Source organism: Schistocerca americana, chromosome 5 (assembly GCF_021461395.2).
Source record: "Schistocerca americana isolate TAMUIC-IGC-003095 chromosome 5, iqSchAmer2.1, whole genome shotgun sequence".
NCBI lineage: Eukaryota > Metazoa > Arthropoda > Insecta > Orthoptera > Acrididae > Schistocerca > Schistocerca americana.
The window spans coordinates 450,702,331-450,990,688 of record NC_060123.1 but is presented as its reverse complement, the minus strand read 5'-3'; the positions used below and the strand labels follow the sequence as shown (position 1 = coordinate 450,990,688).

Here is a 288,358-nt window from a genome sequence, read left to right as displayed (position 1 = left end):
GTACACTAGTAACAGCATTCCGTGGCATCCAGCATTTTGCTGAACCCACTACGCATTGCGTCATGGATGACGGGTAGGGGAGGGAAGATCGTGGGAATTGGGAAGGAAAAGCACATTCTGCGAAGTATTAAAACATAACCAAGCAATTGTCTAAAATATGCAACACAATTAATTTGAAACCAAGAAAAACTTTGGATAATGCCTCTAACTTTGATAAAAGAGATATCTTGTTCACAATTAAAATATTGATCTAAAACACTGAGTACACACTGTTTTCACCAGAGAACGCCTAGGGTGTGTGTTTCTGCTCGTGTATGTTGGACGCAGTCTGCCGGCAGCGAATATAGCGTGTTGCTTAAATCGTCTTCTGCCGAGTGGGGCCGCAGGAAACCCGGAGAGTTGCTCCTGACTGGACCGTCTGAGAACCTCGCGAAACTTCTTTAGCACTAAAAATTCCTGATGTCACATTGAAGACAGTATTTTACCTGGTTCTTTCAGGTGATGTCCAAATATTTTAAGTTCATCAGGTTACCTTCCATTCAGAAAGCTGTTGCACTCAGCGACTGTTGCATTGACTTGTAAATTATAGATTGCAGCGATCAGTCGTACTTTTTAAATTTTATTGTGCACATTTATATTTCGGCTAGAAGCTAGCTATTCTCAATGCACTATTATTTTCGCTCAATGCATGTACTCGTAATTCCCTGTTGATCGGCCTACATCCACAGTTCACTGAATAGTTGTGGATGAATCCCGACCAACAGGGAATTACATGCATTGAGTGAAAATAATAGTGCATTGAGAAAGGCTAGCTTCTAGCTGAAATCTAGATCTGCACAATAAAATTTAAGAAGGACGACTGATCGCTGCAATCTATAATTTACAGGTATTTTAAGTTCTTCCAAGATGTTCAAGAAACGTCCCTTTGGCGCCGCGTGTAAAATTGCAAGATGTATCTCTATTGGTCCTACCGACTGTTTCATTTCAATCAGATTATCTCAGAATGCTGATTTATTACGGATCTCAAAGTTTTACCAGTTTGACGTATATACTCTTTACGGCAGTGATTGCATTTAATCTTGTACGCACCTGGTCCACTAAATGTAAAACTTGATTTATTTGTACAGTATCATATTTTAGTTTTAAACGAAGAGCTTAACTTGTGCGAAACCCCATTCCTAAACTGGTTTCGCGAAACTGTTGCTCTATTTTACAACATTTTCGCTCTGGAAAACTTTACACCAAAGCTCTGTAATGGGTAATACTAACATCTTACCCTCTCTCTGAGCTCAATATCTCACTGATTATAGAGGGATGGTGATTCAGTTTTCCAGATAAGCAAAAGGAAATCAAACATCATCGTCATGGACGTGATGTCAGCTGGTAGTGTGCGTGTACCATATATGTAGTGCGTGCAGTCACTGATGTTGAGAAGTCAATGAAGAGTGCAAACAGCAGCTTCCTTCATCATGGAATAATTTACGTACAGTGTGTGCAGTGTTTGACATTAAGCACCAGATTTTTACATTATAATTTAACTTCTTTGCAAGAACGAATAATCAAATAACGGTGTACACTAGAGATGAGGGAACATACGTTAAGACATAGGGGAATAACTTCGATGGTACTAGAGGGAACAGTAGAGGGCAAAAACTGTAGCGGAAAACTGAGATTGGAATACATCGAGCAACTAATTTTGGACGTAGGTTGAAAGTGTTACTCTGAGAATAAAAGGTTGCCACAGGAGAGAATTCGTGGCGGGCCGCGTCAACCCAGTCGTAAGAGTGATGACTAGACCACGGATTTTAGGTCGTAAAAAACTGTGTTTTAGGCACCTAAAATAGGCTCCTTCAGTAGTTCATTTAGGCTATATAAAACCTAAAATAGGCTCTAATAAAAATGATGCAGAGAAAATAAAAATAAATTAAAATACACAGTGTTGACAGTATGAACATCTTATTAGTAATTAAAACAAGGAGAATGAATATTTACACAGTTACAGAGCACAGCAAATCTACAACATTGATGTTGAACATAACTCCAAATATTTTTGAGTTCTTGCAAGATAAAGATCTCCGTAAAAAAGATGTGGCAATGGTTTCCTTAATACATTCGTAGTTTCACATATTCTGACCATAGTTGGCTTCACAATAAATAAACAAAATCTTTTCTAGGTTTTCTAGTGAAAAACTGTGGTGCTTGTCAGTCAGAATCAATTTATACGCTGAAAAAGAACGTTCTACATCAACAGATGTGACAGGTGCGTACTTCATTTTCGGCACATGTTGGACAGGAATGCTGCAGTCAGGAGTGTTTTGCACTAAGTATGTCGGCAGCTGCACACAAGTCCTTCCGGCCAGTGATCTTCTGCAAAACCGTTTGCATTTTTGCCCGTACTTCTTCCCCTACTTCACCTGGCGCTTCATTAATTTTCATTTTGACTTCCTCAAGCAAAGAAATATTGTCGTAGATAGGTCTTCCTGAGCCTTCTAATTCTGAAATTATTCTTGCCATAAATGTGTAGTGGGCCCTAATGTTAGATAAGTCCCGTTTTAAAGAAGAATCTTTGAGTAACTCCATTGCTGCAGTTACGGATGCAGCATCCTCCGGTATATTTTCAACCACCTTCTGGACAGCTGAGAGATGCGTACTATAGTATTCTGCTGCCATCAGCCACGTGCCCCAGCGGGTGACAACAGGCTCTGGCGGCAATGGGACATCGGGAAGCTGTTCTTTGAATGCCTGAATTCTTGATGGTGCCTTAACAAAAATTTTCTTCACCATAGATATTACTTTATTTACTTTTGGAAATTGTAGCCTTACTTGCTCTGCTATGCGGTTGATCCCATACACTACACAAGTTACGTGCAGCATCAATGGGTAGAATACTTTTAATACTTGAAACGCTGCTATCATATATGCAGCAGCATCATTGACGGCCAGAAGCACCTTATTCTCATACACTCCGTTTGGGTATAGCACCTTAAGCCCATTGTTCACAAACTGTGCTATTGTTTGTTGGTTAGTTTTTACAAGCTGTTTTGAGTAAATCAAATGAGCCCTGGATGGAGCATCTGGATCTAGCTTGCCAATAATCAGGTTTGCAATGTAACGGCCAAGACTGTCAGTAGTTTCATCCACAGAAATCCATATACAAGATTCTCCAATATCTTCTCGGATTCTGTGCAATGCAACATTGTAAGCTGAATCCACATAATTCTTACGTAGGGTTGACTCTGCAGGAATAGACTGATGCCAGTACTTCTCAAGAAAACCTCTGGAAATGGGTTTTCTAGTTTCCGAAAGGGGATGTTTGCTGCCACAAGTGCATGACACAAATCACTGCAGAACTTGTTTTTTTCGGAGGATTCACCAGGTTTATTGGTTAAAAGAGTTTGCTTCAATTTTGACTTTCGTTCAACATTAGCTTTATGTGCGATTCTATCTGCATACTGAGTTAAGTGATATTTCTTAACACTCGAACCCTAATACGAGAGAAAAGGGAAATGCAATTTATAATCGCATATAAAGAGTATTTCGTATTACTAAAGGATAGGGATAAAACAGAATCCTAAGTGACAGGAAAATAAGAACTCTAAGTAAAACTTCAACTAACGTCCTTGTTGCATGCTTGGCAGAAAATAGTTTTCCCATCTGTTGTATAATGCGGAAAATCTTGCACCCGCTGCCTTATATGAGTAGACTTTGAACTACCTGTTTTCGGCATGGCGTAGTATTCTCACACAGAAACTAGACTTAATTTTGCACTTAGAACGTCAGTAACACTTAACACGCCGGTCGCTACACAATGTACTGCTTTGTTTTCGCTGGGAAAAAGTGAACGATGACCGGTTTTTTTTTTTTTTTTTTTTTTTTTTTTTTTTAACTGCGGTGCATCGGAGCGGTAGGGGAAGTACCGTACTCGTTGCTGGACATATGGCACCTGACAGATGGCCGCCCCTTCTGAACAAGCGAATTCTACCGGTGCTTCAGATGAGAACATCTCACTACTGGCAAATTATTTTTCGAACGGGAAAGTTCGCGTGTAATACCTTTCATGAAACAGAGCAGTTTGATAGGACTGCCTGTAGACAGCAGCGAGAAAATGCCCGAAGGGCAGTAATTTAGCTATAGAGGGCGTGTACGATTAACATTGTGATTTTTTAATCCGTGCTCAGCTCAAGGCCTATGAAACCGTTTTTTTTTTTTTTTTTTTTTTTTGCGAAAATACACAGCTGGCCAGAATCCAACGAACGAAATTTTTTCAAATATAACATTTAGTACTCCCACGTTCGATTCTAATGTGTAACTCAAATCTTTGACCGGTTCCCATTCGCACACCGAAGTAAAGCACTGTCGCGCTCGGCGCGTACTTGGATGGATGACCATTCAACCGTGCCGAGTGCTGTTGGTAGTAAGGCAAGCAAAGGAATTGTAAACAGTCTCTAACGACCTTGGCCTTCGACGAGACGTAATGCCCTAAATTTACTTCCTTTTCCTAATCTTTGAAAAAACAAGAACTCTATGTCAGATTAACGAAATAGGTACTTTTTAGGATTTTGATGCCGAAATAGGCAAAATTAGGCGCCAACGTCGAAATACGCAATTTTAGGTCCTACAGAACTAACGGTATTCAGTTTAGTTAGTCATGAAACGCTTAAGTACCAACTTATATGCATATTGGAGCTTAGGAAAAAAATAGGTCTTAACCTGAAGATCAGTGATCTGTTTTTTACGTATGAATAATAAAACACCTATAAAGAGTATTTGGTATTAACAGGGATAGCGATATAAAAATTAAAAAAAGACCGAAGTGTTAGGCAAATACGAAGCATGAGCGCATATCAAGTAGCCACCTTGCTGCACGCTGGGCAGAACATATTTTTTTCCATCTGTCGTATAGTGTGGAAAAACTTGGAGCCACTGTCTTATATGATGAAATAGGCACTTTTTAGGATATTAAAGCCGATATAGGCAAAAATAGGCACTAACATCGAAATAGGATTTTTTAGGTCCTATAGAATTAACGCTATTAAGTGTAAATAGTCATGAAACGCATAAGTACAAATTTTTATGCAAGTAGGAACTCAGGAACAAAGTAGCTTTTTACCTAAAATCCGCGGTCTAGTGATGACTCAACAAAGAAAAAAGCAACCTGAGAAAAGCGAGATTGCGCTGTTTTAAACACACTGCCCTTTCCTAATCAAACTGAACCTATAAGTGTGCAGATATCTGTATGTATGAATTACGTATTCTGTCCTTAAACTGTAACACCATGACATACCCAATATCCTTGTGAGACAGCTCCATGGATGAATAGAACTATTACTACTACTACTAGCGGAAATACTGCGTGCTGTAGAGATGCAAGAACGGAGAAGATATCAAACATAAGAATCTATGACATACAGGTTCATAAAAGTAAAAAAAAAAAAAAACTGATGATTCAAAAGGAATTTGTGTAACAAATGTTTCCGATATTCAATATATAAGCTGCAAGACAGAAAAAGAATGCATTCAGTATAAATGTTTCTTAAAAAATACGTATTTTCAACACTTAATAATCAGTATTTACATGTTTGCATCAACTAGTATTCATGCCTAATTAGATCTCAGTTCGCACAGCGCATGTTTTCAAAGCAGTGTGAGCACACTTTTTATTCGCCGGGCCTACGGCGTAGTTGCGATGTCGCATGTCAAAAATATGCATCGATTCCAAATCTGCATAAAGACTGCATACGGTATAGCTAACAGCCTGGCTCTGATAATTCAGGGCTTCGTTATAATGCATGCATTGTCCCACAAACGAACAACCATGTAGTTATGAAAGGCTCCAGACGGTTTTCGTTAGTTTATTCATGAAATACTGTTTGCAACGATGCACTCATGAGGGCAGACACGCAACTCCGACACGTTTTCTGTGAGTTTCTGTTACCAGGCAATAAGATGATCAATTTTTTAAAAAGTTTCTGCTTCTTTTGGTATTTAGTTATACTGACCATCCAACCACCTTTGTATTTCATAACTTAAATATACAGGGTGTCCATAAAGTCTTCAAAATATTATTACAACAGCAGTTGTTGAAATATTTCAACAACATTTATTTTATTGTAATCAGTGTTTATAAAAGTTCTTTTGACAGTGTTTAATAGACCTCTGTATAGGCGCCTTTAGTTGCACAAATCACATCAAGACGGTACTCGATTTCTTGCCATGTTCGCTGTAGCATAGTGCTTCAATGGTGGCAATGGCATTACGAATCCTTTGCTTCAAGTCAGCAGAGTCCCATATCTGTATTTGATACACGATATCTTTTACATATCCCCATAAAAAAAAGTCCAAGGGAGCGATATCTGGCGATCGAGGTGGCCAAGGCATTGGCCAGTCGCTCCCAATCCATCTGCCTGGAAATGTTTCATTGACGAACTGAAAAACATGCAGTACCCAATGCGGTGGTGCACCATCTTGCTGGAAAATGACAGTTAGTTGTAAGTCACTCAGTTGTGGTGCTACATAACCTCTTCAGTCCCGAGCACATATTAAAATTTCAAGTGAGCTAAACTGGTGTTAACTGCAATCTGTTAATGCTAGTTAACAATGAATGACCCTCAAAAAAAATTTTTTTTACCATTGACAATTTTTTATAGATGGTATCGCATATGATGCCTTGGGACTCAAGCAGGGCATTTATACACACAACTATGCAGTTTCATTTTGGTTTATGCCAAAAAAATTCCAGTCAGAAATATTACACACATTGCTCATATTTTCTGTAGATACCAGGATTGGTGAAAACAGAAATTTGGTATCAAAATTTTTAACTATACTATGTAAACAATTAAAAATATATAAACAAAATTACCATAGCAAAATGTGTCAAATTATTGTTCCTCTTTTGGTATTATCACAAGTATCAAATTTAAATTAGCAACACTTATACTAAATTTATTTTATTTTTTGTGGAATTTTTTAAAACAGTTCCTGTCAGCAGTGAAGCAAAGGAACACTTTGTACTGCTCCATTGTACAAAAGTGAGACCTCTACAGCTTTCTGCCCGGCATTTTGACCTGTTCTTCTGAACATGGTTCATCATTTCAGGCAAATAAAGCTTGCTTGCTTTTCTTTTTTCCATTGGTGGTAGTGGGATGGGACGTCTTGGTCTTTTCCTATCTTGCAAATAATCTTCTTCGGAGTCTAGTTCTTGCTCCACAGGTTCGATCAGTAAACATGACCGTTGGTGAAAATATATCAAATTTTCTGCAATATCAAGCTTGAACAGATAGTATGGCACTGTATATTTCTTTGCAATACCATTCTGCATTGCAGTCTCTCTGTATTCCAACCATGCTGCAGCAATTGCAAAATCATTAAAGTGATGAATCACTCTGATGGTCCATTTGTGGGTCCGGGTTCTCATGCCATACTTTCCCACCAATCTATCTAACAGGTCAACACTTCCCATGTAAATATTGTATGCTTTTACTACACATGGGCGCAGAACTTCAATGTACTTTTCTCTTTTTTAGACCACCGCGTGCATTTTTTAGTTGGCTCAACACCTGATTATCTTGAAGCCAAATAAATCGCTCGGTTGTCAAACCATTTGATAACTGCTAGGTTCCCGCCATTCCTTACCACCTGATCATGGCTGCCTCTTGTTTTTCTCATTGTTGCATCCTCCTCAAACCGTACACGTCTCGGGATGCAGGAGAAACGCTCAGTATCTCGGTACGGGCTTTTGTTGAAGTTTCGAGAACATACCTTCACCGAAGAGTCAAGCAGTATATTGCTCCCTCCTACGTATATCTCGCGAAGAGACCATGAGGATAAAATCAGAGAGATTAGAGCCCATACAGAAGCATACCGACAATCCTTCTTTCCATGAACAATACAAGACTGGAAGAGAAGGGAGAACTGATAGAGGACTCAAGGTACCCTCCGCCACAAACCGTCAGGTGGCTTGCGGAGTATGGATGTAGATATAGATGCGACTCAGCATTATTGTGCCAGTGGCAGTAATGTTCCTGTCTCTCAGTAACTTGTCGAGGAGCGGAACAGAAGAAAAATATCTGTCAACATAAATTGACGACTTCTCTGTCAATGTATCACTAAGTTTCAACACTACTCTGCCTCCTACATCTGACTTCTCTGGATGGGGCACTTTTTCAGACTGTATTTCTTTCCCTTTTCCTTCATACATACAGAAATCACGGGGTATGCCATTAGGGTTTGCCATGACAAAATTCTTCACATCTTCTTGGTTAGGTTTTTCCTTTACATACTGCTTCATTTTCACTTGTCCATGAAACGGAATCATCTGCTCATCGGTAGATATTTCCCTTGACTGACGGTTTTCTAAATATCCCTTTCTAACAGTCTCCAATATTGATTTTATTTTCCAAAAGTTGTATTGCTTTTCCTGCTCACTAACAGCATTGCCGTCAACTAATTTTATATTGTTCCTCACTAGGTAAAATCTGTCTCTTGAAACATTGTCTGCAACTAGTGAGTACTTTTCCTCTCCCAGCACATTCTTAGACATGGTACACCTATAAGTGCTGCAACAATACCCACTCCCCAAAACTTGTGCATTTCTTCTACAGTACAGTTTAGTGATTTTCCTGTTTTACTGACATGCCTATAATTTTTGAATCGAGACATATCCTCAAAAAATGAACCATGAAAGTATTTGCAAAAGTATTCAAATGGTTTCTTGAGTTCATCTTTGGCTACTGATGTGCTGGCAGCAATGTTGAATCGGAGGTTTTTGGAAGTGCTAAGCACCTGAAAACTAAAATATAGGCAAATTAGTTTTTTTAAGTAAACCATCTAGTAAGAGATGGTAATTTCTTTAATAACACACTTATTCTTACACATCTGTATTCATCCAAAACTCGCTTCTTTCTCGGATTTTAGCAAGAGGTACAGTTTCTTCATCTGATGAACTTTCGTCACTTTGATTTCTTTGGATCAAAGCGTCATCTTCATCATCAGACTCATCAAACTCTACATCAGACTCATCTGGATCAATTCTGTTGATCAACTCAGTGATCTCTTCATCAGTCAAGCCTGAGAATCAAGCGGAAAACAAATATAACCTCACTTCCACTGACGTGAACAAAATCGGCATTGAGTCCCAGGGTATTGTATATGATACCAAAAACAATAACTTTTATAAATCCTGTATAACGTTAATTTATAGTTGACTATTGAGTGAGTATTGTCTGTAGAGCTTCCCTAAGTTGTTAAAGCACGTGAAAGCACATGTAACTGATAAAATTTATGTCTTTACCTTTATTTCGCCGAGACATGCTGTGCAGTTCCAGAATCCGTATTTTCCAATCTGTGCTGTCACCTAGTGGCGCTTGGCAGAAGTACGAACAAGCGAGCTGCAGCAAGCGCGGTGTCTATCGTGTATGATACCACAGGAAAAGATTACGCTGCGTACGCGCCCCAGAAAAAAATAATACCTGGAGGTATCATATATGATACCTGGGGACTGAAGAGATCGGTCAGAAGGTCGAGGTAAATATGTGCAGTAATTGTTGAACAAAAATGGACCAATTATTCGGTTGCACATGATTCCACACCACACATTCACTTTTGGACTATCCAGGTGAAGCTCCCTAGTCACATGGGGTGTTCAGATCCACAGATTCTCACATTGTGTCTGTTTAATGTCCCACAGACATGAAAAGTTGCCTCATCACTGAAACAAATTCGTTTGAGGAATGCTTCATCCTTCGAAAGGCGTTCCAGCATGTTGAGGGCAAACTCTGTCCGTTTTGGCTTGTGATTTGGCTCAAGTGTCTGTAACAGTTGCACTTTGTAAGCATACAACCGTAAGTTCTTGAGGACGACGTTAAGCACAGTTGAACGTGGTAGTTGCAACTGTCTGGCAGCAGTGCGGATGGACTTCGTAGGTGAACAAGTGAAGACGTTTAAAACGCGATCGTTGTTTTCCTCGGATGTTCTTGGTCGCCCACTCCTACCTATATCCAACACTGTCCCTCCCTCCATAAATTTTTTGTGCCATGCATGGATTGAAGGGCGCGATGGAGGATCTCTTCCATACTTTGTTCTGAAGTTTCGTTGAGTCTGAGCATCCGATTTTGTCTCCGTAAACCAGGACAGATTGTGCCTTCTCTTGAGAAGTTGCCATTTTATAGAGGTTCAGTCTCTTCCATCAACAGAGTATCTGAAACACAAAATTTTAGTATATGTAAAAACTTTCGTAAACAGTGATTACAATAAAAGAAAATTTGTTAAAATATTTCAACAACTGCCGTTGTAATAAAACTTTGAAGTTGTTAAGGGGCTTTATGGACACCCAGCATTACAACATTTTGTTTATATACTTATCTTACAATTTTGTTTAAGGGGAGACCGTATGTCAAAATAGATGAAATTTTATATTTTCTGTATTCTATTCCATAATATGCTTCAGACCTTTCAGAATATTTTGGTGCATAATATCCTAAAAACAGCCAATTTTCGGAGCCTCGTACACACAACTACGATTGAACAATCACATTCTGGGAACCATACTGTCACTACGTTTACATGCGACTTATCTACCGACAGACGAAAACCGAATTTGGGAACCGTTTCTCGCTGTCGGCGGATTTGGTAGACCAGTTACATGTGGCGTCTGGAAAACAGCTGTTCCAGTTTCTGATTTAGTCAGCATAATCGCTGTATCACACCACTTGCTTGTTAGAGGCAGACAACTTCATGCTCAGCCTAATATTTCTCCTTCTCCTTCACTGCTCAATAAGTCACTCCGTCCATATTAGCCGAATGTTTTGAGAACAAGACGTAACCTGACAATCCAAGCACGTTTCATAAACGGTATCCGGTTATATGGGAGCGAAAATAGATTGCGGAATTGGAAAACCGACAACTAATAGCGGATTTCCAGAATCGATTTTGAAGTGTTTACATGACCACTTAGAAGCGGTATTGGGAAATCGATTGACAAAATCCGGTTTTGGTAGCCTCACGTAAACAGTGTGTGTTTAGAATGCTGTGAATGGCATCGTTTTGATGCCATTGTTACGTCTGAGAATTTTGCATTACAAATAAGCAAATCAGTCCTATGATTCTGACACTAGCTTTTATGAAAATAGTGCCAGCCAGCGATTTCTATAGTATACTTGCGTATATTGCTTTTTTACGTATATAAAATGACTAAGCTTTGAAATATGTTTAAGAAACGCAAATTTGCCGGTAATAGTTACGTGAGATTTGACTTTACGTTAGATGTCGTAGAAAAAAGCGTCCAAACTGTAAATAAAGTGCAAATAAACTAAATAACGTGTCTTTTGTGACACGTACCCGATAGTGCTTGGTGTAAGTACAGGCAAACTGAATTTTGTGGTAACTTTTGCCAGTGAAGGTAGCAATCAAACCTATATTCAAATAGCTGATACATCCAGAGCTACTAAAGAAATGTTTGCTTGGGAAGATCCATAATGTGGATGAATCGTTCGTTAATGTTGTGTGGTGCCATGTGCCTAAAAATGTTTTTGTGGGCCTCATGACTCTGAAGGTAACAGTGTCTGACGCGGTAGTATTTTTTAATGGTGGGAACGATAAAAGACAGCAGGTTCTGGTGAATGTAGGGGTGAGATTAGTGCAGAACACATCTAGAGATCTGAGAGAACTGGTGTGCTTCTTGTAGTCCAAGAAGAGCTATCAGTTCAGGAAATGAAAAAAGAAGCAAGGAAGAAAAGAATGCAAACATCTGGCGATTGTGACACTGAAGAGGACACGAATAATGGGCTAGGACAATTCTGGTGCATGAAAGACTCAGAACTGAAAGTCAGTGTGAAAGTTTGTGATTAAAAAAGTCAAATCCTCAGTTCCTAAGAACTACATTATATGCTATAAATGACCCGTTATCTCAAAAAGCGCTTAACGTAGAAACATGATATCTTCACAGCATGTCAAGAACAAAATTCAATACATACAGAACTAGAATAATAAAAATAACCTGTTTTGTTTGATTTTTATGTCTATTTGTTTACAAAATTCTGCCAGTAAAATTAAGAGTTTGAGAAAATTATCATAAAACGCCTAATAATACAATTTTTGCAATAATTCTAGTTTGGTATATCGACAAAAGTACATTAATTATCTATAGAAAAGTGTAAGCTAGTGTCTTAAAAATTTTCCAAGATAACAGATCTCGAAATTTAAAAACGTAACATTGGCAGCATAGGACATATAATCTCCCCTTAAATAAATATACTACATTTATGGTAACTTGAATTGGACACGGCCAGGAGATGCTGGGCGACCGGACAAGGCGTCGACGGTGAGACGCCGAAAATCACGAAAGACAACAACCACGACGGACGAACAACAAGAGAACAAGACAGAATGTGAAGTGCGGAGTGTAAATCAAATTGAGTGCCGAGACGTGGCGGTATCTGGAACCAGGCGACGCTGCGTATGGGGAATGACAGGAAAACATAGTCCAAACACGACAGTGGTTTGCGCCATTTCTTTTCGTTCCTTGTTATGTGATTCCCCTCGCCCCACTGGGCAAGTGGTGTGCTGTCAGCAGTATAGTATTCCATTCTTCAGCCAAATGATTTTTTTAAAAAGTTATAATGACAATTAGAAAAATATGTGGGACAGTTTTTCCGCTTTAAATTAAAAATCAAAGATGGAAGTTAAAAACGGAAAATGTAAACATTTTAAAATCACTTCATAGGAAGGTGAAATTCTGCTGATTAAAAACACTGAAACACTGCACTTTCACTTAAAATCTAAAGGACCTGTACAGGGTGGGAACTATCGATGGAGGAGAATGTTCCATAGAGTTCAGGGATGTGGGTAAAAAGATAGAAGTATGTTACGTTGGAAAGCTATGGATAGGTAGCAGTTGCGGTGGATAGTGGGAAATACAATCGGTGAGAAAGACAGAGGGTGAGGGGTAGTGTGGTGTGTGGGTAGGGTAGTGGTTACAGGAGAACAGAGTCGGGGATGGAAGTAGAGGGAAAAGGAGAGAGGAGCCCTGATGTGGAGTGGGTTAGGTGGATGAAGAGTTAAGGTTGGTAGGACGGATAAATATCGGGGCGGATCTGATTATCTGAGAGAGGGAGTTGGTTGAAATTGCGTTAGAATAGGATATGGAGTGTGTGTAGGTGTAGAAACGGAGGAGTGTGTTTGTGAATGTGCGGCAGCATACCAGGGTTGATAATCAGAGAGGAAACACTGAGGTTATTGGAATCTAATCTGCGGATAGTACAGGAGATGTGGAGGTGTTCGTTGTGGGTGAGGAGGGGCGGGAATTCGATGCAATGGTAGAGGGTCCATGTGGGGGAAAGTAAACGGATGCTGAAAGCGAGACCGAGTGCATGGCGTTCGAGGACTGGAGGGACTTACAGAACTTTGGTGAGGCGGAAAACCTTGCAACATTTGCATGGCAGAGGATAGGTCGGATTAGAGTCTTGTAGGTTTGGAGAATAGTGGAAGGGTGTAATCAACAAATTCGACCTGTTAGTAGTTTTAGCAGTTTTCGTCTATATTGGGCTTTCGGTTGGGGTCCGGGCTGTTATGCTGCGCGCTTTACAGAACCGCCGCTATCCGATAGGCTTGGGCGTAGCCAGTGCCTGGTGTTGAGGCGCCGATAGTAGCGCTCGCAAACATTAGGAGCTCCGCCTAGCTGCTATCGTCTAGGTTTGTGCGTTCGGGCAGGGATACCAGAAAATTCACACAGAACCTTAGCTAATATTCCACACAGTGTGTCGCTCGCGGCTGACTGCAGTTGGTAGCTATGGGCTATATTTTACTACGACGAGGAATAAATCCTTTTGGTGACTGTTGTACCGCCTGCAAGAAAAAAAAAAAGAAAGACGCATGTCTCAAATCTCCAGTTGATGTTACATCAATCGACAATAAGGGGACTCATTAATCCTAGTTAGATGTAAATTACTAGATAACAAACCATGGTAAAAATTTCATCGTTATATACTGAAGAGCCAAAACAACTGGTACACTCGCTTAATATCGTGTAGGGCTCCGGGGAGCACGCAGAAGTACCGCAACACGATGTGGCATGGACTCGACTTATGTCTGAAATAGTGCTGGAGGGAACTGACACTATGAATCTGCAGGGCTGCCCATAATCCACAAATCCGTAAGAGTACGAGAGGGTGGAGATCTCGTCTGAACAGCACGTTGCAGGGCATCCCAGATATGCTCAACAATGTCCACGCCTGTGGAGTTTGGCGACCAGCAGCAGTGTTTAAACCCAAAAGAGTGTTCCTGGAGCCACTCTGTAGCAATTCTGGAGTTGTGGGGTGTCGCATTGTCCTTCTGGAATTTCCCAAGTCCGTCGGAATGCACAATGGACATGAATGGGTAGAGATGATCAGACAGCTTTACGTACCTGTCAGCTGTCAGAGTCCGCAGCTCGTGGTCGTGCGGTAGCGTTCTCGCTTCCCACGCCCGGGTTCCCGGGTTCGATTCCCGGCGGGGTCAGGGATTTTCTCTGCCTCGTGATGACTGGGTGTTGTGTGCTGTCCTTAGGTTAGTTGGGTTTAAGTAGTTCTAAGTCCTAGGGGACTGATGACCATAGATGTTAAGTCCCATAGTGCTCAGAGCCGTTTTCAGCTGTCAGAGTCGTATCTAGACGTATCGGGGTCCCATATTACTCCAGCTGCACACGCCCCACACCATTACAGAGCCTCCACCAGCTTTAACAGTCTCCTGATGACATACAGCGTCGATGGATTCATGAGGTTGTCTCGATACCCGTACACGTCCACCCAATAGATACAATTTGAAATGAGACTTGTCTGATCAGGCAACATGTTTTCAGTCATTAACAGTCCAATGCCAGTGTTGACAATATCAGGTGAGGTGTAAAGCTTTATGTCGTGCAGTCATCAAGGGTACACGAGTGGGCCTTTGGCTCTGAGAGCCCATATCGATAATGTGTCATTGAATGGTTTGCACACCGACACTTTTTCATGGCCCAGCATTGAAATCTGCAGCAATTTGGAGAAGGGTTTCTCTTCTCTCACGTTGAAGGATTTTCTTCAGTCGTCTTTGGTCCCGTTTTTGCAGGATCTTTTTCTGGCCCCAGCGATGTCGGAGTTTTTATGTTTTACGGGATTCCTGATATTCATGATACACTCGTCAAATGGTCGTACGGGAAAATCCCCGCTTCACTGCTATCTCCGCAATGCTGTGTCTCATCGCTCGTGCGTCTACTGTAACAACAAGTTCAAACTCTCTTAAACCTTGATAACCTGTCATTGTCGCAGCAGTAACCGATCTAACAACTGCGCCAGACACTTGTCTTACATAGGCGTTGCCGACCGCAGAGCCGTATTCTGCCTGTTGAATACATCTATTTTTTGAATACACGTCCTAAAACCAGTTTCTTTGGCGCTTCAGTGTGTAAAGGACGGCTCTGATAGCTTACTGTGATATAGGATTCTATGACGAGGGAGGATGTGCAGCTGAAGAAGGACCGATGATGTTTGCAATGACTTCTTTACAGAAGATTGTTTACAATCATCAGTGGGTGGCGCGAAGAATATGTTAGTAAGCTGTTTAGGTTTTTATGTTGGTAACGCCACGTAGCGCTCTGTACGAAAATCACTGACTGTGCTGTGTGCAGTCTGTGGCTGGTTTGCATTGTTGGAGTTTGCTATTGTAGTGTTAGGCAGTTGGATGATAACAGCGCGTAGCGTTGCACAGTTGTGGAGGTGAGCCGCCAGCAGTGGTGGATGTGGGGAGAGAAATGGCAGCATTTTGGGAGCAGATGTTCTGGACGTGTGTGCATCAGAGACAGTAAATTTGTAAGACTGGATGTCACGGACTGATATATATATATATATATATATATATATATATATATATTATGACTTTTGAACATTATGAAGGTAAATACATTGTCTGTTCTCTATCAAAATCTTTCATTTGCTAACTATGCCTATCAGTAGTTAGTACCTTCAGTAGTTAGAATCTTTTATTTAGCTGGCAGTATTGGCGCTCGTTGTATTGCAGTAGTTCGAGTAACGAAAATTTTTGTGAGGTAAGTGATTCGTGAAAGTTATAGGTTAATGTTAGTCAGGGCCATTCTTTTGTAGGGATTATTGAAAGTCAGATTGCGTTGCGCTAAAAATATTGTGTGTCAGTTTAGTGTTGAACAGAATAAGTAAAGTGAGAAATGTTTGAGTACGTTCAGTTTTGCTCAGCTGTTTGAAAATCAAATAACGTAAGATGTTTATCAGCACAGTCATTTATAATTTTTCTAAGGGGACGTTTCATATGTCGACCCTTAGCCGAGGATACCTCACTGGGATCTTCTGATTCTTTTCTTGTAGTTTGTGTAATTAGTGTAGCTATTGTTTATTGCTAGCGCTTAATTATAGAGAGAATTTCCTTTGTAGTTGTAGATTTTCATTGTTGTACAGTAAAACTGTTGCGGTATGCATGTAGATTTGCACCAAGCATTTCGCAGCTGCGTTTCCAATTAACTAGATATTATTTTTAGTGCTATGTTAATGTGTTTTCTTATTTCTGCTCTTCAAATTGTGCTTTCCTCGTTATCGTGTGAAATACGTGATAATTATGGCGTGTGAAAAACGTAACACTAGGCTCCAAAGTAAACTGAGAAATGATAGTGATGACGATTGTAGCTTATCAGCATTAACGTGTAATGAATTAACAGACATTCAACGTAGTAATTTGGTAATTGTGCATAGGGAAATGGAGCGGGCGGCAAATAATGGTGTAGACAGTGAAACAATTAGTGAACAGGGAAGCATTATCGATCGATCGGTCGGCAACAGCTCACCTCAGGAATCCGAAATGACAGGACACAATATTGCAAATACTGTAGATTTAGGTTTTGGGTCCTCACCGTTTTCTCAAATAAGTCAAGACACATTTTCTGCTTGTCAAAATGTGAATGTTGCCGGCGCAAATGCACTGCCGAAAAGCATAGAGGAACAGATTCCAGACACTAATACATTATTATTGCAATTAATGCAACAAATGAAACAAAGTCAGAGACAAACACAGCAACAGTTAGACACAATGGAACAAAATCTTCGAAAGTTAGACACAATGGAACAACACCAGAGACAAACAGAGCAACAGCTTCAAAAGTTAGACACCACGCTTGAACAAACACGTGAAGGTCTAACTGCTGAGTTTCTTAAAATCGAGTCGAAATGTCAAAAAGTCTGTAATGACGTAAAAACACAAATTTGTGAGCATTTACAACCTTTTTTTTTCGCGTCACGAAGCAGCCATAAACGAAATGCAAACTACTGTTCATGAAAATCACAACTTGCACCCTAAAATTGACTCAGTTGCATCTACCAATTCGGTTACGCAACTTGCAGAAACTCAGGAAAACTTAAAGGACACTGTAGATACGATTTCAACACAAATGGACACTCTGAAACTTGGTTCAGAAAAACACACTGAGGAAATAAGTTCCCTATCGGAGAAAGTAGCTGAACTGTTGGGTCAGTTCACTAACTTATCTACAAAGGTAGATGATGATATGAATGACACATGACCTATAGCCTTCACTGACAGAGAAGAATATGAACAAATTAGAAAATTCAAACAAAATCAAAATCAAATCAATACACAGCACAAAAGAGAAATCCGGGAAGTACAAGATCAGTTGGCACAAGCAATACAAGAATTACATATTTCAGAGGACACTCGCGCCCCAATGCAGGAAGAGGGACATAGAAATACGGAACAGCCACAAAATAATAACACAGGGCACTTCGGAACTTATGAAAGAAATTGGCAAAGTACACCGAATTTTGAGATGGAACCGCCAGAAAGAAGTAACAATGACCGATATACGACCTGCCGACATGATGATTTTGACTATAAGCTTTTCATTACTACACGTAAATTCAAACCATTTAAGAATTCTGGCAACGACATTCATCCACAAGCATGGCTTCATCAATTCTCTCATCGTTTTCCTCCCAACTGGTCATTGGAGCACAGGTTAGAATTTATGTGTGGCTATTTAGAGAATGACCAGCTGTAAGAATGCGATCGGTCATTCACGATTGTCACAGTGAAGGAGAACTTTATCATGCCTTCCTCTCAGCATATTGGTCTCAAGCTACACAAGACCGAGTAAAACATAGCAGCATAATGATGAAACATTCCGAACAATCTGAATTTTCCAGTCTTGTCAAATATTTCGAAGACATGTTACATAAGAATCAGTATCTTTCAAACCCTTACAGCCCCTCAGAACTCATCCGCATTTGCTTAATAAAATTGCCTGAACATCTACGACATATTTTTTGGCAGGACGTTGCAAAGACGACATTGAAGCTTTTCAGGGACTGTTACAAGAGTTGGAAATTGACACTGACAATCGTGGAACGCGAAAACAGGAACACAACAATTACAGGTCACATCCGTCACAATTCCGCGAGGACAGAAATAATAACTCGACACGACAAGGCTATTCTTACAACGTGAGTCGTGACCAAAACAGACACCGCCCGTATGACAACCGTTGGCAGAGTAATAATGATTACAGGGAAAGATCACCTCTGCGTGGTAATGACTATCACAGAGACAATCAGAGAAACAGACAATATGGAAACCAAAATAATTATTATCAAGGGAGACAGAATAACTTTAGACACATCAGTTCAGCGCGCAGTTACGATTCAGGGAGAAATTCTCCACCACGTGACCGACAAGAAAGAAACTGTGGAATCTACCGACATGACGACAGACGATATAATCACAACAGACCAGAATTTAACCAAAATTGGCGTGGTTCAAACAGGGTAGGCGCCTCTCGACTAGGCGAATTTGTAGAAGTTAGATCTCAGCAACGACATGCGACAACAAAGAGACAGACAATCACTTGCACTGCAGGCAGCCTTGTGCGGCGGCTGCCTCAGAGAAGAATAACATAGACGCTAACGTTGAGAAAAATTTTATCATTCCTTACCGACGTATACCGCATGGTAATTGCGTTGAAGTTGAAACTCTGTGTACCAGGAAGAGTAAAGGATTGCACCACATTTCACATGTAAAACCGTTTATTGAGAGATAATCTGCTTTTTAGTCTTTGCTATAAAATTCACATTACTAGTATGCTTTGACACACTTAGAAACTGTTAACATGCAACAATGATTTAAAGTTATCTATCCAGTCAAGAACCTGGGCAACTTATTTAGGCAGTAGTTATGAATGCATTGTTATAGTGAACAGATGACACAATGTTATTGTGTGTGTACATTCTTGCTTGTTAGTTGCACGATTACATAACAACTATACGGCTTACATACTTAGAACATATACTGGTACTGCTAATGACATTGTAATACAACATTTTATTTTACTTGAAAATACATTATGGATTTAAAGTGCTTTCTGAGAGATACCAGATTACACAGTGGTTAGTTTATTTGACAGCTACACGATTATATCATGACGCTATTAATGAGTGACACAATTTATATTATTGATTTTGTGCTGTATCTGTTTTGTATGTGGACAGTTTTTCTGAATTCTTCTGGAAAGTAAAACATGTTTTAGTAGTAACTTTTGTGATATAGCTACAATGACACAGCTTTTTTCATAGCACAACAATAATGTTACAGTATAGTACTTTCTTGATCACGGTGATGTACATAATAATTATGATATCTATACATATAGCATTTCACTTTGTTTATTATGAGGTAAGTACTTTGACTTCTACAGAACTTTGCTTACGGACGACGATAATTACGACACTTGGCACATTTTTTACCCTTAAGTAATGACAGAGATTATCTTACAACAAGACGCACAGTTTAGCGCTACAGTACACGTATTTGAGTGATTAATTTTGTACTTATAATATTTATTTTTCAAGATTTTTGAATTACAAAGAAAGTTTTCCATGATACATTTCATTCCATTGCTGTAATCTGTAACACCTGATGGTATAATTACATTAATCCTCAGGGGGGTAGACCATTAATTTGTGTACCATGTGTCTGGCAAGCACAAGGAGCCCTAGCTAATATGGTATTTGCTTATACAACTTTACACATCGGTACCATATTTCTGTAACAAATAAATTGCACAGCTATCTGATCATTTAACTGAGAGAGACAAACATTTATTTTACTACATCAGAGACAGATGTTTACGTAATTACACAGTTGGATAACTTCACACTTATGAAATTGTATTTTGTCGGTACTTTGTGAACTGTTCATATTTTTTCGGAACCATTGCGATACTATGAGAGCTTTGAATGATGTACTTGGTACGGGATCATGATTTTCAAAATACGTTTGAGGTAGATGACACTATTGAAATGAGCTGAGAATTTTTTTTATGTTTTGAAAGTATTACAGAGAGCTACGACGTTTTTGAGACTTGACTGAGGTGTTATGATGTTATTATTATGATGACAATGTGTATTATGCTGTTGAGGTATGTTTATGATCAATAAACTGATGCTATATGAGGAATTTGATTATGCTATGTATTTATTATGATGAAATATTGAAGAAGTGTCGACGAATATGTATATGTGTAATAAGGTAAGGAATAATGAGTAGTGGTTAGGGACTCTGATTTGTGAAAAAGGATGTTGGAAATCAAGAATCGTACTTTAAGAGTTATGAAATGTGTGTGTGAATGTATCACAATGCCGACGAATATTTTTTGGACTCTGTTCTGTTTATAGGATTTTGTTTCTACACATTTGTAACGCAAATTCTCGACTTGTGAAATTTTATTTGTGTTAAACTGTCACTGTAGCGGAAACTTCTGTTGTAAATTTCGGTAAGAAAGGTAAGTGACCTTGACGTAATCCGTTGTGGGTGCCCAGCTGTGCAATAGTCGCCTGAAAAAATAAAGCAATTAGGTGGAGAAAAAGAGAGTCCATTATCCTCGCTATTGACATTTCTTTGTAGAATGCATCGCAAATGCGACACGCTCATCCTTGAAACATTTGATTACAGTTTTGAGCTCATACTTTTGGATATTTACTGAAGTGCCTAATGAAATGACGAGAAATATTTTATGTCTATACACCTGATTATGACTACTGTCTTTCTAGTTGAGAGATTTTTTTACTGCCTTTTGAAATGGCATACGGCTAGTGAATGATGTTTCATGCCTTCCTTTGTATATATATTTGCCTATTTTGTTTAATATCTAGTTTCTAGCCGCACAGCAGCATTGGTTAATATAAAGTTTAATAGATGTACTAATGTAAATATTTTCTGTCTACAAATCCATTAAACAACAATTTTATGATCTACTTTCTTAAAAAAAAAGGGAACACAAATAGACATTTCCCTTCACAGGAATTGCATAAATAAATTTTTTACGATTTGGTAACTTGTCTGCTAGAGTAAGTTATCATGATGCATCACTCTAGTGTTAAGATGTGACATAGGTATTAAGCATGGCCATTTTTACTGTAATATTTTTTCTGCTTGAGCTTTGTCATGCTTAGGTATAAGTTATAGCATTTGCTGTTGTTGTTTGCCAGGCATAGTTCTACTGGATTTTACACTGTATTAAGCCAGTTTTACTAATGATTTATTTTTCTTTTTGCTGCACATTGGCTCATATTAGTGATAATGTTGCATTTGCTTTGCTAATTTATATTTATTGCTGCTTGTTTTGCCAATTTGCATTTTTTGTCATTGCTGTTTGTGTTAATTGCTTTGTGCTGCTGCATTGCCTCATCCCTTAGTTTAGCATCTGAGCTCAGTAAATTAAAGTTAGCTTAAGAGGGGGTAGGCATTATAAGAGAATGAGTTGTGATGAGCTGGAAGAAATGCATTGACAAGGTATAAAAAAAAGTGAAAAAAGAGGAAACATCTATGAAATGAAGTTTTGGGTTTTACTGCAATACCAAATGTCACACTGAAAACAAACCCTGTCCTGTCCTTTTGTGTTATTCCACTATGTGTCTGTGTACCTTGTGTATTTGTGTTATTCCTGTCTTTATGTGTTTACCTGATAAGACTTATGTTGTAGAATTTTTCTAATACTCCTTGTGTCATAATTCCAGTAACACTGATGTATATGTTATTTCGATTCTTTTGTAAAGCCCGTATTACCACAAATGTTATCTGTATTGTTATGTTCTTTAATGATGTACTTTGTACCTTTGTAATTGTATTCTCATGTCATAAATATAAAATTGTAATTGACACCAGTTCATCAAATAAATTAAGTAAATTGTAAGCATTCATTTCAGTGCTCACATTTCTGTTGGTCATAGTATATGCACAATATGTGGCAAGTGAGGACTGTTAGTGTTTGCACAAGTGTTAATATTTCAGCAAAGAACTGGTTAACAGCATTGCTGGTTCTAAGGACAATTCCAAAGAGTTTGTGGTTGCACAAGTGGTGGTTTATGGACTTGCTATAATATCTGCAGATGGTGATTGTGCACCTGCACTGTTGCAACAGATGGCTGCTGGCTGTCTCTACAAGGACTACAGTGGGTCTGCATCTTTGATGGCCCACCAATACCATTATTTCTACAAGGACTGCAGTGGGTCTGCACCTCTGGTGGCTCACCAATACCTTAATCTCTAACAGGACTACAGAGGTCTGCTCTGTGATGACCTACCTACCAATATTCTTCCAAACTTCGACTGACTCTACTGTGGGTTTGCAATGTTGTGGCTCATTACCTGTCTGCATGTCAGGAGTCAACACTGTCTCTGCGTTGGAAGGACAACACTACTTCTTCAAGACTGCATGGAAATCCACTACTTCCACGTGCATTTTCTTTTGCTAATGAGACTTCGAAAAAAACTCTAATAACTGTTGTGATAAATGATCAGGACTGTCTTTATGAGAACAGTTTTTGCTTTTGACCATCAGTGTATCAATAAGGGTGTGCATTGCATATCTTTGTTATTGTGATTATGAAAACTTTTTCAAATCTGTATTGGCCACTGCCCAAAACAATTTGTAATTTTTTTTGGGGGGGGGGGGGGGGGCACGGGGGCTATGTAAGTAGGCTGTTTAGGTTTTTATGTTGGTAACGCCACGTAGCGCTCTGTACGAAAATCACTGACTGTGCTGTGTGCAGTCTGTGGCTGGTTTGCATTGTTCGAGTTTGCTATTGTAGTGTTAGGCAGTTGGATGATAACAGCGCGTAGCGTTGCACAGTTGTGGAGGTGAGCCGCCAGCAGTGGTGGATGTGGGGAGAGAAATGGCAGCATTTTGGGAGCAGATGTTCTGGACGTGTGTGCATCAGAGACAGTAAATTTGTAAGACTGGATGTCACGGACTGATATATATATATATATATATATATATATATATATATATATATATATATATATATATATATATATATATATATTATGACTTTTGAACATTATGAAGGTAAATACATTGTCTGTTCTCTATCAAAATCTTTCATTTGCTAACTATGCCTATCAGTAGTTAGTACCTTCAGTAGTTAGAATCTTTTATTTAGCTGGCAGTATTGGCGCTCGTTGTATTGCAGTAGTTCGAGTAACGAAAATTTTTGTGAGGTAAGTGATTCGTGAAAGTTATAGGTTAATGTTAGTCAGGGCCATTCTTTTGTAGGGATTATTGAAAGTCAGATTGCGTTGCGCTAAAAATATTGTGTGTCAGTTTAGTGTTGAACAGAATAAGTAAAGTGAGAAATGTTTGAGTACGTTCAGTTTTGCTCAGCTGTTTGAAAATCAAATAACGTAAGATGTTTATCAGCACAGTCATTTATAATTTTTCTAAGGGGACGTTTCATATGTCGACCCTTAGCCGAGGATACCTCACTGGGATCTTCTGATTCTTTTCTTGTAGTTTGTGTAATTAGTGTAGCTATTGTTTATTGCTAGCGCTTAATTATAGAGAGAATTTCCTTTGTAGTTGTAGATTTTCATTGTTGTACAGTAAAACTGTTGCGGTATGCATGTAGATTTGCACCAAGCATTTCGCAGCTGCGTTTCCAATTAACTAGATATTATTTTTAGTGCTATGTTAATGTGTTTTCTTATTTCTGCTCTTCAAATTGTGCTTTCCTCGTTATCGTGTGAAATACGTGATAATTATGGCGTGTGAAAAACGTAACACTAGGCTCCAAAGTAAACTGAGAAATGATAGTGATGACGATTGTAGCTTATCAGCATTAACGTGTAATGAATTAACAGACATTCAACGTAGTAATTTGGTAATTGTGCATAGGGAAATGGAGCGGGCGGCAAATAATGGTGTAGACAGTGAAACAATTAGTGAACAGGGAAGCATTATCGATCGATCGGTCGGCAACAGCTCACCTCAGGAATCCGAAATGACAGGACACAATATTGCAAATACTGTAGATTTAGGTTTTGGGTCCTCACCGTTTTCTCAAATAAGTCAAGACACATTTTCTGCTTGTCAAAATGTGAATGTTGCCGGCGCAAATGCACTGCCGAAAAGCATAGAGGAACAGATTCCAGACACTAATACATTATTATTGCAATTAATGCAACAAATGAAACAAAGTCAGAGACAAACACAGCAACAGTTAGACACAATGGAACAAAATCTTCGAAAGTTAGACACAATGGAACAACACCAGAGACAAACAGAGCAACAGCTTCAAAAGTTAGACACCACGCTTGAACAAACACGTGAAGGTCTAACTGCTGAGTTTCTTAAAATCGAGTCGAAATGTCAAAAAGTCTGTAATGACGTAAAAACACAAATTTGTGAGCATTTACAACCTTTTTTTTTCGCGTCACGAAGCAGCCATAAACGAAATGCAAACTACTGTTCATGAAAATCACAACTTGCACCCTAAAATTGACTCAGTTGCATCTACCAATTCGGTTACGCAACTTGCAGAAACTCAGGAAAACTTAAAGGACACTGTAGATACGATTTCAACACAAATGGACACTCTGAAACTTGGTTCAGAAAAACACACTGAGGAAATAAGTTCCCTATCGGAGAAAGTAGCTGAACTGTTGGGTCAGTTCACTAACTTATCTACAAAGGTAGATGATGATATGAATGACACATGACCTATAGCCTTCACTGACAGAGAAGAATATGAACAAATTAGAAAATTCAAACAAAATCAAAATCAAATCAATACACAGCACAAAAGAGAAATCCGGGAAGTACAAGATCAGTTGGCACAAGCAATACAAGAATTACATATTTCAGAGGACACTCGCGCCCCAATGCAGGAAGAGGGACATAGAAATACGGAACAGCCACAAAATAATAACACAGGGCACTTCGGAACTTATGAAAGAAATTGGCAAAGTACACCGAATTTTGAGATGGAACCGCCAGAAAGAAGTAACAATGACCGATATACGACCTGCCGACATGATGATTTTGACTATAAGCTTTTCATTACTACACGTAAATTCAAACCATTTAAGAATTCTGGCAACGACATTCATCCACAAGCATGGCTTCATCAATTCTCTCATCGTTTTCCTCCCAACTGGTCATTGGAGCACAGGTTAGAATTTATGTGTGGCTATTTAGAGAATGACCAGCTGTAAGAATGCGATCGGTCATTCACGATTGTCACAGTGAAGGAGAACTTTATCATGCCTTCCTCTCAGCATATTGGTCTCAAGCTACACAAGACCGAGTAAAACATAGCAGCATAATGATGAAACATTCCGAACAATCTGAATTTTCCAGTCTTGTCAAATATTTCGAAGACATGTTACATAAGAATCAGTATCTTTCAAACCCTTACAGCCCCTCAGAACTCATCCGCATTTGCTTAATAAAATTGCCTGAACATCTACGACATATTTTTTGGCAGGACGTTGCAAAGACGACATTGAAGCTTTTCAGGGACTGTTACAAGAGTTGGAAATTGACACTGACAATCGTGGAACGCGAAAACAGGAACACAACAATTACAGGTCACATCCGTCACAATTCCGCGAGGACAGAAATAATAACTCGACACGACAAGGCTATTCTTACAACGTGAGTCGTGACCAAAACAGACACCGCCCGTATGACAACCGTTGGCAGAGTAATAATGATTACAGGGAAAGATCACCTCTGCGTGGTAATGACTATCACAGAGACAATCAGAGAAACAGACAATATGGAAACCAAAATAATTATTATCAAGGGAGACAGAATAACTTTAGACACATCAGTTCAGCGCGCAGTTACGATTCAGGGAGAAATTCTCCACCACGTGACCGACAAGAAAGAAACTGTGGAATCTACCGACATGACGACAGACGATATAATCACAACAGACCAGAATTTAACCAAAATTGGCGTGGTTCAAACAGGGTAGGCGCCTCTCGACTAGGCGAATTTGTAGAAGTTAGATCTCAGCAACGACATGCGACAACAAAGAGACAGACAATCACTTGCACTGCAGGCAGCCTTGTGCGGCGGCTGCCTCAGAGAAGAATAACATAGACGCTAACGTTGAGAAAAATTTTATCATTCCTTACCGACGTATACCGCATGGTAATTGCGTTGAAGTTGAAACTCTGTGTACCAGGAAGAGTAAAGGATTGCACCACATTTCACATGTAAAACCGTTTATTGAGAGATAATCTGCTTTTTAGTCTTTGCTATAAAATTCACATTACTAGTATGCTTTGACACACTTAGAAACTGTTAACATGCAACAATGATTTAAAGTTATCTATCCAGTCAAGAACCTGGGCAACTTATTTAGGCAGTAGTTATGAATGCATTGTTATAGTGAACAGATGACACAATGTTATTGTGTGTGTACATTCTTGCTTGTTAGTTGCACGATTACATAACAACTATACGGCTTACATACTTAGAACATATACTGGTACTGCTAATGACATTGTAATACAACATTTTATTTTACTTGAAAATACATTATGGATTTAAAGTGCTTTCTGAGAGATACCAGATTACACAGTGGTTAGTTTATTTGACAGCTACACGATTATATCATGATGCTATTAATGAGTGACACAATTTATATTATTGATTTTGTGCTGTATCTGTTTTGTATGTGGACAGTTTTTCTGAATTCTTCTGGAAAGTAAAACATGTTTTAGTAGTAACTTTTGTGATATAGCTACAATGACACAGCTTTTTTCATAGCACAACAATAATGTTACAGTATAGTACTTTCTTGATCACGGTGATGTACATAATAATTATGATATCTATACATATAGCATTTCACTTTGTTTATTATGAGGTAAGTACTTTGACTTCTACAGAACTTTGCTTACGGACGACGATAATTACGACACTTGGCACATTTTTTACCCTTAAGTAATGACAGAGATTATCTTACAACAAGACGCACAGTTTAGCGCTACAGTACACGTATTTGAGTGATTAATTTTGTACTTAAAATATTTATTTTTCAAGATTTTTGAATTACAAAGAAAGTTTTCCATGATACATTTCATTCCATTGCTGTAATCTGTAACACCTGATGGTATAATTACATTAATCCTCAGGGGGGTAGACCATTAATTTGTGTACCATGTGTCTGGCAAGCACAAGGAGCCCTAGCTAATATGGTATTTGCTTATACAACTTTACACATCGGTACCATATTTCTGTAACAAATAAATTGCACAGCTATCTGATCATTTAACTGAGAGAGACAAACATTTATTTTACTACATCAGAGACAGATGTTTACGTAATTACACAGTTGGATAACTTCACACTTATGAAATTGTATTTTGTCGGTACTTTGTGAACTGTTCATATTTTTTCGGAACCATTGCGATACTATGAGAGCTTTGAATGATGTACTTGGTACGGGATCATGATTTTCAAAATACGTTTGAGGTAGATGACACTATTGAAATGAGCTGAGAATTTTTTTTATGTTTTGAAAGTATTACAGAGAGCTACGACGTTTTTGAGACTTGACTGAGGTGTTATGATGTTATTATTATGATGACAATGTGTATTATGCTGTTGAGGTATGTTTATGATCAATAAACTGATGCTATATGAGGAATTTGATTATGCTATGTATTTATTATGATGAAATATTGAAGAAGTGTCGACGAATATGTATATGTGTAATAAGGTAAGGAATAATGAGTAGTGGTTAGGGACTCTGATTTGTGAAAAAGGATGTTGGAAATCAAGAATCGTACTTTAAGAGTTATGAAATGTGTGTGTGAATGTATCACAATGCCGACGAATATTTTTTGGACTCTGTTCTGTTTATAGGATTTTGTTTCTACACATTTGTAACGCAAATTCTCGACTTGTGAAATTTTATTTGTGTTAAACTGTCACTGTAGCGGAAACTTCTGTTGTAAATTTCGGTAAGAAAGGTAAGTGACCTTGACGTAATCCGTTGTGGGTGCCCAGCTGTGCAATAGTCGCCTGAAAAAATAAAGCAATTAGGTGGAGAAAAAGAGAGTCCATTATCCTCGCTATTGACATTTCTTTGTAGAATGCATCGCAAATGCGACACGCTCATCCTTGAAACATTTGATTACAGTTTTGAGCTCATACTTTTGGATATTTACTGAAGTGCCTAATGAAATGACGAGAAATATTTTATGTCTATACACCTGATTATGACTACTGTCTTTCTAGTTGAGAGATTTTTTTACTGCCTTTTGAAATGGCATACGGCTAGTGAATGATGTTTCATGCCTTCCTTTGTATATATATTTGCCTATTTTGTTTAATATCTAGTTTCTAGCCGCACAGCAGCATTGGTTAATATAAAATTTAATAGATGTACTAGTGTAAATATTTTCTGTCTACAAATCCATTAAACAACAATTTTATGATCTACTTTCTTAAAAAAAAAGGGAACACAAATAGACATTTCCCTTCACAGGAATTGCATAAATAAATTTTTTACGATTTGGTAACTTGTCTGCTAGAGTAAGTTATCATGATGCATCACTCTAGTGTTAAGATGTGACATAGGTATTAAGCATGGCCATTTTTACTGTAATATTTTTTCTGCTTGAGCTTTGTCATGCTTAGGTATAAGTTATAGCATTTGCTGTTGTTGTTTGCCAGGCATAGTTCTACTGGATTTTACACTGTATTAAGCCAGTTTTACTAATGATTTATTTTTCTTTTTGCTGCACATTGGCTCATATTAGTGATAATGTTGCATTTGCTTTGCTAATTTATATTTATTGCTGCTTGTTTTGCCAATCTGCATTTTTTGTCATTGCTGTTTGTGTTAATTGCTTTGTGCTGCTGCATTGCCTCATCCCTTAGTTTAGCATCTGAGCTCAGTAAATTAAAGTTAGCTTAAGAGGGGGTAGGCATTATAAGAGAATGAGTTGTGATGAGCTGGAAGAAATGCATTGACAAGGTATAAAAAAAAGTGAAAAAAGAGGAAACATCTATGAAATGAAGTTTTGGGTTTTACTGCAATACCAAATGTCACACTGAAAACAAACCCTGTCCTGTCCTTTTGTGTTATTCCACTATGTGTCTGTGTACCTTGTGTATTTGTGTTATTCCTGTCTTTATGTGTTTACCTGATAAGACTTATGTTGTAGAATTTTTCTAATACTCCTTGTGTCATAATTCCAGTAACACTGATGTATATGTTATTTCGATTCTTTTGTAAAGCCCGTATTACCACAAATGTTATCTGTATTGTTATGTTCTTTAATGATGTACTTTGTACCTTTGTAATTGTATTCTCATGTCATAAATATAAAATTGTAATTGACACCAGTTCATCAAATAAATTAAGTAACTTGTAAGCATTCATTTCAGTGCTCACATTTCTGTTGGTCATAGTATATGCACAATATGTGGCAAGTGAGGACTGTTAGTGTTTGCACATGTGTTAATAATTCAGCAACGAACTGGTTAACAGCATTGCTGGTTCTAAGGACAATTCCAAAGAGTTTGTGGTTGCACAAGTGGTGGTTTATGGACTTGCTATAATATCTGCAGATGGTGATTGTGCACCTGCACTGTTGCAACAGATGGCTGCTGGCCGTCTCTACAAGGACTACAGTGGGTCTGCATCTTTGATGGCCCACCAATACCATTATTTCTACAAGGACTGCAGTGGGTCTGCACCTCTGGTGGCTCACCAATACCTTAATCTCTAACAGGACTACAGAGGTCTGCTCTGTGATGACCTACCTACCAATATTCTTCCAAACTTCGACTGACTCTACTGTGGGTTTGCAATGTTGTGGCTCATTACCTGTCTGCATGTCAGGAGTCAACACCGTCTCTGCGTTGGAAGGACAACACTACTTCTTCAAGACTGCATGGAAATCCACTACTTCCACGTGCATTTTCTTTTGCTAATGAGACTTCGAAAAAAACTCTAATAACTGTTGTGATAAATGATCAGGACTGTCTTTATGAGAACAGTTTTTGCTTTTGACCATCAGTGTATCAATAAGGGTGTGCATTGCATATCTTTGTTATTGTGATTATGAAAACTTTTTCAAATCTGTATTGGCCACTGCCCAAAACAATTTGTAATTTTTTTGGGGGGGGGGGGCACGGGGGCTATGTAAGTAGGCTGTTTAGGTTTTTATGTTGGTAACGCCACGTAGCGCTCTGTATGAAAATCACTGACTGTATTGTGTGCAGTCTGTGGCTGATTTGCATTGTCGGAATTTGCTATTGTAGTGTTCGGCAGTTGGATGTTAACAGCACATAGCGTTGCACAGTTGGAGGTGAGCCGCCAACAGTGGTGGATGTTGGGAGAGAGATGGCAGAGTTTTGAGAGCGGATGATCTGGACGTGTGTCCATCAGAGACAGCAAATTTGTAAGACTGGATGTCACGAACCGATATATACAGGGTGAGTCACCTAACATTATCGTTGGATATATTTCGTAAACCACATCAAATGCTGACGAATCGATTCCACAGACCGAACGTGAGGAGAGGGGCTAGAGTAATTGGTTAATACAAACCATAAAACAATGCACGGAAGTATGTTTTTTAACACAAACCTACGTTTTTTTAAATGGAACCCCGTTAGTTTTGTTAGCACATCTGAACATATAAACAAATACGTAACCATTGCCGTTTGTTGCATTGTAAAATGTTAATTACATCCAGAGATATTGTAACCTAAAGTTGACGCTTGAGTACCACTCCTCCGCTGTTCGATCGTGTGTATCGGAGAGCACCGAATTACGTAGGGATCCAAAGGGAACGCTGATGGACCTTAGGTACAGAAGAGACTGGAACAGCACATTACGTCCACATGCTAACACCTTTTTATTGGTCTTTTTCACTGACGCACATGTACATTACCATGAGGGGTGAGGTACACGTACACACGTGCTTTCCGTTTTCAATTACGGAGTGGAATAGAGTGTGTCCCGATACGTCAGGCCAATAGATGTTCAATGTGGTGGCCATCATTTGCTGCACACAATTGCAATCTCTGGCGTAATGAATGTCGTACACGCCACAGTGCATCTGGTGTAATGTCGCCGCAGGCTGCCACAATACGTTGTTTCATATCCTCTGGGATTGTAGGCACATCACGGTACACATTCTCCTTTAACGTACCCCACAGAAAGAAGCCCAGAGGTGTAAGATGAGGAGAACGGTCTGGCCAATTTATGCGTCCTCCACGTCCTATGAAACGCCCGTCGAACATCCTGTCAACGGTCAGCCTAGTGTTAATTGCGGAATGTGCAGGTGCACCATCATGCTGATATCACATACGTTGACGCGTTTCCAGTGGGACATTTCCGAGCAACGTTGGCAGATCATTCTCTAGAAACGCGATGTATGTTGCAGCAGTTTGTTACAACACGCAACTGAACGTCGGAGGTTTCAAGCGTCAACTTTAGGTTACAATGTCTCCGGATGTAATTAACATTTTACAATGCAACAAACGGCACTGATTACGTATTTGTTTATATGTTCAGATGTGCTAACAAAACTAACGTGGTTCCATTTAAAAAAATGTAGGTTTGTGTTAAAAAACATACTTCCGTGCATTTTTGTATGGTTTGTATTAAACAATTACGCTAGCCCCTCTCCTCACGTTCGGTCTGTGGAATCGGTTCGTCAGTATTTGATGTGGTTTACGAAATATATCTAGCGGTAACGTTAGGTGACTCACCCTGTATATTATGACTTTTGAACATTATTAGGGTAAATACATCGTTTGTTCTTTATCAAAATCTTTCATTTGCTAAGTATGCCTATCAGTAGTTAGTGCCTTGCAGTAGTTAAGATCTTTTATTTAGCTGGCGGTATTGGCGCTCGCTGTATTGCAGTAGGTCGAGTAATGAAGATTTTTGTGAGGTAAGTGATTCGCGAAAGGTATAGGTTAATGTCAGTCAGGGCCATACTTTTGTAGGGATTATTGAAAGTTAGATTGCGTTGCGCTAAAAATATTGTGTGTCAGTTTAGTGTTGATCAGAATAGGTAAAGAGCGAAATGTCTGAGTACGTTCAGTTTTGCTCAGCTGCTTGAAAATCAAATAACGTAAGATGTTTATCAGCACAGTCATTTATAATTTTTCTAAGGGGTCGTTTCAAATACTACAGCGTTTCCCCAGTGGCGACGGCGTCCGGCTGCAGACTGCGCGTTCCACTGCTGTGCTGTCGCGGCTGCGTCGCCAGGCTGCCGTGTCTCCTGGCCGTAGTGAGAGTAGCCGGCGGCGGCGACGGGCAGCCACGGGGACGGCGGGCTGCGGCTCGCACCTGGCCTCGGAGCGTAGTGGTCTTTTGTTGGTACCCCGGCGAGGGCAGTGATGGCGAGATCCTTCTGTCCTACTCCAGAGTTCAGTAATACTTAACTTCACGTTTAAGAAAGTTCTCAATAGCACAAGACAAAATTAAGACGCTCGGCAAGTACCTTTTCAATTAGGTATTGGTTTCCCGTGGGCCCTGCCCAAAGCCAGAGCGTTCGTGAAGCGTGGCGGACAAGCCGACTCACAAGTTCGTTGCAGGGCCTGTATACTTCGTTGGCACCAAATGCCCAGCTGTTTGATAAGGACAGGCTGGTTTGTACGTTTTTAAATACTGCTTCTCTGGGCTGCCTCTGTGTCATATTTTGAAAACATTTATTAAAGAAGAAACAACATTAATGAAATATCTTTTAACATTTGAGTTTTTTGTTTAACATTTGTGTTTATGATGATGTTGTAGGAAAATCTTTAATTCTGCTTCTAAATTTCCCTTCATGTCCTTGTCATGTCTATTGTAAATATCCAAACTGACCATTCCAACATTTGCTATTCATTTCTTTAAAAATCATCAAGTTTTAAATCACCATCAACAAGTTTGTGATAAATGTGGCCTAAATTTGTGTCATCTGGTGTAAATGTATTTTGAAAAATTAGATTATCTCTGACTAAATGCTTTGATATCTTTAAGTACGCTTATGTCAGATACAAACCATCTATTCCTTTATACTTTCCTCTAATAAAATATTATCTAACTACAACTTGGTTTTTAAGAATGAAGTCATCAAATACAACTAGTGAATTTTCTTGGCGTTGATCAAGTGATATAATTTCATCAATATTTACAATAAAAGTAGGAACTTTCCCTTAGTGTTTGTCTTCTATTTTTTACACATTTTTATAAACTCTAAGTATTTTGGCTTATCTAAACTTTTGAAGCAAACATACAAATGATTAATTTTATCTCAGTTCAACCAACCTGGAGCTAGACTTAATTTTCAATCATTAATGTAGTTTTTCCACAACCACTTGGTCCTATTATTGCACATCAAATAGAATTTGGTAAAAGTTTACTATGTTTATTCCGCAGTTAACACTAGGCTGACTGTTGACAGGATGTTCGACGGGCGTTTCATAGGACGTGGAGGATGCATAAATTGGCCAGCCCATTCTCCTCATCTTACACCTCTGGACTTCTTTCTATGGGGTACGTTAAAGGAGAATGTGTACCGTGATGTGCATACAACCCCAGAGGATATGAAACAACGTATTGTGGCAGCCTGTGGCGACATTACACCAGATGCACTGTGGCGTGTACGACATTCATTACGCCAGAGATTGCAATTGTGTGCAGCAAATGATGGCCACCACATTGAACATCTATTGGCCTGACATGTCGGGACACATTCTATTCCACTCCGTAATTGAAAACGGAAAGCACGTGTGTACGTGTACCTCACCCCTCATGGCAATGTACATGTGCGTCAGTGAAAAAGACCAATAAAAAGGTGTTAGCATGTGGACGTAATGTGCTGTTCCAGTCTCTTCTGTACCTAAGGTCAATCAGCGTTCCCTTTGGATCCCTACGTAATTCGGTGCTCTCCGATACACACGATCGAACAGCGGAGGAGTGGTACTCAAGCGTCAACTTTAGGTTACAATATCTCTGGATGTAATTAACATTTTACAATGCAACAAACGGCAATGGTTATGTATTTGTTTATATGTTCAGATGTGCTAACAAAACTAACGGGGTTCCATCTAAAAAAACGTAGGTTTGTGTTAAAAAACATACTTCCGTGTATTTTTTTATGGTTTGTATTAACCAATTACTCTAGCCCCTCTCCTCACGTTCGGTCTGTGGAATCGATTCGACAGCATTTGATGTGGTTTACGAAATATATCCAACGGTAATGTTAGGTGACTCACCCTGTATATATCGGTTCGTGACATCCAGTCTTACAAATTTGCTGTCTCTGATGGACACACGTCCAGATCATCCGCTCTCAAAACTCTGCCATCTCTCTCCCAACATCCACCACTGTTGGCGGCTCACCTCCAACTATGCAACGCTATGCTGTTAACATCCAACTGCCGAACACTACAATAGCAAATTACAACAATGCAAACCAGCCACAGACTGCACAACAGTACAGTCAGTGATTTTCATACAGAGCGCTACGTGGCGTTACCAACATAGAAACCTAGACAGCCTACTTACATAGCCCCCATGCCCCCGCCCCCCCCCCCCCCAAAAATTATTTTTGGTTCCTAATCAGTTTTCATTTATTAAATAATATTTTTATTGATAAATCAGTGGATTATTTCAATTGAGTAGTAAGCCATCTAGTCTCAAAAAAATACTGACTGTACCTATAAGAGAAAGTTATAACAATGTTGCACTAGCTGGTTTTTGTGAACTTTTTTAACTCCAAATATTACTTCGAAAAATAATAAACTGTATTGTGATGGAGAAACAATAGGAATTCCTGTTGGTCAGTATAGTTTAAAAAGTAGAAAAGTATATTAATACAACATGCAAAACATTCACATTACAGCAGATGAAATTTTAAATAGAATTACTATTGAAAGTGATATAAAATTGATTATGGATACAAAAGATAGTATTGGAGGTGTGCTTGAATTAGTGGTCAACCTGTTGACGCCACTAAAAAGACCATTGGTAATGATGATCCTAAATTATTCGATTTGAGTTAATTAATATGAATTTTAATCTAGCCGACGGAATGTTTGTAAGGCATAATGATCATTTTCATCAGGAAACTAACATTATTTCTTCATTGAAGCCTAATGTTGAACTTGCTGGACCAGTATTCATGAACCAAATATTCCATTCAATATTCCAGTTTTTTATCCTATTCAAGATTTAGAAATGATGATAACCAATGAAAATGACAATTTGCTTAACTGTAATGATGCTTGTGTAACAGTAGTTTTTACAACTGTCTTAATAAATTTTATAATTAATAAATCATGAAGAAAACAGAGCGTTATCAGTATTATTCATTTCCTGTGAATGAGAAGAGTAAACATAATTTAAATGCACTCAAGAAGCATTCAAAGGTTGAAATAATTTTTTTTAATCGTATAGCTATGGCTCCCCATCAGGCAGACCGTTCGCTGGGTGCCAGTCTCTCAATTTGACGCCACTTCGGCGACCTGGAGTCGATGAGGATGTAGGATGATGATGAGGACATCACAACACCCAGTCCCTAGGTGAAGAAAATACCCCGACCCAGCCAGGAATCATACCCAGGCCCAGAGGATTGACAATCTGTCACACTGACCATTCAGCTACCGGGGGCGGATATAAATATTGGTGATTGTTACATCCTAATAATGCACAGTTATATATGAACTTCACAACTGTTATAGTCAATCCTGATAGATCAGCTTTAGATTATCCTGCATATGATAAAAAAAAACAATGAAAATTAGTCGATAATTATGTTGCAAAAATGTTTGATTATGTGACCATAAAGAAGGAAAATAATATCCAGAATAGAACACCCTTTTATTTCCTCAATGTCTACATTACATTTGACTGCATCTGTTGCTGATAAAATAAGCATGGTAGGTCACATACCTAATAATGGAGAAATCAATAATAAGAAAAATGAAGTGCATTATCAATTAGCAATGCTTGGTGGATTTTTTAAAGTTTATGAAGAAGTAATGTGGGAACGTGATTTAACAGTAATTTTCACTAGGAGTTCATGTGCTGGAGATGCTGTTCGTAGATGGGGTGATTATAATGAAGCTGTAGTTGAAATAAAAAATACACTTCCAAATGAAGGTAAAATTCTCATAAAATCGATGGAAATTCGTGTTCCTATATTTTAAATATGAACCAAATTACGAGCCAGAGCAAAGAGAAAATATATTAAAAATCCTGAAATACCAATATCTTTTTATGAACTACAAACTGTAGAAGTTGTAGGATTCAGTGAAAAGAAGAATTTTGAGTTAGATATTACAAATTTTTATAACTTTGATATGCCTTATTTCGTATTTGTTACATTTTAGACAAATTGTAAAAGTAATCACTTACTTCTCTCTTCATTATTCTATCACATTAAACTACAGAACATATACTTGAAAAATGGAAGAAACAAAATTTTCTCATGGGTAACATGGAATATTAATTTTCCAAATAATTTTCTCAAGGATATTACTCCTTTCTCGATTTTAAAAGGCTTACACAATTGAAAGGTGAACTGGATGTAAGTCTATGTAATTTTATAACTATCTGTCCTATGTAAATAAGAAACATGACATTAGAAAAAATATTGTGTCAAGTCCAGAGACAGCTATGAAATTATGTGCTACTTTCAATGATAAAAATTCCTCAGATACTTTAATGTATGTAATAATGTATGGCAAGAGAAATCTAACTAATGACGCACAACACAGCATACTAACAGAGAATTTCTAGTAGAATGTGATAGCATTTTGAATTTTTAAAATTGGTTGATAATCAGTTAACAAATAAACAAAAATCCGCCTCTTAAACTGGCTCTGGATGCCTGCAGACGAGAACTCTTGCATAACTCCTGCCCATATGAAACCTCGAAATGGAAACCCTCTGGGTTTCCTTCAAATAGTTCCAAAGGTTTTGTGCTTTTTGAGAGTGAATCTATTTTTTCTACTAAATTTTATAATCTTTAAATTGGACAATATCAAACACTAAAGCAGTGTGGCGACAGTCTGGACAAAAATAATATTAATGAATTTTATAAGGATAAATACCGAACAGATGGGTATTGTAGCGTATGTAAAGAATGTAAAACATATTACCAGAAAAATAAAGCTCCTTGTGAATGTGGTAAAACTGTAAGTAAGCCTTTTCTCGAAAACCATTTACAAACAACTCTTCATAAAAATCTTATGGTTGCCCAAGAAGAAAGAATTAGAAAAATTTTATGTAAGGAATAGATTTCTTACATTCACCATAAATCATTTTACTTTTTTCTTACATTCTTCCTTTGAATAAAAAATATTTTTTTATAATAAGTGAATGTGATAAGAAAAAGTATTTTTTTCTAAGTAATTTATTATAAAATAGACTTTTTTAAGTGAAAGTGAGTTAGGCATGAAAAATTGACTCTACTATAACAGATGGAGAATACGAGCATTTAGTGAATGTCTGGCGGAAATCAAAATCTCCACTTTAGGGGAGTATGCACGGCCTTAATTGGACACAACGTGTGCTTGCATGAGACTATTTTAGAGAAATTCTGGAGTCTATGCATTACCAAATATTCTCTGGATCCCACCTTTTATTACACATCACCTGGGTTGTCCTGGGACACAATGCTCAAGAAAACAAAGTGCAGATTCAATTATTTACTGATGCTAACAAACTTCATTTCTTTGAGTGAGGGATCTATGGGGGACTTTGCCAATGTATCCATAGGCACACCAAGGCAAATAACCCACAGTTGGATGACAGGTTCAGCACATAACTTGATTTGAGTTAAATCATGTACCTGGATGTAAATATGGGTACACCATGCAGCAATCACTGCCGATTGTTGTGTTTCTATGGTTCCCCGAAAATGAATACAAGGGATTAGGCGGAAAAAATCAAGGGGGGGTGTGGCAGTTAATTTTGATGTGCGGTATGTCGTGGAGGTAGAACTCACATCTCCTATTATCTTACATGATCTGCACAATGATTTGCCACTGTGTCTGAAACAAGTAGTTTCGCAAGGAGTTACCACCCGAAAACTGATGGTAATGCTGGGGAATAAGAGGCAATGTATTACTCATAATCATAATGTCCAACAGTGTCTCACTTGGGGATGGAGCTGGTTAGAATCATCTGGGCTACCTCCTTCAAGCAATCGCAACTGTTTAGGAGTATAGTTATCTGAATACGAGTCAGAGAACTTCTGTGACGTGTGATCTTGAGAAACATTTTTTAAAATTTGTAAGTAATTCATTTTTCAGCAAAAAATGGGGAATTTGAAGGAAGGATGTGAAATTTTGATTAGAACCGAATGGGATGGCGTTATAGCGCAAGAAAATGGGTCACCACGTTCAATGAAAACTTTATTGCTGTGGAAATGGCGATGACTACAGTAAAGTTTACAAAACCAGTTTATGTGGGGATTTGCATGCTAAACCTGTCCGAAGTCCACGTGTAGCACTTTCATTATAAGTTTGCGAAAACGCATTTCACAGGCCCCAAATTATTTTATATAGATACAGGTGGCTTCATCTGTTGGGTTAAGAACAGCAATCCATATGAGGTAATGATGTACCGCAGTAATGACACATGTTCAGACAAGGCTGATAATCCTTATAGTTTTCTTCCACAGAATAAGAGGGTTAATGTTCTTTTGGAAGACAAGGCTAATGGGTGTTTGTAGGTCTGTGATCAAAAAATGATCATATAGGCTGTCGTGGTTAATGCACATGGTAGACCTTGCTTTATTGATAGAATACTGGGGAAGTGCAATCAGTCTACAAAGGAGATTGCTTACAAATAACTCGTGTGACTGGTTCTAGAATAATGCTCAAGAGTGTGGGACCCATATAAAATAGGACTAACAGCGGGTATCTTCCATATACAGAGAAGGGAAGCATGAATGGTGTCAGATTTGCTCAATCCATGGGAGAGTGTCACAAGGACACTGAGGAGCTGAATGGGTAGACTGTTGGAGGCTAATGTAAACTATCCCAAGAAAGTCTACAAACAAAGTTCCAAGAACTGGCTTTAAATGATAACTCTAGGAATACACTACAGTTCCCTACATATCACACACATAAGGATAGTGATGATAAGATTAGAATAATTAATGCATTTACAGAGGTATTCAAACAATCATTCTCCTCACATTCCATAAGTGAATAGAATAGCAAATGCCGTTAATAATTGCTAAAATGGAATGTACCCTCTGCCATACACCTCACAGTGGTTTGCGGGGTATAGATGTATATTTAGATGTAGATGTAGAAATGTATGTGTATCACACATTGGAAGGTCCTACCCAGAGGCAGGCTAAGGCATCGAGAGCCCTCTCTCTCGAAGACCATTTATAGTGGCCTGTACAGCAATTTATGAAGTGTTGCACTGCAGACACCACATGTTACAGCAAAACTAATATAAGATCGAGAAGTCATAAGATGTACACTGAGAGTATGTGTGTGTGTGGGTGGGTGGGTGGGTATGATTGTAATGTAAGTAATTGTGTGTGTGTGTGTGTGTGTGTGTGTGTGTGTGTGTGTGTGTGTGTGTGTGTGTGTGTACTATGAAAAAAGTATAAAAAGTTTTAAAAATATAAAAAAGCTCAAGAAAATATACGATATCTAAATATTTATTTGTTCATACACATCGAATATGTACTGTGCAAACAATGTGGATATATTTACATATCATGGGTGTCATGTAAATTGAATAGTTTTTAAGAATTCACCTGCTGCTAGCTGTCCAAGACTGATTAGCTTTTAAGTGCTTTTAGCTTACGGTGCATCGGAATTATTGTTCAACCTATTAGGACTGTGAAATTTAGTTGTAGCAAAAAAAAGTATCTCTATATCAGTTTTTAGCGTAGTTTTATAAAAAATTGTAAATATTCTCATCCAGTGCTACTGAGACAAACTGCAAAAATATTCTCAACCAGAGCTACGCGAAAAAATTTTAAAAATATTCTCAAACAGCCTCAACGTTAATTTTAAAGGTACGCACACAGTAAATCACTTGTAATCTTCCACTGCTCTATCCGCTGGCTCGTCTATAAACCATCCAGCATTTACTAAATCGTTCAGATCCGAGGGAGAAGCAGAGACATATATTTTAAGAATCGATGTTATGCCTACATTGCATTTACAGTCAATCTCAACCCTGTTCAGTGCATATCATATCTCATGAAACATGAGTGCTAAAGCATTACATATAAGGTTTGATGCCACTGTAGCAGCGCCATCCCCTTTCGTAAATGATCCATCAAGATACATGAAACTCTTGCACAGGATGGTTAAAGTGTCCTTGTGTTGGATGACAATCCCAAATTTATCCTTTTTGTTAAACATGGTTGAGGTATAAGGTTTATGCGTGAAGCATTCCTGTCATATAATACACTGGTCATATTCCACCAGGCTAATTATATTGAAGCACATCACTGTGTAGCTTCAGACCCACTGACTTAAGAAACTCATAGTCTGCACGTGTTATCACCTTGCTGTTCTGTTGTGTAGTGCTGCGCTGCACATTGTGCTCTTTGATTATATACATACGTTCACCTTTTCTATGTTAACAATACAGGTTTGCTGCGATCCCTGACTAGTTGAAGTTCACCGCCGCCGCTTCCGGTCAGGCAAGTTAATGGTAATCGATTCCGCCTCCAACAGGTCCTCGCTGGTTGAAGGCCACTGTCGCTTCTGGGTCCCTGCACATTCAAGGTCACTGGTGGTTCTACTTTAGATGTAGTCATACAATGACTTCCACACCATGAAATTCGACAAGTTGATTACCCTAATACACAATACGCAGCTCCAGATAGTCCAAAGCCTGAACTGTTACTTATCCCCTCATTACCTGTTCCCACTGATGGGAAGAATCCGTAAATCATAAGAATCAATTTGTTGTTGGGATAAGAGTTTGTTGAAATGTTACACTCAACACCGATTGTACTGTAGGGACTATATCCACTGACTGGTCAGACTGTAGAATTTATTAGGATCTTTCTTCAAAACTTGTCCTTCAGTGAAACATCCTAGCTGTCCTGTTGATCCTTTCTGGTTAAAGTTGATCATTGCATTCGTTGTGTTTATTCCTGATTTTGGTGTATTGATGTTTGCACATAGCGCAATGTAGTCCCTTTTCTAGACCTTTTTAAAACTTCGTTTGAGTTGTGACTAACGTACACACCTGTTCTATTTCCAAAATTTATTTTCCACCATTAATTTCCAGATGAAGTTTATTGTTAGCCTCTGTGATATTCGGAATGCTGCTGTAAGCCTCCAGTTCAATCAGCACAATACTGCACTCCACATGGGTTAAATCAGGGGATAATACTGACGATCGTTCTTTCAGAGTCGGAGTTTATGACATTGCATCTGAACCTCGATGACTGTTAGATGCTAACGCGTCTCCTTATAAAGATGCTTATTCGTAAACGTTAGGACAAACATGATGCAAAGATGCCCCCATACGTGGAATTAAGGTCTTGGTAGCGATGAACATTGTAGAACATACGTCTTCTGTCGGTGAAGTATCGTTGCAACTCTTCTTGGCAGCTGCAAGTCTCCAAATGAGTCGAAATAGTAGACATTATTTGTATTTTCCCTAACATACACCATCCAGTGGTTTCCTGGTCCCCCAGCAACATCTAAATTCACAATTCCACATTCTCTGGATTTCCACATAGACTTTGGTAATGCATTCCGCATAAACCTACCACGAAATCTTGCAAAGCTGAAGTTTTACCCAACTCACTTGAGTGCATCTTCACTTGTAAGCTGTCTGTCTAGTACGATAGCTAATGGGCTTTTTTTTATTTATGAGGAGGTCTAGTTCTTTCTTGTATGGCTTCAGGTACAGATCCTTTCCAATGGCTGGTGCTTCCATCATCCAGTTGTGTCCTCTTGCTTCCTCTAGCTCTCCTGGGAGTTCTGTGCGTCCTTCACTGTTCTGGGAACAGCTGCAGCACCACCAGAGAGACCTACAGGGACAGTAATGAGGAAGGGAAAAATTCCACCTAAGTACTGGGTATCAGCAGAAACCTGCCTGCTTTAACCATTCCTTTATACTCCAGGGCACTTTTAACTGCAGTCATCATTGTCAGGAAACAGTTTTTTGAACCCCACTACCCTGGCTTCTTCTTCTCCCTCGTTTTCTTCTTCTTCTTCTGCTTCTTCTTCTTCAGTGCCCGAGGTGCAACATTCATAACTTGCTTGAAATTCACACCCTAACTAAACTTAATTTTACCATACATGGTTTTATCAATTACAAATGCTGCAACACGCCGTCTGATACCAATATCCTTTCTTGCACATATTGCCTTGGCTTTTATCAGCTAAAATCTGATCTGCGGCATGACATCCTGGGAGATCTTTATGTGTTGTGTATGCTATGTCGTGTTCCAAACACGCTTCGTCAAGCAGTTTAATTCCCTTGTCACCATGAGCCAAACATCTTTGAAGCTTTGTACCAAGTCCACAGTAATTATACCTCGGAATGTATAATTCGATGGGAAGTTTGCTGAGACTCCAACCATCTCCTATAATGCATATCCTATCATGCATGTTATGCTACTGTGCTGATTGTGCTCCGTGTACCCCATTATATAGCATTCGTCAACATAAATCCAGCTGTTTTGAGTTGCAGGAAAATCAAGCCATTTAACTAGTGCCCTATTCCCTCAACATCTCATGACACGCTCAATGAGAAACACGTGTGGTTATGAGCTCTGCTGCATTTCCTCGGCGCAAAACTATCCTGAAATTTCAGTGCTATTGCTATCCCTTAAGATGAACATTCTGCAATCTCTTCTCTGCACTCTGGAAATTGTGAATATCTCAGTCGACCAGTTTTGGAGGTATGACTTCTCAAATGCTGTCTTGTGTTTTGAGATAAGTACCAAAACAGCCTCACTGAATTTAATTTACATGGATCCAGCATTTTAATACAATAGCACACCGTATGCATGAGTCTATTATCACAAACATCGATTGGTCTCATTTTCATTGTGCTATATTTGGTTCGATAATACTGTGCAATTCTTTCTGGGAGGATATCTGCCCATTTTTATGAGCTGCAAAGATTGAAACACACCCACATTCGACCTTTTATGGTTCTATTCAGACGTTCAATGATACTCGCCTCCAGATGGGTGAATGTTGAGCAACGATGTATTCTGTACCGCTACATCATGGTCTTGAAATACCTATTGTAAAACTCCCCACCATAATCAGTTTGAAGGTTGTCTGGACATCAGTTCATCCCTGTGTGCAACAAATTCTCAACACGGTCACACAGAAGCGCCCCCCCCCCCCTCCCTCTCCCCCCCCCCCCCCCCCACACACACACATACAGTGAAAGTCTGAAACTTGCTGGGTGTCTTCATTATACAGATCAATGAGCAGGATGGACATTAACAACTTCTTGTCCTGTTCCAACACACTGGTCAGGTGTGTTACAGGATCCCACAGTGATGCAACTGCTGCTGGTCCTAACAGGCCAGGTCCCAACAAGGCGATATTAGTTGCTGCTGGTCTAAACGTGCTAAATGTTGCAGCCAGTCCAGACATGCCAAAGGCCATTGAACAAAGAAGAAGAAACAGTAAGCTTCCACAGACAATGACATGAAGCTGAACAAAGAAAGGTAACTTGACAAAGAAGAGGTGGAACTGCTACATGCGGTAATAGAAGCAACAACATGTAAAGAGTACTTACTTTTACGTTTCTTCTCCGATGGAGAGGCAGATGAGGCTCTCAGTTGCTGTTGTCGCTTCAAGGTCTTTCTTCTTCTGGAGGCTGACTGCAACTGAGACCGGTGAGTTACCACATCTGCCTTATTTCCCCTACATCATGATCATGTGACCAAATATCTGTCAATCAATCAATTTATTGACTTCAGCAGTATTTCCGATTCGAATTGGGCTTAGAGAAAGTTCTTGTACGTGCTGGTATCCAGCAGGGTAAGGACTGGAGGTTTCCCAGGTAAATGCCGCTTCGTTTGCTGTTCAGTGAGACTGTGAGCAATGGTGCATGTGGGCCTAGCAATGGCACATGACAGGAAGTGACCACTTGAGAGAGAGGGAGAGGGAGAGAGAGAGCATGTGTTTTGACAGGAATTTCTCAGGTGTCAATATCAAAAAAATGCCGTCACCTGATACTTTGTTTGTGGATTAGCACGACTTCTGATCTGCATGCCTCTGTCACCAAGCTGTGTGCATGTTAATACATGAGGCAGCTGGGGGTGCTGCAGCCAACAGCAGTCGTGCACCAAAGTGGGCATATTGCAGACTCTCTCCCAATCTGCACACACACCAATTCAGGCAGTGGCCAGCACATTGCCCTGTGGTTGGTGTGAAGGTGCAGTTGGAAGTCTTTTATCAGTACAATTACGTGCGGTGAGTTACACTGACCTTGATTGCATGGCAGTATCCCTTGAGAGATTGGAATAAACCATCTACTTGTAATTAATTACTTCCTTTCGATGTATTTTACAAGCCATGCATCTTCCAAAACAGCAGAGAATGATGAGCATTTCCCACCAAATAAAAAAGAGATCGAACCCCTGTGAATTGAATTTTATAAATAAATAGAATATCCCTTGCTATGTAATTGACATTGATTTCAATTTCCTGTCGTGAGATCCTCCCTATCTAACGCAGACTGAGACCATTTCTTGCCAATTTCCAATGGGGTGAAGGGAGGGGGTGGCAGGTGGAAGGGAGGGCTAAGGAATTTCCCTGAGGTGTACGGGTTGATTACTTTATTGATATAATTAATTAATCACTTAATTTGATGTAAATAGTGTGCTTGTAGAGGCTAGCAGGTTTCCCAGAGTGGCGAGGGAGAAGGAGGAGGAGAAGGAGGAGGAGGAGGGGGAGGGCTGGGGGGTTCCTCAGAAGATTATCACCAGAGGGGAATAAATCAATCCCCTGGGGTCATAAATCCGTTAAAAAACAGTAGATTAAGGGGAGGGGATCCCATAAATCTATCAAATATCCCCATGAATCTATGCAACCTGCACTAACAAAACGAAACACACTTTGCCCACCTACTGACATGTTCAGAACGTGGTGTGCAATGTATGCCTTCAGTTCAGCTATGTTTGTAATTGGGACATTGAACACAGGATCTTTCAGATAATTTCACAGCCAGAATTCACTCAGGTGATCTGGATGGCCAGGCTACAGGGATATGATGACTGATAATTCTAGCGTTTCCAAAATGTCTCTGCTGCACCTGCTTCACTTGCTGTGAAGTGTGCAGAGGAGCACCATCTTCCATAAAAATATCTACCCACACATCCAAGATTTTGAAGGGTTGGAATGATGTTGGTGTGCAAAAGACTCTCATAGCATTTACAAGTCATGGTACTGTTAACAGCACATGCATAACCCATTTCCTGGGGAAAATATGGCAATCTATTGCAGCACACAGTTATCTTTGCACGATGAATCAGTATTGGTTGACATGCGAGGGGATTTTCCATTGCCCATATTCTGAAATTCTGTGTATTGACATGTCATTGGAGATGGAGATAGAGATGGGTTTCGTCTGTCCACAGAATATTCTTGGGCATTCAGTGTCGACTTCCATGTGAACAAGAAATTCTTGAGCAAACGTTTGTCTTAGTGGAAAGTCAGCATAAAGCAACTCCTGAAAATGGGTATTTCTGCATGGGTAGCAATGCAGGATGTTTTGTAGAACTTCATGTACTGTGCTCACAGGCATGTTCAAAATTTGGGCAATTCCCTGTGCTCTGCATGTTTGCACATCACTGCTCGACTCCTCCTACAAAGCTGTGGCCACATCGCCGGCCGGAGTGGCCGAGCGGTTCTAGGCGCTCCAGTCTGGAGCCGTGCGACAGCTACGGTCGCAGGTTCGAATCCTGCCTCAGGCATGTATGTGTGTGATGTCCTTAGGTTAGTTAGGTTTAAGTAGTTCTAAGTTCTAGGGGACCGATGACCTCAGCAGTTGAGTCCCATAGTACTCAGAGCCATTTGAACCATTTTGTGGCCACATCAGGTTGCATTCACAATGGCACTCACAACGGTCATCTGACCCCATCGCCAAATGTTGCCCAATTACATCCTTTAACAGCTTGGTCATGGTGCGTCCGGTCTCTGTTCTCAGTTTTTGGTGGGCTCAAGGAGATTAGGTTAGGTTAAAATCTGTTCTCTATATAAAGTAGGTTAGATTTTAAGCTCCAAAAGAAGGATGGATACCATATGCCACTGTGCTTGGAGACTAGTGCTGCAATGCAGCATTTACTATTAGAAATATCCCAAATGCATGTAAATTAGCTATATCTGACTTAAGGACACACATCAAAAAAAGTTTTGCATCACTCCATTTGCCAGAACTCCTGAAGATGGACTTTGACTGTAGATATTGTATTACAGACATAGTCCCTTCGACTGTTCAGAGATGTCACTAAACCCACGCAAAGATGTAAGCAACCATGCATGAACAGTGCCTATCACACGGAGGGGGTCCGACAGCTGATCAGTTCCAGTCATTCCACCTCGAAGGAGGTACACAGCTTGCGTTGTCTGTAGTTCAACCATGCCTAGACACCATGCCTAGACGGTCAGTACCGCGGTTCGATCGCGTCCGCATTGTTACTTTGTGCCAGTAGGGGCTCTCAACAACAGAAGTGTCCAGGCATCTCGGAGTGAACCAAAGCGATGTTGTTCAGACATGGAAGAGATACAGAGAGACAGGAACTGTCAATGAAATGCCTCGCTCAGGCCGCCCAAGGGCTACTACTGCAGTGGATGACCGCTGCCCATGGATTATGACTTGGAGGAGCTCCGACAGCAATGCCACTATGTTGAATAATGCTTTTCGTGCAGCCACAGGACGTCGTGTTACGACTCAGAATGTGCAAAATAGGCTGCATGACGCGCAACTTCACTCCCGACATCCATGGCGAGGTCCATCTTTGCAACCACGACACCAAGCAACGTGGTACAGATGCGCCCAACAACATGCTGAATGGACAGCTTGAGATTGGCATCATGTTCTCATCACCAATGAGTGTCGCATATGCCTTCAACTAGACAATCGTCAGAGACGTGTTTGGAGGCAACCCAGTCAGGCTGAACGCCTTAGACAAACCGTCCAGCGAGTGCAGCAAGGTGGGGGTTCCCTGCTGTTTTGGGGTGGCGTTATGTGGGGCCGACGTACACCGCTGGTGGTCATGGAAGACGCCATAATAGCTGTACGATATGTGGATGCCATCCTCCAACCGTTAGTGAAACCAATCGCCAGCATATCGGCGAGAAATTCGTCTTTGTGGACGACAATTCGCGCCCCCATCGTGCACATCTTGTGAATGGCTTTCTTCAGGATAACTACATCGCTTGACTAGAGTGGCCAGAATTTTCTTCAGACAGGAACTCTATCGAACATGTCTGGGATAGATTGAAAAGGGCTGTTAATGGACGACGTGACCCCACCTACCACTCTGAGGGATCTACACCGAATCGCCAATGAGGAGTGGGATAATCTAGACCAATAGTGCCTTGATGAACTTGTGGATAGTATGCCACAAGGACTACAGGCATGCGTACAGCTGTGTGGTGGTACAACATGCAATGTGTGGTTTTCATGAGCAATAAAAAGGGCGGAAATGATGTTTATGTTGATCTCTATTCCAATTTTCTGTACACGTTCCGGAACTCTCGGAATCAAGGTGATGCAAAACTTTCTTTGATGTGTGTAGTACTGTATATTCTGTCCTCAGCTACTAAAATTACCAGACAAGTTTTGCAAATATATTAGGTGAAGGAAAAAAAGCTATGCCACAATAGTTAAAAGATTTGTGGAGCCATTGTCTTTTTCTCATTACCTTTTAGCGTTATCCCATCACCTATGAAACTAACACCCCGTAATCGTTGATTTTCATATATTTTATACGCATGTATTACGAAAATACACCATATTAAGGATAAACAAGATGGCGGCAACTGACGAAAGTAATTCGTCTCGAAAGTGCAAATAGTTATTGAAAATTACCGAAATAATAGTGACTTGTGGGCTGTGGTTCCGAAAACAATTTCACAGTGATTGTATCGGCCTAAGTAGGATACAGTCGCAGGTTCGAATCCTGCCTTAGGCATGGATGTGTGTCATGTCCTTAGGTTAGTTAAGTTTAAGTAGTTCTAATTTCTATGGGACTGATGACCTCAGACGTTAAGTCCCATAGTGCTCAGAGCCATTTGAACCTAAATAGCAGCGAAGTTCGCATTATGAAAAGTTCAAAAGATAGAATCATGTCCTGTTGTGAAACACGTCAGCTCACACTACGGATCGTAACAACAAAAGACAATGGATCTAGAAGCTACACAGTGCTCAAATGGACAATGCGAAACCAAAATTGCAGAGGTATGTGACAATTCCAAACCACATTATAAATATGCAAATAGAGATAAATCGATCGTTTCAGAGGAGCCATCCTGCAATCCAGCCAAACAAACGCAAACATTAAGTCCTGTTCTTGAGGCAAAAAATACCTAACAGTGTGTAAATTTAAGTGAATCAGTGGTAACAATATAAAACTAGTGAACAAACTCACAAAAAACAATGCTGAAATAAAAGAAAAACTCGATAAAATACAATATACTAAAAATTCTAGGTTAGGGAAAGACCAGTCAAAATCTGCTTATAACCCAGGAATATCCAGCGACCATAAACAAAACAAGCAGTTAATGTCCTCAGAAAAGGAAAAAATTGCAGAGACACTCGGTGAAGTGACAAATCACATAATTTGTAGCTTAGAAAAGCACAAATCGCAATTATCCTCTACTGCAATACACAGCGAAAAAAATACAAAAGAAACAAACGCTGCTTACGGAAAATGAAGTTACTGGGGAAACACTGAGTGAGCCTAGAAACTCACGGAGCATCAGCAAAATAATGCAACATAAAACAAACAATAAAAATATTGTGTGAAACACAGATAAATCTCCAGTAAACCAACATTTTTGTGATATACGGACTGATTGGCAACAAGTTAGTCAAAAAAAGGAAAGTAAGTACACTTTTATGACCCAAACAATCCACCCATGACTACTATTCAAATAAATCCACAACAGCCTCATGCAACCACACCTCAGAGCTCTAGACAAAATGAAAACTTCGAAATACCCATTCTTCAAATACCTGTTACACCTCCAGCTACAAATTTCAATGTTAGAAACAGGCAAACTAGCATAATAGGCACAGGCGAAAAACCCGAGCAAAGTTAAAAACAGCACAACAACTGAAAATGTAATCAGTTTCCTATGTAAAACCTTCCCCAAGTTCAATAATTTTGAAGAAGAAAAACTAGCTACAGAAGGTCTAAACAGCAGCTTAGAACTAAAGTAAAAAGTAATGAACAGTTCTATATGGCCTAAGAATGTAGTATATGGCGTTTTTTATTCCAGAGAACATTCAAGGCAGCAACACGATAGGGCCTACAATTGCAAATGCAAGTCAACAAAACTGGAATCAAAATAACGTAACCATAGTTATAGCCTCACTCCTCTTCCTCATTTTTTTGTAAATGATTTAAGTGAAGTTGGTGACACACTGCAATTTGCGGACGATACCACTCTTATTGCCAAAGGGGACAATTCTGTCCAAGCAGTCATGAAGTCTGATGTGCAGTTCGAAAACGCTAATAAATGGTTCATCACCAATAAGATGAAAGTAAACGAAGAAAAAACCCAGTGTATGGCATGCAGCCTTAGAAAAACCATGTACTCTGGCCATATAGAATCTGTGAAACGCTTAGGCCTCACAATAGACCACAAACTCTCATGGAACTGACACACTGTGCATGTATGCAATAAACTCCCTCGTGTAATATGCCTCCTATGAAGATTAAAACAAGTGATTACAGACCAGTTTCTAATGACTGTCTACTATGCTTTGTTCCATAGCCACATTTTGTATGGATTACAGCTATACCCATTTGGCAGTCTGCAAGGATGTGCTGTTACTACAAAAGAAGGCAACAAGAATTATTACATCGACCAGCAGCCAGGAACACTGCAGACCGTTATTCAGAACATTAGGAATAATGACAGTTTATAGCCACTATGTATTATTATGCCTCATCGACGTAAGGGAAAACCTAGACACCTACAGCAAGAGGTATAACATCCATAAACATAATATCCACAGCAAAGAAGACATGAATCTACCAATCCACTGACTGTCCAAAACAAGAGACAGTTTTCCAGTGATCGCTGTGAGGATGTTCAACAAACTATCTGTTGAACTGCAGACCCTGCCACTGGACAATTTCAAGAAACAAATTGCTGAATGCCCACTACACTTGGTCCAAGAATTCTTTGACTGTGAAGAAAGTAAATGGATACAATGAACATGGCATAGTCTATATACACTCCTGGAAATTGAAATAAGAACACCGTGAATTCATTGTCCCAGGAAGGGGAAACTTTATTGACACATTCCTGGGGTCAGATACATCACATGATCACACTGACAGAACCACAGGCACATAGACACAGGCAACAGAGCATGCACAATGTCGGCACTAGTACAGTGTATATCCACCTTTCGCAGCAATGCAGGCTGCTATTCTCCCATGGAGACGATCGTAGAGATGCTGGATGTAGTCCTGTGGAACGGCTTGCCATGCCATTTCCACCTGGCGCCTCAGTTGGACCAGCGTTCGTGCTGGACGTGCAGACCGCGTGAGACGACGCTTCATCCAGTCCCAAACATGCTCAGTGGGGGACAGATCCGGAGATCTTGCTGGCCAGGGTAGTTGACTTACACCTTCTAGAGCACGTTGGGTGGCACGGGATACATGCGGACGTGCAGTGTCCTGTTGGAACAGCAAGTTCCCTTGCCGGTCTAGGAATGGTAGAACGATGGGTTCGATGACGGTTTGGATGTACCGTGCACTATTCAGTGTCCCCTCGACGATCACCAGTGGTGTACGGCCAGTGTAGGAGATCGCTCCCCACACCATGATGCCGGGTGTTGGCCCTGTGTGCCTCGGTCGTATGCAGTCCTGATTGTGGCGCTCACCTGCGCGGCGCCAAACACGCATACGACCATCATTGGCCCCAAGGCAGAAGCGACTCTCATCGCTGAAGACGACACGTCTCCATTCGTCCCTCCATTCACGCCTGTCGCGACACCACTGGAGGCGGGCTGCACGATGTTGGGGCGTGAGCGGAAGACGGCCTAACGGTGTGCGGGACCGTAGCCCAGCTTCATGGAGACGGTTGCGAATGGTCCTCGCCGATACCCCAGGAGCAACAGTGTCCCTAATTTGCTGGGAAGTGGCGGTGCGGTCCCCTACGGCACTGCGTAGGATCCTACGGTCTTGGCGTGCATCCGTGCGTCGCTGCGGTCCGGTCCCAGGTCGACGGGCACGTGCACCTTCCGCCGACCACTGGCGACAACATCGATGTACTGTGGAGACCTCACGCCCCACGTGTTGAGCAATTCGGCGGTACGTTCACCCGGCCTCCCGCATGCCCACTATACGCCCTCGCTCAAAGTCCGTCAACTGCACATACGGTTCACGTCCACGCGGTCGCGGCATGCTACCAGTGTTAAAGACTGCGATGGAGCTCCGTATGCCACGGCAAACTGGCTGACACTGACGGCGGCGGTGCACAAATGCTGCGCAGCTAGCGCCATTCGACGGCCAACACCGCGGTTCCTGGTGTGTCCGCTGTGCCGTGCGTGTGATCATTGCTTGTACAGCCCTCTCGCAGTGTCCGGAGCAAGTATGGTGGGTCTGACACACCGGTGTCAATGTGTTATTTTTTCCATTTCCAGGAGTGTGCATTACCTGTATAAAGTTTAGATGTTATTCTGTAATTCATTATATTGTAAATCACTTGATTGTAACTTTGATGTAGTCTGTCCAGCCATGGCTTGTGAATGATGAAGACCTGGTAATCTCTCAAACACATTGTTGTGGGTACAGTTTATTATGCTACAGTGGCAGGAGGAACGATTTTTGTGTATAAAGGCTTTTCCATGAGATTATGAGCATATAACAGTTAATTTTTTTTGTGAAAGTTAATATTTCTATTACCTGACACACAGATAAAATTTGTGTTTGAGTAAGCAACTATTGTTTCATTAATGGAACACTACCTTGGGGAAAGTCAGAAATCACTTCTATTTTACTTAATGAAAGGTAGGTTTGTGGTTTCACAGCTGATCACTTTATTCTGAAATTGGTGAAAATTAATGCAATACTAGCAGTATACCCAGAATATTATATACGTGTACTGGGAGTAACAAGGTTTTGTATTTCATGGTATTTAAGATACAAGCCTGAAAATGTTAGTTTTAAAGTTAGTCTTTATGGTATCGTGAATAATATTCAAAATGTAAACAAAAGCTTTGAAATTATACTTTTCAGAAGATGAAATAGGCATAAATATTGAAAAGATGTGATCGCCAGATGTCAAATATCGAAGTGTGTCGTCTAGTTTTACTTGAGCCAGGACCGTATCATTAATTTGAATCTACATGGATCCTCTGCAAATCACACTTAAGTGCCTGGCAGAGGGTTCATCGAACCACCTTCACAATAATCTCAGTTACTTAACTCTTGAACACCTGTATCTTTCCATGCTAGCTCTGATTACCCGAATTTTAATATGACGATTGTTTCTCCTTGTGTAGATCAGTGTCAGCAAAATATTTTCGTAATCAGAGGAGAAAGTTGTGATTAAAATTTCGTGAGAAGATCCAGCACAACGAGAAACAGCTTTGTTTTACTGATGTCCATCCCAAATCCTGTATTACATCCATGACACTCTCTCCCCTACTTCTCAATAACATAAATGTGTTGCCCTTCTTTGGACTTTCTCGATGTACTCTGTTAATCCTATCAAGTAAGGATCCCATAACCTGCAGTAATACTCCAAAAGAGGATGAGCAAGGGTAGTATAGGCAGTCTCTTTAGTAGGTGTGTTGCATCTTTTAAGTGCTCCACAAATAAAGTGCAGTCTTTGGCTCGCCTTTCCACAACATTTCCAATGTGTCCTTTCCAATGTAAGTTGTTCATAACTATAATTCCTGAGTATTTTGCTGAATTTAAGACCTTTAGATTTGATTGATTTATTGTGTGACCAAAGTTAACAGATTTCTTTTAGCACTTATGTGGATGACCTCACATTCTTCATTATTTAGGGTCAACTGCCAATTTTTGCACCATACAGATATATTTTCTAAATCGTTTTGCAATTTGTTTGGATTTTCTGATGAATTTACTGGATAGTAAATGACAGTGTCATCTGAAAAAAACCTAAGACTGCTGCTCAGATTGTCTCCTAAATCGTTAATATAGATCAGGACAGCAGAGGGCCTATAACACTACCTTGGGGAAAGTCAGAAATCACTTCTATTTTACTCGATGACTTTCCATCAATTACTACGAACTGTGACCTCCCTGAGAGGAAATCAAGGATCAAGTTACATAACATATGATATTCTATAAGTACCCAATTTCACTATGAGCTGCTTGCATGGCATAGTGTCAAATCGCTTGTCAATAGCACTCAACACTTCGTGTGAGTAAAGAGCTAGTGGTGTTTCACAAGAACGATGTTTTCTAAGTCTGTGTTGACTGTGTGTCATAGACCATTCTCTTTGAGGTATTTCATAAAGTTCGAATACAATGTATGTACCAGAATTATGTTGTATATCGACGTTAATGATATGGATTACTTCTACTACCTTTCTTGAATATTGGTGTGACCTGTGCAACTTTCTAGTCTTTGGGTATCACAAAACAAGCAGTTTTATGTAACTGTTAAGTAGGGAGCAATTGGATCAGCATACTCTGAAAGGAACCTAATTGGCATACAGTCTGGACCAGAAAACTTGCGTTACTTTTATTAAGTGATTTAAGTTGCTCACTACTCCAAGGATATCTACTCCTAAGTTACTCATGTTGGCAGCTGTTCTTGATACGAATTCTGGAATATTTACTTTTTCATCTTTGGTGAAGGGATTTCAGAAGGCTGTGTTTAGTAACACTGCTTTAGCAACTCTGTCACCAATAGTATTTCTGTTGCTAGCATGCAGAGAAAGCACTAACATATTTTAAGTGCAACCAGAATCTCTTTGAATTTTCTGTCAGGTTTCGAGACAAAGTTTCGTTGTGGAAACCATTATAAGCATCTCGCATTGAAGTCTGCTCTAAATTTCGAACTTCTTAGTGTACTGGATTTTTTTTAACAGGACCTCTACAAGAACATGAAAATAGTTTTAATTACCCAAAAGTGTTTCATATATGAGACTTCAGCTTTATGTACTCGAAATGATTCATGGTGACCTTGAAAAGAAAGATTATAGTTACTTTGTTCTGCTGAATTTATTTAAAATTGTGCAGACATACATCAGTTATGGCCAATTCAAACCAGCCGTCATTCACATTGCATCCCGCCAAAACGTTCTGCAATGCATTTCAAATTGCAGCATCTACACTGTCCGTCATGGCACTATAAAGGTTTCTCAGCAAAAAGTTTTGATTACTGGTATCATCCACCTGCTGTTGACCACGTGACCCAAAGCTCAGTTCCTTGACATACACAGCCATGTGGCTAGCTCCATATCTTGTTTCGATGTGGTTTTCATGGTTAATTACAGTAGTTTACTGTTCGTTATTTCTTACAAAATTGTTTTATTTCGTTATTTCTTTTGTTAAAATTTCTATTGAATGATGAAACATTAATTGAAGCAATGAGGCAGCAGTCTGAATTGTATGAAATGAGTGTACTAAATTACTTGCCCTCTACTACTTTTATAAAATGGATTTTTATACATACCAGTATGGTATTTAATATTTTACTATGCAAAATCGCTGTAGCTTGAAGTGAGGAAAGTACAGTGGGTAGAATCAGATTGATTAGTAAGTGGAATTTATTTGTATTTTGTTAGGCATTTGTAGTGTTTCATAAAGAAATGGACTGAAATCTTCAGATGCTGCAAGTTGTTTGTTTACATATGAGTTTGTGACATGCCTATCTGATGCTAAGTAGCTCTCTGGATTGTGTGTGAAACAGTTTTGCATGCATCAGTGATCAATATTTATGTGGTTTCATTAGTTAACCCCAGTACAAATCAGGCACTTGAACTATTAAAGCCATATACAAGGTGTAAAGAAAATCTTTAAATCTTGAATGGGAGAATATTGATGGAGATGCAGCTCTATTGCACAAAAATCTGTAGAGGACTAGTAATGATATTTAACCGTGAACAAACCTTTTTTTAGTAATTCAGGCTGCAATTTGATGTAACAAATGAAAAAACTGATGCTTCGATTTTCGAAAATATAAAATGAATATTCCTCTTCCTCGAGTTTCTTGTATAATGTGTGAAATTCCCCTTCTGTGCCATATAGTGACATTTTTCTGACCCACTCTCTTTCTTTTGTATTGTTTTGCACCTCTGTCTTCCTTCGCTACTATACAACCTATCCCTGCAAGAGCAATAAACGTTATTTCTGTACAAATGTGGACTCCAACAACCACATATGCTACCAAGTTGTGTATGTGCTCTTTACGTGTAAAAACAGTTGAAACTCATCTCACGAAGATTGCAATTCTCACGAAAAAAGCGTTGAAGACAGCGAGTTGAGATCAAGTGACTTGAACTGACTTAACATGCCATGACATGAAGGATGGTGTGAATTTCGAGATGGGCAAACTGAAACACGTAACTGTTTCGAAACAAATGAAACAGTAGAATGTAATGTTTCGATACGCTGTTTCAAAAGAGTGAAACAGTTTGTGTTTTGTAATCTAATAAACCTACACATGTTATCATCTTGAATGTCTACTGTATAAGTATGTACATATAAACACAAATGAGGTGCGAGAGCGCTAATCATATCGCAGGAAGTATGTAACTATCACTTAGGCGTATTGGGAGTTTCGTATTTCCTGCAGCAAATGCACTGCTTTCGTGTCGTGTGACTTTTATGCTTTTCAAATGGCTGAGGACAGCTATGGCTGAAGATACAAGAACCACCACGAACAGAACTGGAGGTGGGAGCAAACTGCAAAAACTAGGGACATGCTACTGGGATTCCCACATTCCTTTAGTATGGGTAATATACCCATCCTTCTAATTTCCATGCACACAAAGGGAATCATTGTGGATAATAGGCACATTGACTATAGACTCACAAATAACGCCAAATAATTAGAATAAATAACAAAATATAACAGAAAAAAATTTTGTCTTTCAAGGTTTTTCGAACCGTTGCTATAAATACACCATGCTCCCCAGCCCTTCCCGTTCACCATTACACTGTTAAGTGATATGTCAAACAGATTGCTTGCAATTATACCTACATCAAATTTATGTATATGTCTAATAACTGTCACTCTACGCCTTTTTTTATTCAAAATGTTGTAGTCTTATTTGCGTTTCTTAATATGATTACTGTACATGAACAGAGAAGCGTATGTTCTAAAAAAAAGGGTAATTTAACTGAATTATTTTCACATATTTATTATTTTGCATGTGAATAGTATGCGTTGTTTTATTGTTTGGTTAGTATTTATAAAGCAGATGTTACGCCATTTCGGAATAGGATAGTCAGCTAGAAACGAAGCTTTATTTTCGGATATCTTAAGCTTCATGCTATTGGCTGTCAAAAAGTGTTTCATGAAGTGGTATGTTGTGTTTCAGTACCTGTGCCGAGCCCGAATCTCGTCCGACACAGAGCGGAATGAAACCACTGTTTCGATACAATTAGTCCGTTCCAAGCACAGGTGGACTGCAACAGCCTTATTTTGAAACAACGATACAGTTTCTGTGTCTGGCTCGAAATCGAATCTGGTCCGGTTATCCGAGACAGGGGCGGAATGAAACACCACTGTTTCGAAACAGTGATTCACAGCCGTTCCGAAACACTGAAACAGTTCCACGTATCGATACACTGTATCGAAACATAGAAACAGTGGCCAAGTCTAGTGTGAATAGACCTCAACGTAATGGTGCCATAATGTGACGGTGCCATGATGGCCAGTGTTAATTGGCCTTTAAAATTCAATTACTGTCATTCAGCATATGTGTGAAAGACAAAATTCAAGTTTCAAATGAGATACCCCAAACACCTAAAGCAATGAAATGTGGAAAGACATTACACTACATTTGCAAACCACTTCATGTAATAGAAACAGCACCAAACTGACAGAAAACCACCAGTAAGCAGTAAAAATAATTTGTAAACGCCTAATGTCTACCTATTAAAACTAAATAAAAAAAGATCCACTATAGTAACTTTAAGCATAAGATACTGGTATGCCATCCTTTGCAGTTGAACAAACTATATTTTGAGGTTATAATTTACACCTAAAATTTCCAGTAAAGATTTTACCTACTTCTTGTTTCCAAAAAAACCTGCGATTTCAATCCACAGATTCCAAACTACGTGCCAATTATGGTATTATCATCATCACGATGCCACAAACTCCTTCTTTGACTGAATTTATCAGTTTCTCTCGGTCGATGTTTTGTGTCAAGTCGGTCGATATGGCAGAAGAACACAAGCTGATTTGAATTTTACCGATTGTTGTTCGAAATCCATGTGTTCAGGCGATGAGATCGGCTACATTGTGACTGTTACACATAGTGACACACTGACTTGAAAAGTTTGGCCATCTTCGTCCAATGTTGGTTATCAACGGAATCCACCAATATCAGTGCCACTGTGAGCGCAGTCGGATCAATGCTTTTCCTCCCTCGGCCTCATTCCACTTAAATGAACCTCTCTTCTGAATTTCGTGGCCATTTTCCCCAGAGCCTTGGCAGACACGAAATTAACACCTTTCTTCATACCACTCAGTGTCCGAAATATGTGCAGAGCTACTGATGTACAATCACCATCCTTGTAAAAAAGCTTTACCAGCATCACATGCTATTGCATTGAGACAGTATACCGGTCTCAGATGCAAACTGAGGAACAGCCGTGCATCACTCATCTTTTATTTTGCATATTATCCCGCTTACAGCGCCATCTAGTTGTAGAATTTTCGTTAATTTTTTGCCATAGTATTTCCCCCTTACTTTATAATATTTCACTCAAATTTGCGTCATTCTGAGCACTGGTTCATCTTTTACAGCGTTTTGAAACTGTAACTTTAATTATAATCACCCTGTATGTGTTGGGAGATGCTTATCCAAACATCAAAATAGCTTTGAGGATACTTACAGCAACTTCAGTGACTACAGCATTCTGCCAAAGCAGTTTCAGCAGATTAAAAGTGATAAAAAAAACTACATAAGATCGAGTATGGGTGAATTACACTGTCAAATTCAGCTATCTTGTTGACAGAATGTGACGGCTGCTAAATTTTACTTTAGTGCCATAACCAATGAGTTTGCATCTTTCATATTAAGGAAATGGAAACTAAATTCAAAATAAAAACATAGTTTTTGGAAAATATTCTCAAAACTTATTTGTGGCCTTCATCTTTTACTTAATAACTTATACTGTAAAATGAGGTGAATCCGATTGAAAACGGCAGTTGTTTTTATTACTGTTGTGATATCAGAATAAAAATAAAGTATGTTAGTTTCAAAACCTTGATAATGATATATTAATGTATCACATTATTTTTCGGTCATAATTGCAGTAATTATTTTAAGTTAATTGTTGATTGGTGTCACCTCAGTTGGGGCGAGTCTGATCAGTATTGTATTTTGTATGCAGGAATGGAATCAGAATTCCAGTGGTGTAAATCCGATCACTATTTTGATTTTTTTTAAATATATTGCTGTATTTGCAACAAAATTTTGCAATTTCTAGACTAAACAAAGTTTTGCAAGCGCATTAAACTGAGATTTTTGCTATAAAACAAACAAATATTAATTTTTAGTTATTATATGTCGTACTCAATGTGAAAAGTATTTACTCATTGTCATAATCATCCATCCCTTCAAAAATAAATTTACCTTGCCTTCTATGTTCTGGAACAACTTTTTAATAAATTGGGCTCTTTCTACCTCAGTTGCATGTCAGTTTCTGGAAAGACAAAATAAACATTACCATCAAGAATTTTCTTACTCAGAACTGTCTTTTCATAGGTATCATTAGATATGCTTTCAATTTTACCAATAAAAAATCTGAACCTTTTTTTGTAGGTAATTTTACTATGATGAAATCATTTAATTTAAACTCATGCCAATCTTTATCCTTCTCCTTGTCCAATTCTTCAGTTTCATTTGACTCGTGTTATAGATCACTGTTAGATGTTGTGGATAGGGTCCTCCTGCTTGCAGCCTCATCACTATCATTTTCACTGAAGTCGCTAACAGTTCCGTTTCCTCAATTTAATGTTAAATGCTTTGCCTGGCACGGCTTTCCTTTTGTTTTATTAGAGCGAACCTGTTCCAATTGCATTTTGAAGGTTGCTGCCAAAGAAATTTCTGATGAGCTGGTGCCATGTTCATTGTTATAGGTTGCTTCTGGAATCTGCGAAATGACTTTATCGGGACAGAAAGGAAAAATTCCTGCTGTCCTGAACCCAGATATTACATTTGATTTGGTCATGATAGCTACATGTTCAGGGGTCTTTTTCAACAACCTAGGAAATTCGGATTTTTGGCACCACTCCTCTATCCTTCCTTTCCCAGTCATCTAACACATTTCTCCAAGCAAGTTTTAAAAGTCTAAAAAAACGCCACATTAAGTGTCTGATACAAATGAGTAGAATTAGGTGGTACAAGCACAAATTTAATGTCCTGTTCCAAGCACAGTTTAATCACATTATTAGACAGATGACTCTAGAGGTTGTCACCTATAATTACCTTAGATCCCTCTAATTGCCAGGTATAAGGCAATACAATATCAACAAACCATGATTTACTCATTGTTACGTCAAACCAACCACGGTGATTCCTATTATAACCTGCACCAGCTACGTCCCTTTCAGTCCAGGTATCATAGAGGCGGTTTGCTCTATAAACGGTGCACGGTGGGAGGACTGAGCCATCGGCACCTGCTGCTATCATCACACTGATACTTGACTTAGAACTATCCACTATCCTTTCAAGATGTCTTGTGTCTCACTTCACTATTACCTTCACTTGTCCAGGACCATCAGGAAAGTTTGTCTCGTTATAGTTTATAATGATGGAGGGAGGGACACTACTCAAAGTCACTTCAAGGTTTTTAAAATAATCAATCACTGTTTCTTGGGTAACGGCTGCCTTTGCCCTCTTCACATTTTCAGTTACTCTATCATTAGTTCTTTATGTCTTTTCAGAAAAGACTTTACCCACTAATGCTCAGGATGATAGTTACAAAATCTTTTTCCAATCCTCCCTGCTCGGATAACTCCTTCATGACTCACAATATGTTCTACCAACTGATCCCTTCTTTTAATACAGTTGTGCCTAAATTTCTTTTTTCTCCCATTTTGATGTATTTGTTCCTCCATCTACCCATTCAATCTTCAGCATTGTTCCATAGCACAACATTTCAAAAGCTTCTGAATTGCCTTTCATTTGTGTTCCACTCCCATTTACACTCCAGACAAATAGTCTCAGAAAAGACTTACTAACATTTAGGTTTACATTAGATTTTAACAAATTTCTCTTTTTCAGAAAAGCTTTCCTTGCTGTAGCCAGTCTGTATTTTATTTCTCCCATACTTCATCCATCAGCAGTTACTTTGCTGTCCAAATAACAAAAGTCATTATTAAATCAAAGAATGGAACATCCAGGATGGAATGTAACAATATGATGAAAAGGGAAGACATTACTCACCATATAGCGGAGATGCTGAGTCACAGATAGGCACAACAAAAGGACAGTCACAAATAAAGATTTCGACAAGCAAGGCCTTTCTCAACAATAGACAGATAGACACACACACACACACACACACACACACACACACACACACACACACACACACACACGACTGCAATCTCAGGCAACTGAAACTACACTGTGTGTGTGTGTGTGTGTGTGTGTGTGTGTGTGTGTGTGTGTGTGTGTTTTCTCTATTGTTGACGAAGGCCTTACTGGTCGAAAGCTTTATTTTTGACAGTCTTTTTATTGTGCCTATCTGGGACTCAGCACCTCTGCTATATGGTGAGTAGCAACTTTCTTTTCATAACATTAAAGCTCATTATTACTTTTAGTGTCTTATGTCTTTATCTGATTTCATCAGCACAGCCCGATTTACATCGACTACATTCCATTACCCTTGTTTTATTTTTATTGACATTCATCTCATCTTATAACCTCTTTTCAAAGCACTATCCAATTCATTCCACTGTTCTGCCGAGTCCTTAGCCATATCTGAGAGAATTACAATGTCATCAGCATACTGCAAAGTTCTTTTTGCTTCTTCCTGAACTTCAATTCCCTTTCATACTCATAATTTCTCTTTGGTTTCCTGCGTGGCCTGCTCAATGCGCAGAATTAAAACACTGGGGATAGGATAAATCCTGTGTCATTTCCTTCTAAACTATTGCTTCCCTTACATATCCTTTGACTTATTTAATGGCAATCTGGTTTTTGTTCAAGATACAAAATCTTTTGTTCCCTGTATTTTATGCTGAATACCTTTAAAATCACAAGAAACTTTCTCTAAACTTACAAATGCTCTAAATGTAGGTTTGGCTTTCTTCAACCTATCTTCTGGGATAAGTAGCAGGGTCAATATTGCCTTGCACTTTTCTACATTTTTCCAGTACCAAAACTGTTCTTCTCCTGGTCCAGCCTCTACCAGTTTCTCTGTTCTCTTGTAAATAATTTATGTCAATATTTTGCAACAATGACATCGTTTGGTAGTATTTACAGCTGGTAACAACTGACTTCTTTAGAATTGTAGTTATTATGTTCTTCCGGAAGTCTGAGTGTGTTTCACTTCTGCCGTACAGCTTGCACACCAAATAGAATAATTTCATTATGGATGGCTCTCCCAAGTCTATAAAAAATCATTCTGAGGAAATATCATCAACTGCAGGAGCCTTGCTTCCCCTTAGGTCTTTCAGTGCACCATCAAGTTCTTCTTGCATTATCATATCTCCCAGCTCATCATCTACTTCCTCTTCCATTTCCCTTGTAGAAGCCTTCTATTTATTCATAGCACCTTTCAACTTTCAGTTCTTTGCATAGCACTGGATTGTTGTCTGAGCTCTTCCTATTCATACAGTTGATTTACTTTTCTCTAAAAGTTTCTTTAATTTTCCTATAGGTAACACCTATTTTCCTCTAATAATGAATGCTTCTGATGCCTTGCATTTGCCTTCTATCCCTTCCTGCTTAATGTTTTTGCACTTTCAGTCAGTCTCATTTTTTAAATGTCTGTATTCTCTTTCACCTGTTTCATTAGTTGTATTTTTATAGTTTTTCCTTTTGTCAGTTTAATTCAGTACCTCCTTAGTTATCCAAGTATTCCTACTAGGTATCATCTGTTTACCTGTGTGATCCTCTGTTGCCTTCATTATTTCATCTCTGAAAGCCACCCATTTGTTTTCTGTTGTATTCCTTTCTCCTGTTTCTGTCAAATGTTGCCTAATGCTCCCCCTGAAACTCTCAACCACCTCTAGTTGCCAACATTTTTTATCCATGTCCCATCTTCTTAATTCCCTATGTTTCTCCAATGTCCTCAGTTTTTGTCCGCAGTTCAAAACCAATACATTAGGGCCAAAGTCCACATCTTTCACTAGAAATGTCTGACAGTGTAAAATCTGCTTTTGAAATCTTTGTCAGAACATTATATAATAAATAAATAAATAAATCTGAAATCTTCAAAAGTCCATAGGTCTCTTCTGCATTTACAAGTCATCAGTCTTCTGACTGCTTTGGTGTGGCCCACCAAAAAATTCCTCTCCTGTGCCAACCTCTTCATCTCAGAGTAGCACTTGCAATCTATGTACTCAGTTATTTGCTGGATGTATTCCAATCATTGTTTTCCTCTACAGTTTTTATTCTACAGCTTCCTCCAGTAACATGGAAGCTATTCTCTGACAGCTTAACATATGTCCTATCATCCTACCCCTTTCTTCTTATCAGTGCTTTCCATATTTTCCTTCCCTCTCTGATTCCATGCAGAACCTCCTCATTCCCTATCTTATTAGGCCATTTCTTGCCATTTCTTGGACAGGAATTCCCTTTTAGCCAGTGCTAGTCTGCTTTTGATGTCCTCTTTGCTGCGACCATCATGGGTTATTTTGCCACCTGGGTAGCAGAATTCCTTAACTTCATCTACCTTGTGGTCACCAATCCTGATGTTAAGTTTCTAAATGTTCTCATTTCTGCTGCTTCCCATTACTTTCATCTTTCTTTGATTTACTTTCAATCCATACTCAGTACTCATTAGACTGTTCATTCTGTTCAGCAGATACAGTAATTCTTCTTCACTTTCACTGAGGACAGCAGTGTCATCAGTGAAACTTGCAATTGATATCCTTTCACCCTGAATTTTAATTCCACTCTTGAACCTTTCTTTTACTTCCATAACTGTTTTGGAATGAACAGTAGTCGCAAAATACTACATCATCCTTGTCTTACACCATTTTTAATCTGAGCTCTTCATTCTTCATCTTCCACTCTTCTTTTTCTGTCTTGGTTCCTGTACGTATCGTATATTACCCATGATTCCCTATAGCTTACCCTATTTATCTCAGAATCTCGAACATCTTGCATAGTTGAACGCTTTTTCCATGTCGACAGATTCTATGAATATGTCTTGATTTTTCTTCACTCTTGCTTCCATCATCAAACACAACCTCACAATTGCCTCTCTGATGTCTTTACCTTTCCTAAAGACAAACTGATCATCATCTAATAGATCCTCAGTTTTCTTTTCCATTCTTCTGTATATTATTCTGCTAAGCTGATTGTGCAATAAGTTTCGCACTTGTCAGCTCTTACAACCTTCAAAAATGTGTAGATGATGTTTTTCGGAAAGTCAAATGGTATATCACCAGACTCAGACATTCTACAAATCAGTGTAAATAGTTGTTTTGCTGCCACCTTTCCCAACAATTTTAGAAATTCTGATGAATGTTGTCTTTCCCTTTGGCCTTGTTTGATAATAAGTCTTCCAAATCTCTCTTAAATTCTGATTCTAATACTGGATTCCCTGTCTCTTCTATATAGACACCTGTTTCTTCTTCTGTCTCTTTATCAGACAAGTCTTCCACCTTGGAGACCTTCAATGTACTCGTTCTACCAGTCCATTCTCTCCTCTGCATTTAATAATGGAATTCCCATTGTACTCTTAATGCTTCTACCCTTGCTTATAATTTCACCGAAGGTTGTTTTGACTTTTCTGTAAGTTGAGTCAGTCCTTCCGACAACAATTTCTTCTTCCATTTCTTCGCATTTTTCCTGTGGCCATTTTGCCTTAGCTTCCTTGCAATCCTATTTATTCCATTCCTAAGTGACTTGCATTTCTGTATTACTGAATTACCCTGACCATTTTTGTGCTTCCATCTTTCATCGATCAACTGGAGTCTTTCTTCTGTTACCCATTGTTTCTTTGCAGTTATCTTCCTTTTACCCGTGTTTTTCTTCCAACTTCTGTGACTGCCCCTTTTACATATGTCCATTCCTCTTCAACTGGACAGCTTACTGAACTATTCCTTATGACCGTATCCATAGCCTCAGAGAACTTCAAGGGTATCTCTTCATTCTTTAGTACTTCCATATCTCACTTCTTCACATATTAGCTTTTCCTGATTAGTCTCTTAAACTTCAGCATGCTCTTCATCCCTACTGAATTGGAATCTGAGCCTATATCTGCTCCTGGGTATGCCTTACAATCCATTATCTTACTTCGGAACCTCTGCCTGACCATGATGTAATCTTACTGGAATCTTCCCATATCTACTGGCCTTTTCCAAGTATGCCACCTCCTCTTGTTATTCTTGAACAGAGTATTCGCTATTACTAGCTGAAATTTATTTGCAGAACTCAATTAGTCTCTTTCTCTTCTCTCATTCCTAGTACCAAGCTCATGTTCTCCCATAAATCTTTCTTTTGCTCCTTCCCCTACAACCGCATTCCAGTTCCACCTGACTATTAGACTTTCATCTCCCTTTACGTACTGAGTTACCCATTCAATATGGGTATATCCATTCAATGTGAGATATCCTCATGTACTTTCTGTATCTCTTCATCTTCAGCTTGCAATGGTGACATGTATACCTGAGTTATCACTGTCGGTGTTGGTTTCCTGTCGATTCTGATGAGTGAAACCCTATCACTGAACTGTTCACAGTAACTCACTCTCAGCCTACTGTCCTGTTCATAATGAATCCTACTCCCATTGTACTATTTTCTGCTGCTGTTGATATTACCCTTTATTCATCTGATCAGAAACTCTTACCTTATTTCATTTCACATCACTGACCCCACTATACCTAGAATAAGCCTTAGCATTTACATTTTCAGATTTTCTGGATGTTCAAACTTCTGTCTTCCACACCCCCAACTCATAGAATGTTGTCTTTTCATTGGTTATACAATCTTTTTCTCGTGGTCACTTCGCCATTGCCAGCCTCTCCCAGATATCCAAATGTGGGACTAGTCCAGAATCTTTTACCAATGGATAGATCATCATGACGCTTTTTCAATTACAGGCCACATGTTCTAATTCAGTTGTTTCTGTTGCCTCCTGCACCCTCATGATGTTGATCATTGCTGATTCTTCTGCCTCTATGGAAACCATGAGTTAGTCTGGCTTCTTCACAGATACTCCTTTGCCATATGGCTATCAGGTCTTTATCATTTCACCTATATGGTTCATTTAAGTAGTACTTTTTCAGTGCTTCATTTTTATTAAACCCACCTTACAAATTACAAAATTTCAAAAATGGTTCAAATGGCTCTGAGCACTATGGGACATAACATCTATGGTCATCAGTCCCCTAGAACTTAGAACTACTTAAACCTAACTAACCTAAGGACATCACACAACACCCAGTCATCACGAGGCAGAAAAAATCCCTGACCCCGCCGGGAATCTAACCCGGGCGCGGGAAGCGAGAACGCTACCGCACAACCACGACCTGCGGACTACAAAATTTCCTAAATCTATGTATACACATCAAAAAACGTATTGCATCACCTCAGTGCCGGGAGTTCCGGAACCTGTACAGCAAACTGGAATAGAGATCAACATAAACAACATTTCCGCCCTTTTTATCGCTCATGAAAACCACACAATGCATGTTGTAACACACTACAGTGAGACCTTCAGAGATAGTGGTCCAGATTGCTCTACACACCAGTACCTCTAACGTCCAGTAGCACATCATATTGCATTGATACATGCCTGTATTCATTGTGCATACTATCCACAAGTTCATCAAGGCACTGTTGTCCATATTATCCCACCACTCAACCGCAATTCGGCGTAGATCCCTCAGAGTGGTTGGTGGGTCACGTCGTCCATTAACAGCCATTTCCAATCTATCCCAGGCATGTTCGATAGGGTTCATGTCTGGAGAATATGCTGGCCACTCTAGTCGAGCGATGTCGTTATCCTGACGATGAATGCCTCGCCAATATGCTGCCAATATGTTTGCACTATTGGTTGGAGGATGGCATCCACATATCGTACAGCCATTACAGCACCTTCTATGACTACCAGTGGTGTACGTCGGCCCCACATACTGCAACCCCAAAACAGCACGGAACCTTCACCTTGCTTCACTCGCAGGACAGTGTGTCTAAGGAGTTCAGCCTCACAGGGTTGCCTCCAAACACGTATCTGACGACTGTCTAGTTGAAGTCATATGCGACACTCATCGGTGAAGAGGACATGATGCCAATCTTGAACGATCCATTTGGCATGTTGTTGGGCCCATCTGTACCGCGCTGCATGGTGTCGTGGTTGCAAAGATGGACCTAGCCATGGGCGTTGGGAGGGAAGTTGCGCATCATGCAGCCTATTGTGCACAGTTTGAGTCATAACACAATGTTCTGTGGCTGCACGAAAAGCATTATTCAACATGATGGCATTGCTGCCAGGGTTCCTCCGAGCCATAATCCATAGGTAGCGGTCATACACTGGAGTAGTAGCCCTTGGGCAGCCAGAGCGAGTCATGTCATTGACAGTTCCTGTCTCTCTGTATTTCCTCCATATCTGAACAACATCACTTTGGTTCATTCCGAGACGCCTGGACACTTTCCTTGTTGAGAGCTGGCACAAAGTAACAATGCGGATGCGATCAAACTACTGCGGTATTGACCGTTTAGGCATGGTTGAAATACAGACAACACGAGCCGTGTACCTCCTTCCTTGTGGAATGATTGGAACTGATAGGCTGTCAGACCCCCTGCGTCTAATAGACACTGCTCATGCTTGGTTGTTTACATCTTTGGGCGGGTTTAGTGACATCTCTGAACAGTCAAAGGGACTGTCTCTGTGATACATTATCCACACACAACATATGTCTTCAGGAGTTCAGGGAACCGGGATGATGTAACATTTTTTTTTATGTGTGCATAAAAAAACCACAGAAAGGTAGTTTTTCCTTGGAGGGTGGGGTGGAGGGAGCTTTGTCAGTTCTGCCAAGGGCATAGTTTTATCTCAGCATGGGTTTGCTCCTTTGGTAAAGATCAGTATTCCATACCTATACAAACAAAACTGGAAGTCATTGTCAGATTTTTAAACTGGTTTTGGATTCTTTTAGTTTCTTGTTTTAGCATTATGATAATTTTTTCTTCAATCCATTTTTTTCTTTTACTTTTTAGGAGTTTATCCAAATAATAATGTCATACATGAATAATGACTTGATACTGCTATGGCACATTGCTACCACAAATGGGCAGCTTGTGTTTTTGTGTGAGAATTTGAACTGCATATTGAATTTTTTAATTAACTTTGCAGGCACATCTCCCACTCTGGTTCTTCCTAAATGTGAACACATAAACAAAATGTATCACGCAGTTAAAACACTTTTTCCTTCAATGGATAAAGCTGGTGTTACAGGGCATGGTTTTTGATCAGTGTGAAAACTGGCTGCTGCTGGTTTTTTTTTTTTTTCACCAATGGGACTTGTTTTTTAATTACTTCTGTTATCTGCAAAATGTATGGTTTTCCTGCTTAGTTGTTTCCATGGAGAAGTAAGAGGACAGAACTGAGAACTGTCCTCTGACGGGCTCCATACCTTATGCTGTGATACATTACTGTGCAAACTGGTTATCCAGCATGTTTTTGTACTTTTATTTATCTTTGCATTAGTAGACGCCTATGGTGATAGCCAAGTCAGTACTTTCATTATTATTAATTTATGCACTGTAGTGTCATGATTAGGAACTCAAAGACTATACTAATTTGAAATGTAACATTAAAATGATTCTCTAAAGCTGTTGATATTTCACTCAAAAAGACTGCAGTGACTCCATTCATAGGTCACCAATGCGTTTTGAACAAAAATTACCGGTATCTGGTGATATTGTTGGAATTATTACCAGCTCCAGCGTTCAATTTTCACAATATGTGTTATTTTACTTCCTTTACAATCGACTTGATAGGTGGATAAGTACATGTGGTACCGATATACGTCGTCTTTGTGACTGATCTTGAGTACTGAGAGTCATCATGCAATAAACCTGAGGTGTCTTTCGGACATTTTTTTCCAGAATCATTCATTTTTTGTGCTATAAAGCACCACGGCTTTAATCCGAAATGTTTCTCCTCTCCAGTGACATTATGTCGTTATTGTAAAGCAATGCGTTCAGGGAAGGACCAGAAATTATTATCCGTTATAGTTATCACGTGCAGCATCCTGTTCACTGAAGTCACCATCTCTTTATCAGTTGTATCAGAACCAACTGAGTGAACTGACCGCAAATCTACTGTTCTGCGCGATGCAACAGGTGTGAGGGTCACGTGACCTTTGTTTTCGTGTAGCCGGCTGGGTTACCGGTGACAATAGATTGGACGCACGCGAGCAGAGATGCAGGGTGAAGTACCATGTTTTGGTGCGATTAATGCATTGCGCTGTCGATAACCCTGGCTCTCAGCTGCAAGCTTTGTTTTTTGGTTGTTTCTTTTGGTGAAAGCCACGTTATATAATTCGCAACAAAGCTGGTAGGAGGATTTTGTGTTTGTGATATTCAGTAACATAGCTTTCTCGTGTCATGCAAATGAAGCTGCAGATGAATAAAAACCAGTCAGTGTTGAATTAACAGAAGTCGTATATACGGATTCTTTAAAAACCGCGCCTTAGCAATGCACCGTTGCAGTCCGCTTGTATCGGATGGTGTTACGACGGATCGTATTGTGCTCACACAGTAATTACATGTTTGTGGAAGGAATTTCTGTCATTATTTCATCATGTGTTATAAAGTGGAACTTTCACTGTACCCCTTTTGTGTTTATTTGCCGTCCCGTACTGTGATTTCCGATATTACTAGTTGCGATGACATTTACACTTGTCTTTCTTTTCTGTAGACGCAGTTTCTCATGTCTAGAAAGGGTGATTCAAAATGCAGATAACTGTCATTGCCTTCCTAATTTCTTTTGTCACCTGTATACCACGCGGCAATGACAACAACAATGACCTTTCATTGTGGATTGACGAACAGCAAGTAAAAATGTTTAGTGGTAAGTGGAAGAGTTTATTTTTCATATAATGCTTTGCTTTTATAGTAGAAGGCCTAATCCATTTATTTACCCATCTTTCAAAATTCAGTTAAATGAAATATATGTGTTAAGACAGAAGTCTCATTAAAATATTTACTACCAATGAAATAACAATACTAGTGAAAAATTGCTGCAAAAATTTGCATTTTCATCATTTTTACAGGTTTCTCGATGGAAATTTATGCAATAGCTAATGGTAGGGTACTCCCATACATATTGGATCCAAACTTTGAGAAATATCTTCCAATTATCCCATCTGAGGTATGTTTTACGCAATAGACATTTAGAATATGTAGTATTCTACTATTATTTCTTGTAACTAACCATACAGAGTTTGAATTCGTAGACAACTCTGAGGCTACACGCATCTGTAATCCATAATTGTGTGAAAGAAGCTGCTCTAATATTCACTCAGATCTTGATAAGATTTCTAAGTGGTGCAAAGATTGGCAACTTCCTTTGAATGTTCGGAAATGTAAAACTATGCAGTTCACAAAATAAAAATGTAGTTTCCTATCGCTATAATATTAATGAGTTGCAGTTGGAATAGCCCAACTCATACAAATACCTGGATGTAACTCTTTGTAGGGATATGAAATGGAATGATCACATACGCTCAGTTGTAGGTGAGGTAGATGCAGACTTCGGTTTATTGGTAGAATATTAGGGAAATACAATCATTCTACAAAGAATATTGCTTACAAATAATTTGTACAACTGATGTTGGAATATTGCTGAAGCTTGTGGATCCTGTACCAGACAGAACTGACTGGGGGTATTGAATGTATACAGAGATGAGCAACATGAATGGTCCCAGATTTGTCTGGCCCGTGGAATAGTGTCACAGAGATGGAGAAGAAATTGAATTGGCAGGCTCTTGAAGATAGATGTAAGCTATCCTGAGAATACCTTACAAGCTTCAAGAACTGGATTTAAATGATGACTCTAGGAAAATACTACAATCCCCATGTGCTGCTCACTTTGGGATCATGAGGACAAGATTAGATTAATTATAGCGCGCGCGCGCGCACACACACACACACACACACACACACACACACACACAGGAATTTAAACAATGATTCTTTCCTAGCTCCATAAGTAAACTGAATGGGAAGAAACCCTAATCGTTGGCACAGTGTGATGTACCCTCTGCCATGCACATCACAGGGGTTTGCAGAGTGTAGATGTAGAACATTGATTGTGTAAGTAGTACTTCTAGTTACTGCTCGTTTCACACACTTTTGGTTGGTTACTGTAGGTTCTTTCCACTGCCAAGTAAACTTAACAGTGAGACTATGTATTAAAGAGTTAGTAAGAAAAACAGACTGTATTCGCTATAAATGCTATAATTTGGAATGTGACACTGCTGCACAGATTTGTCAAGGAAGCACATACGACTGCAAATAAAAGCTATGTGGTGGCACCACTCCTCCCCTGTATCCTGTTAGATTTGTGACAATTGGCATAGCTATCGTGCACAAGTTGTGCTGCATGACTCATCATTGAGAAGTAAAGTCAGTCTTAATTTAAACATGTTTCTGCTGTCCAGCATGAACTTTACTTCCATGAGTAGAAAACAGATCACATCTTTCATTCCTTCCAGAGCAAAATTTTGATTCTCAACAGGATACCATATATTTTAATTTTCGCCGTTCTAGAATAGTATTTAGTGTAGACTGGCTGAGGAAAACAGGAGAGATGCTCGAGGAATATCCAGTTAAGTCATATCACATTACTTTAAAACACTGAAACAGATAATAGTTGCTGCTTGTCCTTTTACATTATTATTATTATTATTATTATTTATTTTTTTATTGGCATAGCAGTAGGTTGCTGTAAATAGAATGGTATGTTCCATTACTCATTGGTTCCATTACTCATTGATAGTAACTCAGTAAGTTTGTTGATTCCAGAGAGTGCTAATTGCACAGACGTTGATGACGTCTCTTATTGACTTTCCTACAGAGCTAGTAAGGGCAATAACCCATAAATATTTTGATGGGTCCAATTTGTACCTGGTTTGATAAGTGAAACATTTAACACCACCTTCCAATAATCAAGATACTGGCCTTCATTTTAGATTTTATTGAAAAAAGCAAGGATAATTATTTACTTTTCTACGTAGTTGTCATGTTTTTCCAAGCATTTTTTGTAATGTGACATAAGTTTTTCCAAACCAGTGTTGTACCGGGCCAGGTCCTGTGCTCGTAATAAGCCATTCACTGTTGTAACATCATCATCGTTGTTGGCATGTGTAGCTCCAAGATGCCCTTTCAGACCATGATGCACAAATTTCAACACTAAAAGATTTTTGTACTCGAACAAATATTATATATGAATACAAACCATGTAGTAAAGCTAATCACAGTAAGTCAATTTTTACATTTTCTAACACACAATTCAACAAAACCCAACATTTTAATTCCACAGAATGGGCATATGATTAGTGAAACTGAACATTTCAAATTTCTAGGTGTTAGTTCAAATTTATAGGTGTTCAGATAGATAGTAAACTGTTGTGGAAAGCCCACATTCAGGATCTTGTTCAAAGACTTAATGCTGCCACTTTTTACAATTCGAATGGCATCGGAAGTAAGTGATAGTTCATCACAAAAAGTAGTCTACTTTGCTTATTTTCATTCGCTTATGGATATATGGTATTATATTTTGGGGTAACTCATCCCATTCTAAAAGGTTACTTTTGACTCAGAAATGGACAGTTCAGGCAATAAGTGGTGCAAGTTCACACCTCTTTTGTCAGCCCTTGTTCATTAGTCTGGATATACTGACATTGGCCTATCAATATATATGTTCTTTACTGTCATTTCTTGTTAACAGTATTAGCTTATTCCCAAGAATTAGCAGCTTTCAGTCAGTTAATATCAGGCAGAAATCCAGTCTGCATTTGGATCGCACTTCCTTGAGTCTTGTGCAGAAAGGAGTGCTGTATACTGCTGCATCCATTTTCAGTAAGATGCCACAAGAATTCTAAAATCTTAACAGTAATCCACATGGTTTCAAATCGAAACTGAAGAGTTTCCTCATGAGTCACTCCTTCTATTCTGTCAAGGATTTGCTTGAAATATTAAGCTCATTCCTATGTTATAGTATTGATTGTGCTTACATAAACTCATGGCTTGTCTTTTTTTGGGTTCATAAACATTTTATTTTATCTGTTATTACTTTTATGTTGCAATTTAATTTACTGATATGTTGCATGACCATGGATATTTACTCCTCAGTTTGGTCATATGGAACTAGACATGCAAAATAAAAATAAAAAATAAAAATGATCTTTGAGTTGCAGGGAACATGTGGAAATCACAAGGAAAGGTCTGGTGAACATGGAGGATGAGGGAACATTGAGGGCAGCTCACAGATTCCTCAAGACATTACAGTACCTGTCTCCATTCATTGCACTATTATGAAGCAGATAGTGAACGAGCAAAATCCTCTGATAGTCGCAGAAGATGGTTACCTTAACTTTCCCTATTGAATGTGTGACATCTGCCATTTTTGGGACACTTTCAGCAAGTTTCTTCTACACCATATCATCATGTTTTGGTATACCTATAGACTGCATGCTAAATCTTGACAGCCAAATATATTACTTGGTACACTGCTGTAATGGACTGGAAAAAAAACAGTTAACTTCTTCCTTATTGATTTTTTTCAATTTATCTTTCCAACAACTGAGAGATGACACTTTAAGCTTCAAGGATGATGATTTGTATGGCAGGAGTTTTTTGGGGGGGGGGGGGGGGGGAAGAGGAGAAGACCCCACTGCTCCTCTCCCCTCCCCTGCCCCTCTCCCCTCCCCTCCCCTGCCCATGCCCCCTCAGCTCTCACCTGCCATCCTACCATTTCTCCCTTTACATATTTGTAAGAATGTTGATAACTTACTTATTGTATTTTCACGGTGTTAAACCCCACCATGGTCATCAGCAAACAAATTGGTCAAGTCAAGCATTGGGTACACACTTAAATTCATTTTTCTGTGTTATTCTGTATGGTACTCATGTTTATGCTTTTGTCCATTGTAGGTTGGCTATGTGAATTTTACCTGGAAATCAGGGTCAAAGAAATATATTTACAATTTCGATCGATTACAGTCATTCGATGAAGCGATTTTAGACCCACCTGTTATCTCTATCAAGACAAAGGGCAGAATACCACGTAGACCTAAAGGTAGGTTGTTATTCAAGAAGAATAACTTTGTGGATAAGCAGTTTCCTCAAGTTTCATAATTTGCACACGTATTTATTGTGAGTATCAAGCAGTTTGTAAACTTGACCATTTTTAGTTCACAAAAATCTGTCCTTAAAAAGGGTTTAAGGCATTAGCCATCATGGTATGAACTGTGCTAATATTAGAGTGTGTTGTTTGTATGCATAGAAAGGAAAATTCGCCCCAGAAAACTAAATTATGAGACAGAATTTGTGGCCATTACTTAACATCAAGAGGCAAAAATATGAGCAGGCTCATATAAAAACACATGGCATTGTCCTAGAGGTGTAGGTTGGGAAAGTGTGCCAGATACCTGCTTTTGATATGTTGTGAAAAAAAAAAATTTTTAATTAAAATATCCATCCTAAATTGAGAGGAAATGTATTTTCATAAATTATATGCTAGTTAAAAAGTTTACATCCCCTGCCCATGATATCTGTGCAGGTGTTGTAAGTGACATGACTGTTCCTAAAATTTTAAATTTTTGCTGTAGGTTTCAGTGTCTCCTTGCCATGCTCAGGAAACAGCTCTGGTATTGCAGCTTTCGGCATTGGCCTCATAATTGAAAGCCGTAAAGGAAAGCCATTGCCAGGCACACCTCTTCGTCTTCGATTACGGAAGGAGTGCGCACAGAGGGGTATGTTTGCTTTTGCAAAAATTGTCCTTTTTATTAGGGACTTTCATATTGTGTTGTTGTACCCCCTGTACTCCTACTACTTCCAGTACATTGTTCGTCTTTCACACGTAAAATTGTTCATTTGTTTTTATATAATTGAACCAGCACATGAATGACTTAAATGGTTTTCCTGTTCTTTTTTCTCCAGAAATTCAAAATAGCGTTTACACACTTCATGATCCAGTCCAGTTTTATCTGAAAAGACGTTTACATTTGATGCCTGTTAACTCATGACAAATGCTCTGAAATATTAATTATATAGTTTCAGCTGTAGAATGGAATGACGGAAAGCTGTTGGTAATCATTATTCGCAATTGCGAATTCATCTGATGTTTTTAGTAACGGCTGTGGTCGCCGCAGTGCACCGTCATCAGAATAACACTGGCACTGCAATATCATATTTATCTGCCAATGCTGGGCATGCAACTTTCAAGCATAATGTCTGATCTGTATGGGAATACACATAATGGATGTACGAGTACAGATCATAAACGTATGGAAGTTTGGGTCTTGCCATGAGTTGTGCACGGATAGCCAAATGGTAAGGTGACTGTTTGCGAAAACCAGGAAATCCGGGTTCGAGTCCTGGTCTGGCAAAAATTTTCATTGTCATCATTCCATTCTACAGCTGATGGTAGTCATTATTTGCAGTTGCGAATTCATCTGATGTGTTTAGTAATGACTGTGGTTGCCACAGTGTATCGTTATCGGAATAACACCGGCCCTGCAATATTGTATGAATTAATTTTGTCCAGTAGATGGCTGCAAACATTGATAGGAAGAATATAATGAAATATGTCTTTTATTTTAATAACAAATTCAGAGTAAATACCTGTAAAAATTTTAGTGTGATATGTCTACATCTGTAATGTGGTTAGCCGCCTTACTGCAGGTGCTGGTGGGTACTTCTGTACCTACCATTTCTGGCCTTCATTGTTGCATTCACAAACCAGCACGGGAAGAAAGGCTGTCAGTGAGCCTTCATATGAGCACTTAATTTCTAAGTTTTTCACATTGTGATCATTTTGTGACATCTGTTTGAGTGGGAGTAACATGTTGCCTTGCTCTTTTGAGGATTTCATTCTTCTAAAAGCTTGCTTCTGATTCTTGTGATTGCATCTGGTGTCCTTCTTTTGCACAGTTACAGACACCTCAATTATTTTCTTCGTAGCACCACATTCAAAATATATTTAGCACATCTGCTACAAATGAGCAGGAAATTCCCACAGCGCTGTTTAATAGATACACAGGCACGTCCAAACCAAGTGCTGAGTTAGAACAGACAAGGTGATTAGCAGTGGTCAAACTGTCACCAGTCTTGAGTCATGTGATGCATTAACAAGCTTGTTATAGAACAAGAAATGATGTCACCCTTCTTCTTTGCTCCAAGAAATGGTGCCAGTGTGTTCATTTATGTATGTACAACTAACTGCATGCAAGCCATTAAAGAAATGCCACATATTGCTTTTTAAATCTCATCAGTGTTTTGGAGAGCTGTGCTCAGTTAAGGGAACAAATATAAGTGAATTAAAATAATTAGTAATAAATGTACTAGTGTGTTTTCCTGGTGAATATGCTGCTTGAACGTCTCTCAGACATACAGCCACATTGAATGTTTGTAGTATGAACTTCCAGTGCTGTATTGTGTCATCGTGACCATCAGATTACTCGTGTTCACAGACGCCTTGATCGGTAGTGAATGATGTACATAGTTGCCCCCTCCACTCGTGGACCTTGCATTGGCACTCTGCCTTTGTCTTGCTCAGTGTCCTACTTCTGCTTCTTACAGGATGATGACATCAGATCCAGCCGAGTGGATGCAGCAGAAAATGATTGAACTGACTTGAAGCTCATTTACAGACAAGGCAGCAAAGAAACTTTAGCTTTACAGGCTTCCAAAGATGCGCAAGGAGGGCATACTCCTGAGATCCAGAGATCCATAGTAACCACAATAGGAATGCCAACATACCCCTTTGCAAAGCACATGACATCAGTTTTGAGTCTCTTGGTTGGCAAATTTGAGCATCACAATAAGAACTCTGCTCAGTCCGTAGAATGTTTACAACCTGTAAGACCGGTCACCTTAGATCGTGTGGCCAGTTTCAACATTTTCACTCTTCACCAGGGCTCCATTTAAAGAATCACTACAATTATTTGGGGCCACATACTTCCTCTTTGACTGACAATACTATGAACAAACTGACGACAAGCCTTTGGGTAGCTGTCTGTCACCCATGGTTACTAATATGTACACAGTTGAGTATAAGGCCTAGGCACAATACTTACCACCATTAAAACTGGGAGTTTTATTCATATTTGCTGACTATACTTTCATCAAATGGCCACATGGTAAAGAGAGCTACAAGTTTTCTTACAATACCTGAACTCCATCCACATTGAAATACAGTTCACTATGGAAAGGATGCAAATTGGCCTGTTACCATTCTTGGATGTTCTGGTATAGAGAAGACCACAGAATACTGGAAGACAGTATCTACTGGAAGGCAACTCACATAAACCATTACCCCTGTATGCCTGTAGTTCTCATCACAAGTGGAGGAAGTGCTAAACTCAAAGGTCCACAGTGCTCGTGTGATCTCCAACAGAGAAAGTTTAACACCAGAACAAGCCTACCACGGGGTCATGTTCCAGAAAAAGGCTATAGTGACTGCCACATTTGGCATGCCTTTTGGTTTATGACAACAGGATACATGAGGCCCGAGGAGGACAAGCCTACATCCCATATGTCAGCAACATATCAGAAAAAAATTGGAAGAATTTTATGCAGGCACAAGTTCAAATGCTTGTACCACCTGCCAACCATAATTACGTCCCTTCAAAATAACCTGGGGCTCAAAACCTGATGTGTACCTTGAGTGTGAGTATGGAAACACATGTTTGACAAAGCATTTGCAAGGTTGAAAAAAGATGCCCAGTGACCTCCAGCAGCAAATGAAATCGGCAATTGCTTGAGCATTGCTTAGAGCCAAATCATGAAGTGAAGTATGGAGACAAAAAGGTTTTGGTGAAAAATGGCCCTCTTTTTGGACTGTGCATAGGAGGAGGCCGTCAAAATCTGGCTACGAAAGAACCAATCAACAAGGACTGTGGACCTGAGCTTATACTAGCGTAGAAAACAGCACTGAAACTACCTCAAACACAGTGGAGGCTGAAGGCTGAGCAGGATGAATGTGGAGCACGGAAAGGGAGGGGGGGGGCACACACACACACACACACACACACACACACACACACACACACACACACGTGTGTATTCCAATTGATTGCCTGAGAGACTACTGCAATTTGTAATATATTTTATTTAGGTTATTGCAAATATTTTAAATAATATAAAAAGAAAGGCATAAATAAGAATATAAAATAATTTGTCATATTAGGCAGTCTATCTACCATTAATTTAGAAAGAACTAAACATTACAATAGCTTGCAATGTGTTTGCAGGTCCTGACCCAGAGTGTGATAAGAAGTGTGCAAATGGTGGCTGGTGCAATCATGACAAGATCTGCCAGTGTCCTGAGGGCTACATGGGACAGCACTGCCATACAGCCCTCTGCTACCCACAGTGCATGAATGGTGGCAGTTGCACCTCTCCTGGCATATGCTCATGCCCAGACGGCTTTCAGGGTCGTCACTGTGAAGGGGGTAAGTCATGATATCTCGCATCATCATACTGAGTCAGTCTCTAGCTTCAAGATAGTGATGCACAAAAAGCAAAAACTGGCAATGATAAAAAAAAATGTTAGAGTAAAACAAGAAATGGCGATAAGGTGTATCGTGTAATCACTTTTAAGTGCTAAAATGAACAATTGCACAGTAATAGACTTCTTTATGCAGTGATTGTCATTGTCAGGCAAAAGACATCTGCTGCTGGATAAAGGCCTCCTCTAGACGTAACCATGTGTTTTAGTCTGGATCTACACACATCCGTGCGGGTTTCTTAATGTCATTTTCCCACTTTTCTTTGTGTCCTCGTACTGTCTTTTCTTATTTGTTGCAATCCAACAAAAAATGTACTTTGTCCATCTACCATCTATTTGCAAGACTAAATGTTTCACACCTCCATTTCAAGTCCTTTTACCTTTTTTTTAGAAATAATTAGCCCTTTTATTTATGTCAGCATAACTTTCAGTTTTCAATGATACCGAACTTTCTGCTTAATTTAATGTAATTTAGTTCCTTATTCTTAAGTAACCACAACCATAAACAAGTTCATGCTTAATGGGTTTCTAAATGTCATCTATTTTTATTCTGCATCTTATGTGCCTATGAAAATTTGAAATTCAACATTGCTTTAGGATCATCACAGCCCATAAAACTAGATCAAAAGGAAAATCTATTAATTTGCAAAGAGATAGAGGGGCTGACCAATATGTACCTGCAGGAGGCAAAATTCCAGTGCTACTGATAGACACCATTAAAACAGATCAAACATAGCCTAGTGTTTGAAACTAGTAGTTCCTTCCTAATGCAGGAAAGAGAGATCAGTTGAAAGGAAGGGCAGGTCACTCACCAAAAATTTGTATTGCCCTATGATGTCTGTCACTTCTGGAGTCATATCCAGAGTTTCCCACCAAAGAATCTTTATTTAGTTTTTGTTAATTTTATTCAACTCCCCAGTTATCATCTTTTGGGATTTGCAAATCATTTATTCATTTTCTGTTACTCTTCACAGAGGACCTCTTGATCTTAGTACCAGCATATTGACCACAGACTTGAATGATTTCCATGGAATATATTTCTTTAGACATATCTGGTTAGTTATTTCTGAGATTCATGTAATATTGTTGTTTTCTAATTTTCTTTTTTCAGTAAACCCTACAACCAGATTCATGACAGCTCTCCTCCTCTTTATTCAACCAAAACAGCTAGTTTAATCATACTTCGTCATAAACACTCCCCCCCCCCCCCCCCCCCCAGACACTTCTGATAACTAATATGTCTCATGTTATTTAACTCCTCTTCCAACTCTACTATCTGCAGATCCCAAAGTTTTGAAATTTATTTCCCTTAAATCAAGTCTAATAGAAACAATTGTGTATTTACAGCCCATGCTATTGCCTATATAGTCAAACTTCATACAAAAAGGTGTAGGTGAAGAAGTAGCTGGCCATGCACCATTACCCACTTTTCCTCAGTCCACTACTCTCAACATTCTTTCACCCAAGCTATGACACTGATAACATGAGAACACTGTAGTACATTGCACCTCCCCTTGCTACAGCATTACTCTTCCCGTTTAGTTTCATGACTTTACATGGCTTTACGTAGTGTTTCCATCTTTATTTTTTTTGTCAGGTATTGTATATCATCAGTTAGGTGCTCACTTGAGCTGCCATCTCATTTTCAGTTGTCTTAAAGTACATGAAAAATGCAGATACAGATGCTTCCTGGGGATGTTGAACAGAGTGGGCACTGAAAGAGACCCACACACAGATTTGCTCAATAAACAGTGGGCTTCAAAATATTTAGTCGTGGAGTACAGGGCAGCCTATTGTAAATGTACGTTAAAAGCAGATGGGAGGTTGGAGAGATAGATTTAAAAGGAAGAAAGAGATTTTTTAAATTATAACATGCCAATAGCAATAGGGTCTCCAACAACACTATCTGTAATATGTTAGCCTACCAGGCCCCAAAGACTTCATTCAGATAAGTGGCCAGTGCTAAATCTCAGCAGAGATGTAGCATGTAAGTCTCAGCTGTTGTCTGAGAGATTATAAATTTCAGACAATATAATCAGTTTGCAGGCTTATCATGTAATACTTGGATCACTCCAATCAGTGTTATCAATTCAAAGTACCCTGGCAGATTCCATTAATCCTTATTAGGGTGTAATTTAGGGCTCTTTCCCAGTTTCTATTACAGTCACATTTAGCAACCCAAAGTTGTAAATATTGCTAAATATGGTATGGGCTTATTTTGTATAGCATAATTTTTTAATGTTGTCTTTATTCATCCTGTGAATAAAAATGAACTTCCCCTTGACCATTTCATTTGTCCATAGTTTTTCTTCTTCTTCTTCTTCTTCAAAGTACATGTTTAAGGAGCTATTGTCTATTTCTTTAATAAGGTTGTTTCCTTCAAAGTTCCTCCATATATGTCGATAAATAAATACTGCCTCTTGTAGCCCAGAGAACTAGTTGCCATGAAAATGCACTTTGTGTTGTTAGCTCCCATTATAACAGTATTAAACATACAGGTATTTAACTGTGTGGTAGCTACTCCTTACTTTTCAGATTCCTTCACTGTCATAGTAAAACTTTGAATGACAAGGCCACACTTATAATGACATCAGAGATTTCAGTGCTGTGATACTTATTAAAGCTTTCAGTGTAACATTTTTAATGGAAGTGTGAAAGCTAAGACTGCCAGCATATCACAATTCCTAACACATTATGCCGTTTCAGTGATAGTTAAATGGTAGTGAAAGTGGTAATGTGCTGGACCAGCATTACAATGGAGTCCTCTAAATGAGACAGCAAATCACATGAATCAAAAATCTTTCTGAGAATATTCTGGCAGCAGATGTCATTTGCATTAAAAATAAAATCATTGTTATGTGAATGAAGATTTTTGTGGCATGAGATTGCAATAAAATTTTCTAGAGTTCCTTTCCACATCCAAATGTTTGATTAATACAGTGAATGTTGCCTGAAAACTATGGAATTAGTGCTGTAGGCACAGTGAAGAGAGATCATATTAATCAGTTACTTAACTTATTTTTTGAAATACTGTAGCTTATTTTTTGAAATACTGTAGGCAGAGATGGGCTAGCCCAAGGATTTTAAAAGAGTGTGTGTATGTGTGTTTGTGTGTGTGTGTGTGTGTGTGTGTGTGTGTGTGTGTGTGTGTACACGCGTGCGCGCACATGTTTTAGAGAGAGAGAGAAGGACATTTTACTCCATCCAGGACATATTTTCGAATATTTCTGTCGATGCTCGGTTTCCCTCAGGTTTGCAGCTCATGGTACAGACCTGTGAAATGTTTGCTTACTCCACGCATGTGCCATGCGATTACATGGATTTGAACAACAAAGAGAAATATGTTTCCAGACTGAGTGCAAAGTTATGGCCCATTTGTTCGTGTACTTGTGGAAAGTGGTGGAAACAAACAACTACCTTGTAGAGATAGTCTCTGGATCATTGCTGACAACATGTATGTATCATTTACTGCTTACTGCCTACATCTGTGCTACACATTGACAGATCTTGAAAAATGTTAGCAGCAGTCAACAATAGTACAGAAATTACCCAGTACTTGCGAAATCTGCAGGTTTGAACATTGGCAGCAGGGGCCATAACTCGGGGAACAAGCTACTTATCTGTTGTCAGTTCATACTTGAAGAGCAGCAGCAGGGGCCATAACTTTGTTAATGAACTACAGTGGAACTGACGTAGCAAGCATAATTTGTTCCAGGATCCTACTTGTAGTACGAAACACTTGTTAAGTGAAACAATTTATCTCGTATAAAGTATGTAGAAAACATGCAGACAAAGTACTAAAAGTTTTATCTTACTCATGCCATTTATTCAGAGAAAATTATACTTGCAGTATTAGGTACTTTATTATTCACAATAAAGAACTAATTCTTTTTTACCAGTAAGCTATCTACAGCCATTTGTTTCTGCCTATGCTTCAACACTTGGCAAAAATGCGACACAGGTTTATTGTCAAATAAATTTGAAGAGCATGTAGCCACTGCATCATTCGGGTGATGATTTTCAATGTATAAGGGGTCTTCAAAAAGAAACGAGCCGGAGGCATAATTACAGAAACCAGTACCTGTATGTTAGAAGTATTGACCCGAGCTGTTGAGACACTTGTCCCACTGTGACAAAAGGCAGTGAATGGCTGTCTCATAAAATTCCCGGGGCTGCAATGTTAACCAGTTCCGCAAGTACAGCTGGACATCTTCGTCCGAGGTGAATTGTTTGCGCCTCAGAGCCTTTTTAAGGGGACCAAAAATAGTGTAATCACAGGGAGAGAGGTCCAGACTGTATGGATAATGGATATGGAAATAGTTCCCCTCCCTGGCCACACCATGGGAGAAGTGAAAGGTTAAGGATGGTAGCGAGACTTATTCGCTCCGGTACCTAGTTTGTACGAGAGCTGATGGGGAGTCTTTCATGATGATTCTTTGTAGAGCATTTAGAGGACAAGTTTTGGGAGGTGGAGGGCTTGTCCAAAATGCGCTCTGGGGCAGTTTTGATAAAAACAGCATTCTCTGCCCAGTCACTGGCTTTACTCGCTTGTGACAGGTTGGGAGATGTTTCTGTTACCATTGCGCCCCATAAGAGCTAAAATATGGTCTAGGGCATTATATTCCACAGGGACCTTCTTTTGCAGTCCGATGACGAGCTGCGTGCCAATTTGCAGCGGCGAGGTGTTAATTTTGTCCGGCGCATTCATCGGGGTCCGAGGGATAATCGGATTGCCACCGGTGCCTTCATCTTGGCCACATTGCCTGAGAAGGTCAAGGTGATGGTCTGCCGCTGTGACGTCAAGCCCTATATCCTTCCCCCGATGCGCTGGAAGTTCGGCCATATGTCTTCCCGCTGTATTTCCAGCCTCACATGTTGAGATTGCGGACGCTTATCACATCCCAATACTCCCATGTGCCCTGCCTCCCATCTGTGCCAACTGCAGAGAGCACCATTCGCCTTTCCTGCCAGGCTGCAGGATTTTACATCAAGAGAGGAAAATCATGGAATATAAGACCCTGGACCAACTGACCTACACTGGGGCTAAGAGGAAATATGAATGACTCCATCCTGTGCAAATGACTTCCTCTTATGCCGCCGCTACGACAACAGTGATAGCCCCATCAGGTAAGCAAATTCCAGACTACACCTGCCCCCTTGGCCATAGGGGGTACTACTCTCCCTGTTGCTCCTGTGCCACCTACTTTGGAGGCAATGTCCCCTCACCTATCAGGGATGTCCGTCCCCACTTCTAAGCCGGAGAAGCATCCAACTTCTTCGGCTCCTCTCGCTTGGAAGGGGTCCCTTGGGTCCCTCCCTTCCTAGATTTCCACCAGTGGAAAAGATGACACTCACCAGTGGCTGAAGTGCCCACAAGCAGCTGGTCGTTGGGCTTCACAATCCTCCTCAGACTTGGAGACTGGATCAGTGAAGCCCTCCCAGACAGTGAACCCCAAGGAGCAGCGAGAGAAGTCCAAGAATAAGACCTCTAAGACCAAGGCCCTTGCGGTGGCACTCACCTCACTGCTACCTACAAGCTCTGTGTCTGAGGATGAGCTGGATATTCTGGCATCTGCTGAGGACCTAGATCTTGCCAGACCCTCAGACACAATGGATGTCGATTGTACAGGTACTCAATTGGTGCCAGAAGGTGACCCAGCGGCGTAATCTGTCTCCTCAGTCCCTTCACATCTTTTTCGGCCGCGGACTATGTCATTCTCCAGTGGAATTGCAGCGGTTTTTACCACCACCTTGCTGAGCTCCGACAACTTATCAGCCTTCACCCTTTCTTCTGCATTGCTCTCCAGGAAACTTGGTTTCCAGTGATGTGAACCCCGCCCTCCATGGCTATTGGGGTTATTATAAGAATCAGGCAGCTTATGCGAGAACATCTGGTGGAGTCTGCATCTATGTCCTTAACTCTCTTTACAGCGAGTGTGTACCTCTTCAAACACCTTTAGAGGCTGTCGCTGTTCGGGTGTTGATGCCTCAGGATGTTACTGTGCAGTATCTATCATCCAGCGGATGGTGATGTCCTATAGCATGTATTGGCTGCGCTGATAGCCCAACTGCCGCCACCTTTTCTGTTACTGGGTGACTTTGACACTCCTAACCCTTTGTGAGGTGGCTTAGTGGCAACAGGCAGAGGCACTGTCGTTGAGCAAGTGTTGGCACAGCCCGTCCTTCCCCTCTTAAATAATGGTGCCCCCACACATTTCTGTGTGGCGCATGACACATACTCGTCCATCGACCTTTCAGTCTGCAGCCGTAGCCTTCTACCATCTGTCCAATGGAATGTGCATGACGACTTGTGCAGTAGTGACCACTTCCCGACCTTTCTGTCACTGCCACAGTGTTGCTCTTCTGGGCGCCTCCCCAGATAGGCTTTGGATAAGGCTGACTGGGACTTGTTCGCCTCCGTTGACACTATTAAGCCCTTTCTCATGATGCCATTGATGTGGTGGTTCACACAATCACCACCGGCGTCGTTTCTGCTGCGAAATCTGCAATTTCCTGTTCTTCCAGGTCCCCTCGGAGGAGGACTGTGTCTTTGTGGTCACCTGAGGTCACTGAGGCAATTAGAGATCGCAGGCGGGCCCTTCAGCATCATAAGCGGCACCCATCATTGGAACACCTCATCGCCTTTAAACGGCTCCACGCCCAAGCCCGCTGCCTGGCCATCAGAAGCAGGAGTGCTGGGAAAGGTATGTCTCCACCACTGGCCTCCATACCTCTCCATCACAAGTTTGGACCAAGATTAGGTGGCTCTATGGATATCAGACCCTTGTCAGCATCCCTGGGCTTTCCCTGAATGGAGCAGTCTGTACTGAATAAGACACAATTGCAGAACTCTTAGCAGAATTTATGCTCAAAGTTCTACAAATTACCCGCTGGCCTTCCACTCCCTGAAAGAGCGGTTGGAATATCGGAGCCTTTCATTCCATACGCGCCACCCCAAATTGTACAATGCTCCATTCAGTGAGTGGGAATTCCAAAGTGCTGTAGCTGCTTGCCCTGATACGGCTCCCGGGCCGAATCGCATCCTTTATCAGATGCTCAAACACCTCTCGGTGAACTGCCAGCAGCACGTCCCAGACCTTTTCAACTCTATCTGGGTTGAGGGTGAGTTCCCATCACAATGGTGGGAAAGCATCGTCATCCCCATGTTGAAACCTGGCAAGAACCCACTGGAGGTGGACAGCTATTCCCCCATTAGCCTCACCAATGTTCCGTGCAAGTTGCTCGAATGCATGGTGAGCTGGAGGTTGAGTTGACTACTTGAGGCTTGCGGCCTTCTGGTTCCGTCTCAGGGTGGGTTCCGTAAGGGCCGCTGTGCCACCGATAAACAGGTCTGCCATCCGTACGGCCTTTGCCCGCCGTCAGCATCTGGTTGCCACCTTTTTTGACATGTGGAAGGCAAACAATACAACAAGGCGACATCACATCCTCACCATGCTTCATGGGTGGGGTCTTAGGGGCCTGCTCACGATTTTTATTCAAAATTTTCTGTCGCTTCGTTCCCTCCACGTTCAAGTTGGTTCCTCCCATAGTTACTCCCGAGTCCAGGAGAATGGGGTCCCACAAGCCTCTGTCTTGAGTGTCTGCCTGTTTTTAGTTGCTATCAATGGGCTAGTTGCAACTGTGAGAACACCCATATCAGCTTCTTTGTATGCTGATGACTTTTGCCTGTACTATAGCTCCACTGGCATTTTGGTTGCTGAACGGCAGCTACAGGGCACTATTCGCAGGGTGCAGTCTTGGGCCATCGCGCACGGCTTTCAGTTCTCAGCTGCCAAGACTTGTGTCATGCACTTCTGCCGGCGTCACACTGTTCACCCTGAGCCACAGCTTTATCTTGACAACGAACCTCTTGCCATGGTGGAGACGCATCAGTTTTTGGGCTTGCTTTTCGATATCTGGTTGACTTGACTGCCTCATATTCGACAGCTTAAACAAATGTGCTGGCGCCATCTTAATGCTCTTCATTGCTTGAGTCACACCAGCTGGAGTGCCGATCGGTCTGCCCATGTACGACTGTATCAGGTGTTGATTCAGTCTCGTCTCGATTATGGGAGCCTAGCTTATGGTTCAGCATTACGGTTGCTTGACCCCATACTTCACTGCATGATCCAACTTGCAACTGGATCTTTCCACACAAGCCCTGTAAACAGCATACTTGTGGAGGCTGGTGTCCCTCCATTGCGGATCCGGTGCCAACAACTACTGGCCGCTTATGCTGCACGTGTTTGTAGCTTGCCCAGGCATCCAAGTTACCATCTCCTATTCCCCAACTCGGTCGTCCGTCTTATCGAAAGACGGCCCAGTCAGGATGTCAGATTGCGGTTCACGTCCAGTCTCTTCTCTCTGGGCTTGAGTTTTTCCCTCTCCCACCTCTTTTCCAGGCCCATGTTGTCTATCCCCATGGTGTGTGCCCTGCCCATGCCTTCAGCTGGATTTGGCACAAGGCCCGAAAGACTCAATCCCTCCTGAGGCCCTCTGCCTTCCGCAGACGCTTTCTTTCCATCCTTGCTACGTTTCCCGGCTTTGCCATAGTCTACACTGACAGTTCGATGGTTGCTGGTCGAATTGGGTATGCTTTTACTCTTGGAGAACAATCTGAACAACGCTTATTGCTGGATGGCTGCAGTGTTATCACTGAAGAGCTTGTCGCCATCTCTCGTGCATAGAGTATATCCGCTCCTGCTCCAGTGAGTCTTCATTATCTGTAGTGACTCCCTGAGCAGCTTACGAGCTGTTGACCGGTGTTTTCCTTGCTCTCGTCTGGTGATGGCTATCCAGGAGTCCCTCCATACTTTTGGCTGTTGCAGCCACTCCTTGGTCTTTGTGTGGACCCCAGGTCATGTCGGCATCCCGGGTAATGAACGTGTTGACAGCTGGCCAAACTTGCTATCAGCTCACCGGCCCTGGAGATTGGCCTTCTGGAGTGTGATCTCTAGTCAGTTTTGCGGCAGAAGGTCCTTGGCATCTGGGGTGATGAATGGCGCACACTGCCTTTACCCGACAAACTTCGGATCATCAAGGAGACTCCCGGTGTGTGGCGCTCCTCCATGCAGGCCTCTCGCAAGGACTCTGTTGCCCTCTGCCAGCATGCATTGGCCACATTTGGCTGACGCATGGTTATTTATTGCGCCGCGAGGACCCACCTCTCTGTCGCTGTGGTTCAGCATTGACAGTGGTCCACATTTTGTTGGACCGTCAGCTTTTAACTGCGCTCAGGCAGACGTTTGCGCTGCCTGATACGCTCCCTGCACTTTTAACAGATGGCGCTGCAATGGCAGACTTCATTTTGAGTTTTATTCAAGCAGGAGGCTTTTATCACTCGGTCTGAGGGTTTGTCTCTCTTTTTTGTGTTGAGTCTGGCCTCTGGCCTACGGTTTCAGATTGGGGTTTTTAGTGTGTCTCTTGGTGATTGGCTTTTCTTTTTTTTTTTTTTTTTTTTTTTTTTTTTTTTTTTTTTTTTTTTTTTTTTTTTTTTTGTTTCCATGGTTGGCCAACCACTGTACCACTCTGTGTGGTTTTAATTCCTCTTTTCTGGTCTTTGCCTATGTCTTTGTTGTTCTGTGTCTTCCCTTGTCATCTCCGTTGCTTGTTTTTGTTCCTTGTGGGTGTTTCTTGATCGTGGAAAAAGGGACTGATGGCCTCTGTAGTCTGGTCCCTTCAACCCCCACAAACCAACCAACCAACCATCCCCCTCCTCCTCCCCCTCAACTACTGATAGCCCCCCCCCCCCCCTTTCCCTCCTCCCGCTCCCCCTTTTCTGAAGACTTCCTCTCCACAACTTCCTGCTTGAAATAAGCTGCAACGCCATAAGCTCTTTGGTGGTCATTTCTTGGCTGTGATCTTCCACAACCTCATTAATATCATTGTTATCCTTTTCTAATCCCATGTTCTTCGCCAAAGACAATCTCATTGACTACAGGCTCCCCAAGAACTGACACAAATGCCCAGAGTCACATTTGACAATGCACGCTGGCCAAAGCTTCTTGCAAACAGAGGTAAGAGTTCTCTCGGTAACCCCTTTCCATGCCTTTTTGATCATCTTGACGGAGGCAATGAATTTGAAGTGATATTCCCAAAAGTCTCTGAGAGTGAGATTGGTAGCTTCAGTCAACTCAAAGCAATGTCTGAAGAATGCTTTAGTGTAGAGCTTCTTAAAGTTAGAAATAATCTGCTGGTCAATAGGCTGGAGTGTTGTTGTTGTAGTCTTCAGTCCAGAGACTGGTTTGATGCAGTTCTCCATGCTACTCTATCCTGTGCAAGCTTCTTCATCTCCAAATAACTACTGCAATCTACTTCTGAATCTGCTTAGCGTATTCCTCTCTTGGTCTCCCTCTATGATTTTAAAGCAGGCTCAAACTTGGTAATTGGATGTCTCTATAGGCCCCCTGGCTCAGCAGCTGTTGTAGCAGAACACCTGAAGGAAAATTTGTATAATGTTTCGAGAAGATTTCCCGACCATGTTATAGTTTTGGGTGGAGATTTTAATTTGCCGGATATGGACTGGGAGACTCAAATGTTTATAACGGGTGGCAGGGACAAAGAATCCAGTGACATTTTTTTAAGTGCGTTATCTGAAAACTACCTTGAGCAGTTAAACAGAGAACCAAGTCGTGGCGATAACATATTAGACCTTCTGGTGACAAAAAGACCCGAACTATTTGAAACAGTTAACGCAGAACAGGGAATCAGTGATCATAAAGCGGTTACTGCATCGATGCTTTCAGCCGTAAATAGAAATATTAAAAAATTAATGATATCAATATAATAAAAGGAAACATTCCACGTGGGAAAAATTATATATAAAAACAAAGATGAGGTGACTTACCGAACGAAAGCGCTGGCAGGTCGATAGACACACAAACAAACACAAACATACACACAAAATTCAAGCTTTCGCAACAAACTGTTGCCTCATCAGGAAAGAGGGAAGGAGAGGGGAAGACGAAAGGAAGTGGGTTTTAAGGGAGAGGGTAAGGAGTCATTCCAATCCCGGGAGCGGAAAGACTTACCTTAGGGGGAAAAAAAGGACAGGTATACACTCGCACACACGCACATATCCATCCACACATACAGGCACAAGCAGACATATTTAAAGACCAAATATGTCTTTAAATATGTCTGCTTGTGTCTGTATGTGTGGATGGATATGTGCGTGTGTGCGAGTGTATACCTGTCCTTTTTTTCCCCCTAAGGTAAGTCTTTGCGCTCCCGGGATTGCAATGACTCCTTACCCTCTCCCTTAAAACCCACTTCCTTTCGTCTTCCCCTCTCCTTCCCTCTTTCCTGATGAGGCAACAGTTTGTTGCGAAAGCTTGAATTTTGTATGTATGTTTGTGTTTGTTTGTGTGTCTATCGACCTGCCAGCGCTTTCGTTCGGTAAGTCACTTCATCTTTGTTTTTATAAGAAATATTAAAAAAGGTAGACATTTTTTTCTGTTTAGCAAAAGTGACAAAAAGCAGATTTCGGAGTACTTGATGGCTCAACACAAAAGTTTTATCTCAAGAACAGATAGTGTTGAGGATCAGTGGACAAAGTTCAAAACCATCATACAATATGCATTAGATGAGTATGTGCCAAGCAAGATCGTAAGAGATGGAAAAGAGCCACTGTGGTACACCACCGAGTTAGAAAACTGCTACGGAAGCAAAGGGAACTTCACAGCAAACATAAACATAGCCAAAGCCTTGCAGACAAACAAAAATTAAGCGAAGCGAAATATAGTGTGAGGAGGGCTATGCGAGAGGCATTCAGTGAATTCGAAAGTTCTATGACTTGGCAGTAAATCCTAAGAAATTTTGGTCTTATGTCAAAGCGGTAGGTGGATCAAAACAAAATGTCCATACACTCTGTGACTAAAATGGTACTGAAACAGAGGATGACAGACTAAAGGCCGAAATACTAAATGTCTTTTTCCAAAGCTGTTTCACAGAGGAAGACTGCACTGTAGTTCCTTCTCTGGACTGTGGCACAGATCACAAAATTGTAGATATCGAAATAGATGACAGAGGGATAGAAAAACAATTAAAATCGCTCAAAAAAGGAAAGGCCGTTGGACCTGATGGGGTACCAGTTCGATTTTACACAGAGTACGCAAAGGAACTTGCCCCCTTCTTGCAGCGGTGTACCATAGGCCTCTAGAAGAGTGTAGCGTTCCAAAAGATTGGAAAAGGGCACAGGTCATCCCCGTTTTCAAGAAGGGACGTTGAACAGATGTGCAGAACTATAGACTTATACCTCTAACGTCGATCAGTTGTAGAATTTTGGAACACACATTCTGTTTGAGTATAATGACTTTTCTGGAGACTAGAAATCTACTCTGTAGGAATCAACATGGGTTTCGAAAAAACAATCGTGTGAAACCCAGCTCACGCTATTTGTCCACGAGACTCAAGAGGGCCATAGACACGGGTTCCCGTGATTTCAGGTGTGCCACAGGGGTGTGTCGTAGGACCGTTGCTATTCACAATATACATGGATGACATCGGAAGTTCACTGAGGCTTTTTGTGGATGATGCTATAGTATATCAAGAGGTTGTAACGATGGAAAATTGTACTGAAATCCAGAAGGATCTGCAACGAATTGACGCATGGTGCAGGGAATGTGCTGTGAATACATAGAAAGAAAGATCCTTTATCATTTAGCTACAATATAGCAGGTCAGCAACTCGAAGCAGTTAATTCCATAAAGTATCTGGGAGTAGGCATTGGGAGTGATTTAAAATGGAATGACCATATAAAATTAATCGTCAGTAAAGCAGATGCCAAACTGAGATTCATTGGAAGAATCGTAAAGAAATGCAGTCTGAAAACAAAGGAAGTAGGTTACAGTACACTTGTTCGCCCACTGCTTGAATACTGCTCGCCAGTGTGGGATCCGTACCAGATAGGGTTGATAGAAGAGATAGAGAAGATCCAACAGAGAGCAGCGCGCTCCGTTACAGGATCATTTAGTAATCGCGAAAGTATTACGGAGATGATAGATAAACTCCAGTGGAAGACTCTGCAAGAGAGATGCTCAGTAGCTCGGTACGGGCTTTTGTTGAAGTTTCGAGAACATTCCTTCACCTAGGAGTCAGGCAGTGTATTGCTCCCTCCTACGTATATCTTGCAAAGAGACCATGAGGATAAAATCAGAGAGATTAGAGCTCACACAGAGGCATAACGACAATCTTTCTTCCCACGAACAATACGAGACTGGAATAGAAGGGAGAACCGATAGATATACTCAAGGTACTCTCCGCCACACACCATCAGGTGGCTTGCAGAGTATGGATGTAGATGTAGATACTAAATTGGTGATTCCTTGATGCCTCAGAATGTCTCCTAGCTACCAATTCCTTCTTCTACTCAAGTTGTGCAACAAATTCCTCTTCTCCCCAATTCTATTTAGTACCTCCTCATTAGTTATTTGATCTACCTATCTAATCTTCAGCATTCTTCTGTAGCACCACATTCAGAAAGCTTCTATTTTCTTCTTGTCTACACTATTTGTCATCCATGTTTCACTTCCATACATGACTACACTCCATACAAATACTTTCAGAAAGGACTTCCTGACACATAAGTCGACACTCAAATTTCTCTTCTTCAGAAATGCTTTCCTTGCCATAGCTAGTCTACATTTAATATTCTCTCTACTTTAACCTCGTCAGTTATTTTGATCCACAAATAGCATCTACTGCTTTAAGTGTCTCATTTCCCTCAGCATCACCTGATTTAATTCAACTACATTCCATTATCCTCGTTTTGCTTTTGTTGATGTTCATCTTATATCCTCCTTTCAAGACACTGTCCATTCCATTCAACTGCTCTTCCATGTCCTTTGCTGTCTCCGACAGAATTACAATGTTGTCTGCAAACCTCAAAATTTTTATTTCTTCTCCATGGATTTTAATTCCTATTCCAAAAATCGAGTGAGGTGGCGCAGTGGCTAGCACACTGGACTCGCATTCGGGAGGATGATGGTTCAATCCCGTGTCCGGCCATCCTGATTTAGGTTTTCCGTGATTTCCCTAAATCGCTCCAGGCAAATGCCGGGATGGTTACTTTGAAAGGGCACGGCCGACTTCCTTTCCCGTCCTTCCCTAAACCGATGCGACCGATGACCACGCAGTTTAGTCTCTTCCCCCAAAACAACCCAACGCAACTCTATTCCAAATGTTTCTTCCATTTCTTTTACTGTTTGCTCAATATACAGATTGAAAACATTGGAGATAGGCTACAACCCTGTCTCACTCCCTTCTCAACCACTGCGTGCCTTTCATTCCTCTCGACGCTTATAACTGCCATCTAGTTTCTGTACACATTGTAAATAGCCTTTCACTCCCTGTATTTGACCCTTGCCACCTTCAGAATTTGAAAGAGAGTATTCCAGTCAACATTGTCAAAAGCTTTCTCTAAGTCTTCAGATGCTAGAAACATAGGTTTTCCTTTTCTTAATCATCTTCTATGATAAGTCGTAGGGTCAGTATTCCCTCGCATGTTCCATTGAAGTTTCATTTCAGCGCACACTCCACTGTAGAGTATAAATTTCATTCTAGAAACAACCCCCAGGCTGTGGCTAAGCCATGTCTCCACAATATCCTTTCTTCCAGGTGCGTCGTGCTTAGGTAGCTCAGTTGGTAGAGCACTTGCCCGCGAAAGGCAAAGGTCCCAAGTTCGAGTCTCGGTCTGGCACACAGTTTTAATCTGCCAGGAAGTTTCAATTCCCAAATCGCTAAGGCCTTTTGCTGAAGACAAATTCACAAAGGAGTACCTCTTGGACATTGCATATATACTTTGTCATAATATCATCATTAAACATAAGGAGATTAACAGTTGTTCATTGAATTGATACAATAGCTCATACCACAGCCCACTGCATTGTCTACGGTGAGGGGTAATACATGAAATTCTGTATTCTCGGCACTGTGGATATCAGAATATTGAATTCCTTGACAATTACAAAATTGCATGTCCCATGCATCTAAGTCCAACTACCATTCCATGTTCATAGGCTGTTACTTTTAGTCGTGTGGCCATAATCATGTTGGACACCTTTTCACATGAACCGCTTGAGTACAAACGACAGCTCCGCCAATGCACTGCCCTCCTATACCTTGTGTGAACAATACTGCTGCCACCTGTATATGTGCGTATCACTATTCTGTGACTTGTCACATCAGTGTAAAATAAAAAAATCTGCTGAATTAATTAATGAGAAAGCCAATTTAACAATTCTTCACTGAATTATTCATCAACAAAGTTTGTGTGCTACACTGATTTAAATGAAAAATGTCATGTATGTATTTACCAAAAGCATGAATTTTATAAAGTTCCACGCACTAAATTGCTGCCATTTAAAACAGTATTTGGATTAAGTATGCTCCTGTCACAAAGATTTGACTTACCTTTGCGAAGTGAAATGGTTAAGTAAGGACAAAATGCTGAATCTTTTTATGATTGTCAGAAGGAAATAAGATTTTTTGGCTATCAGAGAAAAATCATTGGCTAAAGTAAATGAGCCACAATGGATTTGTGTTATAGTATTTTTGGTTATCGCAGGCCATTTAAATGACTTGAATTAAAACTTCAGAAACAAGGCCACACAGTTCATGAATTACACAGCCATTTAAATGCCTTTTAGGCCAAGATGCTCATTTGAGAAATGCTACAGGGTCAGCTCGAGAAAATGTTGATTATGTCTTTTATGCTGATGGACTGAAATCATTATTAGTGCACGTTGTCCAGCATTTTGTGAGTCTAGGGACACAGACAGCACTTTTGCTATATGTGCCAGTTCAAGAAAATGTGATGAACAAAAGGTCCCAGGAAACCTTCAAATGGATCTTATTGAACTTCAGGAAGATTTTTCTTTTAGAGCTAAATTTGTGGAAGTAGACATAGTCAAATTTTATAAAACTTACTTGACTGATGGAAATTACCCACAACAGAGACCATTTGCAAACAAAGAAAAAATTGTCTTTTTGGAAGTGCAGATTTGTGTGAACAATTTTGTTCTCCCATAGAAATAAATAAATGCACTATATGTACAAAGTTAACAGACAACAGCATCTAAAGTAACTTGTGATTCTGTGTCAGTGATATAAATCCAGGTAGGAATAATCTGGCATTAAAAATTCAACTCAGAGTTTGCATCAACCTACTATTTATTACTTTTTAAAAAAATGAATAAACCACTTTAAAGACAATTATCTGTGTTTTTATTAAGTGCAACTTCCTGCTTTCATAATAGTTGGTGACAAAATTTGTTTGTTTAGCGTAATGGATTTAGACAAAAGTTGCTGTGTTTCATACATGAGTTTGTATGCTTAATAATATTCATGTTCTCTTGAAAAAGCATATTTTGAGGTACAACTTCACTGTGATGACATGTCAGAAAGCTTATCACCGAGTTAAAATATAGTATCCATAAACATTATGAATGCTATACCTTTGCATTGTGTGTTGGGGGCACTACTGTCACGTCACATGAATACTGCTATCTTATTGGCCAGACAGCCTGTGAATGTTTTGGTGACACTGTTAGGAGTGAACAGTTTTAGCCATTTTGTGCAATGTTAATGACATATGCTTTGTGCATATCATTTGTAGTGGTAGAAATGTCACACAAAAGTTAAGGGGCATTCACATGTTCAGTATTATTGTCAATATGATGACAGTCTGAGGGCAAGTATTGTTGTGTTGTCAGTAGTAGAAATGTTGGGTTTGATAACTCACCATACTGTTGTTCACGTGTTTCCAGTTTTGCTTCTTTATAATACAGCGTGATACACATGAAGTTCAAGCAATTTAGATTTTTAAACTTTCAAAAAGAACAAAGAAATGATGGCTTAATTTATGTAGTGTTACAGAAACAACCCATGCCTATGCAGTCAGTTATCAAAAGTATTTTTGGACAAATATTTAAAAAAATGCTTGCTAATAGTATTTCTGAATACTAACACACTAAATTTTGGACACTTGAATGACCTGCCTGTGGCTAAAAATTGCAAATTTTCTTCTAACTGTTCCTTGACCAGGACTGACTATCTCATTGTCATATTTTTTGTTTTTTTATTCTTTCTCACATTACCATAGTAATTAATTTTTGTCGCTTGTGTATATTAGAACAGTGCAACTGTTGAAGTTTACAGTAATTTATAATGAATTAGCTCCAACCAGGTGCTTTTATAGGCTTTTATTTTTCCTTAATGTCATTTCAAAGATGCCTGTCATCCCATCCTCAGATGTTTACATTTATTTACAAGCTGCAAACGTTGCTTCTTTACAAAAAGTGTTGCAGAATTTTGCAGTGGGTATTTTTAAGACAGCTATTGTAAAATGTTGTAAGTAAAGAAACAATGTTCACAAAGTGTAAATAAGTGTAAACATCTGAAGATGTGGTGAACATAAAATGAAGGTACTCCAAAAATGTGTGTTTTGAGGCATATTTTTTTGCATGGCATGTCAGGAAAAAAGTTCCATTCAAATTGATGCATGTCCTCCGAAACATTAACATAATGGAAGCTATAGTTTTGACTTTATGTGCTAAGAGTAGTGCTGTTGCATCATATGACAAGGTAGCCCGCGAGCTTAAGTAAGTACGTATGTGACTCAGACTTGCGGGCCACCAAAGATACCCCTTGCATGCATTAGACCATAAAAGGATCAAATACAACAAAACTGTTGGCATCTTAAACATGTTACACATACATAAGTTAAAAATTAGTGGATAAATGTTGTGTAAGATCAAGATATATTCATCAAAATGTGCAAAGAAAAAGGTGACCAGGGGAAACTGCCTGATGGCAGAAAATATCCCAAGGCATATCTAGCAATGGAGGGAGCATTAGATGGGAAAACTTCTAGATGACAGTAAATATATTGTACAAATTGCAGAGGATGTCGGTTGTATCTACCTGGCGATCAAAGGCAGAGAGTCTTGCACGCAGAAAAATAGGAAGAACACTGTGAAACTGCTCAAGATGCAAAACTCATCATCTCAAACTCACCCCCCCCCCCCCCCCCCAGCCCCTTTTTGCCACAGCTTGCCAAGTAGTGTGTGTAAAATGCAGCTAATAAATCTTTCTCAACATTAATCAGTTAATCACCTTGGTTTTGTTGATTTAATGTTCTGTTGAGTAAGAGCTATTATTTATTTTTAAATTTTTTGTTTGCTGGCTATACAATGAGAACATACCATTTTGCACATCATTTAAAAACAATGAAAGAATTGAAATTTTTCCAGCATATTTTACATTAGTTTACATGACATTTGATGAGCAGTGTGAATGGCATTATAAACTGAAAGGAAACGATCAGTCATTTTAAATCAGTTTAACCTTCGAGCGGGCACAATGCCTTAACCTTGAGCTATTGCACCATTGCTGCCATGTATTCCATTGTTGGTGTTTTCTCGACAATGCCAAAGTGGCTTCAGTTCATTTGGTTAGCTTTCTCAGATTGTTTTCTGAACTGTAAGCAATGAACTGTCGAATGTTGTAAAAAGTACAATGTGCGGTTGCTGGTGTGACAGTTGCAAGCTTTGTTCCAGCAGTCAATGTCCAGAGGAAAGTGTACTAAAAAGTTAACTATACTTGGTCTTTTTTTATTTTTAGATGCAAATTGAACATTACTTCAGTTACAATGACATTTGAATGTATTTATTCATTTCATTTCTTTGATGTTTTGTTCCAATTCAAAAGGTGTATCAGACGAAGAAATTCTCGGACTGCTTGAAGAAGGTGATAATAAAGTCTATTTTCAGACTTGGAGAGAAGTAAAGTAGATTTGAATGATGAAAACACTGAATAGAACCATGGCAGTGAGTTTGAACTTAAAGGTGAGGATGGTGGTGATCCCAAAGAGACAGCAGATGTATGAGGGTTCTTTATTGCAAAGACAAAGTTTCACATTGGGGTAAAAGCAAGTGTGCTAAAACATCAAAACCAACAGAAAAAACCATTGTGCAAATTCCACCAGATCTAAAAAGAAAGGTGAAGAGTATAACTGATGAAGTTCGTGCTTTTTTGAAAGTAACTGACCTTGACTTTACTGATGAAGTTGTAAACTATATAAATAAACAGCGAGAGACACATCAATTCTCATGCAAAAGAGGTAATAAAGTGACGAAATAGTGGCTGTGTTGAGGATTCCCGAAGAATATATGCAGAAGAAGAAGAAGAAGAAGATGAAGAAAATGCTATCGTACTAATGTACTGGAACTCTGGCCAGCAGACAGAACAGGAATGCTACTGCTTAGGACTGCCACAAGTTACAATAGGTTTCTATTTTTTCTAATCCGTATGCGATTTGTTGATACGGAAACGAGGAATGACAGGAGAAAAACTGATAAATTGGTTGCAATTTGTACAGTATTGGATCCTTTAGCTGCTAACTGTCAGTATTCTTACAGCCTGGTGAATTCACCGAGATAGATGAAATGCTTCACTCCTACGGAGACCACTGTAGATGGATTCACTACATACGCAGCAAACCAGCTAAATATGGGACAAAAATGTTTGCTCTGTGTGATGCAAAAATATTTTACTGCAGTAATCTGGAGGTTTATTGAGGCATGCAACCAAAGGACAATATCGGGTATCTATTGCTCCTGAGGACATAGTGTATGTGTGGTGCCTATAAAAAATTCTAGCAGGAACCTTACAATTCACAGTTGATACACAAGCTACCTCCTTTCTGAATATTTGCTGCAGAAGACTGTCACTTGCATTGGTACAATGACAAAGAACAGCCGTGAAATTCTTCCAGAATTTCTCCCAAACAAAACAAAAGAAATTGGAAGTGCAATGTTTGGATTTCAGTAGGATAAGACCTTAGTTTCATATGTTCCTTGTAAAAACTGTGCTATCCTACTTTGGTCTGCTGTGCATGACATGTAAACAGTGGATGAAGAAACACACAAACCTGAAATCATAATAGAATACAACATGACAAAAGGTGGAGTTGATGTAGCAAAAAGGTGTGCCTGATACTCCATTTCAAGAATTACAAGTAGATGGCCATTGGCTACTTTTTCATTTTTCTGAACATTGCCAGAATTAATTCGCACACAAATTGTTTGTGAAAGGTGTTATGAAAGTGAACATCTGTCAGATAAACTGGATACATTTGTTTTTTAAAGAACTAAAAAAGCAAAACCATTTTGTTATAAATGTTGAAGATAGTGAATATGAACTGCTTTCTTCAATAAATATAATAGTTTGTTTAAGGCAAGTTTGTTTTTACTGACAAATGACCAAGTTGTAAACTTTACAACGCATGCCTGCTCGTATGACAACAGCCTGCTGGGGGGTTAAGGTAATATTAACTAAAAGAAAACTGCAGACAGCAACCGCATGCCTCTGATCTTTGAACTGGCACAACCACCCAGTTAGAGGGAGCCTATATAACACAAAGCATCTTGCTAGTTTTCATGTTAACAAATCATGCTAGAAATGAAGCAAGTGGTAAGTGATAGAAATTATCGCAGGATTGACTGGGGATTTAGCTTTAATCTGGCTGTCACTGACCCACCAGGTCACACAAGAAAAAATAACTGTAGGTTGCAAGTGGCTGAAACTTTTATTTGAATTATTACATAAGTTTTTTCTGTAACCTTATGGAAAATCTCATCATTTGCTTGTGCAAAAAATTAATATTTTTCAAACATTCACAGAGACACAGTCAGATATTTTTTCTTTGTGTCCTACCTCAAAATTTAAGATTTAGTTTGAAGTATTAAGCACATGATATTAAGACACCAAGACATAAAAAGAAAAAAAAAAGTGATTGGAACAAGCATTGTTGTCATTGTGCATAAGAATTGCTGGCATTCATACTTCCTTTTAATGCAACATGGTTACAGTGCATCTCCAAGACTTACCTGCACACACCTTCATGTTATTTTCTTGGGTTAAAAAACTTAATGCATTTCTTCTTGTGCAAAATTTTCTGTTTTACAGACTTTATCCTGACAATTTTACAATAATTACATTGAAACTCTCTGGTAAACAGCAGACAACAGGTTTACAATAACAGTTAATTCAACCATTTCTTACACGGCCTCAGATATGGCAATAGCTGTACGACATCCCACTTTGATGACAGCAGTGAGTACATTGTAGAAGGGTGCAGCTTCTGCTTCATGTGCAAGGCCTGTATCATGATGGTCTTGCTCGTCATCTCGAAACTGTCGAATAGTCTCAAGCAGTTCTTGATCCACAGCTTCGTTCTGCTTTCCAACAAGCTCACGCAATTGGCTGTCATAATGTTCAACAATTACAGATTCTACAGCTACCGTGCACGCCATTGCAGCTTTAGGACCTAAGAGAGCACTACCTGCCAATGGAAAAGAGAAATATAAACAAAATGTATACTGAATCAGAGATTGTTTTGTGTATACTTTGGGAGGCAGAGTCAGTTTCTACAAAATGTTTCTGGCTTTTTGATTGCTTTGTGTATTGAGATATTCAGCTGTTTGCAAGTTTTCATGTGAGTCATCTCACAACATAACCAAAACATTGGAATATTCCAGATGATATGTTCACAAACCCAGAGTCTACTGAATTGTCCCTTATTCTGTTATCTGCTCTCAACAAAGTGTATTGTAAATCCTAAATTTTATTAAATGGATTTATCATTTCCATTTCTTTTATGTTTGAAGTAACTTTTTTTCTGCAGATGGCAGTCATAAATATAACTGTAAAGTAGTTCCATCGTATTTGTGCCATACACAGATTTTTAGTAGGCATTTTTGTCTTAAGTTTTCAAAAGTTTGCAGAACTCAGAGAGAGAGAGAGAGAGAGAGAGAGAGAGAGAGAGAGAGAGAGAGAGGGGGGGGGGGGGTGCAAAGAGACAATAGAGCAGCTTACTACTGCTCATACAGCTTATCCTAGATTAATTATACTACTGACATCTGTAAACTGGCAGTTATAGTTGTCCATTAAGAAGTCCAGGAATGCTGGAAAAATCTATACATGACTCTTATTCATCTGGAAAGGAAGTGAAGGTTGTTCAATAGAGAGTGGGAAAGATAAAAATCTGAAGGCACAAGTTTATGTGTATAATGTTGATATCGAATGACTTCCCAATTCAACTCCTGTATAGCGTTTCTGTCAGCCCAGTAGGTGGCAGGCAGGGTTATCATGGATTAGCACCACTGAATGCAGTCTTCCTGGTCATTGTTCTCGTACTGCAAGACATCTCTGTTGTTAACAATAAACGTCAGCAGTGATGGTTACACCTTGGGGAAGCAATTCATAATACACGATACCACTGCTGTTCCCCAAGATGCATAATATTATCTTTTGTGGTTGCACTCTGGTCTTTGCCGGGGATCAGCCATTACTTTATTTTCCTTATGTTAGCATAAAGATATCATTTCTTGTCATCAATACTGATACGGGACAGGAATGGGCAATTTTGTTCACAAGTCAGCTGACAACACGCAAGTAGAGACACACACACACACGGTCACCCTTTTACTTTTGTGATTTTGGCTTAGAACATGCAGTACACATATACCCGATTTTTGACACTTCCCCATTGCAGATGTTGGGGGGATCTGAAGGCAAAATTTTATAATATTGGGAGTGGTCATTATCCATAAAGCAGCAACTCCTCATGGCATGACAAGTACACAAAAAGTCGTTCATACCCACATTTGTCTGAATACCATATCATTGCTCACCCACTATTCAAATGATGATTACTGCCTTCACATTAATTCCATTTATTGCATTAACTGATGGGTACAGCCATCACAGTGCTATAAACACATAATGAATTTCGTCTGGAATTGCTGGTTTCAGTATTAGTACTATGGCCATAGTGATAAATGGGACTAGTAGTATATCTGTGCAACTGAGCCCACAATCGAAGCACATACGTATTTGTGATCTTGGAAGTGGCAGTATGCCTGACTTGTAAGAAGATCCAGCCACAAAAACTCAGCTTGCATTCTCTCTCTCTCTCTCTCTCTCTCTCTCTCTCTCTCTCTCTCTCTGTGTGTGTGTGTGTGTGTGTGTGTGTGTGTGTGTGTGTGTGTGTGTGTGTGTGTGTCAAGTGACTTTGAGTGATATGGAAGTGATGAACAGGATTGACAGTGCAAGTGACACATTGGAAAGCAATGAAAACAGTAGTGTTTTTAGCCATGAGAAAATTGAATGCACACAACGAAATGTCCTGCAGACTGTTCAAAGAGAAACTGTTGGAAATGGGACAATGTAGTTTATCTTCCAAAAAAAAAAAAAATGCTTACTATTTTATATCTGAAATAGAAGGTACAGTTTTACCAAGTCTTGGACAAAATACAACTTCAAATCATTAATGAATCACTGACAACACTGTGTTTTTGTCAGTTACAAGAGAAACAATCTCTTATGCGGCCAAAACATTGCCTTTTTGACTCAAACAAGAACACATGCTGGTTTCTTGCAACAATGGATGAGCCAGAGGCACACTCAGCTCTAAGCATTTTCATGTCACAGATAAAAAGAAAAAGAAACAATACCACTGAGACATTTCACGGCTCTCTCAAAGTATTTACACTTAGATTCTGATTAACCAGAAACACTACATGATAAACTGAGGAAGATAAGACCAGTTATTTAACAGTTGCTCGACAGTATATGTGAGCACTGATGAGTCAGATAACACCAAGGGGCAGACTTTAACATGTTCAGTACAAGCCACCAAAGGGGCTAGATTTTGGCATAAAGGTATATAATTTATGTCAAAGTCTGAAGCCATATGGGAATGGAAAGGAAATTTGTGATTTTGCTGCAAATCCAGCCAGTGAACCGACTATGTCAGGCTCTGTTTGGGCAGTGATTAACTGTTTACATGGGCAATTGGTATAGCTCTCCTAACTTGTTCGAGGCATATATACACAAGGCACATATGCTATTGGGACTGTAAGACCAACAAGGCAGCCTCAGTTCAGCAGAAGTGCCCAGAGAAATGTATTTGCATCAGGCAATAATATACTTGTTGCAAAATGGGCTGGTAAAAAAATAGGTACGTCTTATGAACACCTAACAATAGACCAGAGTACATGGAGATGCACCTTCTAGAATGATATTGATGAAGTCAAATGTCATTTATGATACGAGGGCATGCTGAAAAGTAATGCCTCCAAATTTTTTATGAGAAAACCCTTAAAGCTTTTTAAATAAAACAAACTTCATAATGGTCTATACCTTTAGTCTTCATGTCTAAATATTTTTTTCTCAACATAGTCACCCTGGCGATTAACCCATTTCTCCCGATAAGACACCAGTTTGTTGATACTGTCATGGTAGAACATTCGATTTGCTGACAAAGCCACAACCACACCTCCTTGGATGACAATGTGCCAAATCACTGAGCCACAGTTGTTCGCGATTGGTTTGTAGAACATTCTGGACAGTTCGAGCGAATTATTTGGCCACGCAGATCACCCATTGTGAATCCCACTGAACATGTATGGGACATAATCAAGAGGTTACTTTGTGCACAAAATCCTGCACAGGCAACATATTCAGAATTATGGATGGCTATTGATGCAGCATGACGCAATATTTCTGCAGGGGCTTCCAAAGACTTTTTTAGTCCATGCTACATCGTGTTGCTGCACAAGTCAGTTAAAAGGAGGTTCAGTGCAATCTTAGGGGATATCCCATGACTTTTCTCATGTATTATGCAATGGTACAATGCCTGTGCTGACAATTTGTGTGAAACAGTGTTCATTCAGACAAGCGTGCATGTCTCAAGGAACAGACACTGCATGACAATCCATAGCTGCTCATTAGAGATTGTAAAATTTAGATTCACAAATTACATATCTAAATTGACTTCAGCCGTACTATTTATTGGCAACACACAAAATTTCTGCCACACCAGAATGCAAACCTAATTTCCCACTTTATGCAAGTAATCAACTTAACCCATAAGGCTATCCAAGCACACCTCCAGGGCCATACCAAACTTCCCTTTGTAAGGCTTCTCCCCCCCCCCCCCCCTCCTCCTCTGCTCTCTTCCCCCCCCCCCCCCCCCCCCCCCCCCCCCACACACACACACACTCTCTCTCTCTCTCTCTCTCTCTCTCTCTCTCTCTCTCTCTCTGTGGGATTCCTGCCAGAGAGGGGGTGGTGCATTTTGCCCTTATTAACAAGTCATTCTAGTAATATTTGTTCACTAAAGACTAAAAAAGGATTTCCTTTATAAAGTTGGCATGCAATTTATGTACAGTTTTTCCTGCTTTGTTAGTGGAGTTTGGAGTAAAAAAAAAAACCTACTTCATTGTACATCTACAATGCGCTTTTTGTCTTTTTTCTCTTACTCTGCATTTGTGTTGTTTTCACTTCATCTCACGTTTGGAAGTGGAACTGCAGTTATATATGTTCACATTCAGCATGTGTTACACTTGTGTGTGTGTGTGTGTGTGTGTGTGTGTGTGTGTGTGTGTGTGTGAGGTGTTGCTAGTCTGCGATATTTTTAAATAATATGTTGTGTGTGTGTGTGTCGGGCTTCTGTAAACTAGTGTGAATTGGTGAAGATGTCTTACATGTTCAATAAAGATGTGAGTAGTGGGGGAGAGTGTACATGGACTTGTGGTTCAAATTTTAAATTTTGAGGTTGGGGGGGGGGGGGGGGGTAGTGATTATAGGAAAGAAACAGGAAGAAGATGCGGAATGGTGCCTAGTCTGTGTCTTTAATGTTACATAAGTGGTCAGTTGGCTTAAAGACTGTTCGATTTGCCAGGTTGATCTGATCATTTGTGAGTTGTTTCTTTCCTGTTATGGTTTTCTGAATGTGGTAGTTTTCTTGTTGTTGTTTATCCTTATGATTTCCATGCCTGTGTCTCTAGTGGTGATTTTAGGTTGGTGGAAGTATTCTGCAGAAGTTGAATGATTTGTCCTATACTTCGATGCTCATAGACGTTCTACATCTACATCTACATTGATACTCCGCAAGCCACCCAACGGTGTGTGGCGGAGGGCACTTTACGTGCCACTGTCATTACCTCCCTTTCCTGTTCCAGTCGCGTATGGTTCGCGGGAAGAACGACTGTCTGAAAGCCTCCGTGCGCGCTCTAATCTCTCTAATTTTACATTCGTGATCTCCTCGGGAGGTATAAGTAGGGGGAAGCAATATATTCGATACCTCATCCAGAAACGCACCCTCTCGAAACCTGGCGAGCAAGCTACACCGCGATGCAGAGCGCCTCTCTTGCAGAGTCTGCCACTTGAGTTTATTAAACATCTCCGTAACGCTATCACGGTTACCAAATAACCCTGTGACGAAACGCGCCGCTCTTCTTTGGATCTTCTCTATCTCCTCCGACAGACCGATCTGGTACGGATCCCACACTGATGAGCAATACTCAAGTATAGGTCGAACGAGTGTTTTGTAAGCCACCTCCTTTGTTGATGGACTACATTTTCTAAGCACTCTCCCAATGAATCTCAACCTGGTACCCGCCTTACCAACAATTAATTTTATATGATCATTCCACTTCAAATCGTTCCGCACGCATACTCCCAGATATTTTACAGAAGTAACTGCTACCAGTGTTTGTTCCGCTATCATATAATCATACAATAAAGGATCCTTCTTTCTATGTATTCGCAATACGTTACATTTGTCTATGTTAAGGGTCAGTTGCCACTCCCTGCACCAAGTGCCTATCCGCTGCAGATCTTCCTGCATTTCGCTACAATTTTCTAATGCTGCAACTTCTCTGTATACTACAGCATCATCCGCGAAAAGCCGCATGGAACTTCCGACACTATCTACTAAGTCATTTATATATATTGTGAAAAGCAATGGTCCCATAACACTCCCCTGTGGCACGCCAGAGGTTACTTTAACGTCTGTAGACGTCTCTCCATTGATAACAACAGGCTGTGTTCTGTTTGCTAAAAACTCTTCAATCCAGCCACACAGCTGGTCTGATATTCCGTAGGCTCTTACTTTGTTTATCAGGCGACAGTGCGGAACTGTATCGAACGCCTTCCGGAAGTCAAGAAAAATAGCATCTACCTGGGAGCCTGTATCTAATATTTTCTGGGTCTCATGAACAAATAAGGTGAGTTGGGTCTCACACGATCGCTGTTTCCGGAATCCATGTTGATTCCTACATAGTAGATTCTGGGTTTCCAGAAATGACATGGTACGCGAGCAAAAAACATGTTCTAAAATTCTACAAGAGATCGACGTAAGAGATATAGGTCTATAGTTTTGCGCATCTGCTCGACGACCCTTCTTGAAGACTGGGACTATCTGTGCTCTTTTCCAATCATTTGGAACCCTCCGTTCCTCTAGAGACTTGCGGTACACGGCTGTTAGAAGGGGGGCAAGTTCTTTCGCGTACTCTGTGTAGAATCGAATTGGTATCCCGTCAGGTCCAGTGGACTTTCCTCTATTGAGTGATTCCAGTTGCTTTTCTATTCCTTGGACACTTATTTCGATGTCAGCCATTTTTTCGTTTGTGTGAGGATTTAGAGAAGGAACTGCAGTGCGGTCTTCCTCTGTGAAACAGCTTTGGAAAAAGGTGTTTAGTATTTCAGCTTTACGCGTGTCATCCTCTGTTTCAATGCCATCATCATCCCGTAGTGTCTGGATATGCTGTTTCGAGCCACTTACTGATTTAACGTAAGACCAGAACTTCCTAGGATTTTCTGTCAAGTCGGTACATAGAATTTCACTTTCGAATTCAATGAACGCTTCACGCATAGCCCTCCTTACGCTAACTTTGACATCGTTTAGCTTCTGTTTGTCTGAGAGGTTTTGGCTGCGTTTAAACTTGGAGTGGAGCTCTCTTTGCTTTCGCAGTAGTTTCCTAACTTTGTTGTTGTACCACGGTGGGTTTTTCCCGTCCCTCACAGTTTTACTCAGCACGTACCTGTCTAGAACGCATTTTACGATTGCCTTGAACTTTTTCCATAAACACTCAACATTGTCAGTGTCGGAACAGAAATTTTCGTTTTGATCTGTTAGGTAGTCTGAAATCTGCCTTCTATTACTCTTGCTAAACAGATAAACCTTCCTCCCTTTTTTTATATTCCTATTAACTTCCATATTCAGGGATGCTGCAACGGCCTTATGATCACTGATTCCCTGTTCTGTACATACAGAGTCGAAAAGTTCGGGTCTGTTTGTTATCAGTAGGTCCAAGATGTTATCTCCACGAGTCGGTTCTCTGTTTAATTGCTCGAGGTAATTTTTGGATAGTGCACTCAGTACAATGTCACTCGATGCTCTGTCCCTACCACCCGTCCTAAACATCTGAGTTTACCAGTCTATATCTGGTAAATTGAAATCTCCACCTAAGACTATAACATGCTGAGAAAATTTATGTGAAATGTATTCCAAATTTTCTCTCAGTTGTTCTGCCACTAATGCTGCTGAGTCGTTCTTTGTATCTGGTGTCAAATGCCTTCCTAGTTTGACCTATGTGTCTTTCATCACATGTATTAAATTTCAGTTGTTATATTCCTGCTTTCTGATGTAGACCAGTTTTTCTCTTGTTTTTGGAAAGTACTTTTGAAATGAATTGTTGGTTTGGTGGGCTATTTTTATGCTTTAAAAAAGTGGTGGATATTTTGTGGTTGTATGTCATTGTGTACCATTTTTGTTTTCTGTTTGTTTCTCACTTTCCTGCTCTTGTGTTTTATATGTTGTTTGTGTGAGTGGCTGTCCACGTGTTGGTAATAGCTGAGTGTTTGCTCATTTTTGTTGCTTGATTTTATTGTTCAGCTTTGTCACTAAGTTTTCTTTGTATCTATTATTTGTGGCTATTTGGGCTCTGATATTCTTTTCGTTTTGCTAGTTGTCTGTGTCTAATGGTATTGTTTAGTCTGTGGGGCATGTATCTAAGTGCTGCCTGCTTTTGACAGTTTTGGTGCTATGATATCTGCTTCATGATTGTACCTGTTGTTGTCAGTTTTTGGTAAATGAGTACTGATTGTTCTGAATGTTTATGATAATGACCAAGAAATTTAACTGCCTATTTTGGCCTATTTCTATTGTAAAAGCTATATTATTTTGAATGGAATTTATATCTGTATATAACTGGTCAATTTTAATGCTTCATTGTGTATGTGTGTGTGTGTGTGTGTGTGTCTGTGTGTGTGTGTGTGTGTGTTTGGAGCTTATGTTAACATGTTATCACTCAGTGAGGAGCAACCCTATAAAATAACACCCATGACTCACTCCCACCTCACTCACAATGACCACATGCTCACTGTTTCACACATCTTCAGACAATGGAGAAAGGGTGAACGGTAGTATACATGGGATTAAAATTCAAGCAAAACAAAAGAGGAGCTAAAAGAGAGTTGCAAGGAAATGTGACTGGTTGTGAGGGGGGGGGGGGGGAGGGGGAATGTGGTTGAGCCAGTCACCCTGTTACCACGTTAAAAACATCTCCCTAAAATTTTCAAAAACTTGTTGGACAAAGCACAACACCTTAAAACTCTCACTACATTCGTTTGACTGTTACTCAAAAGCGAAGGCAGATCTGTCGGTGAATCTGCCACTGCCCACCTTTTGAAAAAAACACAGACTGACTGAAATGTAATACATATGATGGAAGATACATAGCTCAAAATAGGAAGACAAGTGACACCAGATACAAGGAACATGTGTGAGCCTGGAAGTACAAGACAAATTGTTTGACTTTTGCAGAACACTTACATTAAAACCGACGTAAAATCACCTCCAGAGATACAAACATGAAAATCATAAGGATAAACTACAGCAAAAAACACCGCCTCACCTTACAAGAAAACTACCATATTCAGAAAATCATAACAGATCATAAATGATCAGACAAACCACACACCCTTTAACGTAACTGACCACTTAATACAACATTAAATATATAGCTATGGCCAGACACCATTCACCACTATCCTCTCATCTCAGTCTCTTTCCTATATTAACTGTCCCACCATCACCACAAAAAAAAAAGAAAAAAATCAAACTGCTTCTCTCAAGCCTCCCCACACTCTCATCTCTGTTGATCATACAACTAATTTAGACTAGTTCACACTCACCGACCCATACTCACTAAAAACCATACACACACACACATTATATATTATTAAAAAATGTTTAAAAAAATCACAGGTTGCCAATGCTCACAACCTACACGAGAAACGAAAGAACATAAACACTGTGCTGATTGTGAACACACATGACTGTAGATCTATCTCCAAAAGTGGGGTGCAGTGCAAAAACCACCAATGTAGGTAAGAGAAAGTGCAAAAATTCAACAAACTATCAAGTGTGTATGTACAACAAAGTTTCTTTCACCTTCAAATTCCACTAACAAAGAAGAAAAAGACAGCAGTTTGCAGAATAAGTGAACAAGAGGCAGAAACACCATAAGTAAATTGCACACCAACTTTATAAAGAAATACTGTTTTTAATTTTAACAAACATTCTGGCATACACTGCAGAGACAAGACATGGGATACCTCCTAATACCGTGTTGGACCTCCTGTCGCCCGGCGTAGTGCAGTAACACAATGTGATATGGACTCAACAAGTTGTTGGAAGTTCCCTGCAGAAATATTGATCCATGCTGCCTCTGAGTTGCCTGTACAGAACTTTGTGCATGCATGAACTGACCTCTTGATTGTGTGCCATAAATGTTTGATGAAATTCGTGTCAGGCAATCTGGGTGGCCACTCAAATTGTTCAGAATGTTTCTCAAACCAGTCACTAACAACTGTGGTCCAATGACAAGACACATTGTCGTCCATAAAAATTCCATCATTGTTTGGGTACATGTTGTCCACAAATGGCTACAAATGGGTCTTCAAGTAGCTGAACATAACCATTTCCAGTCAATGATTGGTTCAGTTGGACCAGAGGACCCAATCCATTCCTTGTAAACACAGCCCACACCATTATGCAGCCACCATCAGCTTGCAAGTGCCTTGTTGACAACTTGGGTCCACGGATTCATGGAGTCTGCGCCACTCTCAAACCCTACAATAAGCTCTTACTGGTTGAAATTGGGCACATCTGACCAGGCCACAATTTTCCAGTCATCTGGGGTTCAACCACAATGGTCTCGTGGTCACGAGCCCAGTAGAGGTGCTGTAGGCAATGTCGTGCTGTTACCAGAGGCACTCATGTCGGTCACCCATTAACACCAAGTTTCACTGCACTGTCCTAACAGATATGTTCATCGTACACTCCACATTGATCTCTGTGATTATGTCATGCAGTGTTGCTTGTTTGTTAGCACTGACAGCTCTACACAAATGCTACTGCTCTCAGTTGTTAAGTCAAGGCCATTGGCCACTGTGTTGTCTGTGGTGAGGCGTAATGCCCGAAATTTGTTATTCTTGGCACACTCATGACACTGTGGAACTCGGAATACTGAATTCCCTAACAATTTCTGAAATAGTGTGCCCCTGCATCTAGCTCCAGCAACCATTCCACATTCAAAGTCTGATGATAATCATGTCAGAAACCTTTTCACATGAATCACCTGAGTAAAAATGACAGCTTTCCCAATGCATTGATTTTTTTATACCTTGTGTACATGATACTACCACCATTTGTATATGTGCATATCACTATCCCATGACTTTCCTCACCTCAGTGTGCCTATCCATATTTCAAGAATGGCAAAAGAACATGCCCAAGTGAAACATGTCTGATGTAAATTTCTCTTTAGTTAATTTCAGTAAGCTTAAGAAAGAGAAACTCAAACAAACATAATATAGCAGTCTAATTGTAAATATTAACATACAGCTATAAAACAATTTTTGTTACATTTAACATGTTAATTCACCTGTCACAGAATTCAGTGTTTTCATAGATATGATATTTCAATATTATAACAATTATAATCACATAAACATCAGACTAACCTGCACCAAGTGCAAATCCTGCAATATTCCACAGTGGCAACATGACAGTCGGTCTTGCACGGTGTTTACGAATTAAATCTTCAAATTTGGCCAGGTGAGCCTTTTCTTGATCCCACATGTGTTGAATTGTTGCACCGACAGGGCTGTTTCCTGTAAACAGGTTAGGTATTGTGTGTTCTATAATTTTTGCTATTGAGCATCAGCTGAATCTTTTTCTGTAAGCAGTGTCTTGCACAGCAAGAATTATTGTTGTATAGTTGACAGGGCAAAATCCAACAGTTATCTTGAGCTAAGGGTGTGACACAGCCTTTATATACCACCGTAGATTCTATTCTGGTGCAAGCTAGTAAAAATTAAATACACTGGCAGAGATAGTGCGAAGTAAATAAGCATACAGATATAAAAACAAAATGATGTGGAATAGTTCAGTCAACCAGAAGAAGAAAAGCAAGAGAATGAAGTTTCTGTCTTGTGAAGTAAGTGTGCTGCCAAATGGAAGAGTATGCCAAAGACTGAGGTTCATGGCGTCAGAAATCGTTGGTCAATATATTAAAAAACTAAAAACCTGCCTCGATTGCGAAAAAAGCACCTAGTGTTAAGTGTTAACCCAGGTTTCAGCGTAGATAACTACCACCTTCTTCTGAACAACAATAAAACCTGAAAGTGCCTAAGAAGACCTTTGTCAATGATTAAATGAACACCATAGCTATACATTTATAAACGAAAAAGAAAAGGAAAACACAAACAGTACATATGTACAAAGTCAAAACCACTACTTAACTTACTGGTGTACGCTCCACCTCACACCGGCCTATGTTTGATGGGCCATGACCCGCAAACTGCAGCTACAAACGGTCGCTCACTTACAAGCCTGACCCGCTATGTATGCACATGCACAAGACAAGGGAAGTTACTTGAATGCGCATGCGCATACAAATACGAGAAAGTTTTACATGGGTTGGGGCACATGGAAATGTGGTAACAGCATGCTGTGGAACATACCAATATATTGTTTAATTGGACAGGTAAAAAATGTACTCACCAAGCGACGGCAGAACACACATATGAAAGATCTTTTGGAGCCAGTGACTCCTCCTTCAGGCAGAAGGGTTGAAGGGGAAGCAAGGAAAAGGACTGGAGAGATCTAGGAAAAGGGGCAGATTTTGGGAAAGTCACCAAGAACCATTAGTCAGGGGAGACTTACCGTACAGGATAAGAAGGAAAGACTGATTGTTGGGGACTGCATCGGACGAGATTTGAAAACATGAGAGCTTAAAGGTGGAAGACAGGGTAATATGCAAGACAGAGATTACTACTAAAACATTGTGCACGAGTTAATACGAGTGAGAAGCTAAGTGCATTATACGTAATGGAGGTGGGAGGGGGCGGTGAAAAATAGACGGGAAAGACAATTAAAGATGTAGAAAACTAAAACAGAGTGAAGCAAAGAGTAGTTACAGTGAAGAAAAGCTGGGACAGAAGAAATTAACGTAAATTAAGGCCGGGTGGGTGGTGAAAACCACTACATGTTGTAGTGCTAACCTGTGGAGTTCTGAGAAAATGGTGTCTGGGGGGGAGAATCCAGAGCATACTCTGCAATAGGAATATGCAAGTTGCCAGTATATACCCTCTGCCTATGCCCATTCATCCTCAATGATAATTTGGGGGTAGTCATGATGATGTAGAAGGCTGAACAGTGTTTACATAGTAGCTGGTTTTCGTTGTTATATACGAATATATTGGACACTTAATAAATAAGTAAGTGTTTGTGCTGAAACAAATCAAATCAATTAGCATTTGATACTAGCAGGTACAGGGACTTTTCATCCACCCTGTACATACCTACTTCAAAAGCCACTGTGTGGTGCATAGTGGAGGGTATATGGTACAACTACTAGTCCTTCCCTTTCCTGTTCCACCTGCAAATGGAGCAAGGGAAAAAACAACTGTCTAAATTTTGTCTGTACAAGTTCTAATTTCTGTTATATTGTCTCCATAGCCCCTACACGAAATGTACATTGGCCAAATTAGAATCATTCTGCAGTCAGCTGCAAATGCCTGTTCTCGAAATTTTCTCAATAGTAATCATCTTCCCTCCAGAGATTCCTATTCGAGTTCGTGAAGCATCTCTGTAACACTTGCATGTTGACCGAATCTATGGGTAACAAATGTAGCAGCAGTCTTCTGAATTGCTTCAATTACTTCCTTTAATTTGGCCTGGTGGGGATCCCAAAATGTCAAGAGGTACTTAAGAATGGGTTGCACGAATGTTCTACACAGTATTTTCTTTTTAGATGAGCTATACTTTATTAAATTCTCCCAATAAACTGAAATCACCCACTTGCCTTCCCTGCTTTATGTGATTGTTTCATTTCATGTCACTTTTTAGCATTACTTCTAGATATTTAATCAATCAAAGTGTGTGTGTGTGTGTGTGTGTGTGTGTGTGTGTGTGTGTGTGTGTGTAGCACACCACTAATAATGTATTCAAATATTACATCATTTTTTTACATACTCAACTGCATTAACTTACATTTTCTTAAATGTAGAGCAAGCTGCCATTCATCGCATAAAACAGAGACTCTGTCTAGGTCATTTGGCATTGTCCTACAGTCATTTGATGACAACACTTCCCATATGTTACAATGTCATTAACAGTTCCAGACTGCGGCTCAGGTTATCTGCAGAAAGAAAGAAAGAAAGAAAGAAAGAAAGAAAGAGAGAGAGAGAGAGAGAGAGAGAGAGACTGTCCTATCACACTTTCCTGGGGGCAATCCTGATATTATCCTTGACTCTGATGAACGCCCACCATTCTATTACTTAACAAGTCTTCAACCCATTCACATACACGGGAACCTATTCCATATGCTTGGAACTTTATTAATAGTCTGCAATGGGGTGCTGTGTTAAATGCTTTCTCGAAATTTAGGGATATGGAATGTGCCTGTTGTCCTTCATCCTTGCTTCAAGTGCAATTCGTGTGAGAAAAGTGCCAGCTGAGCTTCACACAAGTGAAGCTTTCTAAGTCTGTACTTATTTTTGGACAGCAACTTTCCTGCCACAAAAAAGTTTGTTGTATTTGAAATTAGAATATGGCAGCAAATTAATGTCAAAGATAATGATCAGTAGTTTTGCAGGTTCCGTCTTTTATCCTTCTTCTGATATAAAAATAAAGTTTTATATCTTCAGATGTCACAATATACTGAGACAGATAAATAATTTCTGAAGTGAAAAGTAATAAAAATTCTTAGGCCATAACATAGATCAACATATTGGTGTCACTGTAAACATCAAAATATTAGTGACAGTCTAAACGCACATTGTGTTTAATGTTGTATAGATAATTTGTGTTATGTTCTGTTTTCTCTGTTACATGTCAATATTTTCATAAAAAAATTAGAATCTATATGATATCATTTCCACCATGAAATACTAAGATTGTATTTTGACAAATATTATATATCTTATCTGGTAATGTATAATATGTTAGAACTTCTCACCTAAAACAGCCATTTGTCCAGCATAAATTCGATCAGCACCAAGTTCACCAGCATGGTCGACACGTAATATTCGATCAACTGTGGAATCTGCTTTAGTTGAAATCAATCTTCGTGCAGGAAAGGCACAAAGAAATGAAGCTCGAGGTATCAGTGCAGTCTGCATCTGTAGAAACAGCATAATAATAATAATAGTAATAACTACTACAGAAATCTGTAATTATTGATACATGTTCAATTACCCGAAAGTTTCTAAATGCCATGTAACATATACCGTACTGTTAAAAGGAAGTCACGCTTGATCAATGTCCACGTCACGTTCCATTTTTAACCAGACATAACATCTGAGAAAGGAAGGGAATAATAATAATCATCTCTCAGTACTTTCTATGAGGCAGTTTAAAGTAATAAATGACATTTTTGATACAAGTGCTTTAGTTCCGCATGAAGAGTACCCAAGTTCCTGAACAACTAGAACTTTTGTCTCTGAGGTAGCCTGTACATGTTTCAAAAGTATTTTCTTAATATCTACTCATACAGTGAGCTCGCCACCTCATATGTATTTTCTTAATATCTATTCAGGCAATATAATTGTCACCCGTTCGCACCACACAAATAGTCTCACAACAAAGTGTGACTACATAATGATATAACTGATAAAGGCTGGTGCATGTTCTTTTGTCCTGTTAACCAATGACGTTGTGAACCAATGGTGTATGCAATATGGCAGTGGGTGGTATACAGCACATGTGCAAGAACCAGTTTCTTTTTCCAGAGAGCTGTCAAAATCATAAAACTGCAAAAATTAGAAACTGTGTGAAAGTCATGTTATGTTGTACATATTCTTTGTTTACATCAATCAGTTAACTCAGGCAGACTAAATGTAGGGTACATGATCCACATTACCAAGAGAAAAGCCTTAAAAGAGCAATGTTAATGTCTGGAGTTTGAGACAACAACCTAGACCACTGAATCCTTAGAGAGTGTGAAACTTAATGGGAAAACAATGTAAGGAGGATTAAGTTTTAATGTCTTTTCACTGAAAACATAATTAAAGATAGACATAGGAAGGAAATAATGGATCCTTTTCCATGAAAGCATTCCAGTATTTGCCTTAAATGATTTAGGAAAACCACAGAAAACATAAATGTGGATCACCCACTCCTCCCAAGTACATGTCCAGTGTGCTAACTACTTGGCAAAATAGGCTATTATTGATAAGGTTAAAGGAATGTCAAATTCAGGCAACTACTCCATTTTTTTCCTTAATGCTATTTGCAAGCCATCATCAGTGATGATGTAGTTTTGTTGTGCTGTTCTCACATTCCCACATTTGTCTTCATTTTCACATGGATAATTTAGCATTTTTAGTCCATCTGTAATTATGTTTTGCATACAATTACTTGTACCTACTACCACGGGTGAGACCTCTAATGCACACTTACGTGGTGGCGCTCGATTCGGGGGTAAGCCGATTCGAATCCTGGTGGTAAAAATAATTTTCTGACAGTGTTTGTCCAGCAGTGGGAAGAGAGGTGATGGCATAAAGTTCCTGATGATCAAACTGTGTGCCAGTGTCCTGGTTTAAATACCAAAACTCTCTGCAGGGTCTCATGAACTGAGGGCATGTGATGCTGTTGATGGCAATCCGTCCATCGGTTGGGGATGTTAAGTTTGGTGGCCCCCCTTGGTGCTAATCGTAAGGGAATAGGCTATGTGCAGGCACTGGGTTTCACTTTCTACAGTCTCTCATCATCATCATCATCATCAAACAGCACAAACATTACACTACACACACTACATACATACACAAAATACATACATGAAGTATTACAAATAGTGTGTAATGGAGCATGCTGAACATAAACAATCAACAAAGATGATTTATTTTTTACACTGTATATGGATAATAACGGGTAAAGAAACAACAGATCTCTTGAGGAAACAGGTACAGGCATGGGAATGTCAGAACAACAAAGATGCTTTGCTCCATCAAAGAAGAATTCATTTCATAATAGAGGAAGAAAATACAGCAATGATCTGCATCAGAATGTAGCAGGTGAAAAATTACTGAACATAAATCACAGAAATAATTTGTCACAGTTAATTTGTATGGGGCTGACTGCAATGTGGAGCACCCAGGCTTGATTCCCAGTATTGCCAGGAATTAATCCTTCGTGGGAGGACTGGTAAAGGGTGCACTCAGCCTCGTGAGGCCAACTGAGGAGCTACTCGATCAATTGTTAATGGTTCCTATGTCAAGAAAATAGATGACTGGATGAGCAGTGTGCTGACCAACACGCCCCTTCATGCCGCATCCAGTGGTGTCACTGACAGAAAATGAAACAGCAGTCGGTCACATCTGATTGGCCCATCTAGAGGCAGAATGAGGGACTTAACTGCTACTTTTTTGATTGCATGCAGGGTGGCCAAAATAAAACTGGACCAGAAAATGTTCATATGTCTGATACAAAATAAGTTATCTTAGCTATTGAAGTTTCCAACACTTTGGAAAGAGTAAAATAAAAATTATGATGGGAGACTGGAATAGCTTAGTGGGGAAAGGAAAACAGAAGGACATAGTTGAAGAATCTGGACTAGGGAAAAAAATGAGAGAGAAAAACTAAAAGTCTGCTATGATAGCTTTGATTTCTGGATTATAAACACCACTATCAAGGGCTGTATGCATTAGCTGCTCTTAGTAATAGTGAAGATAGCAGATGATTATTTTATGACCAACCCAATATTCAAAAACAGTGTCAATATGGCGAAAGCATTTCCTGGAACAGATGCCGATGCAGATCAGAACTTTCTAGTGGCAGATGTTTGCAAAAAAAGCTGAAGAGTATTAGAAGAAGAAACCGGGGTGTCGTCAAATGGAACCATGAAGGATGTAAGGCCACTGTTCAAAATACTGAAGAAAAACTTTTAAATTCAGCAGAATGTGCCAGTGTACCAGAAGAATGGATTACAATGAAAAATACTATTCCGGAAGCCTTAGAAGAAGTTACTGGAAAAGTAAAGATGAGAGGGAATGGATTACACCCAGTATGTTAGATATAGTGGATGATCATAGGAAAAGGAAGATTTGACATTATGTGGAAGGAAGGAAAAATAATATAGAAAGCAGACTAAAGAAATAAGACAATTAATTGATCAAGCTGGAAAGGAATGGGTGAAAAGTAACTGTGACGAGATTTAAGAACTGGAAAGGCAGGATGATGTAAAAGCAATGTGCAGTGCAGTACAGTATATCCTCTCTTCTCGTTATCCGCCAGGCCTCAACCTCCGCTAATTTCAAGTTGCTGCCGCTCATACCTCACCTGTGTTTCAACAACATCTTTGCCTCTTTACTTCCGCCTCGACTGACATCTCTGCCCAAACTCTTTGTCTTTACAAATGTCTGCTTGTGTCCGTGTATGTGTGGATGGATATGTGTGTGTGTGCGCGAGTGTATACCTGTCCTTTTTTCCCCCTAAGGTAAGTCTTTCTGCTTCCGGGATTGGAATGACTCCTTACCCTCTCCCTTAAAACCCACATCCTTTCGTCTTTCCCTTTCCTTCCCTCTTTCCTGACGAAGCAGCCATTGGTTGCGAAAGCTTGAATTTTGTGTGTATGTTTGTGTTTGTTTGTGTGTCTATCGACCTGCCAGCGCTTTTGTTTGATAAGTCTCATCATCTTTGTTTTTAGATATATTTTTCCTACATGGAATGTTGCCTTCTATTATATTCATGCAACTAAATACTTAGGGATTAAAATTATATCTAACTTAAATTGGAATGATCACATAGATAATGCCGTGGGTAAAAAAAAAAAACCCAAAGACTGTGGTTTATTGGCAAAACACTTAGAAAATGCAACAGGTCTACTAAAGAGACTATTTAACACCACACTTGTCCGCCAGAGCATTCAGCTGATACTTGTGCAGAGATGGATACACCAAAGAAGAAGGCTGCTCTTTACAGAAGAGCCTGGAAATGACTGCCATAGAAATCAATCCAGAAAAATCTTGCTGTTTAGATTACCTTGTCATAAAACAATGAAAACACTTTTGGGCCAGTTCTATTGTACCCACCCTGTAGTTCAAAGACTGTTTCGGACAAACTTTCACTAATGGAGCATATTTGAAGAAGTAAAGGTAACTGCCAACAGTTTGTGATGCCAGCTGGAGTGACTACAAGGATGAGAGGTGAGTTGGAGGGAAGAGAGGCTGGCAACTATGAGAGGGAGGCAACAATGCCATGGGATAGAAACGTGGGACAGGCAAGCCCATGTTAATCTAAGCAGTGGAAGTTGCATGTGGCACACAATGAAGTATAAGAGTTTGGAAAAGCAGATACAACAGAGGAAGAAGGAAACTACAGAGAGAGCATGGTAGGTGTTGATTAATGAGTGAAGTGGGAGCTATGAGACAGGTGGAAATGGGCGGCCATTTGGATTGAGGGATAGAAGTATGTATTGGAAGGACATATCCCACACTCACATCCGCCCCTGTTGGCATTTTGCCTCGCACTCATCCACTTCATCACAGCTGGAGGGTAGATCACCTATGCCACATTCCTACATCTCTCTCCTAGCTGACGGTCTCCCTTCTCTCCTCCCCTCTCCAGCACTCCAACACTTGAGCTTGGCCAAGCTGCAGTGCTGGGACAGTGTAGCACTGTTGTAAAAAATATTAGGTTCACTTGGTTTTCTTATAACTGAATGAATATGACAAGTTCACAGTGTGTTAATAAAATGTAATAAAAGTTATCAACAATAAAGAAAAAATTTCCAGACCTAAGATACAGTGAATTTTGATAAGAAACATGAAACTGAGTAGCAATATTGCCTCTAAACAAAACAAGGTAGCATCTTCGTTATGAATGATGCACAGCTCTTTGAGGTTCACAAAGAGCTAAAGTGGTAATATTTAGGTTGGCCACAACTTTCTTCAGAAATTCACATCATCTGCTATGGCTCCAAACAAGTAGCAAATGATTCCTACTCCATATTGTACATGCAAAGATCATATAGCATCAACATTGATGTATCGTCCCCATATTACTGAGCTCAATTTTATACAGGATCATGCTGCAATCACCTCAATAGGATAAAATACAATTCCAGTTTGCAAAGCATCCTAAACTGTTAACCAGTGGACCTTATATAAATTAACTCTCTGTAAATAGACTGCTTTCATGAAGGCTCTGTAAACCATATTTCCAAACTTAAATAATTCAGTTTTAACCACAATATCTGGATGTAGTTAGCTCTAAATAGAGAACCTGTGTAAATACGTTTGGCTGCCCTTGTAACTCTACAAGGCAGTCTTCAATGATGAGAACTTGGTAGGCAGACCATCAAAGAATGAAAATTTTACTCCAGCTATATTTGTCAGATTTTCAGTCTACCACTTGTATGACATGAGAAAATGATCAAATGTTTATTGCTAGTTCTTTTGTTTTTTTTATTCGCTAATACACTTTATAAGGACACAGTTGTTCTGTAGCTCTTAGATAGATACGATTGGATCTTGTACCCAAAAAGGTACAGGAATTCTTAACTGTCAACTACCACATCAGGGGCAGCAAGTATGCAATTAACTTTCCCTATTTTGTTTCAAATTTTCAGATCTTCGCAAAACTTTTTGTGCCAATGTGTAATATTATCTTTTTTCTTTTAAAGTGGCACAACTAAAAAGAAAAGAACGGCTGACATGGTAATACATATTTTAGTCTCTTGACTGTAATGTCCTGTATAGACATGATGAGATCCAATAGTTTACTGTTATGATTACAGTAGACTTCACATACGCTGATACCAATTAACAGAAAAATCATACTCATTCAACAGATATAGTTAAACATGTAGTGTGTCTCAGGTAATGTGTACACCCATAATATTTTATAAATGGTTCTAGATGCCAACAACTGATAGTACACAAGAGCTTACTGTATGAGTAACATTTGCAAGTGTTCTATTTACTCAAGAATTTAATCAACTGCAATTTGTTGATCAGAATAATACATTTTAACAATATTCAGTAAATCTAGAAAAGAAAAGTGTAGCAATACAATCATGTTAAACTTTTCAGAGAATTGGTGGAATGAGATAAATTTGAAGACAAAATCTGCCTGCTGGCAGTTTCACTTTAGTATTCACTTCAGCCTTGTGTATCAAAACAGAAGAGGACTGTGCAGCAGACTCTGATCTAAAATTTAGTACATTTCTAAAATATTTTTTTTTTTTTTTTTTTTGTGAAATATTGAACTGCAAAACTAAGGTCTTTTCAAGAATTATTAAATTTTACAAAATTGGTATATAGTTTCATGATATCTGTAGATAAACTCAATTGAATTGTAACACTAAGCTCTTTTCAAGAGCTACTAAAAGTTGCAGTGTTTCTTATAAAGCAGTATGACAAATAGTAACATACTGTAAATAGGACTCAGTATTTACAGGTGTGGGAAATATTTTCTATTAAAAAAATGCCATTGTATTCCAGTAAATATTAAGCTACTAGTAGCTAATAAACAGCAGCTATATAGCAAAACTAAAGAGATAGCAGCATATGTTTTCGAAGTAGTAGCCTTCCTAGTAATTTACTAGACTAAATCTAGATGTCATAAATGTGAATAGCACTAAGCAGTATAGTGATACTTTATCGTTCTTCTTAGGTCTTCAGTCATCAGGTTTGTTATCAGAGCTCGCCATGCATTTCTGTCTTTGGCCTTCCTCATGAGGGTGGTGCAGCTGGTATCCTCCATGATCTAGTCAAGGTATTCTAGTTTTGGTCAGCCTCTTGTGTTCTTCCTTTCTAATGTCCCTTCAAAAATACTTTTAAGATACCATCAAACTTCACCAATTGGCCAACCCAAGTGTCTCTTGTGTCAGATAGGCTTCAAGAGACATGGCTTCTCTTCCTCCAGTCTGTAGAGTGCCTCTTCTTTTGATATCTTGCCTATCAAAAGAAATCTTGAGCATTCTGCAGTAACACCACATCTTCAAGGCTATTATTTTTTAATTCTCAGAATATCCGTGTTTCACATCCATACAGCAGGACAGTCCAAACAAACATCTTTATGTGGTCCTCCCTGAGTTTATTCTTAATGCTGTATAAAGATTAAGTTTCTATGATTTCACTGTCTTTTGTTAATGTATACCTACACAATGCGATTAAAAAAAAAATCTGCAGCTATATCTAAAAGAGACAGACTTCTGATAAAGTGTTGTAAACAATTGGCAGCCAAGCACAGCTCATTCAGTGTACTGTGTGGTGTGTGTTAAGGCTCAAACCTTCAGAAGAAAAGAGATAAAATTGGGCCATTCCAACCCACAACCTCCCTTGTAAAAAAATGTATCAAAAAGCATTTAACAGTGACTCCAGAAAACACACATATTGTCTCCTCCAAAAGCATGGAAATGAGGTCTGTGAGATTTTTCTTGTCCGAGATGTCTTTTGTAATGTATAGGAAATTTATCCCCAATACAATTTGATTGAGTAAAAATACTTTGCTCATAATTTTCCTTGCTTACCACAGCAGTAACAACCTCTATCTTACTTCCCTTCTAAGTTTTGTCATTTCTACCTTTTGAATTGTGTTTTATCCTCATCTGCAGTACCACACGTTTTAGAAAAATTGACCAGGTACGAGTAGGACTCGCACATTAAAGGTTCCATAAAAACTTAAATTATGTATATAGACATTTTATCCATTCCGGGAATTTAGGATCTTGAAGATTTTTTTTCTCGTTATCAACATTGATACTGGCAACATATCAGTCCCAGGGAGTCCAAACATTTTAAAAATGTTGTAACTTCAAGTTTGAAGTCAGATAACAAATGACAATTTTTTTCATGTGATATAATTACAAATTAACAATTTTCTGATTCCCCCCTTGAAACGTTTATTCTTGCCAAATTTCATGATGCTGTGTCAAGGTGAAGTACCTTATAGGTTTTAATGAGTGAGTTAGCAAGTATAAAAATACGAGGGGGGTACCCAAAAAAAAGAAGAAAAAAAAAGAAATAACTTTTCTGTGGGTGAAGCTTGTGTAGAACACTTTTCTGCCGCAAAACGTGTGTAGCACAACTCATTGCCAGTTCAGTAATGCCTATGTTGTTGACCTGGCTTGTTCTCTTCATCTGCAGTGATTGTTTTTGCTAGCGCTGTTTTTTTGTTGTTTCATTTTTTACTATGGCAAGTTTAAGTGAACTACATGCAGCTGTGAAATTTTGTTTTGTACTCAGAAAAAATTGTCCTGAAACTGTTTGAATGTTGAAAAGAGCTTACCAAGATGACGCTATGGGAAAAACTCAAGTGTACGAGTGGTTCGCTCAATTTAAAAATTGCAGCATGTCAATCGATGACAAACCTCATTCTGGACGTCCATCAACTGCCCTAATCAATGAAAATATTGAAAAAATTCGAAAACTTTTGCTGACAGAATGTTGACAGACAATTGATCAACTGTCGGAGACTAGTTCGTTGGAAAAGACCCAATTTGTGGCAGACAGGAAACTGGTTATTCCACCATGACCACCCACCTGCACACACAACCATCACTGTTAGACAGTTTTTGGCTAAAAATGGCATGATTGCACTGCCCATGCACCTTACTCACCTGACATAGCTTTGTGTGACTTTTTCTTATTTCCACTCATGAAAAGGGGCATGAAAGGACACTGATTTGACAACATTGAATTAGTCCAGAGGGGGGGAAAAAAGAGGGGTGTTAGCCATTTCTAAAGTTGACTACAAAACGTTTTTCGAACAGTGGAAGCACTGGTGGGACAAGTGTATTAGTTGTAATGGAGAGTATTTTGAAAGAGATAAGGCGGTTTTGTAAACAGTGTTTGAAAATATATAGCTTTTAAAAAATATTTCAGTTCCATTTTGGGACCCCCCTCGTATGTGACATAAATAATGAATCTTTTGATTGCATTGACTTAGAAGCTAACATTTATTATGCCCCTAAGACACCACAGATATTAGTATGTGACATAAATTTTAACTTGAGGCATCTACCTGTTCCAAAGAAAAAGAAGTTTTAACGGGTGACTGGGCAGCTGGATAATTAACAAAAAAAAAAAAAAATTCTGAATCTGCCTCCATGGCCGAGGTTGCTAACATGTGCTTGCGCTGTGGCGCTTGACCTAGTGGTAAGGTATATCAAATCCTAGTGGGGGAAAAATGTTCACTGCCAGTGTTTGGTCAGCAAGAGGAGGAGAGGTGGTGGTGGCGGCATAAAGTTCCTGATCATCAGACTTCACTCAGTGTACTGGCTTAAATACCATACCTCTCCACAGCATATCAAGAAGTGAGGGCATATGAACATCATAACCATCATACAACACACACACACACACACACACACACACACACACACACAAAAATACATACATGTAGTATTACAAATATTGTAGGAGCATGTTGTAAATAAATAAACAAACAACAAATTTTTTCATGTGATACAATAACAAATTCACGGTTTCCAGATTTTTTTCCTTTACTTGTACAGTGAAATCTTTCTTATTGCCAAATTTCATGATTGTAGAGCAACAGGAAGTAACTCTGTAGGTTCTGTTGAGTGAGTTTGTGTGTGTCAAAAAATGTGACATAAATGGCTATATTGTTTGATTGCATTGATTTAGAAGCTAATGTTTATTATACTGTCAAGGGACCGTAGATTTTAGCGCTTCACATAAATTTCAACTCGATACTTGTACCCATTCCTGAGAAAATAGGGGCCTAACAGGTAGCTGGACGGACAGACACATGGACAACAAAGTGCTCATGTGCGGGTTGTGTTTCTTACCGATTGAGGTAGAGAACCCTATAAATGACACATAGAAAAGCCTTTTCAGTATTCTGCACAGAAGTTTCTTTCTAAAATATATTGTCAGTATTTTTGTCTATATGTGTTGCTTCTTAATTAGAAGTCATATGAGTTTATGGTTAAAGTAGAAAGTCGAAGGACTTGAGCTGAAATATTAATATAATATTAATATATAATAATATATATATAATACTATTAATATAATATTAAAATAATTTTAACAGAATGCTATTACATTCTTATATATAAATTTGAGATTCAAGGATTGGAATTCTACATTGTCTGTGATTATAATGTTACAAACAGCCTGTAATAAGTATCTGTTGCTAATGACTGTGTTGCAATTGTAATTGTTTTCAGGTATTTGTGCCGAAAAGTGCCTCAATGGTGGAAAATGCATACAGAAGGACACCTGTGATTGCCCCAAGGGTTTCTATGGCTTGCGTTGTGAATTCTGTAAGAAAGATTATTCCTGTTTATTTTACCAGCATTTAGTCTAGGAGGTGGGATAATTTTGTTGTGTGTGTATATACACTGTTACCAGTCACCGTGACTGGTAACAGTGAACTTCTTGTTTCATTTAATGTCAATAACAGTCACGGTAAAGCCTAACCTAAAAATGTTCGCATTTAAAGTTAGAGTGATGTACTTAACGTTTTTAATTGGATATCTGGAGTCAGCTTAAGGAGGCAGGACTTACCAATCTATGCCAGTACAGTGGAGTGTTCACTTTTTTGTACAGTCTGTTTAGTTTTTGTATTCACAGATTGTGCAGTGTTTAATTCAAGATATTGGAAACCACACCATTACCAATTTGTAAGGTGATGTGATTCTGGGGTGAAGGGATTAGTAGCTTAAATAAAAGCCCTTTGAGGCAACATTCAAACACACCAAGGATGTTAGAAAGGTTGTGGCAGAGACTTGGATGTGTGTGCTATGCATGCCATAAGGTTGGTGGCCAGTGCACAGAGCAGCCATTTTGAGCTAAGAAATGGCATGCTATCTCAGATTCAGAACGATGTTACAGTTTACCCCTGTACAAAAAAGTTTTGTAACATGTGAATGTTTATGTAACTAATAAATGAAAAAAAATTGCACTTTGCAATGCTGACACATCTGTTTAAGATTATATGTCATTAATTGAAAATATAGCATTCCAATTCAGTAATTATAAAATCTGTAGAATATTGATTTCATAGCCATGCAACTCGGACTTGGCACAGTGCTACAGATTAGAACCAAAATTCAACACAAAAGTAGAACTGAAAAAAGCTCTCTTCACACATTACAGAAAGACTTTCAGCACAGTCAGAATATAGTGACAGATTTTGTTTTCCGGTCACTATAGTGCAGAGTTTGGACACTATAAAATGGCAGTTGGCTGCAAATGTAAATTAACTAAAACTACGACCGCCTGTGGAAGTGAGGCACAGTGCAAGGCAACAAGCCCTCTCCCCCCCCCCCCCCCCCAAACCACCGACCCCCACTGAGCAGCCAGACGGTGTGCTTGCTTGCGCACACGTGCATGTGTGTCTTTCTTTTCTTTTCTGAAGAATGCTATGGCCAAAAACTAAATGTGTAACATTCTTTTCATTATGCCTGCCTGCAACTCTACATGTCACCCTTACAGTGAGTAACAATCTATCCTTTTCATAATATTTTTGATATTCCAAAATGGATTTTCCATTGTTTCAAAATGATATTTGGGATGAATAAGGATTGAACCGTAGACATTTGTATTTGTTGTGCAACTCCTAGCCACACCTGTATCTGGCGGTGCATTTCAGATGGCTACTGCTGCCAATTTTATCATTTGATACAAACATTAAACCAAATTCACCTTTCACTGTTTTAATACAGATTTTCTCTCATTGCCCCTCCTTTCCCCCACCCACACCTACCCCTACCCCTTTATTTGAAAGAATATCTCTATAGGTTTTTGTAATAATGAATTATTCATCTTTGTTTTGAAGTTTGTGATATTGGGCATAATTATTGAACAAAATCTCCCATTATCATTGGGTGTATAAAAACATGTTTTACAGTGAATCAGTGTTCGTTGCCTGCAAACTAAAAGTAGGTTACCATTAACTGTGCATGTGTTCCCATGGAAGTTCAATTCTAGTCCAAATAAAATGTTCTTGATGTGTTGAAAAATGCTGAGGAGTTGAAACCATTTGCATGGTATTGTAATCCCTCCACGAATCTAGTACTTGTACACAATTTGTAACTTAAATGTACATTGCTGAGAACATAAGAAATAACTATCTTATGATAGTCTTCTTGCCTGTGTCTTGTTCAATATATATTAGATCTGACCACATAAAAGATGCCAAGAACTGCACATTCCATGGAATTTGTTTCAACTTTCTGCCCTAGAATTATAGTGCAGTTTAGAGTTTACAAAATGGCCACAAAAAATTGAGACATATTTTCTTATTGTGTAATTAAAGTTTTAGCAGAGGTTTGTGTTTCCCTATCTTAGAAAGCTGACAGTATATAGCAACTAAGCTCTAAATATACAAAACTGAAGAAAAATTGGCATGGTTGTTTTACTAATATGTTTCACAAAAATTCTTGAAGTTCCATTGTGTACATTGCAGCAAAGTGTATCATCCCGTGCCTGAATGGTGGACGCTGTCGTGGGGTGAACAAATGTCGATGTCCTCCAGACTTCCGGGGTGAACACTGTGAGGTCGGACGCCGCTCTTCATCCGGTGGCTCACACAGTCGAGAAGAAAGAAGGAAAAGACGATTACGTGGAACACTTTAAACACCACCAAATGACTAAATACTTCAACTGTTTGTTAAAATTTGTATCCATGCGCTGTTAATAATCTTCTTGAACAATTGCCAAACATGTAACGATAAAGGACATTCTGCAACCATTGCTTTTTCCAGTAAATATGTTTGATATTATCCATCAGTCTCATTAAAATTTAATAGAGAACTATAAAACCTGCACCTTATTTACACACTGACTCCCAAAAGGCACCTAGTTGCCACAACAGAGCCTCACACTTGATGCCATGTGCCTGATCTGATACTGTGTCCGCCCCAGTAGCTGAGTGGTCAGCGTGACGGATTGCCGTCCTCTGGGCCCGGGTTCGATTCCCGGCTGGGTCGGAGATTTTCTCCGCTCAGGGACTGGGTGTTGTGTTGTGTTCATCATCGTTTCATCCCCATCCGGCGTGCAGGTCGCCCAATGTGGCGCCGAATGTAATAAGACCTGCGATATGGCGGCCGGACCTGCCCCGCGAGGGGCCTCCCGGCCAATGACGCCAAACGCTCATTTCCATCTGATACTGTGCGTGCGGCAGTCAATGTATTAAGGAGTAATATACACATTTGTAGTCACCCTTCCCCATTTCTCCTGCACTACCAAAAAAATTAATTACATGAGAGCACATTGTATGTGAAATTACAAATGATATGTGTGTTTGAGTAGTATGCTACAGAAAGGATTATGCCATATTTTTATAAACTCCAATTCACCAGTAGAGGTTTGTCAATGAAATTAAAGACATGGATGTTGATGAGAGTACATAAATGATCTTTTCAACTAACAACCAAGTTTGCTGACCAGTGTAAGAGTGTGATTCAAAAAGTAACAGCACACAATTTTTTTGCAAAGCACATATTTCACTTACAAATACAAACAAGATATCATTTTTCAACATAACTACTCTCCTTTTTGATACACTTCTCACACCATTGCACAACTTTTCTATTCCACTCGAATAAAAGGTTTTCGATTGTGCCTGCAACAAAGAGTGCACCACTTCATCATTACTTTCTAATCATTGTCCTATGAGAGCATCCTTCAGGGGTCCAAACATGTGTAATCTGAAGTAGCAAAATCAGGGCTGTATGGTGATGAAGTACAACTTGAAATCCCAATCTCCAAATGTCGGCAAGAGTTTCAGTGGTGGTGTGGGGGCACACATTGTCATGAGGGAGAAGAATGCCTCTAGACAAAAGTCCTCTGTGACAGTTCTGTATTGCTGGCTTTAGCTCATTCTCCAACATGGCACTGTATCAGGCATTGTTCACTGTTTCACATCTTTGCTGATAGTGCTCCAAAATCAGAGCCCTTTTTTTTCCAGAAGAGGGTGGAAAGGACCGTTTCAGCAGAGGGCTGAGACTTTAATTTCTTCTTGGTTGGAGAAGATGTTTCATTCTGAAGGCTGTCTTTTGGTTTCTGGTTCAAAGAGATGCACACAGGTTTCGCCACCAGTAACGATACGTGTCAAAATCGTGTCTTTCAACATTATATCATGCCAGAAACGATGTGGCAGCCTGAAAACGCATCATCTTGTGTTCACCAGTGAGCATTCTAGCTATCATCATGCACAAAAAAAAAAGGTACTTGAGAACCTCACTAGTAATGGTATGAACGGATCTGACACTGACACTGTCCATACTGGCTAAAGCTTCTACAGAAGTGTGCCATTTCTCATGAGTCATGGTGTCAGTGCAGCCCACATTCTCATCAGTAACAATCTTGCTGGGACAACCAGAGCGTTGCTCGTTTGTTACTTACATACGTCCACTATTAAAGGCATTTACCCACTCATACATACCTCTCACTAATGTAGCTCTCCCCATACCTTTCCAACATCCTATGGATTTGTTGAGGTTTTATGACCTCTGACCACAAAAATCTTATTACTGCTCGCTGCTCTTCTACAGTTCACAGAGCTAGGAGTACTGCCACTTTGTTTCTACTGCCTCTCCTTTTCAGTCCACCTGTTGGCATGTCGAAACTTTCTCAAACCATGCATTTTCACTTCCTGGCGGTTTCAAATCCCTGATGTGTTAACAGCATTTAATATTGATAGTTTGCTGTTACTTTCTGAACTACCCTCATATATTAGAATGAATGGCGACGGACAAACTGTCCATACTGGCAACATCCAGCTACTGAGCATGTTACAGAATTAGCCAGTTGAGATGTGGACACACACACACACACACACACACACACACACACACACACACACACACTCCAGCTGCATTTATTTGTGTTTCATTTACAATTACACCCTGTGGTTTCTTTCAAATTAAGCTCTTACATATAAACTGCCAACTACCAATAACTCACTAATGTCAGAACATACTGAAATTTGAATCTTGGCTCATAATTTATTATTATTTCTGAATACTTTTTTGTGCTATATCTTCTCCCTCTCCTCAGCTGATCCAAGATTTGCACTACTTTCCCTAAAATTCAACTTTCATAACACTTTCCTTGGTTTAATCCAAAATTAATACAACATTTTGATTGTTAAAATCAGTGTGAAAATGTAGACTCAACAACCTTTCACAATGCAAAAGCACCAAAATTGATGTATTTCTTAGGAGCAAACCATCATCAAAATAATTATACAAGAATGTATAAAAGTGATAAGGTTAAAAATATTAAAATGTATTTATTTTGTTTATGTTTTTATCAGTCAAACAGTTTTTGTTCAAGGCCATTATATGTAGTGCGTCTCAGATGTGGGTATATAAGCGTGACATGTAGGCAACGGATTATTGTGACATTCATGCCTTCCTGATGTGCGTGCAGTAAATGCAGAAACGTGAACTATGACAATGTTATTACCAAATGTGTCAAAACAGGACAAATGTGCTGCTATTCTTTTCTTTGCTGCTGAAGCATTAAAACTGGTAGACATCAATCGGAAAATGACGAATGTGCACGGGGGCAATGTGTCTGTTGGAAACCACCATTGTGGAATGGTGCAGCAAGTTCCATGCTGGTCGTGGTTCAACACAAGATGCCAGTCGATCTGGGAGGCCAGCCTCATACATTATGGCCAAATATGTGACATTTGAGCACCTGCCCTATAGTCCTGATTTTCCCCCATGCAATTATCACGCCTTCAGTCCCTTAAAAAAGGCATTGAAGGGTTGACATTTCCTGTTGGATGAGAATATGGAACAGAAAACACATTCTTCTTCATGCTGCAGTGCACAGTTTTTTATTGAATGGGTACCTTCAACCTGGTGTGTCACACAAACTACTACTTGCAGCAAGGTAAGTTTTTTACCAAGTGGGTATCTTCTACCTGGTGTGTCAGTAGGATGATTGCTTCAGTGCTCACGGTGATTTTCCGTAGCCGAAGTACCGATTCTAGACTGTACGGCCTTCAAACGCAAACTTTTTGACTGTCCCCTATTGATTCTTGTTTACTAATTCTGATGATGGGGGCTTGCCCCTTTGAATTGCATTAATTTTAGTGTTCTGCATTGTGGAAGTGGTAGAGTGTACATTTTAACATTTATTTACTTGTTTCTTTTTCTGTTTTAATTATTTTCCTGTCTTTTGAAGAAGGAAATGTAAGACTCCGAAGGCTAGAGATCGAAACATGTTTTGCAGTGTAGCTGTAGTAATTTGTGTGCCAAGAGGCTTGGATATTTTTGCGAACAAATTTTTCAGGGTTCGTATGTTTCTTAAAAGTACTTAATTTTTGTACTGTGCAATAAAAGTCCTTATAAGTGCTTATTTTGTCCTTTTTTTAATTATAGTTCTTATAAGACCTTATTTTTGTCTTGGCAATTGTATTGAAACTTAAAAATAAATTAATTTGTCGAAGTTAAGAAGGTGGAAAAAAGACTGGATGTATAGGTTGAATGTCAAATCAGTTATGAGGATCGCTCAGCTGTGTGACATGTAGGATGAGAGGGGCAAGGCTATCTCGCCTCAGGCATGTAGAATAGAGTGGAGTTTGATTACACGCAGTACTGGCAATTGACACCATTTGCTGTACATAAACTACAGTGCTGGTAGTGAGAGATATTATACACTGGCAGCAATAGCAAGGGGCATGGAAACCTTAACTAACTTAGTACACCTGTGACAAGAAAATATCTGTGGCAAAGTATCAATCTGTGATTTATCGGCCATCCCTACTTGTAAAACACGTTTGGTGGGAACACTGCAGAACAGGTGTATTTTTAAAATTGTGATTAAAATGCCTCGAGAGTGTGCCTGAAGCCAACTGTGGCCATAACAAAATGAATATAAACAATGGCGAGTGCCATCGAGAGACATTCACAAAGTAAAGTGTAAGGCCATTGATATGTTGTTGATGAGAGAAGCAGTAATAAAAGCCCATATGAAAGGTAAGTGTTATTTCAAGTTATATGGAAGTTGATGTGCTTAAATTATGCACATTACACATTCAATCGCGAATGAGTTGTTAATACACATCATTGGTACAAAAATACTTGGATAGTAATTATTGTTTAGTACCTGAGCAAGCGAGTATTATAAATTATTGGAACCAACAGAGCTGGTGCAGTGGTTAGTACACTGAACTTGCATTTGAGAGGACGACGTGTCTAACCCATGTCTAGCCATCCTGATTTAGGTTTTCCGTGATTTCCCTAAATCGCTTCACACAAATGCTGGGATGGTTCCTTAGAAGGGGCATGGCCAACTATCTTCCCCATCATTCCCTGATATGATGGGGCTGATAACGTCGCTGTTTGGTCCCTTCCCCCAAATGAACCAACCAAAATATCACTTAAACGTGAGGTATAAATGAAGTATATGATTAATGATAACACAAACAGTAAAATATTAGCGTGCAATCACAATCGCTTGAAACTGTGAAAATTTACAAAAAAGATGAAGTATTTTACAATCAAAAGAATAAAGATAAGAAGTAACAAAGGTAAAGACGGTCTGCTTCTATAGTTTGCAATCCACTGTGGGGTGCATGGCAGAGGATACATTACACCTGTTATTAGGGTTTCTCCCTGTCCCATTCATGTATGGAGTGTGGGAAGAATGATTGACTGAATGCGTCTGTGCGTGCAGTAATTATTCAAATCTTATCTTAACGATCACTATGTGAGCGATATGTGGGGGTTGTAGTATATTAGTAGAGTAATCTTTTAAAGCTGGTTCTTGAAACTTTGTTAACGGACTTTCTTGGGATAGTTTACGTCTATCTTCAAGATTCTTCCAGTTACATTCTCTCAGTACCTCTGTGACACTCTCCCACAGATTTAACAAACCTGTGACCATTTGTGCTGCCCTTCTCTGTATATCACAAAACTCGTAATTTCGCGAGCACTTTCATTATACAGATGACACAAAGAAGTAGAATTCTCACAGAAAGATGATTTCAGCTTAAAAGTGTGAATTACGGACCAAATCGTTCAACTTCAATATGGCATAAGCTGGATTGCTCCTCAGCAGTTATCAAAACCTAATGAGGATGGAGCTGGATCACGTGACAGAAGAGCTGCACCAGCAGCAGATCAAACCCAAAACAGGAACACTACAGAGTGCATACATTAAAGAATACTACAGGGTCCATCTATCAGACCATACCGAAAACTACCTTTACATGATATAACATTGGCGACAACAGGAAGGCGTCAAATTGTCAGGCTGGAGGCACATTTCTTGACTTCTAGGCTCCTTACACCTGCAAAATGCAAATATCTGGCCAATTCCAGGGAAACTATTAAAAAAAGTACTGGCAAAATTGCATGTTTTGACATATAGTTTGTAGTCTTAGCACGTATCTGAGAGAAGAAATTCACCGTACCTTGTGAACAGCAGAAGTGGCAATAATTATTTTTAAAAATTGATTTAGGGGGTTATATTAATTACCAAGAGTATTACTAAAAATAATACCAGCATATTTTTTCTTTTCTTCTAGAACAGAAAAACACTGCACTGATGAAACAGCAAGAAAGCATGCTGCATTTTTAAAATAAACCACAAGAACATCAAAAAGTGTGGATAATTTACTTTTATTTTCTGAAGACCTGCACTCAAATTCAGAAACACATGAAGCTTCAAACTTTCCATCTTTACCAACAGTAAAATTATATGTACCAGGAAATAAATGTTGAAGGCTGAAGTAATTTGAGCAATGAAATGCTGTGAATTAAATTGTACTTTTAAATCATGTACAACTATTTCATCATTTATAAATATGTTTCGTGGTAGTGAAATAGCAAAACACTTTACTTGTGGAGAGAAACAGTGTGTATATCTAATTTGTTTTGTTATTGCCCCACATTTCAAACAGTTTATTTAAATGCTTAGATTCTGTAGACGGGTATACACTTTTACTTGATGGAAGTTTTTATACACCCACCCAGACCAAGCAGGTGGATATTTTAGTTAGGTTTTGGAACACAGACTTAAATCAGGTTCATACAAGACACTTTACTTCCAACTTTCATGGCCCGTGTAACAGCAGAGGATATTAAAAATTCATTTATGGCTGCTGTGGAAAGTATTACGCTTCAAAAACTTCTGCTAGTGTCTATGGATGGACCTGCAGTAAATAAAAAATTCATTAAGATGCTGCAGCAGAATATGAAACAAGATGATGCAAAGAAATGATTGGAATTGGGCTCCTGTGGTTTACACACACTACATGATTCTTTTGAAAAAGATGCTCATTTGGGACATATATATTTTCTTAAAAAGTTTATGTTATCTATTTTGTGACTTATCTGCAAAAGTTGAAAAGTACATCGAACTTTCAGATTCAAAGAAGGTGAGCCTGAAATTTTGCCACCATAGGTGGTTAGAAAACCTTCCTGCAGCTCTGAGGGCTCTTTTGAATGACATTTCTCTGTCTGTTGCCAATGTAGAAAAGGAGAAAACTACCATGCCAGCTTCCAATCCCTATAAGGTTGTTTCGTCAGCAGTAAAGGATAAGTTACTACAATTAAAACTTCAATTTTTTGTTGCTGTGGGCCAGATTGTTCAGCCTTTTTTGACTATATATCAAATCTGATGACCCACTCTTGGCTTTTTTTTGCAAATGATCTCACAAAATTAGTAAATCATTGTTTCCTCAGTTCATGCACTAAAGAAAGAGGATGTCAAGAAAATTGATTCCTCAGATAAGCTTGCTACTTATGAAGTGGAGCCATCTTCATTCAGTAAATTAAGAAAAGCAGGTTTAGGCTTAATTGGAGACAAAATTTTGTCTAGCATGGTTAAGGAGGAAAAGATTACCAACAAAGATGTTCTAACCATAAAACACAAAGCACAGTCGTTTAATATGAAAATAGTTGAAAGTGTTATTGAAAAACCTTCATTACAGTATTCCTATGTACATTATTAAGCATGTCTGGATCCAAAAGTTATTCTTGAAAATAAAGGTGGCTGCTAGAAAAAGATGAAATTAATATTGAATAGTCACTCTCTTTTGGAGTTTAGAGATTTTTTACAGCAAATTCCATACCAAGAGTATAGAGATTCTGATGTGAAAATTTCATGATTAGATGACTTTCTGTACAAGAATAAGTATTAAAGAGATTTCACAGAAATCTGGATGGTTTGCAAGAAAATTTTAATCTGTTCACATGGTCAGCCAACAGTAGAGATGGAGTCTCAATCAACATGGTTCTAAGTCTAGAAATATAAAATTTGAAAGAAAGATCCTATGTTGCTATGCAGCAAGTTAAAGACCACCATAAATTTTGTGGGGGACTGCAAAATGTAAAAATAATTCAGGATTTTTGAGCATCTGCATCTTCGGCCAGAAAAAATACATGGGCTTATCTTGAACAAAAACAAGTGGAGAAGACCAAGACACTATACGAAAGGAAGTGCAGATTGCAAGAGGAATTGGGAAGGTTTAAAGCAGAAAAGAATGCAACCTTGATTCTGACATCTCTTCATTGCACAAATCAGCTGATGAACTTTTAGAGGTTGCGGAAAAGCCAAGCATCATTTCTTACTGCTCACAGTTTAATGCACTACGGAAAGAGACTCGTGAAAAGCAAGTAGTAGTTCAAGCATTAGACAGCCAGATTAAGAAAAAAACTTTTGAACTTAAAAACATGTTAGGATTTCCTTTTTTATCTGTACTGTGGCTTTTTTAATTAATCTTTTTTTTTTTTTTTGGTGCTTATAAGTTTTTCGTATTGACAATTCATTTTCAATTTCATTAAAATTCACACATTTGGAATTATTTCATGCATTATTTTGTGATAGAAACTGTAAAGACAACTATAAAATGTGCCATACTTACTTTAACTGATTGAATATGAAAAACATTTCTTGAAGAACAAGCAGACGTGTAATGAGGGATATTGTTGGTAACTTTATAGATCATTTGCTTTATTTCTATTACGTTGATACAGTTGAATTTTATTGTGACAGAAATAAGCACGTCACATCGACACAAACAAAGGAGAAACACCATAGCCTCCAAATCGATGACAAGCTGTAAATTGTGTAGCAGATTTCATGCTACCAGCATAAAGCAGAATAATAATAGGTTTAGATGACATCAATTGAATGTTACTTCATAAGATATATCACATAAAATGTGGGAGTGTTAAAAAACAACAGTTAGCATAATCCATTTCTGAATATACAAAAATTCATGTAAAGAGTACGTAAAAGTAGCAGAGCTGAACCCTCTCACCATTTCTCACTATCATATGACTTTGAAGAATCACAAGAATTAAAAGAAAACTTTCATTTGTACCACTTGCTATATATGTTTCTTATTTGGCACCTTTTTAACTTTTTTATAGTTATTCTATCTATTGCTAACCTACGTGAAATTTGGGTTCAGTAGGATAAGGGGAAGTGGTGTCCCTGGTGCTTCAAAATCGGGAAGTCCACAATATAAAACAATCATCTTCGTACAATATTACTTCCCCAAGACACATTTGTTCATTATCCTTCATTTTCATAAACTGACTGACTTCTCATGTCACAGCCTGCTATGGTTGGATTATATGACAGAACACTGACCCTTAGACAGGCAGATAAAGGGCAGATCAAGTAGAGCTTATCCATTTTCATACCCCAGCCCTTTCCATCCCAACAATCTTTTGCTTTCAAGAGAAAATACAAAGTGTGTTCAAAAAGTTTTGCACAGTCGTCTCTAATTGTTTTATTTTTTGCAAAAGAAGAATGAAATGTTTTGAGAATATACTTGGAACATTTAGCTATAAGTTGGTATATAAAAGTATTTTCTTTTATTTACAGGTGAGCCATAATGGACCATGAAGTAGGTGTCATGTTACGACAATGGTCGGTGATTGAGTCCCTCTTCAAGACCAGCAATGACTCTGTCACATCGGTTCACAGGAAGTTGCTCCCTGTTTATGTGGAGGACACAGTGGCTCACAGCAGTATCCAGAACTGGTTGCAGAGGTTTAAAGAAGGTGATTTCTCTCTAATGGACAATCCACGATGTGGCAGACCATCGACGGCAGTGATTGATGTGAATAAGACCATTGATCAAATCATCCAAAATGACAGATGTGTGATGACATGACAGCTTGCTGAAATGACTCGTCTGTCATTGGGTAGTTTGGTATCACCGGTACAGTCAGCTCATCACACTACACCATGACAATGCCAAACCCCATACAGCCCTTACAGTCCGAACTTGGCTCCGTCTGATTTTTATCTCTTTGGTCATCTGAAGGCCCACCTGCATGGTGAAATATTTGATAGTGAGAAAGACCTTATTTCCTGTGTCAAACGATGGTGTAAAAGTCAATCCCCAGAATTTTACCGAAGTGCATTTACATCATGGAAAGAATGTTGGGACAGATGCATCACAGCTGATGGACGCTACATTGAGTAGGCTCAACGTATAGCTAAATGTTCCAAGTATGTTCACAAAAAATTTCATTCTCCTCCTCCAAAAAAATTAAAAAATTAGAGACGACTGTGCAAAACTTTTCGAACGCCCTTTGTAGCAGTTGTAGCAAGGATAATGCCTTGTTTAGTTCGTTTATGGAAGAAAATTTATTTACTCAGGTATTACTTCCATGAAATAACTGGAAGCAAAATTACATCTGTATAACAAATGATAAAGGTGTCTTCCTAATGTTTGTGGTGCAGGAATTGATGATTTATTACAAGAAAAAAATTCCAACACAGTAACTGAAAAATGAGGATCAAAATTATAAATGTCGTATTAACAATGGAGGTATCTACAAAGCTTGCCAAATGATCATCAGATGAGCAATTTTGTTCAGAACGAGATGACGTTTTTGACATAGTACAAAGTAATGCTTGTATTATCACTACTGTTAAAGAAGACAGACAGCTTCTGATCAACCAACAGTTGAGAGGATGGCCAGAGCTCCACATGGAATTGATCACCAACTACTCAAGAAAAAGAAAAGAGCAACTGAGGAAGTAGAGGCAGCTGGAAAAAGGTGAAAGTGAAGACCATTGGGTAACTCTTTTCAAATGCATTTATGTTATAAAACGTGAAAGGACAAACGTTCCATAAGATGTTCATTTTAACATGCTATCGCATATTTTCTCACAGTGACTTGCTGAATCTGTGATGTGAAGTTCCAGTAATGTTGAATCAGAATTACTAGAGTCTGAAGAAGGTCCAGGAGCACAAATGTGCAGTGAGGACACGGTAGGGCTGGTATGTGCAGTTGGGAAATTTGGGCGGGAAGGGGAGGGGAGTGGGAGCGGGAGCAGAAAAGGAGAGACAGAGATGAGAACAAAGACTAGTGGTTGTGTTGGTGGAAAAGAAGGCTGTGTACTGTTAAAATGGGAGCAAGGAAGGGGGTATGTAGGTGGAGGACAAGAACCAGAAAATCTTGAGGCTGGGGGTTATAAGAAAGTAGGATACACTGCAGGGAGAGTTCGCACTTCCACAGTTCAGAAAAGCTGGTATTAGTATGAAGGATTCATCCACATGGTACAAGGTGCAAGTTGTGAAGCAGTCATTGAAATGAAGCACATTATGTTGTACAGCATGTTCAGCAACTGGATGATCCAGCTGTCTCCTGTCCAATTTGGTGGCAGCCACACATGCAAATAACCAGCTTGTTAGTTGTCATACTCACATAGGATGCAGCACTGTGTTGGAAGTTTAGGTTGATGGCTGCTCTCACAAGTAGCCCCAACTTTGATGGATAGGAGATGCATGTGACTGGACTGGAGTAGGTGGTGGTGTGAGTAGGTATGGAACAAGTCTTGCATGTAGATCTGTATTAGCCGCGAGGAAAGAGGTAAGGAGCAGAGCTGAAGCTGAGGTGGACAAGCATATTGTACAGGTTCAGTGGACACCAGAATACCACCGTTGAAGGGGAGGGAAGGATATTCCCCATTTCAGGGCATGAAGAGAGAACTAGTTGAAACCATGGCGGGGAATGTGATTCTGGATAATCACCCTTTCCATCCTTCCCATGACGGTATTCCCCCATCCATCGAACCTGCGCAATATCCTTGTCCGTCCCTACTCGATCCCTGCCCCAACCCCTTGCCTCATATCCCTGCAATAGACCTAGATGTAAGACCTGTCCCATACATCCTCCCACTACCACTACCATCACCATCGCCAGCACCACCGCCTTCTCTAGTCTGGTCACATGCATTGTCTATCCTATTGAAAGTAGGACTATCAGTGAAATCAGTTATGTGATCTACAAACTAAGCTGCAACCACTGTGCTTCATCCTTAGTGGGCACATCCTTAGTGGGCATGACAACCAACAAGCTGTCTGTCCACCAGAGTGGCCACTGACAAATTGTGGCCAAGAGAGAGCTGGACCACTCAGTTGCTGACATACTGTCATACACAACATTCTTCAGTTTAATGACTGCTTCACAGCCTGCACCATCTGATCCTTCCATTAACACCAGCTTTTCCGAGTTTCACAGTTGGGAACTCTCCCTGTAGTATACTCTTTGTCCCTGTAATCCCTGGCCTCAACCTTCGCTAGTGCTATTCCCTGTCCTTGACCTACGTATCCCCTTCACTGCTCCCACTCTAGCACCACACAGTCTTTAACTCTGCCAACGCACCCACTAGTATTGATCCCCTTATCTACTATTCCATTACCCCCCACCCTGCCCTCAAACTTCTCAACTTCACCTAGCAACTGTACCCTGTCCCCATTGCATTCCTGCATGCTCCCACAAGCAGCACTATACCTGTGACTCAACATTTCCTCCACATGGTGTTTAGCAATTGTGTACGTGTGTAATGAAGGACCCCCAGGACACCGTAAAGTTAATGTTTATTTTTTTAAAAAAAATTTGAACACCGATCGATCGTAAGCATTGGCAAAGACCTTAATTGTGAATGCGCGGTGGGACGCAGACAAATGAAGGGACTTTCATTCAATTATTTGTATATGATTTTGTTTTTTAGAAAGTCTCAGTCAGGCTCTCTCGTATTTAGAAGTTTTGTTATGCTGTACTGCTCGGAGTATGATGGGCTACGAGTCTTTTGTATCATATGTGTTTTCCGAATAAGAGAAGACTTAATGACAATGTTAATCATTTTTATTAAAGTGAAATAGAACCAAGTCAAGAAAAATTCTTTAATATTTTGCATCATCTTGGGAGTCACTTGGGTTCCCTGGAGTCGGCTGCCTGAGTCTACAATTGAAATGGAGGAAAAGAAGTCCACGGTCATATTTTCGTAAAATTAACAGAAGGAGAAGCTTTCAGAAGATGAGAAAAATAGTGATGGACACAGAAAAAGAAATGTCACAAGGTAAAGTGAATGAACAATAGCACAATTTTGCACACGCAGAACATTTCACAATAATGCAATTGTACTAATATTCTCCCTTCACTGCAAGCGAAAGAACAATTACCAACCAATTTCTTTCATTCCTTCCTTTCATTTTTTAAATTATTTTCTATTATATTACACAATCTATCCTTTTTCATAATACTATTGTTATTCCCAGTGTTTGATTTTGGGTTGATCTATTAGTATTTTTCCTAGATGATCCTTCAAAACATTTTTTCTCTACTTGTATACTGAAAACTACTTCACTGGTCATTCTGTCTGCCCATGAGATCTTCAGGATGCTTCTCCAAGACCACGCCTCAAAGGTCTGTAAGCATTTTGACTGTGGTCTCTATAATATTGATTCAAACTGTGTGCAACCTGTGGCTGTTTTATCCGAATGTTAATTACAATGGTCATTGTGTATCTGGTAGGCAACAAGAAGTAACGAGCATTAAAATGCTTAAGAATATGTTATGGTTAGTTTCACTTAAGTCACTGACATTGTGATCAGTTAAAGACAAGTAGTTGAAGCTAAAGCATACCTATATTTCAGTATTAAACATTAAAGATTAGATATCATGAAGACCAAATAAATTTTCCGGTAACATTTTCACAAGGCATGAGCCTCTTACAAAATTCAGGAAATGTCAGGTAACATAGGAAAGAAGACAGTAACAGTGGATTAGTGTTTTGTGTTTTTTTTTATTTTTTTTATTCAAGAAGATTACAGAATCATGTATATTCCTCCAAACATGCCAGTTCTGCGAGCCAAACAAATTTATATTAATTATAACAGGAATCAAATCATCTTTTTTAATATTCATCTGTGACTGCAAAGTAAATTGATAAAAAAAATTGCACTACCATTTTATTTGGGACCCCACTACACAGCAGTGTTTTGTGTGTCACAACAGTGGTCAAATGTTCAAATGAAGTCACTGAAGTGTACACCAGTTCAGCAGATAATTTCCCATAAAATTACATTGAGCACACATTTTAAACTGGAGATGGCCTTTCGAGGCTTGTTGACAGACTACAGTGTACATATGCCTTAGCTCACTCCAATTCACGATTCAAGACACAGCAGACAGGTTTGCCTTTATTTCCATAACACAGGTAACAATACGTAGTGATTTCCTATATTCAAAAGAGTAGTGAGGGAGAGGTTTCCAACCGAACTACACAAGTAATCAATGTGGTACAAAACTTTTTTTTCAGCAGTAAAAGACAAAGCTGAAGCTGCTCACAAACCAGAGGGTAGTTTGAACACTATTTTGGTGTACTAGGCATGGTTCTGCTGGAGGTGGTATGCTCTTGCCTTCCTCCAATGGAATACCTTTTCAGTGCCACGACTGTTCATGTGGTTTAAAGGCAAAGAATTCCTCTAGCAACATTTGGAGCACATTTTCATCTGGAAAGGAAGTTCCTTGAAAGTGGTTTGATAGAAAGCGGGAAAGGTGAAAATCGAAGGGCACAAGATCAGGTGAATAAGGTAGCTGCAGAGTGAATTCCCAACCCAATGCCTGTATAGTGTTTTTGTTGGTCGATTAGAATGCTGGTGGGCATTATCATGGAATAGCATCACTTCACAGTCTTCCTTGCTCTTGTTCTTGAAAAGCATCTGCAAGAGGTCTTAGTTGTTGACAATAAATGCCAGCAGTGATTGTTACACCTCAGGAAATCAATTCATAATGCACCACACCGTCTCTGTCCCAGATTCATAACATTATCTCTTGTGGGTGTGCACAGGTCTTTGTATGGAGAGGTGCCACTTTGCTTGGGCTCAACCATTCCTTTCTTTTTCTAATGTTAGCACATACACACAATTTCTCATCACCTGTAATAATACAGGATCAGAATGGTTGGTATTGTTCATGAGCCAACTAGCGATGAGCAAGCAGAAATGCTCGTATGACCACCCACTGATTTTTGTGATTTTGGCTTGCAGCAATCGGTACCCATACGCCCAATTTTGAACCTTCCCATTCCATGCAAATGTTGCACAGTGGTGAAATGGTCACAGTTCATCACATTTGCCAGCTGTCCAATAGCATTATCCCCATACTCAGGGCAAATGTTTCTGTCTGCTTCCACTGCTGTCACCCCTCTATTGAGCTCAAACAGAAGAATACACTGATCAGCCAGAAGAATATGAGCACCGGCCTGCTATCGATATAAACCCATCCACGCGACAGCAGCATCACCTGGGGAGGAAAGACTGCTAGTCAGACACACACACACGGTGCATGTAATATCAGTAAGCATGTTTCCAGGGTGATCTATCCGTGCTTGACCGAAGGCAGATTGTGATGGCCCAGAGGCTCGACACGAGCATTTCGGAAACTGTACGCCTTTTTGGGTGTCCGAGGAGCGCCATGGTAAGTGTCTTCAACATGTGGTGAAACCAAGTGAAACCATGTCCAGACATTGTGGGGCTAGGCAGCCACCCCTCATTACGGATGTCTGACATTGTAGGTTGGACAGACTGGTAAAACAGGACAGGCAGCAAACAGTGATGGAACTAACATCAGACTTTAATTCTGGGCAGAGTACAAGTACAAGTTTGTCTGGACACAAAGTGCACTGAACACTGCTAACAATGGGCTTCCGAAGACAGCAGCCTATGTATGTGCCAATGTTAACACCACGACACCGGCAACTATGACTGAAATGGGCACATGACCACCGGCACTGGACATTGTGGTAGAGCATTGTATGGTCTGATGAATCCCGATATCTTCATCATCATGCTGGTGGGAGGGTGCAAATCTGTCATATTCCAGGGGAACAGCTCGTTGACACCTGTAATGTGGGACGGAGGCAAGCTGGCGGCCACTCCATTATGCTCTGGGGAACATTCAAATGGGCATTCATAGGCCCTGTGGAGCTTGTGCAAGACACCATGATAGCTAAGGAGTATTGTACACTGGTTGCAGACCATGTACATCCCTTCATAATGATCATTTTTCCCAATGGTAGTGGCAGTTTTCAATAAGATAATGCACCCTGTCACAAGGCCAGGCATGTGATGGAATGATTTGATGTTCTAGTTCCAATTGATGTACTGGCACCCCAACTCAACAGATCTGAATCCGTTCAAACACATCTTGGATAAAATTGAATGTGGTGTCAGAGCTCATCATAGTCATAATGTTCTGGCAGATCACTGTATGTCAGAAATGTTTAGATTTCTCTACTTGGCACTCCATTTTCTAGCATTCTTAGCTCCACTCACTACCTCTATATCACAAAATGAAAATATGTAAATTCAAACAGTGACAATGAACTACAAATAAAAAATGACAATCATTAAATAAACCCACAGCAACCAGAATACCAACATGCAACGAAAAATGCTACAAACTTACACATCAACTAATACTTAGGTAAAAGAGAAAAAGCCAGAAGCAGCTCTGAAGAGGAGAACCCATAATCAAACATGTTTTATTTTATTTCATGAATGCTGTAAATGTGTTGCTAGGTCCTGTGTTTTAACCCTAAGTGTTGAGTGTTGACAAGATGACGCGAGCAGTGCCTCTCTTATGAAGATGTTAATTTGTGTTAAGAATGATTAAACTAGTTGAACACTACCAATTATTATAGACACACTTCTTTTTCTTTTTTCCTAATTGCCCCCATCATAAAGTCTGGAATCTGAAAATTATAGGATGAATGTCAGAATGGGCTGATACATTTTATGCAAACAGTTCCACTTCTATTTAAGCATTCCGCTGCTCCCAGGTCTTCATTTTTGTAGCCACAAGAAACAAGAAATTGTGGTTCAAATGGCTCTAGGCACTATGGGACTTAACATCTGAGGTCATCAGTCCCCTAGACTTAGAACTACTTAAACCTAATTAACCTAAGGACATCACACACATCCATGCCCAAGGCAGGATTCGAACCTGCGACCATAGCAGCAGCACGATTCCGAACTGAAGCACCTAGAACCGCTCAGCCACAGCAGCTGGCACAAGAAATTGTGACTAGCAATTGTGTGAACAGTATTTAACACTGGTGATCCAACTCCCAAACACTAAAATGAAGATAATTTTCGAATTGCATCTTCACAAAATTAGGTACATTAATACAAGACTGATTATGAGGCACGTGTTATTTTCCAAAATTAATCATGAGTAACTTCCAATATTAAGCATTTGTGGCATGTAGTGCCAAACAGAGAAATCATCATTACATTTAGATCTGCCACTGGTTATACTGCGGTTATAGGTCTTTTCTTAGAAGAGAAGAAAGGCCATAAATGCTCCTGAAGAAGAGTTATTTAAACTGTTGGCAGTTAATGTTGTTGCACGAGTGCAGCCTTCCTAAATAAAGATGATTAAGCCTACAACATACATATATCTAAGCCTACATCATGCATATATCTGAGCAATGATTGTTATACATATAATGCAGAAAAGATAGCTCATCCCTCTGTTAAAGAGCTACACTGTGTAATGATGCTGTGTCTGGACATAGCTCAACACCACACACACACACACACACACACACACACACACAAGCAATATGCTGCAAGTTGCCATCTGGCTACTAGACAAGAAAGCATATTTTAGTTCCTTGTCACGACCGATCATCATCCTCACATGTTGCATCAACAGTGAGCAACGTTATGTTGACCAGTCAATATCACAGTAGCTTTCTGACACTGCTTTGTAGCCCCTCATTTTGCTCCCACATTGACGAGTCTGATGTTTCTGTTATGGCTCCCTTTTGAATGGCATTGAGTAATCTTCTGTAATGAATTCTTGAATATGCTCTTGGGGGAGGGGAGGGGGCAGGGAGAAGAGCACTGTCTGGTGGAGATGTAGGAACTAGATGGCAGCAAGACAAGGCACTCAGGTGCAGTGTGGGAGGCTGTAGGGGAAGGAGGGGCAGGGAGGAATGGGTAGAGCAAAAGGAGAGCAGCAGAGATGGGGAAAAGTGCAGTGGTTGCTTTGGCAGAAAGTGGCATACAATGAGGTAGATGGGACGTGAATTGGATGAAGGTGATAGGACAAAGGGGTGGAGGGGAATAGGTTCTCATAGGTTGAGGCCAGGGTAATTTTGGGAGTGGAGAATGTGTTTTACAGATAACTCCCATGTGTGCAGTTCATAAAAGCTGGTAGTGGAGCGAAGGGTCCATATGGCTGAGGCTGTGAAGTAGTCATTGAAATTAATCATGTTATGTTCAGCTGCATGCTGTGCCACATGGTAGTCAACTCTGCTCTTGGCCATAGTTCGGCAGTAGCCGTTCATCCTGTGGACAGCTGGTTGGTAGTCACACGAATAAAAGAAACTGTGCTAGGATTGCAGCAGAGCTGGTGTACGACATGGCCGCTTTCACAGGTGGCCCAGTCTCTGATTGCGTAGAATAAGTTTGTGACAGGACTGGAATGGGAAGGGCTGGGTAGATGGATTGCACATGTCTTGCACCTGGATCTTCCACAGGAGTATGATTCATGTGACAAGGGGTTGGGGTTGTGAGTAGCATGTTGGGGAGGTTGGGGTTCTGAGTGACATGTTGTGACGCTAGAGTGAGTGATGGAACACCACTTTAGGAGGGGTGGGAAGAATCTTGAGTATGATGTCCCACATACTAGGGCATGACGACAGATAATCAAAGCCCTGTCAAAGGATGTGGTTCAGTTGCTCTAGCCCGAGGTGATAATGAGTGACAAAGAGGGTGCTCCTTTTTACATGGTCCTTAGGGGTGGCGGGAGGGTTGGGGCTGTGAAGGGATATGGCACAGGGAATTGGTTTTGAACTAGGTCTGGGGGATAGCACCACTCCGTGAAGGTTTTTGTTAGACTGTCAACATACCGGGCACGGGGGTTCTTGTCACTGTAAATACCCAATCCCTGGATGGCCAGACTGTATGGGAAGAATGTCTTGGTGTGGAACAGATGGCAGCTGTCGAAATGCAGCACTGTTGGTATTTGGTAGGTTTACCATGGACAGAGGTGTGGTTGGGGCAATCAGATTTGGAGGAGGTCAATGTCCATGAAGGTGGCACACTTGGTTGAGGAGGACCAGATGAAACAGATGGGAGAGAAGGTGTTGAGGTTATGAAGGAATGGAGATAGTGTGTTTTGGCCCTGATTCCAGATCATGAAATATCATGGATGAAGGTGAACCAGACCAAGGGTTTGGGGTTTTGGGAAGCTAGGAAGGTATCCTCTAGAAGGTCCATGAACAGGCTGCCATGGGTGAGTGGCATACGGATGCCCAAGGCTGTAGTACATATTTGTACGCCTTCCCTTCAAAGGAGAAGTAGTAGTGTTTTAGATAGTAAAGAATGAGGTAGTGGGTTGAGTCTCAGGAATGTTGGGAGGGGTAGTGTTCAGTAGCAGTAAAACCAAGGGCATGAGACATGTCTGTGCACAGGGAAGTGGCATTAATAATGACAAGTAGTGATCCTGGAGGTAAAGGGGTAGAGATAGTGGACAGTCCTTGAAGGAAGTGTTTGGTATCTTTGACACGAGAGGATAGATTTTAGGCAATTAATTGGTAGTGTTGGTCAATGAGGGTCAAAATTATTTCGGTGGGGGCACAATAACCAGCTACAATAGGGCTTCCAGGATTGTTGGCATTGCAGATTTTGGGGGTCAAGTAGAAAGTGGGGGTGAGGAGAGAAGTGGATTCAGGGGAGAGGTCCTGGGAAAGGCTTAATACTTTAAACATGGATTGGAGGTTATGTTGGACTTGTGAGATGGGATCACTCTGGCAGAGTTTATAGGGGAGGAGTCAGACAACTGGCAGTTGCCTTCTGCCAGGTAGTCTTTGCAATTCATAACAACAGTGGTGGAACCTTTGTCTACAGTTAGGACGATTAGGTCAGGATATGTTCTCAGGTTGTGTATGGCTGTCCTTTCTTCTGCTGAAAGACTAGTGTTCTTAGGAAGGGACCTGGGGAAGAATGGTGGGGCCAGGTTGGCAGTAAGGAATTTCTGGAAGGTGACCCAGAGGGGAGAGGATCACAGTTGTATGGTAATATGAACTGGGAGAGGAAGAGGAAGGGTTCGATAATGGGATTAGGTTGGCTATGGTTGGAGGAAGTGTTTCCCCTGCAGAGATCAGGAGAAAGAGAGTAGGTCTTTGACAAGTCCAACATGGTTAGATTGAGTGTAGGACTGAAGGTGAGGCCTTTGGATAGAGCTGAAACTTTTGTGAATCCTTCGGGCCCTGTGCCAAATCGAGCCGAAGGTATGGGCGGGGGGGCACGTCACGGGGGTGTACACAGAGGGGCCCGGAAAAGAGGTGGAAGAGGGAAAACCTCAAGCCCAGAGAGAAGAGCTCTGACGCGAATTGCGATCGTACAACCTGACCAGAGCCGCCATTCTGGAAGATGGACGACGGACTGAGGGAACAGGAGACGATAATTGGGACGCGCGGGCATCGTGTGTAGCATAAGCTGCCAGTAATCATTGGTGGCAGAATCGCAATGGAGGGACACCTGCCTCCACAAGTATGTTGTTGACAGGGCTCGTCCGGAAAGCTCCAGTGGCGAGTCGGATCCCACTGTTAAGAATGGGGTCCAGCAACCGCAATGCGGAAGAGGATGCCGAACCATAAGCCAGGCTCCCATAATCTAGATGGGACTGAATTAACACCTGGTACAACCATAGAAGAGTAGACCAATCGGCACCCCAGCTGGTGTGGCTTAAGCAATGAAGAGCGTTAACATGCCGCCAGCACGTCTGTTTAAGCTGCCAAATATGAGGCAGCCAAGTCAACCGGGAAACGAAAACCAATCCCAAAAACCGATGCGTCTCCACCACAGTAAGAGGTTCGCTGTCAAGATAAAGCCGTGGCTCAGGGTGAACAGTGCGTCGCTGGCAGAAATGCATAATGCAGGTCTTGGAAGCCGAAAACTGGAAGCCATGCACTACAGCCCAAGACTGCACCTTGCGGATAGTGCCCTGCAGCTGCTGTTCAGCAGCTGCAATGCCAGTTGAGATGTAGTATAAGCAGAAGTCTTCAGCATACGAGGAAGTTGAGACAGATGTTCCCATCGCCGCAGCGAGCCCATTGATTGCAATCAAAAAGAGGCAGATACTTAAGATGGATCCTTGCAATACCCCATTCTACTGAACTCGGGAGGAACTACGGGAGGCCGCAACTTGCACGTGGAAGATACGAAGTGACAGAAAATTTTGTATGAAAATCAGCAGTGGACCCCGAAGACCCCAACCATGAAGTGTAGAGAGGATGTGATGTCGTCATGTCGTATCGTAAGTCTTTTGCATGTCAAAACAGACAGCAACCAGATGCTGACAGTGGGCAAAGGCCGTACGGATGCCAGACTCCAGGCTCACTAGATTAGCGACAGCAGAGCGGCCCTTACGGAACCCACCCTGAGACGGAGCCAGAAGGCCCTGAGACTCGAGCAGCCAACTCAACCGCCGGCTCACCTTGCGTTCGAGCAACTTGCAAAAAACGTTGTGAGGCTAATGCGGTGGTAGCTGTCCACCTCCAGTGGGTACTTGCCACGTTTCAAAACGGGGATTATGATGCTTTCCCGCCATGGCGACGGGAACTCACCCTCAACACAGATATGGTTGAAAAGGTCTAGGAGGCGTCGTTGGCAGTCCACCAAGAGGTGCTTGAGTATCCGACAGTGGATGCAATCTGGCCCGGGAGCTGTATCAGGGCAAGCGGCTAGGGCACTTCGACATTCCCACTCACTGAACGGAGCATTGTAAGATTCAGGGTGGCATGTGTGAAATGAAAGGCTCCGACATTCCAACCGCTCTTTCAGTGAGTGGAAGGCTAGTGGGTAATTCACAAGAGAGGAACTCTGAGCAAAATGCTTTGCTAAGTGGTTTGCACGTGTGGTGGAGTCAGTACAGACCGCTTCATTCAGCAAAAGCGCAGGTACCTTGACGGGGTTCCGATAGCCATAAATTCTCCTAATCTTGGCCCAAACCTGCGATGGAGGGGTACGGAGGCCAACGGTGGAGATATACCTTTCCCAGCACTCCTGCTTGCATTGATGAATGAGGCGGCAGGCTCGTGCACGGAGCCGTTTAAAGGTGATGAGGTGGTCCAATGAGGGATGCCGCTTTTGACGCTGGAGGGCCCGCCTGCGATCTTTAATTGCCTCAGCGACCTCTGGCGACCACCAAGGTACAGTCTGCCACCGAGGGGACCCAGAAGAACAGGGAATGGCAGATTCTGCGGCAGTTACGATGCCGGTGGTAACCGAGTGAACCACTGCATCAATAGCGTCATTGGAAAGAGGCTCAATAGTGGCAATGAAGGTGAACAAGTCCCAGACATCCTTATTCATACCCCATCTACAGGGGCGTCCAGGAGAGTGATGCTATGGCAGGGACAGAAAAATTGGAAAGTGGTCACTACCGCACAAGTCAAGTCATCATGCACGCTTCATTGGACAGGTGGTAATAGGCTAGGGTTGCAGATCAAAAGGTCGATGGCGGTGTATGTGCCATGTGCCACACTGAAATGTGTGAAGGCACCATTATTTAAATGAGAAAGGTCGAGCTGTGCCAACACTTGCTCAACAACATTGCCTCGGCCAGCTGCCACTGATCCACCCCACAGAGGGTTATGGGCGCTTGAAGTCGCCCAGTAACAGAAAAGGTGGCGGCAATTGGGCTATCAGTGCGGGCTATCAGTGCAGCCAAGATATGCTGCAGGACATCGCCATCCAGTGGAAGATAGAGCCTGCTGACAGTAACGGCCTGAGGTGTCCACACCCGAACAGCGACTGCCTCTAAAGGTGTTTGTAGAGGGTCACACTTGTTGTAAAGGGTGTGAAGGACGTAGATGCAGACGCCACCAGATACCCTCTCATAAGCTGCCCAGTTCTTATAATAACCCCGATAGCCACGGAGGGCAGGAGTTTGCATCGCTGTAAACCAAGTTTTTTGAAGAGCAATGCAGAGGAAAGGGTGAAGGCTGAGAAGTTGTCAGAGCTCAGCAAGACAGTGGAAGAAACCACTGCAGTTCCACTGGAGGATGACATTGTCCATGGCCGAGAAAGGCGTGTAGAGACTGAGGAGGCAGATTACGCCGCTGGGTCACCTGCTGCCACCGACTGAGTACCCGTGCGAGTGACATCCATTGGGTCTGAGGGTCCAGCGAGATCTAGGTCCTCAGCGGACGCCAGAATCTCTACCTCGTCCTCAGATGCTGAGCTTGTAGGGAGCAGTGGGATTGGGACCACCGCAAGGTCTGGATTCTTGGGTGCCTTCTTCTTTTTCTGTTTTTCTCGCTGTGCCTTTGGTGGTTCCGGCTGGGAGGGCTTCACACTGGGTCAGTCTCAGGGACGGACGAGGACCGTGAAGCCCTATGACCAGCGACCTGTGGTTGCTTCAGCCACTGGCAGGTGTCCGCTTTTCCACTGGTCAGAACCTGGGAAGGGAGAGCCCCAAGGGACCCATTCCTGGCAAGAGGAGCTGAAGAAGATTTACGCTTCTCCGGCTGGGAAGTGGGAACTGATGTCCCCGATGGTTGGGGGGATGTCGTTCCTGAAATAGATGGAGCAGGAGCAACAGGGAGTAAAGTGCCCCCAACCATCAACAGGGCAGGTGGAGTATGACAGATCAGAGAGCCAACTGTACGCAATGAAACAGGAGATGGTAGAACCGTTGTCGCAGTGGCGGCGTAGGTGGATGTCATTGGCACAGGATGGAGTCTCTCATATTTCCGCTTAGCCTCAGTGTAGGTCAGGCGGTTCAGGGTCTTATATTCCATTATCTTTCGTTCTTTCTGTAAAATCCTACAGTCCGGTGAGCAAGGGGAATGGTGTTCTCCGCAGTTAACACAGATAGGAGGCAGGGCACATGGAGTATTGGGATGCAAAGGACATCCACAATTTTGACATGTGACGCCGGAAGAACACTCCTGGAAATGGAAAAAAGAACACATTGACACCGGTGTGTCAGACCCACCATACTTGCTCCGGACACTGCGAGAGGGCTGTACAAGCAATGATCACACGCACGGCACAGCGGACACACCAGGAACCGCGGTGTTGGCCGTCGAATGGCGCTAGCTGCGCAGCATTTGTGCACCGCTGCCGTCAGTGTCAGCCAGTTTGCCGTGGCATACGGAGTTCCATCGCAGTCTTTAACACTGGTAGCATGCCGCGACAGCGTGGACGTGAACCGTATGTGCAGTTGACGGACTTTGAGCGAGGGCGTATAGTGGGCATGCGGGGGGCCGGGTAGACGTACCGCCGAATTGCTCAACACGTGGGGCGTGAGGTCTCCACAGTACATCGATGTTGTCGCCAGTGGTCGGCGGAAGGTGCACGTGCCCGTCGACCTGGGACCGGACCGCAGCGACGCACGGATGCACGCCAAGACCGTAGGATCCTACGCAGTGCCGTAGGGGACCGCACCGCCACTTCCCAGCAAATTAGGGACACTGTTGCTCCTGGGGTATCGGCGAGGACCATTCGCAACCGTCTCCATGAAGCTGGGCTACGGTCCCGCACACCGTTAGGCCGTCTTCCGCTCACGCCCCAACATCGTGCAGCCCGCCTCCAGTGGTGTCGCGACAGGCGTGAATGGAGGCACGAATGGAGACGTGTCGTCTTCAGCGATGAAAGTCGCTTCTGCCTTGGTGCCAATGATGGTCGTATGCGTGTTTGGCGCCGTGCAGGTGAGCGCCACAATCAGGACTGCATACGACCGAGGCACACAGGGCCAACACCCGGCATCATGGTGTGGGGAGCGATCTCCTACACTGGCCGTACACCACTGGTGATCGTCGAGGGGACACTGAATAGTGCACGGTACATCCAAACCGTCATCGAACCCATCGTTCTACCATTCCTAGACCGGCAAGGGAACTTGCTGTTCCAACAGGACAATGCACGTCCGCATGTATCCCGTGCCACCCAACGTGCTCTAGAAGGTGTAAGTCAACTACCCTGGCCAGCAAGATCTCCGGATCTGTCCCCCATTGAGCATGTTTGGGACTGGATGAAGCGTCGTCTCACGCGGTCTGCACGTCCAGCACGAACGCTGGTCCAACTGAGGCGCCAGGTGGAAATGGCATGGCAAGCCGTTCCACAGGACTACATCCAGCATCTCTACGATCGTCTCCATGGGAGAATAGCAGCCTGCATTGCTGCAAAAGGTGGATATACACTGTACTAGTGCCGACATTGTGCATGCTCTGTTGCCTGTGTCTATGTGCCTGTGGTTCTGTCAGTGTGATCATGTGATGTATCTGACCCCAGGAATGTGTCAATAAAGTTTCCCCTTCCCGGGACAATGAATTCACGGTGTTCTTATTTCAATTTCCAGGAGTGTACATCAGGATGACATATACCCAAACTTCCACCATTCAAAACACCGCATCGGGGGAGGGATATATGGCTTCTCATCACAGTGGTAAACCATCACCTTGACCTTTTCGGGTAAGGTTTCACCCTCGAAGGCCAAGATGAAGGCACCGGTGGCTACCCGATTATCCCTCGGACGCCGATGGACACGCCGGACAAAGTGAACACCTCGTCGTTCCAGGTTGGCGCGCAGTTCATCGGCTGACTGCAAATGAAGATACTTATGGCATATAATACACTGGAACATGTTTAAACTCTTATGGGGCGTGATGGTAACTGAAACATCCCCCAACTTGTCACAAGCGAGTAACCTCCGTGACTGGGCAGAGGATGCTGTTTTTATCAAAACTGACGAAATGGGAGATACGATACTGCGTGAAGAGTTTGACAGAGCACTGAAAGACCTAAGTTGAAACAAGGCCCCGGGAGTAGACAGCAAGACAGCATTCCATTAGAACAACTGACTGCCTTGGGAGAGCCATTCCTGACAAAACTCTACCATCTGGTGAGCAAGATGTATGAGACAGGCGAAATACCCTCAGACTGCAAGAAGAATATTATAATTCCAATCCCAAAGAAAGCAGGTGTTGACAGATGTGAAAATTACCGAACTATCTGTTTAATAAGTCGCAGCTGCAAAATACTAATGCAAATTCTTTACAGACGAATGGAAAAACTGGTAGAAGCCGACCTCGGGGAAGATCAGTTTGGATTCCGTAGAAATATTGGAACACGTGAGGCAATACTGACACTACGACTTATCTTAGAAGAAAAATTAAGGAAAGGCAAACCTACGTTTCTAGCATTTGTAGACTTAGAGAAAGCTTTTGACAATGTTGACTGAAATACTCTCTTTCAACTTCTATAAAAGTGGCAGGGGTAAAATACAGGGAGCGAAAGGCTATTTACAATTTGTACAGAAACCAGATGGCAGTTACAAGAGTCGAGGGGCATGAAAGGGAAGCAGTGGTTGGGAAGGGAGTGAGACAGGGTTGTAGCCTCTCCCCGATGTTATTCAATCTGTATATTGAGCAAGCACTAAAGGAAACAAGAGAAAAATTTGGAGTAGGTATTAAAATCCATGGAGAAGAAATAAAAACTTTGAGGTTCACCAATGACATTGTAATTCTGTCAGAGACAGCAAAGGACTTGGAAGACTAGCTGAACGGAATGGACAGTGTCTTGAAAGGAGGCTATAAGATGAACATCAACAAAAGAAAACAATGATAACGGAATGCAGTCGGGTGATGTTGAGGGAAATAGATTAGGAAATGAGACGCTTAAAGAAGTAAAGGAGTTTTGCTATTTGGGGAGCAAAATAACTGATGATGGTCGATGTAGAGAGAATATAAAATGTAGACTGGTAATGGCAAGGAAAGCGTTTCTGAAGAAGAGAAATTTGTTAACATAGAGTATAGATTCAAGTGTCAGGAAGTCATTTCTGAAAGTATTTGTATGGAGTGTAGCCATGTATGGAAGTGAAACATGGACGATAAACAGTTTGGACAAGAAGAGAATAAAAGCTTTCGAAATGTGGTGCTACAGAAGAATTCTGAAGATTAGATGGGTAGATCACATAACTAATGAGGAAGTATTGAATAGAATTGGGGAAAAGAGGAGTTTGTGGCACAACTTGACAAGAAGAAGGGAACGGTTGGTAGGACATGTTCTGAGGCATGAAGGGATCACAAATTTAGCACTGGAGGGCAGCGGGGAGAGTAAAAATCGTAGAGGGAGACCAAGAGGTGAATACACTAAGCAGATTCAGAATGATGTAGGCTGCAGTAAGTACTGGGAGATGAAGCTTGCACAGGATAGAGTAGCATGGAGAGCTGCATCAAACCAGTCTCAGGACTGAAGACCACAACAACAACAACAACAACAACAACAGCTCTATATTCAAGTGGCAAGCAGCTACAATTAACCTCAAAACATTTTAAGAAACTAATAATTTTGTACCACAGGTTTTTGTGTTGCCTCAATAGAAATCTCATTTTGTGTATTTGCTTCAGTTCTTATAGTGAATTAGCAACTTTTTAGCTAACACATTAAAAGATAATCAGCGTGCTCAATTTATTTTTTCACTGCCTTGTAATAAACTGCACCAGCCAAACGCAGCCCCACTGTGAATGCTATTCTCAAAGAAAGACTGAATTGGTTGACATTTGTAAGCAGCTGGAAAACACCCTGATTAGTGTCAAACGATTGGCAACTGCTGCAAATTGATGTATTGGAAGAGCTCCTGAGAGTCTCTGATACCAGTACTAGCGTTACTGCAAGTACTATATTTTCCTGTTGATCCTGTCTCCTCTGCAGAAAGTACAGGATCTGTCATTACTCGTCCACTTGACTGCGAGTGGTGTGTCAATGATAGATCAAGCTGTAATGTGCAGGGTGGACAGGGACCAGGGAGGACTAAGGGTGTTGTACTGATATCTCTAACAAACAAGTTTGAGGTGCTCTCTCTCACTGAAACTGAGCCACTTTTCACCTCATTTGGAGAAACCTGTTTTGTCCAGTGTCAGGAGGATGCAAACACAAAAGGGTAGAGTGCAATCAACTGCAGATTATGGCACAAGTTGAAACTAATGATGCCTGCCACCTGGCCTCCGAGGTCATACAGGTAGTTGGGTCATTCCAGCAACTGTCAGTTAGAAGACCAGTCGTGCACATGGAGTTTCAATAAAGCTAAGAATTTGCAGAATTGCCCCCTGAACTGATCATGACCCTTTGGTTCTGAATCAAGTGGAAGGAATGAACCAGAGACTTCAAAGATTCTGTGACAGGCTAGGCTGTGACTTCCTGGACTTGTGCCACAGGTTGAGAACTGTTTGGTCCCCATAACTATGTCAGGTGTGCACTACACATCAGAGGCTGCTGCTCAGGTAGCTGACTGTGTGTGGGATGCACACAAGGTTTTTTTTTTTATATTAGGCGACCCTCCATTCAATCCAGATAACAATAGCTATAGGAAACCCAGAAGTATCAGTGTTAGATCACAAGAAATACCTCACACAAGTAAGAGTATTAAAATCCTAATCATAAACTGCTGAAGCATTCGCAACAAAGTGCCAGAGTTCAAAGTGCTCATGAAAAGTAGTGAAGATCACATAATACTAGGTACAGAAAGCTGGTTGAAACCTGAAATTGAGAGCAGTGAGATTTTTGGAGAAAAATTGTGTGTATGCCAAAAGGATAGGCAAATGGGAAATGGAGGTAGTGTTTTTGTTGCAGGAGACAAGACACTCAAATGGTAGAAATTGGAGCCACAAGTGAGATTGTTTGGGCGAGACTTAATATCAGGGGTGGGCATAAAATGATAATTGGAATCTTCTGTCACCCACCACTCATCTTCCGACATAACCAAAAACTAAAACTTTAGAGGAAACCTCAGTTCACGTGTACGAAGCTTCTCCTATCATACAGTAATCATCAGTGACGACTTTAATGATCCAACAATTAAATGGAAAAATTACAGACTTGTTAGCGGTGGGCGTGATAAGACATCCTGTGAAACAGTACTAAATGCCTTCTACGAAAACCGCCTAGAACAGGTAGATAGGAAACCCCTCATGATGAAAACATATTGAATGTAATGGCAATAAATAGACCTGACCTCTTCGAGGATTCCACACTGAGACTGGTATCAGTGACCAAATGCAGTTTTGGCGACAATTATTACCAACATACGAAGGACAACTAAAACAAGCAAAACGATATTTATGTTCAGGGAACTAGATAAAAGAATCAGTAGTGTCATATCTCAATGAAGAACTTGGAACTTTCAGCACAGGGCAGGAGCATGTAGATGAAATGCCAACGTACCTATGCACGCACTGGATAGATACATACCCAGAAGACCAGTCCACAATGGAAGGGAACCTACACAATATAGTGTCACCATACAGAAACTCCTGAAGAAACAGAGATTGCTGGTGTAAAACAAAACATAGGGCTATAGACAGAGAGAGATGATGAATGAATTGTGTTTGGCTGTCAAGAGAGCAATGTGCAAAGCCTTCACTTACTACTGTAGTAGAATATTGTCAAATGATCTTTCATAGAACCCTAAAAAAGTTCTCGTCATATGTACAAGCTGTTAGTGAAACCAAAGTTATTTTCCAGTACCTACCAAATGAAACAGGAACTGAAATTGAGGATAGCAAAGTAAAAGCTGAAATGCTTCTCAGTTTTCAAATGTTCCTTTTCAAAAGGGGGGGGGGGGGGGGGCAGGAGAATAGTCCAATTTAATCCTTGTACCTCTGAAAAGATGAACAAAATTAATATTAGTGTCTGTGGTGTTGAGAAACATCTGAAATCATTAAAACTGAACAAAGCTCCAGAGCCAGATTTATTTTATGTATTTACACATCAAGTTCTGTAGGACCAAATTGATGAGCAAATCTCCAAGGTCATGAAACATGTCCGTACATGAAATTACAACAGAGAAGTAATAAGAGATATAAATAAAATGAACCTGAAAAAAGTCAGTCCGTAAGTTTAAGTTAACGCAATCAACAATACAACACAGATGGAACCTCTATCAGATTCTATACTGAATTTGTGGCCGAGTTAGCTGCTCTTCTAACTACAATCTATTGTACATCCCCTGAACAAAAAACCATACCCAGTTTTTGGAAAAGAGCTCAGGTCACATGTGTCTGTCCAATATCCTTGACATCAATTTTGTTGTAGTATCTTAGAACATTTTTTGAGCTCAAACGTAATGAAGTATCTTGAACAAAAAGACCTGCTCAATATCAATGGATTTCGAAAACATCGATCATGTGAAACCCAACTCGCACTTTTCTCACATGACATACTGAAGGCTTTGTATCGAGGCATTTGGGTATATGCAGTATTTCTTGATTTCTGAAAAGCATTTGATTCATTACCATATCTATGTTTACAGTCAAAAGTTCAATCTTATGGGACATCAAGGGAAATATGTGACTGGATTGACGACTTTTAAGTAGGGGGGACACGGCACGTTATGTTGGATGGAGAGTCATCATTAGACGTAGCAGTAACTTCAAGTGCACCCCAGGGAAGTGTGTTGGGACTAATGCTTTTCATGTTGTATAGGCCTACTAATGACCTTGCGGACAATATTGATAGTAACATAAGGCTTTCTACAGATGATACAGTTCAAATGGTTCTGAGCACTATGGGACTTAACAGCTGTGGTCATCAGTCCCCTAGAACTTAGAACTACTTAAACCTAACTAACCTAAGGACATCACACACATCCATGCCCAAGGCAGGATTCGAACCTGCAACCGTAGCAGTCGCACAGTTCCGGACTGCGCGCCTAGAACTGCGAGACCACTGCGGTCGGCGATGATACAGTTATCTATAATGAAGTACTATCTGAAAGAAGCCGCACAAATATTTAGTCATATCTTGATAAGATTTCAATGTGGTGCAAAGATTGACAACTTGCTTTAAATGTTCAGAAATGCAAAACTGTGCAATTCACTGTTGGAATCAGCCACAACTCATACAAATACCCAATATTGAATGATCACTTAGGCTACGCCGTGGGTAAAGCAAGAGGTAGACTTCAGTTTATATGCAAAATACTAGAGAAGGGCAATCAGTCTACACAGTAATGGAGATTGCATTAATCACTCGTGCGATCCATCCCAGAATATTGCTCAAGTGTGTGGGACCCACACCAGATAGGACTAACAGGGGATATTGAACGTATACAGAGAAGAGCAGTATGAATGGTCACAGGTTGGTTTAATCCATGGGAGGGTGTGTCAGAGATACTGAAAGAACTGAACCGGCAGACTTTTGAAGACAGGCGTAAACTATCATGAGAAAGTCTATTAACAAAGTTTGAAGAAACAGCTTTAAATGATTACTCTACGAATAAACTGCAGCCCCCTACATATCGCCCATATAGGGATTTTGAGGGCAAGATTAGAATAATTACTGTATGCACAGAGGCATCCAAATAATCATTTCTCCCGCACTCCATATGTGAATGGAACAGGAAGAAACCCTCTCATCTAATGGAGGTTTGCAGAATGAAGACGCAGATGAAAAGCAAAACAAGGATAATTGAGTAGTAGTTGAATTAAATTCGGTACTGCTGATGGAATTAGATTAGAAAATGAGAAACTTAAAAGTAGTAGATGAACAGTGTAATTGATGATGGCCGATGTAGAAAGGATAAGGACGTAGAATGGCAATGGCCACAAAAGTGTTTCTGAAGAACAGAAGATTGTTAACATTGAATATGGATGTAAGTGTCAGGAAGTCTTTCCTGAAATTATTTGTATGGTGTGCAGCCATGTATGAAAGTGAAACATGGACAATAAACAGTTTACACAAAGACAATAGAAGTTTCTGAAATGTGATTCTACAGAAGAATGCTGAAGATTAGACGAGTCGAACACGTAACTAATGCAGAGGTACTGAACAGAACTGGGAAGAAAAGAAATTTGTGGCATGACCATACTAGGAGGAGGGATTGGTTGATAAAACACATCAGATCACCAATTTAGCAATTTAGTTCTGGAGGGGGGGAGGGGAGTGCAGGGGGGGGGGGATAGAGAGAGGGGGGGGATAGAGAGAGAGAGAGAGAGAGAGAGAGAGAGAGAGAGAGAGAGAGAGAGAGAGAGAGAGAGAGAGAGAGAGGGGGGGGGGGGGGGGGGGGGTTAAATTGTAGAGAGAGACCAAAAAATGAATACAGTAAGCAGATTCAGAAGGATGAACGTTGCAGTAGTTATTCGGAGATGAAGGGGCCTGCGCAAGATCGCGTTGCACAGAGAGCACCATCAAACCCGTCTTTGGACTGAAGATGAGAACATGAATAAAGATTAATAGTACACTTGCCAATAGCTCTCAAGCGCCTTTGTATTATTGCATTGTGATCAGTGGTCAGTGCCTGAACAGGGGACATAAAGTGTTTTCAATATCCTCTGCATAGATCAATTACTAGAGCTCCTAAAGCTGCTATTAATGGGCTATAATGTACAGTATCCTCATTGTAGAACCATCAACACTATTGCACCCAATGAACAATACTAGCAAGGCGCCTCCCCCCCCCCCCCCCCCCTCTCTCTCTAATTAAAACAGCACCAGAATAGACATGTAATTGAAGCTAATAAGCCAAGTTTTGGCTTTTGCATTCCCCGCTACATCATGTTGTTCCATCTCATTTCATGATAGTGCCTAACAAGTTATCTGACCAATCAGCAATTACTTTAAAACTGCACTTTTTTTTCCTTACGTCTGTCATAGAGTATTTGTTTCTACACAAATCTACTGCTAAACACTGAATTTAACGACAGTTCTTACCAGATCAACACCTATAAAACTTCCTGAAGGCAAGCCAAGTATTATGCTTATTTATGTCGAAATGCTGTGATGTTGACTATCTGACAACAAATTCTTTTCGAAGTTGGTTATGTTCTCAAAAATCACATACTTTGTCGTGAAACTTTAATATCAGTAGCAGGTAGAACAGCATTTTGGCTTACACTTAAACCTAATTTACTGGTGAGATTTTGCATATCTAAAAACACCACCCTTCTTTGTGGTTGTTAACAGAACTCTTCACATTTTACTTCCTTTGACGGAAAAAATAACTGTACTGCAATTTGAACCTAGTTCTGGGTGAACTGCCTATTACCACAAGACGCACGTTACGTGGTAATGACGGAAAGTTTGTGAATGGACGGAATTACGTTAAGAACAAAAAATAAAATCTCATATGAAGTAATGCTGAACGTTATAGTTTAACTTAGGTATTATCTGTATAAAACACAACCTGGCGCTTTCTTCCTCCTCTATAGACGGCGGACGTTATGTCGAAAGATCAGTAATGTAGACGCATCAGTTAACAACTGACATGGATACCCCTACAATACTTAAATCCAATGGAGTAACCTACTTGTAAGTTTCACTGGTCAAACCATCCTCGTGTTACAAGGTAATTCCAGTCTCAACTCCGCATTTCTATTCGACACACCCAGAACGGTAAAAACAACTATAACCGCGAAACTCTTCCGGTTATAGAATATGCAATTTCCGCAGCAAAATATTTGATTGCAGCCTAGACCAATCTGAGCACCTTACAATTACTTACAAGCAGCATCCCATAAGATGCTCATTTCAAATTTATACGTCGGTATATCTGATTCGTTCAGTAACCTTATACCGACAGTAATTATGCACAACCTTCTTAGCCACTGCTTTCTAGTAAAAATATTGGTCGTATACTGATAGCCAACGAAACTTAGAGCTTACTGTTTTGATATGAACAACAACCATCACAAACACTTTTCAGCGTCTGACACAATTTTTGTCTTTCGCTGATAGATGGCAGGCATATTGCGCGATCTACTCACACATACAGGCGTTCGAGAGCGCTTAGAGAGGAAGTAAAAACGCGGGAACCAAAAGCTCAGCCTATGTCACAGACAGAGACAATAAGGTATGTCTATAAGTCTTATTACGCATAGTGCGATAGCGGTAGTGATTATTACTGACTTCTATGACAGATTTCTGCTTCACCACTCAAACATTTCGTATCGTCTGCTGAAGTGGCTTGTGCGCAGGCTCGGGCAAAATGGCGCCTGTGAATATTTTGTTGGACATTTCCTCGGAAAGTAAGGTTTCGATCGATATTCATAGAACCTTGCTGGATTTTTTAGCTATAGGTGTTTTACAAACATGGTGCTGTCGTTGAACCATTTAGATACGTAATTAGTGATTGGCGTGATTACTTTCTCCCTAAGTTTCTTCGGAGTGGAACCGGAGACATGTTTTCATGTTGAAATGACCCTCCCTTCACGCAGGTGCGTACGCAGCCGTACTATCTGGATTTTAACTGGGCCTGCTCAGTGCTGTGCCGCGCATTTCTTGTTGTGTAGCGTAAGTTAAAGCACTCGCTGAGCTTATGCGCCGCCAGTTGAGCCGATAGTAGGCCTGAGAAACATAAATATAAGCGTTATAATGGTTCATAATCTGTTGTGGTTTAAATTATTCGAATATAGGGTGGCCATATTTCAGTTTATCCCTGTCTGTCCTCAAATATGGGCTTATCAACCCCCTTGAACAGACAAGACGAGATACTCAGTGTATCACTTCGGTAGTGATATTCTCAGTAAGTAAAGAAAAATAGAGCTTTTTCTGTTACACTTGACATTTATTACAGTGATAAGGTGATTGCTAATCGAGATAATGTCTCATCCCATAGTTCCAAGTCAGCCCTGTTTACGGAATATTGATTTTCACGATTGATATATGTTGTTGTTTCGTCATGCTTATAGTTTATTCCCGCTCATTTGGTGCAGTGTATTATAAGTTGCTCATCGGAAGTTCGAAATTCGAATCTAGGGAAAAGCATTGTCATAGGCCTATTGTTACGGTTTTAAAAAAATATTGAAAAGTGGTGCTTATGCTTTGGCTGAATTAAGGACCTTTGTGTGCTAGCGTATGATAAAATAAAACTTCTAACACTTGAAGATCGTTATGGGGCACTGTTGTGCCGATATGTTAATTTATAATGTGGTACGTTCTCCTTTTTCGTGTTACAGAAAAAATTCACTTCTCTCTCGTTGTTTCATTAGGTAATGACGGAGCCTCAAGAGGAAATACGCAATACATTCATTACTATAATATAAACATAAGTTTTGCATCCACAGTCTGTATCACTACGCTTAAAATATATCAGATCTTCTCTTTAATTCCTACGAAATGTCACGAATATACTTCCAAAAATATTTAATTCCGATTATTTAACACCTACTAATACGATTTATACCCTTCCTTCATGCATTACCCACATTGCCTTAGTGTTCGTTCAGTCAAGACAGTTTTATTCCCACCCGTAATTATTTTCACATTGAATGTTTAACAGATAACGCATAGCAGCAGCACATTCACATATTGCTTTATCGTATTGATAAACAGACACTTCCACAAGCATGAAAAATTAAATGTCTCCTACATTGTTTACTTGGATCTAGTGTCAAAACTTTCACTTCACTTCGTGACCGGTAGTAAACAGAAGAAAGGTAGTTTCCTTTATGTGAAACAACCAGATTTTTAGTGAAATTACTATCATAGTGCCAAAATAGACTTTTATGGATTTGTTTTGAATGCTTTTTGTACTGAAGAACAAAGATTGAAGTATTACTTTTGACAGAGCTGCTATTAAATTATGAAACATTTGGCACTTTCAACAAACAGTAAATCATTTTCACAAATCACTGTTTCACACTGGAATAGAAGGGAGAACCGATAGAGGTACACAAAGTACCCTCCGCCACACACCGCCAGGTGGCTTGCGGAGTATGGATGTAGATGTAGATTGTTAAGTATTGTATTTATTTGTATGCACATCTGCTGCACATTAAAGAAAAAAAAAAAAAAAAAAAACAATCTTAGTGCCTGACATAGGAGAATGTCCCAAAAGCAGCTTATATTGTCATGTTCATTGAATAGATGATAATGCAGAAATTTTGTAACTGTTTACTAAAATCACAGTATTTTATATTGTTGGAGGCAGTGATTGTTGTTACAGATATTTGCTGATACATGGTGCTATTATTCTAAATTTTTGTTTTTTATTGTATTACTTTTCATTGTATTGTATTGCACTGGTATTGGCAGTTTAAGTGGACAATGAAAATTGTGCTTTGGCTCTTCTCATTGCCATAGTGTAATAATCGTAAGGAGATGTCAGTCACCAAACTTATTTCTTTTATCCTGTCAAACAGTGCAAAATCCAGAATGGAATAGCGATGGTATTATGAAAAGGATAGATTGCTACTACCCACCATCATGTTTTTGTGAATGTGTGTGTTTTCTTCTTTAGAAGAAGGCCTTTTGGCTGAACGTCAGATGTATAGCAGTATCTTTGTTCTGCTTATCTGCGACTCATTTCCTCTGTATGGCGAGTAGCAGTCTGTCCCTTTCATAATATTCCTTTATCCTGTTTACACAATGAATAAATGGGTGAATAACAATCTAAGACACGTGGGTGGTAGCTATTGCCTGTTGAAATGTCTAGTTTATTCTTAGACCTTTCTATCGAGGGAAACTCCCCATCGCATGCACAACCCCTTACTTTCCCGGATTTAGTGGTAAGAGGGCCCAGTAGACAACCTGTCAAAACCAAACACAGATCAAGCATGAAAACAGGTAGTAGTTGTATTAAACTAAGAAAAAATAGAAACACTCCAAGGAGAAGTGCAACATAGAGCAGCCTGAAAGAGCAACAGCGTCATGGTTAAGTGGTCATGGTGTTGAATTTTTTATTTTCCGCGCGGTTCACTATATTGAAATTTGTGCCTGTGTCGTGGTGTAAGGAAGGGACTTAGTGACAGTTGATTCTGCAAAACTACTGTTAGCAGCTGAAAGGAAGTGGCTTTCAAATGGGAACGACAAACGCTTTATTGACAAGGCAACCAGTCAACCGAATCCTTCACCGGAACACACATCTGGTATGTCATAGATGGCATTAGTGACAGTATGTGCCATCATAGGAATTTCTTATTGACGCACCTAATTTGTAAGGCTGATATGTGAATCAGATATGCCTCCTTGCCCGATTTAGGCTGCAACAAATGAAGACAACAGTTACGCAATCTCACAGTTTTGCTATTCTCTGTCAAAACATATGTTTTTTAACTTTTCGAAGTTTCGTTTCATTTTGGAAGTTTTGACTCTTGAATTCCCTTGTTGTAACATAGCTGACACCTATTTTTTTAAAAAAAATCTATATTGTATCTCACCTGCTCTCACTATTCATCACATTTACTAGCAACGGTAACATATTAATACTTACCACATGACACATATTCTATAACCAATGTACAGTATTAAAACTGCCCAAACTACAGATATTCCAGTAACCGGATGGACAGTTCATAATAGTGTGAAAAGAAAAATAAATTTCAGGGGAGAGTTTCAAACACAGCTCATCCTGTGTACAGTATTTTATTATTATTTATTTTTCTTTTTTTGACAGCTCAGTATACCTTCTACCTGTTTTCATGCTTGATCTGTGTTCAGTTTTTGATAGGCTGTCCAGTGAGCCACCTTATCACTAAATATTAGGGGGTTGTGGTGGGGAGTTTCCCTTATAATTCACCCCCCCCCCTCCTCGTCCTCCTCCTCCTCCTCCTCCTCCTCCTCCTGCTCCTGCTCCTGCTCCTCCTCTATGGGGTTGGCATTGTTATATGGTTTGATTCAATGTTAGTAACATTGGTGGGATGCCCTTTCATTCACCACCGCTACCCACGGGTCGGAATCTGTATCCCTTCTGTCTGCCTACAGCTTAATGGGTACCGGAGGTGGGATGTAGCTATTTACCCAAGTAGATTTTGGAAACTAATTGAAAACTAATGGGTACCTGAGGTGGGATGTAGCTATTTACCCAAGTAGATTTTGGAAACATAATTGAAAACTATGTTCAGGCTGGCTGGCTCACCAGCCCTCGCCATTGACCTGCAAGGCATACTTGGTCATGAGCAGGCTTGACTCCCTAAATATCCCAGAAGCTGTGTGCTAATCTGCTTGACTGTTGGAATCCTTCTCAGACCTTTCTAAGATGTTGCACATTTGTTCACTGTTTTAAATGACAAGGACATACTCCCTCTATGACTTAATGTGGATAAGTGCCTGACTGCAGTAGCAGCAAACATTGGTTTTATGAGAGAAAAATATACCAGTAATAGTCCTACTTATTTTTGCCACTGCTATCCCATTTTGAGAATGTACATTGAAACACATTAATTGGCCCTACAGAACAATTAAGCAGACATTTCAGAGCATTTAGAAGTTGTGGGCGCAACAGTGAGGGTGAAACTCGTTTTCAGAATACTTCAATGTAAAAGTGTACAGTGGTGCCTATTTGCAGTGTTAGCCAGTTAAGGAAGACACACTGACAAAATTTTATGTAAATGAGGTCAAAATGCTGGTATATAACTTTAAAGCCAGATTGTTTAGTGTGTTGATGTAGAAATAGGCAAGTGTTTTATGCATGTCAAGATGTATTTGATTCATTTCCTAATGCATAACTTCTTCAGTCATTCACACTAAATCTTAAAAATGACTAAAATATTGCATGCATTAACATTATGCTAACTGTTAAAAAAAATGTAAAAATGAAGCAAACGTACAAATCTTGGGGGGGGGGGGGGGGCAGAGAGAAAGCACAAAATGGAAAAAAGCAGGAATGGCTTGAGGAGAGATTAAAATTTCCAGAAGCATGCACCACAGTGGGAAAGGTAGCTGCTGCACATAGGAGAATAAAAAGAAAGCTTTGAACAAAGAGAACTACTGTACAAATACAAAGAGCTAAGATGGACAGGAAGTACTAAGCAAGGCAGTGAAGGCTGAAAGGTGGAAGGAACAGGTAGGGGGTCTATTCAAAGGAAACAACCTCAAAGACAATACTACATTAAGGGAAGAAAAAGTTAAACATGATGGGAGAGCCAAGTTTTGATACTGTGAGTGTACTTTGTCAGAAGCACTGAAAGATCCAAGTTGAAACTAGACAGCTGGCGTAGATGACATTCCCTCGGAATGATTCTTTGGGAGAATCAACAGTGACAGAACTATTCTCCTGGCATGCAAGACACAATGCAGGGGGGGGGGGGGGGGGAGAAGAGTTCACACTTCAAGAAAAATTTAATTATTAAGAAAAGAAAGGGTGGGTGAGGGGGGGGGGGGGTGTTAATTGATAAGTGTGGATATTAACAAATCATCCATTTAACAAGTCATGGTTGCAGAGTACAGATGCAGTTTTACAGACAACAATAAGATTGGCGGTTGCAGAGTACAGATGCAGTTTTACAGACAATAATAAGATTGGTGTAAGTCAACATGAGGGGAAATTCGTTTGGGTGCTGTTGGAATTTAGAACATTGAGGCAGTACTGGCCTAAAAATTTATCTACACCCATCACCATTATTTGGGCTTCTTCCCTTCCATTCACATGGGATAATCGATTGCTTAAACTTCTCTGTGTACACTGCAATTAGTATAATTTTGCCTTAATACCTATGGGAGTGATATGTAGGAGCTATAGTATATGCTTAGATTTATCACATAAAGTTGGATCTTGAAGCTTTGTAAGAAAGATTTTACAGGCTAATTCACATCTATCTTCAAGCGTGTGTCAGTTGCTTTTTCAGTATCTCCGTGATGCTCTCCTATGGATGAAACAAACCATTGATCTTTTGTCTTTCGTGCTGCCCTTCTGTGTATGTTAAGTATCGCCTGTTAGATTTGGTATGAGACCCCCCACACTTAGCAATATTTTCTGATGGACTGCACGAGTATTTTGTTAGCAATCTTGTTTGTACAATGTTTACATTTCCCTAGTATTCTACCAGTGAACCGAAGTTTACAAACTGTTTTATGTAAGATTAGGTTTATATGTTCATTCCATTTCATATTGCTACAAATTGTTACACACAGGTGTGTATAAGCTGACTAATTCCAGTTGTGACTCATCAATATTCTAGTCATAGTACACTACATTGTTTGTTTTGTGAAGTGCAAGACTTTACCTCTCCGAACATTTAAAGCAAGTTGCCAAAACCAGTTTGAAATCTTATCAAGAGCTGACTTAATATTTATGCAGCTTTTTGCAGATAGAAATTCATTACAGATAACCATGTAATCTGCAAAATGCCTTAAGTTCCTATTAATATCATCTGCGAGGTCATTAACATAAAACATGAACAGCGAGAATTCCCACACACTTCGCCGGAACACATCTGAAGTTATTTTTATATCTGTTGATGACTCTCCATCTGAGATGTATGCTGTATCCTCCCTGTCAAGAAATTCTCAGTCCATTCACAAATATTGCATGATACTGCATATGATTAAACTTCCAATGATAATTGTAGGTGTAGCTTTGTGTTAGGGTGAAGTGGGGTAAGTGTAACCATGGGGTTAGTGTAACCACAGCTTATGGTGCCTTAAAGAAGCTGTATTTTTACCTCTCACCTATCACACATATTAATTTACTCCTTTCTTTGTTATATTTAACCATAAGTTGCCAAATCTGACATAAATTAGTAATTAATTTTTGGACTTGAATTGACATCTACATTTTCACTCTGCGAGTGAGTGACACGCTCAGAATTTGGTAGTCTGTCATTCTTGCAGTTTTAAAGATAACTGCACAATTTTTTGGTTACAAACTAACTTTTGCATGACAATTTCAAATATGAGATTCATTTTACTCTACTGATAAAGCTCTTGATATGCCAGGCATGGTTACACTTACCCCAACTTTTTCCTATGTGGGGCAAGTGTTTATCCCCCCCCCCCCCCCCCCTTCCGGTTACACTTGCCCCAAACAAACTTACCGGAACAGATTTATTTATTTAAGCCGTAACCTTGTTTTTGCTATCACACTAGATCAACTAAACTGGCCTTCCTGTACATATGGAGTTTGTGTGAGATATATTTTATTTTTGTCTACTATATTTTTAAACCACGTTTCCTTTTATAAAATATGACACTGTCCGATAGTGTAGTCCCACTGGTAACACAAAGAAGGAAAGAATTGCACCACGAGCTGAAGTTATCACTTTTCAAGATGCCATCTATAAAGAAAAAGTTTTCAAAGGAAACAAGAATAATAATGAGAAAGCAAAACGAAAGAGCATTATCGACATAAAAAAGGGCTTGGTAATGAAAAGTAAATCTTCCAAACAAAGTGCTGTTGTGGAAAAAAATCCCTGATTGCTCATGTGGGTAACAAAAAAAAGACTCGAGTTGAAGCAACAAGTGAAGAAAGTGAAACTGAAGGAGGCCTATCTTTAATAAGTGGTGATGAAGGAAATGGGATCATAACAACACTGGACGATCTCAGGAAAGAAATGATAAACTGTGAAGAAGAAAAAGAGACAAACTTTTTTGAAGCCAAAGATAAAATTACAGTTGGAATCTATGTTCTGGTAGCTTTTGAAACAAAATGTAAGAAGGTTCATTTTATTGGCCATGTTACCAAAATTAGTGATTTAGGAGATCCAGAAGTGATTTTCCTCAGGTGCAAAAATAAGACAAAGCATGGCACCACATTCTACTGGCCTGATAGAAGAGATGAGATGGAAGTTCCATCCTCTGACGTCATTCCAGTGCTGCCTGAGCCTACTTTGTCGCAGGGGAGACCTGACATTTGGTGTTAAATTTTATTCATACAAGATTCAGTGACTAAATAACAGTTAGGGTCTAAGTGTGAATATAATAAGTTGAATTAGGGCAGTTTAGCGTTAAACACAAATTTCCAACAACTTGAGTTCAATTACCATGGAAAATAATAGAAAGTGAACTTATAAAGTGAATTTTTCTTTTCTCTTGATACTAGATATTTTATTATTTTTGTTAAATTGCCTACTAAAGAAAAAATATTACTTTTGTAGAATTTAAACTAATAAATTACTGGCCTAAAACAAAAATAAATCATTTATGAAGCATTCTGTTTCAGTGTTTTATGGTTTAGGCTAACACTTATTTTTTAGTTTAGCTAACATTTTCTGTGTATTTCATAATATACAAAGAGGCGTGTGCAAAAAAGTTCATATCTTGAGTAAAATTTAAGATATTTTAATAATTTAAAAATCCTCAAGTTCAGTAAAAATTGGGTAATCAGGTCACTTACCCCAAGTCTCTTTTACAATGCTCTGTATGGGTACAACAATGCGGGGTTACACTTGCCCCGAACCATGGGGCAAGTGTAACCTCACAACACAAAATTTTGAAAACAATTAATTGACCCTATAATTTCTTTTTTCAAAAACAAAATGTAGATATTTTAAAAGTCAATAAGTTAAACTTTAAGTATGAAAAATTTCAAAATCATATCTTCAATAACAAGTTGGCAATTTGGTGTCAAAGTTGAACTATGCCAAAACGTGGTTACACTTACCCCACTTCACCCTAAATACTTTTCATGAAGTCTGCAAAACTCTGCGTCTACCTGACTGCCTTGATTGAACTCCGCTGGGCCCTGGATCTCCGTTCAGCTTTAACCATTTCAGCTGTTTCTTAGTGTCATTGACTTGCTGTTACAGTCATCATAGCCATGGTATGGGAATTGAATTGGGTCAATAATCCCACTGGATGTTCGTTTGTAAAGCATTTAAAAACTGAGATTTTGCTTTGATTTCCTCAGGCCATAGTTGGGCTTTCAAATTTTGAAATCAAAAAAACGAAAAAAACAAAAAAACATTTGTAGCTAGTGTTAATTATATTGACCTTTGCCACTACTGTTGTCAAGTCATGTGCAGTATCTGGTGTAATGTGACCATTTGGTAGTTGCTCAAATCAACTTGGCCACAGGGATAGGCTCTTCCCTCATATGGTTCCTGCAGCACCATGTTCGAGAACCGTTCCCTGTATCTGGCAGGAGAAGTTGCACCCTCCTCTGGCGTCTACCGATGACAGGGCTTTCTCTCCCTGAAAATCTACAGATCAGAGATCCATCACAAGTCAGTGGCTAGAGGAGCCATGGACTGTGGGTCTCAGGGCTGCCTGCTCTTCTTCTATTCCTACATCTGCAGTTGATAAAACCGCAGAGGAATATTGACCACCAAATGATGTGAAAGCGAAGGAGAAATCTCTGCAAAAGGCTACTCTTATGACCCAGGCAGCCCCAGATTTGCTTGTGCTGTCAGATACTGAACCACTGTTCATTGATGATCTGCAGCTACTGTTGACACAGTGATACTGGGGTATGAACTGTCCTCCACCACTAATCAGGATACTCTCAACGTGATCCAGTGGAACTGCCATGAATATTACTGTCATTTGCCAGACCTACAACAACTAATTTCCTCTTGTTCTCCTATCTGTGTTGCTCTCCAAGGAAAAAACCTCACTGATGACAATTCCCCAGATCTTTGAAGTTCCCATATATTCTGTTGGAAGTATACTGACCCCAAGAGAGCATCTGGAGGAGGCTGGAATTTGGTTCACATTGATATCACCAGGGAGTGGATTCCTCTCCATACCTAATTGGAAGCAATAGCAGTGCAAGTTGAGATGCCCTAATGATCGCCATTTGTCTCCAGGCAGAGCATTTACTTATCTTGAGATTAAAACCTTAATCCAACCATTTTCCACCCACCCCTTTTCTCCCAATTGGGGATTTCAGTGCATACCAGTGCTCAGGAGCATCTTCAATTTGAAATTGTTGTCCCCAGTCTATCATCTTGGAATATGACTGGCCATTGATGCTTTCTGGACTAGTTATGTAGACAGTCTGCTTGCCAAAGCAGGCATCTTCTCTCTTCAGTATCAGCTCATGGTCTCCTATGCAATCACTAGTTGATAATTTCCTGATCATCCAAATACCCTATTCTCTTTCCATAAAAGGGTCCACACCTGCCTTGAGGTGGGATTTCCAGTTCGAATGCATCTCGCAACCTTCTGCCAGGACCTCCGCTTCTCCATAGAATGTACTCCCCTTGTTTTCCCATGGACCCCCTTTTTTGGTTTAGAGGCCATGAATTAGGACCAATCTATTTCAGGGTCCTAAGATTTGTCGTCCCTTGACCTTTTGTTGTCTGCTCCTTTCAGTTTTTAGTAGTTTAAGGATGCGACCATCTTTTACACTGATGGCTCTAAAACTGTGAATATGACAGATATGACGTGACTTCTGAAATTTTCCCGGCGTATTTTTTCTTCCAGTAATTTTCGGGTTTTCAGCCCGATCCCATCAACATTCTGCCATGATATTTCAGCCCAGAGACATCTGGCCATCCTCAGGTGAGTAGGCGAAGTACTGAAGAGACCTGATGCGGTCGTGGTATTTATGGCGAATTCCACGCATGCGAATCGTACTGGCGGTTTACAGCACATGCATTAGGTGGCATGCGCGAGGCAGCCAAGAAGTGTGTGCTGCCCTCAGTGGTGAAGTAAGAACAGTCTAATCACAGAGTATTGACTGAACATGTCGATTCCGCTGTGACCTCATAATTTTAATAATTGAATTCCAGTTTTTATCCAGCTGAAAGCCGTTATCACGATCATTAAATTGTCAACAAGGCGTATTTCCATGGGTTCTTTAATTACAGAGCCCCAGAAGCTGGAAACTTACTGCACCACTGAGGACAGCACACACTACTTGGCTACCTCGCACATGTCACCCCCTAACACATGTGCTGTAAACCACCAGTACAATTTGCATGCATGGAATTCGCCATAAATACCTTGACTGCATCAGGTCTCTTCAGTACTTCGTCTACTCACCTGAGGATGGCCGGACGTCTCTGGGCCAAAATATCTTGGCAGAATGTTGATGGGATCTGGCTGCGAACCCAAAAATTACTGGAGGAAGACAGGATATGCTTTTACATATCCTGCTTGACAGAAATACCATCCATTGTAGGAAACATGTGGAGCTGATAGCTGTTAACACAGCCATCTGTAATACAAATGGGTCTTTCTTAACCTCATTCTAGTATGTAGTGAGTCAGCGAGCAGTCTCCATGTCATTACCTATGTTACTCTTGTCACCTGGTGATATCCGGTATTTATGATTTTAACTCTGATCGTAATCGTACCACCTGATCAGTTGTCTTCCTGGGTTCCAAGTCATGTGGGTACCTCAGGGAATTAACAGGCCAACTTTGGCGTGAGAAGCAATTACTTATCCCACATTTAGTTCAATGATCTCAGGTGCAGGTGAAACCTCTGCTCACTCAGAGATGGAATGATATCTGATGGGCTATTGCTTCCCCTAATAAACTGTGCACTGTCAAGATCCAGAAGAATAGACCATCATATCCCGCCTCTTCGTTGGTCATACCAGACTGACCCATAGGTCTATTTTATGTAACTAGCTACCCATACATTGTGGTTGCTCTTATCCTGGTGGAATACCCCATCCTTTTTGTTCTCCATGCTAAGCATGGTCTTCAGATTTCTTTGTCTGTCAGGATGGCAGATGACACAACCACAATTGAAGTGGTCATCTTGTTTTCTCCATGATAGGGGTTTTTATTATCAGATATAACATTTTAAACTACTTTTGGTGCAAGAGCTGGTTGTTTGGAGTTGAGATGCCTGTCATTGCATACTGGGTTTGGGAGTCCTCACTCTTAGCACTTTTGGCAGCTCTTCTTTTAATTGTCTTTTAGATGTGGTTAGCCCAATTTTTCTGCTGTATCCTATTTTCCATTTTAGGGGTAGCACTCCAATGAATAGTGGGTATTGTCCTCCTCTTTAACACTCTGACTATAACGAAATGTGTGTGCAAAAGCTGTAGGAGTGATAGCCACTGTCTTATACGCACTCTCTTTCCTCCTCCTATCCACTGAGGTGATTATTCCTCTCACCTTGTTATAGGATTGTTGGCCAAACTGATGTCAGTTACTTTTTTAGTTTTCTCACTTTTACTATTATGAATCTTCTGGTTAGAAGGCATTCTTTGCTCTGAAACATGATTCATCATTAGCCCTTAATCATGTTGGCAGGAGGTGCATTGTGGGTGGGATGTCTCTTGCCACAGCCATTTGCTAAATTAAATTTTATGTTCTTGTTATTCAATGTAATGTGTCTGTTGTAATTGTCAGTTAAGTTATGGTCACAGAGCATTTCAGATATTCGTCTTGATCTGTGTTTACTGAAACCTGAGGCTTTAAGCACTTTGAATGGTGAGTGAAAACATTATTAATAAAATTTTTTGTCCTTATAACAGGGGAGGTTGTGAACCATGACAGATTGTAATGTGAACTAGAAGATATTCTTATGACACAGTTCGGAATAAATTCCATTTCGAGACCTTGTGGTACGTATAATTATAGATATATTAATATAGATGAACAGATGTACCAAGCTGATATTTTTTTTTAAAAATCTTTTTATCACAATAATTTATAGGTAATAATGTAGCAGATCCAAAAAGTTGTAGTACTAAGGGGGCTTAATCTGTTATTTCAGTTAACTGTATCTGAGAAATGAGCTGATATTTTGTCTTATGACTGAAGAATATGAGTGCCAAGGAGTCTGTGTATCAAACAGAACTTTTAGCATTGCAGATCAAAAATAGTAACAAGAATAGTAAAGACTACAAATAGACAGGAATAAATAATTTATTGAAGGAATAAAAATATTTACGGAATTTTTCACATTTTCTTTAGCCCTTTGGAGAGGGATATGGGAAGTAGACAGAATTTGCTGTGACCCAAGCACAGATTGCCCCAAGGTGGAGAGGTTAGAGGGGTAAGTAAGTACCACCACCCTCCTTATAGTATTGGTAACCCCCCTCCCCCCCCCCCCCACCTTCTCCTGTCACTCACTCACTTTCCCCCCACCAAAGCTACTAACTATTTCAAGGTGGATTGCAGGGGTAACAAACACTTCATTATTTCATGTGAACTGTAGTAGCTTTATAATTTTTATGTGCTGGCATATACATGTCACCTTTCATTAGAACTTTTTTTTAAGTAACAATTCATTTTTATTGTAGTTGTGTGAAAGCTAGAAAAAGGACAAAATTCATCATGGTCAGCGTCTGTTACCAGTATGTCTTAATGATTCGCTAGTCACCATTACAGTCAGAAGTAGAAGCACTGGGACCAATGTAATTTTCAATGAGTTCATTGTATCTCCATTACTCTATTGAAGGTACTTTGCTTTAGTGCAAGCCTTGCCACTCATTTAATAAGAATTCTCTGAAACAAAACACCTAAATAGTTTTGCAAATTTCCTGCGAACCTTTCCACTAGGTATTGTGATTATACAATATATCGCTTTTGTGCATCACATTTTCACGGTATTCATGTCACAGTTGCAAGACATGATTTCATCACATTTCTGTGTAGCTGTGACATAAAATGGACCAAAAAGCTTCAAGAGGAAGAGAGCCTCTTTCCTTGTTCCATTATCATAGGACATATGTCTCCGTTGGTGTCATTCATCCATTATGGTTTCTCTGTTTGTATTTATAATTCAGGAACACATTTTGTTCAAACCAATTCTCTAAATGTGACAAATTCCTTTGCCTGTGGCAATCTCCTTGTATATTATCAGGAGCATCAGTTGTATTCACCTACAGAAGTCTTCCTGAAGCTGACTGTTAACTATTGTTCTGAAAGAGTTTAAATTGTTCAGGTGAAGTAATAAAATGTAATAATAGTTATTGTTATTCACTACTGTGTTCACATAATAAATATTTTGCCAGCATTGAAATACATAATTCATACCAATAGATATTTTTTGTCAGATCTGTTGGTTTGGGATTTGAAAAAGCTACCTTTTCTTGTTGAAAGTTAATACAGACTTAAGGTGGTGAGTTTTGTAAAACATGTTTATTCCTAGTGTATGATGCAACTGGTGATAGTAATAGTGAAACAAATTTTTGAAGTATATGCAAGTAAATTAAATTGGTTTCTTTTAAGTTCTGTTTGCAATAAACAGAAATTTAGTGTTGTATTTGCGTATTAATAATGTGGCAGAAAATATTTATAGTAATCTCAGACTTGTACGAAGCATTTAGCCGTAGGGAAGTAAATGAAAGAAAGATATTAAAACAGACAGCAGAGCTACAGCGGTATTCAAAACGTTAATTTACATAAAGGACAGTACTGTATATATTTGCTCCATTGCATTATGCTGCACCGTGTTGGACAAAATTGGTGTCTAATATATAGAAACTGCCAAATTGGCAATTGTGGTGCTACTGTTAACATAAGAAATATATTAAGATAGCTGTGAAGTAGCCCTTGAAAAGTGCTAGTGGAATGGAAACAGGAAAACCTAATCCATTAACTTTCAACTACACATAGTATAACCATTGTTGACACATTTATTTGAACTTCCTTATCATTATATGGAATACTGTCTATGCTGGATGAATGCTTTTTGTTTAGTGCCGATTGTAAAATTTTTGCCAGTTATAATTTTCTGTAGACCTAACAAATTTATTGATATGTAGTTTGTTCAACTTGGAATTTTCTTTCACTTGCAGCAAAATAAGGTGCCATGTTTCTCAGTTTCATGTGGCTAATAATTCTATGTTGATATGAACTACCAGAATGATGTGACACTGTAACATGTTAGAACTGGTAAAGCAGTTACTGAGAGATATCTGGTAAGTATGCAGAAAACTGCCAGGAACTATTATTGTTTCAGGCTTATAAGTCACTTCAATAACTTATTATTTTAAAGGAGATTTTTAAGTACCAGTGTTTCAAAAACCATCTTCAACATGAAATGTCTACACAGATATTCAGTTAGATCTTGATGATATTTCAAAGCATTGTAAAGATAGGCAGCTTGCGTTAGAGGTTCAGAAATTTAAATTTGTGCACTTCACAAAACAAAACAAAAAACCAACATAACCACAATTGGAATTCTGTAATAATTTACTTCGACTATTACTCCACTGTTAAAATATTGCAGTATTTGTTTGAAACAGTTTTCATGTGCCTTCCACAAGTCAGCAGACTGCTACTGTATTTAAAGAACACTAAATGATAGTCCTTTCAAAATTCTCTAGAAATCAGTTTTTGATTTCCAAGGGTACACACTTGCTTGCTGCCATAACAATTTTTATTGTCTTTCAAGAAAATGAAATCTAATCAGTAACTGCATAATTATTCTACATATTGTACAGTCAATATTTGCATTAAGAACTGGAGCAGATGGGAGGGGGGTGCACATGCAATTTCTTTTTCTCAAAAAGCCTGTTCCATTGGCGTTAGATGCCTATTTCCCATACACCGCCTTTGTACTTGATCTGTTGAATTTCACATTTGGCTCTTATTGCCTCTGTCTTTTTCACAGGAAGTGCCTCAAAGATTTTCTGTTAACATATATTCTTTCCACCTTTAGCATGCTTTGATAATACCACAGTTCAAAACTCTTTGAGAATGCTAACATGAGCAAATACTTCTTTTCATTTATGTGCAGTTTTGTAATATTTAGTAATTTGTAGGGAAGTTGTATGTATCATTATAAAACCATGTTTTAAGGAAGTCGGCATGACATTAAAATATGGGTCTTTGCAGTGTTGCCAACATCTTGTCATTTTCATTAGCTACTAGACATCCATTTCTGAATAAAGGTCTCTTTTAGACTTTCCCATGCAGCATGGTCTTCAGATGTTTGATCCTGCCTCTAATTTTAATGTCATCTTTCCGCTTGTGTTAGGACAATGATGCATTCTATTTTCTTATATCTCAGAATCCAGTAAAGATCATCCTAGGTCCTTCTACACTCCATTTGCCTGGCAAACGGCCATGCTCACCTCAATTTCATTGTCATTGCAGTCATAATTAAGTCTTTCACTTCACTGTGTTTGCTAGTCCATCTGTTTGTTTCCTGTTTTTCCTGCTAATTTCTTGTGTGTGGATCTCCATTACGTATCGAGCAAAAACTCAGTGTTATCAGCAAAATGAAAGTGATTAAAATACATTCTATTACTACCTAATTTCCTGGTCAGAGGTCCTGCAGGACAGCTAAGAACAATTTTGCTAGTAGGGAATTGCCATGATTAACTACGCCTTCAGTTACGAAGTTCTCACAGTTCTGATTAAATGTAATGGAAGCTGTAGCATTGACACACACATTCTTCACTTCCCTCACATGGTTGAATCTGTCCCTTGTTTCTAAATGTCTGTCTGTACAGCTGTGTTGGAATACAGTTAAAAGATTTTCAAAATTTATATCATCATCCATCCTCTGCAGCCCACTGTGAAGTGCATGACAAACATTACGCCCCATTGTACTGTGTCTTAAAGTTTCTTCCCATTCCATTTGCATATGGATCATATAAATGCTGCTTAAATGCCTTTGTGTGTGCACTGTAATTGGTCTAATCTTGTCTCTGTATAATGCATTCCTAGATTCCTCATTCATGGCTGTTTTTTTTTTTTTTTTTTTTTATAAGTAGGTGGTCACAGGATAGTTGACGCCATCTTTGAGTGCCTGGCAGTTCAGGTTTTTTCAATATTTCCATGGCGCTCTCCCAAGTTTCCCATAAGTTAAGCTAACACGTGGCTATTTGTGTTGCACTTCCATGTATGCGTCCAGTATCCCCCCGTTAGTAATATGTGATATGGGTCCCAGACTCACACAGTTGAGCAATAGTGTAGAGTTGCTTCCACAGATATTTTGCAAGCAGAAACCCATTCATTGTAAACTAATGGCATTTTTGCAGTATTGTATGCATGAATAAAGTCTGTGGCCTGTTTACTCATGAATGAGCCCATGTGATCATTTGATTTCACATCCCCACACATTATTTTGGTCTGGCATTTGTATGAATTTACTGATTCCAGTAATGAGTCATTAGTAACTGATACTGTAGTCATTGGATAATATATTTTTGTGTTTTGTGAGGTGCATATTTTTATCTTCTTGAGCATTTAAAATAAGTTTCCAGTCTTTGCACAACTTTGAAATCCTATCAAAATCTGTTTGGACATTTGTGCAGCTTTCTTCAGATAGTGCTTCTTTATAGATAACTGTGTCATCTGTAAAAAGTCTGGGGTTACTGTTGTTGTCTGTGAGGACATTAATATACAATACAAACATCATGGGTCACACTACACTTCCTGTGGAACATGCTAGAAGTTACTTCTACGTCTGTCAATGACTCGTGTCAGGTATACAGTAAAACCCCATATTAACAAGTCCACTTTTAAGCAGTTCCTTCTTTCTATGAACATTTTTGTCGGTCCCTGTGATAAACCTGTAAGAACAATGTTTAAAAAATAAATGTTCCACATCTCTTCCTAAACCACAGAACCAATTTCAACTGAACTTGGTACAAATATCTCTTACTATAAGACAGCAATTGCTGTTTGGGTGGGAACCAACTATCAACGAATACTGAGATGTGAGGAAAAATGCTGGATCATGCATGAAGTTTTCATACAGTTGTTCTTCACAACTGAGATACTCCTACGGCCAAGTAAGCTTAAGGAAAGGCCTGACACCTGGGAGCACTTTTGACCTGCAGCTGTTTTTTCTTGTCTGTTATGTTTCTTGTGAGTTATAACAATTACAACATTTTTCTAGTTTTGAGTGATTTCTTGTCTTTCACAGGCATTATGTAAATTATTTTGCTGGCACCTTTTGCACTTCTTTTCCGTCCACTCTGATATCTTGTAATGAAACAATATCTTCAGACTCCTTTCTTTTCTTAATACCGCACCAGACATTTCTTACAGAATGTCATTAGTAACTGCTTACATTTCTGTTTGGACTGCTAAGTGACACAAATGTTTTTTTAAGTATAAAAAAAACTTGGTATGCTTGTGTGTATCTCTGGAGAAACTTAAATGTAGTCACAAAGTTGTTGATGTGGCAGTAAACATAGAATGACATATTAATATGCATGAAGAAGTTTGCCCTACTGATATTTATGTAATGTCACATAAAATTGTATTTCCCTGTCAAATAATGCTTTGTTCTTATCCTGAACCTGTTGGTAGTCTTATCACAAATCTGAACAGTGAGTGTTGAGATGAATTATTTGCTTCCACAGGAGTCTGCAATGAATGCACAGACAGCAGATTCGCTGACTGTGCTGCATGGTGCAGACACAGCACATGCTCATGCTGTAGTTACTGATGAGGAAGATGACGACGGATGTCCATCTTCCCCAGGCTCTAGCACGCAATATGTCGAAGGCGGTGACTTGATGGCCGCTGCTATGAATGATGAGGTGACAGCGCAGCTCGCCGCAGCAGGTTGGCAAAAGACACACGGTGATTTCACTTTGCTTTGTTTGTCTTTAGTTTTATTACGTTTATAATTTGTGCTTGCGATGGTCCACTGGGGGATATTGGTTATGGTCACCCAATTTTTCTGTAACAGATGGTCAGTTACTTCTTCATTCATAACTGGCTGTAACATTGGTCTTTCTAACATAACTGTGTTAGATATGTAGCTTTGAAGCTTAATTCCTGGTGCTGGTAATATTTCCGGTCAATGTCTGTACATTTTTGGTGATTCATAACACATTTCACCCCATCATGGTGCTGGAATATTTGTCTCAAATGTAAGCTCAAATGACCAAGATTTTTTATAAAACCCAAGAAACTAATCACTCTCACAGCACCATTTTGTCTAGTACTGTTTACTTTGTCATTTCAGTGCTTCAGAAAATGAAATATGGTCACAGTATCTACAAGACAAACAGTTTTGTACCTACAGAAGACCATTTGGAGGTCTGACTGTAGATAAAACTTGTAATAATAATAATAATAATAAATAAAATTAAATGAGTTCCACAATTTAAATATCTCAACAAAACAATTCAGAAAAATGAAATAGAAGTGAAAGCCAACAAGTCAGATGACAGAAGATGGACATTGCTTATCAACTCACTCAAAATATCTCCAATAAAAAGTGTGTTCAAGCACACAAAACTACATTACATTACCGTCATAAAAACAATGCCTACATGGATCAGAGACACTAATTTTAAACAGGAAACAGACATAGAAAACTTTCAGAAAAAGGAACGGAAGATCATAAGAAAAAATTTAGGTCCAAAACTTGTAGATGAACAGTATTGGCTTAGGGGCAAACAGGAAATCAAACTGCTGTGGTGCGCACAGCCACACAAACGCAATGGTCAGTTACCGCGGGAGAGTTAAGCGGCGCCTGCAACATAGTACCAGCGTGTTCCACCAGCCGGCGCTAGAGGTGTTCCCGCCAAACATTCAATCAGTCGCGAACTACGCACGTGCACGAGCCTTTTTCCTGCACGTTTGGTCACACTATGATATCACCATCCACCAGTCAGGGATTGCCAACAGCCGCCAATCACCACTCCGGAATCAGTGGAGGAAGGCTGGAGCCGCCATGTTAAATAGCCGGAAGAAAGGGAAGCAGGTGTCTTTCGACTCGCCGTGGACTGCCGTCTGGAGGATACATTGATGCAGCCGGAACGTCCAGGTCCCATGTCTTTGCTACGCCGGCCAATGACCCTGGACTCTGTGCCCATCTACTTCCTCAGCATCCACCGGAAAGCATCGAGAGGAAACCCGACAAAGGAGCGTAAATTCAGATCAGTTGCTAATATTTCAATTCAATAAGGTGGCATAATTCTTTGGCTTGTTATAAAATTTTGGTAGGAGAAGCAGCTTTTTTTAAAGGAAGTTTATCTTTTTGTAAAATTAAGCGGTGGCCTTGCTCCACCTAATAAAAATATTTTGTTTGCACATGTGTGTTAATCTGTGGATATAACACAAACATTACTCTAATATTCACAGTGACATTAGAAAACACAGATTAAGATTCTATGAACACATCAAAAGAATGAATCCGGACAGACTTACGAAGCAAATAGTTGAATTCTATGAAGAAAGGAGTAAATCTAAAACAGACCCAATGAAATGGATTAGCGAAATCAAAACAGATCTGAAACTAGCAGGAATTACACCAGAGGATATCCAAAATGGAAATCTTCAGATCCAAAATTGGCACGTGGCAAGCTGACCAAGAGGAGAAACCAAAGAAGAAGACTGGAACAACGTGGTCTCAAGAAAGAAAAGAAACCCACAGCAAAAGAATGAAAGAAGTATGAGCACAAAGAAAGGCAAATGCACGCCACTAAGTACTTTACGTAGTCCTAATTGGCTCATTCATATATATATATGCATATGACTATCGTGTAAACACTGTTCTGTGTTGGAAGATAAATATTGGAAGGAGCAATATTTATTTAAAGTGATTTAAAGATAATTTATTTTATTTAACTAATGACATAGTGGAAGAAACTGAATTGATGCTTAAAGATTACCTGTAATTTTGCTGTAATACCATATAGCAAGTACTGGAATGATCCAGTAAATAACACTGTGGCCAATTTTTTCTGTAGTCTATATATATTGATATATCCAATGGAGCTTATTACAGTGGGATCAGGGACCATTGCAATGACAGCAGAAGGTAATAGAATGGGACAAATAATGTACATATTAGTGTAACATGGATAAAAGATAACTGTATATGATTATTTCCTTGCTTTGTGGGGAGGGGGGGGGGGGGGGGGGCAGGCAATCTGTGTATCAAGTTATTCGGTAGCAGAAAATTGCAATTTGTGAATAATAAGCATACAGAATGCACTGGAAATTACCCAGTTTCAATAGCTGAGGCTACAACAGGTTTTAGTCATGATTTGCAGTGTCTTCACCAAATTTGGAATTGAAAAACCTCATCTGCTGTGCTGTTTTCAAGGTTTGCCTACAATGATTTCCCCCCCCCCTTTCCCCCCTTTCCCCCCCTCTCCCCCCCTCTCCCCCCCCTCTCCCCCCCTCTCCCCCCCTCTCCACCCCTCTCCACCCCTCTCCCCCCTTTCCCCCCCTTTCCCCCCCTCTCCTCCCCCTCCCCATGCACCTTTTCAAGGTTTTTTCATGTTGGAAAATTGTTTAAAGTTAAAAATTATTTCGTCTAATTAACTATCCCAGAGAATGGCTACTGTTTAAATCACACTGTCTTCTGTTATGTTTACATGATATGCATTTCATCATGAGTGTGATGAGATTTCATGTAATGTCTTCCGAAGATGATTAAGGGGAGGTTGGTTATCACTTTTCTTGTGCAGTTGATTTTCTTCACCAGGAATGGCTGTTTATTTCTCACTCTTGGACATAATTTTGGTATAGAGTTGTTTATTATACAGTGGGTTTTTGTCAGTTTTTTGAAATAAGTACATGATCCGTGTTATTACTTGTACTGTTAATTTTTTTTGCGTCAGGTATGCCTTTTATATACCTCATCAGTTGACATTTTAGCCATTTTACACACACTGCGGCTGTCATTGGAAATGGATAGGTCTGTGGTGGAGTCTTCGCAATGCATGTTGGGAGGCGCTGTTTTAACAGTCATGATTGTTTTGGTTTTTTAACTTTATTTGCATTTACTTGCTTATTGAGTAGCATAGAAGCATGATGTTTTTCTTCTTTACAGTAGTTTATTTACAGGGAGATACATAGTTGATAATATGTGAGTGTTTTGATACTGTTGATTCAGCTGGAAAATGTGTGTGTGTGTGTGTGTGTGTGTGTGTGTGTGTGGTATTTTCTGTAGGTCTGTTAATGTTTCAGATGTTAGTTTCTGCAACTAATTAACATATGGATAGTGAACGTATTGTACAATTGTCATTGTGAAAAGTATGCATCTACTGTGCATGCATATACATGCTTTAGTAGTCACAAAGAATTTGAGATTCTGACTATAGTTCTTGCTTAGCACATTGGCAGAATGTTGTCATTATTAACAACAGAACATACACATACACACACACACACACACACACACACACACACACACACACACACACACACACACACACACCTCTACCTCCATTACATGTCTGAAATCTGTCACGTGAAACATATGCATCTTACTTTATCTGATAGGCATTCTGCAGTCTTGTATTTCATAGACCCTTAACTGTGTTCGGATGACAAGAGACTGATCTTCATACTATGAGTTATTTCACATTGAATAAGATTGTGGAAACAAGTTCTTAGCTCACCAGCAACCATTTGAAATCTGTTACTGGATTGAGGCTTCCAAGCATTATGGACTTCAACTATTGCTTCATGTTGCTCCTTCATGTCTTCATAACATTCATTTTCTAAGATGCTGAACTTGTCAGTTTCTTTTTTAGTTCCATTTTGGTCCTTACTAAGTTTTTTGTCTACTGCTGGCCATTAAAATGACGGAACTGTGAAAGCGGCTCGTTGCAAATGTCAAATTTACATGAAGCGCACTACATAGTGCAATATGCCAATAATTAGCATTCCAGTGCAACTACACCAGGCAGACAGGAGTGATGCTATTTACATTCTGTATACAAGGAAATCTTACGCAAAAGGTTTCTCATTCAGAAATTGCATTTGAATGTTGTTTATTTTTGAGAAGTTCATTTTATGCCTTGTGTAAGGAGGAGAAACCTCTACCAAATGTATTGGAAGTTGATACTAGAAAGACACATCCTATCAAGAATGCAGTTTTTTGTTCTGTGATACTGCTGCTTGCATTGGTAGAGATCCTACAGCTGTCATGTTAATATAGAATTGGTGGGTTCAGTAGGGCATACTTAACAAAAAGATGCCAACTATGACAAATCATTCAAATAATTACGAATTTCCTTCAATAATTATGACTTTATGAATGATGTAGCAAAAATTAATATTTTTAAAATTTTTTTTTGACTTATAAGAGTAAGCGTATAAAGTGCTCAAAAGGATGCTCAAGAGAAAATCATTCGTTACAACTTGAATTCTCAACAATATTTCTTGGTATACTTGTCCTTTTCTGCCCTTTGTAGACTTCTCATTTCACCAAATACTATGTATGGTATATGACTTCACCCTTCATAATGTATAACTAGATATGAAGTGGTATATCTTGCACAGTTGTTATCTTTGCTGATCATATGACTATCCCTGGCAAGCTCCTCCTAGAGATGTCTTTTTTGTGTTGCTATGACAAATTGCAGTTGAGCTCTGTTTGGTGGTTAATGTGTGTGTGTGTGTGTGTGTGTGTGTGTGTGTGTGTGTGTGTGTGTTAACAAGTGTTTATTGCATTTATCATAAACACATTAATGTAGAATTCTTTTCTAGTGCATACGAGGCATGTGTCAGGGAAATATGTTCAAAAGATTTTGAAATAAACAATGAAAGAATTTCAGGTGCAGCAAAAGTGTGTGATGACATTACAGGGACTAGTGACAGTGTTAAGAAACCAAGAATTGTTAAAAAAATTTAGGGAAGAATACTTGAAAGCATGGCCCTGTCTACTGCGCTCCTCCAAATCTGATTCACACACACTTTTTAGTAGTGTGTATAGCTGGAATTTTTTCAGTTGTCTGATGGAAGAGACAATTGCCGTAAATATGTGGGTAGCAAAATTTGTTGACGTACACTGAAGCTGAGGGACACAAACAAGAATTTAACAGTTTTTGCTGAATCCTTTTAAGATGAAAGTTTGGCAACAAATGCAGAATTGTTATTTATGACATTCCTTGTTGAGCACAATGCAAGATGTTTGTTAAAGAAAATGTTGTTGATTTGAAAGTAGCTTCAGAGCATGGTTGTGTGAGAACAAAAATGGGTGTGCTAGTTAAACGCATAAACACATGGCATCAAAACAAAAAGCATGTCCCCAGTGTAATTTTAACAATCAGGAGCTGCTAGCTGCTAAGGGGGCAACTAGAGTATTTATTCAAAACATGAGCCTTCAACTTATAGTTCAGAAATATAGTGCTGATCTGAGACAACATCAAACTGTAGTAGGTAAAAAAAAAGCTCTGTATTAATCTTTGAATATACTGCATTTTTTCAATTTTGGGTTGATTTGTAGTAATGTCTGATTTAGCAATGCATCAAAATATCCGGCCACTACCACTCACATGCACATAACCTGCTTCCCCCCCCCCCCCCCCCCTCTTTTCCCCTGCTTGTACTATCCAGCACATTATTTAATGGATTTCTTAAATGTTGGCATCTCTATAAAGATGATGCAGCATCTCAGCAGCTCCATGTCAGTAGCACCTGAGAGGACACACACAGCTTGCTCTGCTGTGAGAGATTGTACAGCAATGTCAGGTACTTTGAGTCAGGAAAGGGGCTTATTTCTTCACACTGTTTTATGACGTTTTGAGCTGCACAGTGACCAGTTTTACAGCTTCCCATCACGCAACAGCAAAGAGGGGTGTCTCAACAGTGATATGCTTGACAACACTGTACACGGGAGTGGCTCCACATCCATCCATATGAGTCGTGGTTCTGAGTACAGCACCACAATGAATGTATCCTTGTGTGGAGGCTTCCAGGATGGCAGTAATTGCCATATTCCATTTATCATTGTCATACCTTTTGTGATGGTATGGTGTGCCATTGCATACACAACACTATCACCTCCGGTTTTGTTTTCACAGCTAGTAATTTGGCCAGCAGCCATTACATTACTGACACGTTAAGACCAATGGTTGTACGTTATTTAGGAGGTCTCCTGACACTATCTTTCTGCAAAATAACACAAGACTGCATGTTGCCTTGCTGCTTTCACCTACCTCGATACAGAGGTTGTTAGACTGTTGCATTGGCCAGCAGGTTCTCCAGATCTTTCACCCATTGAAAACATCTAGTGGTTGGTTGCTCAGAATCTAGTATACCACCTTTCACCAGTCACTTTGACTGACAAACTTAGCATAGAGTTGAAGAAGCATGGAATGATGCGCCCATACCTGTTACCCTAGCTCATTTCACCTTGATAACCAGTCTGGTTAGACCTATATTGCTGCCAACTCTATGTACCAAATTTCGCACCCGTATACCCCCAGATCATCTACAAATTTAATCTTCAGGCATGCATACCATTTTTCACGACGTGAGCAGGCATGTGGCGCACTTTGTACACGTGTAAAGAATAGCTGCCTTTGTTACCAAGGGTAACATGTATTAGCAAAATCCCAGTTTGATTGTAGTTTAATTAAACGATGATAAAATAAACTTACATTATATGTGCTAAGTCATTGTTGTAAACAATAATAAAATAAATTTTTCATTATATCGCTCTGTGTGGTATCATAAAAGTATTACTCCGCAGTAAAGACCCACTCAAAGCATAAAGAGTGCAATTGCATCTGATTCATGCTAACTGCTTATTCGATTACTAATTATCTTGGAGACAATTGCCTCATTGTGAGACTGTTGCTAGCTTGGAATCTGGGTCATTTTTTTGCACAGATCATAAATTATTTCTCACCTAACTTGCTATTTATTTTGTACTACTCCTGCTCATTTGAATGTATGATAACAGAAATGACTACAGTGTTAGCTGAAGCAGTGATGAAGTAATACAGACATGGGCTCATAGTTGTAAAACAACAATGGAACAGTAGAAGACAATGTGATTGGCACATTGTATACACAGCCGCACCCACTTGAGGGTTAATAATGTATTTTCCCTAGTATACTGCATATGCACAGTAAGCAAAATTTCATTGTTTACTATCCTTATTGGTGTTGCAGTTTCAATCCCCAACAGTCTATTTGTTTTATACTGTTGTGTGACATCTGCCATTTCTGGTATAGTGTATAAGAGTCATCTTTGTTTTGCTTTAAAATGAACTGTTATCGTCTTGTAGTGAAATTTGCTGTTATTTTCCAGCTGCTGTAACTCTATAGTGGTTTTCTTCTTTCCCATCAGATTGTAGGCACTTTGATGTCCAGACTTAAAAAATGTTCATAGAATATCTTTTATTTTTTTTATTTTTTTATTTTTATTTTTTTTAACAAATCTTGCTTTATCATTGTGAAACCCATTCAGGATCGGGAATCTTGTTTCTAATTTTCTTGTTTGCAATAAACCCTACTCAGGAATTTCCACCTTGTTGTTTTCTTTGTAATGAAACATGTATACTGAATTTAATTATGTTTGGCCTCACATTTGTTTACTTTATCTTCCAACTCCATTAACTTATCTTCAATTTCAAAACTGTGTAATTTATTTTCCTTGAATTAAAATTAATAGAAGCAGTTGTGATTGAAGGGTCCATGCCATTGTCACTTTAGCCATACTTAATGAAGATAGGTGTTGGTGGAGGTGTAACTGTGCATGGCACATGGACTACAGATGTCATGCGAGTTCCTTTGCTCCACTATTATCAGCCTGGCTCTACAATGGAAGTGTGTCTACATCAAGTAATGGAAGTATTATCAGTAGTGTTTCATCTGTATTGGCATATCAATGTCCCATAAATCCACATATGCTGAATATCTCCCATCAACCCTGTACATTGTACCTGAGCCTTCCAGGTCTCCAGGAGTTTGATCGGTTGGCAAACAATGCCAAATATTAGCAAACATGCTAACCTCAAACTTTGCACAGGCCCGAGTGTTTGTAGTGTAATTCATTTAATTCAGAAGGTAGCAGAGTTCCACTCCCCACATTTCTTCCATTCAAGTTGCTGAGATTCATATCCTTATTTGTTCCACATAAAGCAATCAGTCGAGCATTTCATTATGAATACTAGCCACTGAAAAGCATGAGCATCTAAATTGCTTATTTGGACTTATCCTGATTGGTTCACTCGATCCTAGGAAAAGTGTCATTGTGGGATCTGCCTCATATCTTAGTAGAGCTACCATTTGTATCTATTCTTGGGCTATTATTTAGTAAAAACAATGGGGTTAGTTGCAAAATAGTTACTAATAATCTTACTAACAGTTTAGTTTTTAGTGTTGTCTTAAGTATTAGTGTAATAAGTGATACTTACCACTAGTCATTTTTGTACAAATGTGCATGGTAACATTAAGTCAATTTTTATTTCATTGTAATAGTTTGATTTGCATGCCATGTTTGTTAAAACTTTGTATGAGTGTTCGCATTTAAACATTGTTAGATTGGTTTTTATATCTGGAGAGTTGAATAAATTTTATGAGTGATACCAAATGTTCATCAGAAATTGTAGTCAGATTCTCCCCCTTTCTCTCATACCCAACCAAAACACTTGAATTTGTCATGTAAGACATGTTTCTGTAAAGTAAGGAGACTGTTTCTGTAAATGCTAGTTCTGTTTTTTGTACAAGATCTACTGCCATGAACAGCAACTTTGAAACATCTTTTGACCAGAAACATTTCACATTTTGTTTAGCAAACATTCTTGTCATTCCAGAATGATATTTTCACTCTGCAGCGGAGTGTGCGCTGATATGAAACTTCCTGGCAGATTAAAACTGTGTGCCGGACCGAGACTCGAACTCAGGACGTTTGCCTTTCGCGGGCAAGCACACACTCCGCTGCAGAGTAAAATCTCATTCTGGAAACATTCCCCAGGCTGTGGCTAAGCCATGTCTCCGCAATATCCTTTCTTCCGGGAGTGCTAGTTTTGCGAGGATCACAGAAGAGCTTCTGTGAAGTTTGGAAGGTTGGAGATGAGGTACTGGCAGAATTGAAGCTGTGGGGACTGGTCGTGAGTCGTGCTTGAGTAGCTCAGTTGGTAGAGCACTTCCCCGCGAAAGGTAAAGGTCCTGAGTTCGAGTCTTGGTCCAGCAAACAGTTTTAATCTGCTAGGAAGTTTCATCCTTGCCAGTCATTCATTAACATGTAATTAATGTTTCATTACTTGTCTTATTTTATAAACTGATAGGGTGTGTCAATGTTACGAAAGAAGTTTGTGCAGTGTGGTGGGGAAACTAATATGGAAATTTAAATCTGTAGACGCTTACGCTCACCCCCCCCCCCCCCCCCCCCCACACACACACACACACACACACACACACACACACACACACACAGTTTCATTACTTTACAGATACATAGTACGTATTCACTTAAACTGCCTCAAGTATCAGGTACTACGGTAACACTCATTAAAATAAGATGTTCTTTACTTTTAATGCTGCCTAAACCTATGCTTGAATTTCCATAGAAATGATTTGCAGTCATTATATGATGATACTTGAATACCAGGTAAGTTGATTATACAGGCAGCATATAGCAGTTGTTGCTTTATATTGTAAGAACACCGGCCGGAGTGGCCGTGCGGTTCTATGAGCTACAGTCTGGAGCCGAGCGACCGCTACGGTTGCAGGTTCGAATCCTGCCTCGGACATGGATGTGTGTGATGTCCTTAGGTTAGTTAGGTTTAATTAGTTCTAAGTTGTAGGCGACTGATGACCTCAGAAGTTAAGTCGCATAGTGCTCAGAGCCATTTGAACCATTTTTTATTGTAAGAACAGATGGTGGTAAAAGCATGAAATCAAGTTACTATGACCAGTGAGTCGGCTTAATTCTGATTAAAATAGTCATGTCATTTTGGTGAATGTAATTGGAATCCTTCAGTAAAGACTGTTTACTTTGATTTTGAAATACTGTCAGAAAAATAAGTCTTTCTGTTCTGACACCTTCAGCTTCTTTGAGGTTGTAAGGCCCATAAGTAATAAGTATCTGCAAGGGCTGTTAATTGTAACTTTCAGCTATCTTGCTAGATGAGATTTGTGAATTCTGATTTTTGTATATGACATACCTCACAGAAGTAAGTTCCAGGAAGATAAATCTGATGAGCTTGAACTCAGTCCTATTGGCAAAATCTGATTTTGCATGAAGAAGAAATAGTATTTGAACATTTGCATCACAACCTCAACTTTGTAGGTTATGGTTGTTACTCTGCTGAATTGTGGCTCTCAAAATTTTGGATGGAACAAATTGTATAACTTGTCTACGTAGTTCTTCCAATTCACTGTTACTGGAGGCCCCTGTTCTGAATTGTCTTCACTTACAAAACACTATGTCAAAAAATAATCTTTTTAGTGTAGAGAGTTCTATGGTGTAATTCTTCATTGGCCAAAATAAGCAACTTTATTTCATTCACATTAGCGTCCAAAGGCATGTACGAAGTGTGATCAAAAAGTAAGAGGAAGTTTTTAATTTTACTGGCTTTATATATCAGATTTCCAATTTTTTATATATAAAAATAATGTCACTTAGACATCACTCAGAACCTGCTGAGTGAAGTCAATGATCCAGACTCACTAAAGAACGTTATAACAGATGACAAAATGTGTGTATATTTGATGTGAATCTTCAGGTTTTCGCGGCGCAAAGACTGCTCCATTAAATTTCGGGAATGCAGCCACATAAATTCTGCTTCTTCTTCTAATATTTCGGCTGTATATCTTTCAGCCATCTGCAGAGAGAGCCGTACGACTGACGCTCCAGCGCTCGCTCAATCCTTTTAAACTCGCGGACCGCGCCACTGCGCATGCGGCCACAGATGAACAAGGCGCCAGTGATGTTGATCGGCGGCAAAGACGTAACATATGCATGAGTTACGTCTGTGGCTGCACATTCGATCCATGCTGGGAGATCGATGTATTACTGGGAGCTGAACTGTAGCGACGTCTTTGTAAGTTCAATATTGAAAGTGCCGGATTCCATGATTTATCTAATGTGAAACCGCTGTCTCTATTAATTAAATTCTTCGCCAAGCGGATTTCAATGGCCTCTTTTACTACGGAGTCCCAGAAAGATGAAACAGAAGTCAGAATTTCGACATTTTCATATACCATAGAGTGACCAGAATCAATACAATGCTCTGCCACAGACGATTTACTGGGTTGTAAGAGCCGAGTGTACCTGCGATGTTCCGTACACATCTCTTGGACTGTACGATTCGTTTGTCCGATATATGAAAGGCCACATTCACATGGTATCTTGTAAACTCCAGGTTTGCGGAGTAGTAAGTCATCTTTAACGGAACCCAGGAGTGCAGCCGTCTTCGCCGGTGGACGAAAGATCACTTTTACTTTATGTTTAGTGAGGATCCGTCCTATTTTGGATGAAAGGCTTCCCACATACGGCAGGACAGCCATGGATTTAAATGTTTCCTCGTCATCTTCTGCATTCCTTACGGACACCTTAGGTTTTATTTGTAGTGCCTTACGTATCTGTTGTGGAGAATACCCGTTGTCCTCAAAAACTCTCTTCAAATGTAAAAGTTCGTCTTTTAAACTACTTTCATCAGATATGACGTGTGCTCGGTGTACCAAAGTTCTTAGAACACTACTCGTCTGCAAAGGATGGTGACAGCTATTTGCATGTAAATATAAGTCTGTATGGGTCGGTTTCCGATATACTGCATGACCCAGAGCGCCATCTTCTTTACGCCGAACCAAGACATCCAAAAATGGAAGACATCCCTCGTTTTCCACTTCCATTGTAAACTGAATTTGTCCGTGGATGGAATTCAGATGGTTTAAGAAGTCCTGCAATTTGTCCTCGCCATGGGGCCACACTACAAAGGTGTCGTCAACGTACCTCCAAAAAACTGTAGGCTTCAAACTAGCAGACTCCAGGGCCTTCTCCTCGAAATCCTCCATAAATAAATTGGCCACCAAGGGTGACAAAGGACTACCCATGGCAACACCGTCAGTCTGTTCAAAAAAGTCATTATTAAATAAAAAGTATGTGGAGGTCATCACATGGTGAAACAAAGCTAAAATCTCCTTATCAAAACTTTTTCCAATGAGATCTAAAGATTCAGAGAGAGGTACCTTAGTAAATAGCGACACTACATCAAAGCTGACTAATAGATCAGAGGTGTTCAGTTTCAAAGATTTTAATTTGCCAATGAAATCTGGAGAGTTCCTTATATGATGATCACATTTTCCCACAAGCGGCCTCAATAGTGACGCCAGGTGCTTGGCACAATCATAGTTGGGAGAACCAATATTGCTCACGATAGGACGTAGAGGAACGTCTTTCTTATGGATCTTTGGGAGTCCATAAAGCCTTGGAGGCACTGCACCACTTGGTTTCAGTCTTCGTATGACTTCCGGTGGAAATGGGGAGGCATTCAAAAGCGACGCCGTCTTCCTTACCACCTTGTTGGTGGGGTCCTTACTGATCTTCCGGTACATACTATCATTCAGTAAGCTGTATATCTTATCATGGTAGTCGTCACGTGACATTAAAACAGTGGCATTACCTTTATCAGCAGGGTAATGCTGTCACCATCCTTTGCAGACGAGTAGTGTTCTAAGAACTTTGGTACACCGAGCACACGTCATATCTGATGAAAGTAGTTTAAAAGACGAACTTTTACATTTGAAGAGAGTTTTTGAGGACAACGGGTATTCTCCACAACAGATACGTAAGGCACTACAAATAAAACCTAAGGTGTCCGTAAGGAATGCAGAAGATGACGAGGAAACATTTAAATCCATGGCTGTCCTGCCGTATGTGGGAAGCCTTTCATCCAAAATAGGACGGATCCTCACTAAACATAAAGTAAAAGTGATCTTTCGTCCACCGGCGAAGACGGCTGCACTCCTGGGTTCCGTTAAAGATGACTTACTACTCCGCAAACCTGGAGTTTACAAGATACCATGTGAATGTGGCCTTTCATATATCGGACAAACGAATCGTACAGTCCAAGAGAGGTGTACGGAACATCGCAGGTACACTCGGCTCTTACAACCCAGTAAATCGTCTGTGGCAGAGCATTGTATTGATTCTGGTCACTCTATGGTATATGAAAATGTCGAAATTCTGACTTCTGTTTCATCTTTCTGGGACTCCGTAGTAAAAGAGGCCATTGAAATCCGCTTGGCGAAGAATTTAATTAATAGAGACAGCGGTTTCACATTAGATAAATCATGGAATCCGGCACTTTCAATATTGAACTTACAAAGACGTCGCCACAGTTCAGCTCCCAGTAATACATCGATCTCCCAGCATGGATCGAATGCGCAGCCACAGACGTAACTCATGCATATGTTACGTCTTTGCCGCCGATCAACATCACTGGCGCCTTGTTCATCTGTGGCCGCATGCGCAGTGGCGCGGTCCGCGAGTTTAAAAGGATGTAGCGAGCGCTGGAGCGTCAGTCGTACGGCTCTCTCTGAAGATGGCTGAAAGATATACAGCCGAAATATTAGAAGAAGAAGCAGAATTTATGCGGCTGCATTCCCGAAATTTAATGTGTGTATATTTGTTCGACTTCAAAACCAACACCCAGTCGTTCCAATAGAAACTACCTGAAGCACTAAGACTGGGGGGGGGGGGGGGGGGGGGGGTTGCATGGGGAGATTTCTATCTGGCTGTGTTGAATAGACTATACAGATTGGTGGAGCAGAAACGTAGTTGAACCATGACTTTACTCACTCTCAGTATTTCTTAGTCATAGCCCTACATGATCGTTGATTCGCTCTTCATAAACTGATGCACTCTTTGAAATGTTCTCACATTTTGAATCACTATGGCAGTATCAGAGATAGCTCCATTGTTCACATTTTTGAACTGATTACAAAAAACTGTGGGATTGTGACAATAGGTGTGTTATTAGCGAAAGAAAAGTACAAGGTTGTACTTACTTGCTCACTCTGAGTGTGACAAATTTCTGCTTCCCACTTCTGCACTCCACTGTACATTCTCTGCTGTGGACTGATATCCTGATCTGAAATGACAAATTGTGGCACTTTCTACTAAGAAATATGAAGTAACAATTTGCTAATTATTAGTGCTGTCTGCATAGTCAATAAAATTGTGTGTGCTCACTTTTAAAGTAACAGTGTAGAAGTTCAGTTTTAATAATTCCCATGAAATTATCTTCTGTACAGAATAATAAAATTTGTCATATAGTTTATTGAAGTGTCAGACATCAATTTATGTAATTTCAGATGGGCAACTCATAGGCCATAACACTTGAATGCTGTGGCTTCAATGAATCCTGCTTTGACACTGAGATGCAGTGGTTCAATATATTCATTTGCTCTTGCTGACAGGCCCTGTGGGAGTAGCAGCAGCAGCGGCCATAGTATCGGCTAAGAAACGCAAACGACCACACTCGTTTGAGACCAATCCCTCAATTAGGAAGAGGCAGCAGAATAGATTGCTTCGAAAGTTACGGGTATGTTGGAAAATACATTCATCATTTCCAGCAAAGATATAGGAAAAAAGAAATATTCATGTGTGTTATTCTCATTAAATATGTGTGCAGTGTTCTAGCGTGACAAGAAAGCAACCTTGCTTACTTTTATAGCAGGATGAATTTATTCTTTTGTTTATGTAACTTTTCATAATACTGTGGCATGCAATAGTATGCATGTTATATTGTAGAAAGACAGTAAATTTAAGTCTAAAATTAATTATTCCTGTTTGCAGCAAACAATCGATGAATTTGCGACGAGGGTAGGACAGCAGGCTGTTGTAGTTGTAGCAACGCCTGGCAAGCCCCAAAACAGCTTCAAAGTGTTTGGGGCTAAACCACTAGAAGATGTGGTAAGAATGTAATTTGCTTGATTCTTAATTTTAGAATTCTTTGATTAAAAGTGAAAGCATATCTATAGGTAGAAACAAATCCGTGGTAACACAGTGATAGTGTAGATGACTTCAGAAAATAAAAGGTGCAGTGTGTGGCTGATTATCTTTGGTAAAGTTTTTAGTAGTATATCAGCACATTATAGAGGAAGATAATGGAGTGAAATATAAGTTGAGGCAAAATGTTGATCTCATAAATAGTATGGAGAGAAATAAGTATTTTTTGTCTGTGTGTATTCAGAGGAATGAGAGTGTTTACTGCAGAATCAGGGAGGAAAGAAATATATAAAAATACATTAACAAAAAGAAGGGACAAGATGACAGGATATCTGTTAAGACGTAATGGAATAATTTCCATGGCACTAGAGGGAGTTGTAGGGGGTAAAAACTGTAGAGGAAGATAGAGATTGGAATACATCCAGCAAATAATTGAGGACAAAGCTTTCAGGTGCTACTCTGAGATGAAGAGGTTGGCACAGGAGAGGAATTTGTGGCAGGCTGCATCAAACCAGTCAGAAGATCGATCACGCAAAAAATTTAAAGCATTTATAAGATCTGTGTTCCAAATAATGTGACGGTCTCAGATCATCACACATCACTGCTCCAGAGAAAGATATCTGCACATTGAGTTTGGAGTCATTACTTGTGTGTGTCTTCAAATCCCTTTCCAAAATTTGGGTATGAGTTCTTGTTTTTAATCACTTAGGAAAGTTCCTCCTATGAGCTTCATTGAAGGTTGAGGGTATAATACTAATTTCACGTGTTTGATGGTACATGCACCCAAAAGGTAAAAAACTATTCAGAATTAGATGTTGGAGCAATGTGTTAAAGTAAATGATGATAATTTTTGGCACCTGGTGTGATTGGGGATGTCTTGTGTGTCAAGGATTATCTGTAGAGTTTGTTTCATTTTCACACACAATTTAAAGAGAAGAGTTGGAGGAATGGAGTACTTGAGCAAGAGAAAAACATTACTTCTGAGTAAGGCTTCACATACATCCTCATTGTATCTGTTTTATACTTTGTGCTTTCTTGCGCCAAATTTTTGCACAAGTCTCACCCTCACCCCTTTCAAGAAAAAATTTTTGGCTTCCCTGTTCAAGTCACTGAGTAAGGTTGTGTATTGAAAAGACACTGGACACTCTGTCCAGCCATCCTGATGTAGGTTTTTTGTGATTTCCATAAATAGCTTAAGGAGAATGCTGTAATGGTTTCTTTGAAAGTGTAAGGCAGACTTCCTTCTGCATTTCGAGCATGTCCTCCATCTAGGATGAAGTTGTTGTTGACAGGACACTAAACACTTCATCCATTGGTCTGTAGAAGGTTCAGATTACTGCAAACATAGGTTTCATCACATGTTGTCTGCTTCAGAAATACTTTTACAGGTATATAATCATGTTTCGTGTCATGATGTTGGTCATATTGGCAAGTTTGCAAGTCATCTTCATCAGTGTGGCAACACTATAAATATTGTTTAATAGTCATTGGCATTTACTGAAAACTATAGTCTGCATCACGTTGGAGGGTGGTCTAGTTTTCAGCCGTTTTGCGCACCCCCCTCCACTAGCCACTGGCAACCAGTAATATTCATTCTCTTCCCAAGCGGCCAGCACCAAGTTACAGCTAGACAGTGAGAATCTCGCTCCTACATGCTGCATTGTTGCCGTACTTTGTGAGAAGTGAATTATTTGTTCAACTGTGAGGTGTGTGTGTGGGTTTTTTTTTCCAGTATAGGTGTAAATGTGTATCTGTAAATGTATAAATGCCATTAAAAAAAAAACCAGGTGACAGCATTAAATGTGAAGTGCCTCATAAGCAGATGATGGAGATTATTTACCGCATTTATAACTTTTTCAAATGTGATTTTGAAACCAGGTCTCCTACTGTTGACATTTGAAGACACAGGAACAGACTGCAGAACCATGTGATCTCAGCAAGAGAACTGTAAAAGAGAATTGCAAACGAAAGTGTCAGAGCTGTAGGAACAGTAGAAAAAGTTGACTTCGTGTTGTCTGGAAAGCATCGAAATCGCAAAGAATCTGTAACACAAATGGATGGTTTTAACAACAATGTTTTAAAGTGCTCCATGTGAATGATGAATGCCTGACATCACAAAAACGTGTTACAGTTATGCAGGAGAAAATTAGCTGCAGTGGTAAGCGCTTCGTTAATGTAAAGAACTTTAAAAGATGTTGGTTCCTGATACGTTAAGAAGAGGTTTTAGTTCAAAGACGTGACATAGGTGCAGCAAGAACTACATCCCATATAAAGATTCATGATGGAAGAGGAGGAGGTAGCTCAACAGTGTGTATTATCTTGATGGAAACACAGGTCAGTTAGGATCTTTCCAGGAAGATTTGCTGGAAAATGAGTGATGGCACTGGCGATTTTAAATTTTTCATAGGAATATGAATAGGTTCTCGGATAATTATTTTGCATGCTGGCTCTTCTGGTTTTGTTTCTGAGAGTAAACTTGTATTTATGTGTAAGAAAAACTGCAGTGACTACCATTCGGAAATGAACGCTGTTAGTTTCATGACGTGATTCACAATTCTTGTCGTACCTTGCTCCGAAGTCGGTCACTGCCAGTTATAATTCAATTGTTACAGAGAAAACACCAAGTATAAACACCAAAGAAGTAGGTAGTCTTCCCTGGCTTAAAAATAAAAATATTAAGCATAGTGTAAACCAGACTCGTCCCGATTTCCCGCAGTTCGTTAATTTATGCAAGTCACATGACAGAATGTACAAACTTGACTTCCTTGCGTGTGAAAGGGGTCACACAGTTTTGCGTTTATCCACGTGACACTGTCAGTTTAGACGTATTGAATTTATTTGGGCAATGAATAAGGCTATGTGGGAGGAAAAAAAAAAATATATATATTAAAGATAACTTTCACTGAATCACTTGTGCATGAGGCAATAGGCAACACCCCACGTGTAGTGTGGGCACCTTGTGTGCGACGTGCTGAAAAGCTTCAGAAAGAATAATTTGACAGGGAAGTGATGATGGATATAAGCCTTGAACTTATCATCGTAAATTTACAATTAGGTCGATCGGAAACATATTCAAGTAGAAGTATGGTGGTATTGTGATGTAGGCTTTGGAGCAAAGTAATAATATTTCTTAGTTTTAAAGACTCGTGGTTTCAAAAATTTTTGTCAACATATCAGTTGCATACATAATAATGAGAATTTTCTAGCCTTTTTGATTAGGACTTTGTATCCTTTGAATTATGCAGACTATAATGTTGAACATATTGCCCAATTAGAAGTTAAGCTTCTCTCACCATGTTGTATGTTCTAATAACACACAAGAATGCAGCTGGATAAATTTGTCAAACGTCCAATATTTCCACATGTAAACCCTTGTCATTTTCAAGACACGAACCAGATAAGACCCTAAAATGACAGTAACTGTTACTTGTCGAGATATCGGTGGTTTTCAGTGTTATTGGTCATCGTTCCCTGGAGTTATTCGCAGTGGTTAATTGTTTGCTTGTTCAATTGATTATAAATGCGGTCTCTGACTGCAATGTCAGACGAGTTAGTTTACACTGATAATCGCCATTAACAGTGAAAAATGACAACTTACTAACCAGTATTACAATAGTCTTTTCATTAGTCTTTTCTACCACATAATTCTTCTTTTATGTGCAGTGATTACACTAAACTAGAGTCAAACACCTCAGCACACACACACTCACACACACACACACACACACACACCTTATACACATTTTTAGAAATCCTATTGTGTAGAAACAGTTGTAAAGCAAATATAATGATTTCGATTTGTGCTTGACGTTAACTTCGTTGCGTATTAAATTTTTACTTATAATACAGTTCAAATTGCAATAAATGATGATTATTGTAAGCAGTTTCAATGATCATGTTGTTAGACAGTTGTCATTTTGAGAAAAATTGTACTTAGTATCTTCACAAAGTTTGCCTCCTGACTTCACACAGAGTAAATCTGTAGAGCAGTGGATGCAGTGTCGTCAAGACGTGAATTAATATTTCTCTCAAGATGACTGACCGAAATTGGTTTTAATATTTACTATTTCCCTCGTAGATCTGATGTACCGTAGGCAAATAAGTTTGACTGTTGCCCGCAGCAATGCAGTTTGGCAGCATGGACTTGGTTTGCCTGCTCTCTGCTGCCGCGCATACGCAGTTCTCATCCCTTCACTGCTTCGCCTTTATGTGTGGAAGTGCCATCTTCTGTGACGCGAGCAATAGATCAGTGTTGGGAAGTAGAGCTTCTTGTTAGTTTCTGTTCTAATGCCAAACACAGTAAAAGACACTGGCACAAGAAACCAACTTCTTGTTAAGTCACAGTGTGGCAGCATAAGTACAATACAGTTTAGAGAACATACACAAGACTGCTGGCTCATTTTCGCCACCAGAGGCCACTTGCTATTGGCTGCAGACCAATTTGCTGCAATTTTGGTCTTATGTAAAGGCTGTTAGTGGCACCAAAGTGTCCAGACCCTAGCAAAGGAGACAGGAACTGACACTGAGGATAGTAAAGCAAAAGCTGAAATGCTTAACTTAATTTTTAAATGTTCCTTTACAAAGGAAAGCCCAAAAGAATTGCCCCAGTTTAATCCTCATACCACTGAAAAGATGAATGAATGAAATAAGAATTAGTGTCAGTAATATTGAGAAACAGCTGAAATCGTTAAAACTGAACAAAGCTCCAGGGCCCAATGGATTCCCTGTCAGACTCTAAACTGAATTTGTGGCTGAGTTAGCCCCTCTTCTAACTACAATCTATCATAAATCCCTTGAACAAAAAACTGTGCCCGGTTCTTGGAAAAAAGCTCAGGTCACTTGTGTCTACAAGAAGGGTAGTAGAAGCGATCCACAAAACTACTGTCCAATATCCTTAACATTGATTTGTTGTAAAATTTTAGAACATATTCCGAGCTCAAAACGTAGTGAGGTATCTTGAGCAGAATGACCTCCTTGATGCCAACCAGCATGGTGTCTGAAAATAATCGATTATGTGAAACCCAGCTTTCACTTTTCTCGCTTGACATACTGGATGGGAGAGAGTCATAAAGATGCTGAAGGAACTGAACTGGAAGATTCTTGAAGATAGACATAAACTATCCCAAGAAAGTCTATTAATAAAGTTTCACATGAAATATCCCAAGAAAGACTGTTAACGAAGTTTTAAGAACCAGCTTTAAATGGTGACTCTAGGAATATACTACAATCCCCTATGTATCCGTCACATAGGGATCCTTAGGATAAGATTAGAATAATTACTGCACGCACTGAGGCATTCAGACAACCGTTCTTCCCACTCCCCATATGAAATGAAACAGGAAGAGACCCTAATAACTTGGAGTGTGGGATGTACCTTCTGCCATGCACCTCATGGTGGTTTGCAGGATGCAGATGCAGATGTAGGTCAATGGCCTCTGGTAGGGGCCTGGAGCAGCCGAACGGTACACTCCTCAAATGAGTGCGCTGTATTGGTATGCATTGCCATACTGGTGGCAGAGGTGTAGAATGTGCGGATTACCTCAGTTTCATTATTGTTTTCCTTACCACAACAATATACTCAATGATATGTGATAAAGAGATGTCAGCTCATATTTATGATAGTACTATTGAGGATGTAACAGCTGGAAATATTTTCTTGGTGAGGTGTGTGTGTGTGTGTGTGTGTGGGGGGGGGGGGGGGGGGGGGGGGGGGTCGTCTTACCTGGTTTTCCCATTAGTACACAAGTTTCTACACAATTGGAATGTATTTATCAAATTAATAATATTTTCAAAATGTTTTTTCTGCTTTAATTTGATTGCTTCACAGTACTTCCTTGTGCCAGTAAAAGGTTTCGAACATACTTTTTGTTATCTGGGTTTTCGTGGGTCACCTGGATGAGAAAATATATTGACAGTAAGCCATAGCTGTTTACCTGTGAAGTTTTCTGTGATTTTCAAAATACACTGAGAAGCCAAAGAAACTGGTACAGCTGTCTTCTAAAATTGTGTAGGGCCCCACGCAGGCACGTAGAAGTGCCACAGCATGACATGGCATGGACTTTACTAATGTCCGAAGTAATGCTGGAGGGAATTGACACCGTGGATCCTGCAGGGCTCTTCATAAAACAGTAAGAGTATGAAGGTTTTCTGGATGTGTGGGGTGTCACTTTCTCCTGCTGGAATTGCCCAAGTCCGTTGGGATGCATAGTGGACGTGAATGGATGCAGGTGATCAGACAGATGCTTACATACGTGTCACCTGTCAGAGTCATATCTAGACGTGTCATCAGGGGTCCCATATCACTCCTGCTGCACATGCCCCACACCATTACAGAGACTCCACCAACTTGAACAGTCCCCTGCTGACATGTAAGGTCCAGGGATTCATGAGGTTGTCTCCTTACCCAAGCACATCCATCCACTCGATACAATTTGAAATGAGACTCGTCCGACCAGGCAACGTGTTTCCAGTTATAAACAGTCCAGTGTCGGTGTTGGCAGTCCCAGGCAAGGCGTAAAGGTTTGTCATGCAGTCAGGGTGAGCCTGCGGCTCTGAAAGCCCATATCGATGAGGTTTCGTTTAATGGTTCACACGCTGACACTTGTTGATGGCCCAGCATTGAAATCTGCAGCAATTTGCAGAAGGGTTGCACTTCTGTCACATTGAACGATTCTCTTCAGTCGTCATCAGCAGTCCCATTCTTGCAGGATCTTTTTCTGGCCACAGTGATGTTGGAGATTTGATGTTTTACCGGGTTCGTTATTTTCACGGCTCACGCATGAAATCGTCATACAGGAAAATCCCCAATTCATTGGTACCTTGGAGTTGCTGTGTCCCGCTGTGCGCCAACTGTAACACTCACCCAAATCTTGATAACCTGCCATTGTAGCAACAGTAACTGATCTAACAACTGTGCCAGACACTTGGTGTTTATACAGGTGTTGCCAACGGCAGTGCCATATCGGCCTGTTTACATATCTCTCTATTTAAATACACATGCCTATACCAGTTTATTTGGCGCTTCAGCACAATGTTGCTCCATATGACCGTGGATAGGCTAGGAGGATTTATCCTCTTATTAAACCTTTTGTCAGCGTAGGGAAGCAATACTTCACTGGAACTAATTCTCAGTCATAATTTACCTCTTTTCTGGCCTTTGTTTGGTTTCAGAAGTTCACACTCTCTGTTTCTGGCTGGGGATGAGTCCAAGGAGAGATAACGTGGCCTATAGAGAGTTTAATTGGCACCTTGACATACCGCTTTTGACTGTAATACAGGGACATGTGTGCAGAACTCTCTAATATGAATGTAAACTTCTCCCACTACCATGCGACACTGTCTGAATGAGAAGAGGGGGAGAAACTGCAAACACATTGCCTTAGATTGCAGAGAAGGTGCAAGGAACATTGAATGGCATACATGCTGCTATGCTGTAGTAGGAAATTCATAAATCTGAGGCTATGTACACATTATGAAGAGCAATATTATGCTATTACTGACTGTAGATACAAGAAAATACACCTACAAAAATAAAATGAAGTTCGTGTACACCAGAAATATTGTACATGCTATTATGTTCCCCATAAAATTCTAACAAATTTCAAACTGAGGTATAGAAAGAGAGAGAAAAACAAATAGTCTCTATTGCATGCCATGAAATAAGGAAGAAATAACGCAAGCTACATGTGAAAGAAACTACACTTCATTATCTAAAATATTTCTACTGATATTGCATTGATTACAACCCTCAACAAAATACAGAGTGTATCAAAAAGAATCATCCAATTATAAAGACATAACCATTACGTTATTTGAGATACGTGTGTGAATTCAGTGCTAGTAAAAATGGTGTTGGGACAACAGAAAAAATTTTTTGTTCCATGTTTTGTGCAGTGTTGGTTCAGTAAAAAACTATTCAGCTTGACTTTCGTACTATGTATGGCGTGGATCATTCTACAGCACAGAGCAATCGATTATCACATGAGCAATCCTGTGAAACAGGTTGTTTGTGTAAAGACAAATCGCCTGACCTTCCCCGAGTTTCTGACAGATGTCAAATGCATCTGCCACAGTTTCAAAAGGATTTCACAGAAATCAGTTTTGCCGTGCAGCTCAATATGCCCCCAATGTCCGTCCAGCGTGTGTTGCATCCATGTTTACACATGAAACCATACAAAATTCAACTACTGCAAGATCTTCATGAAGCTGACAAACAACGTGGGGCATTCTGTATTTCTTTTCTGCACGATGGAGGATGACAATTTTCCTCCACGCTCAATGTTTAGTGACGAGGCAATATTTCATTTAAGTGGGAAGTTGAACCGTCATAATGTGCAGATATGGGGTATAGAGCAACCACATGAAGTTGTACACATGAGAGGGACTCTCCAAAATTTAATGCATTTTGTGCAATTTCACAGGAAAAGGTGTATGGTCCATTTGTCTTTGCCGAGAACTCTGTTACAGGAAGCACATATCGCAATATTCTTCAGAACTTTCTTTTCCCACACAGTTGGAGACTGACTTGAATGACTTCATTTGCCAACAAGATGGGCACTGTCACACTGGCATGTGGAAGTGCGGGAATTTTTAAAATCAAAGGATTATTGAACGATGGATCAGTCGCACTGGACCAAAAGATTCACCCTTACATTACTGGCCTCCAAGGTCACCGGATCTGACTATATGTGATTATCTCTTGTGGCAGTTTACAAAAAAACTCTGTTTATGTGCCTCCAACATCAACAGTAATGAATGAACTGAGACATCACATAACAGCAGCTGTGGAATCTGGAACTCAAAACATGCTTGCTGCAGTGTGGGAACAGTTTGAATACTGCATTGACATATGCCGTGCATCTCAAGGTGTGCATATTGAATACCTATGAAAAAGTATGAATAAAAGCTTTGTGAGTTTATCAAAAACAAAATTCATTGCATATGTTAGTTTCAGAATTATAGACATGCCAAATCAGAGGATTCTTTTTGACACACCCTGTATATCACAAAAAAACCACCATTATTTATTATTTTTGGTTCACTGAAAATACAATAAAATTGTATGTGACACACCACATAATCGTGATTTAATTAGTTTCCTTATCAAAATATACCTTTCACTCACACAAATGTTGAACCAGACATAGATATCACTTTTTCAGTCTCATTATAGAGATGTGAAGCTCCTCCAAAAGAAAACAGTAAAAGTCTTGTACAGTTTTAACGTAAAAGAATTTTTATTTTGATCGGGAATTACGCTGGAGATTAATCAGTTCCATTTGAAAATTCAGAGGGGGTGCTTTCAACTGGAAAGGAAAATGCCCTCAGTATTATCTCAAACATAAATGGGAGATTGGCAGTATCATGAAAATGTTTAGAAAACTGTTCCTGAATTTCTTCCAGCATGGAAATGAAGTCTTCAAAATTAGCGTTTTAACACCAGAGACATAAGGAAAATGGCTAGTGTTTCTTGTGTGAAGTTGTTCCTTCCACAATGTGATTGTGATTTTCTTTTGAAATGCATACACTTTTCCCATCAGTTCAAATATAGGCCTAGTTGCTTCATACCTTGAAATACATTACTACAGATGCTCAAGTGTGCAGTCAAGTCAACTAAAAATTTGTAGTCTGCAATCCATTTTGGATTTTCTGATTTTGGTCCCTGCTATCCATTTTACTACAGAAATTGAACAATAACAGGTCTAAAACCAAATAATTGTTCCCGGTACGCCCTTCGCCTTAAGCAACGTACTTCATAATAGTAAATAATGTCTCCATACTAATCATTTAATTTCATCAAAAACTGTTGAAACAGTCTAATAACACATTCCACTTAGAAAATGTGCATTTTGGGCCAGCAACTTAATGACATCCTCCGTACCTGCAGGTTTAGAACAAAGAGTTTGCTCAACAATGCTACAGCAAACCTATTTTGTTGTAACCCCCCCCCCCCCCCCCCCCCAAATCACCAGCACTCCATCGATAGTACTGAGAACAACATGTTCCAATTCAGGTCAATGGCTTCAATGGCCTCTTCAACGGTTTTGAGCAGATTGATCCCTCTCATTGTGTCTGTCAATGGCACCAATGTGTGAACATAAATTGCAAGTCGTGCCATGTCTGAAACATTGGTCGACTTGGGGCAAGAGTGCAATGGCATTGTCAGTTACTGCCTGTAGACATCCGCTGCCATTAGTTACGCAGAGAGTTATTGTTTGTTGTGAAAGACTAATTTTGCAAAACTTCTGTAGCTCTCCAGGATTTGCTTGCTGTGCAGCACTGTATCCTCTTAGATTCACCAACTTGTTTACTTTTTAATTGCCAACTAAATCTTTAAATTCCATGTGTGTTGTGCTGTAATGCCATTCTATAGCAAATTTGCAGTGCCCAGCAATTATCTTGGTGCATAATAGACATTGAGAACTATCATCCTTCTCTTTGAAAGAGGACTGTGATTCACATGAGGTTTTAAAGACCTTTGCCAATGGTTCACTAGACTCCCTCTTTTTGAGTATGTGATTCATTGCAACAGTTGTACCTTTAAACTTTGTTTAAACCATGAGCAAATAGTGAGGAATAAACAGCATTGGCCCTGTGATTCTGCCAAAGTGGAGAAAGCTGTGTTGATCAAAAAATCTGCACCATATGCTGGAAGAAACAGTGGCACATCACACTGCTACATGAAATGCCACTTCATGATTAGTAGTTCTGAGAAGGACCAAGCAAAGCCAAGAACTGCCAAGTAGCGGTGAGGTAGGCTGGGTCATGCCTCATGTGCACATCAACATATTGTGCACACGTGCTATTTTGCAAGATTTGGTTGACCATGTTGTAGTACCTGGTAGGAATCTTCCCTCAAATATCACGGCTTTGAAATTTCAGTGGCATATAGCTGAAAGGTCTGCATTTTGCTGATGTAGCCCAAATAATATTAAATAGGTGCCATTAACTGGAATGTAACACATTTGATTTCTACATGAGCTTTCTAAACTCTGCTACACTTTCAAAAGCAAACAATATAGTTTCCTTTATCAGCTGATTGTCCATGCACTTCAAAATACTCAACATGTCTTTGTTCTTCCAGTATGTGGGTAACTTTAAAACAGAATTAAACGATTTCAGTAACTGATATTGAACTGGCTGACAAAAATACACACATCAAAAAAAGTTTTGCATCACCCCGCTTCCCAGAACTCCTGAAGATAGACGTTGACTGTGGATATTGTATCACAGACACACAGGAGGTCCGACAGCTGATCAGTTCCAGTCATTCCACCAGGAAGCAGTTACATGGCTCATGTTGTCTGTAGTTCAACCATGTCTAGGTGGTCAATATTGCAGTTTGATCACATCCGCATTGTTACTTTGTGCCAGGAAGGGCTCTCAACAGGGTAAGTGTCCGGGCATCTCTGAGTGAACCAAAGCAATGTTGTTTGGACATGGAGGAGATACAGAGAGACAGGAACTGTCGATGACATTCCTCGCTCAGGCCGCTCAAGTGCTACTATTGCAGTGGATGACCGCTACCTATGGGTTATGGCTCGGAGGAACCCTGACAGCAATGCCACCATGTTGAATAATGCTTTTTGTGCAGCTACAGGATGTTGCGTTACAATTCAAAGTGTGTGCAATAGGTTGCATCATGCACAACTTCACTCCTGACATTAATGGCAAGGTCCATCTTTGCAACCAAGACACCATGCAGTGTGGTACAGATGGGCCCAACAACATGCTGAATGGACCGCTCAGGATTGGCATCTCGTTCTCTTCACCGATGAGTGTCGTATATGCCTTCAACTAGACAATCGTCGGAGACGAGTTTGGTGGCAACCCAGTCAGCCTGAACACCTTAGACACACTGTCCAGCGAGTGCAGCAAGGTGGAGGTTACCTGCTGGGATGGCATTATCTGGGGCCCGACATATGCTGTTGGCGGTTATGAAAGGTGCTGTAACGGCTGTACGATACGTGAATGCCATCCTCCGACCAATCGTGCAACCATATCAGCAGCATATTGGCAGGACATCCATCTTCCTGGACGACAATTGTGCCCCTATCATGCACATCTTGTGAATGACTTCCTTCAGGATAACATCATCACTTTACTAGAGTGGCCAGCATGTTCTCCAGACATGAACCCCATCGAACATGCCTGGGGCAGATGAAAAAGGGCTGTTTATGGACGACATGACCTACCAACCAATCTGAGGGATCTACATCGAATTGCGGTTGAGAAGTGGGACAATATGGACCAACAGTGCCTTGATGAACTAGGGGATAGTATACCGTGACAAGTACAGGCAAGCATGAATGCAAGAGAATGTGCTACTGGGTATTAGAGGTACCAGTGTGTACAGCAATCTGGACCACCACCTCTGAAGGTCTCGCTGTATGGTGGTACAACATGCAATGTGTGGTTTTCATGAGCAGTAAAAAGGGCGGAAATGAGATTTATGTTGATCTCTATTCCAATATTCTGTACAGGTTCCGGAACTCTCAGACTGAAGTGATGCAAAACTTTTTTTGATGTATGTATTTATTTTTGCGTACTCCATATCAGTTCATTTCTTGCACTAATTTGTTCTGTTAGAAATCTTGCATGACCCTGTTATCTTGCAGTATCCTTTCCACTGGTGTGTATGAAAGTAAGGCATATTCCATAAGTGTATTCGTTATTTAATGACAAGCAATTTTTGTTATGACTGCAAATCACAAACTTTATATCGATATTGAAAAGTACATTTGTAGTAAAACAGCCACATGACCAGGATGGAGATAGAGGGATCATCATTACCCAAAAGTTGACAAGTTTTTGCTTACGTGATTGCTCTGTGGTGATATGGATATGACTTGGCTTTTACATTGCTTGCCAAACAATTTATAATTGAATTTATTAACTTGACTAAGAAAAAATGTTCTGGTATTTAAATGTTGTCTTTGGGATTGCATAGCAGTAGGTGCACACTTGACTATAAAATACTGCATATATATAGTTGAATGAGTTACATACAGATTTCAGTGTACAAATAACTTTTTCGTAATACATTGCCCCACCTGTGTGTAGTAATAGGAAAACCCTTTCCAACATTTAGCTTTTAATTCAGTGCTCATACAGAGTACGTTTCTAGCATTTGTAGACTTAGAGAAAGCTTTTGACAATGTTGACTGGAATACTCTCTTTCAAATTCTGGAGGTGGCAGGGGTAAAATACAGGGAACGAAAGGCTATTTACAATTTGTACAGAAACCAGATGGCAGTTATAAGAGTCGAGGGACATGAAAGGGAAGCAGTGGTTGGGAAGGGAGTGAAACAGGGTTGTAGTCTCTCCCCCATGTTATTCAATCTGTATATTGAGCAAGTAGTGAAGGAAACGAGAAAATTTCGGAGTAGGTATTAAAATCCATGGAGAAGAAATAAAAACTTTGAGGTTCGCCGATGACATTGTAATTCTGTCAGACAGCAAAGGACTTGGAAGAGCAGTTGAACGGAATGGATAGTGTCTTGAAAGGAGGATATAAGATGAACATCAACAAAAGCAAAACGAGGATAATGGAACGTAGTCAAATTAAATCGGGTGATGCTGAGGGAATTAGATTAGGAAATGAGACACTTAAAGTAGTAAATGATTTTTGCTATTTGGGGAGCAAACTAACTGATGATGGTCAAAGTAGAGAGGATATAAAATGTAGACTGGCAATGGCAAGGAAAGCGTTTCTGAAGAAGAGATATTTGTTAACATAGAGTACAGATTTAAGTGTCAGGAAGTCTTTTCTGAAAATATTTGTATGGAGTGTAGCCATGTATGGAAGTGAAACATGGACGATAAATAGTTTGGACAAGAAGAGAACAGAAACTTTCGAAATGTGGCGCTACAGAAGAATGCTGAAGATTAGATGGGTAGATCACATAACTAATGAGGAGGTATTGAATAGGTTTAGGGAGAAGAGAAATTTGTGGCACAACTTGACTAGAAGAAGGGATTGGTTGGTAGGACATGTTCTGAGGCATCAAGGGATCACCAATTTAGTATTGGAGGGCAGCATGGAGGGTAAAAATCATAGAGGGAGACCAAGAGATGAATACACTAAGCAGATTCAGAAGGATGTAGGTTGCGGTAGGTACTGGGAGATGAAGAAGCTTGCACAGGATATAGTAGCATGGAGAGCTGCATCAAACCAGTCTCAGGACTGAAGACCACAACAACAACAACAACAACAGAGTAATGGCAAAAGTAACATTAAACATCAGTTATTGTACCCTTCATAACCATAATATAAATAACTCACAACTTTGAATATGGAACATTTTTTGTATTTCAAATTATTACTTGTTTATGTTTTTCCCATTTGACTCACTTTATGGGAGAGTGTATGGCTTAATGGTCTTAATTTGTGACAGTTCTTAGAACTTTGTTTTCTTCTTCTGCCACACATCTAGGCCAATGTGTTCTGTGCAGGAAAATTGTCAAGCTATTCCATGATTTAGATTCAATGCAAAACACTGGTTTCCACAAAATTGATTAGCTCACCTTACAAATAGATGGTAGGAACGCAAGGGCAAACTGCATTCATTAGTATCATATATAGTAAAGCAGTAACTTGCTCAGACCAAGCTTTAGATTGGTAACAGCTTTATAAACTGTGATAGGTTACTTTTGCAACAATCATATAAACTGATATTACAACATATTGATTGAGAACAACTGTGCGTTGTAGTCTGAATTGTTTGACATATAAGACAGTGTAACATATTCACATCATTTCTTTAGTTCTACGAAGATTGGACATTCCTTGCTAAGAATAGGTGAATACCCTAGTGAAAGGGACACTGTTTCAGTGGATTAGATGGTTTTTGATCAGGTGTATCCTTATGTAGATAACAGATGACCAGTCAGCTGCTTCTTCTGTGATTTAGAGGTAGTATATTTCACTAGATCCTACCCTAATCATTATAATAATGTTGTTCCTACAGCTTCTACCTACTGATTTCCATCATTTCAGACTTTCAAAAATAACTGTCATTTTAAGCAATTAGTGTTTGATATAGATGTTAACAGAACCGTTATGGCATAGCTTCAGATTTTATATGTGCAAGCATTGAGTTTTTGGTGCTGTGGCACTACTTTAATTTTGCTGTTTATTTTGGCTTTTAGGAATATTTTCAAATCTCTGTTCTGTGCACCAGCATAAACTTACATATAGATTTGATATATCTCTCTCCCCCATCCCCCCTCCTGCCTCCCCTCTCCCTCCCCTCTCCCTCCCTCCCCTCTCCCTCCCTCCCCTCTCCCTCCCTCCCCTCTCCCTCCCTCCCCTCTCCCTCCCTCCCCTCTCCCTCCCTCCCCTCTCCCTCCCTCCCCTCTCCCTCCCTCCCCTCTCCCTCCCTCCCCTCTCCCTCCCTCCCCTCTCCCTCTCCCTCCCTCCCCTCTCCCTCTCCCTCCCTCCCCTCTCCCTCTCCCTCCCTCCCCTCTCCCTCTCCCTCCCTCCCCTCTCCCTCTCCCTCCCTCCCCTCTCCCTCTCCCTCTCCCTCCCTCCCCTCTCCCTCTCCCTCCCTCCCCTCTCCCTCTCCCTCCCTCCCCTCTCCCTCCCCTCTCCCTCCCTCCCCTCTCCCTCTCCCTCCCTCCCCTCCCCTCCCCTCTCCCTCCCTCCCCTCCCCTCTCCCTCCCTCCCTCCCTCCCCTCCCCTCTCCCTCTCCCTCACCGAGTGAGCAAGTGAAGGAAAGAGATGTGGAGTGGGACTGGAGGTGGGGGAGAAAGTGTTTGATGCTGGGAGGGAGGCAGAGAACACCCACCTTCACTGGTGTACTGAGAACAGACAAAGAAAGGAGCTGTGAAGAAGAGGTGTGAGTACATGAGGAGAGAAGTTAAGAGCATAGAGCAGGGGCTCAAGGTGAATTGGAACAGTGGTTAGTGGAGATTGAAGTCTGGAGATTACAGAATTGGAGAATGTGTTGCAAAGACAACTCCAGTCTGTGTGATTCACAGAAGCTGCTGTTGAGGAGGGAAGAATTCATCAGATGGCATGGGTCATAAAGCAACCATAGAAATAAAGCTTGTGCCTACCCACTTAGGAGGGGGGAACAAAAAAGGGAAATTCATCATAAGACTTTATTTCTTAATTAATTTAATTTTATTTTTTATTTATTTATTCTTTACGCCTTCCAGTGATTTTTGTTTTACCTCCTCCACAGTGTCATGTCCCTTTTGTGTCTGGGGAACAAAAAAAAAAAAAAAATCCCAGGGTATAGATCTGGTGAGGAGGGGGCTGGTGGACAATTGGTGTCATGCCGATTTTGGACCAAAACTGCTTTATGTGGTTCAGCACATTGTCATGATGGAAGAACCAGTCACCTGTGCTCCAAAAATCTGCCCTTTTCTTCCGGATACTCTCCCTCAGTCTTTTCGAAACCTCCAACTAGAACACCTGGTCGACAGTTTGACCAGGGAGAACGAATTGCGCGTGCACAACATCTCTGCAATCAAAGAAACAAATGAGCATTGTCTTGATATTTGACTTCACTTGTTGAGCTTTTTGGGACAAGGAGAGCCACTTGTCTTCCACTGGCTTGATTGCTGCTTTGTTTTGGGGCATATCCATATCATGATGATTCATCATCAGTAATAACCTTGGAAAAAAATTTGGGGTTCTCTTTGAGCTGATTTTGAAGGTCAAAACATGCCGGAAGTCAGTGCTCCCTTTGTTCATCTGTGAGAAGGCAAGTGACAAATTTGGCTGCAACCTTTATCGTGTGCAAATCTTCAGATACCTCTGAATTGAAGTCCACGATATTCCAGAAATCTCACAGAATTGATCAGTGGTTCGGCGAAGGTCTTCATGAATGAGGGCATTGATTTTGTCAACGTTTTCGTCACTTCTTGACGTTGAGGGGTGTCCTGAATGGGGTTGATCTTCAGTTGACATTTCCCCATTTTTAAAATGTGAAAACCACTCACTCTAGTTTTACTTAGGGCAGCATCCCCATAAGCAGTCTTAAGCATTACACTAGTTTCTGCAGCACATTTCCCCAACAGAAAACAAAATTTCACAGCTGCGCCTTGCTCTCAGCAATCTGCCATCACATTTTTGCAAAAACAAAAAAGTTATTTTATTAAAAACTTTCAAGGGCAAACCGATGCACTCACAGTAACACAACCTCGCACACTGACTCAGGCGTGACTGTAATGTACATCTGGTTGAACAATGGATTCCTCCACTCTTCCTCCCCACCACAACTAAATTCTGTTACTTTTAGGTCCCCCCCTCGTATTTCCCCACTTGGTGGTTAGCTCTGCTCTTGGCCACAGTTTAGTAGTGGCCAACCATTCGGGTGTACGCCCAGTTTGTGATCATGCATATGTGAAACACTTTACTGAAGTTGCAACAGAGCTGGTACATATGTGACATTACTGGCTTCAAAGGTGGCCCTGCCTCTGATAAAGTAGGATTGGCATAGGGTGTTCAGGGTGTTGTATTGGACAGCTCTTCCACCTGGGTGTGACCCATTTGGCAATGGGTTGAGAATAGAAGTTGTCTCGTGCTAGAATGAACTCACCAGTGCCACATTCCTGTCCCATGTAGCCTGCTTTCTCTCCCTCTAAACTGTCAGCCACCCTTCCCTAATGCTGCTTACGTCCTCGTTCCTCCCCTCACCCACTCCACTTGACAAGACTCCTTATCCAAGTGAAGCTGCAGTGCATGCACATTAGTCAGCTGGGATAATGTAGCCATGCAGGGGTGTCTGTGTGTGTGTGTGTGTGTGTGTGTGTGTGTGTGTGTGTGTGTGTGTGTGTGTCCTACACAAATCTGAAGAAGAATTCATCTGAAAGCTAGCAGCATTCTCAGTCAATTCAATGCCTCAACTTTTCAGAGAGTTGTTATCTTGCATTACTTATATCCCACCAAGGTCTTTCCATTATCATATTCAGAATTAAAATTAAATGGATAGTGGCATATGTTTGGATGAGTGGCACAGTGAATTTGTTGACATTAATGCCCTGTTGCTGTAAATACTTTCGCCTATTTACAAAGTTTTTGAACTGTAAACACATTAGAAGCCTCTACAACAGGACATCGTAACTTTCACCACAGTAAAACAAATGCTGAGTATTATATTTGCACACATCTAGCTAGCAGAATCTTATTCAAACATTCAGCAACTTTGTTACGCATATTAGAACAAGATAGTAATTGGTTTGCGTCATTGAGCCTTTCCATTTGCGAAGGCAACAAATGCTTACTTTCAAATGTGGATTATTTAGTTTTTCATGATGTATGTTACATAATTATTTTATACAGAGAAACTGGGATTGCTCATTTTGAAGTTTCTTGTTTTTGTTAAGTTATTTACATACATTCTAAGGACATTGTTTTATAATTTCATGCAATATTATACTTGTGTAATAATGAGAAGCTTGGCTCAAACTGAAGACTCATCTTAGCTGCAGAGAAATATATCTTTTATCTTCTTCATTAACCTCTAAAATTCATCTTCTGAACTAGATTTTGTCCACAATTTTTCTGCAGATGAGGAACATCCGCACAATGATAATGGATGAATTGGAATCTGCATTAGCACAACAAGCTCCACCACCCGTCCAGGAAGACCCGTCGCTGTATGAATTACCTCCACTTATCATCGACGGTATCCCTACGCCTGTCGAAAAGATGACTCAAGCACAACTGCGAGCCTTCATTCCTCTGATGCTCAAATATTCGACAGGGCGTGGGAAACCAGGGTGGGGTCGTGAGTCGACGAGACCTCCTTGGTGGCCCAAGGAACTACCTTGGGCAAATGTGCGTATGGATGCGCGCACAGAGGATGAGAAGCAAAAGGTTAGCTCACAACTCCTTTCCCCTTGCTCCCACTTGATTCATCCTTCTGCTTAGGAGTCTTTGGAAAAGGTCCAAGGAAATTGTTTCCAGCACCTCACCATTCAAGTTTTTAGTTGCATGTTAATCTCTCTACGGTTCTTAAAAAGATACCAATTTAATGATTTTTTCTTTTAATTATAGTATTTCTCTTTTCAAAATTAATTTGTTATGTACTCTGTAATCAATTGTTGGCAGTAGCATGGACAGATATGCAAGTATTGTGACCAGTTCATAAATACTCTCATGAAACAAATTTGTCATGAATCGCAAAAGAAAAGAAACCTAATCCTTCATCCAGTACAGTGATGAAATTTTTGTATGAGTTGTCCCTGTTGGTTCAATTAAGTAGTGGCAATAGTAGTTTTTGGTGGTTTTGTGGTAGCAAAAGTATTAGTAAGCATTAATTGATAGTCTGTAGCACACAGCAAGCAGATATAATGTGTGTAAAACTAGTTTTCCTTGTGTTATTGCTGACAATAGTTAGTTTTGATTGAAAGCAGCAAAGACTGCAGCTTTAACTTTTAGCAGCTATTGTTTATTTGGCATGCAGTTCCCACATCCTTATTTACATGTAACTGTTGTTACTGAATCACACTTTTAAGTGTTTCTTATGAATTCAATGGTACCCGCCCTACTTGTCCGTCAAACTCTGGCGGGCAGTGCTGGGAGCGTGTACATCTGAGATGCAGTGCCGCAATTTGCAGATATCGTGGACACATGCTCTGCGCCAAATAGTCATCAACTGCTACAAGTACCATGGGAGGGAAGATCTGCTCCCTGCATTCAGTGAGGATGAAGAGGCCAACGGGACTGTGACAGCGGTCGTTTCTGGCAGCTCTTCTAGTAACACTGGCTCAGCATCACTTGTGGGCACTGCTGCTACCAGTACTGGTACTGCGACCATTGTGGGAACAGCGAATAGGAGTTCAGTGTCTGCTGCAACACAGGCAACAGTACAGTATATGTTTTCATATTTGATCTGTGTAATAGATTATGTAATGAGAACAGATATAGTCTGTGTTAAACATCTAAATGTGTGAAAATTTACAAGCTTAAATGTGAATGAGAAGTATTTCTCAGGAGTATTTAGACAGGCAATAGATGTTTATTTTTCTCTTCTGCTGTTAAATATCTTATACAGGATCAAGTTATTTGATTTTACATTATACTTTACAGATTGCTTATTGTTCCTGTTCAGTAGAACTTAGCAGTGCTAATGTCCAAGTCCATAGTTAAAGTTCATCCAATATATGCCATTAGACTACTGTACTTGGAAATAAGCCAGTTGTTTTCAGGGTTAAATGAACAGAGTCCGCAAGTCTTCTTTTATTGTGCTTACAAATTCATGTCATACCTGTTTGCTTCAGATGTTTTATTGTCTTGTGTACAAGTGAGCAGCAATAATATAAAATAAACAGCAAGCTAGGTGAGAAAAAATTTATGATCCATGCAAGAAAATGACCCATATTTCGAGCTAGCAGCACAATTCCGCAATGAGGCACTTGTCTCCAATTAGTAATCAATAAGTATTTGGCAGGGATCTGATGATACTGTCCTGTTTAATGCTCCAAGGAGGTCATTACAGGGAGTAACACTTGTATTTGGCTACAGAGTATACAAAAAAAGTTTATTTTATTGTTGTTTGACTAAACCTTGAATTAGCTCATATAATATAAGTCTATTTTATCGTTGAACAATTAAACTAAGATTAAATTGTGAAGTTACTCGTACAACTTTACCTTGGTAACATAAAGACAGTTCTCCTGTACGTAGGTACAAAGTATGTCGCAGACCCGCTTGTGTTAAAAAAAATCTGCACACCTGCTCAAGGCATTCTGCATTTACATAACAGATTATACTTCAGAGGTAGTAATAAAGGAAAATAAGACAAGGTTCTGGGCTAGAAGGATATCCATTAGGAAAAATCGAACAGTGGAGACTCCAGGTTGTAATATTAAGAAAAGGATAGATTGCTGATCGCCATAAAGATAACCCATTGAGTTGCAGGCAGGCACACAAAAAAAGACTGTTAAACATTGTAGCTTTTGGCCAAATTCGCCACTCCCCCCTCTATCCCCCCTCCCTCCCTCCCCCTCTCTCCCTCCCTCCCCCTCTCTCCCTCCCTCCCCCTCTCTCCCTCCCTCCCCCCCTCTCCCTCCCTCCCCCTCTCTCCCTCCCTCCCCCTCTCTCCCTCCCTCCCCCTCTCTCCCTCCCTCCCCCTCTCTCCCTCCCTCCCCCTCTCCCCCTCCCTCCCTCCCCCTCTCCCCCTCCCTCCCTCCCCCTCTCTCCCTCCCTCCCTCCCCCTCTCTCCCTCCCTCCCTCCCCCTCTCTCCCTCCCTCCCTCCCCCTCTCTCCCTCCCTCCCTCCCCCTCTCTCCCTCCCTCCCTCCCCCTCTCTCCCTCCCTCCCTCCCCCTCTCTCCCTCCCTCCCTCCCCCTCTCTCCCTCCCTCCCTCCCCCTCTCTCCCTCCCTCCCTCCCCCTCTCTCCCTCCCTCCCTCCCCCTCTCTCCCTCCCTCCCTCCCCCTCTCTCCCTCCCTCCCTCCCCCTCTCTCCCCCTTTCTCCCTCTCTCCCCCTCTCTCCCTCTCTCCCTCTCTCCCCCTCTCTCCCTCTCTCTCCCTCCCTCCTCCTCTCCCCCTCCCTCCCCCTCTCACCCTCCCTCCCCCTCTCACCCTCCCTCCCCCTCCCTCCCCCTCCCTCCCCCTCCCTCCCCCTCTCCCCCTCCCTCCCCCTCTCCCCCTCCCTCCCCCTCTCCCCCTCCCTCCCCCTCCCTCCCCCTCTCCCCCTCCCTCCCCCTCCCTCCCCCTCTCCCCCTCCCTCCCCCTCTCCCCCTCCCTCCCCCTCTCCCCCTCCCTCCCCGTCCCTCCCCCTCTCCCCCTCCCTCCCCCCTCTCTCCCTCCCTCCCCCTCCCTCCCCCCTCTCTCCCTCCCTCCCCCTCCCTCCCCCCTATCTCCCTCCCTCCCCCCTCTCTCCCTCCCACCACCTCTCCCTCTAACCCTCCCTCCCCCTCTCTCCCTCCACCTCCCCCCTCTCTCCCACCCTCCCCCTCTCTCCCTCCACCTCCCCCCTCTCTCCCACCCTCCCCCTCTCTCCCTCCCTACCTACCCCCTCACCGCCCATCTTTCTCTTCCTCCCTCCCCCCCTCTCTTTCTCTTCCCCCCTCCCACTCCCCCTCTCTTTCTCTTCCCCCCTCCCACTCCCCCTCTCTCTTTCTCTCCCCCCTCCCACTCCCCCTCTCTCTTTCTCTCCCCCCTCCCACTCCCCCTCTCTCTTTCTCTCCCTGCATCCCCTCTCTCGCCCCCCTCTGTCCCCTCTCTCGCCCCTAGAGTAATCTTTGGCTAAAAGTCTTTTCAGTGTGCCTGTCTGCAACTCAGTCGGTCATCTTTACAGTTAGCAGCAGTCTATCTTACATCTAAATCTTCATACTTACTCTGCAATTCATACTTACATGCCTGGCAGAGGGCAATGGATAACTCTTATAATGTCATATGTCCAGGTGAGCTGCAGTAATATTAAATAAAAAGTGAGCTATGTGAGGAAAAAAAAATTAAGATACACACAAGAAAATGACCCAGATCCGAACTGGCACAACAATCTCAGAGTGAGGCAAATGTCTGCAAAATAATTAGTAATCAAATAAGTTTTTGAAAGGGATCTGATGCAACTATGCTTTTTAATGCTCCAAGGGGTCATTACTGGGGGTAACATTTTTGTGTTGCACAGAGTGATAAAACGAAAGTTTTAATTTTTGTTTTATGAAACAGTTATTTTGCTCATACAATATAAGTTAATTTTGTTGTTGTGTGATTAAATTAAGATTAAACTGTGAATTTCCTAATACGTTTACCTTGGCAAAACATAAGTACAGCTATTCTGTGCATGTGTAAAAATTGTGCCACTCATCTGCTTGAGTTATGAAAATCCTGCCCTGTCAAGGTTTAATAATCATAGTTATTGTAATATCTTGCATTTATGTAGCAGACTATGAGTTTGCATTTGGTGTGTGTGAGATCATACATTGCTGCTTATGAAATTTAGCTAACACATTGAATTTTTCTTTAAACTCAGGAGGAGGCCAATATGTATCTCCAATCTCAAGAAAATCGATTTTATATAGTGCATTCAGTTCTACCCACGTGCGTCGAAATAAAGCAAAAGAGAATTATTCATATAACATTTACTGCATCTCCTAAACAGTTCAAGATATCGAAACTATTTTTGGAGAAATGACAACGTGCTTCATTGATAGCTTGTGAAATGAGGATAGTGAAGGAATTCCGTAATTATTTTCATACTGAGGATGTGCTTTTTCATAAGCTGGTGACTTAAGTTGCTCTCTTTATAACCCACTGTTTCAGGATTCTGTTTGCAATTGGAACTGCACTGGGATGTTAGTAAGGTGACACTGTGTACACTCCACTGTGTCAGTGTAGTGAAAGGGAAAGAAGATGAGGGTTTGTGGACAGATAAGTGTAGGGTAAGATAACAGCAGCAGAAAATGGTACAACAGAAGTAAGATTGTTTATGAGCAGGAAGGCAGGACAAAGAATGAGTTACTGGGAACAGTTCAGTGATACTGCTGTTCTCATCATAGTCAACAGCAAACCAACACCTACAACAGTAGTTTAGATATACATGCTGACGTCGCAAGCTGAAGATAAAGAGGTATATGAGGATGTTAAATGGGTGATTCAGTACATAAAGGGAGACGAAAGTCTAATAGTCATGGGGTATTGGAATGCGGTTGTAGGGGAAGGAGTAGAAGAAAGGGTTATGGAGGAATATGGGCTTGGTATTAGGAATAAGAGGAGAAAGACTGAGTTCTGCAATGAATTTCATTTAGTAACAGCAAATACTCTGTTCAAGAATCACAAGAGGGGGTGGAATACTTTAAAAAAGGCTGGGAGATAGGGGAAGATTTCAGTTAGATTACATTATGGTCAGGCAGCAATTCCAAAATCAGATATTGAATTTAAGGATTACTCAGTAGCAGATATAGACTCAGATCACAATTTCGTAGTGAATGAGAGTAGGCTGAAGTTTCAGAGACTAGTCAGAAAGAACCAGCACACAAAGAAGTGGGATACAGAAGTACTAAGGAATGAAGAGAGACGCTTGAAGTTCTCTGAGGATATAGGTACTGTGTAATGAGTTGTTCAGTAGGCATTTCAGTTAAAAAGTAATGGACATCTCTGAAAAAGGTAATCGCAGAAGTTGGAGACAAAAATGGAGGTTTGAGGGAGTAGCTGTGAAGAAACCCTAGGTAACAGAAGAAATAATTGAGTTGATCGATGAAGGAAGTATGTACAAAAATGTTTGGGAAAATCAGGAATACAGAAATAAGTCTAAATAAATAGGAATGCAAGGAAGCTAAGGCAAAATGGTTGCAGGAAAAGTGTGAAGAAATCTAAAAAGAAATGATTGCTGGAACGACTGATTCAGCGTATAGAAAAGTCAAAACAACCATCGGTGAAATTAAATGGAAGGGTAGTAACATTAAGAATGCAGTGGGAGTTCTAGTTCCATTGTTAAACACAGAGGAGAGAGAGCAGGTAGGTTGAAAGAGTACGTCGAATGTGTCTGTGAGGGAAGACTTGTTGACTCCAATTACAAAGGGTTTTAAGGAGGGATGTAGCCTTTAGTCCTTACCATTCAATTTGTACATTCAAGAAGCAGTGACGGAAGTAAAAGAAAGGTTCAACAGTGGAATTAAAATTCGAGCTGAAAGGATATCATTGTTAAGATTCTCTGGTGACATTATCTGCAGTGAAAGTCAAGAAGAATTACAGGACCTGTTGAACGGAATGAACAGTCTAATGAGTACAGAATATGGATTGAGAGTAAATCAAAGAAAGAAAAAATTAAGGGGAAATAGCAGAAATGAGAACAGTGAGAGACTTAATGTCAGAATTGGTGATCACAAAGCAGTTGAAGTTAAGGAACTCTGCTACCTAGGCAGCCAAATAACTCACGATAGACAGAGTAAGGAGGACATAAAAAGCATTCTAGCACTGGCAAAAACAACATTCCTTACCAAGAGAGGTCTGCTAGTATCAAGCATAGGCCTTAATTTGGGGAAGAAATTTCTGAGAACATACATTTGGAGCATAGCATTGTATGTTAGTGAAACATGGACTGTGGGAAAACCAGAATAGAAGCACTTCAGATGTGGTACTACTGAAAAATGTTGAAAATAAGATTCACTAATAAGGTAAGAATGAGGTGGCTCTGCAGAGCATTGGAGAGGAAAGGAATATGTGGAAAGCAGTGGCAAGGAGAAGGGACAGGATGATAGGCCATCTGTTAAGACGTCAGGGAATGACTTCCGTGGTACTAGAGAGCAGTAGAGGATAAAAACTGTAGAGGAAGACAGAGATTGGAATATACCCAGCAAATAATTGAGGACATAGGTTGTAAGTGCTACTCTGAGGTGAAGAGGTTTGCACTGGAGAGGAATTCATGGGTGGGCCACATCAAACCAGTCAGAAGACTGATGACTCAAAGCAACTCCAAAGAGTATTTAAGGACAATAAGGTGTACACTGGAGCTTTCATCCTAGTGTTCCATGGAAATGTTTTGCATGAGAAACTCAAGGTTGTGGTTTATAGGTGCGACGTCAGATGCAATTGTCCTCCCCACGAGATGTTTTTGGTGTCAAAGTTTTGAACCCATGTCCTCCCACTGTTCTAAGGAGGCTACATGTGGCACATGCAAAAGGGCAACACATGAGGTCAGGCTCCCCCTGTTGTTTGCCAAGATCCAGTTTTCAAGAGAGTAGTAGTACAATGAATATAAAATGCTTGACCACCTGTCGTATAAAGATGATATGAAAAGGTATGAGTGGCTCCCCCCTATCACTACAATGTGAAATTTTGCAAATGTGTCGAAATCCACACAAGGCTGCAAACAGTGACTCCTGGTTCTACCCACACGTCAGTGTATGTTAGAGGAGGGGACTTCATCTCTTCGACACCCAAACGCAGTGCACCAGTGGTAGCCATACCTTGGGTGCAACCAGAGATGCTGTGTCCTCTTTCATCATCATCATCAGTGAAGGGGACACCTGCCAAGGTGCCCTGCTTCCAGGATGAAGCAGACCAGCAGTCTATCACCAACCAGTGGCTAAAAGCCATAGGCCATCGTACAATATGCGTTAGATGAGTATGTGCCAAGCAAGATCGTAAGAGATGGAAAAGAGCCACCGTGGTACAACAACCGAGCTAGAAAACTGATGCGGAAACAGAGAGAACTTCACAGCAAACATAAATATAGCCAAAGCCTTGCAGACAAACAAAAATTACGCGAAGCGAAATGTAGTGCGGGGAGGGCTATGCGAGAGGCGTTCAATGAATTTGAAAGTAAAGTTCTGCGTACTGACTTGGCAGAAAATCCTAAGAAATTTTGGTCTTATGTCAAAGCGGTAGGTTGATCAAAAAAAAATGTCCAGACACTCTGTGACCAAAATGGTACTGAAACAGAGGATGACAGACTAAAGGCCGAAATATTAAATGTCTTTTTCCAAAGCTGTTTCAGAGGGAGAGTGCACTGTAGTTCCTTCTCTAGATTGTTGAACAGATGACAAAATGGTAGATATCGAAATAGACGACAGAGGGATAGAGACCACGGGACCCCGAGCTAATGTGGCCTTCCTTCCTTTCCGGGCTGCATACCTTCCCTTTCCGCATCCTTCCCCATACCCCATCTTTGGCCCCCCTCACCTCTGGCTCTTACCTTCCCTTTCTCCCCCTCTGGAAGTATGGTTTGTGCCTACGTCCGGAGACGGACGCTTGTAAATGTACCGCATTCTTCGCCTTCCTTGCTTGTATGTCTTCATCCTTCCTTTGTGCTTCTCTTTTCCTTACCTCTTCTCTTTAACCTTTTCTCCGCTGCGGTGTTTGAGACCTCTCTTCTTTCCTTTCCCTTTCTCTTTCTTCCTCCCTGTGCGTGTCTGAAGGCCGACCCACACACTTCCATGCGTAGCTGGTGACAGGGTAACGCGTAATTCCCCGCCCCGGGTAGACAGGTAGGACACGTACGTACCCCCTGGTAACGGCCAGGCCCAGGGAGGGGTGAATACCCGAGCTGATACCTTCCGAAAGTGCCGATTTGTCCCTCCGTTCGTTTGTCGGGAGGTGTGACCTGAGGTGTGAACAATCACCTAAGGCGGGAGTGCCCTCAGAGAGGGCCCCCACAAGGGAGGAGCGCGCCATCGGAGACGCCGGTAATCATGGCGGATTCTTCCGCAATGGTTTCCTCACCTTCCACTATGTCTGCCCACAAACGTAAGTTCACTGAGTCTCAGTCACAGTCAGTTCCTCCATCGTTGCCACAGTTCCTTGTTGTTTCTCGGTCTGACGACGGTCATGACTTCTCCACGGTCAACCCTTTCCTTATTCAGAAAGGTGTCGACGCAATTGCAGGTCCTGTAAAGTCTTGTTCCAGATTACGGAATGGCACCCTGTTGTTAGAAACAGTCAGTGCCCTCTAGGCACAAAAATGGCTGCGTACCTCACTACTATACACCTTCCCAGTCCGGGTGGAACCGCACCGTACTTTAAATTCCTCGCGTGGAGTCGTTTAGACACGCTGCCTCGATGGATTGTCTGACGAAGAAATTCAGCACTACCTGTCTGACCAGGGCGTAACGGCTGTTCATAGGGTTATGAAAAGGGTTGACACGAACATCATTCCAACCCGCACTGTCTTCTTGACATTTGACAAAGTTCAACTCCCATCGACAATCAAAGCAAGCTATGAGATAATTTCCGTTCGCCCTTACGTCCCAAACCCTACGCGTTGCTATCGGTGTCAGCGGTTCAATCACACAAGCCAGTCCTGTTCCAATCCGGCCAAATGTGTTACATGTGGCAAGGATGCCCATGAGGATGCTTGTCCACCTCCATCCCCTCGCTGCATCAACTGTATGGGTGACCACGCTGCTTCTTCTCGAGATTGTCCCGTTTTTAAGGACGAAAAGCTCATCCAGGAAATTAGAGTAAAGGAAAAGGTGTCGACCTTTGCTGCTCGAAAATTATTCGCCAGTCGACAGCCCACCGTGCCTCAGAAAGGAAAATACAGCACTGTCCTTGCTTCTCCTCGGCCAACAAAGGAGGTGGCCACGCAGACTTGCGACCTCACCTTTAGTGCCACGGTTGTCAGATCGGCCAGCGCAAAGATCGCCCGTTCAACCTCACCACTTTCACCTGCCCACTCTCTGGCTCACCCTTCGTCGAGTTCTGCTAAATCTCGAGCCCAAAAGTCAGACACCAAGACCTCATGAAGAGTTTTTACGTACCGCAACTTCCCAACCATCGGTTCGTCCTTCATTTAAACATCATACTTCCAAGAAGGCTACAAAGAAACCCAGTTCCTCTCCTTCTCTGCCAAGGCGTGTCCCATCTACAGCACCACCTGGCAGAAATCGCCCTCGGCCATCCTCTGTGTCGCCGAGGCGCACTGCTGGCGGCCGCTCAACCGGCCGATCGCTGGTGGCAGGAGCTGCTCCTGACCAACCTATGGATCAGGATCTTCTGCCTTCGGCTGAATGAATGCCATTCCATGCTGTCGGTCGCAAGCTCTGAGCAGTCGTTGAGTTGACCGCGACCTTGGTCACATTCCTCCATTTTCTGTTCACCCTATGTCCATTATCCACTGGAATATCCACGGCATTCGAGCCAATCGGGATGAATTGTCGGTCCTCATACGATCCTACTCGCCGGTCATCTTCTGTCTTCAGGAAACAAAGCTGCGTCCCCATGACCGCTTTGTTCTCCCTCATTTTCAGTCCATCCGATATGATCTCCCCTCTGTTGAAGGCACTCCAGCACATGGAGGACTCATGATTCTTCTCCATGAAACTCTCCATTATCACCCAATCCATTTAAACACTTCCTTCCAAGCTGTCGCCGTCCGTCTTTCCCTTTCCGGATACACGTTCTCTCTATGTACTGTATACGTTCCATCGTCCACACCAATGGCACGAGCTGATCTCCTTCATCTTCTTGGTCAGCTTCCACCCCCATATTTGCTGGTTGGGGACTTCAATGCCCACCACCCGCTTTGGGGATCTCCACATCCTTGTCCACGTGGCTCACTATTGCTAGACGTCTTCCACCAAGCATATCTAGTTTGCCTCAACACTTGGGTCCCTACATTTTTGTCTGCCTCCACGACAAATTTATCTCATTTGGACCTTGCGGTCGGTACTGTTCCACTAGCTCGGGGCGCCGAATGGTTCGCTCTTGATGATACACACTCCAGTGACCACTTTCCATGTGTCCTTAGACTGCAGCCTCAACTGCCCTACATGCGCCCGCGACGCTGAAAGTTTGCCCAAGCCGATTGGACACTTTTTTTGTCTCTAGCGACTTTTGATGACCGTCATCTTCCCAGCGTCGACGATGAGGTCACACATATTACCGACGTTATTCTTACAGCTGCGGAACATTCAATACCACGCACCTCCGATTTGCCCCGGCGCCCCCCAGTTTCTTGGTGGAACGAGGCATGCCATGATGCAATACGTGAGCGGCGGCGTGCTCTCCGCGTTTTCCGCCACCATCCTACTTTGGCCAACTGTATCCGCTATAAGCAGTTCCGAGCGCGATGCCGTCGTGTCATCCACGATAGCAAGAAGGCCAGCTGGAAATTCTTTATTAGCTCATTTAACACCTTCACTCCCTCCTCGGAAGTTTGGAGTCGGCTTCGACGGTTCTCAGGTGCGCCTAGTTTCTCCCCGGTCTCTGGGCTCACTGTCGCGCATGACACATTAGTGGACCCCGTCGCAATTTCTAACTCGTTGGGTCAGCACTTTGCTGAGATTTCGAGCTCTTCAAATTACCCGCCAGCGTTTCTCCCGAAGAAACGTGCAGCGGAAGTGCGGCCTGTTGCTTTCTCTCCTCAAAATTGCGAAAGCTACAATACTGTTTTCTCCTTGCGGGAACTCCAACATGCACTCTCTTCTTCTCGCTCCTCCGCCCCAGGACCGGATGGTATCCACGTCCAAATGTTGCTGCATTTATCAACCCATAGTCTGCGTTACCTCCTTCGCCTTTATAATCGAATTTGGACCGACAGTACTTTTCCCAGACGATGGCGGGAAGCTATCATCGTTCCTGTTCCGAAACCTGGAAAGGACAAACGTCTCCCCTCTCGCTATCGCCCCATTTCTCTCACGAGTAGTGTCTGTAAGGTTTTGGAGCGTATGGTGAATTACTGTTTAGCGTGGTGGCTGGAATCCCGCAGTCTTTTAACACCTGCCCAATGCGGATTCCGAAAGCATCGTTCTGCAGTTGACCATCTTGTTGCTCTCTCCACTTATATCATGAACAATTTTCTCCGGAAACGCCAAACAGTAGCAATATTTTTTGATCTGGAGAGAGCATACGATACCTGTTGGAGGACAGGCGTCCTCCGCACACTGTTCTCTTGGGGCTTTCGAGGTCGGCTGCCCCTTTTTCTTCGCGAATTTATGGCACAGCGCACATTTAGGGTGCAGGTGAACACTACTCTCTCCCGTACTTTCTCCCAAGAAAATGGGGTACCCGAGGGCTCAGTGCTGAGTGTTGGACTGTTTTGCCATTGCCATAAATCCAATTATGGATTGTCTCCTTCCTGATGTCTCGGGCTCCCTCTTTGTGGACGATTTTGCGATCTACTACAGCTCTCAACGGACCAGCCTTCTTGAACGACGTCTTCAAGGATGTCTCGATCGCCTCCACTCTTGGAGCATCGAAACCGGCTTCCATTTTTCTCCCAGTAAGACCGTTTGTGTTAATTTTTGGCGACGTAAGGAGCTTCTTCCGCCCTCCTTACATCTAGGTTCTGTCAACCTTCCGTTTTCAGACGTCGCTAAATTCTTGGGTCTTATGTTTGACAGAAAACTGTGCTGGTCCTCCCACGTTTCCTATCTTTCGGCTCGCTGTCTGCGATCCCTCAACACCCTCCGTGTCCTGAATGGTACCTCCTGGGGAGCGGACCGAGTGGTCCTTCTCCGCCTCTATCGCGCCTTACTGCGCTCGAAATTGGACTACGGAAGCATAGTCTACTCCTCTGCTCGGACGTCTATTCTTCGGCGTCTCGACTCTATCCACCACCGTGGATTACGTTTAGTGTCTGGAGCTTTTTACACCAGCCCTGTGGAAAGCCTTTATGCTAAGACTGCTCAACCTCCGCTGTCCAATCAGCGAGCAGTCCTTCTGAGTCGTTATGCTAGCCATCTGTCTTCCATGCCTGCTAATCCAGCCCATGACCTTTTTTTCGATGCCTCCTTTGATGTAGGGTATGCAGGCCGCCCCTCCTCCCTACTACCACCGGGAGTCCGCTTCCGTCAACTGCTCCATTCTCTTTCCTTCCGCTTTCCTAAAACCTTCTTAACAACTTGAGGTACAGCACCTCCTTGGCTCCGTCCCCGGATCTGCCTGCTCCGTGACCTTTGTCACTTTCCCATGGATGGTACCCCCTCACTTGTTTATCGTCGGGCATTTGCTGTCTATGTGCACAAATTACGGACGCCACATTTATTTACACCGACGGCTCGAAAACATCATTAGGTGTAGGGAGTGCCTATATTGTTGGCGACACCCCAAATCACTTTCGGCTTCCCGACCAGTGTTCGGTTTATACTGCGGAGCTTTACGCTGTTCTCCAGGCTGTCCACTACATCCGCCGCCACCAGCGGATACAGTACGTTATCTGCTCAGATTCTCTCAGCTCTCTCCTCAGTCTCCAAGCTCTTTATCCTGTGCACCCTCTGGTCCACTGGATTCAGGACTGTCTGTGCTTGCTCCACCTGGGGGGCATCTCGGTGGCGTTCCTCTGGCTCCCGGGACACGTTGGTATCTGTGGAAATGAGGCGGCCGATATAGCGGCCAAGGCTGCAGTCTCTCTTCCTCGGCCAGCTATTCAATCGATTCCCTTCGCCGATCTACGGAGCGTTCTATGTCGACGTGTTATTCTTTTATGGCACATGCATTGGTCGACACTTACCCATAATAAATTGCGGGACATGAAAGCTCTTCCTTGTGCTTGGACCTCTTCCTCCCAAACGCGTCGTCGGGAGGAGGTAATTTTAACTAGACTCCGGATAGGGCACTGTCTTTTTAGCCATTGACATCTTTTAAGCGGCGATCCTCCCCCACTCTGTCCCCACTGCTCTCAGCTGTGGACGGTAAGATACCTTTTAATTGAGTGCCCCTATTTTAATCCGTTACGCTCCCGTCTACAGCTATCGCCTGATATATCGTCGATTTTAGCAGATGACACGCGCTCAGCCGACCGCGTTCTCAAGTTTATTAGTGCCAGTGAAATGACGTCAGTCATTTGAAGCCTTTTTTGGGGTCAACCAACCCCTTTCTGTAGTGGATTTTAAGCCTTCCTTCTGCTTTTAGTTTCTCCAATTTATGACTTCCGTTCGCATTGCTGCTGGTTTTCAATTTCGGCTTTTTACTGTTTCCTAAGTCACGGACCGGGCGCTAATGACCCTAGAAGTTTTGCGCCCTAAAACAAAAAAAAAGAGGGATAGAGAAACAATTAAAATCGCTCAGAAGAGGAAAGGCCGCTGGACTTGATGGGATACCAGTTCGATTTTACACAGAGTACGCGAAGGAACTTGCCCCCCTTCTTGCAGCGGTGTACCGTAGGTCTCTAGATGAGCGTAGCGTTCCAAAGGATTGGAAAAGGGCACAGGTCATCCCGGTTTTCAAGAAGGGACGTCGAACATATGTGCAGAACTATAGACCTATATCTCTAACGTCGATCAGTTGTAGAATTTTGGAACACGTATTATGTTCGAGTATAATGACTTTTCTGGAGACTAGAAATCTACTCTGTAGGAATCAGCATGGATTTCGAAAAAGACGATCGTGTGAAACCCAGCTTGCGCTATTCGTCCACGAGACTCGGAGTGCCATAGACATGGGTTCCCAGGTAGATGCCGTGTTTCTTGGCTTCCGCAAGGCGTTTGATACAATTCCCCACAGTCGTTTAATGAACAAAGTAAGAGCATATGGACTGATACAGTTCCCCACAGTCGTTTAATGAACAAAGTAAGAGGATATGGACTATCAGACCAGTTGTGTGATTGGATTGAAGAGTTCCTAGCTAACAGAACGCAGCATGTCATTCTCAATGGAGAGAAGTCTTCCAAAGTAAGAGTGATTTCAGGTGTGCCGCAGGGGAGTGTCGTAGGACCGTTGCTATTCACAATATACATAAATGACCTTGTGGATGACATCGGAAGTTCACTGAGGCTTTTTGCAGATAATGCTGTGGTGTATCGAGAGGTTGTAACAATGGAAAATTGTACTGAAATGCAGGAGGATCTGCAGCGAATTGACGCATCGTGCAGGGAATGGCAATTGAATCTCAATGCAGACAAGTGTAATGTGCTGCGAATACATAGAAAGAAAGATCCTTTATCATTTAGCTACAATATAGCAGGTCAGCAACTGGAAGCAGTTAATTCCATAAATTATCTGGGAGTACGCATTAGGAATGATTTAAAATGGAATGATCATACAAAGTTGATCATCGGTAAAGCAGATGCCAGACTGAGATTCATTGGAACAATCCTAAGGAAATGCAATCCGAAAATAAAGGAACTAGGTTACAGTACGCTTATTCACCTGCTGCTTGAATACTGCTCAGCAGTGTGGGATCTGTACCAGATTGGGTTGATAGGAGAGATAGAGAAGATCTAACGGAGAGCGGCACGCTTCGTTACAGGCTCATTTAGTAATCGCGAAAGCGTTACGGAGTTTATAGATAAACTCCAGTGGAAGACTCTGCAGGAGAGACGCACAGTAGCTCGGTACGGGCTTTTGTTGAAGTTTCGAGAACATACTTTCACCGAGGAGTCAAGCAGTATATTGCTCCCTCCTACGTATATCTCGCGAAGAGACCATGGGGATAAAATCTGAGAGATTAGAGCCCACACAGAGGCATACCGACAATCCTTCTTTCCACGAACAATACGAGACTGGAATAGAAGGGAGAACCGATAGAGGTACTCAAGGTACCCTCCGCCACACACCGTCAGGTGGCTTGCGGAGTATGGATGTAGATGTGGATGTAGATGTCATAAAAAAAGAATGTCCTCTTCTGTTCCAGCAGTTGGGGCAGGAAAACACTCGCAGAAACCTGAAATCTCACTGGGAAAAGAACATAAAATCGAAAATTAAGCCAAATTCTGTTCTTCTTGTCAGTCTTGTCTCCCATCTACCTAGAGGCTGCACATATGAAGAATCTCACTTTCAGGTGGAACATGACTCAGCAAAAAAGTAATTCATACTCTCATTTTCCATTCATGGCTTGCTGAGATCCCAACCCTAACTTCCCTTCAATGGCACTGTAATGCTGATCATCAGTATGTGTCCGAACTCCATCACTTAATGGCTGCTTACTCTGCAGTTGGTGTGGCATTTCAGGAGACACGGTTCTCAGAAGCCCAACTCACTACTATTAAAAGCTAAAAAATCCTACTGTAAAACTTGCATTAATGTCTAGAGGGCGTCTGGAGGAGTATGTACACTCAAATGCTGTGACACCTTCAATGAACAGGTGCCAGTAACCGCTGCGTTAGGAGCTGTGGCTGTTCATGTGTCTCAGTTACGCTAATAGTATGGAACACCTACCTATCTCTGAATAGGTTTATAGCATATCACCAACTGTTCAAGCTAGTTGAATGGCTGTGTCCACATTTCCTGCTACAGGGGGACTTGAGTGTCCAAAATTCTCTTTGATGCAATGAAACCATGGAACAATTAATTTCAGAACTGCAAGTCTGCCTCCTTAACATTGGAGCTGCAACACATTCCAGTATGGTCCATGGAACTTACTCGGCCATTGATCTTACAGTCTGCAGCCCAAGTATGTCACCCGTGTTCCAATGGTGTGTCCATCGCAACCCTTGTGAAGGCAAAAACTTTCCTATCATTCGCTCTTTCTCCAATCACCAATGACCCTTGTGAAGGCAAAAACTTCCCTATCATTCGCTCTTTCTCCAATCACCAATGAGTGGAACATACACTGCATTGCTCAATTTGGAAAGCCAACTGGCAAGCTTTCACCATCAAAGCGACTTTTGAAACCGGTCAAGAGCAGGATATCAAAGGAGTTGTACAGGGTATTATTGACACAGTTATACACACTGTGGAAATAACGATATCCTATTCTTTATGCCATTACCACTGGTTACCTGTGCCACAGTGGTCTGAAGAAATGGCTGGGTCTGAAGAAATGGCTGCAGCTACCAGAAGGTTTTGATGGGCACTTCTACAACACAAAGCGCCATCCTTGTGCGGAACAGCATTTAAAAGACCTCGAGTAAAACTACTGTTCATAATAAAGAAGAGAAAGCAGAGATGGTGGGAAAAGTATGTATCATGTATGAGAGCCCACATTCCATTGTCTCAAGTAGGGACTAAACTCCACCGCATTTGTGGCCACCCTCCATCCACAGTAGTCCCTCCTCCGGGTCCGGGGTAAGAATAGGCCCGAGGTATTCCTGCCTGTCGTAAAAGGCGACTAAAAGGAGTCCCTCCCCCTCAAGGGGGTAGTTTGCGCCTGCGTCCGGAGACAGACGGTTCAATGACTTACATTTGTGGTTGGACGCTTATTCTGCTTTCTACCTTCCTTTCTTTTTCCTTTCTTTGTCCTTCTCCCTCTCTGTCTTCCTTACTTTTTACTTTGCCTTCTTCTCCTTCTCCTAGCCTTCTTCTCCTTCTCCTAGCCTTCTTCTCCTTCTCCTAGCCTTCTTCTCCTTCTCCTAGCCTTCTTCTCCTTCTCCTAGCCTTCTTCTCCTTCTCCTAGCCTTCTTCTCCTTCTCCTAGCCTTCTTCTCCTTCTCCTAGCCTTCTTCTCCTTCTCCTAGCCTTCTTCTCCTTCTCCTAGCCTTCTTCTCCTTCTCCTAGCCTTCTTCTCCTTCTCCTAGCCTTCTTCTCCTTCTCCTAGCCTTCTTCTCCTTCTCCTAGCCTTCTTCTCCTTCTCCTAGCCTTCTTCTCCTTCTCCTAGCCTTCTTCTCCTTCTCCTAGCCTTCTTCTCCTTCTCCTAGCCTCCTCCTTCTCCTTCTCCTAGCCTCCTCCTTCTCCTTCTCCTTGCCTCCTCCTTCTCCTTCTCCTTGCCTCCTCCTTCTCCTTCTCCTTCTCCTTGCCTCCTCCTTCTCCTTCTCCTTGCCTCCTCCTTCTCCTTCTCCTTGCCTCCTCCTTCTCCTTCTCCTTGCCTCCTCCTTCTCCTTCTCCTTGCCTCCTCCTTCTCCTTCTCCTTGCCTCCTCCTTCTCCTTCTCCTTGCCTCCTCCTTCTCCTTCTCCATGCCTCCTCCTCCTTCTCCTTCTCCTTGCCTCCTCCTTCTCCTTCTCCTTGCCTCCTCCTCCTCCTCCTTCTCCTTGCCTCCTCCTCCTCCTCCTTCTCCTTGCCTCCTCCTTCTCCTTCTCCTTGCCTCCTCCTTCTCCTTCTCCTTGCCTCCTCCTTCTCCTTCTCCTTGCCTCCTCCTTCTCCTCCTCCTTGCCTCCTCCTTCTCCTCCTCCTTGCCTCCTCCTTCTCCTCCTCCTTGCCTCCTCCTTCTCCTCCTCCTTCTCCTCCTCCTTCGCCTCCTCCTTCTCCTCCTCCTTGCCTCCTCCTTCGCCTCCTCCTTCGCCTCCTCCTTCTCCTCCTCCTTGCCTCCTCCTTCTCCTCCTCCTTGCCTCCTCCTTGCCTCCTCCTCCTCCTCCTCCTCCTCCTCCTCCTTGCCTCCTCCTCCTCCTCCTCCTCGCCTCCTCCTCCTCCTCGCCTCCTCCTCCTCCTCCTCCTCCTCCTCGCCTCCTCCTCCTCCTTCTCCTCGCCTCCTCCTCCTCCTCCTCCTCGCCTCCTCCGCCTCCTCCTCCTCCTCCTCGCCGCCTCCTCCTCCTCCTCCTCGCCCTCCTCCTCCTCCGCCTCCTCCTTCTCCTCCTCCTCCTTGCCTCCTCCTCCTCCTCCTCCTCCTCCTTGCCTCCTCCTCCTTGCCTCCTCCTCCTCCTCCTCCTTGCCTCCTCCTCCTTGCCTCCTCCTCCTTGCCTCCTCCTCCTCCTCCTTCTTCTCTTCTTTTCCTCCTTCTCCTTTCCTCCTTCTCCTTTCCTCCTTCTCCTTCTTGCCTCCTCCTCCTTCTCCTCCTTGCCTCCTCCTCCTTCGCCTCCTCCTTTCCTCTATCTCCTCCTCCTCCTCCTCCTCCTCCTCCTCCTCCTCCTCCTCGGCTTCTTCTCCTCCTCCTTTCCTCTATCTCCTCCTCCTCCTCCTCCTCCTCCTCCTCCTCCTCGGCTTTTTCTCCTCCTCCTTTCCTCTATCTCCTCCTCCTCCTCCTCCTCCTCCTCCTCGGCTTCTTCTCCTCCTCCTTTCCTCTATCTCCTCCTCCTCCTCCTCCTCCTCCTCCTCCTCGGCTTCTTCTCCTCCTCCTTTCCTCTTATCTCCTCCTCCTCCTCCTCCTCCTCCTCCTCCTCCTCCTTGACTTCTTCTCCTCCTCCTTTCCTCTATCTCCTCCTCCTCCTCCTCCTCCTCCTCCTCCTCCTCCTCGGCTTCTTCTCCTCCTCCTCCCCGACTTTCTCCACCCTATGGTCCCCGCCTCAGCGTTTGATACGGTCTGTCCTTTCTCTCCCTCTCTCCCTTTTTTTCCCTATTCTTCTTTCCTCCCTGTGCGTGCCTGAAGGCCGACCCACGCGTAGCCGGTGATGGGGTAATGGGTAATTCCCCGCCCTGGATAGACAACTAAGGCACGCACATACCCCTTGGTAAAGGCCAGGCCCAGGGAGGGGTGATTGCCTGAGCTGACAACTTCCTACCATGCCGATTGGTCCCTCTCTCCGTTTCTCGGGAGATGTGACATGAGGTGTAAACATCCATCTAAGGCGGGAGCGCCCTCTGAGAGGGTCCCCACAAGGAAGGAGTGCGCCGTGGGAGATGCTGGCAATCATGGATGATTCATCCGCAATGGATTTCTGTACTTCTTCTTCTTCTTCTTCTTCTTCTCTCTTGACTTCTGCCCAAAAACGGAAACTTGACCAGGCACCAGCGACAAAATTACTACCGCCTGCCCCAAAGTTCCTTGTAGTTTCTAGATCTGAGGACGGAAAGGATTTTTCATCTGTCAACCCTTTCGTTGTTCAGAAGGGTGTAGATGCCATAGCCGGACCTGTCAAGTCTTGTACCAGGATGCATAACGGTACCTTGTTGTTGGAAACTGAGAGCGCTTTTCAGGCACAAAAACTCCTTCGGGCCACACTCCTGTACACGTTCCCTGTCCGGGTGGAGGCTCACTGCACTTTGAATTCGTCGCACGGTGTGGTATCTACTAGATCACTCTGCGGATTGACTGACGAGGAGATTCAGTCTTTCCTCGTTGAGCAGGGTGTGATGGCTGTCCATAGGGTCATGAAAAAGGTCGACTATGACCTTGAACCAACCCGGACATTTTTCTTGACCTTTGATAGTGTTCAGCTGCCATCGCGCATCAAAGTGGTCTATGAGGTTATTTCTATTTGCCCCTATGTCCCGACACCTATGCGCTGCTACCAGTGTCAGCGTTTTAATCACACCTGCCAGTCTTGTTCTAATGCGGCTAAATGCGTCACTTGTGGCAGGGACGCCCATGAGGGTTACTGTCCACCTCCATCTCCTCGTTGCATGAACTGTCAGGGTGACCATGCAGCGTCCTCCCGCGACTGTCCCATCTACAAGGATGAACGCTGTATACAGGAAATTCGGGTCAAAGAGAAAGTGTCCACCTCGGCTGCTTGCAAGCTATTTGCTAGTAGGAAGCCCACGCTGCTCCCAACGGGGAAATACAGTACTGTCTTCGCCTCTCCTTGGCCTACCAGGGATGTGTCGACGCAGACATGCGATCTGACCTTTAGCACTACGGTCATCCGTTCGGCCAGTGCTAAGATCGCCCGGTCAACGTCTCCTCCTCCTTCTGTCACCCCTAAGACACAAGCACCTTCATCAGCTGCTGCCAAGAGTAAGACCCAGAAGTCAGATGCACGGGCCTTCAAGAAGGTATGCCCTGTGGCAGGTATTCCCGTGAAGACTTCCTACGTACCCCGAACTCCCAGCCATCAACCAGTACTTCGACTAAACGACCTTCCAAGAAGGTTCATAGGAAGCAAAGTACTCCTCCTCTGCCACGGTGTGTTTCTTCTCCTGGTCCACCCAGTGGTTGCCGCCCCAGGCCGTCATCCGTTTCGCCTGGTCACACCGCTGGTAGCCGAACATCTGGCCGTTCACCGGCGGAGGAAGCTCCCCCTCCCGGCCATCTTAACATGGTGGCCGACGAAACTATTGAAAAAAATGGACGATGACTCTCCGCCTATTGATAGCGGCAGCAGTGCTTGCTTGAAGCCAGGCCCTCAGTGGCCTTCGAGGTGACCCCTTCTTCCTTCTCCTTTTTCTTTTTCTTATCACGATGGCACTTCTTCATTGGAATATTTGCGGCATTCGCTCCAACCGAGAAGAGTTAAAAGTTGCTGCTACGCTTGCACTGTCCGATCATAGTAGCTCTCCAGGAAACGAAGCTATGCCAATGATTTCGAATTGAATTGGCACACTATGCCTCTGTGCGTTTTGACCTGCCCCCTGTGGCAGGTATTCCGGCTCATGGAGGGGTTATGTTGCTGGTCCGGGATGATACCTACTACGATCCCATCACATTGCACACCGATCTACAGGCAGTTGCCGTCCGAATTACTCTCCCCCACTTTCACATTTTCCATTTGTACCATTTACACTCCATCGTCGTCTGCTGTTACTAGGGCAGACATGATGCAAATTATTGCTCAGCTACCTGCACCATTTTTGTTGACTGGAGACTTCAGTGCCCACAATCCCCTTTGGGGCTCTCCAGCATCCTGCCCGAGAGGCCTCCTGTTGACAGACCTTTTCAACCACTTCAATCTTGTCTGCCCCAATACTGGTGCCCCTACTTTTCTTTCAGATGCAACTCACACCTATTCCCATTTAGACCTCTCTATATGTACTACCCAACTTGCACACCGGTTTGAGTGGTACGCTCTTTCTGATACATATTCGAGCGACCACTTCCCTTGTGTCATCCATCTCCTGCATCATCCTCATCTCCATGCTCAACTAGTTGGAACATCTCCAAAGCCGACTGGGGGCTCTTCTCTTCCAGGGCGACATTTCAGTATCAAAACTTTGCAAGCTGCGGTAGTCAGGTCGCACACCTCACGGAAGTCATTCTCACTGCTGCTGAATATTCCATCCCTCATACTACTTCTTCTCCACGTTGTATACTGGCCCTCTGGTGGACCACAGCATGTAGACACACTTTACGTGCTCGTCGACGTACTTGACGCATCTTTAAACGCCACCCTACGATGGCGAATTGTATTAATTATAAACGATTACGTGCACAGTGTCGTCGTGTTATTAAAGAAAGCAAGAAAGCTAGCTGGGCTGCTTTCACAAGCTCCTTCAACAGTTTTACTCCTTCTGTTGTCAGGGGTAGCCTGCGCTGGCTATCTGGCACTAAGGTCCACTCACCAGTTTCTGGCTTGACGGCCGCGAATGACGTCCTTGTGGCCCCTGATGATGTCTCCAATGCCTTTGGGCGATTTTTCGCAGAGGTGTCGAGCTCTGCTCATTACCACCTTGCCTTCTTCCCCCGAAAACAGGCAGAGGAAGCAAGGCCACCTAACTTCCGCTCCTAGACTCAGGAAAGTTATAATGCCCCATTCACCATGCGGGAACTCGAAAGCGCACTTGCCCGATCATGGTCCTCCGCTCCAGGGCCTGATTCTATTCATATTCAGATGATGAAGAACCTTTCTCCTGCAGGTAAAGGTTTTCTTCTTCGTACTTCTAATTGCATCTGGATTGAGGGTCATGTTCCCACATGCTGGCGCAAATCTATTGTTGTCCCGATTCCTAAGCTGGGGAAGGATATAGCACTTGCCTTCCAGTTATCGACCCATTTGCCTTACCAGCTGTGTCTGTAAGGTGAAGGAACGAATGGTTAACTCTCGTTGGGTTTGGCTGCTCGAATCTCGGCGCCTACTTACCGATGTTCAATGTGGATTTTGTATGCGCCGCTCTGCTGTTGACCATCTGGTTACCTTGTCGACCTTCATTATGAATAACTTCTTGCGGAAGCGCCAGACAGTGGCTGTGTTCTTTGATTTGGAGAAGGCTTACGACACCCGTTGGAGGGCGGGCATTCTCCACACCATGCATACATGGGGCCTTCGGTCGCCTCTCTCTTTTTATCCGTGCATTTTAATGGATCGAAAGTTCAGGGTACGTGTGGGTTCAGTCCTGTCCGACGCCTTTCGCCAGGAGAATGGGGAGCCACAGGGCTCAGTTTTGAGCGTTACTCTCTTTGCCATAGCGATCAATCCAATAATGGATTGCCTCCAGCTGATGTATCAGGCCCACTTTTCGTGGACGATTTTACCATCTGCTGCAGCACGCAGCGTACATGTTTCCTGGAGTGCTGTCTTCAGTGTTGTCTTGACCGTCTTTACTCCTGGAGTGTCGCCAATGGCTTCCGTTTTTCTGTCAATAAGACGGTCTGTATTAACTTCTGGCGCTCCAAAGAGTTTCTCACACCATCCTTACATCTCGGTCCCGTTGCTCTCCCATTTGTGAAGACAACAAAATTTTTAGGTCTTACATATGACAGGAAACTTAGCTGGTCTCCACATGTGTCATATTTGGCTGCCCGTTGTACCTGTTCCCTAAATGTCCTCCGTGTTCTCAGCAGTACGTCGTGGGGAGCGGATCGAACCATCCTACTTCGCCTGTATCGGTCGACCGTCCACTCAACACTGGATCATGAGAGCTTTGTATACTCCTCTGCATGGCCATCCATCTTACGCCGCCTCAACTCTGTACAACATCGGGGGTTACGTCTTGCGTTCAAAGCGTTCTATACTAGTCCCGTCGAGAGTCTTCATGCTGAGCTGGTGAATTGCCACTAACCTACCGGCACGATATACTGCTTTGTCGGTATGCCTGTCGGCTATTATCAGTGCCCGACCACCCGTCTTATCGTTCCTTTTTTGATGACTCTCGACCATCAGTACGGGTTGTATGTATCTGCCCTTGCTACCCCCTGAAGTTCGCTTTCGTTGCCTCTGTCAGCACTTTGATTTTTCACTCCCTGCAACCTTTAGAGTGGGTGAGAGCCAAACGCCACCTTGGCTCCAGGCTCAGATTCGCGTTCACTTTGACCCCAGCTCGCTCCCAAAGGAGGTTACCCCAGCTTCGGTATACCGCTCACGGTTTGTCGAACTTCATTCTAAGTTCATTAATGCGATCTTCATTTATGCAGATGGCTCTAAGACCAATGACGGTGTCGGGTGTTCTTTTATTGTCGGGCACACAGTTTCAAATACCGGCTCCATGGCCATTGTTCGGTCTTCACAGCTGAGCTATTTGCCCTCTATCAGGCTGTTCTTTACATCTGCTGCCACCAACATTCTGCTTATGTCATCTGCTCTGATTCCCTTAGCGCCATCCAGAGCCTCAGTGATCCGTATCTGGTTCACCCTTTCATGCACTGGACCCAACACACTCTTCAGCAGCTGGCAGTGGACGGTTCTCCGGTTACCTTTATGTGGGTTCCTGGCCATGTCGGTATCCCTGGGAACGAAGCTGCAGATGCCGCGGCCAAGGCTGCGGTCCTCCAGCCTCCGACAGCTTCTTGTTGTGTGCCCCCATCTGATTTTAGCAGGGTCATTTGTCAGCGCAGTTTATCGCTGTGGCATGCCAATTGGTCTACACTTACTGAAAACAAACTTCAGGTCTTGAAACCTCTCCCCACGGCTTGGATGACCTCTTCACGCCCTTCTCGGTGGGAGGAGGTCGTTTTGGCCCGGTTACGGATTGGACACTGCCGGTTCAGCCACCGCCATCTGCTGACGGCTGCGCTGGCACCGTTCTGCCCATGTGGGCAAGTGCTAATGGTACGCCACATTTTAATGTCCTGTCCGAATTTTAATACCCTGCGCATTGATCTTGGCGTGCCATGTACTCAGGATGAAATTTTAGCGGATGACCCAGGAGCAGCTGCTCGCGTTCCTCGTACAGTAACTGACATCATACCTTCTTGACCTGAAACACCTGGCAGAGCAAAACTCCTTATCCTTCCATGCATAAGGTTTTGAATCATACAGTGTTCCATTTAGTGAATGACAGTTCTGCAATGCTTTAGCAATGTGTTGAGATGCAGTGTGTGGACTCAAAAAAAATCCATAATCAAATGCTTCAACACCTTAGCAGTGACATCAGGAAACACACACTCTGGTTCTTTAATACAGGGTCACCTTATATTCTCAGATTAAACTAATACACTACTTAAACTAACTTACGTTAAGAACAACATACACACCCATGCCCGAGGGAGGACTCGAACCTCTGGCAGGAGGGTCCGTGCAATCCGTGACATGGTACCTCAAACCACGCAGCCACTCCACACGGCTGTCTAACAAAAGAAATATCATATTAAACTGACTGTAATTGTTATAGTGAGAATAAATTACAGTGGCAAGACTTGTCATGGAGGTAGTACCAAGTGTCACTAGATCGTAGGATGAGTGAAAGTTCAAGAATGGGGCTGAATCGTACTAGCTTTCTTATAGTTGTGTATTAGTTGTTTTTACATATGAGCTGCACATTAGAAGATATTGTGGTCTGTTTTTCACAGCTGCTCAAGCTCAGCACTACAGGAGGGTTGGAAGGGAACAGTGACACAATCTTGGCTGAGAGCTTGGATAATTCCAGGTAGGGGAGCGGTGAGTAAGCAACAAATTTGATGATATTGCCAACTGTGGTAATCTATTCCACATACTTTGGCTTATTATGAACATGTATCACATTTAAACTGCAGTTTGCCTGAATCTATTTGTAGTTGGAATTGAAGTGACTTTAAAATTGGACAAATACTCAACAATAGTAGGTAGTTTCTCCAGCAGACAGTAAAGTTTAGATAGGGGCCAGTGGCTTTGTTATGTACATCTTGCTACTATGTTTTCAACACTCGCTGGGTCATGTGACGAGAATGAAAGGGGGTGTGTCAGCTGTTTCTACAGAGCCTATGAGTGAGTGACAGGCAAGTGACATGTTTGGAAGCAAGAGATGGTGTAATAGTATCATGTCAGTATACAAGTGAAATCCAATATGTATTTGAAGGAAGAAGAAAAAGGGGGAGGGGGGTTGTGTCAACAAAATAGTTTGTAATTTTGATTAGTCACAGTATTTTAAAAATAATTTTTTTCTCAAGGAGCCTCTTAAAAAAATGGGGTCGTCTTATATTCAGGGTCATCTTATACTCGAGTAAATACGGTATTATTCCTATCCTGGAACAGGGAAAAGACCCTAAAATTTTGGCTGATTCTTGCCCAGTCTGGCTAACGAACTGTTTGTGTAACTTATTTAAAAGAATGGTCAATAGACTCCTGTTTTGGTGCCTGAAAGTCAGAGGACATTTATTGCATTTTGAACATTCCGGTCCACCACAAACCAACAGATTCACCTCAGATCTACAGTAGGCAGTGCTTTTTCTCATTGCCAACATATGATCGTCTTTGATCTGCAGAAAACATTTGATACTACCTGACACCATCACATTACTTACAGTGCTGCTATCCATTGTATCAAGAATTTCTCTTCCCTCCAACTGTTTCATGTCCAGATAGGTTCAGCCTTCGACATACTATATGTACAGGAAACTAGGGTCCCTCAGGGGTTGATTTTTAGAGTAACTCCCTTCACAATCACCATCAATGGAATAGTGACTGCAGTGGGACTTAGTCTAACCATCACTGTATGTGGACGATCTTTGTCTGTATCACAGCTCTGCACCATTGTGTACCGCAGAACGTATACTTCAAGTGGCCACATGTAAAGTATATAATTGGGCCTTGAGTCTTGAATAACAATTTGTTCATACAGTGACGTGCATTATTCACCTTCGTAGCCTGAGGACTGTGCACCTGCACCCAGAACTTTACTTCAGTTACCAGTTATTAGAAGTTGTTGAAACTTTCTGATTTTTAGGCCTTTTGTTTGGCAACAAGTTAACTTGTGTACAAAAGCTCAGCTCAGTTTGCACAAGGAAACTTAATGCCCTCAGATTTCTCAGCAGCACCTGCACCAATCCTACAAAGCTCCTGTCTAGATTACGTGTGTTTCGCTTATGGCTGGGTAGTACCATCAGTTGTGAGTTTGTTAGAACCAGTCCAACATAGAGTATTACTCAACTGTTGCTTTGCAACCAACAGTTTAGACTACGTGCAGAATACCCAAAAATGGGTAGACCAGCAGAGATACAATTGGAAGCTCTATGCAAGGACCTCTGACTGCCGCATCTCATCTGTGTACATAAGAGCTGCCTCTTGACATTTCTGGGTGCTTTTGCACATGTAAAGGGGTCCGAGAAGTATTCTTTGCCGAGTGCATGCAGCGTATACACTGCATGATTGGTTGCCATGTCATGGGCTTTGCAGTTCATTAAAACTCTCCCTGCTTATTGGGTTTCTTGAGACTCCATAAGCTGCATACAGTGCTACCCAAAGAAGTTTTGTTTGCTTGTATCCAAGACATACAAGTTTTCTCCACAGCTCTGGAATGATGGCAACATTCATCTGGACCCTGAGGCATGTGGTTATTCCAGGAAATGAACTTGCTGACAAATTAACTAAAGAAGCAACTGCATGAGACAAACTTGAACTCTGAGTATCTGGCACAGACCTACAATTACAACTGCAATATCAAAGTTTGAAAACCTGGGATATGGAATGGCAAGCTACTATGCCCCTTAACAAGCCGAGATCAATCAAAGGCACCACTAACATGTGGCATACTTCTCCCCAGATCTCTCAGAATCATGCCATCATACTGTGCTTACTGTGTATCAGCCACTTCACACTTGTCCGCAAGTTTGCATCAAGAGAACTCCCCTTATTACAGCTTGCCAAAACCTTGTTTTGATGTCTAGAACCATTTATGAAATATGATACAGGTTTATGAATAGTTCTCTTTGTACTATTGTGGCATGCATGGGTGGACCTGAATGCACCACTTAAAATCCATTTTCTCAAGACTGAAGACGCATATAAACCACCTACAGTTTAAATAAAAATTCAATATGTTAGCTAAATTTCATATGCAGCAGTATATGATGTAATGTGCACCAAAAGTGAAAACATAGCAACCCCATTTTTTTTATTCCAACCTATTTGAATTTCATACAATGTATTACTTAAATGCAAAATATCACAGTAACTATGACTGTTAACAAAATGATGGGCACTTTACAATGAAGCTGACACATAAAGCTATAATAACAAAAATCAGATTTTTTTACTGAATAGTTTCTGTAATATTGTTCGAGAAAGATCACCAGCACGCGTGCCTTGATTTTGTCAGTGCAGACCATCATTAACTGCCAGTGCTGGCAAACAGTGTCTTGTACATTTTGGCTCGCCAGCAGGCTCTTGTCTGCACCATTTGGTTCCACCACATGGCTGCCATTGTGTGCCAACATGAGGATATTCACTGCACTGGTTCAAATAGCCTCACACTGTCCTCCACTGGCCGTTTTGGCCGAGCAATTCTAGGCGCTTCAGTCCGGAACTGCACTGCTGCTACAGTTGCAGGTTTGAATCCTGCTTCGGGCATGGATGTGTGTGATGTCCTTAGGTTAGTTAGGTTTAAGTAGTTCTAAGTCTAGGGGACTGATGACCTCAGATGTTAAGTTCCATAGTGCTCATAGCCATTTGAACACTGTCCTCTAGTATGCAGGTAGCCTGCTTTCTGTGAGTATGCTCACATACAAGCCACCAGTACCATCATGCATACTTCAAAAACATTCAGTGTGATTCGAACACATTTCAGTAATGTAACTTTGCAGGATGATAATGATAACATTCTTTATGACTAGGATGTTAAGGAAGTTCAGATATGTGAGTGGCTCAGACTTCTGAAGTAATAGAACCCAGTGTGTGGTCCTCAACATCGCATGTTCCTCAGAGACAAGGATATCATCAGGAGTGCCCCAGTGAAGTGTGATAGGACCGATGTTGTTCTCTATAAACATAAATGATTTGGTGTAGAGGGTGGGCAGCAGTCTTCAGTTGTTTGCTGATGATGCTGTGATGTGTCGTAAGTTGTTGAACATGAGTAACTGTAGGAAGATACAAGATGACTTAGACAAAATTTCCAGTTGGTGTGACGAATGGCAGCCAGCCATAAATGTAGAAAAATGTAAGTAAATGTGGATGAGTAGGAAGATAAAATCTGCAATATTCAGATACAGGAGGTCTAGTGTCCTGCTTGACACAATCAAGTCATTTATATATCTGGGTGTAACATTGCAGGGCAATATGAGGTGGAACAAGCATGTGAGAACTGTGGAAAGGAAGGCAAATGGTCAGCTTCGGTTTAAAGGGAAAATTTTAGGGAAAGAGTGGGTCACCTGTAAAGGAGACCATACGTAGGACGCTGGTGCAACCTATTCTTGAGTGCTGCTCGAATGTTTGGGATCCTTACCAGGTCAGATTGAAGGAAGAAACTGAAGCAATTCAGAGGCGGGCTGTTAGATTTGTTAGCGGTAGGTTTGAACAACATGTAAGTGTTACGTAGATGCTTCAGAAACTCAAATGGGTATCCCTGGAGGGAAAGCGACTTTTTTTTAGAAACACTAATGAGAGAATTCAGAGAACCGTCATTTCAAGCTGACTGCCAAACGATTCTACTGCCGCCAGCATACATGGCGTGTAAGGACCATGAAGATAAGATACAAGAAATTAATGCTCATACAGAGGCTTACAGATATTCGTTTTTCCCTTGCTCTATTTGCGAATGCAACAGGAGGGGGAAACGACAAGTAGCGGTACAGGGTACCCTCCACCACACACGGTACAGTGGCTTGTGGGTTATCGATGTAGATATACAGCTATGAAAAGTGTAATAGTACTACAGGCTTTCTAAGTACCACTTCTCTGAAATCTGATTATATGAAAGGTCTGTTTGTTAATATAGTAGGAACCAGATTTGTATATTTTGTAATGTAAAACTAATGTTAATGATAAATCTTATGTCATATCAAACAATTCTCAAGCAGTAGTTCTATAGTTAGAAGATATAAACCAATATCATAGCCCATTTGAACACCAAAGATATCTAAACCGCAAAAATTACATAAATCATGTCGTTAATTAATGCAAGTGGCTTACCATTTCAATTGTTTCTCTTATAATTGACTTAAACCATTAACTCTTGCAGGCTAAATTTTTATCCACCACATTTATCTCTGAATGGGCAAATTATTATTCTTAATTCAGAGGGACTGTTTTTGGGAAATTTAATTCCATATCAGTCAGGGTAACACTGTAATTGTCTAGTGAATATTATTCTTAGTTTTCTCAGTATTGGGTGGCTTAATGTTTAGCAACTTTTCCCTTAAAGCGGCATGTAAAAAGTGGCCAAATATATGGACACTATCTCGTAAACTTGGCTTTACTCATATTGGTTTATTTATTCTGTATAAAAAAGAACAAATTGCTTAATTGCTGAATGTAATTTAATGTAAATTTTAAACCATACAATAAGTGTTTAAAAAAAAAAAAAGGTCTCTTAACATCATGCTGATTTTATTACAGCACATGTAAAATCTCAAAATTAACCATGAAATGGTACAAAACAGTCAATACCCGAGCCCACTTCACAGGATTTGCAGATAATGTTAGACCTTTTGACAACTTTCTTTGTGCTTCAGTAAGTACTTCTGCATCTACCGCTGACTGGTAAATGATTCCCAACATCAGTAAATTTTTGCAATGATTTTAAGCTTTGCCACTTGTCTTTTGTATCTTGTAACTTGAACTTGTTACTGCAACATTTGGTCTTCTCCCTTTCAGTAGCCTACTGCAATAACTTGGTCAACTCATCTGTGAGCAGCTTAAAGAATTTCAAAACGTGTTATCGGCTTTTCTCTACATGTTGACAGTTGCGTAGTTGTCTTGTATATAATGTATGAGTTCACAGTAGCAGAATCTATGAGAAAATATAACAGTTTCATCCACCATCTCCTAAACTTAGAGGAAATAGAGTAGAAAGACATAAGTTGATGAAACAGGTCGACACTCCCCATGTATTTGTTTTTATCATGTATACACAAAAGGCATAGAATGTGCTCTTTCTCCCCAGACTTTTTCCTCCTCCTGCCAAACGCCAGTGCATTTGGATTGTGAATATTTGATCCAATTACAAGACATTTTTTGCTTTTGTCCTTCCATTTACAGACTGCTAACTCTCCTGTTGAAACAAAATGACTCTTGCTGACTATTTTTAGGTAAGTGGCTTTGCACAAATATGTTTTGGGTAAAATTTTCTGTTTGTCTTCGTAGTTCCATGTGCAAACAGGCGTCAGAGAGAGAGGATTTTGAAGCAATGATATGGGGCGGGAAGGGGGGGGGGGAGCGGGGGGGGGGGGGGGGGGGGGGAATCTGAAGAGACAGTAACCATTTGACTGGAACACATTTGTCAAGCTTAGCATTACTCCTTCACCCAAGGTAAACTTATTAATTTCTGCACTTTTCCCTTCATATACCTCACATACTAATAAAAACTCTGTTTCTGCACAAGACAGTACTCCATAACTTGAAACCACACTTTACAGTCTTCAGGGACGTATTATTTCACAGAGGTCCTGTCTTTGAAACCTACCACGCACTCATCTACAGACAAGTATCTACTATGATTGAAAACACTGTTGTAAACTTTATTAAGATTTTTTACCAACAACCTAACCTTGTACAGCTTGTCAAAGTGTTGGCTACCTCTTTGTGGCATTTTTTCACTGCCATTGAGGTGACAGTTTCTTATAACTTTGAGAAATCTCTTAAGTGACATTACCTTAGAAATTCTTGGCACACTAAAATCATCATCAGCGGACTAGTATAGCTTAAAACTTGGTAAAACATGTTACCCCATCACTTTCAGAACCCCAAGGAAGGCCTACAGTTCAGTAACAGAAATATGTAAATCAACACCTCTGTTGATCATACAAACTGATCATCATTGTCTGCTGACTACCTTGTGCTGACACTGGCCACAGTGATATTGTTGACATTGTCCGCATCATTGTCAGCTTCTAAATCAGAGTTGAAAGGCTGATCATCACTGCTCTCTACAAGAGGGCAATTTCTGCCTTCATCACTGAGGTTCTCCAGTTCATCTGCCGTATAATTATTTCTGGACGTTCTATGAGAAAAATAAATGAGAACTTAGCCTTCGAATAACATAATTGTATTACACATAACACTAGTCATGTGTAACAACACGTAATTTGACACAAAATACATGGAAACTCGCAACATGAAAAAGTAAGTGTAAAGTCGTAAGGCCTTAATGTGTCAAGTAATCTATTTGTTCCCATAACTTGTTAGCGCAGAACGTAAGAAACAGTAAGCAGCCAAAAGTTTACCTCAGACACTGAAGTTGTTACTGCAGTTTGATCAGAGAACAACACGGATATTTTCATAAAGATTAACACTTGACAGAACATAAATCAGTTGTTTACTCTTTTATGAATGTAAAACTTGAAACGTCATAACAACTTTCGTGAAAATGGTGTCTGTGTAAATACAATATCAAACAATGTGTAAATAAAGAAGTCGGCTCCATGGTTTTGAACGTTTTCTATGAAACATTGCTGAAAGGCGACATCCCAGATGGCGGAATGAACATTGAACAAATAGTTAGCCACATTTCAGGTAGGTGGCAGCACTCACTAGTGAAAGCTGTCCTCAACAAAAGTGGCTACATATTTGACCACAGAATGTTTGGCTACAGTATTTTAGGCGATAAGGTTCAAATCTAATGGTTACTTACAGAGAGATTCGAGCATAATGGAAGTGTCCAAATATTTAGCCACCATCTGTTAACAACAGAACCATATCAAATATTGTGAGTGTTAAAGGGTTAATGGATTTGGTCCGTGTAAATTCTGAACCCTTCATATGTGCAGCATCTAAGAGTTATGGATAGGAGAGAAGGGAAAATACAGTAGACATGTAGACAAACCTTGAGGGCAAAGGTGTTTCTATCCCACAAAGCTACCTTATACTTGAAACAATGTTATGTCAAATTGAAAATATTTGATTAAATGATCACAGTATACTGATAATTACTGATTACTAATCACTGTGTTCAACAATCTTGTCAACATAATACTTGGCCTTAGCTCACTGAAGGACTCTCCAATGACATATTTAACATTATACCAGCCGCATTTCTAAATTTTAAATTATTTAAATGCTTGCATTACAGGTGACAGCGCAGTATGCTCCAGCAGTTCTGCAGACAATTAGCAATGCAGATGGTACAGTCTCCATCATCCAGGTGGACCCAAATAATCCTATCATCACATTACCTGATGGTACAACTGCTCAAGTCCAGAGTGTCACGGTAAGCTGTTTGTAGATAAATTGATGTTTAACCCACAAAAGCTGTATAAAACCCATTGCTGAAACTGCAATGGTGCTATAAGCACTGCTAGAGAATTCTCACAAAAAAATCTATTTGTTGTTTTTAAAGAAGGGTTTACAGACATGAGAAGTCACATATTGCTTTCATATCTCTTATTCATTTTTACCATATAAGATGGAATGACGTTTGTTTGATGATAAATGGAATTAAAGACAGCTGCTGTGGTAGGAGAGCAAGCACCCATGTCAGTATGGCAAATGGTGTAGTTCAGCATTTCACACAATTGAGATGTCGGAGCTTCCGTTAGCCATCATTGATGCACTCCAGGGTACAATGGCCATCACATATTGGAGCCCTAAGAGTTCTTATTGTTTAAACAATGGAAAATCCAGGATGGAATGTAACAGTATTATGAAAAGGATAGTTGCTACTCACCATATAGCAGAGATGCTGGGTATGGGTGGGGGATGCTTGAAACGTGCAGGGGCGAGGTGGAGAGCAGGGCATGGGAGGTTTGATGGAGGGCATGGGGGAAATTAGGGTAGCAGGAAAGGAGTGGGATCGGGGAAGAGGCTACATAGGTAAGGACAATGGCTAACAAAGATTGAGGCCAGGAGGGTTATGGGAACGTAGGATATACTGCAGGGACAGTTCCCACCTGCACAGTTCAGAAAAGCTGGTGTTGGTGGGAAGGGTCCACACAGCACAGGCTGTGAAGCAGTCATTGAAGTGAACAGCATCTTGCTAGGCGGCATGCTCAACAATGTGGTAGTCCAATTGTTTCTGGGCCACAGTTTGTGGGTGGCCATTCAGTTATCATGACCACATAGAATGCAGCTTAGTTTGTAGATCACATGACTGGTTTGATGGGATAGGTGATGATAGTAACTGGACTGGTGGTGGTGGTTGTATGGGACGGGTCTTGCATCTAGGTGTGTTACAGGTGTATGAGCCATCAGGCAAGGGGTTGAGAGCAGGGATTGCGTAGGGTTGGACGAGGATATTTTATAGGTTCGGAAGGTATCGGAATGCCACTATGGGAGGGGTGGGAAGGGTAGCGGGTAAGACATTCCTCATTTCAGTGCACGACGAGAGGTAATCAAAACCCTGGGTGGTACCGAATCACGGGGGAAATGCTTCTTTGTGACTGGACGGTGGGACTTCAGGAATTGTCAGGTGTTGGAAAGATAAGGCATGTGTATTTACTTTTGTACTAGGTTAGGAGGGTAATTACGGTCTGTAAAGGCCTCAGTGAGACCCTCGGTATATTTTGGGAGGGACTGCTCATCACAACAGATGTAACGGCCATGGGTGGCTAGGCTCTTTGGAAGGGACTTAGCGGTATGGAATGGGTGGCAGCTGTCAAAGTGGAGATATTGCTGTTGGTTGGTAGGTTTGACAAGGACAGAGGTACTGATGTAGCCATCTTTGAAGTGGTCAACATAGAGTAATGTGGCTTGATGGGTGGAGTAGGACCAGGTGAATTGAATGAGGGAGAAGGTGTTGAGGTTCTGGAGGAGTGTGGACAGGGTATTCTCACCCTCGATCCAGATCACAAAGATGTCATCAGTGACTCTGAACGAGGTGAGGGATTTGGGATTCTGGGTGTTTAAAAGGGATTAACTTAGATAGTCCACGATTAGGTTGGCATCGGAAGCTGCCATGCGGGTGCCCTTAGCTGTACCTCGGATTTGTTTGTAGTTAATTGCTTCAAAGGAGAAGTAATTGTGGGGGAGGATATTGTTGGTCATATAGAATAGGAAGGAGATGGTTGGTTTGGAATCCGTCAGGCATTGGGAAAGGTAGTATTCAATAACAGTAAGGCCCTGGCCATGCGATTCATCATGTCCACTGTATGGTGAGCTCTTATTATTTGGTACCACTGTTTAATCCAGTGTGAGCTATGGAGGTGTCTCTGTAACATCAGTTACCAAAATCTGTAGTGTAATGCGTCATTGGTAGCATAGAAATTGATGTTACAGCATGGGATAGCAAATCCAATTACTGTATACCGAAGTGTAATTTCAGTACTGTGGTATCACTTTCAAACAGTGGGCAGTATTCAAAGAACACCACAACAAGGTCTTGTGTGAGTAGCTAAAATCTGACAGTTCTAATAGCTTTTTGAAATAGTTGGCAGAATGTGAGTAATTTAAATGACACTTCTTGCAGAGGCAGGACACGGATGTTTTGCAACTGTCAACAGTAAAAATTATGTCTTTGCCTACTTTATGGAACTCGTGTTAACAAAACAATACTGACAAAACTGATACATTAGACACAAGAACATCGTGGGTATGAGCTCTGCATAGGGTTGAGTTTTTGTACTCTGGTCATTTCAAGCTTATGCAGAGCTTTGCATGAAATGCAGCAACTTTTGTTTGTGAATGAACCCGTATTTTGATTATATAAAGTATTGGGAGTATCCATGGTAATCTACAGAAAGCCAAGTGGTTTTAGAAAGTGCAGAGATGATAATCTGACTTTTACTCTACCATATAGTAATGACATTTGTAATTATGTATTTCTAACACACAATAGTGCTCATCCACTTAGGGCCTCGTTGATGGAATTTGTAATGCAAAGAACTGTGAGTTGATAATTGTGGCTGCCTGAGATTACTTGAAAGACAGTTTACAAGTAGGGCATCTCTTCCTACAATTGTCCTAGGAGAGTGAAGTAGTCTATGAAAAATTTGTCAGCAAAGTCATTAAAGCCTTGTCATGTGTGTTAAACAGTTTTGGCCATCTGTAGCCATCAACCTGTATTTGCAAGGATGCTTAATTGTTTTGGACACTGTAAAAAATTGCCCAAAATCCAAGGCTTGATTGTTACCTGGGCATTACAGTCAAAGAATTAACGTTACAAGATTGCATTTCAATTAATTGTTGTGTTCTGGTTGCAGGCTCTGGCTGAAGTTGGCCCAGGTCAAGGTGAAAATGTGGCTGTGGACCTTAACAGTGTAACAGAAGCCACTCTTAATCAGGATGGCCAGATAATTCTTACTGCAGAGGATGGTCATGGTGAGCATCAACGCTATCTGATGGTTTCCATTCTTACATCTGACTTGTACTGTAAAGTTGAGTAGTCGAAAGTGAGTTACAGGTTAATTCTTATAAAATTCTACTCATGAAAAACAAATAGCACCTTTACCAGTTCTGCACCAACGGGTTCATCATCAGATGGCTCTTCACATTTATTGTTTCATAAATTGTGCTCCACACAAGATGTTGACCAGTTTTGGTGTCGGTGGGAGTTTTTTGAGGTGGTGATGTGAAACAACTGCAACTCTCAAAACAGATAACAGAAAGACCACTATTTTACTTTCGTCTGATCTAATGATGATCTAAAACAATGTTATCAACTTGCTAAGATAAGAACTATTTTCATTTTGTGGTACTTATATTGAAAACACTGTCCCTTCATATATCATAAACACCACAATTTGCTTTTAATAAACAGCATTATTGGTTGTGTCTGATTATTTAATATATCCATCCAGTCTTTTACCTTGCTGTTGGTGGGGAGGCTTGCGTGCCTCAGCGATACAGATGGCCGTACCGTAGGTGCAACCACAACGGAGGGGTATCTGTTGAGAGGCCAGACAAACATGTGGTTCCTGAAGAGGGGCAGCAGCCTTTTCAGTAGTTGCAGGGGCAACAGTCTGGATGATTGACTGATCTGGCCTTGTAACATTAACCAAAACGGCCTTGCTGTGCTGGTACTGCGAACAGCTGAAAGCAAGGGGAAACTACAGCCGTAATTTTTCCCGAGGACATGCAGCTTTACTGTATGATTAAATGATGATGGCGTCCTCTTGGGTAAAATATTCCGGAGGTAAAATACTCCCCCATTCGGATCTCCGGGCGGGGACTACTCAAGAGGACGTCGTTATCAGGAGAAAGAAATCTGGCGTTCTACGGATCGGAGCGTGGAATGTCAGATCACTTAATCGGGCAGGTAGGTTAGAAAATTTAAAAAGGGAAATGGATAGGTTAAAGTTAGATATAGTGGGAATTAGTGAAGTTCGGGGCCAGGAGGAACAAGACTTCTGGTCAGGTGAATACAGGGTTATAAATACAAAATCAAATAGGGGTAATGCAGGAGTAAGTTTAATAATGAATAAAAAAATAGGTGTACGGGTAAGCTACTACAAACAGCATAGTGAACGCATTATTGTGGCCAAGATAGACACGAAGCCCACGCCTACTACAGTAGTACAAGTTTATATGCCAACTAGCTCTGCAGATGACGAAGAAATTGAAGAAATGTATGATGAGATAAAAGAAATTATTCAGGTAGTGAATGGAGACGAAAATTTAATAGTAATGGGTGACTGGAATTCAAGAGTAGGAAAAGGGAGAGAAGGAAACATAGTAGGTGAATATGGATTGGGGCTAAGAAATGAAAGAGGAAGCCGTCTGTTAGAATTTTGCACAGAGCATAACTTAATCATAGCTAACACTTGGTTCAAGAATCATAAAAGAAGGTTGTATACATGGAAGAATCCTGGAGATACTAAAAGGTATCAGATAGATTACATAATGGTAAGACAGAGATTTAGGAACCAGGTTTTAAATTGTAGGACATTTCCAGGGGCAGATGTGGATTCTGACCACAATCTATTGGTTATGAACTGCAGATTGAAACTGAAGAAGCTGCAAAAAGGTGGGAATTTAAGGAGATGGGACCTGGATAAACTGAAAGAACCAGAGGTTGTACAGAGTTTCAGGGAGAGCATAAGGGAACAATTGACAGGAATGGGGGAAAGAAATACAGTAGAAGAAGAATGGGTAGCTCTGAGGGATGAAGTAGTGAAGGCAGCAGACGATCAAGTAGGTAAAAAGACGAGGGCTAGTAGAAATCCTTGGGTAACAGAGGAAATATTGAATTTAATTGATGAAAGTAGAAAATATAAAAATGCAGTAAATGAAGCAGGCAAAAAGGAATACAAACGTCTCAAAAATGAGATCGACAGGAAGTGCAAAATGGCTAAGCAGGCATGGCTAGAGGACAAATGTAAGGATGTAGAGGCTTGTCTCTCTAGGGGTAAGATAGATACTGCCTACAGGAAAATTAAAGAGACCTATGGAGAGAAGAGAACCACTTGTATGAATATCAAGAGTTCAGATGGCAACCCATTTCTAAGCAAAGAAGGGAAGGCAGAAAGGTGGAAGGAGTATATAGAGGGTTTATACAAGGGCGATGTACTTGAGGACAATATAATGGAAATGGAAGAGGATGTAGATGAAGATGAAATGGGAGATAAGATACTGCGTGAAGAGTTTGACAGAGCACTGAAAGACCTGAGTCGAAACAAGGCCCCGGGAGTAGACAACATTCCATTAGAACTACTGATGGCCTTGGGAGAGCCAGTCATGACAAAACTCTACCATCTGGTGAGCAAGATGTATGAGACAGGCAAAATACCCTCAGACTTCAAGAAGAATATAATAATTCCAATCCCAAAGAAAGCAGGTGTTGACAGATGTGAAAATTACCAAACTATCAGTTTAATAAGCCACGACTGCAAAATACTAACACGAATTCTTTACAGACGAATGGAAAAACTGGTAGAAGCGGACCTCGGGGAAGATCAGTTTGGATTCCGTAGAAATGTTGGAACATGTGAGGCAATACTAACCTTACGACTTATCTTAGAAGAAAGATTAAGAAAAGGCAAACCTAGGTTTGTAGCATTTGTGGACTTAGAGAAAGCTTTTGAAAATGTTAACTGGAATACTCTCTTTCAAATTCTGAAGGTGGCAAGGGTAAAATACAGGGAGCAAAAGGCTATTTACAATTTGTACAGAAACCAGATGGCAGTTATAAGAGTCGAGGGGCATGAAAGGGAAGCAGTGGTTGGGAAAAGAGTGAGACAGGGTTGTAGCCTCTCCCCGATGTTATTCAATCTGTATATTGAGCAAGCAGTAAAGGAAACAAAAGAAAAATTCGGTGTAGGTATTAAAATTCATGGAGAAGAAGTAAAAACTTTGAGGTTCGCCGATAACATTGTAATTCTGTCAGAGACAGCAAAGGACTTGGAAGAGCAGTTGAACGGAATGGACAGTGTCTTGAAAGGAGGATATAAGATGAACATCAACAAAAGCAAATCGAGGATAATGGAATGTAGTCAAATTAAATCGGGTGATGCTGAGGGAATTAGATTAGGAAATGATACAGGATATAAAATGTAGACTGGCAATGGCAAGGAAAGCGTTTCTGAAGAAGAGAAATTTGTTATCATCGCGTATTGGTTTAAGTGTCAGGAAGTCGTTTCTGAAAGTATTTGTATGGAGTGTAGCCATGTATGGAAGTGGAACATGGACGATAACTAGTCTGGACAAGAAGAGAATAGAAGCTTTCGAAATGTGGTGCTACAGAAGAATGCTGAAGATAATGTGGGTAGATCACGTAACTAATGAGGAGGTATTGAATAGGATTGGGGAGAAGAGAAGTTTGTGGCACAACTTGACTAGAAGAATGGATCGGTTGGTAGGACGTGTTCTGAGGCATCAAGGGATCACCAGTTTAGTATTGGAGGGCAGCGTGGAGGGTAAAAATCATAGAGGGAGACCAAGAGATGAATACACTAAGCAGATTGAGAAGGATGTAGGTTGCGGTAGGTACTGGGAGATGAAGGAGCTTGCACAGGATGGAGTAGCATGGAGAGCTGCATCAAACCAGTCTCAGGACTGAAGACGACAACAACAACAATCCATCCAGTCTCTCACCGTGAGAATAGCTCTGTGTTGATCATGACATTATATTTACAGAATACGTGAAACTAAAATAGTCTCATTAATTAACAGTGCTCTGCTGGTTGACACTGTATGGCACATTGTTAGAAATGATTCGTAAAACTGAACATCAGTTGAAACCTGCAGTTACCTTGTAGTTCTAATGTTTCATTCAGTGTTCCCCGATGTAGAGTTGTTATAAGATTACCTGACTTCTTAATGTTTCCGTAGCCATCATTCTGTAGACTCCTCAGTGCGTAAAACATAAGCTGATATTGTTCACTCACTATTTCACTAGTGGACAAACATTGTCATCCATGTTACACCTGGAATAACATTAAACCTCAACTTCTACTTCCAACCCCTATCTTGGACAGTAGGATGAATATTTGGATTACATCAAGGGAGACAAAAGCAGATTGTACTCAACATTTACAAAACGTATTACAGTTCATCTGATATTGTTGAAGTTGTTTGAGCTTCTACATCGTTTCAAACAGCTAGGTGAAAACTCAACAACATGTACATCTGCATTTTTATTCTGCAAATCCTTGTGAAGTGTGTGGCAAGAGGTTCCCTTTGTACAACATATTAGGGGTCCTACCCAGAAATGCTCTAAGTGTAACCCTGTCCTTGCACTTAAATGTGCTATAGTGGGATAGTTTGAGTCTTACCTTAGGGTGTCTCCTAGTTCAGATTTTTCGGCATTTCCAATGCTATCTTAAGAGTCAAAAAAACCTATGACCATTCATTCTGCCCTTCATTGTGTATGTTCATTATACCCTGTTAGTCCGATTTTGTATAGATCATACACACTTCAAAAATCCAGGGTGGAATGTAACAATATTATATAACGGACATGCTGAGTCGCAGATAGGCACAACAAAAAGACTGTCACAAATAAGCTTTCGGCTAGCAAGGCCGTCGTCAAAAACACACACACACACACACACACACACACACACACACACACACACACAGTGTGTGATTGTTTTGTCATCTCCTTTTCAGGCTGACTGACTTCTTCCAGTATGCTACCAATAAACCGAAGTTTTGTCACGTGCTCTACTAATGATTGAGACATTTCATATTGACGCCAATTGTTACAGCTAGGTATTTGACTGATTCAAATTATGAATCATTGTCAGACTAGTCATAGAATACTAAATTTTTGTGTTTTGTGAAGTGCACAGTTCCACTTTCTGAACTTAAAGTAAGTTGCAAAACTTTGAATTTCTGTCAGGTGTAGTTTCTTGAGACAGTACTTCACAATAGATAAATGCATATCTTCCACCCAAGACAACATTAAAGAATAATCAAATAGAATGCACAGATTTCAGCTCAAAGGCTGAGACCAACTGTATTGAACAGAACACAACAATATCAAGCTGTAGGCTACCTTCAGCTTTTGCTCATATTGAAATGTGCAATAATGTTGAGGTTGGCTGCAGCAGTTGCGTCCCAAATATTTAGAATTTCAATGTAACACTCTTATGTCTGCTTATGTCTGCTTATGTCTGCTTATGTCTGCTTGTGTCTGTGTATGTGTGGATGGATATGTGTGTGTGTGCGAGTGTATACCTGTCCTTTTTTCCCCCTAAGGTAAGTCTTTCCGCTCCCGGGATTGGAATGACTCCTTACCCTCTCCCTTAAAACCCATATCCTTTTGTCTTTCCTTCTCCTTCCCTCTTTCCTGACGAGGCAACCATTGGTTGCGAAAGCTAGAATTTTGTGTGTATGTTTGTGTGTCTATCGACCTGCCAGCGCTTTTGTTTGGTAAGTTTCATCATCTTTCTTTTTAGATATATAACACTCTTATTAGTTTCACATTCCTGTAGCACTCATGTATATATGTTTATTAAAATGATGTTGGCGTCCTTCAACATAAAGGCTTTGATTTTTGTTTCAAATCAGCAAAAAATTTCTTTTACTACTTTCAATGTGGAAAAAACATTTAATGAAACAGATTCAGAATTGCATTGTTAGCCCAAAACAGAAGGCTTGTTTTCTTAGTGCTCCACAGTTTTTCCTATTTTCATTCAGATAAACTGATGCTACTGTGTTCATCTTTGGCATGTTAATGCAGAAGGTGTCGCAAATTCAGTTAAGTAATGTTCCACATTTATTTTATGTTTATAAGCAAACTTTGTTCTTCATTTGTGTGAGATTGTGTATGCCACATAGTTTCTTTCCCATTATCTTCATTGGTTACGTCAAGGCTTGTTCATTTTTCAGCATTTCAGAATTCCAAGCAAAAGTCATGCTGTTCATCAGCTGTAAACTATATTTGTGCTTCTCTAAGACATTTTGAAATTATGGCATTAGTATCGCAGATCTGCCAACTTTTACAGTTTATCCGTAAAATTTACAGAAGTCACAGCATTTTACAGTTTTACATATGGACAGTGTCATTGTACAACATAGCAGACAAAAATTTGAAACGTTAACATTCGATAATCGCCCCACTTCTGTACAGCCGATTGTTAGTGTGGGTCGAAGGCAGGTCTACTATAGTCGATAACTCATTCTTTGATATGATTTGTACTTTTAACCATGTAATGTTCGCGTTGTCACGGGAATTGAATTTAAAGCTGGGATAACAGTTCTTCCTTGTGAATTTTGTGTGTCGACTGGCTCTGCTCCACAAACTCTTTGTTCGCTCCATTTGCTTGTTGTGATATAATCCATATTTGTTGACCACGTGCAGACTAATTTCATTCATTCTGTGTGTGTGTGTGTGTGTGTGTGTGTGTGTGTGTGTGTGTGTTTCATTTAATGGTTTAAGACTGTATGCTTTGACATGTTTCAATGAATTGTTTGACTGCCTTGATTGTTTGCTTTTATTTTATGTGACATTCTGTGATCCAGGTTTCTTTCAGTGTCTCAGTACATAGTGTGACATATACCAATTGTAGAATTCATGAATAAATCTAAGACTGAAATTCTGTCAATTTTCGCTGCATACTAAAATCAAGAAAAGCAGAAAAATTTGCCTTTTGTACAGTATGTGGACGTGATATTAATATTGCACATGGTGGAAGAAATGATATAAGAAATCATGCTGAGTGTGGTAAACAAGTAAGTTATGTTAAATCAAAGGGAGATAACAAGAAATCAACATCTTTTTTGCCAAGTCTGGAAATTATGTCAGTAATGTAATTAGAGCAGAGTGTTTGTCTACTTCCTTTTTGGTGGAACACAATGTGCCCTTAGCTGTGGCTGATCATGCTGGTGCTTTATTTAAGATTATGTTTACAACATCAGAAGCTGCAAGGAAATATAGCTGTGGTCGCACAAAAATGACTTACACTGTAAATAAAAGGGCAAAAAATGCATCATCTGAAGTTTTACGTGCCTTCAGAACAGGCCATTTTCCATGGCAATGGGTGGAAACAATGACATGAATGCCAAATTGTATCCTGTTGTTGTTACATTCTATGATATTCTGCAGGAAAAAGTGATGTTATCACAACTGAGTTTTCATAACGTAAAAATTGAAAACTGTGTGGCATTCTGCTCCAACATTGCTCCTGTTGTGATAGGACACAAAAATGAGGTTTCAGCAGTTCTGAAGGAAGTTCAACCAGTTATTGCCATTGTAGGTTGCATTTGCTACCTTATTAATTAAGCAGCTGAAAACTTGAACAGGGCCTTCTGCACTTTCCATCATGTGACTATTCCTGTATGTGACAAATTGAATGTTGCCCTTCAGAATTCTTCCCCACAAGTTCACTTTTTATTAGGACTTCTAATGAATTTGCCAAAACAGTTGGTCACCAAGTTTGTTAAGCCCAAAATTGTCAAAAGCTCATCATTGTTCAAAGTCGAGTACAACTTGATTCAAAAGCAGGGAAGTAATGATGAGTTAGTGATTGGCATTCATACTTCAAACATAGTGAATGATCTCCAGGATACAGATAAATTCTGTTTCTTTTCATCAGTGAGGAACTGTTTGTACTGCCTGTGACTACATAGTCTACAAGTTTCCACTCAATGGTGAAGTGTTAAAAGCGTGCTCAGGTTGCTAGGTTAGACAAAATTGAAGATGCACAGTTTTCTCCCATTCCTTTTTTCTTGGGAAAATTTCATGTCATGTTATACAAGGAAGAGAGTGAAACTACAGATGAGGTGGTGAATGAGCTTCAGAGGCAATTCACTGCTCTTAGGTAGAGGACATGCTGCAAGTGATTCCAGTTGGCCACAAATATCAGGAATTTGTGGAGCTAATGGACTACTTAAGTATAACCGAATTTCTAGAGTAATGCTCTCTGTTCTCACCATATCCCACAGCAATACAGAATGTGGACGTGTGTTCAGCCTTGCAAAGAAAATAGAACAGAGTTCAGATAATCTATGTCCAGTGAATGTGTGGAGCCTTATTTCTATTTTGAAGACCAGGGGTTCTGCTCTCTCTTATGAAAAAACATTTTCTCAAGACTTTTTACAGGAAGCTAAAAAGCCACAACTGTGACTTTAAAGTTGAACTATCATGCGATTCACTGTGTGAATTATATTATTTCTTGCCTGTCATGTTAAACAAGTTTTTTTGTGTAAAGCACTTTTCAATTACTGCATATGTGCTTAATTTATCAAGGAAGTCATGTTATGTATGCTCCAAACTAATATTCACCATGCCTCCTGCTGTTTAACATGGATTTCTTTTTTACTGTTATGTTCATATACAAGTCATTGGCGTATGATGTAAGTAGATGTAATTTCATTGACATATCCTGTTTAAAGCATGTATTGTTATACTTTGTAGCCCAGAATATTGTTATTTTCATCGAGCCAGGGGAATGTCGAAAATCATTAATTTTTTTGGTCGCACATGAGTTTTACCGATAGCCCATTTCAAAAGTTGGTGTATATGGTATTAGGTACTAATTTCAGTTGGTATTTATGTGGTGAAGAGTATATATATTTGATACTCTGGGGGAAGCTTAAGAGTTTTGTAAAATATTTGATACTCTGGGGAAGCTTAAGAGTTTTGTAAAATATTTGATAGTAAATAAATGGTTGAGACCTTCAACTGTGTATGCTGCAAACTGGTAACAATATCATTGAAGGAAATAATTCCCCCTTTTTGCAGTGTTGGAACTTCTGTAATTAGTGAACCATTTTCATCTGTTCCGCTTTTTTATCTGTTTGTTTTAAGTCAGTGGTTTAAATATTATGATTGTGGTGTAAACTTAGTTCTTACGAAGTCAACTCTGCAGCTTAATATTGACATTTCACACATATTATATACAGGGTGGTCCATTCGGGCCAAATATCTCACAAAATTAGCATCAAACGAAAAAATAAGAACAAATAATCTGCTCAAGCGTAATGGGGGGAAAACAGATGGCGTTATGGATGGCCCACTAGATGATGCTGCCACAGGTCAAATTGATAGAAACTGCATTTTTTTTTAATAGGTACCCCCATTTTTATTACATATTCATATAGTACATAAATAAATATGAATGTTTGATTTGAAACATTTGTTTCACTTTGTGATGAATGGCGCTGTAATATCCGAACACTTATAATATGCCTCACCCATTTAGATGAACAGTTGGTAATAATGTCGTTTTTTAAATTAAAATAAAAAGTAGTTATGTTTGGACTTTATTTCTGTTGTTCCAATGTGATACATTTACTTTCGTGACTTTATCATAAATTATGGGAACGCATGCTGTTTTTCTGCATGAGCAACCGTAATAACATCATTAATGTAATAAATGCTCAAAATGATGTCCTTCAGCTTCAATGCATTTGGTAATATGCGTAACGAAATTCGTCTCAACAGCGAGTAGATCGCCTTCAGTAATTGTCACACATGCTTTGACAATACGCTGACGCATGTTTTCAGGCATTGTCAGTGGATCATGATAACAAATATCATTCAATTTTCCCCAAAGAAAGAAGTCTGAAGATGTAAGGCCCAGTGAACGTGTAGGCTGTGGTATTGTGCTTCTACAACCAGTCCACCTGTGATTAAATATTCTATTTAATACTGCTTCAACTGCATGTGTGCTGTGTGCTGGACATCCATCATGTTGAAATTACATCTGCATTATGTCATGAAGTTAAACATCTTGTAGTAGAATCGGTAAAACATTAGTTAAGAAATAGACATACATTGCAACATTTAGATTGCCATCGATAAAATAAGGGCCAATTAGATGTCCTCCCATAATTCCACACCATGCATTAACCTGCCAGAATTGCTGATGTTCCATTTGTTGCACCCGTTGTGGATTTTCCATTGCCCAGTAGTGCTTGTTATGCCAGTTTACGTTACGTCTTTTTGTGAATGACGCTTCTTCACTAAATAGAACTCTTATTTATTTTGTGCCCAGTGGCAAAAATTTACACGACATTCCAAATCATTTCCATGCAATTCCTGGTGTATAGAAATATGGTTAGGGTTAAACGTATGATGATGTAGAATTCTCAAAACCGACTTTTTTGAAAATTCCAATTCTCACTCAATTTGTCTGCTACTGATGGGCGGATTAGCCTCAACTGCAGCTAAAACACTTATTTGGGCATCTTAATTTGTTACAGTTCTTGGTTGTGTCTTCTTCTTTGGCTGAACACTTCCAGTTTCTTTAAATACATTAACTATCTGATGAAAGGTCGGGACACGTGGATGCCGTCTGTCAGGATAATGAACAACATACATAGCACAGGCTTGTTGAGCATTTTGATCACAATAGCCATAAACAAACACCATATCTACCTATTCTGCAACTGTTAAACTTTCCATTTTATCAAGATTATGTCTTCCGTTTAATTATTATGACTGGAGAAGTGTATTATCATATCTAATTTAAGTAATGAATTGCACACAATGCTATCGGTTGCGTTGGTATATTTGTCAGAATATTACAGTGCCATCCATAACAAAGCGAAACAAATGTTCCAAATCAAATATTCATAAAATAGAAAGAAACATTCCACATGGGAAAAATATATTAAAAACAAAGATTCCATGACTTACCAAACGGGAAAGTGCTGGTAGATAGGCACAATAAAAAACACACACACACACACAAAATTTCAAGCTTTCGCAACTCACGGTTGCTTCGTCAGGAAAGAGGGAAGGAGAGGGAAAGATGAAAGGATGTGGGTTTTAAGGGAGAGGCTAAGGAGTCATTCCAATCCTGGGAGCGGAAAGACTTACCTTAGGGGGGAAAAAGGACAGATATACACTCGCGCGCGCCCACACACACACACACACACATATATATATATATATATATATATATATATATATATATATATATATATATACAGACACAAGCAGACATAGTTAAAGGCAAATCCAACTAAGCTTTTCTCGCCTGACATCCTGTGAAAGCTATAGGAGGTTATCAAGTGGCTGCAATATTTCTTGACTTTTAAGTCCATACCTCACCACTTACGTAAGTATGAACATAGTGGGTGTCAAATGAAATTTGTAACAGGATTGAGGGCATGGATGGAGAGTCATTGACAGAAGTAGAAGTAAATTCAGATGTGTTGGAATCTTGCTTTTCATGTTAAAGTTAGTTACCCAAGAGATGAGACTAATAGTAACGTCACACCTTTTGCAGACAATGCAATTATCTATAAGACAGCCCCTTTTGAAAAAATTGCATAAATTTTCATTCAGGCTGTGCTTTATAAGCTTACAAAATTGTACAAAAACTGACAACTTGTATTAAATGTTGAACTGTAACATTGTGGACTTAGCAGTATAAAAGCGTAGTCTCTTGTTGTTAGAATATCATTAGGGTCACAATTGGAATAGTCAGTCCATACAAATACCTTGGTATAGCAATTTGTAGGCACTTAAAATGGAATGACCACATAGGCTTGGATGTCAGTAAAGTAGGTGGCAGACTCCTGTTCATTGTTAGTACACTAGGAAAATGCAGTATGTCAACAAACAAGATAGCTTAAAAAATGCTTGCATGACACATCCTAGAATAATGCTCAAGTTTGAGAGGCACCCACTAAATCAGGGGACATTGAACTTACACAGAAAAGGGTAGCATGAATGGTCACAGGTCTGTTTGACTTGGGGGAGAGCATCAATGAAATGCTGAAAAATCTAAACTGGTAAATGCTTGCAAATAGGCACACGCAATGGTATGAAATACTTATTTAGAAATTTTCAGAATCGGCGTTAAGTGAGGAGTCCAAGACCAAGAATATACATCTGACTACCTCCCTACATATCACTCTCATAGAATATGCGACCTGCAAGTGCTCCATATCCACAGGGGGTGGGGGGTGGTAGTGATACTAAGAACTCTCCTCTCTGCCATGTACTTTAGTGGCTTGCAGAGTATGTATGTCCATGAAGATATAGAACCTCACGAACAGTGCTTGATAGTCTGAAGATAATTGTGGGAATGTGAGATAACGTTATCTTGAGTACTGATATCTGATGTTTGCTTAATAATTTTGTTTTAATAAACAAAATTTTGGAAAGACAGCCACCAACCTATAGATGTTTGATGATGCTATTAGTGGTTGTTGGAGAGGATGGGGGTAGGGGGGAGGGGGGGGAGAAAGGCAAAAGCAGTTGATGAAATCTGCCCCCACCCCCTCTCCCATTATTATCTGTCTGCCCCCTCCCCTCCTATCATATACAGGTCTAATATGTATTTATGTTGTTTCCAACCGAACCCATTATGTTGTTGGATTGTTTGAAAGATATGTACCACATATACAAGCCAATTTAACAAGTTTATATTTTGTGTGACATAAAACAGTCCTCTTCACCCTACAAACTTGTTTTTAGGTTATCCAGTATCTGTCTCTGGAATGATAACTGTGCCAGTCACTGGATCAATGTATCAAACTGTGGTGGCAAATCTACAACACCTCCATCCACAAGGGGAGCCAGGTAGTTTGCAGGTGAGTAAGAATTAAATTACATTCTTCAGCATTACTTAACATTCAGCTATGTAGTAGCAGTATGTGGATAGTGTTCTTGAGTATTATTTGTAAGCATCTGGTGAAAGATATTGGTAATTTGAAAGTGTTTAGGGTAGTATTATTATACTCTCCATACCTATTAAAAAAATGTATATAGTGGTCTTCAGCATTCTCCCTGTCACAATTACATGTGTGTTAAACATGACATTTGGAGTCTTATACAAGCTCTTACTTTGTTGAGTGGTTATGTCAAATACTGTACTGTCACCCAGGTATTCAATAATTAGGTAGGAGTGACTGAGTTACACAGAAGTAGTAAGTCCTCTCTAATCCCAAACTCTTCATGTACTGGAAGCTAAAAATATAGGTTAGCTCCAATGTGTAAATAACCAATCAAATATCAGTTTCCGTTAATGAAGCCGTTATGTAGAAAAGAAATTGTTCTCTGAACTAAAACTCCAGAAGTTCAGAAGACTACGGCATTTAGTAGGAAAGACAAAATTTTCTTTCTGAGAGATGGCACATTTGTCAGTAAAAATCATAGAGGGAAACAGAGATGAATACAGTAAGCAGATTCAGTACTTGCTCAGAGATGAAAAGGCTTGCACAGGCACAGGCTATAGTAGTATAGTCTCCTGACCAAAGAACACAACAAGAACAGTTGTTCTTCCTCTGCTCTAACATTGGCATCTAAATTTCTTTGCAAAGTTTCTGCAGTCATTTAATGCTATTGAAGTCATAGCGTAAAATTGTTTTTATATGTTCTTATAACATTTAAAAATTCATTTACTTCTTCCTTTACTTACAGCCAAACTAATTAATAAAAAAAGTTCCTACTCCATGTTGAGATATGAAATAAAATATAGAATTTCATGGTATAGGCAAAACTTATGTATCTGGCTTGGTTATCAGAAAATTAGATTTATCTACATTTCCTAATAATGCCCTCATCATTAATTGTACAATTTTAACATATTAACTTGTTTCTGTAGCTTTGAACACACGAAAGGTTTAAGAACATTTAATAGAAATACATTTGGGTTAATACTGCATTGGAATATGATGGTAGTAATGTTTGCTAAATTACATTGCATCAATCATTGTTTGTGATTATGTTTTTTGCGAATTACAAAAGAGCCAGATAATGTTGTTCACTCCTACCAATGTCAGCAGTACATTTCAGTACATAGAACATTATTACATAGTTACTATTTCCATAATATTTCTCTGAGGTGATTTGCGTTCATGTTAAACTGTTTTGTATTATTGTATTTTGATATTGTTACTATCTATGGTTACATGTGTTTGCTTGTAAATTCAGTATGTATATACATACATCAGTATCTGGACATCAGTATTTAGGAAATTAATATTCTGTACGTGACTTCGGATACAGTTGAAATCAGCTCCTGAAAGATTTGCATACTATGAAGATTGGGCAAAACCTTTAAGAGCAGATAGATGGAACAGCTGATTGACAAAATGAACTTATTTGTTTTGAAAAATTGATTAATACAACAAATATTTTTTACATGCAAAAAATATATCCCTTAACAGAATTAAAATTTCAGAAGATACAATGTTATATAGAAAATATTGTTAAACAACATGTAGGAAACTGTAGAATGACATATGTTAAAGATCAGAATACCTTTTCATCAAAATATTACGTAACATCGGAAAAATGTCTGGTTAATCATCTAATACAATTTAGAAAGATATACAGTGAAATACAGTGTCACTGGATTGGTTCCCTTTTTGTAAAGAAATACTGGGAACAGTGTTTGCTCATAGGTTTTCCTACCCTCCCCCCAAGGTTATTTAGGAAGCAAGGGTTTTATGCGCAGGGGTTAACTCAAGATTTGTCTCTTAAGTTTATTCACAGAGTTTCCACATTTTGGAAGATTTGAAAAATCAGTTTATGATTAATCTGATCACAGACTCAGAGAATCACTGCTTTTGTTTAAATTCTAAAAATATTTGCATAGAAATATTAAAGTATTTCCCACCATCAGTACTGTTTTTAGTTAGTGTGTTTCCTTGTAAGCAAATACACACACATTTAAACAAAATGAAGAGACTTAAATTTAATAGTTTGCACTTTATGAAGCTAAATGTAGTCTTTTCTCTCTCAAACATAACTAGTGTTGATTCATATTTTTCATGTAAAACAGTAGTGTATCAGATTTACAGCTGAAATCTTACTCCACATCAGTCCTCAACAAAATCCATCAGATGAGGCTTTGTTTCTCACAAAAACAGGTAGAACGTCAATAGCATTGGCAGAGAGATTTCTCAGGACAAATAATGGTAGTGCCAGTTTGTTTTCAAGTGTATCTTTAGCTGTGTAGTCATTCTAATAATGTTAAGTGTCTTCCCAAAATCTTATCCATTTACAAGTGTAGTATAAGTAAATGTTGTAAAATTGGGCACGATAACAGCTTCACTTCCAAAGTCACTTCTTACTCTCACTTCATCTCATTGCATACTAACACAGAAAGCATAAGTTTCAGCATTTCATCCTATCCAGCACAGTTCTCTCTTCATTCACCATAACCAACGTGTACAGAGTTGTAAAAGAACTATCATCAAATGTGTCATTGAGTTTCTCAGTAATATCAGATCTCTACATCCTCTGAATATCATCAAAATCCTCAAAGTTCATAAAAGTGTATTAAAATTTGTGAATGTAAGATTATTAACTGTGCATCAAAGTATTCATTTTCAATCACAAGATCATTCATCAGTAGCAATGAAGCATCTCTTATTCTCTCACTCATAATACATCAGTAACTTAAAGTGTGAAAGTTTGTATCAGGCTCTCACAAAATATCTTAAGTATTTTTTAAATAATTCTCAGTAGTGTCATAGTGCTGTAGTAAAGATCATAGACAATCATAAGTGTCAAAGCATGTTATTTTTGCCAAAAGTATAAATGTATTCTCTCTAAGCAATCTCTTCTCTTTGTCAGCAATGTTGTTGTAAGATTAGCAATAAGTTATGTGGTGGTCAACGTATTAAGGCACAAAATTCTTAAAAGGTATGTTTTCCTTCACCATCAACAGGTGTTCAAAATAACTTGCCAGACACAGGGAGAAGTATATTCAATAAATTTCTTCAACAATCTTACAGTCAAAGTTTGTGTGTTGCCTGGTGTCAAAAGTTCTTGTAAAACTAACCTTACATCTTGTCATAATAACAGAATGATAGAAGTAAGTCCTAAATCAAGTGGAAATATTTTCCCATAACTTACATCCGAGAATATATGTAACTAAATATAGCTAAAGTGCAGTACTGGTTTCTGAGTGATGCGACATCTGGAATGTGTAAATGAGGCTCATAGACATACAGTAAATAACTGATAAACAAGTTGCATTAAAGTGTTTATGAAGTTTCAAGTCAGGTAAAATATAGTAAAGGTGTTTGTGCAAATTTGTGACGTCATTGTAGCTGTGTAAGAAAATGCCAAATGGTTAGGGCCTTGTGTATGCCACACACACGAAGCATAGAGTATGCATCCTGCTGTGGTAGACTGAAATTCTTCTTAAAAATTTCTTCTATTGTTGGAACACAAATAATAAAGTAAAAACAAAGTGGATATCAGTGTTCATATCAAGTAGTAAATTTGTAACATTTCTGAGCCCAAACAGTTTTCTTGATTTGGGATAGATGAGCTGGTATGCATTAGAGTGAGGATTTCCCACAACCTCAAATGGGCCAATGTATATGTCAAAGAAGTTTTTGATATCACTGTTTATGAAGTTAGATCTTGCATAATTTTTTTTTGTAAGTCCAAGTCACTAACATTGAATTGAGTTTATTTTACCCTACCATCATGTCTTTGTTTTCTTTTGTTGCAATGTTGCTTCTTAGTTACCCCGACAACATGCACCCTCTCTTCTGCTGAGATCTGGTTGCCCAGTTGAAATTGTGGTGTTCTTTGTTCAAATATGCAGGTTGTTTATCATACATTATTTCATAGGGTGTGAATCATATGGTGGTATGTTGCAGACTGTTTACAGCATCTAAAAAGTTTTCAGTATTTTCTAACCAGTTGGAATGGTCCCTTCTACAATAGGTCCTGCACAGTCTACTTATTTCCCACATGTATAATTATTTTGGATTACAGGATGGAGAGTTGACTGAGGTTTAATGTCGTTTTCACTTGTAAACTCCTTCCAGGTTTTGGATGTGATCTGGCTTCTATTATCTGAAAGCAACGTTTTTGGTGTAGTGTATGAAAGTAGTCTTCGGTTAGTTTTTGAATTTTTTTCTTGCTGGTTGCTTTCTTTGGAAGGTACATTTTAATGAACTTAGAGAATAGGTCTGCCATTACAAAAATGTAGCAATACCATCCTTCTGCTCTGTGTAATTACCCTATAAGTCAGTACCCATGAGGTCTATTTGCTTGTTAGGTATTAAACTCTGTAAATGGCCCCTATTCGTGTGATTATCAACTTTGACACTTAGGCACCTGTCACAGGGTGTAAGGCACTTTGTTACCCTGCAGACAGTGTTATGAAAGTACACACACTGCCATATTTTTTGAGTACACTTAAGGAACCCACAGTGACCAAAACTGGTATAAGTGTAAAGTATTCAGAGGTCTGTGTATTCTTCAGGCCAGCAAACCCTCCACCAATCACTGTCAGGGCTGTGCCTGTAAAAAAGAATCTTCTTGAAAACCTGACAGTATTGTTGTACCTCTTCATGGCCCTTTTTTACCAGATAACTTCTTACCAGTTTCCAATTGTCGTCATGGTTCTGATTTCATCGAGTTGATTGCAAATTATTCTAATATCCCTGTCCTCTTTCACTCCTTTATTTACATCGTGGTGAAGTTTTTCTCTTGATTTCCATTTGCAGTGTCATTTACATTTCCCACTGGTAACCTGGATATGGCATCAGCCACAATGTTGTCCCTCCCCTTAATGTATTCTACAGAAAAGTTGAATTACGGGAAAAACATAGTCCATTGAGTCTGTCTAGTGTGGTAGTGTTTGCATTCTTGAATATAGCTGAAGGCTTTATGATCTTATGTGCCTGTACTTGGTGACCCAATAAGTAGTTCCTAAATTTTTGGAATCTCCATTTATAGCCAGAAGTTCTTCTTCTCAAATGGAGTATTTTTCTCCTCTCTCTCTCTCTCTCTCTCTCTCTCTCTCTGTGTGTGTGTGTGTGTGTGTGTGTGTGTGTGTGTGTGTGTGTGTGTGTGTGTGTGTGTCCCCCTACGAGTGAAGGCAACTGAATCATGCATTTTAACCTCGTGGCTTTTTTTTATTATTATTATTTTGTTTAATAAATGAACCACCCATCCAAAATCATTGCTGTCAGTTGAAAGGCAAAAAGGGATGGATAAGTCAAGTCTGTGTAGTCTCATAGTTAACTGTGCTTTGATATCATCAAATGCAGATTGGCATCCATTGACCCATTCCCAGACACTATTCTTTGTAAGCAATTTATTGAGACATGGTGCATTTAATGCTTGTTTTTTCATGTATTTGTGAAAGAACCCTAGTAAACCGAAAAATGACTGAACTTGTTACTTAATCCTAGGAGGAAGGAAATCAGCAACTGCTTACACTTTCTTTCTCAGAGAGAATCCTACCTTTAGTGATCGTATGTCCCAGAAACTTACAGTGTTTGAGAGCAAATTTACATTTGGATGGCTTCAATGTCTTTCCTCCCCATCTCATTTTGTCGTCAATTTCCGTCAAAGTTCCCTTGTATTTTTCCCAAGTTTTGGTTGAGAGTAAAATTTCATATACGTGTATAGTCAGTTTTTTTTAGTCATTATTTTCTCAGTATACAATCCAACCCCCTTATAAACTCTTCCACTGACAAATATTTTCCAAAAGGCACCTCACAGTAGTCATTGAAGGGGAAGGCATTATATTTTAAGACACTATATTTTCTGGATTCATCTTCCAATTCTGTCTGATGTCTAGATATCAAGTCAAGGCAAGTCATGTATTTTACTTTGTTGAACTTGTTAAGTAATTTGTCTATACTTTCAGGATGGTCAGTCTCAAATTCTAAAAAATTTTTCAGATGTCTTGAGTCAAGAACTAATCTAATGCCCCCATCAGTCTTAGATACTAAAACCAGCAGGTTATTGTACTGTCTGCTATTACATTTTATTATTATTATTATTTTTTTTTTTTTTTTTTAAAGTTCTCTACCGCCTCTTCTCTTTTGCAAATGGGAATACGATAGGGCTTTATAAAGACCAGGTTATGGAGTTTTAATCCTAAGGTGCATTTATAATCGTTCACCCTTCCAGTTCTTTCCCTGAGAATACCACAGTATTCCCATACAAATGCATCAAGTTCTGTCTTCTCTTCTATACTTAATTCTTCAGGGTGTCTACGAACCGGGAGATCTGGGAAAAACCCGGGAATTTTTTCATCCGGGAGAAAACCGGGAAAAACCCAAGAATTTTTTAGAATTCCGGGAATCTATTATCGTTTTAGTTTTCAATTAAATTTTTGTGATTTTGACTGGTAAGAATCAATACTCCAACAAAGGATATTACTGTATCCCGCTTCTGCAGAATAATACTGCAGCAGCAAAACATGAACGAGAGGAAAAATGAACAAAAATAAAACTTAAGTCTCAAAGGAAATGCACCATACACAACAGCAAAACGTAGTGCTCATACAAGCGTCTGCCAACAGCAAAGTGTGTCAAATGCTTCAGAAAGACTATGCATTGCTTCCTAACAACAAATTGTCTCCAATGAGCATGACGTCACAGCTGTTTACATTAGATTCGTTTGAGCAGTTGCGGGCGGGTTCTTGTGCATGCGCAGTTGAGTCGCGTATGAGTAATACCTTCTCCCGCTTCTGGATACGGATGTGTGGCTGGGCGCCACTACCTAATATTGCCCCGGTTCGGAAATGTCGTAGATCCGGGGCTGATGCACAGAGCAGTCTGAGCTGTAGTGGGGAGGTGGGTAGTCTCCACGTGACCCGTGTTTACGTTTAGTGATTTTGCTGTTTCCTCTTCATTAATTGCTCTCACATTAAATGAAAACGAAACGGATTTCTGTGGCCGGGAGCTATCAAATGAATTAAAATACGTTCGCATGTTTACGGAAGGCTAAAATTTGCTCTACCTTTCTGACAGTCAAGCATTAATCGCCTTGGAGAATAATGAAGTTATTTTTGTCGGTTTGCTAAAGAGATGTGACTTTTAGTAGTCTTTAGCAATGAGGCAGCCAATTTATTTGAAACGAAGTGTTTAATTTCACACTGTTGGTTAGTTTCAACTGTTCACTGCATTTCAAGTGCACGTTTTCCGTTTACTAGCTCGCATGGCCTTATGCCATAATAAAGAACCAAACATGAGACAATACAGTAGTGGTACTCGAGAAAATTTACATCCGAATCTGGACATACGAACGTGCGCTTTAAGCCGAATTATGCATTTTAGTATGGTTCACGAAATTCCGATACTCTTGAAGTATCCTCTGATGTCTTGTTTCTTTTGTGACATAATGCAAAATCTTTTAATGTTTTATACGTACAAACATACGAGCTTCCTCCGTCATCGTAGCTGCGCAAGAACAGGGGAGCCTGTTATCTGGCGCTCTCTGACAACTGCTGAAATGAATCAGTTTCTAACACGTCACGGGAAAATATTGCAAATGGTGGTTTGAAAAGCGTTACTTTTTTAAAGTAAATTTCCTTTTACATAAGATGAACTGTGTGTGAGAATGTACAATGAATTTCTTAAATCACAGAGCATTTGACTCTCAATTAAAAATCAACTCTTTGAGGACGACCATCTAGAAGAATTTCGAGCCCAGAAGATCAGAAATTTACGTCGTTATTAAAAATTTTACTGGCACATTTGTGTGATACATCTCAAAGTGTAACATGCGCAAAAAAGATCAACATTATATGTGGAAGCTTAGCTTCTCTTGCAGCTTATTAATCTTCGAGACCACTATTATATGTGAAAGCTTTGTTTTTCTTGTAGCAACACTATGTATATTAATTTAAACCATTAACTTTTCCTATTTGTATTTTTGCACTACTTATTAGTGATCTTGCTATTGGCTGACTACATCACGTGTTCTATGCTGTCTTCAGCTGGCGAGATCACGTGACATGAGCTATGACTGGCTTACAGAAGCGCGTCGCAATCTCGATTTCAATGCTTTGGAAAGTAACATGCGGTGTTTGGTGGAATTCGAAGTTATACCTTCATAACACGAAACTATGCAGCGTACATGTTGCTGCACATCAGAGATCTTTCCAAAACGTGTTTTGTTTCCCCCCTTAGTTTCGTTTTCTTAAGTTCCGGGAAATTCTACGTCGCCATATAAAACCATAAACATTCAAAGTACTGATAAATTTTACAGTGCCAAGGAAAAGTATACTATCACTTAACACGGGAAAAGTGTATTTCACCCTGTTCTTTAGCCTAACCTGGAACACAAACTTCTTCCAGCCCCCGGATCTGGTTACTGGTACCATTACATAACATTGACATTTCTGTTTCCCCTGAAATTCCAATCTTTGGGTCAGTAAATATAATCCTTTTATCATTCTATTTAAATTGATCCTTGGCTTTTGTTATTCAGTCTGTGCGTAATATTATAACAACAAAAATAATCAATTATTGATAATATAATATAATATAAATGGATAGATAAGAAATCTACTCACAAAGTGGCAGCAGGGGTACACATTATGTAGGCACAGATGGGGAAGTATATGATAGTCCCATTATTCCAGTTCATATTACAGTATAATCCTGCTTCTACATTCCCGGAATTAACGTTTTCCCGCCATTTACGACATTTTTTATTGGCCCTGTCAAATTTCCTATGCCCTATATTTAAAATTTTCCGGCAATTTATGCATTGAGAAAAAATGTTTGTGGAGAAAAATGTTTGTGGAGAAAAAATGTCACTGGCATGATGTTGGCTGTCTAGTAGTGTTTACAAATATTACATTGTTAAGTTTCTTGACACCAGGGCACTCTACTCAGCAGATTTGAACTGGTTGGTTGGTTGTTTTTGGGGGGAAGGAGACCAGACAGCGAGGTCATCGGTCTCATCGGATTAGGGAAGGAAGTCGGCCATGCCCTTTGAAAGGAACCATCCCGGCATTTGCCTGGAGCGATTTAGGGAAATCACGGAAAACCTAAATCAGGATGGCCGGACGCGGGATTGAACCGTCGTCCTTCCGAATGCGAGTCCAGTGTGATTTGAACTGGTAAACATGTAAAAGTTCGGACAATTCGCTCCATATCTCCCGCCTCTGCCAAGGTCTACTTGGCATGGTAGCTGATGGGATTATTAGATTAATTCGAATGAAGATATCAACTATTTCCAAACTGTCTCTGCTGTGCAAATGCAGTTTTGTGATTGCTGTGATCATCGTGACACCTTTGTCGAACCATATTGAGCTTGTTTCGGCATATGGCCACTTGGAGCACTAGTTAAAACCGTCATTCACTTTAAAACCGTCATTTACTTTGAGATGATCAAATGTTTGTAGTGGAAACACAGTGCCAGTTATATATTTTATTGATGCTGAACAAAACTTGTTTCGAGAATTTATTCTTGTTGTCAAGTGCGGTATTTACGTATGTACATTTCGTGATGTTACGAAAAACAAACAATGTGAGTGATAGTTTTTGTGTTTGTTTGTTTGTTTGTTTGTTTGTGCATAACTGATGAGGCACGATAACTGATAATCTCAAAAAGATGACTACAGTGCAAGAGACACAGAACCACACATATTCGAACACCACACAAAATACTTATGTACATATTTGCACTTGACAATGAGAAAAAGTTCTCAAAATGCATAGTGCTAAGCATGAAAAAATACATAACTAGTGCTGTATTTCATTGTTTAAATAATGAATACCAGCTGCAGGCTTTCAAAAACATCAGTTATGACACATGGAATCGGGTCAAACATTGCTACTTCCCTGACAGTAATCAGTTCCAGCCATATCAGTGGTTTTTATTAAATAATAAACAAGTCCCTGACAAGTCTTTTGATGCGCGCGTGTGTGTGTGTGTGTGTGTGTGTGTGTGTGTGTGTGTAAACAAAGATGATGTGTCTTACCAAATGAAAGTGCTGGCAGGTCGACAGACACACAAACATACACACAAAATTCAAGCTTTCGCAACAAACTGTTGCCTCATCAGGAAAGAAGGAAGGAGAGGGAAAGCTTGAATTTTGTGTGTATGTTTGTGTGTCTGTCGACCTGCCAGCACTTTCATTTGGTAAGTCACATCATCTTTGTTTTTAGATATATTTTTCCTACGTGGAATGTTTCCCTCTATTATAACCATATATATATACAGGGTGATTCAAAAAGAATACCACAACTTTAAAAATGTGTATTTAATGAAAGAAACATAATATAACCTTCTGTTATACATCATTACAAAGAGTATTTAAAAAGGGTTTCTTTTTTTTCCACTCAAAAACAAGTTCAGAGATGTTCAATATGGCCCCCTCCAGACACTCGAGCAATATCAACCCGATACTCCAACTCGTTCCACACTCTCTGTAGCATATCAGGCGTAACAGTTTGGATAGCTGCTGTTATTTCTCGTTTCAAATCATCAATGGTGGCTGGGAGAGGTGGCCGAAACACCATATCCTTAACATACCCCCATAAGAAAAAATCGCAGGGGGTAAGATCAGGGCTTCTTGGAGGCCAGTGATGAAGTGCTCTGTCACGGGCTGCCTGGCGGCCGATCCATCGCCTCGGGTAGTTGACGTTCAGGTTTCATAACTAACCTTTTTCGTAGGACTCTCCATACAGCTGATTGTGGAATTTGCAGCTCTCTGCTAGCTCTACGAGTCGATTTTCCTGGGCTGCGAACAAATGCTTGCTGGATGCGTGCTACATTTTCATCACTCGTTCTCGGCCGTCCAGAACTTTTCCCTTTGCACAAACACCCTTTCTCTGTAAACTGTTTATACCAACGTTTAATACACCACCTATCAGGAGGTTTAACAACTTCGTTCGAAATGCACGCTGAACAACTGTCGTCGATTCACTTCTGCCGTACTCAATAACACAAAAAGCTTTCTGTTGAGCGGTCGCCATCTTAGCATCAACTGACGCTGACGCCTAGTCAACAGCGCCTCAAGCGAACAAATGTACAACTAAATGAAACTTTGTAGCTCCCTTAATTCGCCGACAGATAGTGCTTAGCTCTGCCTTTTGTCGTTGCAGAGTTATAAATTCCTAAAGTTGTGGTATTCTTTTTGAATCACCCTGTATATATGGTTATAATAGAGGGTTTGGTGTGAAGCACGTCCGTCCACATCAAACCCACCAACAGGAACAGTACCTCCATTATGACAGCTGTCACCCATTCCACATCAAACGGTCCCTTCCCCACAGCCTAGGTCTTCGTGGCAAATGAATCTGCTCCAGTCCGGAATCCCTGAACCATTACACCAACAACCTGAAAACAGCTTTCGCATCCCGCAACTACCCTCCCGACCTGGTACAGAAGCAAATAACCAGAGTCACTTCCTCATCTCCTCAAACCCAGAACCTCCCACAGAAGAACCCCAAAAGTGCCCCACTTGTGACAGGATACTTTCCGGGACTGGATCAGACTCTGAATGTGGCTCTCCAGCAGGGATACGACTTCCTCAAATCCTGCCCAGAAATGAGATCCATCCTTCATGAAATCCTCCCCACTCCACCAAGAGTGTCTTTCCGCCATCCACCTAACCTTCGTAACCTCTTAGTTCATCCCTATGAAATCCCCAAACCACCTTCCCTACCCTCTGGCTCCTACCCTTGTAACCGCCCCCAGTGTAAAACCTGTCCCAAGCACCCTCCCACCACCACCTACTCCAGTCCTGTAACCTGGGAGGTGTACACGATCAAAGGCAGAGCCACGTGTGAAAGCACCCACGTGATTTACCAACTGACCTGCCTACACTGTGAAGCTTTCTATGTGGGAATGACCAGCAACAAACTGTCCATCCGCATGAATGGACACAGGCAGACAGTGTTTGTTGGTAATGAGGATCACCCTGTGGCTAAACATGCCTTGGTGCACGACCAGCACATCTTGGCACAGTGTTACACCATCCGGGTTATCTGGATACTTCCCACTAACACCAAACTGTCAGAACTCCGGAGATGGGAACTTGCCCTTCAGTATATCCTGTCTTCTCGTTACCCGCCAGGCCTCAACCTCCGCTAATTTCAAGTTGCCGCCGCTCATACCTCACCTGTCATTCAACATCATCTTTGCCTCTTTACTTCCGCCTCGACTGACATCTCTGCCCAAACTCTTTGCCTTTACAAATGTCTGCTTGTGTCTGTGTATGTGCGGATGGAAGTGTCTGTGTATCTGTGTGTGTGTGTCTCTGTGTGTGTGTGTGTGCGTGCATGCGCGTGCGCTAGTGTATACCCGTCCTTTTTTCCCCCTAAGGTAAGTCTTTCCGCTCCCGGGATTGGAATGACTCCTTACCCTCTCCCTTAAAACCCACATCCTTTCGTCTTTCCCTCTCCTTCCCTCTTTCCTGATGAGGCAACAGTTTGTTGCGAAAGCTTGAATTTTGTGTGTATGTTTGTGTCTCTATCAACCTGACGGCGCTTTCGTTTGGTAAGCCACATCATCTTTGTTTTTAGATATATTTTTCCTACGTGGAATGTTTCCCTCTAGTGTTAGGGGGTATCCAGTACGTAACTTTTACAGTTTAAAATGTTATTTCCCACATTTTACATTTTCCTGGATTTTACACTTAAGTATTTTCAAAAGTGTAAAAGCAGGGTTTCATTGTTGTTGTATAGTGTCCAAGTATGCAGATCAAGTCAAAAGAGAGGAATTGCTTTTTGGACAGATTAGGGAAGCTTACTACAGAGTATTTGATAAATTTGAAAAGCGTAATAATGAAGAAGGGATAGTGGATGTAATTTTCCAGGATTGTAGACCAGAAAGTGAAGCTAATTATAAAACAAATGTTGATCCAATTGCAGTACTGTAGTTAAAATTTTACAGCCTATCGAAAGTAATGTCCCTGTTGAAAAACAAAATGTCTGGTGGCTAGAGCCTCCCGTCGGCTAGACCGGAAGCTTGGTACACGTCTTTTTTAGTTGCCTCCACTACGGCAACTTGCATGTTGATGGGGATGAGATGATGATGATGATGATGATGATGATGATAACACGACACCCAGTTCCTGAGCAGAGAAAATCTCCAACCCAGCCGGGAATCGAACCCGGGCCTCTTTCCATAGCATTCCGCAGTACTGACCACTCAGCTATCGAGGCAGACATGTCCCTGTTGAAAACAAGAAAGACTTCTTATACAGGAGGGAAAATATAGGTAACATTGAAATTCGAGGGAGCTCATATATTCATATCCAGTTGCATAACTTGAAAGGAAACTGCCCGAGAGATACTGGGAGTGCAATTTATGGAATCTCTAGAAAATTGAGAGATAAAATATGAACATCAGTTTCACTGAATTCCCTGAACAGGAGTTAAGCCAAAGGATGCGACAGGGAGAAACAGTAAACTAATTATAAAACCGGTTCTTCTGTGCTTTAAAATTAATGAGTGTTCACACAAGGGTGCCTAGTGGTGGATGATCTGAATGAATATCTAATATTAGGCATATAATATAAACAGATAGGTTCACCAGGCTATCAGAATGTTAGATATGTTTACATTTCCTAATAATGCCCTAACCATGAATTGTACAATTTTAATATGTTAATTTGTTTCTATAGCTTTGAACACATGAAGAGTTTAAGAACATTTAATAGAAATACATTTGGGTTAATATTACACTGAAATATGACAGCAGTAATGTTGGCTAAATTACATTGCACTCATTGTATGTTTTCACAAATTACAAAAGATCCAGATGATCTTATTGATTCCTTTCAATGTCAGCAGTACATTTCAATACATAGAAAATTATTACATAGTTATTATTTCCACAATATTTCCCTAACGTGATTTGTGCTCATGTTAGGCTTTTTTGTATTATTGTCTTTTGGTATTGTTTCTATCTACGGTTACATGTAGCTATGCTTGTAAATTCAGTATGTATATACATAGATCAGTATTTAGGAAATGAATATTCTGTATGTGACTTCCGATTTGATCAAATTCAGCTGTTAAAACTGATTACACAGTGCTTCCATCAAATTGATAAAATTTGTGGTGCTATTTCCACATGCTCCTTCAGACATTTTCTGGTTGCAGAGTTTTGAAGCAGTAGTAAGGTTCATGTCCAGGTCTGGCACAAATTATCAAGTCATCATAGATGTCCAGCAGAAAGATTTAAACTTTTGGATTCAATGTCTGTTGTATGCTTTGATAAATAGCATTCAGCTTTTTTTGTCTGGAAGTGCCAAGTGCGTTTCACAGGATTTGAGATTTACAAACTCCACATCAGCAAGAACGACTAATGGTGTATAAAAAAGGTATTGTACTCAGCCTTGGTCATGTTGGTCTCCTCCAAGTTGAAAAGGGTGGGTCCTCATATTGTGGAGAAAGGTTTAATATTTGCTGTCGTCTCTCAAACAAAAACACTAGCTGTATAATTTGTTGTAAATCTCCATTTATTCACAAATAGACTAATATTTACTCATTGTAAAATATTGCACAGTATCCAGTAGTGTTGCTCAGTAATTTCACATACAGAATTCATGGCAATCACATCCATATATTAATATATTCAAACTGCATGTTTTTTTCTGCATCAAAAAGTCCAAGGTCACATACAGTACTCCCAGCACTAACTTATCTGTTGCAATTTTACCCTTTTACACAGGTGATTTTCCAAAAACAGTAAAGGTCTAAAAATTAATTGGATGTTAATGTTTCTCTCAGATAGTATGTTGTTAAACTGGTGTTTATAGTGCACCTTTGGTGCAGGGGTAGCACCTTTTATTGGTAATCAAAACACCATCTGTCCTGGGTTTGAACTGTGTCACAGCTTAAATTTTGAATAAAAATCACCAACAGTGGTGGCCTTGTCAAAGGGGGTGGAGGGACGGACAGATGCTAATGGCACTCTCTTGTCCTTGGCATGGAAAGATGCCCCTAAAAGGCATAAGAATCAGCAATGACCAACGGCATGAGGATGCAGAAGGCAATGGAAACCACTGCATTAAAGACACACAATGTGTACTCACCGGACATGTGGCCTGTAATTGAAAAAAATGTCATGATCATCTCTCCATTGGTAAAAGATTCTGGACTAGTCCCCCACTGAGTGAAGAGGTACAGTTGCTAGCATACTGTACTCACGTTCGGGAGGATGACTGTTAAAAGTCACGTCCTGCCATCCTGATTTAGGTTTTCCGTCCTTTCCCTAAATCGCTTCAGGCAAATGCTGGAATGATGCCTTTGAAATGGCATGGCCAACTCCCTTACCCATCCTTCCCGAATCTAATGTGACCGACGACCTCGTTGTTTGGTCCCCTCCCCCAAATCAATCAACAAGTTCTCCATTCAGATCTCTGGGAGGGGAGGGGGTTGCCAAGGAGGAGGTGGCCATGATAAAAATATTGAATAACCAACAAAAGGATAGTATAGTATGAGTTAGGGTGTGGAATATCAGAAGTTTGAATGTGGTAGGGACGCTAGAAAATCCAAAAAGGGAAATGCTGTGGCTCAATCCAGATATAGTGGTAGTCAGTAAAGTTAAATGGGAAGAAGACAAGGATTTGTGGTCTTACGATTACAGGGTAATATGCAGAAAATGGTATAGCAAGAGTAGGCTTCATTATGACTAGGACAGAGAGTAGTTACCGTGAGTAGTTCGTAGACAGGATTTTTCTGATAGGGGTTGACAGCAAACCAACATGGACAACAGTAGTTCAGGTATATATGTAGACGTCACAATCTGAAGGTGAGGAACAGAGAAAGTATATCAGAATATTGAATGGATACTTGAGGATGTAATGGGAGTTGAGAATCTAATAGCCACGGGCTATTGAAATATGGTTGTAGGGAAGGAAATAGAAGAAAGGATTACAGGAGAATATGGGGTTGGTACTAAGAATAAAAGAGGAGAAACACTAAGCTCTGCAATAAATTTCATCTAATAATAGTAAATACTCAATTCCAGACACTTTAAGAGACTAGTCGGGAAGCATCGTGTGCCAAGAAGTGAGGTACAGGTGTGCTAAGGAATAAAGAGATACACTGGAATGTTTCTGAGGCTGTAGATTCTGTGATAATGAATAGCTCAGAAGGCATTTCAGTTGAAAAGGAATGAACATCTCTTGGAAGGGCACTCACTGAAGCTGGAGAGAAAAACATAGGTTCAAGAAAGGTAACTCTGAAGAGACTGTGGGCAACAGTAGTACTACTTCAGGTGATCGACATAAAAAGGTAGTACAGAAATGTTTTGGGAAGTTCAAGAATACAGAAATACGAGTCACATTAAGAGTTCAGTTAGAATTCCATTGTTAAATGAAGAGGAGAGAGCAGATACGTGGAAAGAGTAGATTGAGGGCCTCTGTAATAGGGAGGACTTATCTTATGAAGTGAAAGGGAACCCAGTAGTCGAAACAGAGTTTAGAATAGCTTTGGAAGTCTTAAAATCAAATAAGGCAGAAGGGATGGATAACATTCTATTGTAATTTCTAAAATCATTGAAGGAAGTGGCAACAAAATGGTTATTCACAACAGCGTGTAGAATGTACAAGACTGGCAGGTTTTCGGAAAATCGTCCATACAATTCCCAAAATTGCAAGAGTCAACAAGTGGGAAAAAAATTGCACAATCAGTTTAACACCTCATGCATCCATGTTGCTGCCGAGAATAATATAAAGAAGAATGGAAAACAAAATTGAGGATCTGTTAGATGATGACCAGATATGCTTTAGGAAAGGTAAAGGCATCAGAGAGGCAGTTTTGACATTGCAGTTGATAATGGATGCAAGATGGATGAAAAATCAAGGTGCATTTATAGGATTTGTTGACCTGGACAAAGCATTTGACAATACAAAATGGTGCAAGGTGTTTGAAATACTGAGAAAAATAGAGTTATGCTGTAGGGAAAGATGGGTAGTATAACAATAAGATTGGAAGACCAAAATGAAGTGCTTGGATTAAGAAGTGTGTTAAGATAGGAATATAGTCTTCCGCCTCCACTGCTCAAGCTATACATTGAAAAAGCAATTAAGCAAGTAAAAGAAAAGTTAAAGAGCAGAATTAAAATTCAAGGTGAAGTGTTTCCTTACTTTAACAGTGTGAAAATATAAATAGAAATTTGGTGTTAACAAGTGTGCAAGCCTGTTGTGTTATGAAGTTGCGATTTACATTTTAAGAATTCTCCCTCAGCTTAGCATACTGGTGGGATATAAATCCTTTAAAAAATAATTACTTTTGTAAACATGAAACGAAACACGTACCTCATCAGATTTAATTATTGCTTCCATTGTGTAATAATTTTGATGGTCATATGAGTATATAAGTTGCAGTTAGTGACAGACTAGATTGCTATTGTGATTTAAATTGCTTCATGCTTTGAGTTTTGGTTCATTGTGTATTTTCAGATGTGGTACTAATCGCTAATCAGGAGGAAAAAAGTCATCTTTATGATATTTGTAAATAAAGGTATCATGTATAGTATATAGAAGTTTGTCATTCCAATTATAGGCATTATTTTATAAACCAGAGTGTAAAAACGTCAACTGAAGAGATCAGTACCCAGCATCATGTGATTTGTTTCTTGACAACAGACCCAGTAACTACATGCATAAGTGTAACAGCATGCAAATGACAATTGAGCTGTTACAAAGGGTAATCAAAGAATTTAGAGCTGGACTGGAACAAAAAGTGTCAGCTATATGGAGAAACCTCCCAGTATCTACGTGTAAAACAGTTCTTAAATCACTGTTGACAGACAAAGATAATGCATTATTTATTTAAAGTCAAAGTTGGTCACTAATTAAAAATTAATATAAATATTGCATGAAGTAGAAATAACTATTTACATTTATTGAAACAGAAATGATTGACTTGGAGCTGACTGAATACTAATAAGTAACTAAATACAGTGCCTCCAGTTTTTGGAAATTTTTTTGCTGTATTGGTTATTTTTTAAGTACACTAAAAATAAAACAACTGTACTTCTAAAAACCAGTTGGAATTATGATTTAATAAATATGACTTCAGTAAGCACTGATCATTAAAGTTAGTTTATGATCACCAGTGCAACATATTTGGTACACACGTTTTAGTATGCAGGGCAAACTTTGATTGGATTGCGTGTTACCTACGTAACGAAGTTTAACCAAGAATTATTCATTAGACTGTCAGTGAAAATATACTTAAACATGTGTGTGCTGTCTGTAAAGAGGCATTCATATTGTTTGTGTAAAGCATAAGTTAATGATTATTGGTTGACATTCACCAGTTTTAAATGGTAAAGTGGCTGACTGTAAGTTTGTCAGGGTGTGTCCATAGCAATGTTGCTTTAGACAAGGTAAAAACTCTGTAGGTTATTGTCTATACTTTCAAATACATAAGTGTTTCCTATAAAATCCATGCTACATAATTACTATGATTATTTTTTTAAATATAATCTATACAATCAATAATGAAAATTGAAAACCTCTTCCACCATTTGCTTGCTGAATGAAACTGAAATGGTGGTGCAAAAATACAAAGTCTCTTTCCTAATCAGTTGACTTTGCCCTGTATACTAAATATCAGGATGATTTAAATAAAAGTCTGAAAGGTATAGTAAAAATTCAGAATATTGTAGTTTCATTCTGAAAGTAGGCTGAAAATATTGACAGAAATTATGTAAAGATGCATGTGGTTGCATCTCTTGGTGCTCAAACCTAATCAGTAAGCAAGGTTATGGTTCTTCCCCGGCAGGGTGAAGACCGTCTGTTCCAGGTGGTGACACCAATGGTACAGGTACCAAAGGCAGAGCCAGGGGGTGATGCATCTGCTGCCACAGAGGTGGAGGCTATCACAGTAACGCCCCAGCAGTTGCTGGGACCGCACCAGCTAGTTAGTGTCCCTGGTGAACCACAGCTACTGCAGGTTCTGTCTCTGAAAGAGAGCCCACCAACTCCAGGTAATGCAGCTGTACATACCCCTCCTCACAGATCGACTATGCAGTTACTGTCTCTCAAGGACAGCTCATCAACTCCAGGTAATGCACCAGTGCAGACCCCACCTCACAGACCGACCACGCCGGCTGGTAAGAGGTCTGCGGCTGTCGGCCCAGGAGAATCGTCGGTAGTGGAGGTCAGCATCGATGTCAAAGAGGAAGAGGCACCTGCGCCGACATCAGTGTCCGGTACAGGTGGATCGAGTTCTGATCAGTGACGACTTACGGCCCCTAGTCATCTCAAGGCTTTGAGTTGTCGTGGAGTGTAGCTCTTGCAGAGGATACCTGAAAATGGGTTACTTCACCAGAACTGGAGAAATAATTGAAGACTCCTTTACATTAGTACCTGTTTTGAGACTCGTCAAGAGATGACAGCTCCACTGTCTGTTTCTGTCTCTCTCAGTACCATGTGTCCAAAGTGCAGGACAAGTTTTGGAGTTTGTAGTTTATTTTCCATCTGCTGTAGTTTGTGAGTCCTTTTCGTAGAGTTTGGTTTGGTACCTTTCTCTTTTGGAAGAGTGACACTACCAACAAGTGTGTGTTCCTCTCACATGAAGTAAGTCTGTAGCTTTAAACAGAGAGTTTCACTCAATGTTGCAGTATCACATGTGTATGGTATTTAATCTGTAAAACTATGTTGTTTATTCAGTCATCTAGTAACACATACTGCTACAGTTTTTATTTAATGTTGCAGTATTAGTAAAGTGCAACTATAGTATTTGAACTTTAAGATCAGTTAAAAATTCCAAAGTTATTGGTACCATTATGATCTGACAGAGGTCAGAGCGCTGTGTTTCCTCCCCTTTGTAATGAATACAGAGCTTCAGTTATTTCAAAACAAAATCGTCAACATTACTTCAGCTGTGAGTTGTGGATGTGAAGTGTTCCTCACTTACGCGGTAAGAAAACTACATCTGTCATAAATAATATTTGTTTCTTCAACATTCATTTGCAAGAACTAATAATCTTATGCATACAAATTATTTGGTCAAATTTCTGTGAGCATTATCTTGCACAGAGATTATCAAAATATGTGTATGAAATCTGTTCATAGTGAATTAAATCATTCACATACCAGATAAAGTTTTTAATATTATTAAGGAGCTATGGATACAGATCTCCATGAGCTTTAATGTTAAAAGAGAAAGATCACCATGTTGTTGTTTGTCATTTTCTGCTGGGATCAAGTATAATCTTGAAGACATTTCCAAAAACAATGTCTTTCTCTTGATTAGTATTAAATATCTTGTGATAGTTGAAATATTTCCCATGGACCCAGTACATGAAATATTATTTTTACACAGTAGTGATTTTTCCTTTACAGCATTTGTTTACTTTGATAGACCATAAATTGTACATGATATGCTGGGTCATGTGAGAACTATAAACATCTAATTTCAAAGTCTACAGCCAACCAGGAATCCACTGCTCACTGCTGTAGTGCTTTGTGGGCCAAATAAGTTACACTATAAAACAGTAATTATATTACTTGAACGTTCAGTCAGGGTTGAGTATTTTGTTCCCAGATGTAAATACTTCTGATAATTAATATTTTATGCAAGTATTTTATTGGAATTTTCATTTTTTTGTACCATAAATATTTGTAAATAATGAAAAATTAATGAAAATCCTTTGCAGTGTTAATATTTATAAATTTTTACACAGTATGATATAAATTTGTATTGTGCTTGTCATATCTTAGCTTAAAGCTTTCACTTTTTCTGTATCTTCTCCATATTCACATTTCATTGCAAAAACGTGAAACAGTAAATCAGTGCTGAAACTTATAATTGCACAAATGTCATCACAACATTTGTTTTTTTTCCCCCTCGTGTTTGCATGCTATCGAGTTTGTTCAGGCATAAGTAGCCTCTTAGGGTAACAGAATTCATTACAGTTTCGTGCCATGTCATAAACTGGGCATCTGGAAAGAAATTTAAGATTTTCTCTTGTTTTTATATCAACCTGACATCTGCGTTGGAATAGTCATTGCACATAATAAAATCCAACCAGTCTTTATTCTACTTATTTCTGGTTTCTAACAGAAATTGGTATCAGAAAGCACATTATAATGTTCCCAAGTGCTTCATTAAGAGCAAATGCAGGGAATGAAGTTACCAAAGAAACTTTATTTTATGATACATTCTAGTGTAAAATGCTAGTGATACTTTGTTGATCTGTTTATAGTGTACAGTTATTTTACTTCGTGCTCCACCAAAAGTAGAGGGTAACAGGCAAGTTGCATGAACTCATCAGCACTCTGTTGACATTGTTAATTTTACCAAATTTTTTACCAACACACAATAAGTTTGTGTTACCAAAATGTTGATTAATTGTAATGAAGTAGTAACTTTTATCAGTTTTTGCTAGTAATGTACTGGACTGTTGCATATATTGTTGCCTCATTGCAGATATATCAATCTTTGACACTTTTAGAATACTGAGAATGCTTACTATCCTGGTCCAGCATCTCTCTCTCTCTCTCCCTCTCTCTCCCTCTCTCTCCCTCCCTCTGTGTGTGTGTGTGTGTGTGTGTGTGTGTGTGTGTGTGTGTGTGTGTGTGGGTGGGTGGGTGGGTGTGGGCGCGCGCACGGGTGGTCGTGCGTGGATTTCAGTTGTAGAGTCACCTTTTAACTTGTGCCTGTTGTCTTTAACACAGTCTATTTTAGGGAACTATTTCTAGGCAAATTACTGTATTAACAGTTGATTGCAGAGGAAACTAGAAGAACCATTCACTGTAAAAATTGTACTGTGGCATCTGTGTAATTCTCCATCAGGCACATATCATTATGAAGAATCAGTATTTTGGGAAATATGTTTAAAGAACTTTAAAATTTGCATTTTTTTTTTTTTTTTTTTTTTTTTTTTTTTTTTTTTTTTTTTTTTTTTTTTTTTTTGCATATTTACTGCAACGCATCTGACATTCATTCAATGTGAATATATTTGTAGTTCTAGGAGAAGCATGATGTTCGCATGAAATGTGATATTCCTAATATGCTAGGCAATGTAATGAGAACACAATAGCTAGAAAATTGGTAGAAGTGTTAACGGTTCATGTGACTGTTAATGTATTGTAATAGTGTGTCTGGTAATTTGATATACCTTAAGAGTGTCTTAACAAAATTTTTAATAATACAGTAATGATTATGTTGGACTGAAATGGACATTTACTTACCAGTTGATAAAATGTGAAAGCATAGGAAAACTATCAGACACAAGCGAGGTGAATAAAAGATACATATCTTGAATCTCTAATTTTGAAAATCTTAGTGACGAGGCAGTTAGTTAAGAGGAAGAGGAGGAGGGGGGAGATATACTGTGATACGAGAGAGTTGGAAATTACACCTCTAAGCCTCATTTAGACAAGTCAGATGGTATGGATATTGACAGAAATCACTGTGGGCTATACCAACAGAAATCAAATTCTACAGTTACTTTTTGCTTAATTTCCTGCACCTTTCTCTCTCAGATTCTGTCTCGGCTTCTTCTGCCTGGCACATAAATTTTCAAAAGCTGGAGATTCATTATCTGTTTTATCACTTGTGTTTTGTCAGGTTTTCCTCAGCTTTTTTGTTAAGTATATGTTCTTCTTTGTCCCACATATGTTTGTGTTGTATTCTGCTTTACTTTTGTGAATTTTAATTATACAGTGACTGGTTCTTGCACTTGACTTGCACAGAAACCACCATTGGGATAGTAATGCCTGCCTTTACTCCCTTATTTCAGGATGAACCTAAGATGTGAGGTGATCTGTTCTCTGCCAACAATATATGCAGCTTCCAGTAATGTTCTTCTTTGGCATATAAGAAGCTTAATATGTGACTGAAAGTGAATAAATAAGCAAGTTGCCAGTTGCTCTCGTTTTTGTTTGTAGGAGTTATTCTTGTTGTTCAGGTATTTTTAAAAACAGGAGCAAGGGTAAAATTGAAGAAGTTCCTTTAAAAAGGTATCAGCTGAAATTGTGTTACATACTATTTTGTTGTTCCAACAAATAGCGAAATGTTCTGTTGTCGCACTTTATTGTGCAGTTCTGTTGTTTTTTTTTAATTGTGTAATGTATAGTTTGTTGTGAGTACCAAATTATGTTATATACTTTCGTTAATATGTGATTGATCAGACAATGTAAAATAACTAGGAAGTATTATAGTACTGGATGAAGGAGAGGGTGGTAGAATGTGTTATGCATCTACCTAGTCATGTTTTTCATTACAAGTGACCTATGAGAAATATAAAGGGTTTTATGAAGCAGTGAACCTCAGCTCTATGGTCCAGAGGACCAGTGAGTATGTCTGAACAGTTCATGAAATAATGCATTTAGACTGATGTATTGCAAGCACGACACTGAATAGTCATTTTCCTGTGATCTTTGTGCCATAGGAAATATTTACATTTTATATTTGTGAGCTTAAATACAGGGTGTCCTCTCACATGGAAAACCGGTAATGATTTGTGCAGTTGCTGAAAAATGCAAAACAAGATAAAATGTGTTTGGGCTGCTGTTCTATTTAACAAGCATGTTGTCCGTGAGTTGCTGTCAAAAGGACCAATATGTTTCTGGTCATTGTTGCTTGTATTATGTTTTTGTGGTATCACTGAATAAAAACCATTTTGCTCCTGGCACATTTTGAAAACTTAATTTGTCAAAAATGTTGACAGTGTAATAGTGATGGTGTGAAAACACTGTGCAATTAGGCTGTAATAAAAGATTTTTTAAAAATAAAATGAATACATACATATAATATTCAGAAACAGAGTGAACATGTAAGCCTGATACACTGAGCTTTGATTGTGTATTCTGTGCTTGTTGGATTTCAATAAAATATGTAATGATGGTGAGGTTCGCAAACAAATCATGAAACGAGTGACAATGGCAGAAGGAAGCATCTTTAGCTATTTTCAAAATTGGAACTTAGTGTAGTAAACTTAGGTATTGAGTCAGCTGTCACATTTTGTGAACATTGCATATTCAGTCTATGTACCATAAATTTAGTCATACATGAAAAATAAGAGAAAGACTGAAGAATTGTTACTAATAGTGTTAAATATGAGTGGGCACCCTGCACAAAGGAGTAAATAAAATAGAGAAGAGTGTGTGTGTGTGTGTGTGTGTGTGTGTGAACGTGTGCATGCTTAGGAGTGTGTGAGCGAGGGCAAGTGCGCAAACGTGCGTGCGCTTGGGAGTGTGTGAGCGTGCGTGCGTGTGCTCGTTTGTACATCCGGTTATTGGTGAGGGATATTCAGACATTTAATTTGGATAACATTCATTCTGAAAGATCACATTTTCATATTCAAAAGTCTATTCATTAGCAATTGTCATTCCAATATCACTTTGTGTCTGGTGGTTTTAATCATTGTTATATAGATCACAGAGCCTCTGATGTATGTTGTTTACGTGGTATTGTTATGTGAGTATTAAGATTTATTTTCTTCTTCCCACAGAAATTTCATTTTAACCATGATTGCTTTAGAAATGATATCAATAGTGCATTGAGTTATTTATTTTTCAAAATGTATACAGCACAGAAGGAGACAGTGATACAAATTGCATCACATGGGACTTAGGTGTGCTAACAATTTCAAGCCCTCTAGAGATTTTTACAGTACTCAGCTTCACACTAAGGATTTCATGTTAGTGAAGAGCTTTATTGCTTTCTCATAGTGGCTTAACTGGCTGCAGATCACTGCAGTTGCAACTAAAAGACCTTTATTTAGAAAGATGCTGTCCCCATATTCCAGAACTCTGTGGTGTGTATAAAGTCCTAGGATGTGATCTCTCAGGTTTTCTCGGGGCAGTTATTTAATTGTGTACGTCCAGTTGTTCTGTCAAGCTGCTGTTTCCATTTTGTGCACAGTATTTTAACAAGTAACCCAGCCATCCTGTTCAGGTGCTGTAAGTTTTGTTATGTGTACTTGCTGCCTGGGCTCCATCCAGACTGTGAGCTGGGTTGGTCTCATGCCAGTATTTGTAGCAGAGTTTGATTCCCAATGCCGACTGTGCCCTTTTGTTTTTCAGAGCCTGCACAGATATTCCATGAAATGCAAATCCTCTCAGCATTTCTCATCTTTGGTGGATGTGGTGGCCAGCAAGATCTTAATAAATTGCATGCCAGATCCCAAGCTAGGTTTAATTTGAAACCTCATCCCTGTCTAACATGTTTTTTATTGAAGTATGGATTTAAGAAAATTTAATAAACAAGGCTGGAGATTTCAGTTTAAACAACGCTTGTGGTTTGGTTCTCAAATTGTTAAGATCTAAGTGACCTTCACTTCCACCAGAGCTGGAAAACACTGAGAGAATTTGCATTTCACGGAATATCAGTACAGTCTTTGAAAAACAAAAGAACTTCAAACGGTGTTGTGGGCCTCAGGAATCAAACTCGGCTACAAATAGTGGTGCGAGTGAACAATAATACAGAGACTGCTAGGAGTCCAGGTAGTGAGTATGCTCAACAGCAAAACTCTTAGCACCTGAAGAGGATGGCTGGGTTGGACATTGAAATATTACGCATAAAATCGAAATAAATACGCAGTAGATCCCTGGGAAACACCATTAAGTCCCAGGGTGCTGTCCCTACCATCATAACTTATTTTTGTGTGTGTGTGTGTGTGTGTGTGTGTGTGTGTGTGTGTGTGTTATGAAAGGGAGAGAGGTGGGGAGGGGGGGGAAGGGTTAATAATTAATGGATGTTTGTAAGAGATGAATGAAATGAGAGGAGCAGAATGGTCGTTCAGAGCATCGAAATACTGTGTTCAGGTACTGAATGTGATGTATTGTGTTTTTACTTGTATATTGTGGGCAGTGAGTAGTGGCGATCAAAGATGAATGTTTCAAGTTAGACTGTAATTCTTGGAAATCGTGTGACTTGTAAGTTTTTAATTCAAAACTCTCAGTAATGAATATGTGCAATTATTTAAGAATAAGTGCTGTTTGTGTCTGAAATTGTATAATACAACCTGGCAGTTGCATGTGTTCATGCTATTTGTGTAAATTACCTAACAGACTTTTTTTTACTATTGTAGAAAAAAAGCCATTATTCTCTTTCTCAGCTACACCATTGTATGGAAGAATTTAATAGTGTAGTATTTGATGTTCAACAATTCTATATCAGATAACTGTGTGTTAAATAAATTAAGAAACAATTTTCAAAATATTTGTTCTCTTGATTCTCAATTACTACGTTGATACTTGATCATGTTACTTCAGATACTGAAAATTGAAGTAATGTAATGAATATAAATGGGTTTTTATAAATGTAAGTGAGAGTAAACCATTTATCACCATATTCACAGTCGAGAATATGGTGATAAATGGTTTACTGAAAAACATTAGTGGAAAGCACTGAAATTACATTTATGTGCCTATTTCAAAATGGGAAAATTTCTGTTTCATGCCACCATCTTAGATTTTAAACAAAGTGAAAAACAAGTAACATATTCCTTAGGTTCATAAATAGTTCTTGAGATGTATTTGGACTAAATTCAAATTAGAATTTTAGTTTGTCCTTCGTTTTAGACCTGTGCTTACATGATTTGCTTTTGTGTAGTAGGGATATGCTTTCTTCCAGGAATGCTAGTTCCGCTAAGTATGCAAGAGAGATATAAAGTTTGAAAAAGAGAGGAGAGATACTGGCTGAAATGAAGTCTTAACGGCAGGTCATGCATGATAGCTCAGTCAGAAAGAACATTGCATGTGAAAGGCAAGGGTCTGGGAGCCCGAGGCTGGCACATAGTTTGTTTGCCAAGACGTATCAAAACAATGTTCCCTCTGATGCTGAATGAAAGATTCATTTTATATATCTGTAAATTTTTTTCTGCTCACAAAAAACTGGTAATAGTTGGCTTCACCGTCCTAAACTCTTTGGCAGTGCTAAATACGATCTCATTAACATCTTGTATACAGTCATTTGATAGATGTTTTTCTCTTCTCGAATTTTTCTCTTCCAAATCGTTACATGCTTTTTTACAAGTGCTTTTATGTATATAATATTGGAATAGTATCCTCACGTGTAAAATCAATATTATTTGTGACTGGAGAGTCATCAGTATTGCTGATAGCAGATATTGTGAGTTTTTCTTGCAATTTGTGTGCATTATATTTTCAGTATATTCATAAGTTGGGTTGATAGTCTCTATGCCAATTTTGACTAAATTGTTTAAGTTTCCTTATAGCTATTCACAAGAATGCTTTCCTGTGGATAGTATAATTTTCAATGAATATTTGACTGTGCAGCTTTCTTTGTCTGATTCATCGTCTGTGTACGAGATGACCAAATTGTGGGGTTCAAATAAAATTGAGACCTCTTTATTGATGTTAGTTCATTTCCAAGTTATTTATATTCTAGATATACATTGAACAAGAGTTTGGAACGCTCCCCTGCTCTATTCTCATGTTCAGTGCAGGGGGTTCCATTTCATCCTGGAGTCTGAGTGACCGTCCCTTCCTTTTCAACCTTTTTCAACTTTCCACCTCTAACCACCCAAAGAAGGAACTATTACTTCTAAAAGCTAGGAAGTATATCAATTTCATGTTGTGTGTGTCAATTGACAGTACTAATTTTGCCTTCTGGAGGTAAGAACTGGTCAGTAATTCAGTCCTCGTCAACCCAAACAAATGCTGGTCTTCATATTTTGTAATTGCCCAGTGTCAGTAAAAATATCAGTTTGTTATTTGCCTTGAAAGATAGTGGGTATATTTTAAAAGGGAGTGGGAGGAGTAACATGTGCCTGCATGAAAGAACTGTACCAGATTAGTGTGGAGTGATATAATCTTAAATACTGTAAATGTTAATCGTGTTAAGAATGTGGGAAGTTACACAGTAGTGGGCTGTATTAGCATTGCAGTTACAGGGCATGTTCTCAGTCAGTCTCTATTG

The 288,358-nt window shown here is 40.4% G+C and overlaps 3 protein-coding genes across 16 annotated transcripts; 2 read left to right on the top strand and 1 right to left on the bottom strand.

The window, feature by feature from the left end:
• The first annotated feature begins 69,147 nt into the window (after positions 1-69,147).
• LOC124616754 (protein shifted) lies at positions 69,148-126,713 on the top strand. 4 transcript variants are annotated; one of them, XM_047145133.1, is made up of 8 exons: positions 69,148-69,290; positions 69,781-69,933; positions 70,136-70,233; positions 74,019-74,163; positions 74,696-74,839; positions 78,341-78,541; positions 124,155-124,250; positions 126,398-126,713. In XM_047145133.1, the coding sequence occupies exons 2-8, from the start codon at positions 69,816-69,818 to the stop codon at positions 126,565-126,567; spliced, it is 972 nt and encodes a 323-aa protein (XP_047001089.1). In that variant the 5' UTR covers positions 69,148-69,290; positions 69,781-69,815; the 3' UTR covers positions 126,568-126,713. The 4 variants fall into 4 exon arrangements, with proteins under 4 accessions (XP_047001089.1, XP_047001086.1, XP_047001087.1 ...); XM_047145130.1 differs by having other exon boundaries at positions 69,276-69,417; XM_047145131.1 differs by lacking the exon at positions 69,148-69,290 and adding an exon at positions 69,427-69,620.
• LOC124616755 (5-demethoxyubiquinone hydroxylase, mitochondrial) lies at positions 99,166-160,212 on the bottom strand. Of its 5 annotated transcripts, none has more exons than XM_047145135.1 (4): positions 160,133-160,212; positions 113,976-114,138; positions 110,476-110,625; positions 99,166-99,940 (listed from the first exon to the last, which is right to left on the bottom strand). In XM_047145135.1, exons 2-4 carry the CDS (start codon positions 114,136-114,138, stop codon positions 99,657-99,659), a joined length of 597 nt encoding a protein of 198 aa, XP_047001091.1. In that variant the 5' UTR covers positions 160,133-160,212; the 3' UTR covers positions 99,166-99,656. The 5 variants fall into 5 exon arrangements, with proteins under 5 accessions (XP_047001091.1, XP_047001094.1, XP_047001090.1 ...); XM_047145138.1 differs by lacking the exon at positions 160,133-160,212 and adding an exon at positions 159,991-160,086; XM_047145134.1 differs by lacking the exon at positions 160,133-160,212 and adding an exon at positions 159,890-160,012.
• LOC124616753 (DNA-binding protein P3A2) lies at positions 159,986-287,712 on the top strand. 7 transcript variants are annotated; one of them, XM_047145127.1, is made up of 13 exons: positions 159,986-160,076; positions 172,317-172,406; positions 174,588-174,710; positions 178,113-178,317; positions 192,880-193,004; positions 193,259-193,375; positions 211,932-212,240; positions 212,984-213,232; positions 244,569-244,706; positions 247,633-247,750; positions 260,247-260,362; positions 279,245-279,527; positions 283,212-287,712. In XM_047145127.1, exons 4-13 carry the CDS (start codon positions 178,122-178,124, stop codon positions 283,214-283,216), a joined length of 1,656 nt encoding a protein of 551 aa, XP_047001083.1. In that variant the 5' UTR covers positions 159,986-160,076; positions 172,317-172,406; positions 174,588-174,710; positions 178,113-178,121; the 3' UTR covers positions 283,217-287,712. The 7 variants fall into 7 exon arrangements, with proteins under 7 accessions (XP_047001083.1, XP_047001081.1, XP_047001078.1 ...); XM_047145125.1 differs by having other exon boundaries at positions 212,969-213,232; positions 283,212-287,710; XM_047145122.1 differs by having other exon boundaries at positions 178,113-178,335; positions 212,969-213,232; positions 283,212-287,709.
• The last annotated feature ends 646 nt before the right edge of the window (positions 287,713-288,358 follow it).

Bases quoted from the DNA above. Each gene is read 5' to 3' on its own strand.
- LOC124616753 (XM_047145122.1), top strand. From the start codon at position 178,122: ATGAATGCACAGACAGCAGATTCGCTGACTGTGCTGCATGGTGCAGAC. The intron at 178,336-192,879 runs GTGATTTCACTT...TCTTGCTGACAG, and splicing joins AGGTTGGCAAAAGACACACG to GCCCTGTGGGAGTAGCAGCA. The intron at 247,751-260,246 runs GTGAGCATCAAC...ACTTGTTTTTAG, and splicing joins TACTGCAGAGGATGGTCATG to GTTATCCAGTATCTGTCTCT.
- LOC124616755 (XM_047145134.1), bottom strand. From the start codon at position 159,913: ATGGTTGTTGTTCATATCAAAACA. The intron at 114,139-159,889 runs GTAAGCTCTAAG...CTGTTTCTACAG, and splicing joins TTGTTGTTCATATCAAAACA to ATGCAGACTGCACTGATACC. The intron at 110,626-113,975 runs GTGAGAAGTTCT...ACCTGTTTACAG, and splicing joins TGGACAAATGGCTGTTTTAG to GAAACAGCCCTGTCGGTGCA.
- LOC124616754 (XM_047145133.1), top strand. From the start codon at position 69,816: ATGCAGATAACTGTCATTGCCTTCCTAATTTCTTTTGTCACCTGTATA. The intron at 69,934-70,135 runs GTAAGTGGAAGA...TCATTTTTACAG, and splicing joins GCAAGTAAAAATGTTTAGTG to GTTTCTCGATGGAAATTTAT. The intron at 124,251-126,397 runs GTAAGAAAGATT...TGTACATTGCAG, and splicing joins TGGCTTGCGTTGTGAATTCT to CAAAGTGTATCATCCCGTGC.